The 286,909-nt window shown below is 36.0% G+C and overlaps 11 protein-coding genes, 4 long non-coding RNA genes and 1 other non-coding gene across 30 annotated transcripts in view; 7 read left to right on the top strand and 9 right to left on the bottom strand.

Annotated features, from left to right (window-relative positions):
* Positions 1 to 44,257: 44,257 nt before the first annotated feature.
* LOC138178613 (uncharacterized) lies at positions 44,258 to 175,914 on the bottom strand. Its single transcript, XR_011172757.1, has 5 exons — positions 173,827 to 175,914; positions 173,453 to 173,550; positions 172,388 to 172,694; positions 161,556 to 161,813; positions 44,258 to 44,578 (listed from the first exon to the last, which is right to left on the bottom strand). It is a non-coding gene; the product is annotated as an uncharacterized LOC138178613 (long non-coding RNA).
* On the top strand, positions 90,664 to 90,736 carry TRNAV-CAC (transfer RNA valine (anticodon CAC)). The gene has a single exon. It is a non-coding gene; the product is annotated as a tRNA-Val (tRNA).
* Positions 175,909 to 177,517, top strand: LOC138178612 (uncharacterized). 2 transcript variants are annotated; one of them, XR_011172756.1, is made up of 3 exons: positions 175,909 to 176,042; positions 176,746 to 177,045; positions 177,275 to 177,517. It is a non-coding gene; the product is annotated as an uncharacterized LOC138178612 (long non-coding RNA). The 2 variants fall into 2 exon arrangements; XR_011172755.1 differs by having other exon boundaries at positions 176,746 to 177,517.
* On the bottom strand, positions 177,502 to 180,696 carry LOC138178603 (pre-rRNA 2'-O-ribose RNA methyltransferase FTSJ3). The gene is made up of 6 exons (XM_069110625.1): positions 180,481 to 180,696; positions 179,839 to 180,302; positions 178,829 to 179,765; positions 178,298 to 178,747; positions 177,832 to 178,216; positions 177,502 to 177,754 (listed from the first exon to the last, which is right to left on the bottom strand). Exons 1-6 carry the CDS (start codon positions 180,548 to 180,550, stop codon positions 177,502 to 177,504), a joined length of 2,559 nt encoding a protein of 852 aa, XP_068966726.1. The 5' UTR covers positions 180,551 to 180,696.
* A 350-nt stretch (positions 180,697 to 181,046) lies between these two features.
* Positions 181,047 to 183,429, bottom strand: Rpt6 (26S proteasome regulatory subunit Rpt6). The gene is made up of 6 exons (XM_069110490.1): positions 183,224 to 183,429; positions 183,007 to 183,151; positions 182,511 to 182,921; positions 182,196 to 182,422; positions 181,385 to 181,660; positions 181,047 to 181,306 (listed from the first exon to the last, which is right to left on the bottom strand). Exons 1-6 carry the CDS (start codon positions 183,239 to 183,241, stop codon positions 181,166 to 181,168), a joined length of 1,218 nt encoding a protein of 405 aa, XP_068966591.1. The 5' UTR covers positions 183,242 to 183,429; the 3' UTR covers positions 181,047 to 181,165.
* A 431-nt stretch (positions 183,430 to 183,860) lies between these two features.
* Positions 183,861 to 187,467, top strand: LOC138178536 (uncharacterized). Its single transcript, XM_069110489.1, has 6 exons — positions 183,861 to 184,340; positions 184,406 to 184,523; positions 184,807 to 185,163; positions 185,246 to 185,524; positions 185,614 to 185,912; positions 185,988 to 187,467. Exons 1-6 carry the CDS (start codon positions 184,249 to 184,251, stop codon positions 186,805 to 186,807), a joined length of 1,965 nt encoding a protein of 654 aa, XP_068966590.1. The 5' UTR covers positions 183,861 to 184,248; the 3' UTR covers positions 186,808 to 187,467.
* Positions 187,468 to 187,586: 119 nt separating this feature from the next.
* Positions 187,587 to 188,474, bottom strand: LOC138178539 (uncharacterized). The gene is made up of 3 exons (XM_069110491.1): positions 188,090 to 188,474; positions 187,792 to 187,983; positions 187,587 to 187,721 (listed from the first exon to the last, which is right to left on the bottom strand). Exons 1-3 carry the CDS (start codon positions 188,167 to 188,169, stop codon positions 187,598 to 187,600), a joined length of 396 nt encoding a protein of 131 aa, XP_068966592.1. The 5' UTR covers positions 188,170 to 188,474; the 3' UTR covers positions 187,587 to 187,597.
* A 1,280-nt stretch (positions 188,475 to 189,754) lies between these two features.
* Khc (kinesin heavy chain) lies at positions 189,755 to 199,679 on the bottom strand. 3 transcript variants are annotated; one of them, XR_011172738.1, is made up of 15 exons: positions 199,027 to 199,679; positions 195,998 to 196,139; positions 195,713 to 195,886; positions 195,355 to 195,623; positions 195,019 to 195,265; positions 194,705 to 194,941; positions 194,285 to 194,631; positions 193,996 to 194,199; positions 193,771 to 193,914; positions 193,405 to 193,689; positions 193,132 to 193,317; positions 192,853 to 193,056; positions 192,451 to 192,745; positions 192,183 to 192,353; positions 189,755 to 192,082 (listed from the first exon to the last, which is right to left on the bottom strand). XR_011172738.1 is itself a non-coding variant. In XM_069110487.1 (14 exons), exons 1-14 carry the CDS (start codon positions 199,183 to 199,185, stop codon positions 191,948 to 191,950), a joined length of 2,970 nt encoding a protein of 989 aa, XP_068966588.1. In that variant the 5' UTR covers positions 199,186 to 199,679; the 3' UTR covers positions 189,755 to 191,947. The 3 variants fall into 3 exon arrangements, 2 of the variants coding, with proteins under 2 accessions (XP_068966588.1, XP_068966589.1); XM_069110487.1 differs by lacking the exon at positions 192,183 to 192,353 and having other exon boundaries at positions 189,755 to 192,024; XM_069110488.1 differs by lacking the exon at positions 192,183 to 192,353 and having other exon boundaries at positions 199,027 to 199,678.
* A 1,825-nt stretch (positions 199,680 to 201,504) lies between these two features.
* Hecw (Hecw ubiquitin protein ligase) lies at positions 201,505 to 209,003 on the bottom strand. 3 transcript variants are annotated; one of them, XM_069132941.1, is made up of 9 exons: positions 208,733 to 209,003; positions 206,987 to 208,279; positions 206,358 to 206,648; positions 205,985 to 206,183; positions 205,368 to 205,903; positions 204,956 to 205,293; positions 204,683 to 204,883; positions 203,649 to 204,608; positions 201,505 to 203,503 (listed from the first exon to the last, which is right to left on the bottom strand). In XM_069132941.1, the coding sequence occupies exons 2-9, from the start codon at positions 208,235 to 208,237 to the stop codon at positions 203,392 to 203,394; spliced, it is 3,888 nt and encodes a 1,295-aa protein (XP_068989042.1). In that variant the 5' UTR covers positions 208,238 to 208,279; positions 208,733 to 209,003; the 3' UTR covers positions 201,505 to 203,391. The 3 variants fall into 3 exon arrangements, with proteins under 3 accessions (XP_068989042.1, XP_068989044.1, XP_068989043.1); XM_069132943.1 differs by having other exon boundaries at positions 208,824 to 209,003; XM_069132942.1 differs by having other exon boundaries at positions 208,828 to 209,003.
* A 543-nt stretch (positions 209,004 to 209,546) lies between these two features.
* RpL32 (ribosomal protein L32) lies at positions 209,547 to 210,311 on the top strand. Its single transcript, XM_069132944.1, has 3 exons — positions 209,547 to 209,701; positions 209,779 to 209,931; positions 210,111 to 210,311. Exons 1-3 carry the CDS (start codon positions 209,609 to 209,611, stop codon positions 210,267 to 210,269), a joined length of 405 nt encoding a protein of 134 aa, XP_068989045.1. The 5' UTR covers positions 209,547 to 209,608; the 3' UTR covers positions 210,270 to 210,311.
* Positions 210,312 to 211,081: 770 nt separating this feature from the next.
* Esp (Epidermal stripes and patches) lies at positions 211,082 to 226,591 on the bottom strand. Of its 2 annotated transcripts, none has more exons than XM_069132624.1 (11): positions 226,551 to 226,591; positions 215,365 to 215,543; positions 214,208 to 214,461; positions 213,585 to 213,786; positions 213,231 to 213,451; positions 212,746 to 212,917; positions 212,491 to 212,658; positions 212,222 to 212,383; positions 211,924 to 212,064; positions 211,694 to 211,839; positions 211,082 to 211,518 (listed from the first exon to the last, which is right to left on the bottom strand). In XM_069132624.1, exons 1-11 carry the CDS (start codon positions 226,574 to 226,576, stop codon positions 211,162 to 211,164), a joined length of 2,028 nt encoding a protein of 675 aa, XP_068988725.1. In that variant the 5' UTR covers positions 226,577 to 226,591; the 3' UTR covers positions 211,082 to 211,161. The 2 variants fall into 2 exon arrangements, with proteins under 2 accessions (XP_068988725.1, XP_068988726.1); XM_069132625.1 differs by lacking the exon at positions 226,551 to 226,591 and adding an exon at positions 223,695 to 224,171.
* On the top strand, positions 215,798 to 217,351 carry LOC138190105 (uncharacterized). The gene is made up of 2 exons (XR_011176204.1): positions 215,798 to 216,344; positions 216,423 to 217,351. It is a non-coding gene; the product is annotated as an uncharacterized LOC138190105 (long non-coding RNA).
* On the top strand, positions 224,586 to 228,614 carry LOC138190104 (uncharacterized). Of its 2 annotated transcripts, XR_011176203.1 has the most exons (4): positions 224,586 to 224,709; positions 224,995 to 225,115; positions 225,280 to 225,501; positions 228,481 to 228,614. It is a non-coding gene; the product is annotated as an uncharacterized LOC138190104 (long non-coding RNA). The 2 variants fall into 2 exon arrangements; XR_011176202.1 differs by having other exon boundaries at positions 224,995 to 225,501.
* Positions 227,399 to 257,922, bottom strand: Axn (protein axin). Of its 5 annotated transcripts, none has more exons than XM_069132618.1 (8): positions 257,476 to 257,922; positions 233,036 to 233,191; positions 232,052 to 232,856; positions 231,534 to 231,698; positions 230,451 to 231,130; positions 230,025 to 230,335; positions 229,585 to 229,883; positions 227,399 to 229,496 (listed from the first exon to the last, which is right to left on the bottom strand). In XM_069132618.1, the coding sequence occupies exons 2-8, from the start codon at positions 233,121 to 233,123 to the stop codon at positions 229,370 to 229,372; spliced, it is 2,475 nt and encodes an 824-aa protein (XP_068988719.1). In that variant the 5' UTR covers positions 233,124 to 233,191; positions 257,476 to 257,922; the 3' UTR covers positions 227,399 to 229,369. The 5 variants fall into 5 exon arrangements, with proteins under 5 accessions (XP_068988719.1, XP_068988720.1, XP_068988722.1 ...); XM_069132619.1 differs by having other exon boundaries at positions 257,613 to 257,922; XM_069132621.1 differs by lacking the exon at positions 257,476 to 257,922 and adding an exon at positions 242,010 to 242,618.
* A 1,296-nt stretch (positions 257,923 to 259,218) lies between these two features.
* On the top strand, positions 259,219 to 262,960 carry Hs3st-B (Heparan sulfate 3-O sulfotransferase-B). 2 transcript variants are annotated; one of them, XM_069109455.1, is made up of 4 exons: positions 259,219 to 259,389; positions 260,597 to 261,211; positions 261,570 to 262,060; positions 262,376 to 262,960. In XM_069109455.1, exons 2-4 carry the CDS (start codon positions 260,715 to 260,717, stop codon positions 262,498 to 262,500), a joined length of 1,113 nt encoding a protein of 370 aa, XP_068965556.1. In that variant the 5' UTR covers positions 259,219 to 259,389; positions 260,597 to 260,714; the 3' UTR covers positions 262,501 to 262,960. The 2 variants fall into 2 exon arrangements, with proteins under 2 accessions (XP_068965556.1, XP_068965555.1); XM_069109454.1 differs by having other exon boundaries at positions 259,219 to 259,625.
* Positions 262,961 to 264,591: 1,631 nt separating this feature from the next.
* Positions 264,592 to 286,909, bottom strand: part of LOC138178260 (UNC93-like protein) — a 57,588-nt gene continuing 35,270 nt past the window's right edge. For 2 of the 3 annotated variants that reach the window (XM_069109925.1, XM_069109926.1), the window contains exons 4-6: positions 278,516 to 278,678; positions 271,553 to 271,820; positions 264,592 to 267,904 (exon numbers count right to left, since the gene is read on the bottom strand). In XM_069109925.1, coding sequence (XP_068966026.1) covers positions 267,585 to 267,904; positions 271,553 to 271,820; positions 278,516 to 278,678 — 751 coding nt within the window. In that variant the 3' untranslated portion in view covers positions 264,592 to 267,584. The remainder of the gene's footprint in view (positions 267,905 to 271,552; positions 271,821 to 278,515; positions 278,679 to 286,909) is intronic. The other variant, XM_069109927.1, reaches the window with a different exon arrangement.

Genomic DNA, 286,909 nt, shown 5'->3' with positions numbered 1-286,909 from the left:
TCGTTTATTCCGTTCAACGCGTGCTGCGATCATGCGAACAGTACGTTTTCGAAAGTTTTTGGCACACTGATCGCGAGAACACCGACTCGCCGAGTCCTGTGGCGAAAATGTTTAATTCGCGTCGACGGTACCTCTCTCGCGTTTTCGCGTCCTCGTTTCCCCGTCCCGTTATCGTTTTCAACCTGCTCCATTCATCTTCCAACGAATTCGAGCATTTTACTTGTTTCGACAAACCAGTACTATTTTCTTCCATGTTTACTTTTTGATTTAATATTAATTTTGATTTAATATTTTGATTAAATTAATAATGATTAATTTAAGATAATATTTAATATAATAATATTTTGATTCCTTTTTATTATGTGTTTTTCTAGATTTACATGTTTGAGTTTATAGATTACCCAAGCTAGATTTATTAGGCGTATTTACTCGCGTGTGACTCGCTTTAATCCAGTGGAACGTTGTGAATGCATTGATATAGCTGAATTCGAACGTCCTTGCTGAATGAAGATGAACGTCGTCTATAAATTACTGGATACTTGTAACAACAATGTACACTGACGACCAGACTATTCACCAATACAGGTAAACCTTGTGATTCCTTCATAATTTTATGATAATTCTTTCATTCGTCCGCGTGTACTCGAGAATAGAACGATTTGAATGAGACTATAAGAGAATTTCTTAATTGCAACTATAATCGTTAAGAATTTTCTTAAGTTTCATTATTCATTTACGTAATTTCTCCTTCTACTTTTATGCTAAATATTATTTACAAATATTACAAGTTTTTCTGTTTACCTCGACGAGAAGATTCTGAACAATTATAATTAGAAAATAAAATATTTGTCAATTATTCTTGTCATCCTTAAAGACGTTTCTCAAGAGGTCAACAATTTATCGTTAGAACGTGTTCCAGGAAATGTATCGTATACATTTCCTGAGTTTCTGGAAACGAATCACGTAATCGGAAGAGCGAGTCGAATAAGCGACGGTCTTCCTGTCGCGACATCTGAGATACGCGATCACAAAGCCGATTACACCTTTCGATTTTATGTTAAATATCGTCTGAAAAGATTATCGAAACGAGAATCAGACTGTGACAACTTTTAACTCGGATTACCACGTCTTTCGAAATAAATAAAATAAGATAAACCGCATGGACCAAGTAACTTTCGACCACTCGAATCTGGATAACTTTCTATAACTGGATAATTTTATATAATTTTCAGAACAAAAATACGCAAATACGATGTAATGCATTTTGCAAGAATTAAACGTTACGATCTGGTACATTGCAATTTATTGCAACTTCCAAAGCAAAATTCACTTTGCCAATCGACGCGTTAAACGATTACGTTTGCTGGATAAGACGCAATCGTCTTTTGCCACTGTTAAAAAATGTCTTTCTCCAGAGGTTAACGATCTATCGTGGCCATTTCCTGGATTTCAGAAAATGAATCACGCGATCGGAAGAGGTTGGCGAAGTGCGACAGTCTTCCCGTCCCGATATCTGGATTCAGATACGTAGCTGCACCTTGGCGGCAAGAGTCGATTACTCACGATCCCGTTAAAACCCGTTGATATCAGCTCTGAGTGGCCCCGACTAGTCTGAATCAGCGACCCACTTACCTCGAACCACCTCTTTGCGTAAGAATTTCTCACGTTTCCCGTGTACCGCTGAAGTTTCGCGTGTCATTACGGGTAAACGCCTTCTTCCTCTCCGCCTGGTTCTCTTGCCTTTCCGCCATCCACCACGATCCACGTCCGTCCCCGCTGACCACAGACAGGTCGTCGACCTTTCCGGCTCTTGGCGTTCGTTTACCGCACCGAGGAATCCTCTTTTCCATATCGTCTTTTCTTTTCCTATTTTCTTTTCTCAAACGTTTCACGGCCATTAGCGTCTGTATCTTTTCAGGAAGATTTATTTATCGAGGCACTCGTATGCGTTTCGTAAGAATTACATAAGCGGAGTAATTAACGAAAGTCGGCCATTCGGAGTGGAGCAACGTTCGTCGCGTGTGATTCGAATTTCGAGACAAAATTGAATTACACGTCATCCATTGGTGATGAAACAGAATTTTGAAAGTTCGCCTCGAATAGAGACCAACGGTATCATCGATTTTCTCGCACTTTTTCCGCTTGTTTTTTAACGCCCTATTCACGATCCAACTTTCACTCTGTTCATTTGGTTTAGTGGAATTTCCATTTGTATAAAATAAATAACAATCGTTAGAATTTATTCGAATCTCTTATACCTTAATACTTGTATCGTTTCTATGCAACATTATTCATCAGATTTAAGGCAAATTCGACGGGCAATTCCAAGGAGAAAAAAGTCCAAATCCAACTAGCGCAAGCGTCCATATCATGCTCAGGAATAGACGTTGAAATTAATAATATTATTATATTAATAATTATTAATAATTAATAATAAGTTAGTGTTGATTAAACCTATCGCAATCGTCGAATTTTTCATATCTCAAAGAACTATCATCGATGATATACACCGGTACATTTTTCTTCAAATTTAACGTCTCGCCGTTATTCCGCATTTTCTGTATAAACTCGTATTTCTGAGAATATAAATTAAGAGAATACGACACCTTGAATTTTATTTCACACGTCGCGTATTACATGCGTTCGGTGGAATTTCGCGTTTTCAAATTTCCCGCGAACGCATAGAAACCCGCGATGTAAACGCAAGAAATGTTATTCGAACGCGAAGCTAAAAGAGAAAAAGAAAAGCAGAGCCGCAGGAGTGGCATCGATCGATGCAACGAGAGTTGCCCGGCCGCGTGAGCCGCCGCTTTCCAGACAATCGGAGTCACCTTTGCCAGGTCGTCGAACCGCAGGGATTTCCTCCGCGCCTCGGTGACGAGGTGACCATACGGTATTTCCTTCTGCTCGGACGGCAGCGCGGGAGTGCGGTCGAGGCACGAGCTCATTGTCAGAAACGAGAGGAGAGGAAGAAGAAGAAGAAGAAAAGAAAGAGGAGGAGGAGCAGGAGGTTGGAGAGAATCAATCGTGTGAAGAGGAGAGAGAGAAAGACGTTGGAAAGGTGGAAAGTGGAAGGAAGACAGTGGACGAACGAAAGAGGTAGGAGAAGAACGAAGAAGGAGAAGGAGGTTGAAAAGAGGAAAGAGGCAGGTGGAGGAAGAGAGCATAACTGTACTGTCTATCCCTGGGGCCTGGCAGAGCTCTTTTCAGGGTTCACGAACCCCGTTGACCGGGCCGAATTCGAAGGTCGTTGCTCCAGTTTCGTACGAACGGCGACCTCGGCGATTCCTCAAATGACATAATTATCGCGCCGTCATCGCTGACGTTACGTCGGTATTTATCGCGGCGCGGCACCGACCACGCTTTTAGCAACGATCGATAGCATTTATTCTCCATCTTCCTATTTCGGTGATTCGAAGCAGAAACGTATCTGACAGGCGACCGTGTTTCGTTGAACTTTTCGTCGAACCTTCTCGGATCTTTTTAGGGATATTAACGGAGATACGCAGCTCGAAGGGATCGTTGTTTTCTGAATCGAAGTTCAGTAGCTGGTGTGGCGCGGCCCAAATTCTTGCTATAACGTGCTCTTATTCCACTTATTTTTCCCACAAGAGTGTCGCACTTGTATTACTACACGGTCTTTTTTTTTTTAAATTGACGTAGGTAAGTGGTACGATGCATGGTGCACATTAACACGTTCTTTGTTTCTTCTACAAGAGTATTGCGTTTATTGTTATACAGTCTTTTGAATTAAGATAGGCAATTGGTGCCAAATATATTTTCTTTCGTATGTTTTCTTGTTTATCCTACGAGAACGAGGTACTTTTTATCGCATGATTGTCTTTCGTGTAATCAGCTATTGGCTTAATTTTTTTTTTTTTTTTGTTATGTCGCTGTTTATCAACGATCAGTCGTACGCAACAACAGCTCCAGTTAACTATTAATCGGTAGTGTAATTAACTGATCGTTTGGATTGTCGATCATCGAAATATAATATCGTTCTACAGCTCTTACGATATATAGGTTGGAGAAATTCATAGTAGCGTGTTAATAGTTTCATTAGAATATAATTTCAAGCCGAACAGTTTCATTTCATGACACAAATACATTTATGTAATTCTTAGAACACTATCGTATATATTTCATCAACGAACGATACACACACGTACAATTTAACAATTTTAACAATTTCGTTAACTGTAAAATACTGCAGTTACGAATAATCACAATGTAAAGCAACGAAATATCGGAAGTGTTGGATAATATCGAGTCATTATCATCGTAGTTACGTGACAATAGAGATTATAAGTTCGCGTGGAGTTCAGCGAACCACATCTGGGTCAGATTTTATCACGGCTAACGAAACTAGGGAAAACGATACCGTGAATTTCCGACCACGATTTTTGACCGCTGGTTTGCTCGCAGCCTCGCGTGTACCAAGCGTCCGTGAGCTCACTGTTAAATCAAGGACGATGACTGCTGGCGGTCATCGAGAGAGAAAAATGTGTCGTCTTCGAGAGCGGCGCTCTCTGTGCGCCGCGCTTTGTTCGCGAATCGTTCGTGACTCGCATCACGATGACGGTAATCGACGAGTTGGAATGATATCCATAAACGTCAAAAAGATGGGAAACGAATTTTTCTAGAACGGAATGATATATATTACGCATGGTAATAAAATTCTCAGAATTCTGTGATTTTGCTGGAACATCCAAACCCTGTGATATTCCATTCATCGCAATTATCGCAATCGCGCAGAGCAACCTATCGTAACCACGACGTTAAATACGCTGTAACAATGAAATTCCACATGTAATTAGAAAATACTATTAAAGGATTGAAGGAAGAAAGGAATACGATAATACCATAATCGTAAACGTTATGAACGCAAAACTTCAAATATAATTAAAAGATAGGGTTAACAAATAGGACGAGAAAAAAATAAGAATAAAATATAGAGAAATATATAAGATAAAATAAGAAAATTCGCACAATTTAGGGAAATCGTCGCACAAATTGTTCACGAATTGTTCACAAAATTCCACACGTAATTGAAGTTAGGATTAAAAGATAGCGCGAAAAGAAAATAGGGAAACGAATTTACCATTACTTTACACGTACACGATTTACAGAGATCTTTGTACGAGTTGTTCACGAAACATTAGAACGTCGAACGAACGTTTCACCTTGGCTTCGTCACGTTGATACGCGAGAGCCGACCATCGTGGTAATTAGCAGCGGAGAGATAATGTTGGGGGCGTAATTCTATCGGGCGTTTCGCTAAAACGATAAGAGGCCAGCCACGGTTGGAGTGGCCGAGGGCACCGAGAAGGCGAGTTAAGCGACCCTGAAAGTTCAAGAACGCCGGGTGAACGTCCGCTCGCCAGCGATTTCGCCCTTCGCGGTTTACCGCTGCTCCTTCGGATATATCGCCATTCCGTGCCGTGGATCGCAACGCCAATCAGCTGTCTGATCGAATAGATATTCAATAAACACTCCTTCTTGCCGTACAATAATACGTAGTATTTATTTAGAATGAAGTTTAGGAAATTATCTGTACAATTACTATAGGAAACTTTTATACATTGCGTTATGTGTTATATAAAATATTTTGAAACTTCAGTAACGTTGAAATGCGATACGATTGTCACTGCTATATTGGTAAAATTTGAAACCAGTGGAAAAATGTGCATGAAAGGTAGGTATAAGAATACTTTTATCTACATATTGTCTGTGTTATATGAAATACATTTTGGTCGAATCACTTTGAAAGAATAATAAATCAATGTAATATATTTTAAAATTCTATAGTAAATATATTCTCTGCCACGCGATTATTTTATTTATATTCGTTGAGATCCTCGTTTTTCAATTTTATGGACGGATATGTAGCACAAGATCTGCACTAAGGAAATTAAAATAAAAGACGTACGACAAAATAGATTACATAAGGATAACAAGTATTTATTACTCGTAATACATAAAAAACGATTCTTTCTCAAATCTCCAAAAATCAACATGTAAAATCTAAAATCTAATTAATAAAATTTGAAAGCAGTCGAAAAATGTGCATGAAAGGTGTAAGAAAACTTTTATCTACATATTGTCTGTGTTATATGAAATACATTGAAATTTCATTGGCACTACGACGAGACACGACAGTCTTCATTATGTTGATAAATTCGGAAGCAATATGAAACCTATATACAGGGTTGTTGGTAACTGGTGGTACAAGCGGAAAAGGGGTGATTATACGCGAAAAAAGAAGTCGAAAATACAGAATAAAAATTTTTTTTTTAATTTTTCCATCGAGACAACGATCTACAGTGAGATCCGTTATAACGAGACGCGATAAAGTGCACGCGTACCGAGCGAAAATTCAAAGTCGATTTTCTCGAAAACAAAGCCTCGAACGAAAAATTTTTGTTCTACATTTTCGACTTATTTTTTCGCGTAGAATCACACCCCCTTTCCGCTTGTACCACCAGTTACCAACCACCCTGTATATAGAAACTACAAGATATTTGTTAAAAAATATATTTAATACGGAATCGATACATGATATGAATCACAGCAATAATAATAATAATAATAATAATAATAATAATAGCAATAATAATGATAGAAGTATGTTGTATGAAAAATGCCAAATTATTCGGATCAATACGTACAAGCGAACAGTGCGTAATAAACGTGCCATAAGAGTAAACGAAAAAGATTAATAAACGAAACAAAGTTTTATTTAGATTCTGCTTCTTTCGACTTCTCATACATACATAGAAATTCCAATTCGCATAAACGTAAATTAATCGAGACAACTTAAGCTAAGTTACTTAATTTTATATTATCTAATTACAATCCTTATTCTACATATAATACGAGATATAAAATACGAATTAAAATAGAATTTCTTGCAATTAAGTAACTTCGATTCTCGTAAAGGCAATTATACGGAATTATCCATTGTCTTTATGGGGATCAGAGAATTGGAGTTATGTATTTCGTCACAACTGGAATTCAAGGTGTGCGGTAGTTGTCTAACGAAGCCCGTTGTATTCGAACGTGAAATGCAAATGGGCCACAGCTTGGCTACTTTTCTGACACTCCGTGAGCCGGGTTCAACGATCGCCTTTATTTATGCTCGTGAATGAAGAGTGACGCGGCCAGCTCGCTGGCAAACGCGCGTGTCGAAGGTGAAGCAGGTTACTTTTCACTCTTCCCTTAAACCGTCTCCTTGTAACCGAAATACACCGGACTTTCATGTAAATTCATATTTTCGTGGATACAATTAAGAGAGAGACCTAGTCAGAGATCTGTTTTGACAATGAAACGTTGAAGATATTTTACGTTTATGCGCATATCATACGCGTTTCTGTATTTTTCAATTTCTCATAATTATAAAAAGATCCGCTGTCTATATACCACGAATAAAATAACTCTTATTTATGACCAATGTTTGCTAACGACCAGATTCTGCATATTTCTGCAAATATTATTTTATTTATATTATGAATATTTTTAGGATATTTTACATGCAGTGATAAAGACGCGAGAGTTGAACGAAAGTATGTATTTTCGCATTTGCACTTACCTTTGTACAATTCTGTACGTTTATACTTGTTGAAAATGTACAAATCACCACGATTTAGTAACGAAATATTAACTTTGTCTTTGTCCTTATCTATCAACTTTGACAGCAACGAACCATTTCTTTTTTATTGTAATTTTTCCATCACATTGATATCGATGTGTAATAAAGATAATCATTTTGTAAGATAGATTGGAGTGAAAGGAAATTAAAAATATCTCAGAATGTATTATAGCCATTGGTGGAAATGTAAATTGGGATTTTGCAGATTAAATTTTGCAGACATAATAGACACATGTTTTAAGCAAAATAACCTTCCCATATTATAAGATTCCTTTTTCTACAGAAATAGGAATAGAATTCCATGTTGCTTGTTCTTTTATTTTATATTCGTCAAGCATTTGGTCGTTTATAGCCAACCGGCCATTAAGCTTGTCGACCACATGAAATCGCAGATTTTCCGCTAGTTATATCAGTCTTTCGTTTCTGATATCATTGAAATAGACTGACAGATAGAAGGATCGTGAATGTTTTACGAAAGTTTATAATTGAGTTCAATTAAGTAGATCCGACCAAATTTAGACAGGAAGCGAATATATTTTCCGTGGAGATCGAAACAGACTTATCGAAAATTCGACGAAATTCTGAAACGAGTTTCTCTCTTATCGAGATTCGCTCGTGAAGCAATTTACGTATCACGTTTTCTTTTTTTTTTTTTTTTGTCACTGTGGTCAATAAAATGGCTCATATTGCTCGACTTTTTGGAATAATTAACATAAGATGTATCTCATGGACCAAAAACATTTTCAACAATACGAACGATTTTGATAACACTGACAAGAAAAATTGCACAAATGCGACATAATATTTTGCAAGAATTAAATCTTACGGCCTAGTACAGTTGAGTCTATTATGGCTCTCAAAATATATAAAATTCGTCTGCCAGTCAACGTGTGAAACTAAAACTAAAATAATATATTTCGCGTTACCCTAAGTCAATTTTCCAGCTTCTATCCTCTTAAACTGTTTCGCAACATTTTGGAATACCTTTAACTACAACTTGATATATTATTAAATGATCGTAATTGGCGTATTCGACATTGTTTCCTGAAGAGGTAGATTCATACTCGTTCTATCCGGAAAGGTTACGTCGGTTGAGAATGACGTAATGATGATGAATTGGTATTTTACAAGCAAGATGCGATCGAGGTGGAATTGAGTTTATTCGGAGGAGGAAACGGCATGTTGTGGGAATATTAATGAGTATTTGATTGGATCCTCCTCATTTCCACGACTGTAGTATTCTTGATGTACGTTTTGTATTACGATGATTTCTTAGGACTTATGGAGATGATAAACATAAGAGCAACGTGTCCTGTACTAAACATAAAAATATATACGGAATATCCAAAGTACAGTATTTTCTATAGTATTTAATTTAATATTAAATAAAACAATTCTCTACATAAATTCCATTTTTTTAATCGTATTGATAAAGGTACGAATTTGCATAAATATCCGCAGTCTATGCACGAGTATCTAACGGGTAAGACATATATTTTACAATGACCAACCCATAAGAAAATAAAAAGAAACGGAGTAGGATATTCAGGATATGAAATGGAGTAGGATATTAGTATACGATCGATATCTGGACACTGAAAGAGAAGCGAAACGTATGTCCGTTTTATTCCAACGGAATTTCGTAGAAATTGAACAATGGTAACCGACAATGGTGATCGTTTCACCGTGGAATATCCAAGGTCAAGCGTAACCCATGACCTCGAAGTGGAAAAGGTAAGAAAAGGGTTAACGGCCAGGCGGAGGAAGCGTAACTCGATAACCATCGACATAATGCCTAATTTTCGAGGGTCACTCGCATTGAAATCGATGATTCGGCCGACAACTGAACGTAACCGCGGTTGTCGATTAAAAATCGTGAAGGCGAAAGGCACGAAATCATGAAACGATCGCGTATAACGATCTTCCTGAACGATCGAACTTCTAAATAAATTAGTTACGTAAAAAGTAAAAAAGTAAAAAGTTAGCATAAAAAGCAGATTTCAGTGAATGTTAATATGAGAGGTCGGTGTCGGGAACCAGGGCCGGGTGAATAATAATTAAAGCGTTTCAGCGTGACGACGTTTGTTTTTTAATTGGTCCTTCTAACGAAAGTGACAAGGTTGAAAAAGTGGATCGTCCTTTAAGTTTTCTTTGCTATTATAAATTGAAAATGACGAGATTTTTATTTTCAGAAAGTTGAAAGTGCAAAATTGCACAGAATGCGCGTAATATGGAAAAATATACAAAATATCCAAAGTATAGATAGCGTTTTGTATAATGCTTGGTAGCCAATTCTCTACCAGGATACCAGTTTTTTTTTTTATTATATTCTGAAAAATATTGGTTTGTATAAAAATCCGTAGTTTACCGATGATTATTATCAGCATAAAAAATGGTCAGTACAATGTTACTAGTATTGATATAGCGTAGTTATCAGACACAAGTATGAATTTTAAACTTTTCTTCACCGACTATCGTATCTGTTCTTAACTCTCACATTTTACAGAACTGTATTTAGAATTTTGGTCGAATCATTTTGAAGGAATAATAAATCAATGTAATATATTTTAAAATTCTATAGTAAATATATTCTCTGCCATGCGATTATTTTATTTATATTCGTGGAGATTCTCATTTTTCAATTTTATGGACGGATAAGTAGCACAAGACCTGCACTACGGAAATCAAAATAAAAGACGTACGACAACATAGATTCTATAAGGATAACAAGTATTTACTACTCGTAATACATAAAAAAATGATTCTTCCTGAAATCTCCAAAAATCAACATGTAAAATCTATCGAATTTCCATGGATAATTATTAATTGGTTATCTTGTCTGTTACGCATAAAATGAAAATTAATTAGATACGCTATTAAAAGCAAGGTTCGACGAACGATATCGATTATGTGCACGATACGCAGCTACTTTAATTTAGGTCGAATAAACAAAAAAAAAAAAAATGGAAAAGAAAAGAAGGAAGTAAAAAGATGGAATCATACCGAAAAAATATGAGCAAGCATAACGCAAGAACGGGTTATCCAGAAAAGATAATCGAGGGCGTTAGTCTTTCTATTTCGCGGACGGTTTTAAATGACGTGGCACGCGACGCGATTTACGAGACGAAGGAAGAGAATTATCGAGAGTAAGGTGGCCTAATTTATGGAGTAATCTGCCGTCTAATTAATCGGCCTCGGGGTTCCCGGAAACACATCAGCAAGGCGTTACGTCGCGTAGCATAGGAAGAAGCCAGTAGGGTCGTTGACCGTGCTCCTTAACTGGTATATTTTCGTCATCCCGAAACGCGTAGTCTCGTTGGGACTTTGAGTCGTTTTCGTGCTCCGTTTCGAATTACGATCGCCAGGATGGGTCATATGCTTTAAAGTTTCTCACACAGATGCTAATATTGTATAGAAATGATTAAGTCAATTTATTGTTCTATTATTCGACTAAATAATCAGATGCATACAATGCACGTGGTATATAAAAGTATATAAGATATGCAAAACATAGTACTTTAATTATTTGTTTCGTTTATTTTAATCATTTCTTTAAACGATCTCCATACAAATACGAATTTTTGCAAATCTACAGATCTTTTAAAAAAATGTACATTATCGATCTCCGCTCGATTCACATTGCCGTGACGAAAAGGAATTTCAAGAATTCGTTCGATATTCTTTTTGCTGCTATTTCTTGTCTCAGTGAAATCCTATGGATCCTTATGGATCCTAAAGAAATTCAAGTATCTTATATCACTACGAGAAACTATTTTCTTTTTCAAATAATAGAAATCCTGTTTCTAACTCTTGCTGATATATTTTTTGTTACTTAACAAAGGAACAGCCAATGAACTAATTACAATGTCAATTCCACGATCTCGAAAGGGATAGGAGACGTCAAACCTGGGCGTAACAATCTTTCAACGATATCTCGAACGTGAAACAAATTCGAGCACGAGGAGTGCAGCTTGCTCTCTAGCGGTAACAAACAAACAGACGTATAAAAGGAAAAAAGCAGACGAGGTAAAAACGAGTGAAAAAAACGAAGTGAAGAGTCGCTCAGCATGAACTAGATTCGCGCGACGTCTTTTTTTTTCCATAAACATCGCGAGGGGCGGGTTTCACGCGCGGAACGCGTTGGATAAAATTCATAGAGAGAAAGAGGAATGGAAAAAAGAGGAGAAAGAGGAGAGAGAAAGAGAGGGAGTACTCTCACCATGAAGCGTCGATGGATACCGAAGCGTAGTTTACATCGCGTCGGTGCGGACCGGTTCAACGACCGACACGGTTTCGCTTGCGTTCGAATACGAGCTACGTAGCGTCATGCGCCTCGCGATTACGCTCGCGATACTACGCGAGAAATTCCGTGTCGTTACCGTGGTCCAATTTCCGGCCGACCGACGACGAGTGAAAAGACGTTTCCTCCGGAGTCGAATGATAATTTGGATCACTGCATCGGGTTAATGATGGATGAATTTATGAATTTATGCATCGTATGGATTTTGACCGTAAGGGTAACGAGTGCGTGGGTGTATCATGGTAAATGTGCGATTTTAGAAACTTTCTGTAGATTTTATATTATTGATACTACGGTATGAAGCTGGTTTGGTGATAAACTAAATTTATTATTATTTATGAAAATGATTTTATAACGAAGTAATTGGTAGTAAACAGTAATATCAGATATCATAGAAATTTTGTAATTAACCGACTGATCGTAATGTTGATTGTATTTAATTATGGCAAAACGTGAAATTGAGATTCGTATAGATTTGATATATTAATTGCAAATTTTGTTTACTGACAAATATGTGTATTTACTTTATTACAGTACGTGAGAATCGTTTCATGATAAATTACGTGTGATTACAACGTTGGATATTCTAATTATTTGCGGTTGAAATTGCTATGACGTTCCGACGTTAACAGAAATTAAACGATATATCGGGTGAGTGGTATATACTCGTTTTCTATACAACCTTTTTGTGTTAACGTTACTATATTTTTTACGTCTGACAAGTACTTGATTCGCATGAATCTGTCGCGATCGATACGTGTGCCTGAAAACGTAATATAGAAACTTCGTATTAATTAAGCGTAACATTGAAAAAATACGTTCAAGTAATTATATATGTTCGCGCGATTTTTCATTCGTGGTATCCCTCGGACAGGAAATAGAATATGGCTTAATATGATTTCACTTTTCCTGCAACTTTCTCGAATTAGTTTATATAAGTATCTCAGGTGTATGTAAATATTCATGTATCCGTTCCTTAGCGTTTTAAACTTTACCATTCAAATTTTATTCTATTTATCGTCACTGCATCGCAAGTTATCGCTGCACTATCCAACCAATATCAATCGATATAAGTCTCAATCGTATAAAAAAAGCTATAATAAATAACAATTCCTTTTCTCATACTCAAACAATACTTCTCACAACACAATAACAACTCTTCCCATAAAATTCGAAAATTTACTGTATCGATCATTCATCCATTCTCATATCATCGTTAGTCCTTAAATTATTCAACTTCTCAAGATCTCGAAAGATGATACAATACAATTTGATCGGAAAATCGCCGGACCTCTTCGACTATCGCATCATAGTTTTCCTATCAGTGATCGATACTGTACATATTTACAGAACGTTATTATTAATTTCAACGTTTCTACTATGAAAATATAACTGTGAAAAAAATCTGCTCACCTAACAAATTCCCAAAAACGTACCTTTTGCCCCTTTTGAATACACTGTACGTACGTATCGCGTACGGTAAGTGGACGCGCGAAACTCGCAGAGTTCCTTGCTCGGAATCTGCGGGACTGGCGCGGTCGTTGCTCCCTTGTACACGCTTCTACACACGTTCTCGCTGTCGGCTCACTCTCTTTTTCTCTCTCTTCTTTCCTCTCGTGACATTATTCCTTCTCCGTACGGCAGCCGCGATTTTATTTATCCCCCGTCTCGGTCGTGCTTTTAATCCGTCTAATTGCGCCACCCTGTAGCTCGTAAATTCACGGCAGGAACGTAAATTCGCGATGATGGCGTCCTCGTTATCGTTCGCCTTTCTCGCTGCTCTCCGGAAACCACGCGCTCGAGATATTTTGACACGTGCGAGTCGGGTTCAGGGTTTGTTAGACTATAGGCTTCTTTCTTCTTTTTTTCTTTTTTTTTGTTTTGTTTATACCTCCTTTCAATCCAGATGAGTCGGTTCATAGGATTTGATGGCTCTTTCGAAGAATTTTTTGAGAGAGCTCTCTTTCTCTGTTCGAATACTGTTTGGGTGTTTCGCTTCCTCAAAGTCACTTTCGTTTTTTTCGGAGGGAGGGGGTGGTGGTAATGGAAGTGGAACAGGCCTCTGGGCATATTTGTATTAGATAACGCTCGTAAATCACGCAACTGCGTAGATTTCATAGCAGAAAGACAGTGTTAGAGGAAAGTATTTACATATTCATTCTAGAATTTGTAATTATCTACCTCGTCCGATTACGACACTAGCGAAGTTGTAGCTTTGCGATAAATAGAATATAAAGAGAATGTGATAAATATTCTAGCAGAATAAAATACTCTGTTATTCGTAGCTAGCTAGCATGAAAGTACTTAAACGGTATAAACAACGCGGTATCAACATAGGAGAGATTGCAAATTATATCTCACATTCGTTCGTAAATCATTTTCCAGGCTCTGACGATCTACGATCTTGTAAAACCTAGATATAACCGTAAATAACACATCACCAAGTTCAAACAGCTACATATCGTAGATTACGTACGATCAAATTACAAGACACAAATATGAAGGAAAGTGACACTCGAAATGGATCGTTCCTTTCTTTCGCGGTTTCTCAGCAATTTCTTCAACCTGACTTCGATGGAGCGCGCGATTCGCAAAAAGCCGATCACTTTCGATCGCCGAATACCATTCGCCTCGCTGGTACCAAAGATCGATAGTTCGTTGAGAAAAGCGAAGATAAAGGAAATTCGCAGCGAACGAAGGATGGAGAAACGCGTGTGGCTGGCGCATGCTACACGTCCGCCCCTTCATGCTCGTTCGTTCGTCGTAAAATACGTTTGAGAGCACGCCTAAAAATGTATCGAGAGCAGTATGTTAAGTACTCCAGCGTGGCCAGGGTGGGACAAGGAAGAAGGAAGAGCAGAGAGAGAGAGAGAGAGAGAGTTCCTGTGAGAGGAAATAGAGGGCCATAGAACGTACGGTGAACGAACTGGCAACTCGTTTTCGAACGGTAGACCGTATAATTGCGAGTGTTCGTCGCGGTTCAATCGACAAATGGGTCTCGACAAAAATCACGTGATATCTGTAATCGTGTCACGAACGACTTCCACGATAGCCTCTTTGCCTATCCACGTTAATTGAAACCACAAGTGTATCGAATGCCGGAGCTGATCGCCTGAAAATCGACGTCACATCGCCAACTCCACGCACACGCGTTGTACGTTCTACTTACGACAGACTACGCTGTTCTTTCTACTGCCTCTATCAAGCTGGTCCATTTTATATAATACGTACAAACAGTATTTGTACATACCGTACTTATTTTCCAACGAAGCGTTTCTTTTTTTCTTTTTTTTTTTTTTCTAGCAGGTCATACATTTCGTTTTCACAGTATCAATTTTTCGTAGTTATACGAAGGTACTAATGGCACGGAATTTGATATACTTGTCTGATCAAATAGTGGTTATAATGAATATAAATAATTTTCGTAGCTGGTGAACATTCTTCGGTTCAGGTCATTGAAATATCGTCGATGTTTGAATATAAAGAAAATGTTGGGTTGGTCATGTAATTGTTTGTTTGTTCGTTTTGCATTTAGAAGAGCTTTAATGTATTGTACTGGTTATGGGAACTGGAATTAACGAAATAAATAATGATGTTTGATCTGAAACGATTCTTTAGACAAGCAATTATGAAGTAATTGCAAAGTTGCTTGAGAAAGAAGAAACGAAACTGCCTTTCCTACGAAACATGTGACACGTGTTAATTTGATTTGCAATGGTCGTTGCTCGTCAATTATTAAACTTGACCCTTTTCAAGTACCGGTATACCACTAATAAGTTACATATCGATACGGATCTAATTAAATCTGATTTAATTGCTTTTATCATGTTCGAACAGTTTTATCACGCAGTAGTATGTTAGAAAAAGTAGAATTGACAGAATGAAACGAAATAACGAACAACGAAAGTTTCAGGCAGACACGAAATACGTTGGAAACGATAGTCCGAATAGATAGAATACCGTCTTATTCGCATGAGTGCCGATTCGCGACTGACAGAATTCGTGCTGCCCCCTCCTAAGATGATTCCCTCACCCCAAACAGGCGTCTCTACAGATATAATGAGTAATCCTAAATACTGAATTTTCTCTTTTTTTTTTCTAATAATTAATAATTCTTCGAAGCAACACGTTTCTCGTCAGTCGAATAAAAAAACACTTTTCTATGTCGTCGTTCTGTTATATTCAGACTACGAATGTTTATTCCGCATTATGAGAATAAGAAAAAGTATGAAAATATGGAAAATTCCATGTATTGTGTTTAAACCTCATTTTTTTATTTATGTTTGTAAAGATATGAATCGCATTCACAGTTCAATTATGCGAATATAAGATATTTCATTTTAATTTCAAATCGAAATATAAGAATTTTACATTTCAATGAAACGTACTAAATGACGATTAAGCAGAAGAGCTTAAAATAGATGTATTTTTTCCCGATCACCGCGAAATACGTCAAATGTTAATTGTTCGATTTACACAGAATGCGTGAAGAGTTTCTATTAATAAGAAAGAAGAAAAAAGAAATCCAATGACAGAAGATCGAAGTTCATGATAAATGGTTCTGCGATGTCGTCGAAACGGCTGTTCGGAAGTAACGAGATACAAATAGAACCCTCTCGCAAACGTGCCACTATGGAGCAAGCAGAGGTGACTGCCCCCGTATTAGGTCACATTTGCGCCTGCTCGAACACCGCCGCCCGCTTGCCGGCAGACGATTATGCCGCGTTCACAGGACCGTCGAACCTTTGACCCGTGACCAGCGATCGGTGATCCGTATTAACTGGCCCGCCTGTCGGCCTCGATGATACATCGATCGAGTATATCGATACCGGTATGCTCTTCGTGTAAAGTACAACTGATAGAAAAACGTAGTAGCTAATTAGTGCCTAGACCGCGGACATTTATGGAAATCAAAATAATTTTTTCTGAATAATAACAAGCATTGACTAAACAAACAGAGTTTATGCATAGATTTTTATGAATATAAATAAAGAGAGCCTATGCAGAGATTTTTTTTCACCTACTAAATATTATGTATCATGTATTCGATGAGCTGATTCGCGCGATCCACATGGCTGAAGTCTCCCATGGGGGACAAAAGTGTAAAAGACTGCGTCTACGATTGTACTGATAGTTGAATTGATAGGAAAAATTACGTTATTATAAAAAGCTGTAAATCATTGGAGATAAGATCGAAAAATAATAAATAATACATTCTATTTATTTTTCAATTCTGTACCACTGCTTATATTATTGTTCGTAGTTAATTTATTTCAACAGGAATATAATTAATATTAACAAATTGCGTGTGACTCATAAACACGAGATTATATATGTATCTCTTCTACCACTTGAATTACCAATGTTCGATAATAATATATAGAAAATAATTTTTATATTTCATTACATCGTTAATGGAGAAATGCTTAATGTATCGAGCAATGTCACAAGATCTTGGCATTATTTTTTTATCCGATCTTACTTTTAGAACACACTACGGAAACATTGTTTCTCGTGGCTATAAATCTCTAGATCTAATTCATAGGATATCTAAATTTTTAAAAGATAAAAACACCCTTGAAATTATTTATCTTTCTTTTATTGTCAATTGACCAGATATCATAGAATATTGTAAATCCCGCACGAGATACATAGAGAGTGTTCGATACAAATTTCCAAGATTGCCTGGCAGATGTATACCACTTACTTTGCGCAACAACGATCATATTACTAGGAGCTTGGATCTTCAACCCTTACTCTATAGACGAATCATACGCGATATTACGTTCGTATATAAAATTCTTAGAGGTTCTATAACTTGTCCTTCAATGGCATATTTAGCTTCCATAAATGTAACTTCCAGAAGAATGTGAAATAACTTGCTTTCGTTCGAGCAACATCGAACCGCGTATGGATACCATAGCTGTGTTAACAACACGACGAATTTCATTAACTCTATCCATCGCAAAATTGATACACAATATTTAGCCAACCTATGGAATTTCTAAGATCCTCCTTAAGACAGATTCTATATCTTTTCTTTTTTAATTCTTAGTCGTATACCCTGGTTGCTTCTTCTTACTTATTATATTTTATTCTTTTATCTTGTGTTTTATTATCTTACCTGTCCTCCCTGCTTCGTATATTTTCTCGCTCGCTAAACGAATTTTTCTTTTCCTAATAATAAACTGATAATAAATAGATAGATGAACAAATAAATACCACAAACCAATTATCAATCTCATCGTCGATCTGAAGCATCAGACGAGCAGACACGCGCGTGGACTCACCTATAAATACATTTGGTTTCCGAGTCGAACGCGATAGTCGGTGACGCAATTCTCACGTTCGCGTTATTAACGGTGAGCAGCGGCCGTGGAGAAAAATCTCGCGTCCCCGTAACTCGTTCGCGGTGAAAAAGCGCGAGAGTTGCCGGAGGTCGTTGCCACGCGGTGCCCAGAGCCCGCTTCGTCCCTCTTCCACTGTCTTCAGCCCCTTTCGCCGTTTCTCGCTCGCTCCAGCTGCAACCAGCCGCCTCTTTTTCCTCCACCCGTCGCCTTTTTCACGAATTGATTAAACGTTTTCTTTATCCCGGGTTGCGTTTCAATTTCCCCACTTTCTAAACAGAAACGCGACTATTCGCCGCGCTCCAAGAAAGAAACCGAATAAACCCGGGAGAAATTAAATGCAAATCGAGCAAACGAAACTCTAACTTTGGTTTTCGCGATTGGAAAATCCCGTGTATATAGTTTCTCGAGTGTTGAGGTTATTCGATGTATAAACAGAGAAAACTCGTGGATAAATTGTAAGGCAGAAAATATGTTTAAATAGAAGTGTAATTATAAGTAAGAATACAATTTGAGCTGGTTCAGATCCGCACGCTACCAGTGTTACCCTATAACTGAAAACCCCGAAGCCAACGTCGCCTGTCTACTGTTTATGGTCTGTCTTCGTCGCAGTCTTTTGTCTACACGCTGTCGATGGCTTCGGTGCTTGAGAAAACTAAAAAGACCAGATGTAGAGTTTTCTTAGAAGTGGTAACCACTTCAACATCGAGAATTAGACGTTTGAAGGGTTGCTTTAAGGGTAATCGAATGGAAATTATAGGGTGTACGTGTATCGTATGTGATTTCTTCGAGTTTTCGTAGTATAAGAATGATATTCTTGGAATTTTAGCTACTTTTGAGGAATTTATCACATCGAAGACCGAAGATGTAAAGTCGCGAGAATAGATCATCGTCGTTTGAACCACTTTAAAGCATGCTGTGTTTCTTGGGAATTTCGTTTTCTGAATGCGAAGAATTATTCCAAATGCGAAACAACTTCTACATTAATCGATGTATTTACTCCTTTTAAGTTAATTCTTCTATAGCATAAAGCAGTTCTCCATTTAGTTTTTAGATCGATCGAATAGCAGCTGTAATTATCCTATGGTTGAGTTATCGGGCATTGTAATTTATAAAAACACCTAATCTCCGCTCGAAAGTCCTAAAATAATTTCTATATCATCTTCACAATTAGACAGAAAACAGGGCACAGAATAAAACCTTCAAGAAACGACGTTTATCGCGTACCTCGTATGATAAACAAAACGTATGCTCCTAATATATTAATTTCATTAAGACCTGCATTCAAATTTGCAACTTACGATCCACGCGAAATACCAAACTCTCTGCAATGTGTTCAAGTAACGTTCACGCGATATACTCGTACATTCTCGAGACTTTATACACAAGTACATCCTTCGTACAATTCACTAAGATCATAAATGATCAACAAATCAGAAATTTCACATACTACGATCTAATGTGACAGTTTGAAAATCAGCCAGCTAACATCGAGGCTCTAACACTTAGTATCATCGATCAACGATCACTGAATCGATTACTCGGTACTGGCATTTACGTATGGCGATGATCGAAGAAACGATGTCATCGACGTTGGTGCAAGGACCAAGACCGCGAGTTCACCGCGTCAAGTTCAAGCTGCGAACGACAAGGGGTTAGAGGAACGCTTGGCGAACGCTCGAAAGAACGCGAAACAATACGTTATCAAGTCGGGTGTGAGGCTTGGACGAGAGGGGGACGAGCTCGGAAGAAGAGGCTCGGGCGCCGTGGCAACGACCTCTGCCACTCTCTCGTCGCGACGCCCGCGCCAGCGGCTGACCAGCGGCCCGCACTTGCGCTGAATAGTGGCCAGGCCGTTGACACAAGCCGTGCTGGCTGCTGAAACGGCGACGAGAGAAAGAGAAAGAGGGAGAGAACAGCGTGCACCCGCCACTGAAAAAAAGTTCGTTCTCGGTTCGCCAAAGGAGACGACCGTGATTACTCAGGGACCGGCCATCGAGGTCAATCCTTTCTTACGCTGAACGAGGGCCGAAGATTCTGCACGAACGATTCATCGCGTACACGTGTTCGCTGATCGTGTTTGCTTCGCGAATAATCGAATGTCTCGTAATCGTGGAAACGAGAAGGAGGTTGTACGTTGGAGGTTGTCGAATGAAGATGCATCGTAGAGAGACGGATGTTGGATTTTTGCTGGACGAGTAATTTTATAACGATTAGAAAATAAGAGTGATTTTTCAAGTATAGGTGTTTTCAGGGCTGGACATTTTTTGGTGAATCGAGATTTTGTCGAACTTTGATAGAACAGAACGGGATATTATTTCACGATCGAATTATTTGATCATTTAATGACGATATTATATAGAATTTGTATTATATATGTCGAAGAAAGGTTGGAATTTTGGGGCGTTCGATGAACCTTTACTTACTTCACCATCGCGGATGTAGCTAATGTTTATCGGTACAAATGTGTACACTACAACAGGCTATGAGCAATAGCGGTGATAGGATGGTCGAGATGATGGTGACAACGAATTCAGGTTCGATAACGAATCCACGGTCCACGGGATGACGAGTACAAACGTAATACACGATTCGATAACTCAATCACAGCAATTCGTCTAACGACTAACTAACTAACTAACTGCTTAACTAACTCCCTGATCCAAATGAAACTGCCCTTATATATTCCTGTCCCCACTTCTCGGGTCAATCTTTGTTCTTAAGGAGGGCCATATAATCATTCCATACCTCTGTCAGGTACACGTCCCTCCCGTGACCGTGGCTACGTCTAGTGACCCGCTATGTCACTTCGAGCCCGAACCCATTGTCATAAAGTCAGATTGGAACATCAAAACTATTTCTTATTTTTATTACTTAAGTGTAGCTATAGTAAAAGTCTGGACTAGGGTATTGGGGGTTTTCACCACATTCCAGACGGGAAATCCCGCTGTACTTTCATCTCCGACATATAGTTATCTGTGTCTCTGTTGAATTATACAGCTGTTTCATTGTAAGTCTACTTTGCGAGCTGTAAGTCAGCTATAAGACAGAAAGAAGTTCGAAGGTGAGATTTTAGTTAGATTATCGATCTGATCCGATTTGTTGAAAGAGGTTTAAAACTCAGTCGTCAACCCGAAGGAAAATTTTCACTCGACGGTTTGTGCACGCCGATGGTTCGCAGGTGATCGAAAAACATCGACGGTGTCATACCGCAAACAACGGATGTGTAAAGACACCTGATATTCGTAATCACCTGTCGACGGCGTTATCGTCCGGCTGGTGTCGCAATTACTAAACTGAAGCTTGGTAACATCGATGCCATGCTCGTCAGTGTCTGATTTCCTGTTATTCTGACAGCCACCGTTTCACCAGACGATGTATGACACCGGCGATGATATCCAAAGCGAGCATAAGTCCATGAGTACACGATCCCATCGTTGTTGTTTAGTCGTATCGATCGAATGAATCGATTGCACGCGTTGTTATAGCGCCATGCGATGAACATCTAGTTGATCGACCAACAATACCAGAATGTGCCACGTGTTTCGTGCACGTATAGACCGTTAACTGTTCGTAGGCAACCTGAGTCATTGGTGTCGAGCAAAATCTCGCTCATAAATTTCTCTGAATCGAATTTTTATCTTTCTTGAAAAATCTTTCGAACGTTTAACTTAAAAACTGACTGTATATCGTAGCAAAGATATCGATAAATATCCCGGAATTTCATTGGATTTTTTGCAAGTTTAGAACAGTTAAAAAATTAAACGCGGATGTAAATGGTTCAGAAAATATGCTTAGCCATGAGTGATTGAATAAGGTAAACGATATTTATATGGCTTAATTCTAGACGTCATTGTCTAATGAAGGCAATTGATGTAGAAAGATGTCGTTTGAAGATTACTTCTTCAAGTTCTAAACAATTTAACTTAACGATTTCCGACATTTTTCGATCTGTACAGAAGCCGGCGAAGTTTGATGACAATGCTCGATAACTCGTTTCTAGTTGGTTGTCCTTGTATTTTTTATGCTAATTTGGAATAATTTAAAGGATTGATTGTATAATGTTCCAGTCAAGGATTTCAAAGAACGCGTGTATCGTATGCTTATGCTTGATAAGTTCAGCTAATTGTAAGTGCTTTTACATTATCATTGTAGAATGAGGAACAACCATGAATGATTCAAATATATACATATTACTGAAATCTGAGTTAAGCGAAGTGAGTGTCATTGAATAATTAAACGAGTATCAAATTGATTACTTTAGACATTGTTCTCTACTATTATCATTAGTGATCTGAGGCTACATAGGTTTCATTTTAACTTAAAAGCAGTAGCTCCCATTGTCTATTACCTAACAGTTACCTAACGACTATTACCTTATCTATAATCGATTATTTTTTATTGTCAGGTGTAATGATTACGCACGGTTATAAAACGTAACCATATCCGAATGATTGTAAATATATAATCACTGGTAATTACTAACTAACGTAATTATCCCAATCTGAACTTTATTACCATTCCATTATCCCATATCGTTATATATAAGTTTCAGAAGAGAATTACATGCTTACCTAACGACTATTATCAATTACTATTTATTACCATCGGTAATGGCTAGTTCGTACGACTACAAACGTGAAAATTACTGAAATTACTACCTAACCGTGACTATTCAAATGTAAACCCAAATATTATCTAAATCTTATTTCACATTTTCGTTGCGTACGATAAACATCAAAACATAAGTCATAGATATTTCTAAGTCAAAGTTTGAGAAATGCAAAAATCGTGATTACACTCGAACGACCAGAAGCACAATTGATAATTACCGAAACTTGCTAGGTAATCGTGATTATTTCAATCTAAATCGAAATATTACCATCTTACTCTACATTTTCGTTACATACGATAGACATTCAGACAAATCGTAAATATTCTCACGAAAACCATTTTATCACTTTGTTATACATTAAATTTTGGAAGATAAGATAAAAAAAATCGTCACTCATCGTTTCCAGAAACGTTGAGACCAGAAACAAGAATATCTCATTTTTATATTGTCATGAAAATGGCTGTTTCGATCTAAACGAACAAATACCATTAACATTACGATCGTATCACACCCCTTCGTTGTTCAGAAAATTTTACAAGACAGTTTCACCGTTTGCGTTACTAGCAGGAAGCTTCGAAACAAACCAAAAAAAAAAAAAAAAGAGAAGGAAGAAAGCAAAATATCATCCAACTTTTACATCGCCCACGAAAACGTACAGCGTTCATTAACCGCACTCGCCTGAAAATAACCTGAGGCCAAGAACTTCTCGTAATAATATCGTAAACTAGCGTAAACGAGAGTTTTAATCAGACACAGAGGAACTGTTAAACGGATGTATAACTGATGTCAATTTCATAACGGAATCTAAAAATTTCAAGGTCCACCCTATGGACCGACGAAACCAACAAAATATTCCTTTACTTCCGCGTGTCCGCACAAGCCGCACAAAGATGACGAACACGAGACTGCAGAAGAAGAACAGAAGCTTCGAGCGTTCCGAGTAACCTGGCCTGGGTTTTCCAATTTAGGATGAATTAACACTAAAATTACCCAAGGTTAAAGTGCTGTGGTTAAAGGTGTAATAAACAATTATGCAAATTGTGGCCTTTTCCTGGTCAAACAATGGAGACACGTAATTATAATTTATATCAATAAGAAGGTAGTTCCACTTGTCAGTAAATTGCGTAAATAAACAGAAAGCAAATACTTTTTCAAACTTGCTGGAAATTCACAGTCAACCAACAGTTTCTACCAATGAACTGTTGTACCTTGTTTCCTTTCCGATAAATATCACGTGAATATTAGAGCTTTTTAAAATGTTTCTCATCGCTACAGATTCCTCGATTAAACGCTGTATCAAATGAAAATTCAGCAAACGGTGATCGTGCGAGGATCGCGCGTGAACATTTTCGAGGAGAAGGAAACGAGAGCAGGACAAAGAAAAGGCGAGAATAAGCCAAAGGAAGTCACGTTGACAGGGCCCGGTTCAAGGCCAAGTCGTCCGGTCACAGTTTCACGTGGGAGCCACGCAATACGTGATTCGATTAATTATTTTTCAGGTTCGTCTGGTCGGGCATCGCGTCTCTTTCCGTCTTTTCTGACTTCCTCTTTCTTTTATCGTCTCCTATCTTTTTCTATCCGAGGCCACCACCACGTAATCGTCTTACAGCTCGAGCCTCGAACGCGGAACGCGGCAAAAATAACGTAATTTATATGCCGTGCGGATAAGACCGGCTTTGCAGTGTCCGAGCTGAAGCTGACCGGGTCGCCCATACGAAGTTCAAGGTCGCTGGATATCGGAGATACCGGGATTTTTACGAGCGGGAAACCTATCGTGATGGATGAGCATTAGTAGAGAGAAGAGCTTCGTTCGTAGATAATTTTCGTCGGATGGCCTTCGATGGCGCCTGGTCGGGCCGAGAATTTACAGTCGAACCTCCGAATTAATCTTAGAATATAAACGATATTCGATATTCTTCTAGAACAAACGTTCATAAAATTTATGATTTATGACTTCTCTCAGATTTTTATTTCTACGACACGATATTCAATATTTTATCTAGGTTAATAGAATAATACGTGCTATTCGATATTGCTCTAATTGTAGATGCTGAAATTTATGATTTTCTTCTCAGTTTTATTTTTATCCTGTAATTAACGCAATAGTTTGCAGTGGAATCTCCGTTATTCAAATTAATCCTGCAACACAAATTGATGTTCTAAGCTTACGAGTGTATTGTAACAAAGTAATCTATAAGACGGTAATAGAGCGAACTGAATTAAAGTTTACGATTTCTCTTCGGATATTTGTTTCCACGATACGATGTTGCATATTTCATATAGGCTAATATGGTAATTTTTCTACGTGTCGTATCTTGCAATTAGTATTTCTAATTGTTACAGCTATAACGCGATTACAATTTTTAAGAGGCGAGTTTCGAGTATCGTTTTCGTTTATTTCGAGCCACCTTTGAGGAAGTTTCATCTGATGTAAGGTATGAGACGAACACAGGCAATCAGATATTACTGGAATGGAAAGAACCGCGTTGTGTTTTCAAAACATCAGATATCAAAATACGCTACTACGCATATCAATGGTCGTAACGGCATAGATAATCGCGTAGCATCGCTGTTTAGCGACATAACGCCTTATCAGAAGCTAATTACAGCTGACGACACGTCGAGTTTGTCCCTGACTGATAGAAAGGTTGAAGGAATAAAACACGGAAGAACGAGAGATACAGTTACGACAATCAGATACAACGTGACTCGCAAATTCGTTTCGAGCCTGTTACTTTCAATTAATCGAAAATTACAATTAATCGCCATATCTATCCGTTTGAACGTTAGATCGATCTGATTATTTTAATTGCGCTAATTCTAGGATTACGTAATTCGTAAAATTCACGTTATACTTATTACGTCTATAATACTGCCACACCGTCTCTATATTTATATATAGAAATGCTATTCTATATTCTAAATTTTCGAAAAATCTGAGAATATTTTTGAGAACGAATTTTCACATTGTTTTTCAAGTAAAAATAAAAATTCATACGAAAGATACTCCATTCTTGAATATCTTGTGCAGGATTAATTATCCGCTTCTGATATACATACAATAATAGATTATGCATAAGATACGGTGATAAATAAAGAAAAACAGCAAGATATTATTAAATAAAAAATATCCGATAATAAAGCAACAACAAATAATAACACGGTTCCAATGAATAACAAAGAAAAATAATCGAATTAATCAAAATCCAATAAGTGACAAAGGCAAGTAATAAATATAGCAAAAAGAAGCACGTGATACGATGCAAGGACAAAGGAATTTTTGCTCGACCAAATTAAAACAGCGGCGGGAAACGAAACTCTGAGAATCGCGTGTCCGGGATGTTCGTTTTTATTGTGTTGGCAAATAGATGTTTGGACTAGAACGAGTTGTTGGCAGGAAGCTGAGCGTAATGGATTTACAGGTGATCGTTTTTTATCTCCCGAACGAGATAACCTATGGCTAGATGCTCGCGCCTTTACACCAGTGGGAACAGAACGCGATTACGAGCCAATTAAGAAATGAGATTTACGTGGGAAAAGCTTAGGCGAGCGATCGCGCCCTCATGAATATGCAGATGACCCGTAGAAATTAATCGGTCGAGTGCACATGACACCGCGTACTTCCAGTAGTAAAATTGCAACAAGTACGAGATTTTTACAATTTCCAGTGATCCCGTTATCTTGTCCTCTCAAACGTATATGTGCAAAGGTGATATATCTGTATGTGGTTCCATGAATAAATGTATCGTGTTATATAGAGTATAATACGTGACCATGATACAGTTATGGTTACGATTACGAAGATTAAAATTCTTGACAAAAGTGTTAGAAAGATATAGTGGAAGCAGTGGTAGTTTGATTTCTTTCCTTTTACTCGCATTCATTTCACTCAGGTCTCAGATAGAGATAAATGTTGATATTTTAAAAGAGGCTTCAGACGTTGATAAATCTGTGTGGTTTTTATAGTTCAGCAACATTATTAAATGGTTGTAGCAACTTGATGTGGAATATTACGTTATGTAATAATTTTGTTCAAATTGTACACAAGCAGGGTGGGAATTCTAACGAATCCAAAATGTTTTTTTACTATTTTTTTGTACTATTTGTATTTGCTATTTATAATGTTTATTGTATTTTATTATCGTTTTGTACTATTGAAAAACTTCGCTCAAAATCGTCATTCGGAATATTCTTCATAGTCAAGCGTCTTCAAACACGTTCAAACAATGAGCATTTCAAATCTCACTTATGTTTTAAATATATTCAAACAATAATTCGATCGAGAAATTGTTTCGCTTGATATTGTACACGAGAAATTTACGTGATCTGACAAATTTAATAAAACGTCATGCAATATCATTCTTCCGGTTGTAGTAAGTTTTCAGTTCGTGTATCTACTGTTACAATCTGTGAATCTTTCTAAACGCGATTCAGCGGCCATTCTCCGGAGAGACGTTATTAATAAACGTCATTACGACCGTGACGTAACGTGTTGGCCGCTGCAACAGGTTAGCACAGCCGAGTCCTTTACAGTTACTCGGCGCAGTTCGTTGCATCCTAACGGAACCGCCGCTGTTCCGGAAACGTCGCGAAGGATCCACATCCGATCGCCTCGATTGCGTCACTGTCCTCCGTTGCGCTACTCGATAAAATTTTATTCCACGTTTCTGATATTTCAATGTTACATTTCTAGCTTCATATTGGAAAACTATTTTATCTTTGATTTGCAGGTTCGTGATTGAAGAAACACGTTTCAAATTCATTTTTATATTAAAGCTCGATGATACGCGTCGTGTCACATTTCTATATAACGATATAATACTAATTTTAGTTTTTAATTTATTCAGTTTAATTTTTAATTTAATTTTTAATTTTTTTAATGAAACATACGTGCAATTAATTTACATCCAAAAACCGACCATCGACAATTACATCTTCCATAACGATGAAAACATGTAGCAAAAGAGCACGTTTTTCTTAACTGAATCGAATACATCGAAATAAAAGAAATTACAACACGTTGATGATATGTAACGTTAATTGGAGGAAATAAATGAATAATAAAATTAGTAGAAAATTCGATATAATTCCTAGAATTTGAAAAGTGGTCCGAAATTTTGGCTTCTGGTGTATAATAAATCATATTCAGTCCCAAAATGTTTGGATCACTGCGAACGTAGCATGGCTTCTATCGTGGTTTTTAAACAAAGTTTACGATTACGAGCGTAAAAATAGAGAGACTGACCGGTTGATTGCTGGCAAAGTAACGCAGAATCCTTTTTCGATGGTTGTCGGGAGAACGTTGATTCTACGAAGAAAATCGATAAAACCCGTCACCTCGGGACGAGCTGTGATCTCGAAGCAAACTGCGCCTGTTATCAGCGATACCCCTCGTGTTCTAGGAAGCGAAATCGCTATCACCGTCCTTGGACGGCAAAATGGTCGACGCACCGACACGTGCGTCGTAAAATCAACATTGCGACTGTAACCATTGTAACCGTTTTCGAATCTTAGCAAGGTGTATAACAAGGTTTACGATTTCCATGATTTAGTTTTGATGAATGTTCTTCGCCCAAAGAAGCTTTACTATTTCTACGACTATTTTATTTTACTGTGTTTATACGATCAAAATTTATCCTATATATCGTAATCTTCGTTTTCAGTTTCACAAGTCATAATTTCAGTTTATTTTTCTATTATTGTTTCCATTCGTCACGGTGATAGTTTTCCAAAAGCAGATGTAATTTCGACAACGCAAGAATGTTTCCTTTCAAAAAAATACTATCGCCTCTATTATTGTTATTTTATCGTCTTTATTAACTTAAAGATTATTTTGTAAATTACTAATCGTTGTTCTAGTAAACTTAGTAAATTCCGTTCATTCTCTTTGAAACGTAACAACCTTTACGGTTGCAATTTGCCTGCGAGCAAAAACAATCAGTTGGAATATTACAAACCACTTACAAACATATAACACGAAATCTTTATATCGCAATTTAGTTCGATTATTCATCACGCACATATGTCAATTACTAGAAAACTTTTGCCAAAGTATGGCATTATATTCTCGAGTAATACTTGTACGCAAAATTAATTTCGCGATGACTGTTTCTACATCTGTAATTAAGAATAAAAGTTCTTAAAGAATAAACAAAAAGTAAGAAATAGAAATTTGATATTAAAAGATGTCCTTCCTTTGGGGTGATTAAACGTTCGAAACTCTAAAACCATAATTCCTCGGTAAATACAAAGAAAAAGAAGAGAGGACACTCGAAGTGAAAAAGGAAAGACATGCACAGACTGTGGAGCAACACGAGCCGCGAAATAAGCGAATGGACGGGAAAATGGATTCTGGCGTTAAGTGGAAACGGCCGGGAATGCAGAGACGGAAAAAAGAATGGAACGCGCTAGCAAAGTGCAGGAACGGTGGGTATCGTCGAAGCAGCACACCACCTTCGACCTCGTAATTGCTTCCTGCTACAAAATCTTGGCTTTGAATCAAACCTTTCGAAAATGTGAGGAATGCAACGAGAAAATACAAGATATCATCCGTGCGAGTTTACGACAAGAGCAATAATCCTTTTGATTGGATCTTCAAGGATAAGTAAAATATCTGGTTGTCTATTCAATTTATTAATTAAACAGATTCAACATCGTCTCAATTTTGCAAAACTTGTACATAATATGCTTGGAAAAATGTTCTTATCTATGTACACGTTACAGGCTATCTCATTCCTCAGCCTGTAAATTACCTGATTCTCAAAACTTCCAAACAATATCAAATAATTATCACAGGCCTGATTGTCCAATTTATATCTTCATCTCCTCCATGTGATTTTCCTTTCCATCTGAAATTCTTACCAATGCAAAATATTCAAGTTTCTTCTATTTTCTTCCCTAAACGCAGAGGGGAAGTTACAAAATTAATCGTTCGATTAAATAATATTTAACAAAATTCCCATTTGAAATTTGTATCCCATTCAACTTACAGCAAATATTTCCAAGACTGCATAGTAGCTACCAAACCATATCATCGTCCATAATAATACGGTCCTTGTGTTACATCGAATGTCTGGACACTTAATCTGTCGCGATAATCCCCAATGGGAATTTGGTAGGTGGCCTTGGTAGAACGCGAGGGAGCTTCGCGTCGTGTATTCTTATCTTCTGTCGTTTCGATCCGCGACACGTTTCGATCCGTGATCGATCTAATCGCACGTGGTCGATGTTCGCGCGACACGAGGAGGTCGATCTACACGCGCCGAATTTTCAATCTTGGGCGTTCGTCATCGCCTTTTTAGCGCCGACCCGACGAAAAGGACGTTCCACGTTCGCTTCCACGGGCCTGCGTTTACGATCGTGACTACGACGATACAAGGGAAGGAGGCACAGAGAAAGAGAGAGAGAGAGAGAGAGAGAGAGCCGCGAAGGGGCAGGAGACGAGGTGACGCGACCTTGCGCGATTCCAACGATTCGACTAATAATAATACCAAATCGTTTCGCAAATGCCGCAACACGCGCCACGGAGTTCCATCGTTTTCTTCGCATTTTGCTCCTCCTTCCGCTTCTCTTCCGCGTGGCTTCTTTTATACGTCTGCCTTCTCGCGGTCTTGTCTGCTGTAATATATTTCGTGGATTTTTGCAATCGCTTGAAATTTTATTAACACGTTGACTGACAATTTCAAGTATTTCATCCTGCAAGTACTCTTATCGTTAATAGCTGATAAAATGAAATTTCTCCTATAGTTTAAAGAAGTTCGATCTGAAACGAATGAAATTAAGGACGATCGATAAATAAAATTATATTGTACTGTAGCACCGCTATACAGTCTATCCCCATTGTTCGTCGAATATATTTATACAAACTTTGTCAACAATGGACGTGGACGATGATCACGAAACCGGCACTGGATTTCCATTTACGGACGAGATACGAGAGAACCTCATGGTCGTTGGTTGAAAAATCGTAAACAAAAGTCGGTGGACTCCCATATGCCGATAAAAATCGCCAGAAACCACGGTCACATGATAATAGAGGCTTATTACGCAGCACCAGAAGCTTGTGACTAAGGCGATAAGCTAGAGAGTATTTTTAGGACAGATAGATGAGACGTTTATACGATACACATCGTTCCGACTCACCAAGTGGGCAAAGAAAGAGCAACCGCAGTCAGTGTTAGAGACAAAATGGACGGAGCTATGCCTTTGTTCACGTTTCTATTGGATCTTTTCAATGAATTATGTAGTATATATATTATTGAATCACTCTGTAAGATATCTTTGCAAAAGTAGGCTGTTGTAAAGCAAGTGCAATTCCTAGCTGTAAAACTGAATAAAACATACTACATAGTATATATACATAGTAATGAATTATTCTAATGAAAAATAAAGAACGTGACAGGAGATTATTCCGCAAGTCGGTAGCGTAGAATAAAATCTGTTCGTTCGAAGCATCTTCCTCTTCGACGAAGAAGACATAAATTGAGAGTTTACTTTACGATGTAGCTTTTTAAATAGGAGATGCATCGATAAGAGAACGAATAAAAGATCGAAAAATTCGTATGTTCGTAACATCGTATGAACGTAACAAACGATGAAAAGCTATTGAAAGCCAGAGGACGCTCGCTTGCTAGACGATAATTGGTGGCCGTTTAGGGCTCGTACTCGTGGAAGGCCTTGGCGTGCCCGAGTGGATTACGTGGCTGACTTCCGGCGTTTTTTCGTGGGTCAATCCTCGCGAGATCACTCCATAGGGTCACCTCCAGGTTTGACCGATGGAACGAATGCAGAACGATGACTCACCTGGCAGACGACGATGGGCTATTAGCAGTCGACGATTAAAAAGGCTTCGAGGATGTCCAGTCCGCGGAATTCGCCTGTTTCCAACCGAAACGATTTCTTTTTCTCTTCTTTTTTAACGTTCGCTCGATTTACGAAAAGGAGAAAAGACGCTGTTACGACATACGATATTTCTTTCTTTCTATGCTCTCCAATTTTTTACATCTTATTCGTTTCCTCTCTCGTTTCTATGGTTTCCTCTTTTTGTCAAGGCTTCCGAATGTCTCGAGTTTACGGAATATTTGGTTTAATGTTGAACGTTTAACTCGAAGGTTACGCGGTTGTCGGTGTCATCAATAATCCAGAAACCGATAAATATGCTTATGACAAGGAACTCACGGAAGGAGTGATATAAACGATAAAGTTCAGTTTGAGAAAATTCTGACTGAAGTTTAACTTCGATAAAGAAAATCTGCGTAACGATTTCACGTGAAACGTTTAAATACAGTATCATATAATAAAGCTCGTTAAATAAATATGGATAATACGAATTTTACTGTAAACTTCCTTCCTTTCTTTCTTGGAAAGAATGCACGTGTATTACTTTTTCGTTGAATTTCTCTATTAATAATTTCATTGAAAACCGCGCCGTTGTTATCGATAAATAATCGTTAGTAAGTTTTTCCACAGAATCATTCCGCGATTCGATATCTCATAAAAATAAAACAACTCTTACAGAATCTTTTTCTTTCCCTTCCCCTTGCAAAGATTGTTACTTACTGGAAGACTCTTATTAATTTTCCACACGTCGACTACGCGATATCGAGAAGCACCAAATCTCTCAAGTACTTAAGGCTTTTTATTTCTCCAATTCATAAGAAAGGAAGATCTCGAAGATAACGTTCGTGAAAGATAATGTCAATACTTTACACTCGTTTTATGTTCGTTTGGTATCCCTTTCGATCTGAGCGTCACTTGATAACGGAGATTCTCGCCATTTCGATTGCATAATCTACGTGGCATTATTTTTTGCTGGATACGCGCAATATTGTCTGCAACGTAATAGCCAATAAATACGTTGACGTCAGGAAAGTGTTGCGTATTTTGCGTCGCGTGGTGATCCTCGCCGATATACCATCGATATATCGTATAGTAATCTGTCGCGATATTTCCTGTCTACGTGTATATAGATCACAAGGTGAGGCTGAAGTTTGGACCGTCATATTAATTCCAAGATCGAAATGATGCAATGGCATGCAATTCAGCGCGTATTCTTTCAACGTGAGATAGTCGAATAGACTGTGTACGGGATGTTACATGTAAAATATCCACGAAATTTAATCGTTTCGTTAGCGTAACGATTTGATAAACAGATGCAGAGAATTGGGACTCTGTAAAGTGTTTTAGCATAAGACGAATAAGAAGGATGGCATTGCGTCAGAAATAATTAAGAGTATTACGACTGTTGCGAGTGTTCGTTCTTTTGGAAGAAAATATATGTAATACCTGTCGATCGATATCATCTTGAACATTTATGGCATAAATAATATAGTTTACGATATAGTCAGAATTAAGTCGTGAAAGTACGATACTAAGAAGAACGTTTTCATGAGAAAATAGAAATTCTACAGCAATGGGATCAATGAATAACGACGAATCGAGGATCAATTAACCTTGGTTTTAAATTGATTAAGAAGTCGATTGAAATTAATTAAACAAGCTTTTAGTTGAAAAGTTTCAGGAAAATTTTTTAATAAAAAGATCTAATAATTGTAATATGCCAAATGTTAATTTGCTGACTGTTAAGTTAGTTAATAAATAGAATTTAACATCGACTTAAATTCCATTTAAGAGTCTCTTAATCGAAGAAGCTGGTAGGATAATAGCTAGAGCCAATAGTTATAAAAAACGATCTACGATACAAACTGGTTATCCAATGTAAGTATTAATTAGTAAGGCATACAATCGCGTCAAACGAATGCAAGAAAATCAGAGGAAACCGTGTTATTACCAACGATTACTCCATCACTTAGAGCTTCTTGCCGGTTATGTCAATTCTGGGCAGTTTTTGTCGAACACGTTCGTCAAACGAGATGAATATGAAATTCGAAACAAGGACAATCACGAGAAGTAGCTGCTCTTTATATCAAAGAGTATCAATTTTACATATTTTAAACATACATGTACACACTATATATCCATATATTTTACAGGAAAATCGACGTAATTTACTTGTTTCGCGATTTTAAATTTTACCATTGTTTCGTTTATCGTTTATCGTATAAAAAAGAAAGCTGTGCGCATGAAATAAAATTTGTATTTCTATTATGTGAATAGAATAAATGTATATTACAAACCAATTACTTTCAAAACATTAATAAGAGTTAGCGTGTATCGAAATACTTGTAAAAGTAGTTCGATGCGATATTTTGTAATATAAACCTCCTACGTAATGATTTCGTCATTATACAATTTGTTAAGAAAAATGGTGTGTAACATACGCAATGGCGAGCCATGTTATTCGACAAACAACCAAACAACCGATGTGCTCCCTTTAATTTTCCTTCGAATATTGAATACTTAAACATCCGGAGCGTTGATTGCAAAATGGATGGAAAACAACCTCGAAGTCGTTCGTAGAATCAGTCCTTGATTCAATAACCTCTGTTTTTTCTCTGCTTCTCTTTGGCGTCCGAGGGAAACGAAATTCGATTAAATGCATAACGAAACACCAGCCGATGTGATTACATTGAAAACAAAAGCAGACGAAAACAACGTGGAAATAATTTGTGGTATATCGAAATAATATTAATCTCGATTCAACAGGTTTCATCATCTTCTTCATTTTTTCTTTTTTTTTTTTTTTTTTTTGCCAATTTTACATGAAAGGAAGCAAAGAGATTAGAATTATTTAAATGCGATAAGGTTTAACGTTTTGAAATTGAGCCTACAATTTTGTATAAAATAATCGAATTTGTTGTATATCGTAAGACACTATTAGTCTTTATACAATAAATGAAAATTTAGGAAAGCGGAAATAATAAGAAAAAGTAGAAGATGATTCAAATAAATAAATGACTCAGAGAGTTTCAGACTTGAATGAAAGAAAAATATCGTAGAAATGGAAAAATGAAAGACATAACTCTACTGGAACAATAAAAATAATAAAATAACGTACTCTGTACATGTACGTACTCTAAAATTATTGACAAGGTGAAAGCGAATATTAATAAATAATTCTCGTATCGCATTTTTTATGAGAAAATAATAATCTCCGAGATTAGCCTTTTTTTCGTTCTTCGATATCTCTTTTTTCTTTTTATTTTTACCGATAGTGGGATAATAGATACAATTAACCAAAAAACAACATTTGACGAACGTGTTTTCCTTCATTTATGTTTGCGTCATGGTTTCATGTTATTCCAATATTTTTCTTGTTATCAATAAAATGACAAAATTGGCTAATACATGGACAATTTCCAATTGTTTGAGCGACCAAACGCCACCTAAAAGAAAGCCAATTTCGCTATTCTTTCTTCGCATTTCTATCTTGCTTTTTGATCTTAGCCAAATATTCACGCAGCTTTAGAAATCGTGAACAATTTTCTTGAAAACTGCACGTTCAATCTAACCCTCGAATAAGTAAAAAAAATATATATATATATACAAAAATTTCTTCTCTAAATCGAATCTAATACCGCAAAGTAAAAAGAAAGAATGATAAATCCCTCGAACAATATGTCTTCTTCTATCCACAGTACACAAGGTCGTGGTTTCCGATCTACAAAATGATCTTTGTCGGAAATATAACGATTTATCGGCAGAATAACAATTTATGAAACCGAAGGGGCCGAGGAGTGGAACGCTCGTATGGCCATGTCGAAAGAAACAAACGGTCGAGCGTATCATTATTCACGAATGTAAAAGGAAGGCTGACGCACGCGAAGCGGGAGTCGCGCTAATCGCTGGTAGCCCGACGCGACCGCAGCCTCGACGTCGTCCGATAACGAGGAAAGATTATGCCCAAGGACAAGGCCACGCCGACTCCGCGCTACGAACGCGCGGACGTTCGCTACGAGGAGACATTGCAACGAATCCGCGAGGAACACCGCCAGATATGCGCTTTGCAATTGTACGTCTGCTGTAACAGACACACAGTGGCTGCGGAAAATATTTCTACACCATTGTATAGAAATACAATGTATAATAACATACCATTCGTATACTAATTAAAGGAAGTTTCAAATTGACACACTATAAATTTTAGTAATATTTTTATAAAATTTAGTAATATTTTAGTAATATTTTTCTACTAAAAAATTATTTAGTGGGTGATTTTCATATCGGTACCAAGTCATATATTCCTTGATAAACGTATCATATTTATTGATTATTCTTATTAAATACAGATCGATTTTGTAAAATTCTGCGGTCTTTTTATACTTTTCAGTTTACAAACCTTCTTTTCTTCGCCGTTGCAATTAGGTTCGGGTATATTAAATTTCGTATCATTCGAGCGATTTAAAGGACAAAGTGATTGTAAAATTCCAGTTTTTGAAATTTTCGAAAATTTGATTACCAAAGCGCTTGATCGGTGGTTATCTTGAAAAAATAAAATTTTTTGTTTTGTCGAGTTAACCGATTCGGCAAATGAGCGACTCGTATGTAAATTTTAACATTTAAACGATTATTGAGATAACGAGATAACATCAACAATACGATCACCGTGATTCTAACACGCGTACCTACTGTCCTTGCCACGCTACCAGGCCGGCTGTCAACAAGAACAAAGTGTTAGCTGCTCCGGAGAGTCCGCCTGCTTTATCGTTCATCTCGCCATACGTCGATATCTAACGATTCTACATGGAAGATCGACGAATTGATAGATTCATTCCTTTTAGCGTTATGAGTCTTTACGACCTCGATTGGTATCGAAAAACTGCTCTGTTTAATTGGCGATTAGCGTAGTTTGAGTAGGTTTGTTGTATTGTTTCATGCTATTGATCGAGAGATCACTGAGACTCGATGATTTTAACAAGTGTCGAAAGTTTTCTGTAATTGGTGGTTTGAGTAGGTTTGTTCTGTTATTTGAAGATGTTGATCAAGAGACCATCGATGTCTTAACTTAAATTATGTAGTGTAGCGTCTATAGACGCTGTATATTAAGTTTGCACACGTGCGGAACAACATCCTGTCGATTATCTAATCCTATCCGCGATTGGCCAAGTTCAAATATGCTTGACAAGTTTTCAAACTCGATTTTCTCGAAAACGAAGCGTCGTATGAGAAAGTTTTCTTCAGTATCTTCTTATCTTTTAGCGGAGTAACATAGCGTCAAAATAATAGAATAATTCATCCGCATAACGTTTTCAAATTTTCTACAAACAATGGGCGCGCTTGCGTATGCTTCGTAAAAGCCTGGCTTGTCCTCTTCCGAGCTTATTTTACGCGAAAATAAATTGTTATTCAAACGCGTACAATCCGCAGAACGGAACGGGTGGTTGGCTGTTCGTCCCTTTCGCGGCCGAAACGCGGTCGAAACGCGGCGTAACGCGGTCACCGGTTACAAAAGCGTCCGTTCTGCTTGTTTTCACGTCCTTTATATTTGGGAAATACGGAAACGTAACAGACGTCCGTTTCCTTCTGCTTCCACGTCTCGTCCCGTTACGTCACGACACGCTCTCAGTTTCCGCCAATTTGCGTCATATGTACGTGTAATATAAACCATGATGCACACATACATAAGTACAACGACTACGAAAAGTATCTGCGCGCTGTTGTATCTATCGTAGCATTTACATACTAATCAATCAGATCCAAGTATATTAAATTCCGTACGAGTCGGTAGTGCTTTCGAGTGACCAGGAAAAATTTGATACGCTCCATGGGAATGAAAGGTATAGGATCTGACAGAAAAATATTTGATTGAAAAATAACGGTACATGCGAATATTTCCTGTAGCCACTGCATAGAGTGGCTACGTACGATACAACATAGAAGAATATCGCTTCGTATCAAGTAAATTAATTTGACGATCGAATCGATCGTTTGTACCGATGGACAGTTCGTGACACGCGTTTCGTCGACGATATCGTAAGTGGAATGGGCCATCCATGGTCAGACATGGTTTCGATATCGATACGTTGATGAATAATCGCGATGAGATAGTGTTGAATGTGGAAACGATGTTGGAACATTCGAACCACTTTTTACTTTAAATATTACATAAATATCAAACAGATGACAAAATGTGATGTTAATAAGTAACATCGTATACTGTACTTCTATATATATGAAAAATTGCTACATACGAAGTTTTATTTTAGAAAATGTTATTTTATATGCGGTAACCTAATTCGGTAGCTTTGTCTCATGTGTAACATTTCATATGCAACGATCTAATTTGGTAGTTCTGAGTAATAGATATCTTTAGAACCAATCTTTTTGGACATTGATGAAATTAAAATAAAAGGGAATTACTAAACTTAGTAGAGATAAATTATTATTAAATATTACTAAATACATACAATATAGAGATAGATAAACATAGAGGTAACTAATAATAAAACTTACTAGAGTTTATATTACTCGAACTTATTATTATTATTTATCTTGTCATTAGTATTTATTATTTATTTTTATCGTTTACCATCGACGTCTTTGTTGTATTAATATGCAACCTACATAGGATATATTATTACAAGGTTTTGTTCGAACATACTTGGCAAAGTATTGCAGATGATTTAGATTTGGTACATCGGATACGATATACGTGATCTTAAAAATGATTCAAAAGGACGGAGAATTAACATCGACGACAACAAAGGCAAGTTATTTCGTCAATGTAAGCAAATCGTCGACAGAATACGATACGAATGACGACGCGAATGATTTACAACAAAGCAAACAAGGGATAGCGAGCTTTCCGAGCTTTTGAAACGCTTCCAATCCTATGTTTCTGTTTACGATAAAATATCAGATTCTTTTCGAAAATGGGACCTTGAAAAATCTTTCTCACGATATATTTCATTTTGAACCACTATCTTTTTCCTTCAATTCCTTTCAGATGTTTGCAAAAGTCCGCCGATATGAAGATCGACAATCGTTGAAAAATTGAAAGAGAAAGAAGATTGGTTCGAAGAACGCTACCTATAGAAATTCGTATCAGTTGGTACATCTCGACTATCCAGTTGAAATCTCTAAAACAATTCCGCCAAGTTCGAAAGATCCCCTGTAACTAAGAAAGAAAATACTGGAAAAAGAGCGAAAGTGAATGAGAAGCGTGGATTTGAAATTTATCGGCTATCACGCAACGCTTGCTCTCACGTGACAAGGTGATCGACGTCAAAGATGGTTCAAGGATCGTCGACGAGGGCGATGAATTTCAAAGGTGCCTGAAAGAATATAAAATATCGACGCGGAAGACGAAGATTTCAAAGAAGTTGCTTCGCGAATATTCTATCTTGTTCTCGAAAACGTCGGCCACGTAGTGCGCCACTGTTTCTTTGTAGTTCGAGGAAACGTGAGTCAAAAGAACGACGCGTGGACATCGAAGTCCACCATTCGCATCTTCCTGGAAAGACATTAGACGCGATCTATTCTATCAAACGTTGGCCTTGGCGTAACACGACCCCTTCCACGAACAGATATATCGTTTCATCGTGGAATTCGAAGGAGTTCTGGCTGTGGTCTAACCTCGTCATTGATTTATCGTCGCTTCGAGGTGTTGTCGTGCAATTTCGAAGGAATTTCGTTGTTGACATTTCGAATTAATTTCGGCCATGTTCGATGGACATCGAAGCTCAGAATTCGCGTTACTATCTTAACCCTCGACTGGTATCGTTGAAACAAGATAGATCGTTGCAATAATTTCAATCGCCACGTATAATCTTCAAGCGTACAATTTTATTTATTTCCCTGTGTCTTTATCAAATCAAATTTTAGAATATCGAGTATTAAATAAAATTAAACGCATCGAAACCGAGTATCCTAAACCAACGGTGTCAGTAGACGACCGAACTGCGAAATTGGTAGAAATTTGTCGACTTGTTGGCAAAATTGACTGTATTAATAATACTCTCGAGTAGTAAGATAATTATCCTTCCGAAAACTGGATTATTTTTCAACGCGTGAAGACATTTTGTTTCCTATTAATTATAAATAACGCATTTATATAGAATTAATGCGTTTATATAGAAACCAGAAAGTATGAAAGTTTGAGACTAGTTCCACCGAAAATAAATATATTTATGATTCAATTAATTAGTAATTTATTAAGGTACAACGTACCTTATACGTAAGAGAATTATAAAAAAATTGATTGAATTTTCTTCTCCATTGGAAATTATGTCCGCTTTATTCGATTTATTATTACGTAGTTTCAAGTTGAAATATTGATTTTATTCAACGAATCAATTTCACGCGACCAGGTATGTCTTCGGATCGAAAAACCTTCGGCTGTATAAGAAGTAGCGATAAGTACTATATATACAAAGAGCGGCGTGTTTCTACCGATCCTCTGTTTACTGCGCCATTTAAACACACCGAACGTTATATCCAGATCTCTGATAAGCACACGTTGCCGTGTTATCGCGATAAACGCCGGAGTTCAAGTACGGATCCGGCTGGTCGTACGATCATAACCTCGAACAACGCCATCGTTTACACGCGTGTGCTTCCCTCGCGAGTAGGTACATACATATCTGAATGAACTAGAGGAAACGAAAGGAACAGAGAGGAAAGAAGAAAATTGAAGGACAAAGTGGAATTGTGGAACTGCTAGCTCGAATATCTCTGTTATTTCGTGTAATGAGCGAAAATGTTACTTATAATCGTTGCATGGTCGCAAGAAAAACGTAACATGGCAGTAACAGTTTCTCTAAGTCTAAAGGTTAATTTTTTTTTTTTTTTATTCTTTTAACCGTTAACTAAGTTTAATTTATGCGTATAATTGGATTAATATCACTCGAGAAACTGTACGAATTACAAGTTAAATTTGTTTATTGATCAGCAACGATAGAAGGTTTAGTAACGAGACAAATGAAATTCTACGAGGAAGTTTTATTATTTATACGATTTAAAATATTTTATACAAATTATAATTAATTGATTTCTCCATCCAGCTGGCATCCAATCATCCACAGTCCAACGATACGAGTAGAAAATTACCGATCTTTATCCTTCCAAGTGTAATATACAAATCAAAATGAAATACGTATTACCTTCGTCCCTTAAAATACAGAATATGCGAGTTAAACTCGAGTACCCTGAAATCAAGTACCCTAACACAAATACGCGTATCACTTGCGAGCAAACGACACTGTTTAACGATCGATTTGAACGTCGAATTTATTACGATAAATTATCAGAAAAACTATGGCTCTGAGTAATCGTGTAAAATAAATAAGAAGGACAAAAGGTGTTCGAACGATCTCGATCGTTCTAAACGATTCTACATTGGCGCTACCTGTCGAAAATACTAATCTCTTCTCGATATCTGTGTCTGATTATCTACGGCCACTGATACGTCTGTTCCTAAATCCGCACGGCCAGCCGTTCCAGCAGGATTCTTTGTACTCGCGAAGGCCACCGAGGCCATGGAATTTTATTTTTTACCGTGGCCAGCCGGAATATTATGTCAGCATTATGTATAGACGCGATACCGCGGACGATGCTTCGATCTTTTCGGGCAGAAGTCAAACTGAAGGCCAGCCACGCACGAGAAACGCCTCGTAGCGAACCCGAACGAACCGTTCGACGTCCTTGCGACAGTTTTAGTCTACGTTTTAGCGAGTTTTATAGTCGCGTCGGCGTGCAAGTCTCACCTACAACATATGAAAGTTGATTTACATTAACCGTTCAGAGACAAAACGGGTACTGCACTCGTTTTGTCTGAATGAAGACACATGGTGTTCATACTATCGGTTTGTGTCTGATACGCTAAGATAGAAAAATAATGTTTATTCGTATTACGGAATGGCTCTCGTTTCACGTCTTCTCGTACATTTTTTTTAAAGATTCTGTATCGTTATGAAAAGAAGATGATAATAAAAATTCAATTTAGTCGGTGTATCATCGGTATATAATATGTAATTTATCATTTATGAAAAATTTAAATGTGCAAAAATGCACGCAATATAATAAAAGTATGTAAAATATCCAAAATATAGTACCTCTTATAATATTTATTAAATAAGACAATTGTCTATCTAGGTTCCATTTATTTTTTAACTACTATTTGGACAAATATGAATTTGTATAAATATCTGTAATTCAATTATTACAAATAATCTGTAAATCGATCTTAAAAGAATTCCGAGTGAGATGTCGCCTATTTTGAAAATTCAACATGTTTAAACGTCGCAACAGCAAATTTGCCCAAGTGGTAGATACATCTTACGTCACTATTTTCAATAAAATCGCGTACTATGAAAATGATCGTACACGTATTTGCACGAGACTAAGGCAGAAGGTTTTCATACATCAGAATCGAATGTCTAATGTCTATGCAGAATGCACGTTTGGTTTCTCTGCGAGAAATTCAAGGCTATATCATTTTTCTAACTGGGGCAAGTGGTGTTTTTAGGAAATCGTGTTTGTATATATTGTTGTTGATTTATTTGGCCGTGTAATTCGGAGATGAATCTTTATGAGAGTGGGAATTGGAACGTGAAGCTCGTTAATGGGAGAATATCGGCTGGTATTGGATAGCCAGCCTTCTGGCATCAGGTTGATAAGTTTACATCACGAGTCGTTCGAAGCATCTAACGAATAAGTTAAAAAGCAATTATAAAAAATAAAAATAAAAATTGTTTCTCTTAACTGCAAGAAATTAGTGGAAACTAATAAATTAATGGAAACATCATCATCTACTTCCTTTACATTGGTCCATTTTCTCCTTAAAAGTACACGAATACATAAAAATACGTAGTCGATAACGTTCTCGAAAGAAGTATTACCGCTTATAGATATTTTGTCAGTATTTTGATAGAAATTGTATCACAAAATATTATCGAGACATAAACAGTTAAAGGTTAAAAAGCGGAAGCTCGACCTCCTAGAGAAACCGAAGAATCCACGAGCGAGAGCTATAGAAACTTAACGATCGGTGCCAATAAGAAACGAAACGTCTGTACGATAACCATGCGAAAATCAGCAATCAAAGCGTCCACGAGTTGAAATAGCGGCGAAGCTCAAGGCCAGGAAGTCCGCAGATAAAGTTTCCGCGAAGCGGTCGAACAATCAAATCGATCGTGACGTTACTCGAGGTTAAGATCTGTCGACGCTCTGGATCCGTACTTGAACTCGTCCCCGCTGAATCATGCTGATATCGCGCTCGATAACGAAATCACACACGCGCGTACAACACACGTTGCTACCATATACATTATCGTTCAAAAATATTTGAATATCTGCTTATTTCTAACAAGACGTGTAGTAGTTCTGTCGCGATTCTCGAATTTTTATGTTTCAATCTAATTTTAGCAATCAGCAAGGATTTCTAGCGGTTTAGAGGAAGAGACGTTTAACATTGAAAGGAGAAATCATGCGTACGAATAATAAACTTTGTATATTTCGTTCGAGCTTGAGATATTTTTTAACGTGAAAAAAGAAAGATATAATTGGATCGAAAATGAGTGGGGAAAATCGGCAGGATTAATCGACGATCGACGATTTTGTTCCCTAGGATCGTCATTGGTACGTATCAGGATATTTCGACGGGATTAAACTGATTTTGAGAAGCATTGCGCATTAACGAAATTAATGTTTGTAATTGATAAAACTGATCGAATTATTTCGTCGTTTGCAGATAAACTCCCCGCGTCTCGATTCCGCAATTTCTCAATTAAATTTCAGTCGCATTAATACACGAATTACGATCGTGATTTCGTAATAAAGCAAGAAATGCTAATTCATCGTTAATTTGTAACACTTTAATGAAATTCGAATACCGTTGCTAGAAATTGTGTAAACTGTACAGAGCTTACGAACGATAGTGTACGTGTACGTAAAGACACTCGGCCAGATAACCTTCCACGCTGGCCGCCAAAGAATCCGTTTAGAGGCGTGCGGTCGCGGTAATCCGCGGCCAGAAAACGCGAGACCAATCGATCATTCCAGAGGGGACAAGGGCAGAAACGTTTTATGTAATCACCGGACACGTCAGAGATCGTACGTGAAAACGTTAAAGCGAGCGTGGCGCAGCTCGATTAGCGATGCGAGCCGGCCGTTCTGAAACCTCGGTGTTGTCGCGTTTGCTACATGTTGTTATTGGAACGGGCAACTATTTTATTTTTATCTTGTATTTATTTTACTTTCTATATTTTATTTTATTTTAAGGAGAAGTTAGGAAACTTTGGGCGTAATTTATACAGAGATATTATGCAAATTAGGATTAATTAAATAATTAAATAACCGATGATTCAAAGAGACTGAAATTCTTCAAAGTATTATTTCATCGCGGTCTAAGCATAACTTTCTCATATTTAATTGCGATTAACTCGTGGCCGGTGAAAGAGGAAAATATTTCAAAGAATACACTTCCTCAAAAATAAACAACAAGAAGAGCGTCTTGTATATAGAATGTTATTTGTGAAATCGACTGTACACCAACTGTCGCCTCGCTATGTCATAAAATCGACGAAACTCCACGTACTATCCATTTTTCACCTTCGTTCACGATTTGGCCAATAAATCGTCGAAACTGATAAGAAACACCTACTTAACGTGTCTTCTTGTCTTTCTTTTCTCAAAACCATAACTTGTGCCGTTTCGCCGTCTCGAATACATCTTTGATCCACGAGGATACGTGGAAGATGACGCAATCAGTGTCTCATAGCAAAGACTCGAGTCAGTGAAAAGTGCATTGTTATCGGCCGCTCCAGCAGCTCCTGTAAGCAAAGATTATCTCTGTATGAACGTAGGCGCTGGTAATAGCGCGGCAAGGGGCCACCACGAAACTTGTCGATCCGTACAAATTTCAAGGCCGATGCGAGACGTCGCGCGGGTACACGTGCGTCGTCTCTCAAGGCCGTGACAATAGTATGATCTTCGTCGTGTTCCTTGCCCGGGTCCTTGAGCGGTATAGGTGCGAGAAACGCGACTTTTGCGCGCTGATACGGTCTATCGACGTTGTCAGGAAGTTGCATTCAGTTTACTGGAGAAAGGAAGAAGTGTAAAAGCACTGATGCGTGGAAAATGGGGCAATCTCCATGTGGAGATCATTTTCCAACACATTTTACATTACACGTTGCCGAACAAAATTATTTCTATGAGACAACTTTTAAGAAATGAATAAGTAGATAAGTCACGATAAGTTGAAAGGGAGAGTATTCTGATTTGATTTCATTGAATTTTATATTTCAATGAATTTAATCGCTGGAAATGGTTAGGAATATTGTTTGAAAATTGGAATTATTGTATGTCTGTTGTTATTGTATGTTTTCGGAAAGACTGACGAGGAAATTATTGGAATTATTAAAAATCGGTAATTGATTCTATTAAAATGATAAAATGATAAAGAAAATTCCATTAAAATGATCCTGTTGTATCGAGCAATGTATCAGAGGCGAACATGTTTTGTGCGCGTGATAAATTGATAACGTTAACACGAAGTCAACATTCGTACGATATTACAGGGAAGATCGACTTTAAGACAATCGTTAAACAAAAGTCCAATAAAAATTTCGTTTAGAACGAGATCGTTTGACCAACCGAGATACATTCAACTTTGAAACGCGACTATTCGTAATACAATTAATAAAATCGTAAGAATCGTCGAGAACTTTAAACAGTACAAACGTTTACCTCTCGGTTAAAGGAGAAGTTACAAAAGGACAGAGCAGCATAGACTCGTAAGAAACTTCCATTGCGCCTGATAAAACAAATCTCAAATGATGAAACATTTAAATTTAAAGCATGAAATGCAAGAGGATGACTTTGTGTTTCCTATTGTTTGGCACATAATTAAATCGTATTGTACGTATCACTGTGGCACTATACGTGAAACTGTGTTGCAGTGGGATAGTATCGATTACCTGGGCGCAGGATATTTATGGATGTTCTATTATAGCACCGAACGTTAGAATTACGTATGGAACGTTCACGTGTAGTATATAGTTCACGTATAGTATATACTTTACGTGTAGTATACACCATTCTACGTTGGTGAAAAAAAAAGTGTTCTCTACTAGTGTCATATTTATTTTTATCGTCCTTTTCTGCGATAACACGTGACAGATATTTGAAGCGCGTCGGTGACCGTGTAATTCAGCTGTAAGTGAAATAGATTCGTAAAGATCAGACACGACGGCAACTGTACGTAATTCGGTAACCAAGTCGTAGTATCTTTATTATACAATGATCGTCAACACAGTCGTTGGGATTACTAATTTTGTCAAATTCACAGACAGTTGCGCTACGATCTTTCATAATATAAACAAACTCCCAAGCTAAAAAATAGAATATATAATAGTGTGTTGATCGAAAACACCAGCCATTTTCCTAAATATAATTCTCCTTCCGTCTTCTAACTGGCAATATATCTATTACTATGTAACGAAATCTCGGTTCGTTTCTCGCTAACGCTTATAAACTAATATAGGGGGGACAATTATTTAACGGGAGAAACTAAACGAGTTAATTGACACCAATTAAGACTTCGCCGAAATAAGTGGGATTCTACAACAGTTCGCTCTTCTTCTACGTGTCAAATTGTCTCAAGTAAGTAACACAAATAACTTTCAAACAGCTGCTCCAATTTCCAGTAAAAAAAAAGGAATAACAAAGCTCGACGATATTCAGTAGCTTCGTCGATAAAATTCTTCTGTAATATGAAACACAGGTAATCCTCGAAAACTTGAAAGAAATTCAGTTTCCATCGAAAATAACGAAACTCGCTGTGGTTAAAGTTTCTTGATAAGTATCACGAAACTCAGGCGATTCGTGAAAAAAGTTCTTTCGTAATATACAACGCACGACGCTCAAAGACCTCCCAATAAGAATTACGTAATTCAAAAGATTCGTCGATAAAATTCTTTGCGAATATAAAACGGATATGACCGTGGAGAAATTTCATCCACAAAAACAACAAAGTTCATCGTTCTTAGAGGCCGTAGCAACATGTTTTCCTGTTGTACATACGACACGAATAATTCTAGAAAATTGATACAATTTCGTCTAAGGACACCAAAGATCGACTACGAATCACCAAGTTCGAACGATTTGTCAACAAAACTTCTTTCTTCGCGTACAACGCGAATAATCCTGGGAAAATTGATCCAGTCTTTGAAAATAACAAGGTTTGTCCCTGTGATTTCGATTGGTTTGGATGGACACGATGGGTAGCGGTCCGCGGAGAGGTCAGCGATGGTAAACGGTGTCGATTATAGGCGAGCCTGTTGTGGTGGTGGCAGTGTAGCATGACTGGTAGCCGATATATCTGTATACGTGTCCGTCCCAGCCGCCCGTGACCACGTGGCCTTGTCCTTGTACGACGTCGACGTCGAGCGTTCCGTGCCACCGACACCCGTCGTCGGTCGCCGTGGAACCTTCCTACGAAGAGCCGCGGCGGAGAGAAGAGAGATGTCCCAGCTCAGCTCGCGTGTGCGCCCGAGCTTCTCGCTCTCCACGTATAAATGCACACGGCCAATACATGTAGAGGTAGGAATGTGTGCTCGTGAACGCGTTTACGTGGAGCAAAGGCGCCGTTTAACGCGGAATTACGAGGTAATTCGTCTCTTGCCAACCGGCAACTGCGTCACCCGTAACTGTAAATCTTCTACCTATCGATTCGATGCAACCTTGGACAGCGGCTAATTGAGAGGTTTAGAGGAAACGCGGTGCGAGTGATCGAATCTTTAACTCGAGAATGACGTGAGTAAAGGCGAGTTTTTATAGAGGAATCCGTATGTTTTTGGAGGGTAAGCTATTAGGCGTGGAAACTTGTTACCTGTAGATTAGGTGTAATTTTGAATAGTAGATATTCGAGAAGCTTAATGGAAACGTAAAACGAGCGATAAAACACCTTCATTGGAGAAGATCGCGGGTAAAGTTGCGTTTTAATAGGGAAACCCGGGAATACATTTTTGGAGAGTAAAGTAATCCGATGCTTTGCACTGTATCAGTTACAACATTACATATTTTCTGACTATTTTGGAATTTTACAAAGCACGACTTACGCGTATAACGTCATCCGTAAAGCGAAGCATGGAAACTCGCATGAAACACAGGAAATCTCGATATCTCGTCACAAATAACGCGTCACGTTTCTCTTGACTACAGCTTGCAGTTGGAATCACCTTTTGCTCGCATTAATCACACAGTGCAAAGGAACTATTAACTTTAACCTCGGCAGAAGATTAAATTGTAACTGACGTTTTCCTTAAAAGAAAGAATACCTTATATAGCTTATAGCTGCTAAAATATAAGCTTCAAAATTACCAAGGATTTTGTACTTACACGTGTGTTTTATCAGAAGATACCCAGAACATGTAAAACACGCGTCCCGCAATACATACAAATTTACAACTGTGATCCAACCGTATACATGAAGCTTGTGTGCAACTGTAATTAGTAGCCTGATAACTTCACAAGTTTCGTATACCGATTTAATCAACCACAAGAAATATATTGCTGAAAATTATTTACACGCGTAATCGTGTTTATCATTATCGATCGCGTTCTCGATTGACTCGCCCTCGCCTTTCGATTGCATTTCAAAATCTAACATTATTCTTATTCTTACACAACGAACATGTTAAAACGAGATTATGAAATTTTTCATTCAAAGCTGACACGGAATAAATGGTTCAGGGTTACTCTTCTCCGATAGATTCTCTCTTAAACAATAAACGAAGGAGAATAACGTGACTTAATACGAGTTATATTCTTTGTTTTTCACAAAGAGACAATTTTTTAATCGCGGACGCTAACGTCAATCGATTCTGTATTATGGAAATTTTTATTTCTTCTTTAATTTTTCTTCTTATTTAATCTTATTCTTCTTATCTTACTTAATTTTTCGAATTGCAGGATTCGACAGATTCAATACAAATTTCCGTGGATTTATTAATTATTTCGGAAAGATTTATATCTTCCTGTCTCTACCGTCAGACGGCTCGTATATGAATTATAATAATTATATCAAATTAAATATACGTAATACTTTATTGGCACTTTACTTCCTTAGAACACAATTAATCCGAAATATATGCATCTAGAAATAACTTGATAATTCTAAAGCAAATTTTATCTGAAATACTCGACGCGTTATGAATTTATTCTTTTACGAGCTTTGCTTCCACGTGTACGTACGTATATATGAGAGGAACATGTATATATTCTGATAGAAAAAAAATGTTGTAAAAACTATATAAAAATAAAAATAAAAAAGAGAGTCGATCCTGAGAGTTTTATATTTCACGTAAATTAAAATCATATATCTGCCGTAACATCCCTTATATCAGATTTCCCTTGGTATAGGTTAACTTTCGTTTGAAATACTCTTTTCATTGGCCATCAATCTTGAAGATATCGTGGAAAGATTGAAATAAAACCCCTTGTATACCGTTTCTATTCATGAATCTGAAATGTAAACGTCGGTATTGCGTTCGCATTTTGTGCAAAATTATCCGGAAGAACTGATACCGCGTGTCGCGAATAGGAGAAGATTGCTATAGCGTCATCGCATCTCGCATAACATTATGCAATTTGATTAAAAACTCTTCGAAAACGAGGACAGGACGATTCTCGACGAGAAGTAGAGTAGTAGAGATCTTCTGCTGATCCGTGGATTTTCGCTGACGGTTTACGATGATCCAGCAGTCGTGTGTTGCGACGCTGATCAGGCAAAATACTATGAGGCAGATTAGTTTCATAGCTATTACTACTGTTATATTACTACTGTTTATTTCTTGTTGTTTCTCATCATTATTCTATGATACTTGTTACTTTTTATATTTATTAAAATACTTACTACTTGTTTACTGTTACTTACTAAAATATATTAAAATGTAGCTTTTTATACTTTGATTTTTTTATTCTTCATGTCATTACATTGAAAGATCAACAACGGAATTGTAAAATTGTATGTAATTGTATAAGTATTTAATATTTTTAATGAAACAAAAACTAACTAAAATATGCAATTTCCTTTGATTCCAGGATTATGTAATACCAAACAGTTTTGTATTATTTAAATGCAGGTATGATTAAATAAAATTTTCTAATCTCCTAGAAAATTACTTCTTTCGCGGTTATGTCACTATTCTTCCGGGACAACAGTTTGTGAATAATATAATCACGTTACATAAAACTAAGCTAAAACGGGAATAGAATATTTTCGATTCGTTGTTTCCACTTCGTCGAAGGATCACTGAAAATACTACGCTACTCGCAAGCCAAATCTGAAGAAATCAACGCCAAATTATTCTTGACCTACGCCACGGCACACCTATACGATAAATCCAAATATAGAATAAGAGTAAGATACAGTAATCGACCCAATGAACAACAATCGATCGTGACTCGATCCATGAAACTCCTAAGAAGAGTTTAACCTTTATCCTGTGTGTCAATTTCATGGTCCGATTAATTTTCTGTACGATAGCTTCATTATTTGTAACGCGACACGAACAATTTAACACTGAACGTGCAGAAATTTCATTCCTTCTGTTTCTGATAGAATAATTCGTAACTATCGCATTAACTTTCATTAGGAAAGTAAATTATTGTTTTATCGAGTTACAGAACACGCGTAAGGATAATAGACACATCACGGAACCACATTACATAAACCGCAGGCACAAGAACAATTTCTATAATTTGGAAAAAATCATTTGTCACAGTATCGTCGAATACCGCAGTTTCTCCTTCGTTTCATCGAATTGCAAGATCCGCACGGAGGAAAATAAACTATAACAGATATCGACCAAATTTCTGAAATTCCCCTTCGCGATTACGATGGTAACCCTATGGCAAACTGTAAATTGGCTGAACGAAACGATTAAATGAAAATTTGCGTTAACGCGACGCAAATCTAACATCGGCTAATTAAGAAACGCATGTACAACTATTCCTACGATAAAAGGAGCTCCCTTAATCCTCTAAACCTAACCCAAGCACTGAGCAAAAAACCTACCGACGCAATTGTCCCGATCGGAAATAATAAATTCCCCATGTCTTGGCGTCTGTCTTGGTATCGTTGAGTCACCGCACTTGCACAAAGCTTCGAAACCGACGCTACGTTTCATCTTCTCTCGATATAAGAAACTATCTCTAAAGAAAGAACCTAAGAAGCAGACGGAAAGAACAAGAAGCCTTGAGAGGGGAGCAGAGAAAACGGAACTCGTCTCCGCCACCGTGTTGGACACGTGACACGGATTTCGAGATCGGAGGATGGCCGGTCGACGTGGCATATACGACGAAAGCACGCGATGCATCTAAACCGGGAACACGTGAGAACCAGTTCGGATCCAGTTCCCCCGGCTGCAGTTGCACCGGCTGACGGTGGCGGTCGCATCGATCGCCCGGTCGCCAAGGCTGCGTCTTATTCGGGCAAGGCCAAGGTCGTTGGCTGGCATTGCCGTCGAGCGAAGGTGAGATCGCAATTTCCCGCACGGGGGTTGCGCGCGGAAAGTGCAGCCGGGGTCACGGGCGATCCGCGAGATCGAACCAACCGTTCTTGGCATTCGTCGGGATCGATGCGAAAACAGGGAGCAAAGGGATACAGAAGTCGCGGCAAGGAGAAGAGGACAGGCATTGGTCTGACGTGCCAACAAATTTTGTGTAGGTGCGTCTCAAGCAGGTTAAAGTTAAAAGTAGTGGTACGAGACAGATGGAAGAGGTTCCGATTGCTCTTGATGTCTTTTAAAGGGGATCGAGCGAGGTTCAGAGAAATATTTTTGGTTAGTTTTGTGCACGCCTTTGCAACAGATTGGAATTGTTGAGAAGTCTTTCGTAAGAAGTACATTATATATTTTTAAAGTAGAACAGCGAGTCGACGTGCCAATAGATGCGCTTTCTACACAAGTTAAATATGAGACGAGTAGCGAAATTAATGTTGACATAAGCTTCTAAGGGCGACTAAAAGGATTGTAGCAAATTTTCTCATGAAATTTACGAGCACCGTAATTTGTAAAGTTTGACGGTGATTCTATGTGCTTGTAGATTACTTCGCTAGTATTGGTTAGTAGGTAGTTGGCAGATGGTTGATGCGAGCTTCCTAAAGGAGGACATTAAAATCTACTGAAGTTATCGTAGAGTTTAGGTCATAGATTGTCCTATATCTCGTGATTATGAGTATAACACTCGTAGATTGATTTCTTCGTTGAATGTCTCTGTGTTGAATATATTTTCTGAACAAGAAATTTTCTAGTATTTCGGTAGTATCTCGTATCCATGGTATAAATAATTTAGTTTAGAGGAAAGGTCTGGCAAGAAAGTGGACTGAATTCCCTCATTCTTACTCGGAAGCTCGCATACCTCATCGATGATCCACGTTCTTCTCGAAAACGAACCTTCGTTTATTTTAATTCCTGTCTATGTGACTATTCATTTCGCTTTTATTTCTAAGAAACTAAATGGATCATAAATCTATTCGAAATTAAAATGAGTCACACAATTAGAAATGAAATAACTAAAAAGTGAAAAGGATAACTTTTATTTATACTCTCTCTCTCTCTCTCTTTCTCTCTTGTGAGCAATATTACAGATTTGCAAAAGTGAGCAATAAAAACAAATAGAATATCGTGGTATATCGTTCAGGTATCAGCAACAGCAAAGTTGCGCAATAATGACCACCTCAGCGATGATATAATAATGGTATTGCAAACAATATTAGTCAATAGGACGTTTCCTGGTTAGATAATGGCAGCAAGGTTACGTGAAAAGAAGCAACGTGTGCGCGAAGGTGTTGTTAAAGCTGTTCGAAGCTGACTTCTACCTAATCGGTCTATAATACGAGACAAGACTGGTTGCGGTCGGTTCATCTCGTAGCTAGGCGGCTTATTTAATTGACTCGAGTTTCGTGCGTTGCTCAATTTTCCACCGAGACACGTATTTTTATCCGTCATATCGCTTTCAATCTCGATGTTGCTACCTGATAAACAAACTACAAATTAAAAGAAACAAACGAAAGTTCCAGCAAAGGTCACTTCCTACATCATTTACTTTGCCAGAGGGAAATTTCAATCCAATTCTCATAATTAGTAAAAAAAAATGATTCTATTATCATTCAATCGCCGAAACATCCTGCAACATTTATTACCACGAAATGGCATTCCATCTTAACTGTTCATAAAAATTTATATTTTCTTTATATTCAATTACTAGGCATCTCGTACTATTTATGCCAAATTCCATTACGATTCTCCAATTAGGAAAAGTTTGAAGCCCCGCGTACCACGTATTTCGACAAAAGCAAATCACCTCGTTCTCCTTCCACCCCGTAGACTATTCTTCCGTTCAATGTTTCGAAATCTGTGCCTTCCTCGACGTTCTATAAATTCTTGTGTGTGTCGTAAAAATCGAAGGTCTTGACATTGTTCCTCTATTCAGCCATCGCATCGATATCACGACTTTAAATACGCCGATGCTCGTTTAAGCGGTACATCACCCTTTAAAGGAGGTAGAGCCGGCGTCGAATAGAAGACCTGTGGCGATATTCTACGTACAGTAGTGGCTCACGGAAGTATTTCAACGTCACAGAAAACTTTTATACGTGCGTGTTACGTAAAACGTATCGAGACTTTATTAGCGGTTTAACGAAACGCTTCGCACAATTTGGATGCGACGTGGAAATGTACGTGAAAGTTACGAGATATTTACTGCAACGATGCATTTAGTAGTAAATTAGTATGTCTATAGTATAGATAGCCGTAAACATGTCATTGGTACCAAAGATAAACATACATCGTGGCTTATTATTAGCGAGTAACTGAGTGCGTTCAGACACTGTGTTGATCTTTCCAAAGTGTTTCATGATGATGATCATTATGAAACTTATGTCTTGAAATTTGTTTCAAATTTTGCCAATCTGGTAGCGATAGACGAGCCTCGTTGCAGCGCTATTGAAATTCCACATTATGGAAGTATAATAACGCGTGTTGAAATACTTTCGGCAGCGACCGTACATCGAGGCTGGTCTGGCACACAGTCAATAATGCACCTAGTCGATTGTATACGAATCGTGTACGGCTCGAGCATACTGAAATATTTTAGTCTTATGTTTCGTAGTTTCTGTTGGCACTCCGGTATCAAGGACAACCTTCATTCTTGACTCGAGGCGGAAACGCGCGATCTTTCGCCGTTTCGATCGTTCCAACGTCCTAACCAAACAACATTGGAGGAGGACGGAGAAGAGAAGCGAAGTAGGAAGGGAGTTGTTTTGGTGATTCAAACTTAATTGTTTCTTCATCTGCACGATGATTACGAAGGATTGCAGTTGGAAATGAATCGCAATTATTGTCATCGTTTGCTAATTATTGACGTAGAATCGATTCTATTTGCATTGAAATACATCGATACATTGTTAACCGGGCACGTGTATAAAATCGATTGCATATGCATTAAGTTATGTAATTATTAATATATGGAATTGTTTATGTCGTTGTCAGAGCGTCGTTTACTGTATCGAGTGATGACCGTTTTCTCTCGATTTCTAGGATTTTTCCGATAAACGTTGATATCATTAAGTTTTGTAAAACAACAGGTCGCAAATTTTGTTAATCGCCTGTATATCGACGTTACATAAGGTGGTCACTTCAAATAGTTTTAAGAAGATTTCCTATTGATATACTTAAAAATAGTATATTTTATAAATAAAAGATACGAAAAGATCGATATCTATTTTCTTTAATTCACCTGCAACACGAAGCTACTTTTATTAGAAAAAGTCCATAGAACATTGCTATTTATAACGTTATTTACTAAATATATTGATCGCATATACTGTTAACACGTATAGTCTACAATAGAACATAGCAAAATTCGAGGAGAGGCCGAGATATGTTAATTACTCGTGTCGAAAGGAATGGACAAGTTCTTTCAAGGGAAACTTGAATCCAACGCCACTCAACTGGCGATTATCTTACAATTTTTACCAACTTTATCCGCTATCTTTTCGTTAAAATTTCGTTACCACACATCCTAATATTATTCCTACTGTTTCTCCATCAAAACCAAATTAATTCTATCGTGCTGATTACGCGGATTATGTAAAAAATGTTTCTCAATATCGATGTAAGTTTAGAATCGCGTGTGGATAATCTAAAGAAAACGTCGACTAATATCGACAGATATCGATGCCAGATGATATAAGTTCGCTGATCTACATCGGAATCACATAAAAAGTTTATTAGCTCAACGTAGAAATTCTCTAGCGTTTACCTTGCTTCATATTTCTTCGTACACGCGCGTAAAGCAGCGTGTGTATCATTAAGAAGCAGATTTAATTACTTCCGGCTTGAAAATTCCGGATCGTTCGATCACGAGAAACATTAAACGGCCACCTTCCAGCAAAACGCGTTTATATTCCAAGGCCTTGAGAATCATTTCAAAAATGAAATTTTGCAGTCGAACACACAGCTCGCGTATCTCTTCGTCGTTAATAATCTTTTCACAAGGTGTATCCATTTCGAAATGAAATCCATCAGAAGATATACTACACTGTAAACAAATAGGTCATATTCATCATTCCACATGAACGAGCAATTTTCTAATCGAATAGAATGTACGAAATAATATAGAAGAAGATTGTTAATAGCGAAACATTGAATTAATTTCAATTATTTATAGTAATTTTAATATCTGCTGTTCGTTTCAATGGATTTTGAAACTTTGTCAGAGAATCAACGCTGCTCTACCAGATGTATATCGTGAACGCTAAGTTACTGCTAGACACGATATCAAACACACACATAATCGAGTTCGACATAGTTTAATGTCATATTACGTTCCACGAATATGACTCCTCAGATCGATATTAATTCCTTGACAGTCTTTTATCACTGAAATCATCAACCTAGATTATTAAAATAGATTATTATTATTGTATCAAGCTGATTCTAATCTCGTGCGAATAACCTGTGTATACAATTTAAGGAAATAAGAATTTGAAATTGAGGAATAATTTCCAGCTGTTAGTTGTCATGTTTGACGACATCGAACGATTGCAACGTTATACAGGGTGGTTGGTAACTGGTGGTACAAGCGGAAAGGGGGTGATTCTACGCGAAAAAAGAAGTCGAAAATATAGAATAACCATTTTTCGTTCGAGGCTTTGTTTTCGAGAAAATCGACTTTGAATTTTCGATCGGTACGCGTGCGGTATGTTATAACGGATCTCACTGTAGATCGTTGTCTCGATGGAAAAATTAAAAAAAAAAATTTTTATTCTATATTTTCGACTTTTTCGCGTAGAATCACCCCCTTTCCGCTTGTACCATCAACCACCCTGTATATTCGACATAGTTTCATTCTATAACACATCCCATGAATATGTCTTTTCAAATCTCAACGATTGCTTGTTACCCAAACTATCATTTTGTATCGGTGGAAGTTTTCGTTAATTTTTTAAAACAGACAAAAGAAAGAAATAAGAATTCGTAATCTAGAAAAAATATTCAGCCATTATCTGCTACGATATTAAAAACTGGAAAAATTGTGCTCGATATAACGCCGAATAAACTTCTTATACTCCAAATCTCCACAATTTTTTGTCCCTGAAACCATCAATTAATACAGCAATATGTAAATAATATCAAACTAATAAAATCTCATACAAATCTTATTAGCAATCGATGCCAAATAAAAAATCGCAAGAAATAATAAGAAAATGAAATTAGGCACCAAAAAAGAACTTTCAGCTTTCCCTATTTTCCTCCCTTTGCTGTAGATAATTTTGGACAAGCTACGTAGTCGTTAGGTTCGAATATCGAGTTTGATTAAATTTGTCATTGTTGGAATTTCGATGTGGGAGGATCGGAGGATAAACGAATTTTTTCGTCGAGCTACGTCGCCGAATATTCGCGGTCAATTGACGTCATGTAATTCGAGCAAACAACGATCGATGGTTAGTCGCGCGGCAGCCGGCAGAGCAACGATTTATCGATTCCATTTCACGTCATCGCACCACGTGTCACTAGATAATGCAATTTGCCGCAAATAGAATCCATCGCGGTAGTCCATTACACTATCGAGAATCACTTTGTCCGAGTGTATTAATTCGAGAGCTTTGCACGGTGCAAGCTCGTTCGCGGAATTTTCACCGATGTCTTAGAATTATATGTGGCGAGCTTACGTATGATCGCCGGACAAAACGAGTGATGTAGGAGGACGTCAAATAAGTTAAACGTTTGTCGTGACATTTCGAGTAAATGAAAACGTTCTTTGGTGAGCATTTGTAGCTCTAAATGGAATTACAATATTTCTGGAATATATTAATACTTACTTCTTAACAAATATAGACACGCGGAAGGGATTACGAGATAACGAATTACAAATAATTTCGATCTTTCCGATCCTTCGTCGAATTCAAAGCGGCAGCTTCGCTCTCCAGTGATTTGTGTAAACCGACAGAAATCAACCGAAAATCGATCAGAATCAGTCGATAATTTGTCAAAGTTTGTCTACTTTTTGATGATTCGTGAATGAAAGAAAATTCGATCTTTCAAATCGAATGGAATTAAACTTCGAACGTATAAAGCTTCTTCGATTTATCGTTCAGAAAATTAGTGGAAACGGGTGAAAATTCGGTTCTCGAGTCACGTACTTACGTACGTGTGTACGTGTAACACAAGCAAAGTTTTGCAAGCGCCTTCAGTTGAACTTGCGCACGTCCTCGACTGCCGTTTATCTGTCCAACTATCTACATTTAATATTTTTGACGGAACTTTTTCAAGCACCGTATTTTATCCGTGCACGAGGTTTCTTTTTTTCTCTCATTGGAGATAAATTAGTATTGAGAAATGGGTTATCACTTACGGTCACAACGTCAGCAAGGACTGCGCGGCCTGACGAGTCAAGGAGCAGAAACCTTGCAAAGTTCACGTTAAACGTTACCTTCTATCGCAAGTAGCGTGCAGGCCGCGAAATCAAGCTATCATTGCGTCGCTGACGAATCGTACGAACGGCTTCTTCGCTGACGAGAACGTTTCCAATCGAAAGAATACCACAAATATGACACTTTACGTTTCTTCTTCTGCATCTTTCATCCCTTTCAGCGTTTCGCTCTTCCTTACTGATAAAATTTATCAACAATTATCAGCCCAACTTTGACATTCGCGCTTATTCATTTGCACCTTTCAAACCTTCGACAATTTCATTCTTGTTTATTAATAAAATTTCATAACAATCGATTCGATAATAAAACGACGAAGAATTGAGGACGAAAAAATTATCGTTTTATTGCCAAGAGTTTCCAACATATCTCATACGAAACTTTCAATCTTTTCTACAATACCTAACGTTATATTTGATGCGTTATATTTGATGATTATATATGATAGCGTGTTCTAAAGATCGATACTCGCCGATCACTCGTTTCCGATTGAATTTTTACTGCCACCCTGAAGAATGTAGAATCAACATTTCAAAAGTTTCATCTGCTTTTACCCGAATCTATTCAGCTTTATCTGACCACGGACACGCATGGCAAACTTCCTTCACCTTGCAACTTCTCTTTTCACGACGTCAAATGAAACGGAACCTATTCCGATAAGATGGAACTCTATAGATAGAAAACGACACGGCGTCCTCTGTGACGGTTAATAAGCGAGGGTATTTAGGTGCAGTCATCGAAGATGAACCGGCTTTTCGTACCCTGACCGAAAGTTCGTATCCTTGACACAGAAAACGGCAGTAGTCTAAACCGAGGAAAGCGGCCGTTCCATTTGCGATTCAAATACCAGAAGCAGCGAGGACGAGAATGCCAGAGCAGCGAGGCGAACTAGGGGGTTCAAGATCGCGACGCGACATTTCCTCTTCGACAATCCACTGTCTCTTCCTTCGGTTTTTCGCAGCCAGTTTTTCATTCTTTCTTCGTTTGCTTCGTTCTCCTTTCGATATTCGTTCGTCATTGACCTAATTTCCTCGTTACGCTTCTATCTACGATTACACGCGATTTTTTTACCTACACGTTTCACACAGCGTGTGCTTGTCCTTCCGTGGAAGGATTTAGAGTTTATTTATGTTGAAGGTATGTCTAATACGTCGTCCATTTGGTTTCATTAAGCGTAGCTTTTCTCAGAATAATGAAACAGAGTTGTTATAACCTTCGATATTGTACTACATTTGCATGATAATGACCCAGTTATTTTTTATATACATGTATATACAATATGTGTACATATATATTGACATCGAATATATTATTATTATTATTATTATGTACTGTTACGTGTGGATAAACAAGACACTTTATTTATAAAAGAATGTTTCAACAGTGTGGCAACTCGGAATATTTGTAAACTCAGTCCAGTGTTAGAAGAACATGGAAACTGTCAAGAGAAAATTTTAAGGACTCAGTGTAAGAATGAAAAATTAGAAAAATGATAAATTGTTTCCTAGAATCTATTCGTTATGTGTTTACAGCAAACGTCTATTTCCTCCGTACGTTCCGAAATAGTTTTTCGTTAATCGTCAAATTAAGATAATTCTTCGAACTTGTAAAATAAGTCTGCGAAACGACGAACATTCTGAATCCTTCCATATTCCATCGCACCATCAAAGGATCACAAATATTTAAGTTATCATACATTCGCTCATAGAAACCTATTCAACCAACGATCAAAGAATTGCTGTCGGCTTATCACTTATCTTCTTTTCTCTATGGATGTTCACAACTGAACTGGGTCGAATCGGCGAGAAATTCTCGCGTGAACGTTCGTTCAGCGAACAGCTTTCTCTCTCGCCCTCTACCGCACGATCCTCGTGAACAAACACTAGGAATGATTTATCATGAAAGGCAAAAGGGGTTCGTGCGGTGGCGTAAGCGGTCGAAATTGAAATGTTAATTCGCTGCTACGGCAGAACGCGGCTCGATAAACTGAGATTTCCACAGTACCTAACCGATAACTGTAAACACGCGGCTGAAAGTCGTCGCGAGCCGCGAACACGCGCATGTATGCGGATTAACCTTGATCCTTACAGACTTACAACCTCGGCCGCACGCGCTCAGACAACGTATTTGCGTTCGGTAAAAACTGCGGATGATCGTCGATCAGCGAGAAAAAGAGACAGGAAAAAGAGAGGAACGGAAAAGTCAGCAAAAACGTGAAAGAAGAAAAAAGATGTTTTCATTCGTTTTTTCTCGATCTACGACGATTGTGTTCTTCCCGAATAATCTGAATTTAACTCTCGCGTGTGTGTGTGTGTGTGTGTGTGTGTGTGTTAAAGTACAAATTCAAACTTTTTAGATGACTTGTGAATTTTTTCAAAATCAACCGTGCTGTTTTATGTGACCCGAATTGTTATTAAAACATAGACAGCGTTTAATGATTTTGTTTTGGTACATAGTATGTGTGTTGAAAATCTGAAAAAATCTGAACAAAAGATATCTCTGATAGGGCGAAAACGCGGAGGGGAAAACGACAGGATTAACGAGGATGTTTAAATCCAAATATTTGAAATGGTTTTTGATCTTTCGGCAATCGTGAAAAATGATCGAGGATTGGAGATTCTTGTGGAACGTCGAAAGAGAAGTTCTGGGAGAGACGTTTTCTCTAGCGATTTTTCGATTAAGAATGTATAATTTAGAAAACTAAGGACCACGACATTTTTGTCGAGTTTCATAGAATCAAATCTATTTTTCTATGTAAATTGCAACTCGTATGCATCTTCTTCCTGACTCCTTCCCTGCAGATTCTTCATATTCCTTTACGTACAACAATAGCATTTCTTTCTTTCAAGTATTTCTTTACCGAAGTAGTGGATCACTAAATTTTCTTCTTCGAGCCAGGAAAATCATCTCCTTTTCATTAACATTGTCAGTTATTCTATTTTTGTTATAAAAGTCGTAACGCAGTATCACGAATGTTCTTCATCTTCGGCTACCATTCTTTCACTACCCCTTAATCCTCTTTAAATTTGTATGAGGTCATCCGAAAAGTATCTTTCGCCTTATAAGGAAATAGTAGATGCACAACGTTTTCCGTTTTATATTATTTTATCGAATTACGTATAGTCCATTTTGTTCTAACAAATTAAAGATCACAACGTTCGACAGATTAGGTTTCATGTTTGTACAAAGATGCATCGTTGTAAAAGACGTGTCTGTAAAAGAAAGACACTTTTCGGACAATCTAATACATACTTAATAAAGATGAATTATTAATTTAAAAAATAGACAAATAAAATGTCATAGGATTTCGACAGATTAAGAAGAATATTTCGTTAAAAATCACAAGAGGACCTACGTAACTCAATACATTGCAGACTCAATATAGCGTAGAAGGTTAAAGGGACGCTAGACGAATTCATTTACACGGACGAACGTATAATTTGATTAAGCAGAATTTATTCGCATGTATCGCATACTTCATAGACGAACTTTCAGCTAGGGCCAACGACATGGACCAGTCACGTTCCCGTGTCTAATCTATTGTTAAAAACAATTATACGAATTAGCCCGGAGGAGTCGAGACGCGATCCGGGGCAAGGTTGGCTATAACGGGAATTAGGCGAATCAACGAATTGCTCTCGTCAGCGTCAGCAGTGTCGTTAAATTCTCGTTGTGAATTTTTGTTTAGACTTACACTCTGGGATTTTTCGACGAGAAAGAACCGTACACGTGTCTGGACTTAATTTTATTCTCCTTGAGAATACATTCGACGATGGACATTTTGAACGTTAAACAGTTTAAGCTAGGCTATAAACTAACCTCATTATCGTGTTTAAACGTTTTCATTTTATCTAAACCTTTTGTGCTCTATCATTCCCACGACACAGAGGCCCGGCTTTTCAAATGTCATTTTATATCACGAGCTTGGCTTTTTATTAACCGCAGTCTCGCCAAGTACGTTATATTCGAATTTTGTCTTCTTTTCAACGAGCAAGAGCATAAAATTGAAATTGGATATCGCATAGGAAAAGCTGAAAAATCATAGTGACGTTTGTCGGATTACTTCTACTATTCCTGTAAAACAGAGAACGTGCTGTGTTTGTTATTGTAAAAAATTGACGATATATTTCCCAGTCGTGTAAACGTATCGTGGCGTAAGATAGAGTCGTAACTATACATTGATTATGGAATTAAACGTGATATATGGAGAAACTCATGTACAACCGAATTCAAAGTCTTAGAAGCTCAAAGTCTTCGCGTACACCACCGTGGTTTTCAATGGATCTAAAAAACAACGATTACTTCGTATTTTCTTTAAATACATCTTTATGGCCTTTATCGTGTAAGATATATTACACAAAATAAAATCAGGTACCTAAAATTATCATTAATCAAATATCTAGAATTAAGCGATTAATCTAATCTAAACGTAATTTATACTGTCGAGAATCACGTATGACCCAAAAATATCAATCGAAGGTTAACGTGCATTACGTTGCATTTTCGATAGAATCGCCATTCCTAGAAAGCATTCCTTTTTCCCCTTTCGCCACGTAATTTTCCTCGACGTTGGAATCTCAAATTTGTCGTAGCACTCGGCGTTCCTTAAGATCAGCAGAATTTTTATAAAATCTTTCTAAATATCCAGGACTACGAGAAGGACCCACAAAAAAAATAGGATGTAGAAATAGACAAGGTATTATGTCGAAAAGATCGAATGAAAATTCGGCACAGCTTCGCTTATGATTCAAACTATATTCGATCGTGAACGTTCGACAGCTTATTTCTTTCACTGTGTGTCACAATAAGACCGGGAAACGACCAGGAACTGTTGGATCAGCGGTCGAAAAGAGTGAAGGGGACGCGAATACAAGACGGCCCTGAGAATGACGAATTCCAGAATGTTTAAACCGTCCGCCCTTGCCGTATCCGCGTCAGTATCCCGAAATTCGACGTTCTTTAATATCATCGAATCGTTCGCCTCAACTTCTTTCTCCCATCTTGTCCTTCGAATAGACCAGACATAAAACCGATTTTACGGACCAGCATTGTCCGAAGATCGTTTAACTCCTGAAGGGAGCCATAATTCAGCTCTGATTTGATGTTTTTGCCGATTAGTTAATCAAGGACGCTGTTACGTTATATTTTACTATATTTTCTTACTCGAAGAGTATAGATTTTCTGTATAAAAAAAATAATCGAAAAAGTAAGGACGAGAGAGAGGATGAAAATAATTGTACAAAGAAAACCGAATTAGAATAAGAAGAATAAATTGTGTAATTTAATTACCGTGATTCGATAGAACAATTTGTAGTAAGGAAATTTGAATTTTTATTCTGACTTCAGATCTCGTCCCATTCGATTGTTATCTTCAAGTTTCTTGACTCGAGTTGAAAACGAGAAAACAACGGCGAAACGATGGATAGAATGGAAAGATTAGAATTACAGAGAGTATTAAATGATCGTCGACCTCGGTCGAGGAAATTCAACGAGGCTACCGTCAGCGTTAGGCGCTCGTTCAATCGCGTTATCTGACCAATTAAAATCAACCGTTTGACGTTTGTTGCCCTAATAATTCAGAGAACGAAGGCGGATCCAAGGTCTCGCAGACTGCTTACTCGAACGAACAATGCGACTCGCATTGATTTCAAGCCTCCAAGGTTAGCTGAAGCGAATACATCGTGCGTCCACCTTCTGCCAGAACGATTGTGCAGCTAATAGAATGGCATTCTTGTGAAAAATCAGTGAATTTATTGCCAATAAAACGAACGCGCGTAATGAATACGTTCAAATGAACGCGTTAAAAAGAACATGTTAATAAGAACGCACGATATAGATGTGAAATAATCACAAACTAAACTTTGTCGATTAATTAACAACCTGCGAGTTAGTACACGTATTTCGTAGATTATTAAATTTGTTAAGGTATACCAATGCAATTTTCCGTATCGTGACTATCATATTCAGAGACTTGGCGTAATATTATTAACTTTCGTTAGCAATATTTAATTGATAATTAATAGAAAATTTGTCACAGTTTACGATGTATCAGAAACTTAGTTTCAGGAGTAACAAGTAGCGTTGAAACAGCTAATTGTAAGTGTAAAAATGATATTTCTCATACGCGAAGGAAAATGTGTAATAATTAAATCAGTGTAAATACAGAATAGACAAAGATATCGTACCTGTACTGTCAAAACTAGGCAAAAATACGACATTCGTAGAATTATAAAAGAAAAGCGACCGAATAGTCACGGTATATCGGAAGTACGATTTAGATTTACGATGAAACAGCGGAAACGGAAGGGAAAGTAAGTGCATACACGATCCATGACGAACGACGAAAACCTGCGGCAAGTGTTTCGATCGATTAGTATAAATTCTATTCTGCTTTCATCGTCGATCGATTCGTCAGACTGGAATTCCTATAGACGAGAAAGGGAGGTAGATAGACAACTGCAAACGCTGACTCACTCGATTATCCGCGGCAAGAGTTGAATCTCAATTAAAGAGCAGTCTTGTCGTCGGTCAAAAGCCCCATTGCAGTGCACTGTACTCTTTGTTTTCCTGATGAGGGCGCCGTTTGCCGTTTTCCATCCAAAACTATAATAACACTGTACGTTTAATTCGCAGTAATTTTGAAGAAAATTTACCGTAAAATCTGTAATTAATTATAATATTCCAAATTAGATATTCTACAATAAACATTTATTTATCCCACGTTTTCATAATTTACGTAACTTGTCTTTTAACATAAAATCGACATAATGATAAAAAGACGAACGATCGAATTAAGTATGTTCTCTTATCGAAAACAGGAAAGAAGTCGATCGATCTTGCTAGAATCTGATAAAGACGAAACAACTAAAAACCTAATTTAAACTATTATGGTCAGCTGTGACTCAAACGTAGCGAGGATTAAAACCACGAAATCCCAACGATCAAAAGTGTAAGGGATTTATTGTTCCAGGAAAGAAATTCGATATACATGAATACATAGAAAATTTCACTCGATGAACGAGAAGGTATAAACTATAGTTCTCAGTTTAGTGTTCTATCGTTCTGGTTGAAGTGGGAGGATCGTTAAGACGGCAATTAAACACGTGTTTCGAGGTAAATTCGGTGATGACTAAATGAACCGACGATAGCACGTACGACGAAACAAGAGGCAGAAATAGCGTCGTTACGATCAGAGACACGTGCGCTGAAGCGAACTCGATTGTCGGTAATGAAGCTGGGTTCAACGAACTCTGTGATACTTTAACACGTGGTTATATTAGGACTTTGTTTATAGTCGTTGCACCGCGTGCACTTTACGCCGCCTGTTCAACAAGTGATTCAGTCTCGTGACGACCAACGCGATGAAAACAATTTCACCGTTGCATCTTTTTCAATGGCAATCCAGAAATATCCACAGGAAAACCGCCCTCGTGAAAAAAATGCCAATTTTATCCCCCTGACGATGGATTCATCGGGTACGCGAATGTTTGTCGCGAATTGAGCTTCTCGCAAGCCAAACCGATCGATTATCTTTCCAATTAATTTCTTCGTTTCGTTACGTAAATTTATTTAAGTAGATGACATGTATAATGTAACATGTATAATTCTAAGATAACATGTATAAAATGACATGTATAATTCTAAGGTAACATTTAAAGAACAGTATTTGTAATATCATTCTGCTACTCTGCTCAGGATATACGATCCTAAACAGATGTCTTATATCGATAGATATTAGTGAAATATAAATATTTCTGAAATATCTGTTTTCAGTATTCTATATAATTTTAGTATCTGGTATATCCCATTGCTTTTTACGAATAAAATATTCCAGGAAAAGAAAAGATACAAACACGAGGAACATGTTCGAAGAGCTAAACACTCTTCTACTCTTTCCTGCCACTCTCACTACGACGTTTATGCTGTACCTTTCTCTATAAAATAAATATTTGCATTTACGTATGAGCGTGTGTGTTAAATATAGGAATTGATAAAACCTTGTATCTCGAAATGACTTTCGCTTATTGACATAAATCCTATCGATAATGATATTGCATTTAGCCTTGTCATTTTTTCTTCTTTTTTTCCCCCCTTTAAAGGGAAGTTTTTTACTTTTGGATTTATGAAAACGTACTCGTATTCGATGGATTAAAAACTGTTCCATTTTTCTCTGGCTCGTTGCAACGCATCGTCCGCGAACCGTGCAACCGTCTGTCCATCAATAATTTCGCGATACGTCGACGAATCGTTCAGCCACATTCGTCTTCGCGCAACCGTGCGTTCGAACAGACAGGTCAAGGTTGCCTCGTTGTCTCGCCACAGGTTGGTCAAGGTTTCTTCTTTGCTTCGTAATCAGCATTTTTTCTTCAAGAGTCGCGACATCGCCCTTTACACGAACGCCTGACGAATCGAGGAAGGTTGTATTTGCCAACAGTTCGAGCTTATGAAGCAATCACGCGGACCCTTTACAGAGGAATGAAGAGGCGATCTGATATTAAAGCGACGACGCTTCAACAGCGACTAATAACTCTGTCGCCAGCGAGTTTTCAGCAAGGTCTTCTCACCCATAACCTTACCTACAGCCAAGTATGACAAGGTCATCGACACGGTTCCAAAATTACGCAAAATCTTGCCCATTGCGGAATACTGGCGTGAAGTGGTCACGTTGTTTAGACACCGTCTTGCATTGGGCAATAATATTTGATCAATCGAGTTGTTTGATTTCGAGATTAAAATCGCGCTTGTAAGGCAAATTTTACTAAAATAGAAATCGGATCTCTTCGATCGGAAATTTTCTATATTCTCGTTAGTTGGATAATTTGAGATCGGCGAATTTACATTGCGTAAATAACGCGAGATCATGATTTATAGATCACTGAAATGGTACTTTACATTGAATCTGATCTTTATGATTCATTTAGCCTCTACTAAACGTAATTCTTGTACTTGAATAGTTGAAATTTTGCCTAAACGATCGAAAGCATGGAAATATTATCTGACTTAAACGCAACGTTAATGAATTGCACGAGTGACCATGTAACTGTACAGACTCTGGTATTTTACGAACCAAGGTTTTCATAATTTCAATTTGGCACTGTTAAATCTGTTTGTATCAGAATTTGTGAAGTGAAAAAAAAAAAAATTGTAAAAAATGTTGAGAATGTTGAGAAGACATGGTTCCGTATGCACGAGATTTTCGTATTTTCTTTTTCATCATGCGTCTGCTCTTCTTCTCGTAACAATAATGTTACGATGATTTTGAGAAAAGCTTCACTACACTCGTTATGTAAAATCGAATGTTTTAACGATAGAAACTAATGTTTTCGAAGAAAGATCTCTTGTAGGCGTGGACCAAGTGATGACACGATTCAGAAGGATATTACGCAATATTCCAGGCTACTGTATCTTCCCTTGGACTTTTTATATCCGCTACAGATCGTTCAGTCAGACTGTTGCCGACTGAAACGATTCAATGACACGCGTTCTAGAAGATCGTATAGACAGACTTCAGGAGAGGATCGTATAATTTAACAGTTTAATAGTCCGTGTACCCTTGTAGCCAGTTATTTTTACGATACACGATGCCATTCACGTCAATTTCAGCTATTAGAAGGTGGCTGTAACGAGTCTGTAAAATGTTACTCGTGTCGTATGATCTGGAAATCGAAATAAAATTTTATAATATCTTAACGATTTACATGGTATCGGTTAGGAGAAAAGATTTTACAGTCTGAGCCTGATTTTTTCCAATAGATGTCCCGAATTTCTTTCGAGTCTTTGACGATCTCGTTATTATTATCTTATTATTTTTTATTGAATCTATCTACGATGGACTTGAAATATTTAATAATATTCGATAGAAAAACTACCTAATGCCAAGTGCTAATTTTCTAACTAACCAAAAACTAATCCATCCTATAATTTTTCACGCCAACGTCAAACGCATAAAATATCACCATTATCTACTACCATATTATTTTTCTTTTGTTTTTTTTTTTTTAGAAAAATTATTTCCGTATATATAAGCAGCACTATCCGGTTAAACTTCAAATCAATTACGTTCCAGTTTTCTAAACAAGTCTGCAATACCGGTATTCCAATACCGGTATTACTCTCCTCTCGTTGTATCTGGTTATGACAGATACCAAAATATCGTCACGACACCTTCCTACTAATATCGTTTACGCTCCAATTTTCCAAACAACCAATTACATTCTGCTATTTCCAACCGATGTTGTAAGCACTGTACCACGTAACTAACAGTGCAATACTATTTTTACGATAATATCGAACCTTTACATCCACGTTCCAAGTGACTTTCTTCCGAATACCACGCAGTACCATCAGGTCGTACGAAAGAAAGATGAGCAGCAAAAGGAAGAACACGAAGAAACATAGCACGAAACAAAGGCCATAAAACGCTCCGTCATCGTATCATCGAGGTACATCATCCTACATAACTGAATCTCGCGTCAGTCACACGGTGTCAAGGTCATTGATACAAATGGATCCTTGATCGTAGAACCATTCTCGCTAGCGTTTCGGTATATCCGTAGTGAGGAACGAGAGTCGTACACTCTCTCGTCGGCCTATTTTTAGACGTCATTGACATTTGCACGTAGACAGACCGAGTCGCGTGTACACTCCACGCACTCACGCACTCCGCGTGCACGCCCACACGTGCCCTTCAACGCGTACGGTCCTCCTCCTCCTCCTACGGGACGATAATAACAAAGCGGGGCGAGGAATGGAACACGGTGTGTTCATTGTTCGCTGGTCGGGTGCGCGGACGTGATTTCTTTTCTTTTCTCTTTTTTTTTTTTTTTGCGATATTTTTAGTGTCGCCACACGGAGAGAGTCACGAGATAAGTGGAAAGGGAAATGAAATGATCTGCTGAGCGAAGAAGTTAGAGCAGCGATCGGATGTTCTGGACTATGCAGACGCAAAAGGAAGGGACGTGTGCTGATTCGATGAACGAGTGCTGTTTTCCTGATTCACCATGATCATCCTGCAGCCACCTTTTTTGGTAGTTGCCGATGCTACGGCTACGATATGATCTCATGGAACAGTCATAGGTGAAGATGGTGGTAATTTGATCGCAGGATTGTATATTAGCGAGGATTAATCGTATGTCGTTCGAGGGTATTCGATAATCGAGTATCGAGTACGTCGATAGTGGTATAGTAACAGCAAGGATTACTGTACTGTAATTACTGTTATACATATACGGCGTCATGTACGTAACTACACTGATCCCTAGACTGCGGATAATTGCGCGTTTATGGGAAATTTGAAGGTACGAGAATACAGAACGCATGATAATGTAGAAGGATATATAGAATATTGTAGTATCGTAAACTGTTATGATTAGTTTATTGATAGTAAATGAATTAAACAGATGTTAATTAAACAGAAAACGATGGTTATTTAACATGAATCACAACAACGTATTATAATTAATACAACTAGATAATTAATTAGCAAAATCTCGTCACCACGGATTCAACTCTCTCTCGACAACGCTAGCAACGCTATCTCAACAACGCAATTCGCACTCTCTGGCTTCTCAATTTATACTGCTGTTAATTCGTTTATGTCCCATAGCAACCCCTTGTCTTTTGTCTCAGCGCCACCAAGTCTCCCGTCCACGATACTACAACATAAAGTATGTAAAGCACTGTCCATATTCGTATAAAATAGTAACACAGAGACTGCGTACGAAACACAGAAAAATTCACCGTATTGATCCTAATTAACATATTAATACAGTAATTACTACTTCTGTCTAACAACGAAATTCACTTAAAGCACAAAACTATGTGTATATAATTTTAATAAAATGAGGTAGTTTAATAAAAATTCATCGGTCATAGCCGACGCATGAACTCTGGAAAAGAACGCGTATGCCTATGCAACACGAAATTTCGCTGGAAATACGAAATTCCTCGCGGCTATATTGACCGGATAATAACGTGCGAATAACGTAGCTTAAAAAGCAATAAACGAGAAATATCTGCGTGCGTCATACTTGACTCGAGGTCCGAGGGTTAACGCAAAAAATCCCAGGGAACAGATGGACGAACCACGTCCCGTGGAAACAATCGAAAACAACACGCTCCTCGAATGGAACGTTGGAAACGATAAAAGAGCTCCGAGAATCGGCCAAGTCGTCATCGATGGACGTCGGTGGAGAACAAAACGACACGAACCCCGGCCCCTCAGCCCGCCACGGACGTCGCGTTGTAAACCCGCGAACTTGATTGTCCTGTTTGGCCGAACGGTGGCCGCGTAATTTCGCCGAAAGTATGGCTCTTTTGTGGGTGGTTTACGATGGCCGATCGAACGCCAGCGAAGAATACGCCTGGCAAGACGCTAACGTAAAAAAGAAAACAAGTCGGCTGAAAAAGAGCGCGTAATCGCCAACGATCGTCGTCCGCGCGGTGAAAGTTCAGAAAATATCGAGCAGCCTAATTTCGGCTTCTCGAGAGCCGCCCCCGCCTTCGATTCGATATTCGTGATCCGGTTTTATCGTCGCCGAGCTTTTCGACTAACTGTAAACACGCGGCGAGCCTCTCGACGTTTCTGATAACTTTATCGAAGTTTAAGGGGAAAAGACAATGGTCTCTCCTCGGTTCTCTGATTCTTCTATATTATATATATAAAGAGAGAGAAAGAGAGAGAGAGTAGAGAGGAGTCAGAGGGAAAGAGTATAGCTTTCTTTCTTTGGTTTTTGTTGGTTTGTCTCGTCTCTTGGTTTTTTGGGGAATTGATGACGAGGCACGACAAAGACTTGGCTGCTTGAAGAGGCGGTTGTGTGTTGGGATGATTCCGCTGTTAAAAGAGATTGGTGGAAGGCTTATTAATGGAGAAGATAAAGGAGTGGATGATTTTGCTGAAGTTGATGTTATGGTAGGATGTGGTTTAATATGAGTTGAAAATACATTTTTGGACAAGAAGCGTATACGTTTGGTTGAGAAGCTTTGTATTTGCTTAGTCACTGTAGGAAATTTCGTAGGGGATTGTTATATTGTAAGGAAGTTTTCGTGAATTTCTCTGGAACATCGTTGGAGGGAATTTTTGTTTAAAGATCGAGAACGATGGATTTGATCGAGGCGGAAAATAGAAAAAATAAATAGATAGCTTATCACTGGTTCGTAAGAATATCACAGTCAATAATTTCTTTGGAAGATTATCGGATGAATGATTGAAACAAATATCAGTTTAACAATTGCTTACTTCGCTTGGTTAAAAACAGGAAAATTATAAAATGTATTATAAATAGTTTCTTGCGTTAAATTAGCTGTGGTAGACTTCCAATAAAAAATCCTAAAACCTTCAGTATCCTCTTACGAAGACAAATACAAAAATAGCTAGTCGAGTCTAAATCTCGTCAGATATACTAACGTGACGAACTTCAATATACAATGTGCAATTTAAGCTACAATGACGAATTTTCTTGGCTCGCGTGCTGTCTCAAGAAACGTCGTTGCTCTTGATCCACTTACACGTCCACGAAAAATAGATTTATCGGTCAAGTTAAATACGCGAGTGGTGAAAAAACACCTGTGCACGTTCGATGCGATTAATCGATTAAAGAAAAAAAATCCAAAGAAGAGATAATTTAACATTTAAAATTAAAAAATTATATTTCATATTAATTGTAATATAACAATTTTTATATTAATTACAAAAGGACATATAATTATTCTTATAACCACTATCGATTAATATTAAATTCCAAATAATAGAAATCTTACGTTAAACGATATTAATTTAAATAATACATTTTAAATAATCCTTATTGGCGTTCGATGCTGTAAAAATCTCAAAGTTCGTTCGCATTTCCTCGTAAAACGGCGCCTGTTAAGATTGTACGTGGCAGAAGATCATTACTTGCCAATGCAACGTAATTATCGTTGATTTTTATAGGATTAGAAAGTCTGTTGCATGACTGATGTACCTACGGTGTATACCTTATGCATATTGTTAGTGACAACCATTATTCCGTCTGTTTTCAATCATCGCCTTTCAATTTGATCGACGACAGTAAAGGATTTCACGCGCCAATAGGCGAGAAATCGACTCGTTGTCCCTCTACACGTCTTCCCTATTTTCTACCCTCTTCGGCTTAGTGACAATAAGACAGCACATCCACTGCCTCGAACCATTCATCTCTCTTCCCTTATTCTATCCGTTTATTTCTCCGGCAATCGCTCGAGTCCTGACAACGAACTTCCGCTCCCTCTTTCAGGATTACCATCATTCGCTTTCTACCAATTTTCTATGAACGTTTTTGTCAGACTTAGATCGCCATTGCGAGACGATGATATAAAATATCGTAGAATAAACGCGATTATTACGTATACGTATGTTATAGTTAGATAAACGCGTGACACTTGAGATCAGAACTGCGTGAAATTTATTTGAAATAATAATTTCTAACTAAATATTTCCAACAACGTCGATCGCTACGTGTTGTGTTCTTCGTTCGGTCGATTTAGATTTAAAGGTAGAAAGTAGTTCTAAGATTTCAGCGCGTTGCCAATCAATCTCGCATTAGCGAAATGATACATTTGCTTTCGCAGCTAAATATACGTTTCTTGGTCCAAAATTTTGGAAATATTCCTAGTCGTAATAATTCTATAATTTAATTCTATAATAATAAGTTTCCCACGAAACTTCGTCGACTTATCACGCGTTTTCACAAAACTTGCGTCTTTCCGCCTAACAAGTTCACTTTCAATTCTGTCGTATCGAGATTCTCCTGTATAATCGTAAACCGAAATTAAAGTAATTTAAATGACAGAATTTTCAACTATATTCCCGTTGTACTAGAATTAAATCGCAACATGGGAATTTGAATTATGTTTGCGTTATAAGGCAGAATTTGTTTAGAATCAAGATAAAATGAGAACATCGACAAAAATGTAACTCTCAGATTTCTCTCCTGTGATCTTCTCTATTATTTTACTGCCTCTTTCTAAACAAGTTTCAACGTTTTCAGTCGAGCTAGTATCGTTCACGATTCTAAATCCTTAACGACGATCGAAAGCAAGATAAAAGGAGCATGTTAAAGACCTGTAAAAGCGTGGGCGCCTGTGAATGGTTTCCTATCTCGGTTTCGCTCTATAGAAATCGGGCCAGTAAACTCGGATAAAGGTATCGGTCGCCGCATTTTCCCCACGAGGTACTTTACTCGCGTACCTACGCGAACAGGTCTCCGTCAGTTAACCTTCTCTATACCCAAGAGAGATTCATCGTTCTCGTCGGACAGAAGGAAAGTTCTTCCGGCGCATTGTCGACATCGTTCAACCGATATCGTGAAGTCTCTCGGGTAAGAAGCTGGCATCGCGGAGGCGGTTTAAGTGGCGGCGGCAAAAATAATCTCTTTACTTTCACCGAGTGCAGACAGTGAGAGTGGACTGTCTCCTCTGGAACGTGCTGATCTTCCTTCGAGGATAATCACAGTTCTTTCCTTTCTCGCTGTGAACCGTGTACAGTCTGTATCGCAAGATTACGAACGCAAATTCGAATTACTATGGAGAAAATTAATCGTTCGCGTGAAATAAATTTACCTGAATTTCCTCGAATCTTAGAGTAAGGTATAAAATTTATCGAATTTCCTTCTTTGTGTATTTTGTTTAAATAATAGACGTACACGTATGTAAAATTAACGTTAAATCGTATTATTATTATCCGATATCATTTCGCTGCATGTAATTGAAAATACGCTACAGATTGAATTGCAATATAGAAATTTAAACGACAGAATTTTCAACTGTATTCCCGTTGTATTACAATTAAATCGCAACATGGAAATTTAAATTACGTTTGCATTATAAGGCAGAATTTCTTTAGAATCAAGATAAAATTAAGTTATACTTGAAATTCACCGAATTGGAATTAATTACACTTTCGAGTCAATTACACGAAATTAGAGTTACAAGAGAAATTCATTTCTCGTGGTGTCTGTGTTGCAGACTGTACATTGTACATACATATAGTGTACATACATATAGCGGCTATAGGTAGCACGGTCGAGCGACCTCGTTTGTATCCGCTGGAAAAGAGCGGCTTAAGACGATGTTAAGATTAGGATCGTTGGATCATGATCGATAAGATGTTAGGTGTCTTAGGATGTTGGCTATATTGTTGGCTATAGATTGACTGAGTTAGATCGACGCGTGACTCTTGATTTTTCCTCGTTCGAAAGTTGAACAACACGCTGTTGCTCTATTTTGCGATACTCGAACGGCGGCCTGTGAAAACGGAGCGAGAAAGTTTTCGATTTCTCGTCCTCCAGTGTCTTGGTACTTGATACATATCTTTCGACGAACAGGGAAGAATATTAGAGAAACTTCAAGTGTATGAATATTTGCTTAGACTACGGAAGATTGGGAATATTGCGTAGATTATAAAACCAAGTTTAAATGGACACTGTAGAATGGAAAGAATATTCGTAGAGCGTTTAATAAAATAGGAAGAATATTTCTGACAAATTGGATAGGTTGGTAGGTATATTTGAAAATTGCAATATTTGAGAGAGATCTAATAGAATAGAAAGAACGTTCGAAAAGGGTTTCATAGAATGGGAGTAACATCCGAAAATTTACATATCTACCTGAAATAGATTCGATCGGATAGTTTCGATATTAGAAAAGGATTTGATAAACTAGAAACAAATATTTGGAAAGCTAGTTGATTATCGAATTAGAATAGCATGGTATATTTATGTATACTTACTTGATACACGATGTATATGTACGTTGAAACATATTCAAGTGACTTAAGAATATTATTCGTACAAATTCTCAAACAACGTAATAACTTTGAGTCTACTATACCAATTAGAAATACCGAAGAATCGGAATGATTCAAACGATATTCAGCGATAATTTTCGATCTTTCGTGAACGATTGATCGCTCAGGATCCGAAATCTTATCCATTTCGATATCAAAAGTCCTATGAATCGCAATAAAATTGACAAAGGAAGAAAAGCAGACGTCGAGAGGCAACGTTTCAAAGGAAATGTGTCAGAAAATACTAGTCAGTTTGAAGCAAAGGGTCAACTGGTTCACCTCATTAATTGGAGCAAGGCCCATGAAGCTAATTAAAGTCAATTCCACGTCCAACGTGCTCGGCTGCTTCTATTTTTCATCTCGCTTCGCAGCGTCGTCCACACGTTTATTTCGAACTCGATTATGGAACGTGAAAAAAGCACGTAAGGAGCCTAAAAGCGGCTCATGTTACCGTAATTAATGCGTGTCCTTGGCGTGTCCGATTATTCGTAGCTAGCCAATGCCAGAAAAATTACAGACAGGAAGCTACGTGAACATAAACGATTCCACCGAACCGCTCCTTCTGTCCAACTGCGAAAAATGGTAGCAGAGAGTTACAGGTGTGACGATTGAATCGCTACTTACTTTACAATTTGCATTTTAGTATTTCTATCGAGATAAAGGTAACGTAGAAGCAAGTTGAATTCCATATGGCAACAGCAAGTTTATTTTTGTATTTTATTGAAATAAATAAATATATCCTAGATTAAAATTCCATTCATGAATATGTATGCGTATAATAACATTTTATTTATTCCATGATTTGTACTTTCGTATTTTGTTGGAGTAAAGACGTTTGTAAAAAATTAGGATGAAAAATAGAATGAGCAGAATTTTCGAAAAAAATTTATCAGAATGGGGAAAAGGATCGAATAGAACGATATAAATTTCTTCTTTTACTTTTTGTTTAAAAGCAATAAATGTATTATTTGCTTCGTTTTATTTTACGTTCGATTATTATCAGCGTGCAAAAAATATCAACAATGAACATTCGACAAAGGAAGTGGTTTTATACTTTTGTTTGTTGTTACCCTTTTATTTAATGGCTGATCGATGTTGTTTGTATCTCCTTTGATCGACAAACGACGAGATAATCGAAGTGATCGAAAGTTCGTCGCACCGAGAGCAAAAGTGATGTTCACTGGCGACTGAAAGCAATTTAATCGATTGCAGAATTTCTCTAACTGCGGAAAGAAACTTTCGATTTCGTTTCGTGAAGCAGAACAGTTCGGTACGGTATTTAAATAACGTTTAGCACGAGCAAATTGAGCTATGTCGATGAAAGACGGAAATGAAATCGACTTCGATGCACCGTAACAGCAGAGACAATCGTTTCGTCGTTACTCGGCGAAATTATTCTAGAAATCGTCGAGTGTTTCATCGATCATCGAAAATTTCAGTTATCTTATTTAATTCTCAGAGGACGAAATCTCCGATCATCGAATTTTTACATTTCAATCTTCTCCTCGTTTTAGCGGACAAAAGGAGATCTCCGATTTACTTGAAATATCGAACATAAGATTGAAAGAAAAAATTATACGTACGAGCGAGAAAGATACTTTTGAACGTTTTCAGAAAAATACAATTGATTGTTAAAATTTCTTTTTGTTACGATCGTCTGTTAATCACGTCTCTACCGTCGAATAAAAGCTTAGTATAAATCATAGCTAATCTCTTCTTCCACTGCTGTCTGCGTCCCAATTACGTTCCAAAGGGAACGTAAAAAGCTCTCATGATGAAATATGGAATATGAAGTCCTCGAATATCCGAGAAAAGGTTCCTCGAGCGGCGATAAATCTTCTCATTAATTTTTATCAAGGATTCCGATGTTGGATCAAACTTTCGAGCAAAATAATACTCCGTTCCTTTCGCATGGTCAATTGCAACATAGAAGAGCGAACGAAGTGAGGATTCTTAGTATGTGGGTGGTTTGGTCGTGCCAAGTTACTGTCAGAATAATTACTATGATTTGAGAGTAACTAGAATGCAATACGTTTCTCTTGTACATCTGTTGTCCACAAACGAACGATACGTTTAGTACAAATGTTGTCTTATTTGAAGTATGAATATTTATATACTTGTATCGTTCATTATATGTTAATGACTTACAGCATCTTAAATAACATCTTTAAATAACTAATAAATAATAATTAATCTCGTTGGAATATTTCAATGCAGCACTAGAGCAAGTCCGTGAGATTATTTATTAGATAAATGTTACGTTTGAAAGAAGCAAAGATCAGGAAAACAAAGATGTTGTAGATCCGTGAGAATTTTACTAGAATCTACTATAATATTTTACAACTTCGTAATAAAAACAAATTAATTAATCTACGATTACTAAAAGAAAATAGTCACAGTGAAAAAATTATATTTACATAAGTTAATAGCTTAATAGTCAAAAGAATGTTCAACATCTATTTGCTCTATCTGAAATTATAGATTTCATGTGATATCTAGAAATAACATGAAACGTATAAAATAAAATACTCCTGTTAATTGTTCACGAATAATAACTAAATCTATATTCAAATTCAAAACATTAATCTATTAATTTATTAATAAATACTATGTACCTGGACGATGAAATTATAAAATGTATAGAAAACTGAGTTGATCGGTTTGTCGTGTGTTTCAATTTGAACCAAATACATAATATACCGAAAAGGAACGAGGTCTGCGAAGAGAATATTGAAAAGTCACAAGCACAGTTACATACGAACGACTAAAACCCAATTACGTAACGAAGACGAATTCCCTCGGAGCTTCGCGGTATATAAATCGGTTTATCGGACGTCGGCCGGCGATTGAACGACCTCGAAACAGTGACAGTGGATACTCCCTGTCAGACAATTTGAGAGACGCTGGTGTGCACGACGCCTCACGTGGTCCACGTGGTCTCGGCACACGCTTTCACAACATGGCGATGAAAGCGGGCGTTGAACCTTCCACAGGTTGTGTAACATGGTCGAAACAATATGTAGGTCGCGTCTAGTTATCCCGGTTTGTCGACGCGAGACTGATTACGTCAACAGTCGTCTGACGTCGGCTAATGCCCGAAAGAAAAAAAAAAAAAAAAAAAACAGCGTTTAACGGTACACTTAGGTGAATTAAGTTATTCACCGTGTTACGCCATCGGCTAAATTCTTTGACCTTTTAAACTCTGAACTTCTTTCCCTTTTCTTTCAATGCTTCTGCTTTTCGTCGTATTTCGAGTTTTGGTATCTTTCAGTAAAATTCGCGTGTTTGTCGAATTGAATCTTTCGAAAGATTCGAAACAGTTTACAGAATCGAGTGTTTTGTCGATTTTGAAAAAGAAAGAGAAAGTTGTTGGTACATAACGTTCCGAAGGAACTTTAACTCTGTCGTTCTCCTGCTTTACCCTCACGATCGTGTCGCTTCGCATATTTTCTTTCCAAATTTTGAAATACTTTACAAACGTGCAGTGATCAATTGTAAAACGTGCCACACGCAATTTATTAAATACGATGATAATTTATAATTGTACTACTAATCTGTTGTTTCGCTAATTTGCTTGCCAAAGTTCTTCCATTTGTTATTGTAATATCTCTCTCTCTCTCTCTTGTACAGTTAGTATATGCTCGAAGCTATTTATATTACTATCGAAGGTTTGCCCGACCCTTCCTCAAGTTTTCTGCTTTTCTTCGTTTTCTAACAATCCAACTGCTTTAAGTGAAACGTTGTTTAAATACTTGAACATATGCAGTACTATACTTTAGCCAAGTTGTCAAACACCCGTCGATTACGTCTAATTGTAGTGCATAATATATTCTTTTAAAAATACAGGGTGGTTGGTAACTGGTGGTACAAGCGGAAAGGGGATGATTCTACGCGAAAAAAGAAGTCGAAAATATAGAATACAAATTTTTCCATCGAGACAACGATCTACAGTGAGATCCGTTATAACGAGACGTGATAAAGTGCACGCGTACCGAGCGAAAATTCAAAGTCGATTTTCTCGAAAACAAAGCGTCAAACGAAAAATGTTTATTCTATATTTTCGACTTCTTTTTTCGCGTAGAATCACCCCCTTTCCGCTTGTACCACCAGTTACCAACCACCCTGTATATCAAACTCTTTATGAATAAACAAACACGCGTATTAAAAATTGGAAAATGTTTTGGCAAAAGTTTTCCACGAATTCTTATCGTCTATAAAATTTCATCTTGATAAACACGAACGAATTTCCATCTTAACTTCTTAGATTATCTTTCGTCTTTACGCTTTTGCGATTATTTTCTGCCGTTATGAATTACCAGCGGCAATTTTAGTGCCGCAATAAATACCGATCTTGGTAGAACCAATATACTTAGAGTACACAAAATTCGCGTTACTTATCAGACGACAAATGTACTTTCGTTTTCCGAGCGTAAAGGCATTTCCAGGTGGAGGGGCCAGGGAATATATAGTCGTTGATAATAAATGGACGACCTTGCCGTGCGTAGAATTGATAAGAATTGTAACTCGCGTATCATGGCCTTGTGCATATTTACAGCTGCCGGGGACCTTGACGCGATTAACCGGCCAGCAATTATTCCTCGAAATTGCCTCGTGATTCATTTCGAATCGATTATTCAGCAAACGTATTCGCCGATTTGCTCGCGTTTTCTCGTGGCCCTCGAATCTATCGTAACAGCCGTTTTTCTTCCTCCGTTTTGATAAACATCTGCCACGTTAATAAAACGGAAATGATAACATTCGATCTACATAGAACGCTATGTTGATTAAAAGGTAGGATAGGCTGACATTGGGAACTTTGCAGAAAGGGAAATTGATTAGATAGGCGTATCAATTTTCATTATTCTCTTATTTCTATGTAATATCTGTTCTTCTCGTTTTACGATTTTATTCTTATGTAAAATCGTAGTAAACGAAAGGAGAAATTTTATATTACTAAATATTGCAACGTAACATACCAATCACGTTTTCTATATTTTCGAAACAAATAGAATTCAATAATCTCGTAATCGAGTAACTAAAGCCAAATTCCGATATCCAGTTCGGCTCGATAAACTAAGAAAGAAAGGCTTGAAATCAATCAACAACTGTCGATTAATTTCTCGCCAATCTGAAAAACAATCCCACTATTTCAAATTTTGGAATTTGCAAATTCTAAAAACATCGATCATTCTCGTTAAAACCGACGATCACGACGATTTATCGTTAGAGACCTGTAAACTTTCAAACTGTAAAAAAGCTATCCACCAGTTGCCCCCATTAAAATCAATAATAGCAAGCCGATAATCGTTGGATCGTCCGTAAACCGAGATCGTTTCACTTTATAAAAAAGAAATTTCACTGTCTGGAAAGACATCGCCTGGTGGAGATCCAGGAAGATGAGGATCGTCTAGAGAGCTTAGGCAGTTTCACAGGCTACTCTCTCTCGGTTAGCTCGGGTCAATAGGTCACCCACGCCTCGATTACTCGACTTCTATCGAGGCAAAGCGAACCACGTTGGAATTGCGACACCTTCCCTTTTGCCATTGTAAATGCATCGCAGATGCCACTAGATCGAGACATGGTGGTTGTCGTCGACGACGTCTTCGTCGTGACTCGTCCGCTTTCTTCCATGTATATACTCTTACTTTTCTTCGGTCGAACAACGCCAGCGAGTCGTGGATCAACGACACCAAGTGCTCGATCCAGGAAGATGAGGCGGCCACCGGTTAACTTTCTCCGCTCGAACGAGGCTTGTAACGAGTTCTACTTTATTGTAACCAGTCTCTTTTGCGCAGGGTGAAATCAAACCGTTGTTTATAGGCCTCTGTCCCGGCAAGCTAAATAATAGACGTGATTTGTATCGCGCCTCGGAGAGAGTTTATTTATCTCTTTAACGCTTTAGTTCGATCAGTCGCTTTTTTCCAGATTTTGCGGTTTCATGGGTCTGGGTGGAAAGTGTTCTTCTATATTTCTGTTTTCAAGTTTATGCATACGTCGAGTGGATATTACACGTTTCAAATAAATGATGTCTATAAATTTAGTCTAGGAATTCTTCGAGGCCTTATAGCTAGGTCTTCTTATTTCTTCTCTGTTTTTAAGAATATAAATGTTAATCGGATGTTACGTGTAATTTAAATTACAAAATTTGCAATTTAATTTCATAATTCCCTTTTCCCAGGTTTTGTAATTCGTTGGATGTTGTGCTCTTTGATCTCTGCTCTCAAATTTACATATATATGTTACACGTATATTTGAATGTTGTGTATTTTAACGTATATTTTTAGGCAAAATCGAAGAATCCGAGATACACTAAAAGCGATCATCTCCGTATTCTTAACGAGTACGTCCTTAGAGAAGCGAAGAAGAAGCTTCGATAAGATGTTCTTGTCGATGGAACGGAAGAAAGTTATCGCGACGGACGCCGGTAACGAGTTGTTGTTTTACGAGCGCGACGAAATCAGGCGAACGGCAAACGATATCACACGCGAATCGATTTCTCGGGATTCGTGTGACACGGTGTAATATTCGACGTGTGTATTAACCCGTGTAATTTAACGCGAAATTTTATGATTACGTTTGCGCGAGGAATTCATGCCCAAGGTAAGGTTCGCGGTTAAAACTCTTTGTCACGTGTTTATTTCTCCGCGAATCGAAATGGTATTTACAGCTGTCCACGTGTTATAATTGCCATTTGTATCGCTATATTTGACTAGCACCGTGTTCTTTCGATCAACTAATTCCGTCTTTGCTTGCCGTTGTCACGAGAATTTGCCTCTGGAGAATTTCTATCTTTAGGAGGAATTTTGTAAAAGAGAATATACACGAAGTTTCCACTTAACAGTTTATCTGATTCGACTTACAATCGTTTTCAGTTTAATCAATTCGCTTAATTAGTTTAGTTCAGTTTCATCCATTACTCGAATTTTAAGTTTACCCATCAATTTCCCTTAGAAACAATTTTTACAAGCTTCCGCTGTATTTATTACGATCTTTATCTCGGATAATTAATTGTATCTTTGATAATCTGTCAAAATTATCGCACTTTGTGTGGCACCTATTACTCATCGATACCGATAAACATGCTAATATCTCTGAAGAAATTAAAACATAAAGCTATTTCAGAAAAATTGTATATAAAATATAAAAACAGAAAGTTGTATATAACAGAGAAATTCTTGAAGCAATTCTTTTGCAAGAACTATCGTAATAGGATGTAGACGAAATAGAAATATCTCGAGCTATGTAGTAGCTGGAATATTTCTTTTCAAAGAACGCTCAACTTACAACCGGAAGGCCTCAATTTTGACAAACGTGCGATACCGATATCAGGCTGTGAAAGTGTTGAATCTCGGGGAAACAATATCTAATAATCGACTGTGTCGAGACGAAAGTTTCCTTCCTCGATGCTTTTGTTCTCTCGTTCTGATTCGTCGGTTCGATGAGATTCCAGGTGAAAATCGCAACAATGCCAACGAAAGTTTCGATGTCCGCGTTAGATCTGTCAGAAAGGAACGCACGAAATCGACCATGTTCGAATGGAGGTTACCGAGTGAAAGACAACACCAGCGAAACCGAAAGTTCTGCCATTCGTTCTACTTTCCAGCGTGAGCGTGCGAGCAATTGGGTCATTCCATTTTTTTACGAGTCACGCTCGCAATTTTGTGAATGTACCGATCTTCTTCTCATCTCGTCTGCTCTATGAAAATTTCAATTCTCTTGCAAACAACAAAATTATGATTTTTCTATGGTTTTTGCTATGCAGAGTGATTTCGAGAAACGCGATGATTTTTCGCGTGAAACTAAATCGAACAAATATAGGACAATATCTTTTCGTATGATTGTTCGTTTTCGAGAAAATTGAAAATCTCTAAAGTGTATACTCGACTTTGGCTAATTTCCAAATACGACAGAGAAGTAGGCTGAGACTTTGAGATCTCGTTTTGGAGAAAGTGGAATTTAAAAATCCAGATTTCGACAAATTTGCAAATTCGTTTCTTCCGAAAAACCAAGCGTCGTTAAAAAATCTTGCATTTTTGTATTTTCGACTCGTCCTTTACGTCGACTGGTTCGTGTCTTTCACGATCGTATCGCAATTCCAGAACCACTCTGCGCAATTAGTTCGATGGAAATATGAAAGTTGAAGCTATTCAATGGCCGAGAGTCTGCTTCTTATTAGAATTTCCGTGTTTTCCTACACTTCTTCTACTATTATATAGTAAATAGCTGTGGTGTATGAAATGACCAGCCGCGAATAATTCCATACTGTTACATATGCTACTTTCGATTCCGATCCCACGGATCAAGCAGACACGAGTGAAAGTTTTTCCTGTCTTTTGAGAACGAATTTTTTATGAAAATATCTCGTAGTGCTGTACACTGTGCTAGCTTATAATAAGGTATAAAATGTTCGTGACAGCAGAAAATTTATGAATATTTTACCGTTGCATATAAGAGTGTGTTGCGATGTTACTTTTTCTCTACTGGCAGAAAAATAACCAGTGTTGAGTAACAGGAAGATTCTTGCCGTTCTTGATTATAGCATTACGATAGCACAACTTCGAGATTACCTCGAGTCGTATTGTGCTCGTTGTGCTTCCTAGGTTTGATGTCATAAATTATTTTCCTCTATGTTCTGATAATTTTATGGAAAACGTAAACACCGAAATTCTATGTTCCATTCTAAATTTATATGCAGTTAGTTTTGAAAATATAATGAACACACACTCAATTAACACCTTCTTCTTGAAGCGTTTCATAAATTTTCATAAATTTTAAGAAGTTAGAAACAATAACATTTGAATTTCATAAATGTTCAGTTTTGCTTCCTCCTTTCCAGACTTTCGATCGAAAAATCTTATACACTTTCCTTTTAATTATATTCGAAGGCAAACTATACGAAAATTATTTCCGCGTGATTTTCTCCGCGATTCTTTATTACCATTGTACCATGACTTTTGAATCTCATTGTATTTTTCGTAATTAAAGAACAATCCTTTCGATCTAAATTCAATAATTTCGCAGAATATTTCTCTGTCTACGAGCAAGAAGCAACCACTCGAGATTATTTCCATTTCATTCTTCTTCAAAGCCTCTATCTCTGCTCTCGATCTCTCGTCCGTATTTCAAAGCTTCTCACATTTTTCAAACCGCCCATAAATCACTGCCAACCAAATTTCAACCCCAACAATTCCACGTGAATAATATTTGACACCTCTGAAGCTTTTCTAAAAAAAAAAAGTTAGGGTTGCGGAGTCGGTAATCAAAATTTCCCACTTCAACGCCAACTCCGATTTCTCTTTCTCTTTATCACCGCCACGCAGTCCAACTCCATTTACGACAGATTGTTAACGTACTCTTCATATGTATGTTTACGTGCTAATACTAATTTAAGTAGCATAAAAGGCAAAATTTATCATCGTAATGATGACATCGACGCACAAAGAATGAAAAGGCCATTCCCCGAATTTGATACACAATTATTATAATATTATTATATTATATATGTTCTTAATTATTATATATGTTCTTAATTGAAAAGATTGAAATTACGCGGAGATTTATTTTGTTTGGTAAATGTTAAAGACGAGTGGTATAGGAATGAGCGAATGAGTTAGAAATATGTAAATATACAGGGTGGTTGGTAACTGGTAGTACAAGCGGAAAGGGGGTGATTCTACGCGAAAAAAGAAGTCGAAAATATAGAATAACAATTTTTCGTTCGAGGCTTTATTTTCGAGAAAATCGACTTTGAATTTTCGCTCGGTACGCGTGCACTTTATCGCGTCTCGTTATAACGGATCTCACTGTAGATCGTTGTCTCGATTGACGTTATTTTTTAATTTTTTAAATTTTTAAATTTTTAAATTTTTCAATTTTTATTCTATATTTTCGACTTCTTTTTTCGCGTAGAATCACACCGTATCCACTTATACCACCAGTTACCAACCACCTTGTATATAATATTACATTAATATATTATAAAATTATTATAATAATTATTATAATTTTGTGTGCTAGACTAGACTGGCCGTGTAGTAGTGACACACGTATGTGAATAAGAGTGTGTGGAAGTATGTGTGTGCGCAGCGTCTCGAAAAACAGATGAATGTAACTGTTCCGTTGGCTGTGTGGTATGGAAGATGGTGAGACAAAGAGAGTGCTGAGACGAATGCAAATGTATATCGACGAAGATCCTGGAAATCTATTTTAAAACTATTTTAATATCAATTCTAAGTGTAACCTTAGTGTTCCTTTACTTTTATTTCGGCAATTAAGATCCGCAATTCTCAACACTCTTTATTCATTAAGAATGTATCGCTACAATTGTAACACTTGCGCGCCTGCAAAACAAACTATAACACGAACTATAACCTGACGTGCTTCAGAATTCAGCAGTTTCTCTCTGTAGTACGAAAAACGACGAAGTTCGATATTTAACGTACGGTTTCGTGCCACGCGAGATATCATGGAAATGTAACTGTCGTTTTGTACGAGAGTTACCTATATTTTGAGCTTTTGCAATTTGATAAAAATGTAGTATTTTTAATATACAAATAGTTTCGTTGCAACAAAAGCTGTAGAATTCGCTTTTATCGGACAGAAGATTTACGTTATGTTTCTTTATGTATCTTTATCATGCAATTTATAATTCCATCAGCTTGACGTCAGAGGGCAAAATTATTACTTGTGCCGATATCAAATTGGCCTTAGTTTTGCAACGATACTGGTTCAGCTTCTTGTAACGCTACAGATGGAAATTTGTACTATTTTCGCGACATTTCGTGGCACGTCTCGCCTTACGATGTCGTCGAAGCGAGTCGCCAGGATTTCTCCGTAGATTTTAGAAAGACCTCTCCCACGAAATTTATATTTTTCCAGTTGCGCAACTATCGATACCAAGCTGCGCTATTTGCTCTCAACTGCAGCCCCGACTGCAATGATCTGAAACTCCCTCCGATCTCCGACTCCTGCTACGACTTCGCTGTCTCGAGAAAAATCGTCGATTGAAAGAGCAAACACACCGAGCCATAAATCGAGCCAGTTTATGCCACGATAGAAGACATTTCACGTGTTACGACAACCTGTTACTCGAACGGCGTGTTCGAGACAAGGAAATGTTCACGGGGTTCCCCTTTCTACGTAAAAATTGGGCTGGTTACGAGACGAACGACTGTCTCGGCTCGCGGCTTTCCTACGTTTCGGCGTGATCGCTGGGCCAGACAATCGGACGATGCAATGTGCAATAGCGTGTACGGCACGGTGCAACGTGCCGCGGCTAACGACCGGCCAGATCGTTGCTCCAACCAGGAAATGAAATGAACCGGCGTGGAATTGCACGGTTTCTCGCGATCGTGGCTCGCGGAAAGTGTGTCAGCCCTTAAATGGGAAAAGCACAATGCGGCGAGCAACGAGTACGGGGCTCATTAACGTCGGGCCGACAACTGACTCGAGAACGATGAACGTCGATTAACAGGCCACTCGAACGAGAATTTTATCGGCACCGATCTACGTATGGAACGTCGATCTAGCGTCGAACGTTTCCACTTTTCATATATCGTTCTGTTCTCTGTGACAGGTGAATTTTACACCAATTAGGGAAATATTAATCGTTAACTGTGCACGAAACCGAAATTGCGGTCTACTGAATTAATTATTCCGTTTATTTCCAGCGAACATGCTATCGTCAGGATGCGGTTTTTGTATCGCATTTCTTACGATAAAACAAGATACAGAACAAATCATAGAAGATACAAACAAGGCATAGAATCGCCCGTGGCTAGAAAGTTGAAGGCGAGCACAAGTAGATGTATCTGATGAGGATTTCAAGCTAATTATACTGTTTAGCGACTTTTCCCAATTACGATTACTCGACTGCAGTGTGTCCATTTACGAAGGTACAACTTTTTCAATTTAATGTCTTTCTTTTAAACTCCATAGGTGGATGTGTTCTTACGGTGGAGTAAGAGCGTAGGAATTCTTTAAATAAAAATTTCGCACGCCGGTGAAACTTGTAAATTTATTACAAATATATTTATACTTTCTACGAAACGAAGTTGCACGCTTCGGCTTGTACCGTAGGAACGGCTGGACGTTGTCCTTTTAGAACACTGACGTTCAACGAATCGTGCCAAATATTTTCTATCTATAGTCTGAAATCCGTCATCGATCAAATCGACACCGGTTTTTTCGAAATACATATAAACAAAATTAAACACCACGATTTTACTTTACATTTATCTCGCGCGTATGTCGATATTACTCGCCCAAAAAAAAAAAAAAAAAAAACTGGTGATTGAGGAATCACGCGTCCTTTTTCAATCGCGCGTGGATTTTGTGTCGATCGAAACAGCCCCGGCATCGCGAAGATGAAAGGAACGAAAGGAAATACATTTTCGTTTTGCGATCTCGAGACAAGAGCGAATTACGCGTTCTAAGCGGAATCGCGAGAGTTGCAGCAGCGGTGCACTTTCTCCGTAGTAAAAGTAAAAGTTTCGCCGAGCGACCATGTTGAGACACGGTGCACAGGCAGCGCATTTAACCAACCAACGGAATCGTAGCTTTCTATTATTGCAAGATCGTCAACCTTACTCGCGCAGCTTTTCATTTCACGCAGATCTCTCTCGATTATGCTAAAATCGACATCGTTTTGCAAGGCTGACATTATCCGTAGCAGTCTGAAACCAGCTCGTCTTATTCTACTTGATCGTTTCTCGTTGTAGCGAGTTTAGGGTATTTTACGGAGGAATTATAACTCGGAGATCGTTCAGTGATTGATCGTGGGTAGACTGTATTTGAAACAAAATAATGGGATTATTTAAAAAACACATCTTTTGTGTTGGTTAATTTTTTCTAATAAAATAAGAGATAACTTGAGTTTGGCCAGTTTTATCGTAGAAATGAGACACGCATGTAAAATTAATCGAAATTAAGATTCTGTTATTGTATTGGTGTATTAATTGGAATATTATTCGTGGCATCCACTTGATTCTACAAATGTATTACGGTTATTTCAATTACATATTTTCAAACAGTCAATTGAAACGGACGTTTCTCCTCGTTATATATACAACGAAATATTTGCATATATTATTTTCATGAAATCTTGCCGTAGATTCGTGTATTATTGCATATATTTCTTTTCTACCGTAGCTTTGTTCATTATCGTGCACGAATGGAATTCTCATCGTCGGACGAGAACCGTTACGAATGAAAATAAATTAATGTGAAGATAGAGGTATCATTTTGAATGATCCTCGAGTGTGAAAATGACTTTTTATGCCTAATTCCTTTATCGATTCTAGGAAAGATTGTTTGCAGAGCTCGTTGCGAAACGTGCACATGATTGAAAACAAATAGTCGAAGCGAACTTCCCGAAATAATTTCTCAAATAATCTCTGATACTATTATGTCAATGGTATTAATAATAGAAATTTATATAATAAGGCAAATGTGTGGAAGACGCGTTATTTATAAATCAAAATTACCTATTGTTCCATAATAATAATAATTTAATCGTTGATCGAAAAAATCGATCTCAACGTATAATATGAAATAATTTCCGCAATTCGTACCTACGAACTTCTGTCTCTGTAGCAAAATTCTCAAAAGATCGAATCTGTTGTTTCGTTTAAGAGAACTGAACTAAAATAAAAAAGAAATCATTTAAAACACGTTGCTGCAATAAAGCTGTCGAAAGCATTTAAACACGAACCAACGTTGTTCTATTTCTATAACAAAATCAGTAAAACAATTTAGCTGTTTCAGATCGTTACTTTGCATCTTCGTTCCAAAATAAAATTTCCCTAAATCCACCCTGTATCAACAATTCAAGCTACTAGCATGATTCGTACTGGCATATTCACGGGTCGACAATCGCCTCCACATTTTCGCGTTTCGCTCGACAAAGACGACGCGACGCGTACAGTAGCTTGCAAAAGTATCGAAACGCTCGTAGAAACCTTCTGCGAATATATTACGCGCGCCATACGGAACACTTGGAGACGCGGTAAGTGGCAAAATACTTTCGCGAGCTGCTGTAGCTTTTATTCAATCAGTGAGAGAAATTCCACTCTAAAGTGGGTTCCTTGTTGAATGGAACAAAAGCGTGGAAAGGTGAGAAAGAAAGGACGCGAGAAGAGGTCGATCCATTACCTGAAATCGCGTAGTTTCAGGCGCAACGTTCGGAAAATGCAAAGAGCGTTCGAGGGGAAATCGGTTTCGCGTGGTTGAAACGTAAAAGGATCTGTGACGTATATTATAATGCCACGAGAATGCGATTTTCGCGTACATTCTAAACGTCGAGGAGGACGATCGATCAATATTCCAAAGAGAAACAGCGACCAAGAGTTCTCAGAAATGAGCTCGGTACGGACAAAGGAGCACGCGTTGGACCTGGTAGCGCAGGTCAGTTCTATTTATGTATACGAATTCTTGCGTTTTCCGTGAAACTGCGTCCGCAGGATCTACCAAGTCCCTCCTCCCTCTCGCGAAACCATCGCAGAAAGTTTTACGATCGATATGCGCAGGTATAATCACAACGTTTCGTTTTCTTCGATCAATTTGTAATTTTGTCGAATTCTTGTTCTTTAGTCTGTTTCTTGAGATTATGAAAAAGAATTTGAAGGATTCGCTCGATATTAGTTTCGCCGTTGTTTCTTCAATCGCCAGGATCCTACAATTTCTACCATCGATTTCTACAATCGTACAATATTCGAAGTTTATGATCGTGTTTTCTTTATTTCATTGTTTGCAAATCTGTATTATTGACTGTTTGACATTCGTTATTATAATCATTGACGTAACGTTACTATTATTAATACGACTGTAAAGTTATATTAGTTAAAGAATGGTTAAAACGGTACTAAAAATATTTGCGGGATCAGCGAGTGCAAGAAAATTTCGAATATTTTAGTACGTTTATGCATTTGCATAAAATTATCGGACATAAAACTGATGAAAGATTGATGAAAGTTATAAATATCGAAAATAATCAAAGGACGACTGAGAATGAGTGGAATATTTCACATCGGAAAAATTCCACGTGTTATATAAGAAATTTGGAGGTCAGTACGCAGAAACAATAAAAAAATGTTTATATACACGTTTGACCTAGCTGACCTTGTTTACACGGTACGGCTGATTTTGTGTTTTACCAGTTGTTCGTCTGTCTTCTTCACAGAATACTACCAAAAAATCTTCGATACAAACTGGCTCTCGTAAAAAGGATATTTCGATACGACACGTAGGATATAATTAACGATATAATTAAATAATTTATAACGAAAAATGAAAGTGTGCTTGTAAATATAATAATATTGTATAGAAGTTATTCAAATGATTCAAGAATAAAATCAAATTGTTTGCATCTATGTCCTCCTCTTTTATTATTATTATTATTTTTATTTATAACGAAAAATGAAAAAGTGCTTGTAAATATAATAATATTTACATAGAAGTTATTCAAACGATTCAAGAATAAAATCAAATTGTTTGCATCTATGTCCTCTTCTTTTATTATTATTATTTTTATTTATAACGAAAAATGAAAAAGTGTCTGTAAATATAATAATATTACATAGAAGTTATTCAAACGATTCAAGAATAAAATCAAATTGTTTGCATCTATGTCCTCCTCTTTTATTATTATTATTTTTATTTATAACGAAAAATGAAAAAGTGCTTGTAAATATAATAATATTGCATAGAAATTGTTCAAACGATTCAAGAATAAAATCAAATTGTTTGCATCTATGTCCTCTTCTTTTATTATTATTATTTTTATTTATAACGAAAAATGAAAAAGTGCTTGTAAATATAATAATATTGCATAGAAGTTATTCAAACGATTCAAGAATAAAATCAAATTGTTTGCATCTATGTCCCCTTTTTTGCTTTATAGCAGTACGATATAATGTACTTTACGTAAAGTATTTTAAACTATGTATTAAAAAACATTTGAGAAAGAATAATTCACTCTGTTAAATAAGCAACGTTTGTATCAAAATTCTTCTTGTCTCTTTCCTCTCTTAAGCTGCGACAAATATAATTTTTTAATTATCTTTAACATATCGAGTTAAGAATTGGGGTTGTTAATCAAACAGAAGGGGGTTGCTATCAACGTTTCCGTGGTGTAGTGGTTATCACATGTGTTTCACACGCACAAGGTCCCCGGTTCGATCCCGGGCGGAAACATAAATGTACCCTTTTTTTTTTCATTCATTGACAATCGAAAAGTTAAGACAGTCGATGATAGTGTAACTACCGAGAGGACAAAGATTTTCAAAGTAAACGTTCGACATATGTGTCCTAGATTATTTAGTTACACCATGGAAACTTACATTTATTTTACGAGAACATTAATAACTAAAAACTGAACGATCAGGCATCAAGCTTCTTTCAATTTCCGATCATTGTCTTCAATTGCAATCTAAGAATTCTCAGACGAATGCAGCTTGAAGATATATCAATTCTAAGAAACTAACGAATCCACTGTATATACGATACCTTCGAGTTTCTCCAACTTCTGACCAATATATTCGACTCGGATGTAACAACCGTTGAATGAACGAAACTTCGAAATATGTAAAAGTTAAAAAATCGACCGATACACGCCCTAACATCGCGTCGTTTGTCTGAACGAGTAACACCGAGCGAAACATTGAGAAGATAGAAAAAAAGAAGAAGGAGAATCCGGTGGACGCTGAACACCTGTTTGAAAGATTCTTGTGGACGATGTTCCCAAAACGGCGAGATTCCATTTGCAAAATTCCACGTAGGGCATGGAGGTGATTCCCAGCGAGGAGGACAGTTCTTTGTGTTACGAGCGGAGGATGCGTTCGTGGTATGGGGCCGGTGGAGTCAGGCTATGGCAAAACGGGCTGTCTCAAGGTCGGTTAGGCACAAGGGCAGCTTCAGTCTAGCCTGAACTCGACCGCGCCCTTCGAGGTCGTGCCATCTCGTTCTCACACGGCCAGTTTTCTCTTTTTTCTCCTCTGTCCTTTCTTTTTTTAATCTTTGTCCTTCTCGCTCTCTTCGTTCCTCTATTAATTGCCAGTTAAATGTCGTTGCTTTCTTATGTACGGACCGCAGCCTCAATTTCAATCGACGAATACATATCTCGAGACGTGAATCTTCAACCCTTTGTTTCGTGACTGGATTTTAGCAACAGCAAAACTGACGCAAGAAACAGTAATACGAATCATTACGATTGTTATTATACACAGCAACGATATTTACATCTGATAAGTTTATATTTAAAAGTTTGTAAACTACTTGTTGCGATCTTTCACATTTCAAACAAAATAGATTAATTTTGTTAAACTCTCTTTATGCAATGCGTTTTTATATACTACTGCAAAAATTGGCAAATATGTTGCTACCTGTCAGTCATCCTTTTGACGGAATGATAGACGTATCTGGGTTAAGGTTAGAGAAAATTCGAATTACGTGGAAATATTAAAAATTGATACAAATGAACACTGCAAATTTAAATTAACACTAGAACTACCGGCATTTGAGACGTAGCTATCTCTACCAAAGCTAGTCGAAATGGCTGGTCTTCAAAAAATATGTAATAGAATATTTTTATAATTATTGATCTATTACTATCTTACAGAAGAAACTCCATATTCTAAGATTATAAAAACTATATAATAACAATAAGTACAATAATGAAGAATATTCAGTACCAAAATCCTTGCTAACAAGAAGATTAAAAAGAGATTAAAAAATATTTCATTCGAGTTCTACAATTACTTAAGCGTACAGGATATGCGCTATTCTGAAAAATATAACATAAAATTGAACTGATCTGTTTCTTTCCGAATTTTTATTTTTATTATATAGTATGTAGTATGCAGTAGAATTGTACAGTAATTGTAATTGTAATTGTGCAGTACAGTTGATTAACCAAAAAATTTCAACGACAAAGAAGAACAGCGATCCGATGGATCGAGCTCATTGCGTGAACGTTATTCGCAAACTGAAAATAGCCAGCTCTCGAAGCAATCTCGTTTTTCTTAATCGACAGAACCTTGATCCGTTCGTCGTTCCCTATCGCGTGCCGGACGATTATGAAGCGATTCGAAGCTCTTGGGGGGTATATACCCGTGGGCTTATCTGACCTGGCCGACGCGACGGGCAATTAATTGAACGACAATGGTCGCCGAGCTTCTCGCACTAATTAAGTTCAACCTCTAGAATCGGTGGCGCACGATCTTCAACAAGGTCACTAGGTCATCCCTTTCACTCAGGATTTTCAAGATAAATGTTCTCCGTCTCGATCAACAATGGTATAGGATGAACGCAATGAATGTTCCTTTTTGATAACGTAAACGTATCTTCTATAGGATATATCTTCTAAATTGGTTTCAATGTATCGGCGAAACATCGGAGGAACGTTGTATTAGATTCGACCGTTATAATTGAATAGGCAAGAATTGTCATAAATTCGATCGCGCAGAAAATCGTACATCGATTTTCTAGAGATCATTATAAACGCAGACTTCGCTTTTGTCGAGTCTAAAAAGGAGAAAAAGCGACTTCGACGAAAGATTGAACGATCCTTTAATTCTATGGAACTTTACGGAATTTCATGGAATTCAGTGTGCGTATATAACATCGCCTGCTTGATACCAATTAATTTACAAACTTTTTAGAGTCACGTGCACATACGTACGTACTTATTGTTGCCAACCGTATAAAAGCTTTAGAAGTTTATGATAATCATACCTCAACTGCAGAAACTCCAACTACAAAAAAGGAGACAGATTTACGGAATCAGATTATTTGGCAAACGGAAAGGCAAAATTTTACGCGAACGACGTCGAGTCCTCTGCGTTTCTCTCTCGGGTTTCGGAAGACGCGCTCGCGTACAGAATTATTATTGTCGTTTCAGGCAAGAACGGAAACTTCCTACGTAGAAGACGGTAACTGACGAGAAACAGAATGTATGGTTGCGTTTCACGAGACACAGAAAGAGAAAGAGGGACAGAGGTCGATACGGGGACTACGTGGAAAGCATTCTTAATTAAACGCAGCGGCGTTTATCGAGTTTCCCTATCTCTTGTCTCGTGACCGCGTAAATCGGCTGCTCTCAAGTACCGATCCTTTCATGGCTACCACCAAGGTCACGACCTCCACTACGTGCAGAGAGCGATGCACGCACTATTAGGCACACGCCACGCGCGTGCATGTTGCGTACGTGCAGCCTAATCTGTGGGATGCATCGACTCGCCAGGGCTGGCTCGTGGTCACCACGTGCCACCTCTGACTCTAACGGAATTACAAAGGTACGTTGACAAGGAAATTTTGATCGAATAAAAATAGTTTGATACGCTAGAAATACATTAGAGTTATTTTTGAATTAGGAAATCGGTGTAATTAGCGAGCGGTTTAATTGAGTATACACACAGTGGCTGATGAAAGGAACATTTACCATAAAAAACTTGTAGAATATCCATGTGAAAGATATGAAAGATCTTGGAATTTCATTAGCACTGTATCGAGACACGGTCGATTAGATCGACAAAATTTTTAACGAATCTAGAGACTTGTATAGAAATTACGAGACGTTTAACGTGAACTTTAACGGAGTTAGAATTTAGAGTAGGAACTTTAATCGAATTATAAAGATTACCTCTAACTGGTGATATTTATCGATCGAAAAAATTTATGGAACAGGTGAGCTCTACTGTCCACCAAGTAATATACGCTCTATCAGACGGAATATACTCAAAAGTCTATTTACCGCAAATAATAGTAAATTTCACGGTAAGACCTTTTCCTACTTTCCAACTTACCAAATTAATCAATACGGATTGCGAGCGATTCGCGTATCCTACACAAAAGAGAACAATAGGGGACCTATCCGAACAACTCCATACAGCCTCCTATCAATACAAAATCATCTCTGAAAACCCGCTATACGCTCCGAGCGCAAGAACCAGCAGAAGATTTCGGAAACTTGTTCCAAAACGAATCTCACGGAACTCTTTCAACTGGAGGAGCAAGCATCGGTCTATTGTCTGTGCTGTCGCAGACAGCGGCGCAAAAATTCCGCCCCTGGAGCGTCGCTTGGAGAGGGCTTCGAGGGTGAGGCGGCCGATTCTCGGCGAGTTTCAGCCTCGAGTAAGCCTGGAACGAAGACTGTAGAAAAAAAGGGCCTGGTACAGAAGTAGGGAGAGGGGCGGAAGGGCCGGGGAAGCGAAGGGGGAGACAAAGAGGCCGAGAAAGAGGGAGTCGCGTTTCTGAACGCGCGCGAGTACGTTCGCTCCGCTGCTGACGGGGTGAACGTACGACGGTAGACGCAAAAATCCCTCCAAGGTCGGTGCATCCCTATCGGTACCCCGTACGTCCGTCTGTTCGTGCCACGGTTCACCGTCTCCCGTCCCCGCCCTGTTTCTACCACCACTCCTGGCCAAACAACCGACAGTTATCCCCACCAACTGCCCCAAATCACCCACGCGACCGGGCTGACTCGATTCAGGGACGCGCGAGCTATACCTGCGCCTCCTGCAGGATCAACCGAGTGGGAAAACAATCGGACCGCAAAAGCGCGGCGCTCTTTGCCAATTCCTATGTCGTTGTGAGAGTTAAGCTGCGTCCTCGCTCAAGCAACAGCCAGCAACTTTCTGTCGGTGTTCCGTGTTTCTGGTTGATGTACGAATATCCTTCCGCGTATGTCGCCTTCGCGTTTTTGTCGCCGGTAACAGAAATTGCTACTTGTTGCATGTTTTAGCTCGGAGCGGTGAAAATGAGGAAAAGTAAGAGGTGCGTAAGAACAAACATCGCGACGGAAGAAATGTTTGTTCGGCGCGTACTCGTCGCTAGGAACAGACGTCGTTTTAAAATGGAGACAAAGCAAAAAAATATTCCTCCGATTACGTTGCTTCGGCGTGAACGAAACGTTCGTACAAGTCGGTGTTCGTTGGAAATGTCTTGAAGCACGCAGCAACAACAGGCGATAAAAGCTTCCTCGTTGTTACTTCGATAGATGCAGAGTTTTAGGTACCCGTTGAAGCACGTAGCAACAGCAGACAACAAAAGGATAGTTCTTAACGTAGATTCGTATTTAACTCAAAAAACAAATGAAAGGAGTTTTGGTGTCAGTTTGGCAGAGTAACTAAAATTGAAAAACTGCTGTCCTAAAAAGTATAGCCGTCTTGAAATAGAAAAGTACAACGTGAACTATGTAAATCCGATACCGAGGCCTTCTCGAGTAACCTCGAAAAACAAGAAAACTTGCCCTTTTTGTATCGAAGGGGTACCATATATTTGCTGACCTTTTTCCGCTCAGATGGTTCGTGAAACGGCAGGTTTAACTCGCATGTCCCTACTTTCGTCGATCAGGGTCGCGTGGGTGATTTTACCTGATCTGGTGGGGCTGCGTCCTTTATTCGGATGCATCGACCGTTCATTTCGATATTATGCTAATAACGTTTTAAACAACGAGCCGGCAGAACTCTTGGTGATTCGGATAAGATTCTTGGACGCATCGGGTTCAAGAAAGCCATTTGTGTGAAAATAGAATGTAAATATATCGTTCAATTACTGGTTTGCACGCAAGTGGTTGGCAAATGTACAGGGTGCGTTTGTAGGACGAATATAATTTCGACCGTTTCAATAACGAACTGATATTTTTATTATGTCGTAGTCCAATCTTCTCATTCTTTTTCCGAGGCGACGTTTCTTACTTGTCTTTTGTAGCAAATGCTGCGAACTATAATATAGTTTCGAATTATTTTTATTATTCTCCTTTTTCCATTTTTATTCTTTAACGTTCTTCCACTTTTTGGAATCTTTTTGAATTCGTTTAACAAATCGTAAAAAGCAGTGTGAGAAAAGTTATGGAGGTAAAAGGAAAACAAGATAAATAATGAAAGTTTATGACAAACGGCTCACAATGTATCAAAATGATAGTCGGAATAGATAGAGTGCTGATTTGCGGCAGCTGGAATCCGCTGTGCCCCCATATTAACCCCCACCTTCAACATGACTATGCTACAAACGATCGTAATAACAGTATTCGAATCTTAAAATAGCTAAATAAAAGGTGTCCGCCAAGAATCTTTATAACCCTCTTTTGTAACACTCTGTATAATCTATAGACCATCGCCAAAGCCAAAATACCCAAATTTCATTTCATTTTGTTGACCGCTCGCAACCATTCACAAATCTACCAATACCGTTATTAGCTACCATTAAACGCTATTAAACCATTATTACGCCAATGACGACTACAAATTATACTGTGCGATCATGAAGACCTGCTGCCATTACACATTCAAGCAATGGAATTACGAAGAATAAAGAAATATAACGCGTGACAAAATAGTAATTGGTTATATACCAAACGCAGCGGTTGCAAAGCTAGATGATTTTATCCCTTTTAAAAGTCAAAAGACTTCACACTTGTATTTTACGTTTATCTATGGAAAACGAGAAGTCCTCCAGTAGAAGAATTTTCGATTTATTTAAAAAGTTCCACAGAAAGAAAAAAAGAGTTAAAAAGTTAAAAAAGTTAAGACGTGCTTTAGTATACCTCGTGTACCTGAGGTTAGAGAGTTAAGCGTCAACCTGTGTTCGTAAATCTCGCGCGAAGGCGTGATGTGACAGCGGGACACGAAATTACTTGGCTCGAGAATTCGAAATCACCGGGAGAAATTGTCAGCCGCCTTGTGCGCGTATCTCGGCCTCCGGGGGCCGTTGGGAAACCGGCCGTTGGAAGAAGAAAACGCGTGTCGGATTTATTCCGGCGCAGTAATTTGCGGTTTCACGAACAGCACGTGGACGCGAGCTGTCGGCGGTAAATTAAAATTTCACGTGCCTCTTCGAATCTGACGGCACCCCGAGACGGAATTTTTCGAATGGAAAACGACCTATAACTCTTCCAGCGATTGCAATTAACTCGTAATTCTCACTTGCTACGTCTGTGTTGTGTAAGGGGTGTGACAATTCAATGGCACAAGTGCTTAAATATTTACTTAACGTCCACGATGATGGATGTTTTCTTTGGTTTTATCGCGTGAAAGATATATGATCGAAATAACGAGAAAAGAAATAAAGAGAAAAACGACGTGCGTTTAAAATTAACTTTGGAGTATACGTTTAAAATACACTATCACGATCTTATTATTATTATTATTATCATTATTAATCTTTTATAAGCAAATTTGATTATAAGACGGTGAATAAATTAGCAGGGTGTGTTTAAAGCAGTGGAACATGCTTTATAAAAATTAAACCATTAATAATTGTTCATCGTCGATTGATCATCTTTGTCACTTTTCAACCCCATCGATTCTTACGCTTCTACGCGGCTAAATACGAGAACCAACTTTTACCATTGAATCGTCAAATTTTCTAATTTCGAAGAAGATTAGGATACAGTTATAAACATATTTAATCTATAAAAGCTGCTTTTGCTCAAGAAGTGTAAGAATGAAACTCAACTTCGACTATTGAACTTCGTCCACACGTACGTTCGTACGTGTACCAACGAAATATGTCAAAGTATCCAGTAGCAGATATCGCAGATCCAAACTCGTTAAATTACAAGATAGCTCGTTCAATTTCTCAATCGAGAAGAACTCGAAGAAAGATTCAACTAGAAGAAGAAAATAGCGGAATGAAAGGAGCGCGGAGCCCATTAAACGCACGCCAGAATTCATGAACTACTGCTGCAGTGGTTCGTAAACTCCTGCAACGCACACTACAACGTACATAGTCGAAGAGAATGGATTTTGTCGTTCATAGGGTCGAAAGGGTTAATAAGAGCTTAAGGCGGTGCAGCGAAGATGCTTTTCGGTAAGTGACCGTCCGTCAATTCGCGAAGAATGCGTCGCTGGCTAACGAGCAACGCTCCCAACGGTTATCCAACAATAAAAATAATTTGGCGATGAATGAGGGTAGACGGTGTTTAGGAGAGTGAGGCCGACGTAAGATATTTTTATTGGACGTCTGCAGTCTGGATGCACGGCCGGCCGTTAACCCGATGCACTCATTGCTCCGTGCCAATCCATATGGAATCCTTGCTCTCGATTCCTCTTCAAGCGTCTTCCATCTTCTTCGACTACTCTGCACGCCCTCGCGCTTTTCAACGTTTACGTCCGATCTGTGTGCCTCGTTCAACTTAGATCGAGCACTGTTTGCTAATCGTCTTATGGGTTCCTTTTAAGGTATTTATTTTATATACGCGTTTATGGTAAATTTAAAAGCCCAGATATATCATATAGTATATAAAAGTATATCAAATATCCAGAAAGGAATATTTCTCATCATTTTTTAACAGGCGAAACAAATTATCACGTAGGTTTAAGTCCTTTAATTCTCTTCACAAAGATATTGGAATTGTATAAGGATACACTGTCTATCGATAATTTTACAGAAAGTGAGCTTTTTAAAATTGCAAAAGTGGAATAACTCGTAACGTACAAAGATGTACAGTGTATCGAAAATACAGTATTCGTTATAGTATTCAGTGGAATAAGTTTCTACTCACATTCCATTTGTTTAATTAGGTTTATAAAAAATACGAATTTCTATAAAAATCCGCAGTTCAGTTGTCAATAACGTTCTTCGATACTATTATATATCATTGTTGCATACTACATGTATATTATATACATACGTACATGCCAATAAAACTGTCGTTACGAAAATCGTCCGTATTCACGAGGACTGTCATCGAGAGCGTTAATCTTCAAGCTCGACGATCTTGAAACGCACTCATCGAAATTCCGTGACGAAGATGGAGGCACGCCAGCTGTTGAGAATTGGTCGTAGAGCAAAGTTCCTTGCACTCATCGGCTTTCAATGCCAAAGCAACGAATGCGGTTCGGGAAAGGGTAGCACACGCGAAGAAGAGGAAGAAGATGACGAAGAAGAGATATGCGGTTTTACGCGAGCGTTCAATGGTACTTTGCTATATGGCTGCATAACGTTTATGGTACTCGTTCGCCACTATTTCTGGAGGATCAACATCTAGATGAATCACATACGTGGCGCTTTCCTGTATTTCCATCTTCAGTACGTGTTATTTCAAAATGCTTCGACGATGGTTCGCTTTAAACGCTTCGAGAATGGAAATTTATACTTTTTTCGCCCTTCTTGCTACCCTTCTTTCAAGAAATACAAACAGACTTGCCATTTTTGGGGGGCTTTTATTTTTCGTAGCCCATCTAAAACGCGCGAATAAAAAATAATCGCGATTTACATATTGTTTTATTACAAAAAAAAACGTATTAAAATAACAGACTATTTGTAAAATTCGAGGCACAAAATTTCATATCAGGTTGTCCGAAAAGTGTCTTTCTTTCTTCTCTCTTCGTACAAACCAAGTCTGTGAAATGTCGCGGTGTTTATCTTAACGGAACAAAATGGACCGTACGTAATTCGACAAAATAATATAAAACAAGAAACATTGTGCGTCTATTATTTCCTCAAAAAACGAAAGAAACTTTTCGGACAACCTAATACAGCAACACATATAACGCCACAAGTAGGTTTTACATTAATTCTATCCACGAAATTATAGGACTTAAATGGAAGAAGAAATGGTATGAATTACGACAAAGTATAAAGAGATCTCAAATTCAATACCCTTTGCGAAGTCGTATTAAAGTTAAATTATTACTTTCGACCCCGGTCTACCCTACAGTTGTTATATAGTGTAGGTTGCTATACGCTTCTTTAATTAAAGAAGCTTCTACAGGGAAGTCTCTTAGTCAGTGTTCCCGGAACAGCTCGATTTCTTCGATCCTGTGGGCGTTATCGTTTGTCAAGTTGATTTCACAAAGAGCACAGTTTGATTCTTCTTTATAGAAAAATTATCTTGATTCTTTCGTGGAGATGGTTTACAACTTTTGCCTAACTCTGTTTTATGATGAAAAAATATTAATGAATTTAGGTGATGATATACAGAGTTAATCGATATATTTGAAGGATATTGTCGATGTAATAATTATTTAAATATCATTGAAATAGAAATTTATCTTTCCATTATACCTCTTACGTTCTATAGAAAAGTTACCATTTTAAAATCTTCATTATTTACTCATTTATTTATTTGTTTATTTATATACTGTTTCAATTCGTGGAAGCTAGTAAATAACAAATAAATAATTTTCCACTTGGAAACGCCCAAATTCTTTCGTTTTATGTTTTATGAAGAGGATCGAAGAGCTCGATCAAAAAATGAGTCGATCAGCATGGCGGCCTCTAAAAATATCAGAAGGCTCGAGGAACACGTGTGAATCATCTCGATCGAATGCGAGCAGTTTGTTGTATCGAGCAAGGCCAAGGTCGTGAGAGGTTATCAATAGCTAAATTAATGTTCCCCTACGCCACGACGCCTACGTACATTGTTATAAAAAACACACTCATATCTGGAACTGTGCGTAGGACATCTAAAATAACAGCGTCGTTATACTTTTTTCCCGATCGACATCAATCGCATGCTAAATCTCATCGTTACGAAAAAAAAAATTTCATTTAGCCGTTACGAAAAAGCTCTTTGCCACTTAGAAAGTTTTTGATTTATCAAACTTCTCGATCGAATATCTCACGATGTTCCTTTTTTCAATTTAACAGCGCGATTTCGTCAGCGTTTTTATTTTTATTCTCGAGCCAATGGAACGTAAGCTTGCGCAATATTTCTGATCGTTTGTCGTACAATTTTATACGAAACAACGCGCTTCGTCCCTTTGTTATCGAACATTTGCATCAAACATCTTTGACAGCACGCGACGAAGGAGTATAGAGTCGAGAAAAGGGGTGAATTTTTTGCTCGTCGACGGGAATGTTCTATTATCTGTTCGGAACGTTTCGTCTTCACGGTTTCACGAGTTTCTTTCTAGCATCCTTGAAAAGGAGTCTCTCCCCTGACCTTAAACAACGATAGGTTAACCTTGGCACGTGTTCACGCGATTGCCATGCAGCATGTTGCATCCCCTCGAAACCACTTCTGCATCCCCGTAACGCAGCCTTCCATCCATTAAAATGATAAATACGGAAGCGTAAGTGAATCTTCGATAAAGGCGTCACCGGACCAGAGAAATTGCTGGATCATCGAATCTCGCGAGTTTCCATTTTCAAGGCGATCTCGTATTCTCGTATGACGAAACATTTACGGTCAATACCATTAACCACTAAGAACTATTCGATGATAGGGATAAATATATATTCAGTGACAATAATAATAATAGCAAACAATTCTTGTGAATAAAAACGATGTGAATTTGTAAGGAAACATCTACTACTACTACGTTACGATTAACGATCAGCGAAAGTAGTAAGAATATCAATGTATTAACAAAATCATACGCTTTGATATTTCAAAATTCTTACAGAGAAAGGGTTCTATATTCTGATTCTATAAGAATTTTGAAATGTCAAAGCGTATGATTTTGTTAATACATTAATACATTAATATTGTTAATATTGTTATGTAAAAACGCTGTGAATTTGTGAGGACATATTGTAACGATCAACGAAAGTAATAACAATATTAATGTATTAACAAAATCATACGTTTTGATATTTTTAAATTCTTACAGAGAAAGGATTCTATATTCTAATTCTATACGAGTTTTGAAATATCAAAGCGTATGACTTTGTTAATACATTAATACTGTTAATACATATATACAATATTGTTAATATTTTTAATACATATATACAATATTGTTAATATATTTAATACATATATACAATATTGTTAATATTGTTAATACATATATACAATATTGTTAATGTTGTTAATACATATATACAATATTGTTAATATTGTAATGTAAAAACGCTGTGAATTTGTGAGGGCATATTGTAACGATCAACGAAAGTAATAACAATATTAACATATGAACAAAATCATACGCTTTGATATTTCAAAATTCTTACAGAGAAAGGATTCTATATTCTAATTCTATAAGAATTTTGAAATATCAAAGCGTATGATTTTGTTAATACATTAATACATTAATATTTTTAATACATTAATACATTAGTATTGTTAATACATATATACAATATTGTTAATATTGTCAATACATATATACAATATTGTTAATATTGTTATGTAAAAACGCTGTGAATTTGTGAGGACATATTGTAACGATCAACGAAAGTAATAACAATATTAACGTATGAACAAAATCATACGCTTTGATATTTCAAAATTCTTACAGAGAAAGGATTCTATATTCTAATTCTATAAGAATTTTGAAATATCAAAGCGTATGATTTTGTTAATACGTTAATATTCTTATTACTTTCGTTGATTGTTACAATATTTCCTTACAAATTCACATCGTGTTTATTCACAAGAATTGTTTGCTATAATTATTGTTCTCACTGAATGTATATTAAGAGAATGTATATACAGAGAAAGAATTCTATATTCTAATTCTATATCTTTCCTTCCTAGTTATTTTCCCCAATATCTACGTTAAATTCAGAATAATAACGGACACTATAATAGGCTCATGGCCCGATTATAATTACCAGCGTTACTCATTAGTAGCTCCCATTTCGAAGATTCCATAGTAAAATCTAGGCTATTTAATAATAGCACAAGCGTGTTTCCGTGCGGCGAGTAATACGCATCACTAATGTTAGCGACCTTATAAATACAACATGGGAATACCCTGACTATAAAATATCTAGCCTTGTATATCCATCCGCATATTTATATTCTTCGAGTATGAATGACCAAACGATGGATTTAATTATTTAACGTGTCGTAAAAGAAACATTTCGATAGACCTCGAATTAAATCGTAAATAAAGAAGATTCTACTTTTACTCGACGATGACAAATATGTATTAGGAAAAGCTATGGAAAAATCCATTAACGTAATTAGATGCACATAAAATTAACGTTGCTTTACGCATTAATAAAATCAACATATGGCGTGGCAAAGAGAGCCTTGAACTCGATGCTGATTCCTTCAAAAGGGGAGAGAGAGAGAGAGAGAGAGAGAATCATTGGAACCAAAATAAAACAGTCGGTCAGACACGAAATAATTAGCAATATTCTAAGGTTGAAGGGGTTTGAAAAACCGGTTAATGAATTTTTTATGCGGAATCGTATATTTGCCAAGGGTAGCATCAGCAGGTATTATAAGCTCGGTATTAACGAGTTAGGGGCGCAAATTAGACGTGCCTCGTTTCGTTCGAGCTATTTACCCTCGACATTAACGGTGTGGACCTTCTAAATACAATCGGCCGTTTTATATTCTCGTTACTGGCGTCAACGAATCGATCGGTGTTCCTATAATAGAATCAAGAAGGTAAATCATTCTAGAAGTTACTAACAATACGCAAGGAATTTTCACGCTTCTTTGCTCTCGACAGTCACAGAGGAAATAATTCTTTCAGATGAATTTCTCGTATCGATTTTCGAAAATCTAATCGTAAATATTAACAGACGTAAGGCGCATCAGTCTCCTTCAAGATACACCTACATTTATATTAACCCAAATTACATGTTAACGTATGTACCTACCTATAGAAAATCAAGTAGAATTTGTAAAAATTCTCTCGCAATAAAATTCCTTTTTCCAGGAACCGATATCGCTAATAAAATTTATTCTCTATTAAAGTATACTCTTTCCCTTAAAAACGCTAAAAATCTGTCTTTCATAGACCCACGGACCAATACCCACGAATCACTTGCAAGTTACACACCAACTCGTCACGCTCTGAATCAACAAACTCTCCGCTCTTGACTTCGCGAGAATCTGCTTCAAATTCCATCCGGTTCTCGACCATTGCCGATCCATCGATTCCATATAAACGTCGATCTAGCCTTATCAATCGCGTTGATTTGACGCTCTCTCGCGGAACCGTCATGGAATCGATAGCGTTCCGCTTAATAGAACCGACGAGGTAAATCACTTCGATGACCTCCGATGGAACAACGCCGGTGAAACGGTCGCGGTGACCCTCGCCAGCCTCGGCTCTCACCTCGTTCGAGGACAGATCGATGCTCGAGCAGTGTCAATGTCAGTCGTAGGGCGGAGATGCGCGACGAGGCGAGAGGGGTTGCACCGGCATTGCGTCATCCTGACGTCAGGGCAACCCCTTTCGCTTTACGCCACCCTCCAGCCTGTATGTTTGCCCTTGTACGAGGCGGCTTACAACCCTCCCTCGTTTTCGCGCCGCCTCTGCACACGGCTGACACGAGGTATAGGCCACGTTGGCCTTTTCCAACTACGCGATCTAGCCGCCGCCGTCGCCACCGCCAACGTCTGTCTCTCTGCGTCTCACAAGCGGCCCAACCTGTTGATCGACCACGAGAATAAACTGCAACCCTCATTATGGAAAATACCGGGGATCCCTTGCCACCAGTATAGCAGATAGTGCATCAGGATCGATCAATATCGAGTGATTTGGAACATTCATGTGACGGCTTTAAACTAAAGCAGCGATAGGACGATCGCTAGATTGCGGATTTTTATGCAAATTCGTATTTTTATGTTCTTAATTTGAAAGATTGAAATTACGCGGAGATTTATTTTGTTTGGTAAATGTTAAAGACGAGTGGTATAGGAATGAGCAAATGAGTTAGAAATATGTAAATATACAGGGTGGTTGGTAACTGGTGGTACGAGCGGAAAGGGGGTGATTCTACGTGAAAAAAGAAGTCGAATATATAGAATAAAAATTTTTCGTTTGAGGCTTTGTTTTTGGGAAAATGGACTTTGAATTTTCACTCGGTACGCGTGCGGTACGTTATAACGGATCTCACTGTAGATCGTTGTCTCGATAGAAAAATTAAAAAAAAAATTTTTATTCTATATTTCCGACTTCTTTTTTCGCGTAGAATCACCTCCTTTCCGCTTGTACTACCAGTTACCAACCACCCTGTATATATATACAAATATGCATATGTGATGTTGCGACGAGTATTAGACTTCAGATATTTTGTATATTTCGTTGGCGTACTATATACATTCTACGGATTTCTGTATCTTTATGTCTGACGTAAGTCCATAAAAATTATTCTCACATTGATAACGTTTATATCCAGGATCAGTTACCAGGTTTTTCTGAATTAATTAATTCTTCATTTATTAATAAATTATCACCACGCCTGTTGAAGAGTTACTATCAAATATACTCGATAAAAGCACGCGAGTAACGAAAAATCAGTTGTAGCGCTATAATGCGAGTGTTTGGCTTGTGGAGAGCAAAAGTCAAAAAGTGTAACTGAAATGTTTTTCCATTATTACGTAAACATTAAATACATAGATATACTTCTTGGTTAACGGTAATACACGTGTCGCTGTTTTATGTTAGCTCAGAAACGTTAGAAACAAATTAATAATTGCGTAAATCCTTATTTCTCAACGGCGTCAGTGACGTACAAAAGATTCAAAGTTATAAAACATGCTAGAACTCTTGGGTTAATAGTTGAGTTTAAAAAATGAATTATGTTTAAAAAGAAATTTAGGAATTGCTTTTATTCAAATGGTTATACAAAACAAATTCGGATATATAATTAAAAAAATAAAATTAGACAGGCAAATTGATGTTTACGATTAAATTGTTCTTCGTTTCGAAGCGATACGATTCATTCTGTTTGTTTTACAGTAAATAGGATAATTATCCGATTCGCTTGTTTTCCTGCGGAACTTTTTATCGTTAGAGTAGAGAAACAAAGAAAAAAAATACATTTGCACTTGGTGCATTCATTTTAATGTTTGTTATATAATAACAAGAGATCACGAAGTTTTGCCAGTCTGTACGACACGTGGCAGAATACGTATGTAGGTTAAATCTCGCTCGTGATTATTTAGATGATCAACAGGATATCGTCGGTATTTAACTATCAGCAACAAATACGTGAAACGTTTTCGTTAAATGGTATTCAAAATAGAGAAACCAATTATCAATTGAAATTTTCATCCATCGATTAATCGTTGTATCAGTACGTCCATACGCTAGTTATAATATCAATTAATATTAAATATTAAGAGAAAAATTAGCATTTTTATAAAACCCTTGGTACTTCGAGTTTTTTGTTTTGAGGAAACATAGTCCTGCCAAAAATTAATATTTTCTTTTAAAATAAAGATAAGTATGTTTCGTTATTGGAATATATGTAAACATAGATACAAGACGCATACGACAAATAAATAAATAAATAATCCGCAAGCAGAGACGGAGATAGTTAAGGCAATTGAGGCGACGAGATCACTGATCGAAGTTCAAAACGACGGCATTATTTTTCTCGGAACACGAGGGAAGCAACGCCATTGAAAACGTTCTAATCGTATCTGGCCAAGGGACGTCCCGATCGACTATGTATTCATGCAGCCAAGGTCAGAGCCGAAGGAGCACCGTGGAAACTCTTCCGATAATTGGCTTCGTGCACCGAATACAGAACAGAGAATCATCAGTCGGCGTCGCCTTTGAATCGTCCTCGAATCGTCGAGCAACTCGTTTATGGAAATTCAACGACACGAAAAAGAAAGTGGACGCGTCGAATAATTGGCCGTGGAACACGCGCAACCACGGTAATTTTACTCGACCGCTTTGACACTTGCAGTTGCTCTTCCGAGAGAATCTTCGAAGCCTTCGAAAGGTCGAGCGAACATAAACAACGAAACCAGGCTAAATAACAAAAGGCGAAACTTTCATCGAGGATAAAAGAAAAATATAACGAGAAAACGATAAAAGAAATTTGTTGGATATCGTGGAATGAAATATAAAAGATATTAGCTCGGAGAAATCATAGGTGTTGAAGTAACTACTTCAAGAAAAACTCTACATCTTTATTTATGTATATCCGTGACCCAGAGACTGCAATTACGCAGAAAATAGAATTTAGTGAAACAAAAATATTCTAAATAAGGAGAGGTCCATATTATTGTACCCTTGAATATACATTATGTCTTGGATTACAAGGTCTAGGAACAAAGGAAGTAATAAACAGATTTCTATTTATGATCCTTGTAGCCTTTAGCTAAAGCTATAAAGTTAACTTTTTTGATAATGTTCTTTTGCTATAAATACAGGGTGGTTGGTAACTGGTGATACAAGCGGAAAGGAGGTGATTCTACGCGAAAAAAGAAGTCGAAAATATAGAATAAAAATTCTTTATTTTTTAATTTTTCCATCGAGACAACGATCTACAGTGAGATCCGTTATAACGTACCGCACGCGTACCGAGCGAAAATTCAAAGCCAATTTTCTCAAAAACAAAGCCTCAAACGAAAAATTGTTATTCTATATTTTTTACTTCTTTTTTCGCGTAGAATCACCTCCTTTCCGCTTGTACCACCAGTTACTAACCACCCTGTATATGAACGTGCTCCCTATCGATTCCATTGTATTGTAACACTAAGGGAGTAAGGATCTGGATCAGCATAAGCTTATACATTATACTTATACCTTTATTTATTTCAATATATTTTTCTATTACAAATTCATCCACTCGTTCTTCTATCAGTCAACCTCGACAATAGTTCCGGAAGATACAGCTCGAAGATACAACTAATTTTTATACGAAATAATTTTAGCTTCGTATGTGATCCTTTCCATCATTGGCAGATTGACAAACACAGATATAATATTCTGCTCCTTTTTTGGCTAAAGTGTGATCACGAATCCTTTGAATATCAATAACACGCCAATTAATAATATTAATGAAATATTCCATATACCTTGAATATTCTAAAGAAATCTGTCTGATCGAAGGTTCATCTGAGAAACAAAGAGAAACGGAAGACCCCTGACGTTGAGTACCAGCATGAACACCTCAGGATCTCGAGTTACCCTTGCCTACCCGGATGGATGCACCTCTTTCGGGTGGTCCCATGGCGAAAAAAAACAAGAATTCCCAATGGTGGAGTGCCATAAGGGTGCAACGAACGGCTAATCGAACAAGGTCACGATCGATGATCGAGTCTTCTTATGAGATCTATTCCATATTTTTGGACGATAAAGTATCGTTGATTAACGATGCAGGTTAAACGTACTGACATTTCTCCATTAACCCATCAATGGGCAAGCTGGTTCCTTTATATCGGCGTGAAATTTCATTTTTTAATGTGCTCGAAGGAAAAGGAAGGGAGAAGAAATGCCGACTCTGTTCCCTAAAGAAAAGTTAGCACTGCTGAACCCTTGGAACTGATTTTTGTTATTCTGCTAATTTCAGAGAAACTTTTTGAGATTCGCCTTGCTCTACCGCTGTAATGCAAATGAAATGCTATAGCAGAGCGTGAGTGCATATTAGTATAACGTAAGGCAACCAACACTGACGCATATGCTGCCACGGACGCGCGATTATATTCAGAACTCACGGAATTAGTAGCGACAGTTTTTCGCAAATATCTGGGAAACCAAAATTAATCGTTGGTAACTTGTAGAGGGAAAAATAATCGAAATCGGCGAGGTTGCTCTCGTTTCGTTTCTCCTTCGATTCTCGTCCTTTTTACATTTTCTTCCGAATTCTTATTTTTCCTAATTAATCCTTTAAACATTCGACTGGAAAATGTATCATACACTAAAATAGAGACTTTGATGAGTATCTCGGAATTTTGTCAGATCTTTCGAAAGCCAAGAACGATAAAAAAAATTAGTCGCCAACGTAAACAACTCCGGTTGCGAAAAGTGGAAAATATGTGGCTGCCCACGGAAGGTTATATCAATTTATCGTCAAGTTAAGGATGATTGACATAGTTATCCTTTGAACAAATTATTAATCAAAGAATAATTGACATTTTTACTCTAATCTAAACGAAGGATATATTCCTTGCATTTCAAGAAAGCAATTAAAATCTAAAGAAGATCCTTTATCAGGACTGAAAAAATAGAAAAAAGCGAAGTTTACAGAAGCGAGACAATTGCTATTTCGAAAAGTATAATATAAATTTCTTCTCCTTAATGAAAATCTTTATTATTGCCAGTTGTATCGTTTGCCATTGTAACTTCTCAATTTGCTGCAACTTTCATCGACTCTGTTACGTGTTCCTATAAGAACCTGGTGGATGGCGATCGGGATTTTCGATTTCGACCCAGAATCTCGATTCGATGTTTTCGCAATCACGATGGCGACTGTTGGAGAGTCGAAAGCGAGAGTCTCGACCAGGTCGAACCCAATACCACCGCCCAAGGTAGTGATTGGACATCTTCGTTTTTCGGAACACCACAGGTCGGCCACCTGCCTGATCATCCTGTTCGTTCGAGGTCGTTGCTCGATTTCCAAGATACTTGTGGAATTTCAGAAGAAATTCATCAAGTACTTTTATACGTAGACAGCGGAATTTTATGCACTCGAGGGAAACTCAGAGGCGGAGAAAAAATCATAGAATGCAAAACCGTATAAAATATGCAGAGTAGATTACTCATTATAATATTCAATAGATGAAACGTGTCTCTGTTTATGATTCACTTCTTTAATTATGTTGAGAAAAACATGAATCTGCGTGATCTATCGATAACAATTTTCAAAGCGACAATTTTCCGGTAAGAAACTCTCAGCGTGACGAAAGTGGAGGTACAGAATGTCGAAGGGTTGAAGTTCTTCGTCAAAAAACAAATAAATAATTTCCAAAATAAAACGAGATGTACAACTATTAGACGTAATTGGCTGGATTGAGACAAAGTTCACGTCTATCTTCGTAAACACCAAACACATGTTAAATTCTAATATCAAGTGACTCATATAGAGTACAAAGAGAAGGTTGTAAATTTCAATCTGTCTGTGACATTAATATCTCAACGTTAATTGACCATCCATAAACCTAAACTTTGGAAACATTAAAGTTCATTCGATAACATTATCGAGAAATTCAATGGGAAAAGTGGTGCGAGTACAATCTTTCCCCATTACTCGTATCAATATTCCTGCGAATATTCTCACGAATTGCCACTTGGATATCTGAGACTCGCAATAATATAATTCGGGAAAACGAATAAGGTTATAACGTGACTAAATCGAAATTCTCAGTATCCTGACTTACGCCAGTATGATTTTTAGCCTGCCATTTATCTAGCTTGAATCGCTCGTGTCAAAGCAATTTCCTCGCTGAAAAAAAAGAAAGGTCCTCGTATTATACGGAAATAATTCCATCCAATCGTACTTGCCGTCTTTAATGATAAAAATAAACGTCCCCTAAAAAGAGAAGGAAAGTCAACGAAGGAAAAGTGGAGCCCCACGTCGGAAACGAATAATTGGATCGGCAGCTAAGGGAAAGACAATTTCCGAAACGGATATGCCAGGCCGTTATTATCAACCAGGCAGATTAAATGTTTCATTTTTAATAATTCGTATATTTGGTCAAGGCCTAGTCGACTGTCGAGGGTCGTCGTAAAACGCACGCAGCGTCAGGAAGGCGGCCAGGTGTTTCATGAGCGACGCAACAACGAGTCGATTTTCTGGGTCGTCACGCCAGACGGACACCCCGAATCCTGCGTTTGGCACATGACTGTCGGGAACACATTTTACTGCCGTCTATGTAGGTCACACGCGCCATGCGTGAACCTATGATATATTGTTTGATTGATGCCTCATGCTGATTTCTCGGCTGCTCTACCCAAAACCCACGAATTGTTATTCTTCAATCGTGACATTAAAGACGAGCTGCGAGGTATTTAGAGACGTAGTATTAGGTTGTCCGAAATGTTTCTTTCGTTTTATAAGGAAATAATAGATGCACAATGTTTTTCGTTTTATATTTATTGAATTATGCACGAACGTAATAATAGAGATAGAACGAAATGGATCATAGCTAATTCGATAAAATAATATAAGACAGAAATTGTTGTTCATCTATTATCACCTTATGAAACGAAAGAAATTTTTCGGACAACCTAATAGATTCTATGGATTATTGGTAAAAGTATAATAAATAGGGGGTGGATATTGAGACATTTTCGAGAAATTCGAGATTGGAAAAATCTTCTATAATATAGGAAAATGTATATGATATTTAAAGCAGAACACTTACTACGATGTTTAGCAGACAAGTCTTTGTTTAGATTGCGTTTCTTTAATTTTGTTCGTAGAAATAGAAGAGCGCGCGAACGTCCGCAGTTTAGTAGTAAAAATAGTTAGCGAAGCTTTGTTAAATGTTCTTTGATTTCTAATCTTTCGAATTTTGGAAATTTTCAAGGTTTCGGATCATCCAACATTCGAATTGTAGAACTTTTGAGTTTCTAGATATAGAGATAGCATTCAATTATTTAAGTTTCCAAATCTTTGAATCTGTTAATATCAAAATTTATTAATTCTCAAGTTCAACATGTTGAAATTTTGAACTTCGCGAATCCTTTCGAACGAAAGATAAAGTAAATAATTATTCGTAAGTAACTTGCAATTTTTAATAAATCTCACTCGTTTGATCCAAACCAAGAACTATCCTATAAATCGTTTGCACAATTAAAAAATCATTGATGAATAATGGATGAATTATTCGAGTTCTATATCGTCTGATATTCAAGTTTCTGAATTTCCAACTGTTTGAAAATTAAATGAATCATTATCGACAAGTAACTTTGCAATTTTAATGAAGGTCGTTTCAAATAAACCGTAGATTATTTTCCAAACCGTTTGGACAAAACATTCTGTCATTGCAAATAAATCGTGAACAATAGATAAATTGAAAATGTGACGATAAAGAGAGCGGACAACCTGTGTGACTTCCAGGACGATGCAACAGCATCACGCTCGAGTTATCGAGTCAAGCATTTAACTTGAAATTCTGTGTTTGGCGCATGACTGGCACGTAATTAAATTTCTTGTTAATTGCTCGACCAAAATCGACACTTTTCGGATTGGAATATTGCACGAAACAAGGCACTGACGATTGAAACGATCGACTATGGCAAACTAAAGAAGAAAAGTGAAATATCAAAAAATAAGACGCAATAATTCGAACGGTACGCGAGTACATTTCACCTCCGCAAATATTAAAAATTTTTCAAAACGAAAAGTTTATTCTCTTCCGATCTCGCGAGCTTATTGCAATTTTCATATATTTCCAACAGAATTTCTGCCGAATAGAAATATGAAATCTCTGAAAAAAGCATATATAAACTTAAATTCCTTTCTTCTCTGCTTCGTCATAGAATCAAGGTCTGTTTCACCGTTTAATTCCGTTTCTCCGAATGTTCCGTACACGTTATTTCATGCGCTCCATTAGATCAATTGAAGTATCTAATCTAATCTGATACATCTTCTATATTTGCAATAAATTTTTTGTATCTTCTATATACATTTTCTTCTCAAATCACATCGATATAATCACGATAGTTGTGAGTCATCGCAGTGTTAATGAAAGTTCGAAACGTTTTACATAACACGCATAACATATACAGGGTGGTTGGTAACTGGTGGTACAAGCGGAAAGGAGGTGATTCTACGCGAAAAAAGAAGTCGAAAATATAGAATAATTTTTTTTTTTAATTTTTCTATCGAGACAACGATCTACAGTGAGATCCGTTATAACAAGACGTGATTGTGGATCTTAATTGCCGAAATAAAAGTAAAGGAACGCTAAGGTTACACTTAGAATTGATATTAAAATAGTTTTAAAATAGATTTCCAGGATCTTCGTCGATATATATTTGCACTCGTCTCAGCACTCTCTTTGTCTCACCATCTTCCATACCACACAGCCAACGGAACAGTTACATTCATCTGTTTTTCGAGACGCTGCGCACACACATACTTCCACACACTCTTATTCACATACGTGTGTCACTACTACGCGGCCAGTCTAGTCTAGCACACAAAATTATAATAATTATTATAATAATTCTATAATATATTAATGTAATATTATATACAAGGTGGTTGGTAACTGGTGGTATAACTGGAAAGGGTGTGATTCTACGCGAAAATAGAAGTCGAAAATATAGAATAAAAATTTAAAAATTTTAAAAATTAAAAAAATAACGTCAATCGAGACAACGATCTACAGTGAGATCCGTTGTAACGAGACGCGATAAAGTGCAGGCGTACCGAGCGAAAATTCAAAGTCGATTTTCTCGAAAACAAAGCCTCGAACGAAAAATTGTTATTCTATATTTTCGACTTCTTTTTTCGCGTAGAATCACCCCCCTTCCGCTTGTTCCACCAGTTACCAACCACCCTGTATAAATATAAATTTGCCGTGATAAGCGTTCGAGTGTTTAATACGCTTCGTGAGCCACTGTATAAACTAGAAACTTGGAAAAGTCTATTTCCTCAAGTGTATTTGCAATTATATATTTGACATAATATTAATTATATATTTGAAAGAAATAAAATAAAAAATAATGTAGGTGGCTGTTGGATATGGTTGAGAATAAAATATCTTATTCGGAATGGATTAACAGGCACGACGCATTGACAACGATGGTATCTTTCTTGAAAAATATATTTCACTTAATTGGCCTACTTTGACTTACGTTTTCGTCGCAAAACAGGGATAAGGTGGATCGATCCTGACCGAGATCCCGCAAAAGGCAAGATGTCAGGCACGAGTTTGATATCTCGTAAAAAGCATTTCGCTGTGGCAGGTGTTACGAGACTGGGCAACCGCTGTTGTCCGTGTCCGAACCACCTGCTCGTTTTTTATTCGATGTATACCACGCGTTGTATTCACACTTCGCCGTCCCGTTCGCCCTGTTCGACGCCAAACGAGGCGGCCAGCCCTCCACGCACCCAAAAAACAGCCACGAGCCACCTTATTTCATCTGATGTTGAAACGCGTAGTCCTCTGGACCAAAAGGATCAAACAAAAATAACTTTTCGACGAAGAGAAATCTAACGTAATACCATGAGATTGCAAAGTAACCTGTAACCTCCGGACTTTCTTTTAATCCTATTGGAATCGCAACTAACATGAAAATTGTAGACTACAGGAGAAAAATGAGAAAAGTTACTGTTCAGATATGTGTAATTTTTGTGTGCTACACTACATTAGTAGTAGTGACACACATATATGAGTATGAGTGTGCCGGAGTATGTGCGTGCACAATGTCTCGTAAAACAGATAAATTCAACTGTTCCGTTGGTAGTGTGGTATAGAAGATGACGAGACAAAGAGAATGCTGAGACGCGTGCAAACGTATATCGATGAAGATCTTGTAAATCACATTTATATACATAACACGTAAATACATTTACACACAATTTTCAACAGTTACATTTTCTTACTTTTATTTCTTTACATGCAAACAGTTTCAGGATTCAACGTGTTGTTGTCGATCAATCGCATATTATTAAAACTGTCTTTTTCTTTATTTCATTTTATCTATGGTTATCGACCATTGATGGTTCATATCGTGGAAAATATAGAATACTAAGCAAACTTGAATATCCTGAAATTAAATGATCCGACTCAAAATCTAACACGAACTTCCAAGCATCATCTACGACCGTACAATTGAGATTTAAATAGAAACCATGTGTACATTAATTTAACTAGCTACTAAAGAAAGCATAGCGCAAGTGAGAATGCTGCGATCTCACGGATTCGTCAAATTCTCGCGAGTTATGCCACATCGAAGAAATTCTATTTTACGAATTCACGAGACTCGAGAAGCATGAACCATCGTTTTAAAATTTACTGTCTCTTGAACGCATAGGATCGTGTTTCCCATACCCGTTCCCATATTTCGTGTCTTAACGCAGACACCATTACCCTTCGTTTATGAGAATTATTTCTGGCTGAACAGCGATTGAAAAAATATGACAGTAAAGAAGACGATCTGAAACTTATGGTACACCTTGAGCGTTTAAAAAGCATGTCTCTAACAAATCATTCTTAACACGAAGCGAACCTGCTTCTCGAAGCAGGTGGAACATGGTCAACCAGAATACCCGAAATCCTAATATTAATAAATCTTTGCGAGTTCTTTTTCTCTATCACTATGTAAGTATTCATTTTTGGATAAGAATCAGCTTCTTTTTAAACTTATCGAGTTACACGACTTTCCAGATCTGTCTATTTGAAGTGGAAAGCATCGAAATACCCCGAGGAACGGTGGGATGCAGGTGCGACCCCCTTTTCAAGGTCCTGATACTTCCCGCGCCCAGACTCTGTTACAAGGTGACGAAAAGAAGAGAAATCGTCCTTCGTCGATTTGAAGCGAACCACATTGTATCTGTCGCATACCAGATGATCGTCATCCAACGAAACAAACAGGTGATCTCCCGTTTGATGGAAGACAGATCGGTTATCTTGCAGCTTGCGGGAAACATGGAACAACTTTGTTCGTTACACGTTAGCCCTTTCACTCGTTAACATTCCTCTGACCCATTAAGCTGCGTTCCATTGAAGAATATTATAACATATTTTTCTCACACGTCGATGTACGATAAAACAGAGAAAATTCTTACGATGGCATTCGGGGCTATTATACGAAGCTGAGTAAAATTTTTGTGAAATTTTCAATTAATTTTTTCATTAATCTCTGGTACGAATAATAATTTTTGTGGTCATAAAAATATATATCGCCCTTAGACTATTCTTGTAAAATAAATTCTAACGTAATTAACATGAAGCAAATTGAACAAATCAATTTAACTTAATCAATTTAGATTTTTTTTTTTATAAGGAAGAAGGACTCTGCCATAAGCTAAAGGGTCGTGAGATTTTTTCAATGTTATCTTACAGTTTGGAAAAAAATTGTTGTCACGTAGAAACTATATGTTGATGGAAAAAATATTACGATGAAAACACAGTCTTTAAAAAAAAGTTGGAAGATTTAACAGATTTTATTAGGATTGATCATTGGATCAAATTTTTCCTCCCGGTTGTTTCTTCGTGCCAGGCGTCATTTAGTCGAGCAAGACGGAAGTGCCGTGGTTAATTGACTTAGAGGGGGCGAAAGCAGCGCAAAATTAATTAAACCATTAACCCTTCCAGCTAGCCAGCCAGCCAGCGAATATTCCTAAAAGCTGTACCGCATTGAACGGTAATTCCCAGTCAAGGGTGCACTTTATGGGGGATAGAATACCCTCTAAAACCATTTGCAATGAATTACGACACGGATGGCAATCGATAATCGTCTCTCTGTTTACGATCCATCCTTGTCAAGGCTTGACCAGTGATCGAAACTTCTGTACATGGCATGCGCCAACGTCGATTATATCAGTTCCGACAATAACGAAATTATGAAAAATAAAAAAATCTGTCTGTTGGCTAACATTAATCCTGAGATATTAATCGAAATATCTTCAAATATTTTTATTGTATAAATTTCAAAACGTCACTGAAGATGCAGCAATAGTCAATAACCAAACGTTAGCGTCATTCACTTCTAAAAACAACTAAAAATCATTGTATAAAATGTATTAGGTTGTCCGAAAAGTGTCTTTCTTTTACAGACACGTCTGTTACAACGACGTATGTTTATACCAACATGACACCTAACTCGTCGAACGTTGTGATCTTTATTTTGATAGAACAAAATCGATCAGACGTAATTCGATAAAATAATATAAAACGGAAAATGTTGTGCATTCATTAATTCCTCATAAAACGAAAGAAACTTCTCGGACGACCTAATACATTGTATTGTATATACAGGGTGGTTGGTAACTGGTGATACAAACGGAAAGAGGGTGATTCTACGCGAAAAAAGAAGTCGGAAATATAGAATAAACATTTTTTTTTTTTTTAATTTTTCCATCGAGACAACGATCTACAGTGAGATCCGTTATAACGAGACGTGATAAAGTGCACGCGTACCGAGCGAAAATTCAAAGTCGATTTTCTCGAAAACAAAGCCTCGAACGAAAAATTTTTATTCTATATTTTCGACTTCTTTTTTCGCGTAGAATCACCCCCTTTCCGCTCGTACCACCAGTTACCAACCACCCTGTATAAAATGTATATTGTATTGCTCGTTAAATTTGTATCGTATAACAGTAGGAAATTTGAATAAGAAAAATTCAATTCTATTTACTGCGAATTACTAGCCAACTGATCGTTCCGTTCGATATGAATTTACAAAATTCTAAACATTTGAACGCGGCACTAGGAAAAGAGTTACGACTTGAAACAGTTCGCTGTGTATATTTGTCAGAGCGAAAACGTCCTCTGAAAAGATTAACAGCGCTCTCTTGGCACGGAAAGTCCATCGAACCAATGCTGAATACCGAAAGCAAAGGTAACAAGAGCAAAGAGACGGAGTAACGACCAGGACAAAAGAATCGAATAGACAATACAATCGACAATAGTAAATACATATTTCCATTTGGACGACGGCAATTGACGCGAGCTCGTTGCATTTTGATGCTTGTAGTTGGAAATGGAACGCACGTAACAAGAGAGCCGTCTTTTTGTTTCGATCCGGCCCATTTAATTAGCCGCCGTGGCATGTTCGTGTTAACGCGAAATTAAGGACGACCGGGAATTATTAAATAATTGTTAAGGTCTTACGCGACATTCTTGCCGACCGCTGCTTCACCTAGCCACCCTGACCAAGCGAAGAACGGTGCCAAGGTCTGCTTGCTGGACTAAACTTCGATATTATATACACAAAGCATACACTGGCACACGGACGATCTAGAACGAAGCGTGGGCTAATGGACGAGACAAAGGTGACGAAGGATGACCATCGGCACGGAAAGATCAACTTTTCATGACGAATTTGATGACATACTCGTACGTTTATTTTTCTTTCTTCTCTTCTTTTAGTATGGCGAAAGAGAGAACGAGAAGCTTCAAAATCCTGAAACTGGCAATTCGATAGTTCTCTTTGGAATATCAAGAGGGTCGACGATATTCGTTTTAACGGATGATAATAATAGCACAAAGGTTTGTTATTAATAGCACAGATAAATTAGACTATACCACAATGAAATTATGCTGCAAACGTAGGTGTTTTATTCGACATTCTATAAATAGTATGAAGCATATGATAAGTTATTAAAATCGCTAATTAGAAAGCCTGGAAAGTTACTTGGAAAGGTAACAAGCTAGCAAAGTGACGATAAGAATAAGCGAGCAATAAGCCAACGTCAAAGTCACAGTAATTTCACTAAGATGAAAGGGAATATTCTAAGTTTTGTGTATCCAAGTACTTAACTAGAAGAGGTTTGGTCGCCTGTAGCTAGTTCATGCTCAATTATGAGAAGTAGAAGAATCGTGTCAAGGTTCAACCGCGCTAGTATTAAACTAGCATTAAGTTCGCGTAGGATGCAGTCTTGTGAAGACACAGGTGCCACACGCTCAACGCTGCTTCATCATAAATAAGAGAGGCAGCGCGATCATCGGCGGAATTAGTTGGATCGTCCCAGTTTTGTGAACAAATGACACCTATTATACGGTATAACGTGAAACGTCCAATTTGGACTTTCCAATATTCGATCTATATTTTGTATGGATGACCTGAGGTATTTTTATGAGACATTCTTCGTATATTAGAATGAACCACACTGAAAGCAGATTAATTCACTCCATTGTGATTAATTGTTTGGTTTTCAAACAATTGAATATATCGATCTACGATAAAATTAAAAAATGTCGAGAAAGTTAATTAAAAAAGTAACTTTGATAATACGAAATTATTATTATTTATTCTCATATTATCTAGAAGCAGTTTACAGTTTAGATGATTAAGAAACAAATAATTTATTAGAATAATAAGATATTGTGAAATTTGATAATATTTGCATTTCTTTCATTTTGCACGGTTGGCTGATATTTTGATCGACACGATATGTTAGTCTCACCGGAAGTTGAATATTAACCTCGATTAACACCGATATTCCTATACCGTGGCTCCTTGGTATGAATAATGTGCGGGTGACTAAGATTTCTTCCTCTTCTTTCTACTACTAATTCCCGGGTGATTTCATCGTGACGACCTCGCAAGACCTCGAACTCATTCCTCGCATCATGTCGTCCTATTTACTCGACTAATCCAGCTACGCTAATTTCAACTTTGAATCGAAATCGTTACAGCCTCTTTTTCTTCAAATTCGAAGGCTAATTTTTAAACAGAAACAATTGCTATCTTCTATTAGAATTTGGAACATTATAATGTCGTTTAAAAATCGATACTAGAACTATTAGAATAGCCAAAGTGACTGATAATTTGATTTACAAAATATTTTTAAGGATTTCTGTAATTTTTGGCAAACTACATAAACAAAAGTTTGTGACAGTTTAATATTCTCCTTTGAATTACGCTTCTGTTCATATATTTCTCATTTTGATTTCTTTCGTATACCTTTCGTATTCTTTTTCTTTCTTTCTAAATCGACGCATAGTTTTAACGTTAAATAGATAACTATTTGAATTTATCGTAACCTTGAGTATTTGATATAAAATTCCTCTTTGATGTATCTCAGCACGTGGTAGCAACTCGGAATACCCTCTCGTTATCAAAGGAATTCCTAGACAAGTTACATAAAGGCTTTGAATGAACATCGATACCACAGGATCCTTCGAGATACCAAATTCTTTAGAAAGGACCTTTCTGCGCTATACTGTACTATATTAAACGGTCAAACATTCCAAGTTAGGAGATACAATTTTCTCGGAACAAAATTCTTCTATATAGTAAAACGTACCCTTAAAAGTACAGTACAAACAGATCTTGCTTTTATCAGGTTTTACGTTTCATTTCCATAGTATGTATTAATTTTACACATATATAGTTGTACGAAAGTACTATTAAACGTAATATACTCGAAGCCAATTTAAGTATAGTACGTAAACGTTGGTAAATAAAATAGCACTTTAATTGATTCTATATAATTTATTTTAGACATGTCGCCTCTCATCTTTCGTTTACATGAACAATTTCAATATATTTACATATTTCGATCGAAGTTCAATTTTCAAAACAAGTTTTTGTCTAGACTTTTTGCACATCATCCGATCATTTTCCATATCCTTCACATTTAATATAATATAACCTTTCACATATTCAAGAGTTTATTATACAAGTGTCACGTACTCGATAACAGGAGGTCAAATTTGATCAAAATAAGCTTTAGCTCGCCAGAATGACGAAAGCAGCTGTTCTCTCGCTGTCAATGTTCCTTTATTGCACATTCGTTATCGATCGTTTAGATCGAAAGTATTTATAATCGCGTCTAGTTGAGGCTGTTAGTTTCTCCCGAGGGGGCCACATTCTCTTCGTGAGAAGTTTGTCTTTTATATTTTCTTCTCGCAAAGGACAACTAACCCGTGAAACAATTACAAATTTTATTCGCTTCTAAAAATATCCAATGCTTTTATGCTTGGTTTTCTGAGTTCCAAGAATGAAATTTGTATTTATACTCATTAGCGTTATATAGTACGCGTATGGTAATCGTTTTACGGCACAATAGTTCGCTACTAAGAACGTGAACGCAAATCGATAGTCGTCGAACAGTCGGAACGATAACTGTTATCGTGAGCTTGCGAGCACAAAAATCGAAGTTCGCAGGAATCAATCGGGAAAAATGTATGTTAAATATAGTAGTATGAAAAACGATAAATCCAATTTACTAAAAACATGATCACAAATAGATATTAAACATAAATTAGTAGATATTAAAGAAGGCTTCAGAAAATATACACAAATTATCAAAATATTTCATTTAATAGGGAAGACAAAAAATTTGTTAATCAAAGAAAGAAAATTTTTGCGGTGAAAGGTCAAGAAAAATACGAGGTCGTCGTTTACTCAACAAATTGTTACCCTAACGACTTTTATTGCGGTAGATATCCGGCTGTGGTACCGGTATCGGCGATAATCGGGCTCCGACGAAGCGAGAAAATGTCGAGGTTCAAAAACACCATATCCTAGCGATCCTTCCGCGAACTACAAGGACGTATGGGGTCAGTATGCGTGGGTTGTTGCACCGGCTAGAGCGACGGATCGATGCAGCTTGCAGAGCAGGGTGCACAACCCGGCTAGCAACGACCTACCATGTTTCCATTTTCTCGAACACAGCAACAGGCAGCTGTTTACGCGGCTCTCGTTAACGAATTATTATCAACATTGTTTTTTCCAAACCGAATTATGTCGTATTTTGAGGGGATCGAGCAATAAGTTTGATCCTTCTAGAGATCAGAGAACAAGAGATAAAAATCAAACTGCATACAAAATTCTGTGAACTCGTAATATCATTTACGATAGATATGAATGACAACAGATACAATGAAAGACAATATAGCCAAGAAAATGTTTGATTGAGAGAAGAAAGAAGAAACTATCTAATTACTGAATTAATGTTTTCATGGTGCTACTTAATTGTCTGTATCATCTACTGAAGATTTATTATAGTTATAGAATGTAAAATTTGAACTGTGATAGCGACAACAATTTTTATTATACCATAATGTGTTTTTTTTTCTATAGCGTACAATTTCAAAGAAAATAATAATTTTCTAATAATTTTTCAAATGTATTCGTTTCGTTATTCTAATTACTTATGAACGAGAATGCGTTATTAATTTACATTCTCCATCAAAATATCTAAATACAGCAGCTTTGAGACGTTGATTCTCTAGTTGCACATAGCACGAACGGTTTCAAGGGTGTCGCAGCGAAAGTAATTAATGTGTCGCATAAACTTGCGTCGTTGTTAATAATTTCAAATTGCATTGCTCAAAACGAGGACGATGTATATAGCGTATCACTCTATACGAGGACACGTGTTTCCCTTTGTTTCAGAATATTGAGAATTAATGCTCGATGCGTAATGTAAAACAGCCGAGTTATGAAAGCAAGCTAATTTGCCAGGTTCTTTTCCAACTCGTAACGCTTTCATCCTCGAGAAGTTAATTACGTTTTTACTTCAATCTTAAATTCGCCTTCTTCCATTCCTTTTCGTTGAGTAATTGAGTTTAAGTGTAATCGAGGAAAAATGCGTGCTTAATATAATCCCTAAATCGATGAGTCTCTCCCAGAGGTTGAGTTCAGACATCGGTGAAGGGTAATTAAAAGAATGAAATGAGAAAGAAAATGATGTTTGAACGTTCGATGCCAGTCGAGGCTTTCCCCTTTAACGAGAGGCGCTTTTCTTTTTAATTTCTCGTTTCCCCGGCAAGTGGCATCAGTCGCCAGCCAGACACTCCACTTGTCTTTTCGTTAAATGAATCGCACCTGAGCACAGACCTCGCCAGGTTTAATCCTCTGAACGTAACATTTGTTAACGTAAATTGAAGAACGCTTACACGAATTTTGAAGCTAAGTGTGGCATTTTGAGAAGGTATACTTAAATTTTCGAAAATCCGTATACACGTTGTCTCGTATTTTAAGAGTTTTATTTATTTGTTATTTTGCAAACACACATATTATTTGCGAGAGTTTGATCAATCGAGTAATCATGATACAATTATTTGATATTTTAATTTCACCATTCGCGTGTCTTTAGTCTTTTGAGAGAGAATCCTTTGAATTTTCGGATTTTTAATTTACGAATGTCCAATTTTTGCACGCACAAATATTCTGAGTGCCGTGTTCTCTGAGCTTAGAGTATTTAAATATTCGAATTTCCAATCTTTGAAACTTCTAACTTGTTAAATTTCCAAATTACCAAAGGCAAAGAATGTTCAGGAAATTGCTGGTGTCCTGGAGGAAGGGCAATTGGAAATAAATGTCGCTGTTTAAATTCCTGGGCATCTTCTGATACACAATCTTTGACGTTCGTGTTGACCTTTGCAGGTTTTCACGTGTGGAACGTTAGCGTAGCCAAAATGAATGCAAGTTTCCAACAAGAATAGATTAGTGAAGAATAAATCAAAGGTTAAAAGTGGAAAGTCACGGGAGATGTTTCTATTCGGTGCTACTTCTTCGTTACGAATACTCTTCGATCTCAACAAAAGACTAGAAATGTGTTGCGCGATCTTTGCATTAAAAACGTTAATATTCACCTAAACATAACGGTAGGTATTTCTTTCTAAAAATTATTCGTATTTTATTTCTATAAAAAGCTCTATTCACTCGCAACATGTATAAATTCAAAATTTATTTATTTATAATAAAGTCAACAACAGAAAGTTTTTTACCGTTCATAACGTTGTTTATAAAATTGCATAATATTCTACATAATTAATCGATTTTAATGTAATACAACAACAAAGACAGACGAAAGTTATATTCATTCGACAGAATGACAGGGTCGTCATTTAGAAGTTGATGACCGTGAAAATGGTGGTCTACGATGACATCGAAAACACCCCTTCATTGAACAGAAACTACGCGACGACCTAACAGGGGCGCTTCCATTGAAATAGAAGACTGGTGTCTTAAAAATTTTCAAGGTCTGAGTGGACAAAAATATCTCAACAGGTTCGTACGTCACTCGTAGATCTGACCTTTCGATTGTACCCTTCACGAGAAAGACTTATCTCTTACGCTATAGATATGCGTACAAGTAATTGTTATTTTTAAATGATACACTAAAAGCTTAATTATCCTCAATACGATTTTACTGGCAACTAAGATCAAACGATAACGAATAAATAACCAACTGGAAGAATCTTATTTAAATATTCACAGTTCATTTTATTTCTTTTAGCTTGATCGTATACGATTATTAATTAATCCATGCAATTTATAGTAACTACTCTAGAAACGAATTTATTATGCCAAACAGGACGATAATTACGTATCTTTCTCCACTGACAATTTTTTAAAAATGTGTCTACGTATATCGAAGCAAACAAAAATATTCTAAGATGTGTGAAACAATCGAAGACGTAGAGTAAGTATATTATACTAAAAAAATTGGTCAATTTAATAACAAAAAAAAAAAGACATTGTAGCTGGAAAATCACAAGCCACGCGAACGGACTGCAAAATCAGCCCTACGAAGAGAAAGTGGAGAAGTCAAGGTCGTCCCTTGGTTTAAAGAGGAAACTTTCCTTTTACAAACGAGGAGACGATGCCCCCGAGAAATTTCTAAAAATACAGTCGCGATGTATCTTCATCAGCCTTCATCCCGAAACATCCTCGGTTGAACCACCCTCGCAATACATTATTAAACGAGCCTGTTCCCTCACTCTTTTCTTCTGCTCCTCCTCCACTCTCCATCGCTTAACGTGACGAGAAAATCAACCGTCCCAGCAATTTACTTTCGCGATAAAAATTAAAGGGCTCTTTCTCTCGAGCTAACTTTCCTACGTGAACAGAATGATTCGCTGCAATTGTGCAAAATAAAAGAAAGAAAGAGAGAGAGAGAGAGAAAAAGAGAAGAAACGTGATCCTAAGCAAAGTCTATTTTAACTCTTTCAATATTAAGTATACGTAATATCTGTATGTATGTATATATAATGAGTTATGTAATTAGCTAATACGAACATTTATGCAAATTCACGTTATTGCGAATATAATTAAAGATATGGAATCTACCAGAGATTTGCTTAAGTTACTAAATATAATGAATACTATACTTTTAATATTCAGTATATTGGAAGAGTCATAGCGATTAATAAATACTATTTTTTGTAAAATAGAACTCCCTAATTGTTACAAAAGCAAGAAATCGTTAAGTTAATCGAAACGACAAACTTGAAGAATTATGAAAATTAAAGGTACGATACTTCTAAGAATCGAGGTACGTGAGGAAATCCCAATTCTCAAAATCTTCGTTCACACCGCCTACGATCTTTGACCTGTCGTTTATCGACGAAAGGAATATTTTTCCATAGAACTCGCAGCTCTGGAAAGATAGGAATGCCAAATGGCTTGACACTGATAAAATTCGTTTTCCAAACATCTACTACGCTTAATCAGCTCTCAGCCTCGATTTAAATCGTTCAGGCGAAACCAAGGGGTTGCTTTGCATGCGAAAATTCTCTCTGGGGGAAAATGGACGACAAATGGGGAGGAAGCCAAGGCCCCGAAAATTCACGGACCAAAGTTTTCCAAGCTGTGGAACAGAGAGGTGGCAGCTGAGGCGAATATATAGGAAAGGGATGAAGATACGAGGGAAAGAAAGACCCGGAGTAGGGTAGCGGTATCGTTCTCGCTACACGGCCGACCTCCAAATTCCCCAAGAACACGCACGTGGCCCTTGTACGCTCGTGCTTCTTCCATTCCAAGGACGAAACATTTTCACCAGGCTGAAATGGTAGCGTGGCCGTTCGAGGAGGGTTCGAGAGATAGAAATCTGAAGTCTCTGCCGTGTGGTAGGGTAAGAAGGTTCATTAATCACGGTCGGCTTGAAAACAAAATCCACCAATTCGATCGACCGACAATCGTCGAAACGATGTTCAAGGAAAGTTTAATTATCTTTCTTAGGGAAATTAATCGCGCGATTTACAAGATACGCCGTTTCAGCTTTTATCGCTTCATATGACGCAATCAAATTATTGGTATTATTGATCTGTTATATGGTCTATTATATACAGGGTGAGTCAGTGTAATTAAGTTAATTATTAATTACTAATTTTAAGTTAATAAATAGATAAACTGGCGGCTCTTTGGTATTTAAATAAATTGATACCTTTTGCGGTGATTGCTGAACTGCATCGACTAATGTTATAAACAATGTACGGTGTCACTTAGAAAGCTCTAAGATGCCTCGATATCTCACAAAATATAAAATGTTAAAGGTTAAACTATATTTGCCTGATCAGACCTCCCTAATACGATCAATTTAATTTCGAACATTTTTTTGATAAAGTCGATAGGTAACGAGTTGTTTCAGCTGGTCGTTCTTATAATACTTGCTCAGCCTGCACGAAATAATTTGGAATTCTACGATTTTATATTCTATGATCCTGTAATTCGTTTCAAAATAAACGAAAATCCAATAAAAAATCTGCAAATGAACTTGCTGCATCTGCTGGATTCACGACCAAATATTACGTTTTAATTGAAATTCTATCGGAACGAGCCTGCAAGAAGATAAAATCTCGTCAGCTAATTATTTCGTTTTTCTTCTACCCCGTTAACAGAACTTCTTGTCGCAAGGCAGACACGGACATTCCTTTTGAATTTAATTACCAAATATTCAAAGGAGAGGAAGAAGTAGAATGCTTCAACTTTCAACGAAGGTCGGTGTTTTCCAACTTTTTCATCGTAGAGAAGTTTTTGTCCATTCGGAAAATCATATTTGCCGTTGAACAGAGGAAGAAAGAAACGAGAAAAGACAGCCGCGAATTAGAAGCAAAGAAAACGTGCCTCTGATAAGCTAAGGGCCAAGGCCAAACGTACTCGACGACGAAGTGGAATTTACCCGTTCAAAATCTTTCTTCCGCTGTTTTTCCTCGATTTCTTAATACGTTTGTCGTCACTTGGAAATCCTGCATAATCCGCTTTTAACTCGTCTTTTAAATACACAACATACATTCTTCGCGCATTTGCATTATGAAAATAAGCCACTTGCAAAGATTTGAAAAACGAACCCTCACGTGGTATAGTTATCTTAAGACGCTTGATTTTAAGATCTTCTCGTAACGTTACTCCGCCAAAACTTCTCCACGCAATACGAAAACTCGCGTACAGTAACTCGCAATGTGATTCAAATATTTATATCGTAGAACATTTTTATAAACATATTATACATACATACAGTACGCAGTCGCTATAGTGATTAGCACGGTCAAATTTTAAACCAATCTGAAAATATACTTATTTTTTACTTTTACTTTTACTAAATACTTTTTTTTTACTAAAAGTTGGAAAAACAATACGAGTAGTTTTGCTTTAAACATACAACTAAAATGTTCTCGTAAATGTTGAAATACTTTGGTAAGCCATCGTATGTTTTATAATTTCTCGGAATACGTTTATACAGGTTGAATTTTGATATCGTTGGAAGAAGTTTATCGCAGTGAAAATTCTTGCCTGATAATAATGCGATTTAAGAGCGAGAAACTTAGCCACTCTGCTTATTCTTTCCCGAGGGTAGCCTCTTTTTTTGTTACATCGTTGTAGACACCATCAAGGGGCTAGAAATTGCCTCGAGACCCACCGAGGGAATTTTTGTAGAAATTGGATAAAATCGTTTCTCGCGACGTCTTGGACCCTTTCGTTTCCATTGTAATCTGACTTGATTTTTACAAACCTTTTTTTATCTGCATACAACCGCGTAAAAAGCAATCTTCAGGCTTTTATTATATCGTATTTCGTGAAATTCTATTTTCAATTAACCCTCTTCTCGCAACCTATCGCTTTACGTTTGTCAAGATAAAAAAGCTGAAACGTCATGTACGAATATTCCTGCTACTTCCAAACATTTTTATTGACTGTAATTGGTGTCGCCGGATCGTCGATTATTCACAATGGTTCCATTTAAATTACCCAATGTTTGCGTAATTTGCTTTAACACGTAGCCTGTATTCTACAAAATACTCGAACACTTATTAGACTTTGAACGGTACGATTTTTCTAGAGACTGAATTTGGAGTAATGGATAATTAATGAAAGAAGGATAAAATATTTAATAAAAACGATGACAAACTGTTATAAAAACTATGTTAAAACACTAACAGATAATTATTTATTTTCATTTAGCATATGTTCAGAAAAAATTATGTTCGGATAATCATCGGTAATGTTTACCGCGTATGATATAAAACGTAAATTAATCGTAAACGTAAACGCTGATCTAAATGATCGTCTAATGATACCGGTTAAAAATTAAATTTATTAAATAGAAATACCATTAGGAAAAATTACGTTTACATAATTACTCGTTGTATTAGAAATTATTCATAAAATAACACAGAGGGGAATGAACAATCTGTTTATGCGTTTTATGGAAAGAAAAGCTGAATAATTTTTTCGCCACTCCCGCATCAAACAGTGCGCAATTTTTCCACCTCTAAACACGTCGATAGCTCGTCCGAAACGAAACCCACTAAGTATGTAAATATTGTATCCATATCGTGGCCACTAATAACCATAAGATGGATGGGAGCTTACATAAATCAATAAAACAAGTAAATAAGAAAGGACAAAAGCCAAAGCGAAGAACAGAAACGGGAACAGTTGGTAAAAGCTTCGTACTGAGCTTTTCTATTCTCCCTTTTCTTGATGTGTCTCTCCACGTGGCTCGATAAAGTCAAGCCGTGCACGCGTGCGATTTGTTTCCAATTCTTCGACGACAATGCGCGTTTCTCTTTTATTGATTTTCATTTCCCCTTGCCGACCTTTCGTCAAACTGCGAAACAATCGGTCTGTTTTCCACGAGAACGCGTAACCTGCTTCGTTATCGCGGATGACGAACGTCCTTGCCACTGTCAGATATCTGCTCTATACGCACCTTCGTTTAATTCATGTAATCAACAGAACTGTCTCGTTCCTCGTCGACCGACTCGCTTAATTGTTGCAAATTATCACGAATTCGCCAAGCGTAAGGAACTCACACCCCTCGATCGCGAATCGTACGATCTAATTAATTTCTATCGCCCCACTGCACACCCTCCTATTTGAAATCGTGTCTCAAACAAGTCAGCGTTGTATTACGCTCGTAAATCATTTCGATGATATTCGTTTCGACCTATTATTTAGGCGTGCAGATGATGTATTTTGATGAGAACTAGAGAAGCTATTAATTTTCACCATTTGACATTTTTTTCTTTTTTTTTCTTTTTTGACAGTGCGAATTCATTGGTGCAATCGTTTGTAACGTAATTATTCATACAGATACAGATACTGGTAAAACAGAATTTGGAGAAAGATAATAAGGCAATGAGGTCATAATAACGTTTTGATTTTAAAGGACTTCTCAGAATCGATGCAAGCAGTTAATTCATTAAACGCGTTAAACGGTCACGAGATATAAATCCAACCGCGCCACCCTCTTGTATCTTAAATTATCCCAAGACCAGTGGTACAATTTTCATTCTGTAATGCAATAAAACCTTGAGAAAGATTGCAAAGATTCCAAAGAATCGTTTTAAAGGAAAAGATTTTTAATTTATAAATTCCTAGTGATTTCTATCGCTAAGAAGAATTTATTGCTCTTTCTAGAGTTATCCGATTCTGTAAAATGTTGAAGAAAAAAGAAACCATCTCAACTTTCTCCCGCCTTGCTTCCTCATATAAAAGTATCTCGAAGGGAAAAATTAACTTATACAAGAAAAGATAAAAGGTTCATTGTTCACGAGTGTTAATTATTACAATAACGTTTATTAATAATAATTTACAAGAGTTAAAAAATCGATCATTTTTCTGCAGAAATTCCCTGATCCTCAGTTTCAATGCCAAGTCGTATTTTACACTCGTTCGTCCATGTATACGCCGGAAAAATCCGCTTCCGCTTAATAGATAGATATACAAATTAGTTAGAATTCCGATGATTCTTCACGCGCTCGTGGCCTCACTTACGTTCCCGCGACCGTCTTCCACGTGCAACATTTACGCTGTGCAAACGTTTAACGTAGAATAGAAAAAGTAATGGTATAGATTCACGGGTGAAGGCCAAAGGAAAACGGCACGTGAATGACAATCGTGCGTTATCAGCCGCATGGCGCAAATAGTCGTATTAGCGTTAGGAAACGGTGCGTCAGCACCACCAAGTTCAAGGACAACTCTCCACGTGATCACGTATCTTGCCTCTTGAATTATTCAGGGAAACGAAAATTTTACGGGAAACAAATTCGTAAACACAAGTTCCACGCACCTGATTACATAGACGTTTAGGAACGATCTTTCGCCAATTTTCTTGTACGTTTCAAAGACAGACGTAAAATTTATAACGTATCATCGTCGTTGTATCATTTGTGTACAAATTATTTAGAATGATCATGGAAATCCAACTAATTTGTTCGTGAGAATGCAATCTTTCGTTTGGTTCGTGTGATCCTTTGGCAGTTGCGTTAAGATTGACAACGATATGCAGAGTTAAAATGTCAGGACAAATTGTTAGAAGCTTAATAGTTCATAATTTCAAAACGAGGTACTTAGTCGATGCAACGTAGTTTGTAGATTATGATAACGAAACGCGAACTGCGCGGCGCCTTACGTTTGAAATCGAGCTGCGAAGCAAAGTAATCTTATTTATTGTTTACTTCAAGGGCACTGTCAGTGGAAAATCGACGCAAGTGGAATTCTTCCGGGAAATTAAAAATCGTATCACCTGTACCATTAGAAAGGGACGCGTTAATTCATTAATTTCATCAATTATACGACATCGTACAACGATTTTTAATCGGTCACGAGATAAAAATTTCAACAAAAATATGATGGATCGCGTTAAATTATGTTTATACGTTCCTCGCGCGTTATTTATATAACTTATCGATTCTAATTCTATCGGCTTCTAATCATTCGCGGCAGCAAAGATTACAAGAAAAATCGCAATAGACAAAGAATCGAACATTGATACATCGATACATTGAGTCATATTACGTTTACGAAAAAATAATAGCCCCTATATATATCTATATATATATGGAGCAAGCATTACTCAGCGATTGATATCATCCTTTCCGTGAAATCGTACACGCGGCCGTATATCTAAGACGATTGAAAGAAAATCGAGATGAAAAACCGGCGCGGCGCCTAGATATGTATCGCGTTTAATCTGACAGAAAAGCCGGCGATAACGATAAGGAGATTCCATAGTGTTCGAGTTAAGATCGATACTACGATCGGTTTCTCCGTGTCGAGAAAAAAGGAAAATATTAGAAAGGAAGTAGAATGAAGAACGATATGAAGAAACGTGACTTTTTGAACCTACTACTTGTGTAGTTTCATCGTTGGACAATATTTCAACGGCGTCAAGAAAAATAATTGAACGAATCGATTTTAATGAATTAATCTTGTTTGCGTCGTTTTTAATTACTGCGGATCCCATTATTCTAATATGATGTGTATATACATACATGCTTCGAACGAAACACGACATAACTGCAAAATACAAATGCAACGATGCATGAACTAATAAAAAATTTTGGGAGAATTACTAGAACTCTTCTAGTTCCCGAGCTATCGAAAATTATTTTTCAAGATAATGTTTAATACTTGATGAAAATAAATATAACATTTTATTTAGAATTTCGCGAAGGAAAAGGTATAAATATAATTATATGTATAACGTGAAAATAAATTTTCTGCGATATAAAAATGATTCGTTAAAATCAGTCGTATGACTACGTCTGTAGAATTACGAAGAGAATATTACACTCGACAAAAAGCTAATCGTAAAATTCCCGATATGTCTTATTCCATCAGTAAACAATGCTTGCGCGTTTCTAAATTTCAAAATCGCTTATACGTGATACGCTAAACAGAAAAATGCCGAACCATTGATAAAAGTTTAACGAGTTCTATTGATAAAGAGCTAACGAAAGTATCGAATAATAGAAAACACGAGAAGGGTTCAAACGTAGTAACGTGGCTGGTAAATTGTGAACTTGTTTAAAACGTGTAGACTAGTCGAGAGAATCGCCAACGTTTCGTCCTCTGTCCTGTCGTCGTGCAACAGATCAGCGCGAAATTTTTCAAGTTCCATCGGCAAGGCCGTGAATATTTTCTAGCCAATCGGAAACTCTGTCGTATTTCCATCGCGATGTTTCGCTTACGACACACAGACGAAGCTACTCCGGTCACATGTTAGTCGTGCACGTGAATCTTATTGAACACTCAACTTGTCGGCGATGTGTATACACGGACGTATTATTCACGTAACGCGAGTACCAAAGTTCTTGGTAACGTAAGGTCAATCGTTTCTGGTGGCAAACACACAAGCCGTGTAACGCAAGCCTATTCAAATGCAACGAAACAGACTACCTTGGCAGTGAGAAAATGCATTATGCAAGCTGGCGCGTAGCAAAGAAGCGTCGTTCGATTGGCCTATAATGACATGCAATTAAAGTACGTTGTTAACGTCGTCCACGGTAAGGGTATGGCTTTGCATCCTAACATTCCACGTTCGATTGTCCTACGTTCATGGAAATGATGTTATTTTAAGGTTCAACCTGAAGCCTCCTTCGGATTAGTTGAATTCTCCACACGATGAAAATCGTCAATTAAGATGATGAAAGGAAACAGTCGACGACGATTCACGACTCTACGATCATATATTTCACAAGGATCAACGGAAACATTAAAAATATCAGAAACTTTCGTCTAGTAGAACTTGGTTCGGATTAGTTGAATTATATTGCTGAAAATGATTGAAGGATTAATAATATGAATGCTTCTTGCCTATTAGATCAGTTGAAAAAACGAAAGTGAAGAATGACGCCAGATGGAGCGTTAATCTTTTAATTAAAAAAACAGAAAAAATGAGCAAGTCCTATGGGCCTAACAGATTGACATGTTACACGATAAAAATCTCAGGCTTGAGTGGAATAGGACGTTACATTACAGCGTCTCATTTAATTACTTCCGTTTAAAGTCATGTGGCCAAACTTTTCGTCTTATTACGAAACGTGATTGGCAATGGTTCACTGAAGATCTTGTAACAGTTTCTCCGTTAAATTCGATTTCATTCGAAGTCAAATAACAAAGTGTTAAATAAAATCCGTTTGAAACGTGTACGTTTTTACCAAGTTTTCTAAATTTATCGCTTGTTAATACAGAACAAATAGTATATAGATATAGCTAAAAGACTTTCAGATTTATGATACCGATAGAATATTCATAACACAATCTGGATGGTGAGGAAAAATGTTTGCATGATATAGCTCGATTATGGAAATAATCACTATGAGAAACTGCCGGTAAATTTCCATCTGATAATTAACAGCTTTAAAAATCTTTATGTTATGAACTACAAAAAAATGTATAACGCCAAGGAAATACCAACAACGCAGTCTTTATCACATAATTCTTGAATAAATCGTTAACAATTTAAGAAACTGAACTCTTTGTTAATACCCTGTTTAACATTTCCCCGTAATTTGTACGTATATTATAACGACTTCTATCAACTACAACAACGTCGAAAACAAACACGAAAGATTGTGAAATGATCGTATTATAAAATAAAACGAAGGTTAATGACAAAGCATACATAGAACGACAATCAAACTAACGATAGGACGATGGAAAAATAAATATTTTTATAGAGGAATATTCATGGAATTGGTTATCAGGAGGAGACGGCAATATGGTGGCATCGACCGTGCGATATGATAAGAGACGGGCATTGTCTTCTCTTTAACCCTGAACTCGAGTACAGCAATGGAGAAGTAAGAATGCGAGTAACGAACGACGGCAAATTACATTCTCACGCGTTTGCAACGCACATAACGATCCCAGGATATCCTGTCATCGAGCCTGACCCTCTTCGATTTCCAGTAGACACAGACGCGAAAGTAGGTCGAGGGGATTGCCATGGGCACACCCTATAGGACGAAGCTCATGAATGGTGTACTCACTGTCGCTTTTCAACGGATAACGACCCATATAAATAGAGGAAAGTTTCGTTGTCACAAAGGAACAAGTCTCCCCTTATTGACCCACAAGATCGCGTTTTTTTGATACTTCGCTCGATATAATTGGATTACTCCGTGGCATGAAAGTGAATCATGCTTGGACAAACTTGGGAAATATCGGTGGAACTTTTCTACCTATGGCTCTTCATCATTTCGATACATTTTGGCTTAAACTTTTGTATCTATCTTTCCCTCTTCATAATTTTTGCAACATTTAGATACCTAGACAATTTATCAATATTTAAATCCACGTATATTTTATGAAAGTGTCGTTGTAATCGAAAGACTTTTCTCAATGTTGATATACATTTAACTGTTTCCAATTCAGCTAAATAATCCATAGATAAGAATAAACGAATCTTAAAAAATTCGCAATTGCAATTCCATTCGTTCTAGCATACTCCATCGTGTCTAAAATCTTTCGCATCTGCGTATGAAATATCTCGAAACGCAATCTTAGTCGTAGATTCTTGTTTCCAAATGTTTCTTGCAACAGGCTGTTCCAAATTCCCGATCAATCAACGCGCCAATAATGATCGATTGTTTCTTTAATCAAGCTTCCACTCGTACGTATCGATTGACATACCAAAAGGTTTACGAAACGATCAGAAACATGCGTTTACGATCTCGTCCTTGCCACGACGTCGGGAAAGGCGTTTTCCATCGAGAGGATGAAAGTTAACCGTAGGAAACGTAATCAGCAGATGACGATACGTGGTAGTCTACGACAAACATCAAACTAGAAGTTAGTCGAAGGTCGAAAAATTCGACCTTCGCCAATACTAGCCATTGCTACTTAAAAATGATCGTTCTAGAGACTCGCGGCATACACTCTAATATATGTACCACAAATATGTCCTTCGACCGTGTTCTTCCAACGTTCTATACACACACGTATTTACAATAGTTAGTTCAGGAAAGGATTCGAATACTTGCAGAAACCTACTGTAAATATTTTACCAAGGTATGTGTGTTGTACGAAATATTTTCAAATTTAATCAGCACTGTAACGAGTTTCATGATTATATCGTCATGGTTATACTAGTAAAATTTGAAGCGAACGCAAGAACGTTTATATATCTGTAGAAGTTACAAGCTATTCACTGCAAACTTACGATATATTTAAAATAATGGTTAAGCATTTTATATTTTATATAAAATATAGTATAAAGTATAGTAGTAAAATATAGTAACAGTAGCGGTATAATTCACTTTCAGTTTCCGGTTACGCACTTAATCATCTACACACATATCCACCCTTATTTTACCCTTATTTTACCATTACATAAGTATTGTCTATCATCTACATACCTAATTGCATATTAAATATTACATATGTCAAATGTACAAAATATTATTAAATAATATTTATTAAATAAATAATCATAATATTATTGAATAATATTTGAAACTTTATCAATATAATCGTAATAGTTGACTCTCATTACAATGTTAATGAAATTTTAAAATGTTTTATATAACACGTTATGTACATAATAGCTGTTTGTGATAATTGTTCAATACTTTCGCAAGCCATTGTACATCGCGTTCGTGCTGGTTCAATCACACGCATGGACACGAGTCCGTGTCCGCATGCAAGATGTTCTTCGTTCATATAATATGTATGTGCACGTGACCGTGATTGCATATTTGATTCTCGCGACTACAAACACGCGATCGACGTTTAATCGCGAGCTTTGTTCGATTAGCTGGGTCACTAAGCACTGATTCTTCCATACAATTGTTCTCTCGTTATAATTTACAGAGAATAAAGATTATGATCCTTCTCTCTTATTGGTTTTTCTGTTAAATCGGATTATATCGATCGATGGATTATATTTAAATGCCCGATTCAATGTTGAAACATATTAATTTTTATCTCAGAATTTTTTTCTTATTAGTATCACCAGTATCAGCACAGGTTATATTTAAATGTCAGGTTTATTTGTCTGTCGTGTGTGCAAATAGGAAGCATCTCTGATAACCTTCGTTATCGAGTTTTATGCAGAATGCTCGCTCGTCAGATCAGTTTGCTTAATCGCTAAGATAGTTGAGAAATTGCGGATGTTTATGGAGTAGGAGTGCCTGACTAATCGAAAATAGATATTTTCCAGCGGTAATTGATACTGCGACGCTCAAGTTTTGACAGAAAATGTGTAAGTAGCATGATTTTTTCAAATCATAAGGAAAAGTCAAGTGTTTTGCTGCTAGTGACAAGCGATAACGATGAATTCGTTTCACGCTGCGTCTAACTAAAGTGTATAAATTAAAGTATCTAAATAAAGTTAACTAAACTTAAAATAACTGTTTCTTGATTGGCGTAAACGCCGCATTTAAATACATTTCTTCAGCTTTATTCATAGAAATTTGCAGAAAATTGTATAATCTATCGATAACGGCATTTCAATTTCGAATTTAAATAGACTTTAAATTGAAGCATCGCTGGGTATTTTACAACAATAAAAGTAAAAATAAAAAGCACATCAATTTGCAACCTATCTATAATGTTGACTATCTCGTTGCAAATAAACGATCAGAGTCCATGACTGACCTTTCTCAGGGGGCGATATCATCCTGATAGGTGCAAAATAAAAGCTAATAGCCTGACAGGGGTGACCTCTCGGTGTCTTATCAAAGCGAGTCAAGAAACCAATAATAGCTGACACGATAATTGCTAAAGTCGTTGTTAACAACGGGAACTAATTAAACATTGTTCTTGATGACTTGAGCAAGGCCAAATTTCGATATCGCCATTATCATTGTCTATCGTGTTTGCACAGCGTAAATGTATTTCGTCTAGCGAATAAACACAGTCTACTTTCAATACAACCGAAAGATAAAAGAACTATAGGATTTTGATTTTGAGAACTGAACGTTGAATTTATAAAATTTTTAAATAATTACGCAATTATAAACATTTCATTAATCTTTAAGAAAAAAGAATTAATCTCTTTAAGAAAAAAGAAAAAATAAGAGGAAGAGTCTGTCTTATACTTCGACTCTAAAATCTTTAATCTTCTTCCCTACTTCTCTTCTTATTCGGCAAAACATAAAATATCGCTCCAATAAAATGCGTTTCATTTTCACCACTAAGACCTCTAGAGCCTCTTTCTTTCCATTAGATCGTAAATCTCTAATCGAACCTTCGAATATCGATATTTAAATTTTAATGAGGTATCGAAATTTTGAAGGACTCGAGATTAAACGTTCAAGAAATTTATCAAGATTTTCGCGAGTTCCTTCGAATCACGTTCGAATGGATTCCAATCCTCATAGTCTTGGAAAGCTTTGAATTGCTTCGAAGTTAAGATTCGTCGAAAGCCCATCACGGCGAACAAAATATTCCTCCACTGTCGTCTTCGTAGCCGCCGACAGGGGTCATTCCACGCTATTATCAGTAGTTTTTTTTAATTTCGCTTGAACGTCGTCAGGACGTTGGCCCCTGAGGAAGGTCAGGCTGCGGCAACGCTGTTTGCCCTTCCAGCGGACAAAACAAGCTAAGAGACAGCGATTTATCGGAAATTCCGAGTGCATGCTTCGAATCGTTCTGCTGGGATTCCTCGTTGCACGATCATCTTCGTGTTTGCTTCTAATTGCTCGCTCGAACTTTGCAGATGATATCTTTCGTATGATATTGAGAATTAGAATGACGTGTGCTGCAACTTCGTTTGTCTCCAGAAATTAACAAACGAGATGTAGCAACGGATACTTTGGGAATATGCAGCGGCGGTGTCTTCGGTGCTGATAGGAAAGTACGATCGTGTGATTAAGAGGAATGTTTGGTACAGGAATAGCGGAAGATAAGGCTATTTGAGTCAGAAGGATATCGCAGCCAAGGTAAATGATCTACATTTGAAAACAGATTATTTGGTTCGTATTGCCTCGTGCTATATTAGTGGAGCGATAAACAGTGACATATAGTATATCATGTACCTACAATGACAGCTCGACAGTCATAGTTTTTTACCGACATATAATTTTCAGTGGAAAAATAGTTTATTGAACTAACGTCAATAATTTCAATTTGTAATTATCGTAATTAAGCTTCTTCGCGCTTAACGTAAAGCACATGATATATTCTCGTTCTTTCGTTGTTACATCACGGACTAATGACGTTCTACGATCTACAACAAACTGGATTATTCTATGCAAAGTTGAAGACCGAGTTTTAAGATGTCGAAACTTAGACGATTCGAAATAACACGAGCTTACTGTACGTTGAGCATCTTTGACTCATCCCGGTGAATAGTCTGTAGCGTATAGATTGGAAGCGATTTGAAATGTTTCAGATCCCATGGTTACAGAGTTGATCGTCAGAATTTGTCGCCGTCTTACGCAAACGGTTATCAATTTCGTTGGCGCGCGAGATGAACAGTCAAGGACGTGGACCTTGTTTGAATATGAATTGCGCCAATTAGGCTCACCTTTATTCCCGGCGCGTCTGTTTGTTAGCTGATTGGCCAGGATTGCACAGCAGTGTTCGCGCCCGCTTTAAGTCCCGACGTTCAATTCCAATCCGAGGTCAGGTCAGATCTTGAAGGGTGACCGAGATCGCTCGAATCACTTCACTCGCTGATAATTCAACACCGAGATAAAGCTCCTCTGATTCTCTGCTTCTTTTCATCTTCCTGCCGCCTGTTTGCTCCGCTGTACTCGGTCTCGGGTTTCTTGAACCCTCCTTCGCGATCAATAAGAGCAAATTCAATTGAGACCAACTCGAGACCATAGCACGTAACCAATGAGCAAAAATATCTTGCAATTTTGAGTTACGACTTTGAAGAATAGAGCTAAATGGTTACGAGATATACCATGAAGCTTGTAACGCAACGTTCGTATCAGAAATTGGGAAGGTACGGTTTCGATTGTGCTTTCTTTTCGCTCCCAATGTTTCCATCTACCGTTTCGAAATTGAAGAAAATTATAAATCCGATCAGTTTCTTTCTTTCTTTTCGATTTCAAATATTTAATAATCGCTTCGTAACAGCTTGTATGATATAGCTTTACTCGAAAGATAAAAAAAAAGAAAACGGTGGAAACGTCAACCAATTCAGCGTATTCCGAAAAATGGAAAAATACTAGATAAAACGATTTCAACTAAGGGGAGTCGGTTAAAACTTTGAACCTCCCTTAGACTTGTCGACGACCTTTATACTATTTCCCGACATTCCACGAGTTGCAACAAATTATTTACTTGTAGTTCCAAGTATAAACTAACAAAATAATCCGCTGTCTTATTTTCCTCGTTGCTCATCGCGATAACGGCGACGGGAAGGTAATCACGTGACTTCCGGAGCGGTTGTATTTACTCAGGGAACAAATGTTGTCGACGAATATTTCATGGTGGCCGCAATGTCCTGTGTCACATTTCAACAACGACCGTGCCGCATTAAGATGTATCCGCGATGGGAACGACAATCGCGTTTTCGAAAAACCGCAACTTCCTTCGAGAGTAGTCAAATCAAGGATACGATATCTTTCTTGTTGCGACTTGTGAAAGAAGAATTTCTTGCGGAATTATAGTGGATGCAAAGAGTATTCGCAAGTATCTCTTATTTTGCGACGATACATTTTTTTAGCTGATTCTTTATATCTCATTTTCAAAGTAACTATTGTAATATCGTATCAAAGGCGAAGAAGAAGCATCGGTGAGAAAAAGAGAACGGATATCTCGAAACGAGCAAACATTCAACCATTCCATGAAGCCGGTTACGTAACGAAATTGAAGCTTCGACACTTTTCGCGTGTAAATATTAAACATGTTTCCAGCAAACGTATCTCCATTATCTCACACGATCGAAGCAGATCTTTCGTGTTTGTGTTACCGCGTGAGGATCAAGCTTCATTCAAGGATTTTAAATAGAGTCTTCGTAGTTACTTCTGTACTGCTGTTCTCGTCGCATTTTTTTTCCTTTTCTATGTAAATAAAAAACAAGCTCGTAATTTGCATAGACTCGTCAAAGTATCGAGGTCTTTCCTCGAAGGTCTTCGAATAGCAAGCAGATTGTAAACATTTATATAAGATTTAGATTTCGATAAATGCAAATTAAAGAACAATTGAGAAATAAATAAGAAATAAACGGAATATGAATGAAAATTTTACATCGAATACGCTGTGTACGTATGTTTTACGTACAGCAACGAACACTCTTACTCCAGAATTAACTTAATTTACCTTGTAATTATTAATGAAAATAAACAGCTTCGGAGATGCATTTTTCAATTGTATATTTTAGAACAAGATAGAGATCAAACTTTCGATAATCGATTGAATTTGCAAGTAGTCGTTTGCTTATTGCATTTTCTTCAAGTTTACGTTTTATGATAATAAACAATAATGATCGTTTGATATGTACAGGGTGGTTGGTAATTGGTGGTACAAGCGGAAAGGGGGTGATTCTACGCGAAAAAAGAAGTCGAAAATATAGAATAAAAATTTGTCGTTTGAGGCTTTGTTTTCGAGAAAATCGACTTTGAATTTTCGCTCGGTACGCGTGCGGTACGTTATAACGGATCTCACTGTAGATCGTTGTCTCGATGGAAAAATTAAAAAAAAAAAAATTAGAAAAAAAAATTTTTATTCTATATTTTTTATTTCTATATTTATTTATATCACCAGTTACCAACCACCCTGTATATATAAACTGTAAAAAATGTTGTCTTTTAGCAGCTATGTTGAAATCGGGTTAATTCCATATTACGTATGGTTACCTTACACGCGTATTGCATATTTGCGTTTCAATAAATTCACTAATGGCATCTCGACCTCCAAACGATTAATATAGCTGAACCAACTTGAATGACAATTCTATTTGCAAACACTAAATGTATCATTGTATTCATACTATAGTTAACCCCATTTATCTGCAGATATATGGTAATTAATAAATCGTGTAGCTAAAAATAGCGTTTAACGATCCTGATCGCTGGTACCAAGTATAATGGCTTTCTTTCACGTTCACATCGACCCTGAAAGTTTGTAATGCGACACAGGACGTTGCGGCTGATAGATACCTTCCTTTTACCAGCATTTCCGTCTAGACGAGTCACTTAAGACTTCCTTAAAGCTCGTGATTCTAACGTCATAAACAATCAATCATTAATATATCCTTGACACTTTGGTGTCATAAAACTACAATATGCTATGCTTGTATCGATCGTCCTTGTTTTTATCAAACTGTTGCGTTCCTCTATCTTTTCTCTCTCTTGTCTTTTTGTTCTAGCTTCTGTGTAGGACAAAACGCGACAAGTCGCATCTTTTGCCGTTTATAATTTTTTTAACAGTTTTTATTTTCTTAACAATTTTAAGCTTCACAGGCTATCAAATTCGTTTATCCGATACTTTCTTTTTTTCTCCTTTTTCTTTTTTAGGAGAACGTATAACGTATATCTCGCGTTACGTTTTACGAGTCCCAGGAATATTGGATAAAATATCGAACAACGAAGAACACCATCATTTTTCCAATCCTGTGACTTCGAATGGTAAATGTCACACGGGAAATCCATCATGAAGCAAACTATCGAGCAAATATTTTTCGATTGAGATAAAAAGAATGTGACGTGACAAAGGTCAGCTTGATTGTCAGCTGGAGGTCCGTTATAGCAAACTGCATACAATGCGAAGTACAATTCCAAGATATCGATCGTGTCATTCTCTATGCTGTGTCCTTCGAGATGTAGATGGAGATAAACATTACTGAAATATCCTCGACACAGCTATTTTATCGTACTCCTACCTTTTCTTCGACGGTCCTAGGTAGCACATACGCGTGCTTATTCTTTCCTTCTTTTCGTTATATTGTATAAATTCCGCTTTTAAGACGAAGGGCCACTATTAATAAATATAACTTATTCCTTCTTCGCCGTGATTAACATTTTTGGCAATTTCAGTTACGTCAATATCGATTCTTAGCTCGGAGACCAAGTTTATGTTTATGATGAGAAATAATCAAAGGAGAATTGCATTTCTCTATATTGCGTTTCAAGGAAACCAGGATGTTGATATTTTAAGAAAATTTGCCATTTCTAAGCTAAGAAAATGCTGTCTAGAAGATCTATGAAAAATCGAAATCCACTTTCCACAAATGAAATTTGAAATAACGCAAAGATAATTCCAACATATTAGAATACGAGAATTATTTTGTGAATGAAAGGAATCATTTCAGAGAGAAAGGCTTTTATTCGAACGGATAAGAGAATTATGATAAAAGTTTCTCGAATGACAAGGCGCCAAACTATGACAATGAGATGAGGCGAAATGGAATACGAAACGAAAGCAATGTGGAACAATCGCGGATGAATAATTAACTTGTACTGTCATTGAGGAAAACGGACAGAACTCCAAGGACGATGAAGGACACCTCTCACGCAGGTGAGAGGATAGCGGTACTCCTGATACGTCATAACGACCTCCTGATTCCTCAATCTATATTTTTTTTTCTCTCGCAAAGAACTAGAACTAACACACCTTTTGAATGCCACTTTTGTTCCTGCTTACGAAGATTGAACGAAAGGATCATAGTCGATAGAAGGCTCGTAGTTTACGACGATAGCGATTTGAAACGGTGCTTTTTGTAAAAGTATGCGAACAGTTCTCGTATACTTTTTTACAGTGCTTACAATACCTGGCTCTGTGTAGGGTCCTTGAAAGAAATTGAAAAATGATCGCTCGTGTCTGTTAATTGATTCGCGTAATCGAGCTGAACGTTTACTCATACGATAATAATTAATCAAATTAAATGATTCGCGGAATTATGTTCGATTACAAAACGTGTGGTAAAATTAATAACAGTCAGTTACATCTGCTTTCGAAAAAACATCTAATAATTCTTGTCCAACGAAATACAGAATATGTTAGGGTAAGTAAAGGTTCGATGGCGCTTACTAAGACGTTTAAATTCATACTGCACGTCAATCTCTATCTACACCTTTATTTATCTAACGACAATTTTGATATATATTTTCAAATTGTTTTCAAATTTGTCCGATATAATCGCGATAGTCGTGTTTCATTACGGTGCTAATGAAATTTCAAAATGTTTCATACAGAGTTTTCTATGATAAACGTTCGATTACTTTCATGAGTCCACTGTATGTATGTTCCAGACGAAAAACAAGAGGAATTGATTGGGTGAAATGTAACGAAATGAGCGTTTCATCTGAAAAGCGAGCAATCGCTTCGGAAGAATGCAGCCGTGAACGCACCGGCTTCGAATCGCTGGAAGGTCGTTGCACAAAGGCTGCATTGGCTCATTCACGCGTACAACAGCATAACGGATCCCGCGAGAATATTTATGCGATCCGACAATCGGGATTACGTAACGAATGAGTAGAGAACTGGAATAGCGGGAACTGGTCCCCGTGCGATAATTGCGCGCCGCTTTAATCGGTCGACGCACGCGTCCTTCGGGCAAAAGCCGACTCACACAGAAACCGGGAACGATCCTTGCCGATGGCGTGCTTCTGCACACATACCCAAGGTATAACGATAAAGACGTTTGACGGCCGTCCGCCTTTTCGAGTATTAGATCGATAATGATTTCTTCGAGGAGTCAGATAGTGTTAATAGATACCAATTACAGGTATGCACACTATCACACAGTATGAAAGTACCTGAACGTATCGTGTATTTCATAAGTGTTACAACTCGAAATACTACTAGTCCTGTGTCGGAAGAATATCAAAACCGTGGAACGGTGATTTCAGGGAATTTGTTTAATGCTACTATCGAATCCAATCTTGCGAAAGTGCTTACTTTTCTCTCTGTGATCGTAGCTTATATATAGAGTATACATGTGTTACCAACAAACTTCCAGTGTGGTCGTACATATTTGGGTAAATAAGAGAAATTATCAAGTGAAAATATTCCCTTTATCCATCTAATAGTACCTACATAATTTCAAAATGCAAAAAACTCTACGACGTATCTAGGTGATAAAAATGAATTTCGATTGTCGCTCATTATCGGAGGAAGATTGAGAAGGCCATTGAATAAGAACTTAATCGTTTCTATTATTAATTTACAAAAATCACTAACGCACCAGTATCTGATTTTTTCAGGCCAATTGATGCACCTGCAGATACTGTTATCTATCGGTGGATGATGCACGAAAATCGATAAGAAACACCTGGTTGAGGAACACCGAAGTACGTATCTTTCTACAAACAAGCTCGTAAATAATCCTTCTAATTAAGATATCCATCGAAAGGATTGGCTTTCCCTTCGTGTAAATGAATATTTATCGTGTATAATCAATAAAGCAAATGGAAACAATTCGCGATCGGTTTCCACGTTGAGATTTGGCTCGTTCTTACACGTACTTACCACACCTGTCTATTTACCTGTAACAATCGCCTTAATAACATCGCCATGGACAGATCGTCGTGCGTAAAGTCGGGGATTCATCGGAAAGCTGAACTAAGCTATGCTATGCTAAGCTTAAAAGTGTTCGCTTCAATGCACACAATACGAAACTGTTTCCGTAGGAAACGGCACTGAGCGTGGCTAATATCGTGCGTATCCATCCTCATCATCGTCTAAACCGTGCAAAACGTGCAGCATTGTACGTGACAAAAGGCCTCATAGGACCTTCGGCCTATACAAACGAGCAGATGTCCTCCGACAACGCAAATTGTCTTCGTCCTAGTTCGCCGTGCGACACGCTGAGAACTTAGCTAACTCGCTCATTAGACCGCGTCAATTCCAATTCGAATTGTCGAGATAGATTTAATTGCGGTGATCAGGAGATTTGCTAAGGATTTTACAAGATTTTCGCAAGTCAGAGTGGACCAATTCGTTTCAAATATTTCAACAACTTTTTTGCAACTTTAAATTGCCAAATTTAAGTCGATTGTCATCGACGAAAGACGACGACGGTGTACCAGACAATAAAACAGATCTATTATTTCTATGGGATAAAACAAGGGCAGAAACGTTGGAAATACCGAAACGGTGAAATTGTCAGACAGTGAAAGTTTCCTGGAGTCTGATGTTCTGCGAACAACCATCATTTACCGGGCGGTACAGCCCCAGAGAGTACGCCATGGAGGGACGATGACGTGTGGTCACTCGACCCTGACTTTATTTATGTTTCCCCATAGCGTTAAAGGCAGTTACACACGTGCTACGAAGGCCTCGCTCGCGACTCCTTTGTCTACGCATTTCGTTCAACGGTTCGAGTCGTAGCCTTGTCGCCATTATACATACATCCGTATAGCATTGCTACTCTGTTTCGTTCCAATACGAGATGCGAATGTGCTTTGTTCCTTCAGATCGACTACTCAAACGCTGCTTCTCCTCATGAATGTTTTCTTTCTCGATCAAATATGTACTCGGATAAATACAACGAAACATTTACCGATCTAATCCTCTCGCGTTCGAAATTGCACTTTATCTTTCCATGTACATTGTACTTCAGTCAGTTATTGATTCAATAAACGATGAACGTATTTGTTCTCGGTAAAATTGCTTTGAAATTTGTGTTATATTTTCTTTGGAATATCATCTCACAAAATGAGTTTCTGCTATCAGAAATTAAAAAAAAAAAACAATTTTCCTCGCACACTAAAGGACAGTTTATGACATTTTGAATCGTTTGGAGGAAAATTCCTCGAATTAAGGACTTGTTTTTTGGAAATTTGCATTTCCTGCTTAGTTTAAAGCAAATTCGACAATTTATGTATGTGACCTATATTATGTGACACGAATAACGATCTATAAATATCGATTGTTACCGATATATAGTAACGATCCTATAATTAGTTCGAACAACGTATATACATTTTGGTTTCAATAGAAATAAAACGACATGCAAAGAAGGATATGATATAACCAAGTGAAAAAATTATTACCTCCAGGCGATTGGCAATCCGAGTGATAAAGTTAGCTCGTCTGGCTTGGTTAACAGGTTAAAGAGTGGTTCGCGAACCGCGATATGCCAAGTACATGGATCTGTCCTCATTGACGAGCGAATTGAAGCGCATGAGGACAGCCAGCTATCGGTTGACATCCAGTCGAACGCACATGCATAATGTGTTCCATTGAACGTAATCAACTAGGAAACGCTTCGGTAAGCCTTGAAAACCGACCTTGACTCGCGTAGGAAAGACGTTTAATGTATGGATGATCTCACGCGTATACGCCTCGTGCAAACGATCCATGAGCGTTTCCAGAAGCTCGTGTCACTGTGGGAACCGTATGCATATGGATAGTCTCGAGTCACCAGACGAAAGTGCATTCGTTTAAAGAAGAAGTGTTTATTAGTTTGTTTTTTACATCGAGAATATTCTAATAAGAGTGGTACTATTGGGAAGGGGATGATTTCTTATGCAATCATAGGTTAAAATTGCAGAACGAAGCTTTCGCGTTTCAAGACTTCGTTCTTGAGAAAGAAGGTTCTGGGAATTCATTAAATACTTACGCGTGTACATACTAATTGTACGTTTCGAGCGAATAAGATAATGTTAATGACAAGAAGCGACTCGTGTCGTTACATTTACAAGTACGAAATTATGCGATCAACAAAGATGTTTGCACAGACATCGTACGTGATGACATATCTTCTAGCATTTTGTGCAAATTTATCATTTTTTAAACACGGTTTGTTACTTAATTTTTGTTTGCGCGATATTATTCCTTCGATAGGAAGATTTTATAAGAAAATCTCATTTCTATCGACGCTTCTATTCATCATACGGATGGATCCGTTAAATTGAAACTTATTAATAAACGCGTGCTTATAGATTTTCAATGTTCACTGTGTATAAAGTAAAGTTGATAAATTCTTTATTTATTTTTACACGAAGAATCATCTTCTTGTGGATTGTACCACCGTCCTGGGACATGCTGTATATTTCAGTCACGATAACCAATGGATATTAAAGCGGCGTTCAATTATAGCTATGACTCGATGTATTGGATACGCATTGTTTAAACAAGTTCCCTAATAAACTACTTCCTCTATGACTTTCGTGCTTTCCTCTTACGACACGAACGAACCACGGTCGACCTCCGCGACAATGGAATGTCGCTTGTGATCCCTGACGTCACGGTATCTTTGCGTTTGTCATCCCGCTGAAAATACCAGCTTACGCGACACACTCTTATTCTCCGATGGGATCGGTATGTGTATTTCTGCTGTGTCCGTGCTTCGAATTCGAATCTCCTTTAAATACATCTCCTCGTTAATTGTGAACACCAGTAGGATACCGGGAAAAATAAATCGCTACTTCGACATGTTTCTTCTTTTACACAAAGAAATTACGGGGAATCGAGGAATGCATGGGAAAAGCAAAGTGGTAAGTTTATCTTTGTTGACCCTTCGATCTTTATATTATTCGGTAATTAAAGCCTAGTACTCTCGTTGTATACTCGTTGATTATGAAGTAATGTCATTCTTCTGTATCTTTCTGTGTTGTTTGAACGTTTCGATATTTTTTTACAAGAATTGTTATTTCTGGGAAATTCGATCAACGTAAGATTCAGTGAGGAAAAAATGTAGTCGACATGTTCGACTTAGTGCTCGAATAAAGGAAAAGTAACATTTTATGAAGTATCGCAAAAAATTTGTTTGCAACTGCTGTTCCGCGTTCAAAATAGTAGACCCTTTAGCGATTTATCGTAAATCCACGAAGTTTCTTGAAGAATCAAGACTATATTCGATTTGATAAAGATATTTATATAGAGGGTGGATGGTAACTGGTTCCGACATACGTGAACTTGAATAATATGATAAATTACACTTTAACAAATTTCTTAAAACAAACCGTTTCCTCTACTCTGCTGCTTCATTATCTCAAATATTTCAATATTCGTTAGAGACGATAAAATATATCTAGTGAAATGGCTTTTGTAAAACCTTAGCTGAATAAATGCAACAAAATAATATACAGTGTGGTTGGTAACTGGTGGTACAAGCAGAAAGGGGGTGATTCTACGCGAAAAAAGAAGTCGAAAATATAGAATAACAATTTTTCGTTCGAGGCTTTGTATTCGAGAAAATCGACTTTGAATTTTCGCTCGGTACGCGTGCACTTTATCGCGTTTCGTTATAACGGATCTCACTGTAGATCGTTGTCTCGATGGAAAAATTAAAAAAAAAAATGTTTATTCTATATTTTCGACTTCTTTTTTCGCGTAGAATCACCCCCTTTCCGCTTGTATCACCAGTTAGCAACCACCCTGTATATAAATAGAAAGATAGTTTCGATAATGAAAAATTATAAAGTTGACGACGTATGGAGTTTCGAAAAACGGGATACATGACCTGTTATGTTGTTCCGCTGTGATCTACAATTACGAAATTATTAACTGAAATAGTTTCCTCAATTTGATCAAAACGTCATACTAATTTCATCATTAACGATAACTCTTTTGACCTGCGCTAAAAACGAAGCTGCATCTTCTTATTAAACGCGAAATAATATGCAAACGGTATATCAAAACAGAAAGCGGCGCGACAGAAGCTGATTTCGAATAACGAGGACAAAGCTTTCTCTGTTCTCTATCGTTCTACTAGGAAGTCGTTGGAACAGATTTATCTCCGTCGTTTCTCGAAAGTAATAATAAGTCGCTGGGACACTGATTACCGCGTTACAACCACTGGACAAAAGCTTTCTTCCCGCCTCGCCTACGCACGGGGGATTTCACCGGTTAAAAGAAGAGAAGGTGAGGAAGAAAGATGATGAGGCGAAGAAGAGGGAGGAGAGCAGGTCTACGCGTTCACTTTCTCGTTTGATGGGGCGAACTGTGTCGCCTGAAAACCGGGTCGTCGGAAATATCGCAGAGAAAGTGAGAGTACGATCGACGAACCTCCCGTGATCGTGATGCAGCTGTTACTTAAACGATCCTGCGGATCGCGATCTACCGCGACTTTTCACTCGGGGAATACCGGCCAGAGGGCAGCACTTGTTGAACCAATTTTATTGGAACAAGAATCGAACTGCGATCTTCTCTTTTCTCAAAGAACAATTTAAATCTTCGTGAAGAGATTATCGGACGTTGTACATAAGAAAGATAAATTATTTTCTTAACTGTTGGATTAGAATTTTTTTACGAATTAATACTATAGGTTTGGTAAATAAAATAGTAAATGATAATGGAAGATAGAGATTCAAATTCAGTAATTTAGCTGAATAAGGCACCGTCTGATCAATAAAATATATAAATAGTAATAATAATAAAAAGATGACACAGCTGTCTGGTTTCGCGCATACCAGATCTACTTGAACAAACGAATACGTAGACTAAAGTATAAGATCAGAGTGGCTGCGTAGCATGTTTCAATTGTCGCTATAATTGTCGTCCGCTACGAATCTCGTTTCCCGATTTGTAGAAATGTTTGAAACAGTCAACTCGAGTCTGGTTAAACTTTCTTTCTCTCTGTTATTAATAGTGATACTCATCTGTAAAGAGAAATATTAGTTAATATCATGCTTTGAGACATTTATTACTTAATAGTAGTAATAATACTTGGCAATAATGCTAGTTTCAGGAATCGGAAAAAATGTAAGCAAAGAACTGGGAGGAAAGTGTGAAGAAGTAAATGCTGCGCAACGCTACGTAAATTGCAGTTGCGGAACCTAGTTTCAAAGTTTAAACTGCGTGGAATGAATTTATAGGAAGTAGTTAAGGATAATGGGTCGACCAGCACGTTCGAAAGAGAAATAATCAAATAAAATTAGAGTAGCAACTTCTAAACGAAATCTACAGGCTGGAAGCAACAGCAACGAAATCTTACGACAGGAAACTTCTCCATATGATTATCCAATTCTGTTCAAACACCGATATCAACAATTTCCAATCCTCACGCACATCATTTTTCGACAATTATCCAATTATTACTACACTCGTCTATACATTTATGAGAAATTTAAATGTACAAAAATGTAAAGAATCTTTGCCATAAACATAGCATAAATAATACACGGATCTCACGTCGAACTTAAAAAAATATTCCCATCATCGCGTTTCTCTGTTTTCCAATTTATAAACTTGATCAATACTACTCTTCTCAGTGACTCGTATATTAATCCGAAATCTAGTTCACAGGAGCATAATTTCAAAAACAAACGCAGTTCGCTGTTTCGAAACATCGACGAATCAGAAAGTTCTACATTCGCCAGAGTACACATACACACGTATGTATATCATCGGCGAAAGCGAACAACCGAGCAATCAGCGAGGAATTTCAATAACGTATCATTCCATGAGCTTTCACACGAACGAATACGAAGCAGTCGGGTACATGTCGCCTTCGACTTTCGATTTAACTGGTCGCGTCCCCGCGTGGTCCATTTTGCCCGTAGAAAGACGACCAACTGCCTCCGCTTGTACCGCGTAACTCATGACCTATTCACCCACTTTGAGTTTAGCTTATTCCCCATTGTCCACGGGCAGACAATGAATCCGTAGGAATTCTTCTCGTACGTCTCCCTCGACATTCTACTTTCGTCGAATAGAAACAAGGTCGGCTGTTTTCCCGCCTTTGGCGAGCATCAAATCCCATTCGCGTGCAACGAACGCTCGCGTGTTTAACTAGCTGCGATGCTGCTCCACATTAGAAAGTGAATTGAACTTGCTCTGGCAGAATGACAAATGTGCTCATCCACATTTTACCACGGCTTCTGTTCGACGATTTATAAATATTTAACAGTTAACAAGTAACGTTAATGTTAACAGAGTAGTACTTGTACAGAGCAAAAAGGTCGAAGAAAGAAATCTCACGGTATTTTTTAATCCGTTAACCCTTGAATGTATTAATATCTTTATTTACGAATTCCCAATCTTTTAGCGTTTTTTTTTTTTTTTATTTAGTTGTTTACATTCACAATTTGTCCGATGTGGACATTTGGTAAAATTCCATTATAAATAGATCGTATTTGCGTTTATAATGATTAGAATTGACCTGAATGAAATTGATTTATCTTTGTTGACTATTAATTCTGTGATTGTAGAAGTTACTGATTAAGAGATCCCCTTTTCGCTTCTATCAAATAAATATTTTTTCTATTTATAAAACATACTGACAGAATTTATCTAGGGCGCCTCGTTATCTACTCCGACGCAAAGATAAAGAAACGTTGATTTTCAAATCTTAACAGATTATTAGTTCTATTCATAGGAACCGTGTATGTATATAATTCTGTTCTGTATAAGTAAACCTTGAAAATGAAGATATTGGAGAGAGGCAATAATCCCGATACTAAATTTTGATTGAAAGACGGTACTCGGAAAGGCGAAAGTTTGTTCGATAAACGGTAGATAGAATCGCATAGGACGAGTAACAAGTCTTCTGCTATAAATACGTTTCGTGTGAGACGTAGAAGCCGGCTGACCTTTAACCTCGAAAGGCAGACGGCCTGAAAGTTGAGTTCTATAGAACCCGTGCGAGCAGACAGTTCGCTAGCATATATTTTGGAGTCATGACCCACTTAATCGTCCAAAGTGTGTTGCCACGTCCCTATTCGATCCCTTTTCGAAGGCCATGAACCGCCAGAATAATGCACACATACGATACCGATCCGAATAACACATGATACGCGTGCCACATTCGTCGCTTCCTGCCACCATCGGCTTAGCATAATATCGCTCTGCCTTTGTTTCCATTTGGAATCTAATCGCACAACGCGATAGCGATTCGGTGAATAACAGACAAAGCTGAGTAAACCTACTTTGAGAGGATTTGGATATTAGAAAGTTAAGAAGGAAGTAGTTGCTTGATGGAAGAAATTCGAATTCGAAGAGAAATTTTGAAACTTCTCTTTAATCGTAATGTGAATTTTCTAGAAATTGATTTGAATTTTTAAATATCTATTTGATCTTTTTATATATAAATTATTCCAGACTTTGTATTTCAATTATATAATTATCATTTGATCATTTCTAATTCTATTATTCTTTAGATTATTATTCCTTAGGATTTTTATAATTCTATATTTCTTCTGTAACGAAATTTCCTCTGTATCTGCCTATTGTTGCAATTTCGCCCGTAACAGAAATATTTAAAATTAGTAAAATTCATAAAAAGATAGTTTCTAATAATTTCTCACTGTACTAAGATCTCTTGCTTTCTTTCTCGCTCGACGATATTCATCGATAATCTCTCACGTACATTATATTAAGATCCCTTAGATTATTTTCTACATTATCATTTATTTACGAACCTAGTAATATTTAGTATTCAATTTAGTCAATTTTTTCCAGTCCTTTAACAAATAAAATTCGTAAAAATAAAAGAAAGTAAAAGGAGAAATACGTAGGTTCTTCTCACGGACGATTACTTGCTTTCTCATATGCTGAATTCTAGAGCCACGCGCAACAATTTCTCGGTCTGTGACCGTAACGATGGTAGAGAACGTTAAAACTATATCTAAAAGCAGGAACATCTGTCGCGATGACGCCAGGACACCAGTACGCCAGGTCGCCAGAACGGAATTTTACGATCGAGCCTTTACCATCGGCAAAACCGTCAGTTTTGAGAAAGAAAAGAAGTGAGATCGTGTCGACACACGACAGAGAGATACGTGTTCTTGTAAAACGATCAAGAGGAACGCAGAGGCGTCTTCCGGTTTTACAAGGTCGCCTGCGAGCGTGGCCCTCGCGTGCCTCCTCGTGCCTCCTCGAGCTCGTCGTTTACAGGTTTATGTATTTACAAGTATCGACGCAGACCTGTATTGCCTGTCATAATTGCGACTGTCTGTCAAGTATATTTGACTTTACGATTGTCCCTAGAGTTAACAAGCTCGAACGGTTCCGAAAAATATGTCAACAGACGTTCAGACGATTCTACCATTTTATTCCTAGAGTCATTGAGAATCTTTATGGCTAGTTAAGTAAGTTACTCGAAGGCTGATGTTGAATAATAGAACCAGGATTATTTTAATCTCCGAATGCCAATGTTAGTTACTTGACAAACGATCGTAGTTTGCATTAAAATTCTTAATTCGAAGTTGCGTAACAACCGAAATTTCGCTCCGTTCGTTTAAAGCTTTATTTTTGTTGGAGAATATTACAAAAGTGTTACTTGATGAAATGTTAAGTGTTGGTTAAAAAATATTCCAAAATTTATTCACACCTTTTTAACATTAACTTTACCTTCGATGTTATAACTTCTTCTCTCTAAAATTTTTCGGACAAAGAACAACAAGTACATCCTATACGTACATTACAAACTCTTTATCTCGACGATGCAATAAGATTACCCTTTGGTCAGAAGCTCCTAGCAAACCGCTGTATCCATTAAAAAGAAATCACAAGAGAATAGGTTAAACTGTGACATGAAAGAAACTTGTAGAATCCAATAACATAAATCACAAGCACCGTTAATATTCGTCCAATAAAATACGTTTGAAAAAACTCGTAAAGGCAACTTAAAAGCGTCCTTGAATGGAAGATGACGATGTCAAAGCTCAAACAACGAGAGGACAAAGGAAATTTCTTCATCGTGGTTCTTCGTGTCCCTTACTATTTAGCAGTTCACGCAACCTCTTCAAACATCCCGTGTACGTACAAAACGAACATTCTTCACGACATCGTACACTAATCGTTTTCAATGTCATTCATCGGAGTGGAAGGGAAATTTCGATCGTCGAAAGGCTGGCATCCTCTCGTCCAACGAATTCACGAGGTCGTCGAGCGAGGACGAAGGGACAACGGGGCTTCGCTTTGTTTCCTGACCGACCCAGAAACCCGATTCATCCTTCCTCTCAGTTCCCTTTTTTCTCTCTCTCTCGCTCTTTCTCTCTCTCTCTCTCTCTCTCCTCTCTACCGATCTACTATCGTAGGTGCGCGCACGAGTCGTTTCGCGGAGGCCTCGTTAGTGAAAGTTACCCGCGTTAGTGGGGGAGAAAGTGAAAGCCGTTTCCGGGATAAGTAGTCGCGGTCGCCGTTGAAATTATATCAACGAGGCGGACTGATATTAATGGCTACCCGATTACACGCGATTCGCCGTCATCTGTATCGCGTATTTACGACGAACTGATAATAACGCGGCCATTAATGTACCATACCATCGCATCGTATCGCTATTTAACGATGTTGTTACGACCAAATAAAGTAAAACGATATTACATAGCGCGGTGTATATTTACATAGAGTAATTGACGGAAGTGGTGGAATATTTATAGAAAGCTTTTACGAATATGTTATGGGTGTTGTACGAAACATTTTAAGCACGAAGGGAATTTTCTTTCTTTTTCTTTTTTTCTATTGGTTAAAAAAAAGATCAACCTGCAGAAAATGTTCGTAGAAATTACAATACATTTATCGCAGACATATATTTAATAAAAGAATAAAATATGTATAGAACGAATAAATGTTAAATATGGCCCCACCGAATACTGACATTTATTATGTATTTAAGTAATCGATTATCGAAATACTTTTGTCATCGATGCGAAATATATACTTGCAGTGAATAGCTTGTAATTCCTATATGTATATTTCCAGACCTGTTTCAAACTCTTCCAACATAGTCATAACAGTCGAGTATCATTATAATGCTAATGAAACTTCAAGATGTTTTATATAACACATTGAACATATGCATCATACATATATAGAAGTTTTTTATCGTACGTGTTTAAATCTTTCATGAGCCAGAATAGTGATATTTAGAACTATGTTTTGAAGTGCTGACTATTGCTATAATAATATCTCTCTGAATATGGATAGAAATATTACTATTAATATTGCTATTTATATGATCGACACGTGGAATCGCAATTGCTGATTAACAATTTAATGAACGACATACCTAATTAACCGAAGATAAATTATCGCCTAAAGTGATACGTCCGCGCGAAAACTACGGTTACAATCATTAATACCTGTCTGCCCTTTCGACGTCTAATGCCTTTTTCTCTCGTGTGATTACGTAAATTCATTTCAACGATGCAACAGTCATTAAACAAGTTTACAGCCTGCACTGTCACACTTTCTATCGTAATTGCTTCATCGAGTATCAGAAAGATTTATTGTCCCGCGATGCGGATATATTGTTTTCGAAATAGAACAAATCATGATAATCGAATCTCATTACAATGCTAATAAAATCTCAAAATGTTTCGTATAACATTGATAACATATTTATAAAAGATATTTAAAAGTGGACGAATACTTGCGTGAGCCTGTGCATATATTACATTATTATTATTATGTTAGTATTATATTAATCAATTAAGATCGTAGTGTAAGAATGAAATTAGGCGCGTTAATCAAAATTTTCCAAATATCAGAACCGTTGAACTTCATCGTAACTCTTTCATGGTGCGCTATATCTTTTAAATTATTTCGGATAGTACAGAGAAACACGCGCAGAGGAAACACGAGCTGACATTAATCAACGTTTTTTAAATATCGACGCCACCGAATGTTCTTACAAATATCCCACGATAAATTTTCGAGATTACCTCGACCCGTACATGAAAAGAAAGAGTACGACGAAAGTAGGAATAAGCATTAACTTCATCCTGTTAATAACGTTAGAATTATGTAATTAATAGATAAATAAGTTACAGAGTTAGAATGTTATTCTGTTTTCTTTGATAATCAATTCATACTCACTAAATTTCCTAAATAATTTGGAAAAATTAAATAATCAAATAATCTAAATGACTGAAAGAATTCGAGCCGATGTTACAGAACAGAAATTGCCTCGATGTTTTTAATAAATCATTTCATGACCGAATATTATTAGATTACAATGCACGAAATGAAATTACAGGATTCTCTTATCTACCTAATATCTAGCGAAACATTAAGATATAATTCCTATTAAATGTAACACACCAAAAAAAAAGAATTAAAAAAAACTCAAATAGTAGCAACTGCGTAAATCAGGGTCGTGAAAGCTTAAAATCGTCGAATGCAAACAGACCAAAAAGGGAAGTAACGCGATGGAAGAGTGACTGGTTGCGAAATCTGGCAAACGAAACACGGCGTGTAAAAGTAAGAAGGAAAAAGGCGTTCCGTTTTTTCCTTTCTGTATCGATTCCCCCCTTTCACGAAACGCGAACACACGAAGAGAGCGCGGCGTGGTCCTCGATCTCGAAAAGGGAAAAGGAACTCGGAAAGTGGAACACGGCCAATGGCCCGATGACCTCCTGACACACATTTCACCGCTCAACGAAAGTGAAAAGAATCGACCGTTTTACGACCCGTTGGTCGGATTTATGGCTGCGGGTACCTGACGAATTGTATTTCTTTCAATTACGTCGATGCCTTCCTCCGGCCAGCATAAAACGACCAATTTTTCTGCCCGCGGCAAACACACCTTCGAAATACGACTATTACATGAGCAAATCATAGACCCTTCGAATTTCGTTTCACTTCTTCGCTGGTGATGATCAATATATTTTCACGTTGGCGTTTATAACCCCCTCGTGGGTGATATACGTTATTGGATATGTATAGTGATTCATAAATCTGTTTAAACGAGGCTAATGTGTTCATTCAGACAGACGCGGTACAGCTGTCGCGAAAATTTGTATATATGGCAATTATATGACTGGAGTAAGTGACATGTGTGTTACATTATGTGTACGAATATGTTCGGGTAGATGAAAATGAATTATATTTATATTCGTAGATGTTTAAATCGTATTTAAGCTGTGTTGCAGGTTGTTCACTCCTCGACACCGTTGAATTATAAACGATTTCCGACGATGTATATTAGCTCGAGGCTAGATCACTTAATTTTTGAACATTTAATTGTATTCTTCATCGATGCTTGATAAAGTTCGTGTTTTCCTAAGTAACACTTATAATCCTGGTAAATGACATATCGAGACTTTTGATCATTTAAAGATATTTTGATCCTATCGTAGAAAGTTGATAATGATAAAACTAAATGTAAAGACAATTATCTTAAAAAGGTATATAGATGCTATATAGATCCTATGTTACGCTCTATACGCTCTATAAATGTAATAAGATGCTTGTGGTAGTATAGAAATATCACAAAATCCCTCTTCGAATTTACACGCAATGACTTCCACGAATGATTCGAGCTACATAATCTAAAGAATTCAGTGATAAGTGTTTATACAATAGATCTTATAAGAATACTTTTTTTTTTGTTTACAATCAATTCTCATTGAGAATTATAAGTAAATTATTCTAACGTGGTACTATAACGTGAATAATAAGTGTTTATCGTATGTTTGATTCTAGCTGAATCTAATGTATCTTATAAGAATACGAAAGAACTTCGACTTGTACAATACTTTGAATTACCGTAGTACTAAGAAAGGAACATCCTTAAGGGCTAACAATGTAGGAAAGAATTGTGGCATTCGTAAATACACGCCGATACAGTTATGTCAGTAGAATAAAATAAATGATAGAACGAAAGCAAGAGAACGGTTCTGAAGATTTTGGACCGTTTGTACCGAACAAAAGTTCCCTAAGAACATGAGTCGGAATGTAAATCGTTCACAGCGTGCATCGATCCGAGATTTAGGCATGAAACCGCAAAGCTTTATCGAGCGTTCCATGCGGTGAAAACTCGGTTTCGAGAAGTTGCCCTTGGTACCTTATAACTTTCGTAAACATCTGTAGAAAGTCCCGCTTTCTCTAAGATAAAGATGATCCTTGATGAATCAACGAGATTGCCTTGGTTAACCTTCGCCTCGACCAAGGATGCACAAATAGTAAAGCAGTCGTTATAAAGCTGGTTGAAGGTAAACGAAGAGAGCGAAATAAGAAAATCTTCTTATGCCGACCTTTAGAGGCACTTACTTGGTTTTTCAGAGTTCCTTGCAAAAACGAAGAAGCAATTCGTACTTCTAATCCGCCTCTTTTCTAAATGGCACGTTTCATCTTAGCTAAATTACGATTTAATCCTGATACAGACAATTGGAAATCTGGATACTCATTTCTACATTTCTTTTACCCATTTCTACATTTCTATTTCCTATTGAAAATATCATAAAACTGCTTTACATTCTTATCGTTTGAGTATTTCAAAATTTATGTAAAATATTTAGACGCTAGTACTGTGACCACGTGTATGTATATCTATTACTTCTATACTTTTAGTTATCAAAAATCAAAGTTATTGAATTTTCCTCTAAACGTACCCCAAACCATCATAGTCGCCATCGTCGTATTACAACTTCAAACTGACTTATGTACTTGTTGAATAAGGGTTGAATGCTTTATATGACGATCGAGCGGAATCGTAGAACAAACTGGAAGAACAATTTTAGAATTGATGACAGTCCTTGGTCAACAAAGAACAGCCACGGTATTGGGCTTGGATTACCCTAGCCCTGCTTATCGTCCCGATATCCTTGGCTCCGTTTTTAGCCTGAAATCGCGGGCATAGGTGCACTTTGGCCTCTGTTTTACACACACGTGCTCACATGTTAAAGCCAGTATATCAACCACTTGAGTAAACGAGCACGTAACTTCGTTGCTCTAACAATAACCGCAGTGGCGCGCACACGGAAATCGAACCTGCTTTGGTAGCTGGAATGGCACAACACGCTTCTTCGCCCACTCTACGCATCACGATCCTATTTTAAACAGCGCGAGAATGATGAATTTGCCATAAGCAAAATTATACCAACAACAAGTCGCATTATTTTCATTACATTTTTAATGGATATTCTTTGTAAATTATATTCCTTTAATTTTGATACTTTGACGAATTCCCTGTTTTCCTTTCCATAAAATCTTCGAGTATACCGAATGGTACAAGAAGTGGTCAGATTTCAAAGCAACGATCGAATTTCTTGGAATCACTCTTAATAATAGACATCTTGAATAGCCTTATACACTTTTGATGTATTTAGACCGAATGGCGACTGTTCATTCAGAATGCCGACTATTTCCGAGGCAGAAGCTTGTATATGTCCTGACACTACACGGACACGAAATTTGCTCGTGACGTGGTGGTAGTCACGGTTATTAATAACAACTAAATAACAGGTTGACCTTCGTCGATACGTCTCGATGTATTTTAACATCAGAACGGGAAACGCGTTCGTGAAACAGGCGCCATCGTGAACTCCAGGATTCGCGTACCATTGAACGTGGTCCAAAATCCTTCGTTACCAGCGAACGATCGCGTGTGTCTCATCAGTCACTTTGTCATTATCATCGTTGCGAAGTGACGGCAGTAAAGCGATCGTGCGACACGAGCCTGAGGCCATCGAGTATTTTACGAGGCATTGTTCGACAGAAAGATCGCGCCAGTCGTATAACAGTGCACATTAGAGCTCCCAGACGGTTTAAGAGCACTTTAGGGCCATGGTTTTTATTCACAGGTAAATTCGAAGGCCTCCAATGCTTTTTACGACGATCCTGTGTCCGTAAATCTCGTATACGATTTCAAAGGGCAGAATAAAAGAATCGCCGTTCTGAAGGATGTTGGAGAATATATCTGAAATGATATTAGACGGTAGAAATGACGACGATATGATTTCAAAGAGATATAGGGCTATTTTTGTATTTGCTTGTATAAGTTCGAATGTTTTCAAAATGTCGTAATCTAAGCTCTAATTATACAATGTCGTAATTATACAAGTTACAGATTGTAATTTGTCTCTTGTCGATCAATAATAAAATTGATGATTTTATTAACATTAGTTGTAGTAATACAACTAATATTACGTGCTGAGTGGTATCTCTGGTATCTGTTACGAGTGATATCGCTGATCACTAATATCGAAATTAGTAACTAGTTAAAAGTTTATAATTATAGTTACGCGTGCGAGTGACTTGAAATCTGTAAAATTTACTTGTGCAACTTTATTACGTTGATCCTATCTGGTCAACAAAATCTATTAGTATTTATGACTTGTAATACTTCACTAAATACTAATTCGATTGTGTACAAGAGCATCTGATCACCTTTTTTTTTTAAATGATTTAGAGAGTCTAAGGAATGAATCGAACGATCCCGAAACTTTGTAATACATTCAATGTAACAAAGAGACGGTTCAAGGCTTCCCTTTGGCGTGTCTAAAGAAAAAATGTATATTTTTGCGACGATGTGTTTCTTTGCGAGAACAGACGAAAAGAATACGGAGCAACAGAGGTCGCAAATCATGCCAACTTACTCTTCGACCCCTGCAAATCCATTACGATATTTCAGGGCCGAATATTTAAGGGATTCAAAGCGTAAGGCGTAACGGTCCACAAGGAGCCGTAAATTTCGAACAGTCAAAAGAACAGGACGCGATGTTTCCCCAGTTTCAGGTGTAGTCGATTATGAGAGAAAAGTAGAGGTTGTAAATATTTGACAGAAGGTTCCCCGGTGCTTTACGATGTTTTGAAAAGCTGTATACTTCAACAAGGCGTTAATAACCAAACGAAATTACAAATTGTCTGCTAGTAATGGCCTGTTTAACGATCCTAACTAAATCATAGTAGATTTTACAAACGTATCATGTTACTTAAATCTCAACGAAGTCACGTCTATTAAAGAGACGTAAGCACATACGTTCAACGAAGACGCGGTCACCATATTATAATTACAAATGAAGAAACGAATTCTATTTTTATAAGACTTCAATTACTAATGTACTCCTCGACGATCTATTTTTTGTATTCTGTTTCGCAATTTGCCTCTTTATAGGCATCATGCGATGTATAAAGTGACAAAGCGCCGGTTCTGTCGCGTGCTTCTCAATTTAAACAATCCTGAAAGTCGATCGACAAGTAGTATCTTCGAAATTCAAAAACAAATGATTTCCTTGCCATCACGAGCTAATACAAATGAACGATATACAATGGTTCATGATCGTTTTTAGATACTTATCATAGAAAATTTTAATAGTGTTATGTACGTTGCATGTAACTTTCTCATATTCAAACTACCTGACATACTCAGAAAACATTTCTATAGGTGTTCAAATACTTTTGTGACGCACTGTATAGCTTCTCTACGTGTTGCCCGGTTGTCTGCTTTATCTTTTACCATGTAGGTAGTTCCCAACGAAGGTCGAGTGCCGTCCACCATTCAACAACCGATCTTTCCGTCTTCTTCTACTTTCCGGATTCCGTCTCTCTATCCTGTTTCTCCCTCCTCTCTATTTGCAGTTCGCGGAGCATGCTTGGAACAACAATCGAATGCGGAAAAATTCTTGACAAGGACGCAGATGTCAAGGACACTTAACACACACATCGCTATATCACCTGACTTACACTTTACAATGGGCCATTACCGCAGGCTGATCATTAAAGATAGGCTTTTCAGTTGACGCCGGTCTACCTCTTACCAACGAGATCATTCTTAGTATACAATTGAACTTTTCATATTCTTAGGATCGTCGTCTAAAACGGGTGACCGCTATTATTCGTTATTTTTCCTTTGTTATCCGACCACACAAGCTAAGCTTGTACACTCAAAGTACATTTTATGTTAATGTCGAAAACGGAATTTCCAGCGGTAATCAGAATAAAATCCTCGAAAAGAGGAAAAACCAATGGGTTTAATGCGATTGCTGCCTTACTGGAATATTACTCCATTATCCTCGATACCCTGATTCTTTCTAATCACATGAAATCTCCAGTTGCGCAGTCCGTTTAAGAGGCAGCATTTGGTTTCTAAATGAACCCAACGATTTATAAAGTTAATTGTACATATGATCTTTTGATTAATTCATACATCGCAAAATACAATACATAATAAATATACACGCATACTACTACATAGTACGTATATTAATGAAATGTTAGGTCAAACAGGAATGTTAATGATGATCGCGAAGAGCAATTATTACCTGAATTTTGCAGGAAGCTCCATTTTTTCCGTCGTCGTGATCGTGATTTTCCATCGTGAATCCTCGCCTCTACGGTTCTGGCCTTGACGTGTCTCGATACGACGTACATGAGCTTACACTGACGTACACTATGTGCACACAGCTGCATACAGGTCACGAGGACGTGACGTCTAGTTGGAGCACGTACGCGCGTCAACAAAAATTAATCATAACGCAATGTAGAAACTGCTCCAAATTTCGGCTACCTCGATGAATCACCTGTAATTAAACATAGTTAAATATATCAGAGAAAATTATACACTTTAAACATTTCATGACAAAAACACATAAATATTGATAAAAATATATAAATTAACGAGAAACTGACGGCTAAAAGAAATATTTATCGTAATCTTATATTATCGTACACTAATAAATTTTAATTATTTGTTTGGGAACGATATATTAAAATCGAATACGTGATTCATATTCATAGATATCGTGGTTTGAACTAATAATGATAGTCTTGTTACGAGATTAGAAAAATCTTTATTATCTCGTATGTATCTTGGAAACAAAATAGTCTAGAGATAAAGAACTTTTCCAGAAGATTTTGCTGTAAATTTTGTTGAAAGATTGTGCCATAATATGAATAAGTACATGTATACAAGAAGAAGGTAATAAAGAGTGAAACTATAGCCGATGTAATTTGAGAGATTGTATCGCGGCGTTCAATCGTTCAGATTGCTCGAGAATTTTGTAGGCAAAGAAGGAAGTTTTAGCTTGCAATCTCGGAAATTACTTCAACTTTTGAAACATTGTTTTACCACTCTCCATTGATGCATATTCTCGAGGCCATCGCTAATTCTTATTAGTATATTAGTATTACAACATATGTATTGATTGGTATTATATCATTCTAATTGATGTATGTAATTGATAATGTAATAGGATTTAATCTCCTCTTTCTTGTAAAACAAAAGTGGAAAAACTTTTATTACAGAATTCAACTTCTTTGGATTTCTGAAATCTATGTTGATAGAAGTTACATTTTGTAATACAGAGAACCAAGTTTTCTTGTAGTATCTAATTTCATAAGACTTTTGAAACAATGTCAAAGCGTAATTCTTCAGTATCATGACAATTACAATCAACGACATAGTCGTAAATAGTTATCATCCATCGTTCTACGTATTCCAATTGAACGACAGAATAATTTATTCTTACGAAATGAAATTGTAAATTCCATGTAAACCCTGTTAATGACAAACCGGTTCGATATCGTCCCATGGCATCGCGAATGTACTCCCCAACAACATAACGAAAATGTGCGTGTGATTCACGCGAATCATGAGTTCGTATGCGACGAGATGCATTAAATGGTAGAGCGTATCAAAAGAAACGTACACGTGCGAATACTCCACGTGTATGCAAGTATAAACACACAGACCCAGTCTTGGGATTTCGGGTCGATAGCCGTGACGTCAGTGAATCAAACGAAAGAGAGTAGGAGAGAGGAAAACGGCGCACGTTGATAGAGAGATAAGAGAGTGGAGAAAAATAGAAAAGTTGTTTATAGAAAACCAGAGAGAAGGAGAGAGAGAGAGAAAGAGAGATATAGCGAAAAAGAACAGGACAGGGTAGTTAAAGAGGAAAGAGAGAGAGAGAGAGAGAGAGAAACGAAGAGGCGAATGAAGTTCAAGGTTGACGCGCTTGAATGCACGTCCCACGCGGAAAATAGGAAAAGAGAGCGAATGTATTTCCCAACTCCGAGGAGAAACGTGAATCGGATGGTAGGCAAGCGGTACGATTGTCGGTAGGAAAATCTGCGAACAAACTTTGCCTCTTGTGAAACCAACCATGATTGATCAACCACTGTGGCTATTTTAATGGAAAACCACTCGCGGAGCTTCCATTCACTTGTGGAATCGTAATCCGTTGAAAATGAAACATGTCGGTTTTGTCAGATGGAAAACTCCTTGAAATCACTTTGGTAAAAATCAAGAAAAAACGAGACGATAGGCAAATTCGTGAAAGAAATGAAATTTCATTGACTCCCATTAGCAATAAGGGAGCCATTATTAATGACATAAGATTGTATTATCATAATAGGATTATGAAGTTATGAATGTTACAACATTTCCTATGTAGCTACGGGAAATAACGAAAATTTTGTAATTTTAATTCGACGTTCAGATGATTCCATAGAATCGTTAATTGTTATTACGTGTCGATGGTGACATCAGCAACAATGTTGCACTATATGAACATCTATAACGAAGCACGTGTTAGATGATAAAATTCGAGGAAGTTATAAACAAGAATATTTTCTCATTTGGTTCGCTTCTTTCCAGAAAATCGCGTGTTTGGTGGGTGTTTCATAATGAGACGTCCTAGTGACATTATTACGAGGCGATAATCCTCGTGACTAAGCGCAATAACAACGTGGATAACTTGCGGCGCATTGCATCCTTTTGTATACATCACAGATGGATAGGTGCAAAATATAAAAATTTTATATTACGGCATATAGTCATAAAAAAGATAGAAATTGATAAAACGGTCCAAATGCCAACTACAAAAATCAGAAGATCGAATGTCACAAGAAATTGGGATTTACACAATAAAAGATTCTATTTGTTTATAAGTAAAATTTAACTCGAATCTAAACAGTTAATGAATATACGTTCAATGATTCTCATCGATCGTGATAATTAATAATAACAACGTATCACAATAGATGATTTTATTAATTTAACAAGCTAAAAGACTGAAATTGTATCCATAATATACAGGGACTCTATTTGTTCAAGGTAATCGACATGAAACAGTCTACAGCTACTACGTATTATTGTTCTTTCACAGGTATGATGCAACTGCATGAATCGCAATCAACCGCGAGAGCGCGTTTAAAAAGCTGTGCCAGAATTTTAATCGGCTCGTAATTTCGCTGTTAATTTCGTAATCGGGAAGATATCTGAAATGCGCGCGATAAATTGACACAGGCGCCCAAGAACGTCGGATTACTTGCGAAAAACAACGCGAGCGAAAAACAAACAGGCTTTTAAAAAAAATGGACGAAATGAAGAAAAAAGAAGAGAGGAGCTATCTTTTAATAAGATATCTGAAAATAAGAAGAAGCAACGTCGAAGTTAAGAAGGTCGGGTCACAACGTACAAACGTTTCATCGGATTACGAAAACAGTCCAGTTTTCCCCACGCGATTAAAGGTTTTCGCAGAACTAATAGCATCAACGGCGACACGATATCTTTCAAACATTCCGGAAGAACGAGGAAGCCACAGACCCGCTCAGGAGTGTAATCCTGAAAGGGGAATTGGACTAGATCCTTGTTCCATTGGCCTAGCAAACTCCAACTGGATCTCGAGTTTGTTGTCACGACTCTCCACTGTACTCAGACCGTAATCGTATTTGGGTTAGCATGCCCGGACGTGACCTGGACGTGGTAACCTTGAACTTGCCGCCCCCGGATGAGCCAACATCAACTCCCAAACCCTGTTCCATCACGAGAAAAGGATGGGTACCGGTAATACATTCCAAGAAGAGAAGAAAATAACCAGAAATCTAAAGACATGAAAGAGAATTTACTTTTAGTTCCCTCCACTAGGCCTTCTCTCGTCTTGCTTCTTATAGCTCGTAAAGCTGAATCTTCAAAAGAGAACTTCCTGGTACGACTAAATATTCGTTTGCTTTAATATTTTGTATCCTGCAATATATATGTCGGGTTTACATTGCAATTAGGATTAGGGGCGTGAAACGAATCGTCGTTTGGTTTACGCATTGTCGATAAGCAATAGAGAAGACATTGACTAGTGCAGATACGATTATTATAGGATTGGACAAGGAACCGTGGTAATTAGATACTCGAGAAACTAATGACAATGATCCTAGGCTCAATAACGAATCCGCGGTCGACGGGATGGTGGATGAACATGCTCACAAAATCTAAGTCGGACTCTTTGTTAAAACGTGGAATATCCACCGAGCGTGCAGACGTTACGTAACTCGCTAATACGACTTCACCAGAGAGAATGAGTTTCCTTCGCGATTATGCTGCAGAGGAAAACTATGATGGGGTGTGTCTAAGGACACGAGATTCTTGGATTCGTCGAGGATAGCCTTCGTTTAGAAGGTGAGGGAAATTGGCGTTGCTGCTAATTGGTCAATCTCCATATCGGTGGTTAGAAAAAGATGCTAGCCGCCCTCGAGGGAAAGTTGCTAGTGGGAGACGCCGTTCGTTGAAAGAAATAGATCTCCCCTATCTTCCCGTAGTTGGGACAAAGACTGTTTATCTGTTCGAAGGACTTTAGGTAACTAGATATTAGTGTTTATAACGGCCCTCGGGCTAGCTGATCACGTACTGTGGAGAGACATCGACATCTGGCAATCATCTTTCTCGAAGAATAGGAACTGCGTGTGGCCACGGGACAGAGACCGTTGGAATGTTTACTGTCATGTGTCGCCAGAGATATTTCTTTTAAGGAGAGCTATAGAATTACTTCATACCTTTGTTAGGCAAAACGTTCATCCCTTGACCGCGGCTACGTTCGGCGACTGGCTATCGCCTCGAGCCCAAGCTCATTATCACAAATCTTGAACAAATACAATCGGATCGAAAGACGACAATTGTTTAATTACGCCTATGATAGAATCTAGACTACGGTGTTAAGGGATTTTCCCGGGGTTCCAAAGGGAGGACTCCGATGTCCTTTCATCTCCGACACGGCCATCCTGACTATCACACGTCCTCGTGTGTAACTAAAATATTGCAAAAATTTTTTTTTTTTTTTTTTTTTCTTTTTTTTTTTTTTTTTTTTACATTAGACTCGACGTAACTGATATTATTTACCATTCAATTAAATGTTCCAAATAAGTCGAGGGTACATTTCGATAACAAGATTCTGTTCAGAGGTTTGACAAGCAGGGAAATGAAAAAGAACTAAAATTAGTGGCGTTATAATTTGTATCCAAAGTGCTAGTTGCATTCCGTGAGTTATCAGTCAGACCATAACGACACGACAGATCATTTTCGATTTCGTACACGGGTGAATCTCAGATTGTTGGATCGTGTTACTACGTTGGGCGTATTACGAAGGCGCAGAGTGTCCCACTGGACGTATTACGAAGGCGCAGAGTGTCCCACTGGACGTATTACGAAGGCGCAGAATGTCCCACTGGACGTATTACGAAGGCGCAGAATGTCCCACTGGACGTATTACAAAGGCGCAGAATGTCCCACTGGACGTATTACAAAGGCGCAGAATGTCCCACTGGACATATTACAAAGGCGCAGAATGTCCCACTGGACATATTACGAAGGCGCAGAGCACCACACTGGATGCACAGCCGCAACGTGGTATTAATGATCCTCTGAGGTCCGTGAACTTGCATCGTTATTATCACCGTCGTTGTCATCATCGTAGACGTCTAACTCAGCAGGAACGCTGCTGTCTGGCGTTTTTCTCAGTCTGTCATGTCTGTCCTTATATGATCTTTTACCGTCTAAAGTTTCTAAGGTGTACCTATCTCCTTCCAAAATCTCTGCTATCCTGAATGGACCCCTGAATTTCGGATCTAGCTTCGTTTGGTTTCTTTCCTCGTTTTTGCGTAATACAAAATCACCAAGGTTAAACCTAACTACTTGAGCTTTGTTTTTGTCGAACCTATCCTTATCGTATTTGGCACTTGCTTCTATATTCTTTATCGCCTGTTGTCTTACATGGGAGATGTCTAATTCTCTTTCTTCGATGTTGTCGGGTACGGACAAGCCGTAGGGTCTCGCTGTTTTACCGATTAGTAGTTCCAATGGGCTCGACTTAGTCACGCGGTTGGGGGTAGAATTTAAAGCTAGTTGTGTTTCCCCGATCGCGTCTTGCCAGGACCGCCCGGTCGTTTCTATTGTTGTGAACGTATTTTTTTTTAGCGTACCCATAATACGCTTTACCTGTCCGTTGGCCCTGCTAGCACCGGTTGCCATTAAGTGGAGTTTAATATGTTTATCTCTACAAAGTCTTGAAATTCTTTGCCTGTAAAACATCTTCCTCGGTCTGCTATTATCCAGCGAGGACTCCCGAATAAAAATATAGCATACTTAAGTGTTTTAACGATACTAAGGGAATCTATTTTACGAGTATGATGCAGATATACGAATTTAGTAAAAACGTCGACCAAAACAATGACATATTCTTTCGAATCATTTTCACCGCTTAGTTTGCCCGCTATGTCCACGTGAACTGTATGCCAGGGTATGCTGGTCTTAGGTATAGGACGTAATTCAGCTTGTATTTTACCTGAACTTGCCTTCGAAACTTGACAAGCATGACGGTTCTCCACGAATTTACGAACATATTTTCGTCATTCCTTCGAACCAGTAATACTCGCACAGTTTCTCAAGCGTTTTATCCCAACCTAAGTGCATAATGGACTGGTGCACATGGTTAATAACGGACCACCTAAAACCTCTTGGGACAATGGGCAAGCGGAGAGGTCTGCCTTTTCTCTGTATCTTACGATGAAGGAATTACCGGACCGTAATTCATACATATTCGCTATATTTTCCGTGAGCTCCTCGTTTTGCAATTTATTGACGATCTCAGAAATTTGGGAGTCGCAACGTTGTCCCGCTAATAGCCAATCTTCGGAGATTTCGGTCGGATTGATTTCCTTCTCTACGACTTTGTTGATCGTACGGTGATCTAAGTCTACGGGGTTCCGCGAGAAGAAATCTACGTGAGCCTCTCGTTTACCTTCTTGATACATAATGTCAAAAGTAAAAGTTTGTAAGCAAGCCCACCACCTGTAAACACTGTCATTTAATTTCACACCATTTCTAGAGATGACTTTAAGGAATTACAATCAGTAACGACAAGAAATTCTCGATCATGTAAATAGTGGCGAAAATGTTTAACAGCGTATAACGACTGCTAACGTCTCTAGTCCATATGAATGATACCTAGATTCCGCAAGGTTAGTTCCTTTTCTGTAATATTTCACTACCCTGTTTTTAGCTTCAACCTTATGCGTTAAAGTAACCCCATATACATCCAAACTAGCGTCAGTATGTAATCCTATCGGATAATCAGGGTCAAATATCGTTAACGCCAAAGCATCAGTCCGGATGGAAGTTGCCTTTTGCCTCCTCTTTTCGTGTTTATCTGTCCAAGTTATGTTTTTGTTACCGAAAGTAAGTGTGCATAGAGGTTTCATTACCTGTGAAGATTTAGAGACGAATTTTCGGAAGTAAGAAACTAAACCTATGAACTGTCTATGCTGTGTGACGGTCGTTGGTTCAGGTAAAGAACTCAAGGTTTGCATTCCACCCGGGTTGGGGCGGACTTCTCCGTTATGAATTACATGTTCCAAATAGAGTACCGATATGTTTAGGAAAGAGCATTTAGAAGAATTAGATGAAAATCTGGCATTTACGAGGGTATTTAATACGGTGTATGGTCTTTTTAGAACTCGATCTATGGAGTAGGCAACAATTAGAACATCATCCAAATAAACAACAATGTACGAATGGCACGTTGGGTGCCATACGTGTTTCCAAAGGAATCTCAAGCACGATCTCATTTCGTTCGCTCGCAACATGAAAACCAACAGCTGTTGTCGAATACAATGAAGAAAAGTGTGGTATAAATTATTTCGACCAAATGGTTTCTTATGCCTTCTTAGAAAAGGGATCAAATGGTACCGAAGACTTGGTACGACTACTTCTGGGTACTTCTGTGGTAAACGCTTTGATGGTTTTAAAATTGCAGCAAGGAAGAAATTAGAATATTTAGAAAAGTATTAGTTGCAAAATTATTAGGGTTGTCTAAAAATGCAAAAATCCTTGTTTCAACGGAGTCAGCGCAATATCGCCGTTCGGAAAAACGATTATGAAAATAAAAGGACGTCGTGTGGACAGAACAAAGGCACAAAAGAATTTGAAGAAAACAACAACTTATTGTCCAAATCGTCCATTGCTGTATATTTTCTAGAATTAGGATGAATAGGGATTTGGCGAAATCCGCTGGCCATGTCAGACTAGTAAAATATCTCGCATTTGCAATCTCGCGACTTGATCTGCAATAAGGGGTAAAGGATACCGATCCGCGACCGTATTTTTATTTAGTTCTTGAAAATCTACTAATCATCTATCTGAACCATCGTTCGTCTTCACGTGTAACATAGGCCTCGCGAACGGTGAATTACTAGGCCTTATGATATTTGGCTCCAATTAATTCGCTTATTCTCTCACGTACTATTCTGCGCTCTTCCTCGCGGAATCTATAAGGACTTTTTTTGTACGGTGATGTTAGGATCAATTAATTGTATTTCTAACTGGCCTGTATTTACGCGAGTACGTAGGAAACCCGTAACGAATGAATCTTTGATTTTTCGAAAAGAAAGATTAATCGAATTTTATCGCTACCATGTACCTCATTGTCAACTTCATTAACATCGATCTCGTTTTCAGCGGTTTTATTACAGGCATTAATTATTTTTGTTTTACACATAGCGAGACTAGTTTGTGTAATATTGCGTCAAAACCTTGGCTTGAAATTTAACGAGCAATCGCGATATCATATTTTTAAATAACTATAAGCGAGGACATGAAGAATTTATCTCTAACCACTAACACCTGCAACGGACAAGATTTGAGATGTGCGTTTAGTACAAATATTTCTTATTCCTCGCATTACTACTGTATCAATCGTTCTTTTGCCAGAAAATCTCAAGACTACGGATTCTTTAATTAGTGAGCACTCGGCTCCAAAATCGGGGTAAAAATGGAAACGACTCACCCGGATGACTTGATCCACCAGTTGGTGCTTCCACTACGTAGAAGTCGATTCGACGTTCGTTATTGAAATTATATTCAGGGCACTGCATTGTAAGGATTTTCCTCCATAATCAAATTAACAGCTGCGCATCATGCAGCGGAGTCGAAGCCCGCGGTTTCAGGGTTAAAACGCGGCGGCGAAAAATTGTTAGGTTCCACACTCGATTTTTGCACTAGCAACAGAATTAACTCGCGCACGATGGTCGTAAGCTCTTGCACTGTTATAACCGGCACTGATCCCACTTCTGATGTCGGGTTTACATTGCAATTAGGATTAGGGGCGTGAAACGAATCGTCGTTTGGTTTACGCATTGTCGATAAGCAATAGAGAAGACATTGACTAGTGCAGATACGATTATTATAGGATTGGACAAGGAACCGTGGTAATTAGATACTCGAGAAACTAATGACAATGATCCTAGGCTCAATAACGAATCCGCGGTCGACGGGATGGTGGATGAACATGCTCACAAAATCTAAGTCGGACTCTTTGTTAAAACGTGGAATATCCACCGAGCGTGCAGACGTTACGTAACTCGCTAATACGACTTCACCAGAGAGAATGAGTTTCCTTCGCGATTATGCTGCAGAGGAAAACTATGATGGGGTGTGTCTAAGGACACGAGATTCTTGGATTCGTCGAGGATAGCCTTCGTTTAGAAGGTGAGGGAAATTGGCGTTGCTGCTAATTGGTCAATCTCCATATCGGTGGTTAGAAAAAGATGCTAGCCGCCCTCGAGGGAAAGTTGCTAGTGGGAGACGCCGTTCGTTGAAAGAAATAGATCTCCCCTATCTTCCCGTAGTTGGGACAAAGACTGTTTATCTGTTCGAAGGACTTTAGGTAACTAGATATTAGTGTTTATAACGGCCCTCGGGCTAGCTGATCACGTACTGTGGAGAGACATCGACATCTGGCAATCATCTTTCTCGAAGAATAGGAACTGCGTGTGGCCACGGGACAGAGACCGTTGGAATGTTTACTGTCATGTGTCGCCAGAGATATTTCTTTTAAGGAGAGCTATAGAATTACTTCATACCTTTGTTAGGCAAAACGTTCATCCCTTGACCGCGGCTACGTTCGGCGACTGGCTATCGCCTCGAGCCCAAGCTCATTATCACAAATCTTGAACAAATACAATCGGATCGAAAGACGACAATTGTTTAATTACGCCTATGATAGAATCTAGACTACGGTGTTAAGGGATTTTCCCGGGGTTCCAAAGGGAGGACTCCGATGTCCTTTCATCTCCGACATATATATATATATATATATATATATATATATATATATATATATATATATATATATGAACTTCATCTTTAACTCTAAACACAAAGAAAATATTGATAGATTTCTGATTTTACTAACATATGTGGAAGAATATTTATCATTTAATAAGAACACGTTTGAAGTTACTCAAAGTTAAATTAAAAATTGATCATGATCTAATTGGCTGGTAATAGAGTAGAAATATCACTTACTGAAATTGTGTCAACAATGTAAACTTCTTTTAGTACTGAAGAAGTTTATGTAGCATTTCTTTTTCTGAAGTTAGGTGCAGAATTTATTTCACTAATTAGAGTTGTTTATACGCAACTTGTACTCTTGAACATAGAAGTTCGCTTATTCTTGTTAATGTATAAGACAAATTAATTGTCTATTGAAGATAATGGGTCAAATAAAGCCACCTTTTATTAAGGAATCTTTCATCCTTAAACAATAATCCGTCCTCGACTCAACTTTCAACAAGCACAACGTGTAAGATCCCATTAATAACGCTAATCAACACTAATCGAGTTGAAACCTATTTTGATACCTGATTTGGTACAAAAAACTACTTAAGCGACTAAAATGATTCGATATAAGAGCGCTACATTCTAAATTATTCGTTCTGGCTAAACATTTACAAAACTATTTTTCATATTCAACCAAATTTAGATGATTTACATAACCTATAAGGAAATTAAATATTGTATTCGTTCAATCATAATTGAACTCTTGTTTACCTTTAACGTACAAAGTTCTTCTTTTGAATGTTTTAATTCAAGGTAAAATCATTTGTATGCATGAAAATAACGTTCATCTCTACATTGTATATTTTCATAACGTATTAGGTGGATCTTCCTGAGATCAACTTTTCCCAAGCCTTGGGGCGAATAAGACAGTCATGGACGACCTCGGGCAAGTGTTGGCTCCCAGCTACGTATAACGGGTTGCCCGTGACCGGGGAGAACCTTGGCCATGGATGTACGCCGGGTGTAGTGACGCAGGCGTCGCGACGCGCGCGTTTATTTCTTTCATGATTGCTTTTTCCTACAATTTAAAAAAAATAGGAAACATAGACAATTTAAACTACTAAATTTTGCAAAGCAACGCATTTCCTTATAAATTTTTTGATCTTCTGATTTTTATAATTTCAATTTGGGAATTTTATTCTATTGAAATATTCTGCAAATAATGCATTTAGAAAAATATATATTAAATATGCTTCTTTCGAAAAATATATTCCAATATATTTTCTATAAGATAAAAGAACTAGAGCAATACTCTGTTTCTTATCGATAAGAGATTTACGCAAGTTCACATTCGAGCACCATATACATTGCAGAATGTATTCTATAACGTAAATATAAGTAGGTTACATCAGAAAACAGATGGTAGCATGCTCAAGACTAATATTACCCAGAGGTGGAAGTAGTTCCCACTTCACGAGAAAACTCGTAAAAGCTTGATATGTACTTTGTCACCCTACATTATAGGTAGAGACCTACCACAAACATTTAGATCCTTTTCCTTATGTTCTTTTCTGTGACAAAAAGTTGATACAATATTTAGCTTTTCATATTCTAGGATCACCACAAGGAGTATTATTTAATTAAATATAAAAAAAGATGAATACAATAAAACATTAATTTATTCATTATTCATTTGTGTCTGTGTCCTAATGAGCTGCGACATTTTTTGCGTTAATCAGTAATCAATAACTCTTAGCGATTCTAATTAGAGCTTTCATCTCATGTCACAATGTAAAAAATGTTCTAGGCGTAATAGGCGTTAATAGTACAGCTTACCCTGGAAAAATCATCGGCTGCTATGCATCAGTCTCAACCGGCTACATACAACTAGCGATGGGATCGAAATTCTCGTGATCTTGTACCAAATTAAAGTTCTGTAAAGTTAATTAGAGCAAATACAATACAAATTTCAAAATAACTTTACTCAGCGTGCGCAAACTTAATATTAATCTTTTATATATTTGTTTTATTACGAATTCGATTTGTCGTTAGAAATATATACATCTTATTACGCTATCATACTATACATAAATGCATTAGTAATAATCAATCGATATCTGAATATTTTAATTAACAAATTCATTCATAACCTATATAACAAATTAATAGCGTCATTCGTAAAAAATCCCAAAATCATAAAATATACATACATGTACAATACAGATTCATAATTTGTCCAATCATCGAATTCAAACCAATATTCTAAAAGTATTTAATGATATATATATTAATTATATAGTCTAAAAATTGCATTTCGGTTCGTGTCCATCGCTACTTATAACGGTTTGCCCGTGACCAGCAAAGACCTTGGCAATGACTTGCGCGACACGCTGCGACGCACGACAAGCCGGCTGGCGGCGCGCATGCGCTGATTGCGCGCGCATCTCGCTCGATGCATATCCCGGAGGTCGCATATCCCGTGCACACCGACGACAGCAACCTTGACCTTATACCTCGGCCCGCTGGCCAACGAGGTCCATCCACTCTTGATCGGTTGAAGGTCACCAACACCGTGGTTAGGAAGTCGGGACGAGAAGAGGCAGGCAAGCTGATGGTAACGGCGGCGGAGAGTAAGAGAGGACCTAGCAAAATCCAGCCGCTCGATCTCCCTCGAGGACGCGTTAACGATTCTCAATTATGTACCGCGCGTCAGCTCTTGTCTCACTGCATCTACCCTTACCTAACTTTTCTCTCTTTTCCCTTATATCTCGGTCTCACTATGCACGTCTGTCCAATTCGTTCCAGTTCATGTACATATGCTCGCAATTTTTACTTTTACTATCAATCACCCCATTTCCATTTTCGTTCAGCGTTTTACTCATTCGATTTTTGGTTTTGTGGTCCAAAGTTACATGTGGAAATAACAAGAAAAGTTGCAACAGGAATTCCAATATATCATTTATCTTTTCAAAAGGACGAATATGTGGACGATATTACTGCAATATAGGAAGTTTTAAATTCCTGCCACTTGAAACCACAATCAAGTGATCTGATTGTATTTTATAATAACAGATTTATACTATAAATAGCTAAAGCAGCAACAGCGTAGGTTGATTTTTAATATTTCTTTATACTTAGCTAGATAATCTTTGCATTGAAATATTAGGCAATTTTAGGTTTTAAGGCTTGAGACGATGGTAGTAAAAAGTAAAAACTTTTATATTAACCAAAATAATCATAACGATCTATCAGCTTTAATGTGAGCATAATCTGCAGAATATTTACTTTATTTTCAAAATTAGAATAGGTAAACAAATAAAACTTAATCATTAATCAAGCGTATCTAATTAAATGCCAAAATAAATAAGAATAGAGCAATAAACTGAATGAGATTCTTATCTGATACATTTAGTGAATTCACTTCTTGTGTGAATTGACAATATAGTCGATGAAAGAGAAAATGAAGTGTTCGATGTGTTCATAAAGAGATTACAAAGTCTTAAGGCTTATATCTAATGTTACACACAGTGAAAATGAAATGCTTGTCTCGCAAACGATCCTCATACAGATTAGAGACGGTGGAAAGTCGAGGTCGCCCTTGACGTAAGCGCCAACCGCGTAAAGATACACAGACACACCAACAATCTTTCATAAAAGAGCCTAAGCCAGGAAACTTGACCTGACCGAGTAACATACGTCAATTGGTCATTGTTTATACTACTGAAAAATGAATAAATACCAGTACCAAAAACAATATTTTATCGACACTTGATATTTCTAATCGAACACGTTCCTTGTCATAATTATCATGATACATTATTCGCCGATAGTGTTGTTGAAAAACACGTTTCACCAAATATGTTTCTCATTCGTTACACTATAGCCTATTTTTCAATTGTAGGTATTTCTGGTACAATTTCTAGTCATAATTTTAACTCGAATTAAAAGCCATCGATTTAGTTCAAGGTTCCGAAATTTACTAAGTTCAACTTATACATTCAATGTTATCAGATGATTCAATTAAAAAAGTTGATAACCTAACCGTAATTAGAATATTGTTTCATAATATATGTACGTGAACAATTCTTCTTATACATAAATGAATTTTTACTTAACCTCTATTAACATGGAGATGCAACGAAGAGTTACAACAATTTAGCAATTGGAATAAGACTTTTGATAATATACATTTGATAATATACGAAGTAAAACGTATATATATATTTCATGATAGACATACTTACTGATAACTTAAAAATCGAAAGTTAGAAACAGCTCTTCTAAAAGTCATCAACGTTGGCGCCAGTACATCTTTAAGATTTACGAACATCGTTACAATGCCTACAAGTGTTTGGCGCCGAATGCAAACTTGGCTCGCGCTAGGCAAATTAGAACAAGTGGATATTACCACGCCCGAGATATATCGGTGCGTCCTTTAAAATTAAACTGATTACGATTTTCTAAAATTGTCTTCGAGGAAGTAACGAATATAAGCAGAAGTCAACAAATGCAAAAGCAGCTATCACAATTGTAATTCATATTAAACGTACCTCTGCTCTAATATCGTAGATCATAAACGTGTTTTAATAAAATCCCAACAACACAATTTCTTCGAGAAAGAAAATACATTCCCATGATAAACGTTTTAATATAAATGATTAACCTTTATAAGTACGTAATATTTAATGGTTTTTCTATCTCTTAAAATATTCGTAGAAATGAAAATCAGATTTTGTTATCGATAATATTTTGAAATGCTTTAAAGATTATATCTTTCAACAGGTGTAATAAGATCATATATGGAAAACCTTTTACAGAAACCTACAAACATGTAATTACAATCTATTTACTTCCAATGTATTCGCTATGTACCAAAAATACTGCATTTCATCGTATTATGAAATTTATGTGTTACTAAGCTCGGCCTTGACATCGACCGCTGCAACGGGTCGCCTCTGCGTGGTTACATCATCGTTAATATTTCCTCAATTTTCTGGCAATTAACACAAATTCTTAAATAATAAAAACACTTTCTAACAATATCAACAACACAGAAAGTAGAGAAAAAATAGAGAACAATCGTAGTAGTAAATCATACTGCATGTGTGCACATGTATGCATATTTCTAGAAACTAACACCAATGATGAAGCCGGAAGGCGATGATGCGATTTTTGGCAGCGGGCCAAAAAAAAGTCTCATCGACGCCACTTTCATTGCAACAACGTCGACGTAAAACGATCTTTCTAAATGCCATCGGCCTTGTCCTTGACATCGACCGCAGCGTCCCGACGCTACGCAGCCACGATTGCATCAGAATGTTCGATGCACGGAATACACCCAGGAAGGGTGCCGTTAGCAGTGGAAGTATAGAGAAGGGGAAATGTAATACCATGATGATCATAGTGGGAGGCTTTACGCAGCTGGACAGGTGAGTAGTGGAATTTATCTATATCATTTAGCCTCGTGCTGCATCACTTTATGAATCATATCAAGCATCATTTTTCTTTCATCTCAGAATAAACGTCTGCATTTATATTATCTTCTTTTTCTTTTATTCTTTTGGAAAGAATTCTTAATGTATTTTCTAAATATTGATAAATTTATTTATAAAATTTTTTCGCAATTTACGAACCTTAATTATTTACTTAACTTTGCAGGTGTGTCAATAAATGTAAATATACAATATATGTACAAAAATGGTTGTGTACACTATATACACAATATGTATTTATGTACAAAATGCACTATTTACACTGTTACAAAAATATTGCAAAGTAATATCTGTTTTCCGGTGTTTTGTCATACTGTTGTTAAAAGTTTAGGATTACAAAAAAAGTAGAGATTACAAATTTATACAATCATTTTGTATTCTACATAAAATAAATTATTTTGTCTTTTTTCTCTTCTGAGCTTTAAACTTCCCTCGTAATGGTTTACCACCACTATTCTTCTTTCCACGTCCCTTAGTTTTTTCTTTTGCTTTCGCCGCACGTAAATCTTTCTTCATTCTCGGATCAACCAATTTGTAACGTCCTTTAACACCTGGTGGTCTTGCCGCTTTCTTCTGTGCCATATGTTTTTTCATCACTACGTAAGTAACATTCTTCTTCGGCTCTTTATGGGCTTTCTTGTATAATCTACAAAAAGAATCATAACCATATATAATACAGAAATACAAACTGAATTAGTATTATCATCAAAAACTTGCACTTACGCTTGAACTTGTTTCGCTTTCTCTCTATCGCTAATGTCAGTGTTATCCATTATTGTTTCCACTTTTTTCTTTGCTTTTTCTAATTTACGTAACGCTCTTCGCTTCTTTCTTGACTTTGCTTCTATTACTTTTTTGATTGGTCTAACATTTAAGTCCTCAACACGTTTTTTATATTCATCAACAAGTTCCTTAGGTACCGGCATCACATTCTTCATGTGTTTTTCTTCATCTTGTACAAACCAATCTGGTAATTTTTCATCATTAAATGCATATCTATTCCAGGCTGAATCTACTAAATCCCTTCGAGTTTTTTTACTTTGAACTAATAGTGATCCTAATGCTAAATCTTCTTCTGATAAACGTTTCCTTTTCTTTGATGTTACACCTATATATTATACATATAATTACATTATGTTCTATATTTACTACATAAAGCTATTCTTCTATATTCATGTAATATACTTACTAGTCGCCTGAGGATTATCTTTGCCGCTAATTTTATCTTCTTTAGATTTTGTAGTTGAAACCATTTTGTCAACATCATAATCAGAGTCTGTATCATCACTATTATAGTCGTTATTGTCCTCGGCATCTCCTTGTTTCTTTTTTTGTATATTCTTAGATTTTTTTACTTTACTTTCTTTATCACTATCTATGGAACCGTCTTGTCCTATTATACAACCCCCTTTCTTTTTATATTCCTCGACCATTTTATCCAATTCAAAATCTTCATCCTTTTCAACTTCTAAGTTTTTAAATATATCCTTCTCAAACCATAATTCTGCTTTGTGAATTCTTTTAGTTTTCTTGTCCCTATGATCTAAATCAGTTAATAAAGGATTCTCTGGATCTTCATCAATATTTTTTCTCTTTTTAGAAACTTTCTTTGTATCGTCGTCGTCAGATTCATTTAATCCTAAAATTCATTTGTGTAAAAATATTACGAGCTTTTATAAATATAAAAAGAAATTATAACAATAAATACAACAGTAAATACCTAAGCCTGACTTATCACTGTCTGAATCATCATCTGAAGCATCACTTGAATCCTCTGGTTCACTATCTTCTGTTTTATAGTATAAATCTGAGCTATCTAAATGTCCTTCATCCTTATTATATCTAACCTTTTTTGGTTTTCTTTGTTCTGCATCTGAATCTACATCACTTTCTGCTACTAGATCAGGATCTTGATCCATTATATTTGCTAACTGTTGATGTGTCTTAATGTCTTTTAAACTAAACATATCATCTCCTTCTAATACAGGACCTTCATTTCCTTTATGAATCATTTTTAGTTTCAATCGTTCATTTAATTTTTGCCTTTCTTTGTTAGCTTTCTTCTTTTTCCGTTTAAGCTCTCTAGCTTCTTCTTCTCTAAGCTCTTCTATTTGTTTTCTAATTTGTTCATCTTCCAAATCTTCCAGTTCTTCTTGACTCATAGGTGGTGCTTTTGTTGCCTCATCAGGCAAATTTTGTACATTTTCATCTGATTCTTTTTCTTTTAAAGATTCCTTTACTGCCTTCCACCAATTAATTAAACTTCGTAAATCCTTTTTTCCTAATACTTTAATATCCTTACAACATTCTTTAATTTCTTTGGTCGTCTTCTCGTGATTTGCTATTGTTTCATCATCAAAAACAATTTCAGAAGCATTCTGCAATGCTTCCACAGCATTTTCATGTGCTATAAAATCTTTAACAGATAGCTTATGATATAAAGTATAATCATTTTCTGGGTAACCCTCCACTTTATCTTTCTTTTTCGCAGGATTATATACATTTAATTTATTTGTGGGCTCAATTTCTAATTCTGAGAAAACATATTTTGGATCTAAAAATTTAGGATCTAATTTATCTGGTGCAATATAATACTGACAAACAACAAAAATTTCAGCAGATTCTGCACGTGATGCTTGTGGTTTAGTTGCATGCACCTTAAATAAAACATAGAAATTCAATATTAATATATTGAAAATTATATTTCTATGATAAAAATGTTATATATACCTTCCTGAATAATTGCTTTAACACCCAAACTAGTGCATTATAATCTTTTGAACGAAAAACTTTAGTTATAAACCAACCACCAGGTCGTAAGAAATATGTTGCCATTTTAAGAGCAGCTAGAGTTAAGACGATTTGTTGATATGCATCATGGAGCCAGTTTTTACCAACATTTGGTGCTCCATCATGAAGTACAACGTCAGCTTTCCAAGTTTTCAATTCACGTGATATTGATACACGGCATTTGTCTGTTGTTATATCTTCAACTAAACTAATACATCCTGGAATGGGCTTTATGGGAAACAAGTCTACACCTATTATTACAGAAGATACTGGCATATTTTGTCGAGCGATTTGCATCCACCCTCCAGGAGCTGCACACAAATCTATGCATACTTGGGATTTTTGTAAAAACTCAAATTTTCGATTCATCTGAATTAATTTAAAAGCAGCACGTGACCTATAACCTATAAAACATAACCTATTAAAAGAGCTACTTGTAAATAATATATAATGAAATAAAACTTTAAAAGTAAATCACATTCAACATTAAATATTTCACATTAAATCATTTATTGAATAAGGAAACAGTTTAATTTTTTAAACCTTTATTTCATTTATAAAAGAATATTTTTAAATTCTTACCAGTTTCTTTTGCTAATTGGTAAAATTTATCCTTCCTCTGCTTTCCAATTTTTCTTTTTTTACCACCCATTTTGAATTGCAATAAACTATACTTTTTATAGGAAAATTATTTTAATTCAAAGCTCGTAACTTATTTACATACGAACGGATTGAAATGGACATGTAATGCAACACGCCGTTCTACAGCGCTACATGCCACCACGAACGAAAAATTTAGGAGTAGGGATACACAAAAAGAAATAAATCTCTATAGTCTGTTCAACAAGATGAGGACGGAAATGACGTGGATTTGGGTATAGTCGTTGTCACACAATAAACGTAAACGAAGATTGTAATACGTTTATGTTTATTAACCCACCTCGTTGAATAGACTATAGAAAATAGTATATTTTCAAGAAAAACACCAAGTTGTTTAAAATTGAGAAAGAGAATCATCTGTATTAGTATAAACACCACTAATCTATATAATATTCATATAATATACTTAGTAATTTCATTTAATTACAATGATGCACTATGATATACTGAATTTTCTTCCATATTAATAACTTTTTTTAATGAATTTTTTCTTACAACTATAATCTTTGTTTTGTATACATTTTAATCAAAGTTATATAGAATTTACAGATGGTTTTACAAAAAGTGCGAAATGGTATAGAAAGAAAGAATTGCAGGATAAAACTAATTACTTCCATAATTTCTTGATGGACATATTTTTTTCTGAATCTTTCTGCATAACTTTTGCTACAGCCATTTCAAAATCTTCTTGAGTAACATGAACACGACGTTCTCTGAGAGCATACATACCGGCTTCTGTGCATACACCCTGAAAACAAATAAATAAATAGATAATTTTAACAATAAAAATATATCTTAGCATACTGCAAAACGTTATATTAATTACCTTCACTTCTGCACCTGACGCACCAGGCATGAGTTCGGCAATTTTCCTTAAATTTATACCACGTGTTAAATTCATTTTTCTCGAATGAATTTTTAAAATATCAAGTCGCGCTTCTTCATTTGGAGGTGGAAATTCAATTTTACGATCTATACGTCCCGGTCTTAATAACGCTGGATCCAATATATCAATTCTGTTTGTAGCCATAATGACTTTTATATTTTTTGTTGCTTCAAAACCATCTAATTGATTGAGTAATTCAAGCATGGTTCGTTGAACCTAAGTATCAAAAGTTGATAAAAAAATTCATTATTAAGCTAAAATTTTCAGATCTAATGCTATTACGTCGCGTGAGATAATCCGTACGCCATCCCTCGTTGTCTGGCCGCCAAAGGCCCACGTACTGTTATTCAGACCCTCAATAAATCAAAGGACCCACCATAAACTTAAGCTTTTTAACTTATTCGTTTCAATCGTAATCTTATTAACTTGAAGGAATTTCTAATTATGTAAGCGTTTTTGGTTTATGGATGGTCCTTAGAACAATCATTAGGTTTATTGTGCGCTCTTACAAATTACGGAGAAAGCGGGTATTTACCTAACGATAAAAGCGGGCATTTGCCATGAACAATGTCAACCACGAGCCACGTTGGTAGGAGGCTTCCTCCATCTATTCTCATTCATTAACATTGGTTATACCCAATGGACATCACGAATCCGCTTTCTTCGTACAAAAAACACACCCACACCGAGTTTTCCTTAGTGACAACATCGTCACCGCGACTGGTCGATAAAACAAATGCATAAAACTTACTTCACTATCTCCTCCAGAACCAGATTCAATACGAGAACTCCCAATTGAATCTATTTCATCCATGAATATTATAGATGGTGCATGTTCTCTTGCCATTACGAACAATTCACGAACCATTCGTGAACCTTCGCCAATAAACTTTTGTACCAATTCAGAACCAGATACACGAATAAAAGTACATTCAGTATGATGGGCAACTGCTCTTGCTAATAATGTTTTGCCTGTACCTAAAAGTAAATTGCAAATTTATCAACAATATAACTAAGTTTAATTAAAAGGAAAAAGATTTTAAAAATTAGCTTCTTTATTATTTACCTGGTGGTCCATACAAGAGTACACCTTTAGGTTGAGCAATCCCAAGAGCATCAAATAATTCAGGATGTTTAACAGGCAATTCAATAACTTCTTTGATTTCTTTAATTTGTTTATCTAAACCTCCTACCATCTCATATGTAGAATCTGGTACTTTTTCCACCATCATAAGAGAAACAAGTGGGTCAACTTTGTTTGGTAAAATTTTATGCAATGTATAACTTTCATTGCGTAACGCAACTCTTGAATTTGGAGTTACATCATTAATATCAATGTTCTTATCTATATCTACTACAAACTTCCCTTCAGGATGTACTTTAACCAAAACTTTCTTCTTGTCCATTGGTTTAACAACTTCTCCAACATATGATCCTTGTTCTTGGAGAAGCTGCAATTCTTCGCGTAACATACGTACTACAAAAAAACACCAATTTTTATCGCAAAATGTATTAAACACAAATAAAAGTTAGTTAAAAAGGTGAAAACATAATTGATATACCTTTGGCATTGAGCTCGTTACGTTGTGCTTGTAACCTCCTTAAATTTTGACTTTTTTCAGCTACGATTAATTGAAGTTCTTCAATTTTAGTAATGTAATACGGTTTAAAACCTTCTCCCTTAATAAGTTTCTCATCTATTTCCATCTAAAATATAAGGATAAAAACTAGCTATAATAGTTGTAAAATTATGCATGTTGCTTACATTCGATCAATTACCTTATTTGTGAGCGTCATTGTTGTACTCACTATTTATAATCAATTACTAATTATAATTGTTCTTATATGGCCATTTACTTATAAAAATAAGCAAGAAAGAAAGTTTAGAACTTGACACTTCTTTGTAATATTACAAGAATTGCTTGTCATCGATACCCACTGTATAGATCACGTAGTACCACGTACGGATACTCAATATCAACTTACGAATCGATTACTTGCTGTAGCTGTAACATTATCGAGAATCAGTTTCATATCGAATGATACATTTCCTGTACATTATTTATAAACCATCTTTAGTAAAAAAAATTAGATTGTTTAAACAGATTTTTAAATTAAATTAATAAATTAAATTCCTTATATATCATTTATTAAAACAAATTATTAAACGTTTAATAAAATAAATCGATTACATTCGCTCATTGTAAATTATCCTTTACGACTATGATTTCATAAAATTATAATTATTTTGATTTTCATATATACATTTTCCTTCTTTTTAGTTTTAGCTAATGTAAAATAATTATTTTTTATATTTTATTGTAATGTCAATTTAGTTTCTTATTTATTTATCAAACTTACAAATAATTTTCTAGAGTAATATTACTGAAGTAATCGAGAAATAATTGGATATTGCTTTAAATTTATTATTTAATGCCTTGTAATTTATTTCTTCAAAATTATACTTATTTTATGTTTTTCCACATAAGGTTGGTAAGATTGAATGGTAATGGTGTATAGTTGATACTTTGATACACGCTTAAAAATTTATGGAGTAAAATAGGCGGCGACGCGGAAAATGTATATACTACTATGCTACAATTTACTTAATTTATAATTTTATAAAAAATTTAGCGCGCATGACGGAAAGTGTTTTTTATGACAAGAACAAAATATACAACGTATAAGGTAGAACGTGAAAATTTAGTACGCCACGTGACTGCATAGGTTAAGGTGAAGATACTCTAACCGGTCGGCGGGAGATGAACTTTGCTCTCAGTTTTTATATATTCTTCACATAAAACATGGAATTTGACTTATTATTCAATTTTATGTCAATATTTACCATCACTTTATTAATAGTTGTCACAGTCATCACCGTCTTCCAAAAACTTAAGTAAGTATTTATTCAGTTTCCCTCTAATTACAGTCATGATTATATCATATTTTTTTATATGTTAGATTAAGATGGCCCATAAAAGTAAACTGCTGGTTTTGCAACAAAGATATAAAGATTTGGCGGCAACAACTAAATTGGTGGATGTGTCCATATTGTGAACAATATAATGGCTTTTCTAAGGTAAGTCAATTTATTCAATTAATATTCAGTGGACCACATTATTCAAAATATATAAATTTATGATGTTGAAGATCATACATATGACATCCAAGAATTTTAAATCAATGAAATTTTATATATAATGTATTTTGATTATTTCGCTAGGTTGAATTAATTGATTTATTAAATATTTTTAAAGCTATTGGAATATCTTAACATAAGAAACAGGCTATGTGATATCTTTTACAATTCCATATATGTTTTGGAATATTATTCCTATATTTTCTTCCATGTCAAATTCTAGAATGGTGATTATGCATATACTATACCAGAACAATACAAGACATCTTCACATGAAATGAAAAGATACTGTACAATCAACCAGGATACAACAACCAATCAAGGTGCAAATAATGGTCTCTGCAAACAATGTAACATGAATGAAAGTTTAAAAATATCAAAATTATCTGATTATGTACCAAAAAATGAAAGAAATTACGAATATGAAATAAAAAAGTTTAAAGATAGCTTAGAACAACAATATCCATTGTGTGCAAAATGTAAAAGTACAGTAAATAAGGTATTATATAAGCAATCATTATGGCTTGCACAATATAAAATGTTGTTATTTAAACAAAAACCATTTTGTATAATTGCTAATGTAAGTATTGTAATAAAGTATATTACAACAAATAATAAGGTTTGCATGGCATTTCTCACTGTAATTGTTTCATTCTTTGCAGAATTCAAAATATTTCGAACTAATATGCAGAATAATTTCAACTATATTAGGATCTATGGTAGTGTATAACATGGAATTCATATTCTTCCCAATTGGAGGATTATTTTTTCAATTTTGTGCCTGTTGGATACCTTCTACAAAAAAACAAAGTTCTGATATATTACTTATGTTTTTATGGATTTGTATGATTATACTCTTACCCTTTAAAGACATTAAATTAATTACAACAGATTTTCAGAATTCGTGGTTTGTCCTGCAATATATAACTCAGTATCATATGGTAAGCTAATAAATTAAAATAAAATATACTGCATTAATAATTAAATTTTAGTACATTAAATTAATCAACATTTATTATTTTTGTTTTAGATGTTATTATTTATTTCAATCATAGGCTTTATAAATGTCATGCCTAAGTCATATAAAAGTACAGTAAATAAAAATATGTCATTTAAAAAAATTGAATCTTCTCCAAAAAATACAGTATTATTTGATTCATGTACAGCAACTTCAAATAATAAGCACAATCTTAATGTCAATGTTAAAACTGCTAATAATATAAACAAAACTGCCAGCAATTGGTTAACACCAAATACAATGAAAGATTATATGTCTCCTTATGCGGAAAATTCAATAAATTATAAATCTACAATTTCCCAAAGTTTATTGTAAGCAATTTTAATGTTTTAATTTTTTACTAATTTTATATATAACAAAAAATAAAATAATTTTTTATGTTATAGCACAAATGCGGCATCACAGTGTTCACCAATGTCTATTAACAATAATAATGCAGTATTCAATTCTCCACCTGTATATAAAAAGAGTATGATAGAGAGCAATTACTCATTGAATGACAGTTTGAGGACATTAAGCATATTATCATTGGGCGAAGATAAACCAAAATATTCGACTAAAATGCCTAAGATTTTTGAAACGAAGGTGTATAGCACAAAAAGTTCCGAGCTTTTTAAGAAGGCTGGTAAAAAAAATATTTTATCACCACCAAAACTAAAATCAGTTATGCAAACATCCTGGATAGCTGGTGGTTATTGGCAGGAAGGTATAGATGCACCATCATTGTCCAGATCATCCAGTCAAAGTTCTGGTTTTGGTTCTGTGGGTTCTAATTTTGGCCCATCTAGAGAACCATCCATACATGAGTTTGATCAATGTTCAGTTATGTCAGATGCGACACAATCCTGTTATACATTAAGGCAAACTAATAGTCCTGTTGGGTCTTTTTCTCAATATAGTCTTCAATTTCCATTGTCGGAATCAAGAAATCAATCAATTAATAACCAAACAATGAAACTTGCATCGACCAATCTTTGTACACCACAAACATCATTATCCCAAAATAACAAAAGAAATAATTCAACTTTTATAGATCAATGTTCACAAAGACAAAATATGGATATGAATGATATTAAAAGTCCCTCTGAAATGCAGCCGTTTCCTAGTCACGCCACTATTGTAACAAATCCCATTTGGTTACCAGTTCTTTTATGTGGTTCACTTGTATTAAATATAATAGTATTATGTACTACTTTGTTACGTTAGATAGGGTATATCATACATTTTTTACGATCTTCCTAAATTTATATTTGCCACATACATTTATACGTATTTTAGTTATTAGTTACAAAATAAGTTAATCACTATTTTTCAAGCAATTGATTACTATTTTAAAAAATAGTATTTTAAAACTTTCTATTTTAATGGATAGTAATCAATAATATTTCAACCTATTTATAAATAAGCGATGTACTGCCAGTATAAAGTTTTCTATTGTTATCACTCACTTTTTTATTTCACATAAATAATTGTAAATAAATATTATTTTTTTTATATGCAGTTTATAAAGTATCAAATTTGAACAATAATGTTAAGTTGAACGCATAATAGTGGAAAATAGAATACTGGTTTGACGGAAAATTAATTATTGCCGTTCTAAACTGTCAATCTTGTGATAAAAAAATGTTCTCCGTGTGTGTTCACTAGTAAGATATATATGTAACTCAACAAATTTAAGAATTAATGAAATAATGTGAAATTGCGTTCACTTTGTATTGATAATATTTGATTTTTTTTTAACTTTACTATTATATTTGTGAATACGAAAAAAAGCTGTTTTGAACACACAAAAAGTTATGTATATATATATAAGTAATGAAATTTAAAGTGTTCTGTGTATTTGTAAGAATATATATGATGTTTATTGTGTTAAGATGTGATGTTAAAATAACTTAATAAAATAAATATTGTAATATCTTCAACCGAGATATTACATTTTTGTTAAAATTTGTAAAAAATTAATTAATGGACAAATATATTTTATATTATCATATTCTCAATTTGCATGTGACACTGAATTTTTAACTTTCAATGGGTGTAAACACTGTTCAGAATCTGATAATTTACGCTCGAAATGTCTAAGATCTGGCACATTAAAATTCACTTTTCGTCTGTGAAATCTTCAATGAAAATAAATATAAATCAAGATATATATTTGATAGGTTTAATTTAAATTAAATAATAACTTACTGAGTATCTTGTTCAATATTTATTAGCTTTAACTCCCCAATTTCTTCCCTATAAGTAGACCACCATTGACATTTGGCTATTCCTTCTTGTGAATTCTTGTACAATTCGTCTTTTAATGCTTCTCTTAAGCCAAATTGAGTTAATGTACCGAAACTTTTCATCAGATCCTGTTCAGGGACCCATTTCCTCTGTCTCCAAGTACAAAATATAAATTTTATAAAACATGAATATAACATTAAAGCACTGAGATAATTATAATTAACTGAGATACTTATAACTAACACAAAATGATATATACCTTGCATTGTAAGATCTAATTTTTAGTCCTTTAAAACTTTTTGGTAAAATATTATAACACAAATCATAAGTTGTTGTCATATTACTACAATATTCCTTTTTATGATCAAAAAATTGTTCTTGAGGTAAACCCTTACAATGAAATTATATTTCAAAATATTATTATAAAAATTAAGTCACTTAAAAATTACATCATGTATCATTTGTTTTTTATAATTTACTTTAGATTATATTTTATATATATATATTCATATACCTCCTGAATAAGTTTATTTTCCCACTTTGCAATTTGGTTTATTTCCCAAGTTTTATTAACATGAGGCTTATAATCTATCTCATATAATGTTCTCCAATCATCAGGTTGGCTTATGTCACTTGCTCTGCGCTCAAACCAATTACCTACCAATGTTTTTGGAGTATATTTATTTTCACTTAATACTGGTGCACGATCAAGTTTACTCTTTGTAGGAAATAATTTTTTTCGTACATCTGTCAATGACAATGTGTTGTCTAAACATTGTTGTTCCACATTCCAGTCCATAATATTCAGACCATTCATGATATTTATCTTTGAAGAAATACCATAAGAAAATAAATAAAATAATGAAGTCTAGTTGAATGAAGCAGTTCATTATCGTTTGGACTAAAGAGTAAATTAATATATATTCATATGAGTTTTATAAAATCAATAAGGAAATTTGGATATTTATAATTTTGATATTGAATAAATGCAAATATACATGTAATATAAATTATTTTATTAAATAACTATGCTATTCAAGAATCAATATTTAAGTAGTATCTTATTAAAAAGTTAATGCAGCTATCGTTAATTATTAATCAAGTAATAATAATAAACTTCTTATTAATTTCAATTGAATATGGGTGTGAGTTAAATGTAATATAATTTATGGTACCTTGAAGCTATGGCCTCCCTCTAACTCTGCATACAAATCTATCATCTAATTCTAGGAGGATTTTTCAAATTTCTATTTCATTCTATTTTCAGCTTCGAATGAGGTAGACCTGAATTTGATTGAGGGCTTTTGAAGAATGTTTATAACATGTACACAAGACATGCAATGAAAAAAGAATTTATTATTCTTTTTTATTATTCTATTTTATATAGTAAACCTACTTCGATACTTATAGATTTCGCTATGCACCATCGAGTATCAATTATAGATCTTTTTTTTATTTTAAAACGCCGGTAATTTTGTTATGATGTAGAGCTTAATTAAATAAGCGCACGTATGGAACATATAATAATTTTTCGAGTAAAGCATAGTGTAGCAAAGCAGGTGATACAACTACATGAGTTTGTCGCACTTTTTCTGTACATTTTTCGGTATGTTTCTAAAACAATGAAACGAATATCTACATCTGTCAACTTATTTATTTCCTTCACATTCGCATACTTCGTACAGTTTACAAAAAAACGGTAGCGGTTATAGACCTCCTCATTAACAGTGATCCTTGTTTTCCAGCGTGAATGTATTATTATAAGTTTAACTACTTCTCTTCTTTTCTTTACTATAATTTTAAACATGTTTGATGTATTATGAAAATAATAATAACTCTGATTTTTTCTATTTTCTCCCATACATACATCGGAGATTTCCGATTAAAAAGATTTTTTCCGACAAGCATATGGATTTTGGAGGAGTTTTCTTTTTGTACAATAAAATTCATTAAATTTTTTCAAGCTCCATTGCCTGTTTTAATTATACGAACGAATCATACGAATTACAATGTAAAAAAAGAACATAAATACGTATGTCAATTTGAAAATTACGTGGATAATTTACATTATGCTATTATGTAACAGTACTCGATTAGTCATCATTGTGTTTTATCACGTTTTAATCATAACGAAAATTTATTCGCTAAGTACCGTCCAATTTCTTCCTTTATGTTGAAAAATCAATAATGCCTTTACAATACTCTATAAAAATAAATGTTATTTAATAAGGAAAAAGTGGTCGATGCCCGAAACTCACAATCAAAAAGTTGGCTAAGCTGATATTTTATTTCACGATTCACTAGCTTAAGAAAGAAATTGAATCATGATCAAAAATTCAGCGAACACATTAATACCTTAGTTGAACAGTAGAATGAAAAATACATTATCGTATGACAATATTTCGATAATCGTTAAGGCTTTGAAACAGTAATATTAAGTGTATTTTGCATTAAATATATATACTTGTAGCCTTTTATGCGTAGGGCAATTTGCAAAAATTGTTTTGTTAATTTGCCAAATAAATGTAATAGTGTACGATTATATTTACATACATTTGACAAAAATATTTCAATAATAATTGCACTCATTATGCACCACGCACTTGTCTTCGCATATTAGCAAACACAATTTCTCCTTCGATATCACAAAAGTTAAAAAACGGAAGATGACAAAAATGATCTCACATGGAAACATGATTTCTTTCGTTGTCGTCTACAACAACGAGAGACAATGATTCATAAAGAAAATGTTAATCTTTTTTGCCTACATACCATAAGGAATCTATGCGTAATAAGATTCCAACGTATCACAAACAAATATTTAATCGCGCACAGTTTACAGAAACCTATCTTAAATTAATATTGTTTAGAATTCTCCTGCTCCGGACAATACATCAAGTACGTGTGGCTCGTACATTTTTATCAGAACCATAAATAAAACAATTACAAAAAAAAATACATAAAAAGTACACATTGAAAAGCATTAATTATCGACAAATATGATTAAAGAATAGAGTTTTCTAAAAAATGCATGTGTATAACGTTACGTTCAATTGTTACACTGAAAAATAAAGAGATACATGTGTGAGCGAATTTTCGGCGGCCTGCAACAGGTTTTAGGAACTTAAGCAGACCTGTGCAAAAGCTCACTATTAGACGTACAGTGTACATACATCTAGGTAACTTCCGAGCATAAGCTCAACATGAAGAAACGTAAACTAACACGTATATCTAAGACAAAAGATTTACCCTATAGGCCAAATTTCATTGGTCTACAGAACTTTAAATGTAGTATAAAAGCCTCTGATATAAACAAGAATAAGCGATAATAAATTAATTTAAATTAGATGAGTATATAAAGATTCATGCAATGAAAACTGTACTATAATAAAATAAATGTGAACGAGGATAGCGATGAAATTCTTCTGTCGAAAATGTTCATAAAGCCATTGGTTCTTGGACCTCAATAATATTTAGAATAGCCAACAAACTTAACACTCTCGGTTAAGCGAGCTCTCTGGTCCGAAAAATCTGTTGTCACAAGTGTATTAATAGCAATGGAGAGAATTCTTACAATTATAAATACTTATAAGCCACGATCATTCCTACAGTTTTTTTCAAAGCCGCATGTCCAATCGCATTTCATGTCAGCGATACCTACCAAATCTTAAATAGTACTGCCTCATTTGTCGGGAAACTTCAATGTCGATAGCAGATTAATTAAAACTACTGTAGACAAGTCGATCAAATTGCATTAGTGTCACTTTCAGGAATTTATTTTCTATTCTATGATAATGGAATTCATTTGTCCTTTTAAAGATATAGGATATAGTATACAAAATTTTGATAGAAATAAATATTGAAACATTCTTCATAAGAGGCCTTTGCATGATTATTTGATAGACATTCACCTTTATTTATCGTGCATGATATTAAGTTAAATAATTTATAAAAATTAACTATTTACAAATCGATAGGACATGCAGCACTAATTTTATAACTTAATGCACTTATTTGCATTAATAAGCACATGCTTGTTTCGAGACAAATAAAAAGAACTGGCGGTGCTCCTTGCGGATATATTACGTCTATTACCCTTACTATATAGTTGTAACATTTATGGGTATCCACTACAAATTAGAGTCTCTGGAACTCTATTGCTTTCATTGATGAAAGCATTCTTGCATTCGTTTTCTGTAAAAGTGAAGGGTTTGGCATTATGCTCACGATCACTGTACGCTGTTACCCATATCTGAATAAAAACATGAAAAAATAAACAAACATCAAAACTAATATCACCAAAAATATTAACGCAAAATTAACGTTTTATAAATAAAATCACCCATACTCACTTATTAAAAAAGAATTGAAAATTAAAATCAAAATTCTCGTAAGGTTTGTTCTTTTAAATAATCTTTCATTCTTTATATGAAATTATATAATTTATATTTAACTATATTAGATAATATATTCCAAAATGTATAATATTTTTATCGATTCCTTTTATGCAAAATTGAACAAACCTACGATTTGTGTGCAAAAATAAGAATATAGATACTTAGTTATATGCATTGGAAAAAATGATATATAACAAAGATAACTATACAAATTATTACTCACCACGATTTCCTGTTCTAATAGCATTAACATTGGTTAAATGGTGTTGACCAGCTCTAATTGGCTTAGCAATTTGCGCGCTAGGTCCACGACGAGCCAGATTCTTCTGTCTAACCGCTTCCTTGATTCTATCTACTTCATATTGATAACGTTTACGATCTCGCATTGCACCTTCTTTGGCATCTCGCAATGCTGTTTCCAGAGCTTTTACACGCTCCATCGTAGCTCGCAATCTTTTTTCAAGTTTGGGTAATTCACATCGAAGATCAGCGTTATCCCTCACAAGTTGTTTATGAACCTATTAAAATTATATAGATAATGTTTTGATAGAGAGTATAATTACGCATTAAAAATACTCAACGATCAAATTTGGAATTTTAATTATTGAATTTTTCAATCATGTACCTTCGTAAGCTGATCTAAATTATTCTCAAGGAAGGAAATCTTCTGTTTCTGTGTAAGTGATCCACCATCGTCTTCGTTATCTTCTGCGATCATAGTTTTCTTTATTCTAGTCTGAAGGTCTTGAACAAATAATTTGCGTAGATTGTGTAGTGTTTGAAGTTCTTTGGCTACTGTTTCTTCTAAACCTTTAAGATCTTTTCGAGCCTATAAAAATTAATTAGTAATTACAGAAATTTGGACTTTTAATTGCTCCATATCTTTTGTCAAATTTATACGTACTTGTTCACGGCGTTCATTAAGTAAAATTAATTCTTGCAATTTAACAGATTTGTTTGCTTCTTCTTGTTTCAATCGCTCATAATCGGCTTGCATTTGCTGATGAGCTAATGTGAATTTCTGGTTCAAATCTTTAAGTTCACTGATCAATTCTTGCTTCTCAGACAGTTCATCCCTAAGCGCTGCGACCTGCATTCAATTAATAATAATAATATTTAGTATTGAATTATTCATAACAATAACAATAATATATAGTAATGTAAAATGTATATTTACTTGTTTCTGATGAGCATCTCGCAATTGATCCATTTGTTCTTCTAGTGCTACTCTCATTTTTGTTGCTGCTTCCTTTTCTTCTGCTTTTTCTTTATTTGTAACTGCTTGTACTTGTTCTGCAGCCTTCAACTTGGCACATTCTTCGCGTAAAGCATCAACATCTTCCTCCAAAGCACGTTTACGTGCTTCCGCCACTTTCATTGATTCCGTTAATGTTTGCATACGAGCTTCATGTTGAGAAATTAATAAACGACATTCAGCCAGATCTTTTTCATATTCGGCAACCTAAAATAAAATTGACCAATGAGCGTTATATTGTAAAAATCAAATATAATGAATTCAAAGAGTACGAAATCGAACGCTTACTTTCTTGTTACAGTCTACTTGGGAACTTTCTAATCCTTGGCATCGTTGTACTAAATTCTTCACCTCTGATTTCATTTTGCTAATGAATAGCCTTGCCACTGTGAATTCCTCTTCAAGTTTACCATTGCTTTCTGTAGGTACAACCTATAAAATATGAGATTTGTAATACTTTATGTAATTCCATTATAAGAAATTCTTTAAACGATGTAGTAAATCAGTTTTTACCTTTAGATTTTCATCGCCACCAATAGCAACTCCAATTTCACCTAAATCTTTCAAGAAGTTTGCTAACATTTCTGCAATACGTTTCCTTTGATGTGCAGACATATCTCTCAACTGTTGTAATTCTGAAGCAGTACTGTTCAGCGTTGTTTGTTTTGCTAAAAGTTCTTCTGTCAAAGTTTCTGTTTCTTTCTTTTTAATATCACACTGTAAGAATGTATATATAATATAATAATATCCTTATATATTTCAATACAGATAATATAAGAAATTAGCTATTGACATAAAGTACCTCTTGACATTTTTGATCATAATTAACTGCTAACTCTTCCAATGCTTGTAAAACTTCCTTTACTTCTTCCTTAGCCCGTTCATGTTCCTGCTGTGTTCGGTTCACCTCCTGCTGTAGTTTCTCGTATTCACGCCTTGCAGTCGCAATTAATTCCGCTTGTTCATGAATTTGTTCTTTCAAGTTTTCAACATATTGCGACTGTTGATTAATCTCTTCATCCTTATCATCCAATTGCTGGTAAAGTCTTTCACGTTCTTCTTCTAGTTTCTGCCGTTCTTCGTTAGATAAAGATCCAGCCATCAAATTGCCACCAGGAGTGGCCGGCATTGGACCATCATCAAGTTTACCTGTGGAAAGCATTATAAATTATATAATATATGTCACAACATTCTCATTCTTATAAAGTAAATTGTATAGTACCCTCAATGGACATATTAATTGGAGTTGTAACATCTGATGCTTCAACCAAATTAAATTGTTCTTCGAGTTTAACTGTTTCACCCTGTCGCCAACGAGATAATTCAGCCTCCAATTTTTCAACTTTTCCTTTCAATCTAGCTGCCTTCTCTTTCTCCCTCTCATAACGACGCTTCCATTCTTCAGCCGTTAATTCCTCATTAACGCATACAACATTCTTTATAGTCTTAGCTCGTTTACCTAAGAAAATAATTAAATATATAATCGAAAAACTTCATATATTTAGTCAAGACAAAAATAAAGATCTCGTTTATTACCAAAATCTAAAGTCGACTTTGTTTCTGATTCATTGAAACTAGCTGGTGAACAACAAATAATAATCGTAGTTCTAGCATTGCCACCAAGAGATTCTTGCAATATTCTAGTCAACTTTGAGTCACGGTAAGGAATGTGAGTTTTATTTCCATCAGCTAAAGCTGAAATTACGTTTCCAAGAGCTGATAGGGATTTATTAATATTTTTTGCTTCATCCAGTACAGTGCCTTCTGCTCCAGTTTTCGAAACCTAAAATATAATATAAACATAAAACAGGTTTATTCTGAGGAGAAGGGACTAGATGTAATGATAGATTTAATAGAGTAGATGTAAGTCACCTTTTCCGAACCAGCCAAATCAACAAGATATAATTTTCCTGATAGCTTCTTCTGATTTTCTAAGTTTTCTTGTTTCACATTTATTAAGAATACGGAATGAGAACGTGAGCTGTGCTCATTCATGTTAGTTACAGCAATATGCCTATTTGATTTTCCTTCTTCTATCACTTCAAACACTTCTTCAGGACTAGATACAAAGCGTTCTGTTGCACCTTTTACAAATGGTACTCGATTTTTATCTTCGTGCACACTTAGATTTACCTTAGACACTGAGAATGAAAAACAATAAAATTATAAGTAACAATTTTAAGATTTTTCATGTTAGATATATAAGTAAAATGAATAATAAAGTTCTTACCATCAAGAAGATCTCTGATCTTATCCATATAGATTTCAAAGTATGATACTTTGATATGAAATTCCAAATTCTCTTCCATGCCATAAATATGATTGAAAATGTCATTAACGATTCTGGGAATAATACCCTGTTTATTTGGGTCTCCAATAACACCTTCCATAGTGTGCGTTTTACCTAATTCACATATAAATATTTCATTAGCAGAATCATATTAGAACTTAACTTTGATACAATAACTAATAACACATATTTATGTATTTTACTTAATACAAAATTTCAATTTACCGGACGATGTTTGCCCATATGCAAAAATGGTGCCATTGTAGCCTGCCAACACATCTGTGACAATTGATCGAGCTGCTTCATTGTAAACTTTGTCTTGAGTAGCATTTGGCTTAAATACTTTATCAAAAAGATATACTTTTCCCTAAAATAATATTGCAATATTAAATTAAAGAATATACGCTACTACGCAAAAGTTTTAGAACATGAAGCCATATTTTGATAAACTTTCATATGATATTTGTACAATTTAAGTCGTTCAAATTACATAGTTTTATTAATACAATTTACGGATGTATTAGTGCGTATTAGTTGATTATATGACAATAAAATATTTCATTGTCCGAATAATGAAAATTTACAAAATTGAAAAATATATGTGAATTATTAGAGATACGCTCCGTTATGATAGCCGTGAGCAGAACATTCTTTTCCGTTCCTTTAATTCACGATGGCTATGTTCGCATATTTTTTTGATTTATACAAATATTTAGAACATATTATAGAATTACAGAAACATAAATTAGAGTTTCTAGCTAATTCAAAGCTTCAGTTGAAATCACTTCGTTTTGAATACTTTTCGTGTGCACGTCGCATATTAATAATAAGAGAAAAGACTCGAGTATAGCGAAGTGTTCTGAGAGAGTCTTTTTATCAAGAGAAGAGGCTATTCTGCAAGAGAAATTTTGAAGAAAGTGAGAACTTCTTCCGTTGCCTATAGCCTGTGATACATAATTTCGCAACTACAGGTAATTTGAAGTGAAAAAGGTAATAGTTGAGATTCGATTTTTGTAAACGTAATTAAAGAAAAACTACTCCAAAAGCAAAAATTGATAAATAACAAATGAAACTAATTTCGCGATTTGTGGAAAATAGATTTTAAAGGTACGCAACTCTAAAAAAGATTTTAGTACGCTAAAAATCATTAACATTAATCACTAGAAGACTATATGACGAATAAGGTTAAATTTGAAATTTTTAAATCCGAGCGACGGACTTTTGTTTGATTTAAGAGATATATAAAAATAGAAAATGCTTCCTATATAAAAGCGAATTGGAAATTGGACCGAAAACAACACAACGAACAATTTGTTAAAAATAAAAAATTTTAGAAAAAAAATATTTGTGTATATTGCACAAATGTAATCTCCGTTACATTAATCGAAACTATTTCATTCATGATAATGATCTTATGTATCTAGCGAAGATATGAAAAAAATGTATAGAAGAAATACTAAATACAACAGAAATAAATGTAATGGTGAAGTAGCTATTGCCTGATGTTAACCTTATCGGAATACTATAGGGTGTGTTAGGACGAAAAATACGAAAAAATGTCCACAATTACGGACAGAAATGAAATATTACATAAAGGGAATGAAAGATAAGAAAGAAAAATAACAATAGAGAAATTATCAAAAAAATAATAATTGCTAAAATACCAAAATTAGTAAATATGATACTTAAGATACACAGGGTATATATAGACGAAAAAATGATTAATTGTCATTGATTTTGGTAAAGTATAGAGTTATTATGTTTTTAAACGTGTTTGTTATTATACATATAAGCAATTCTGTAAAATATAGCATTACTTTAAATATTTTATTGATTTTAATAATACTTTTAGGTTTTTATCAAATTTGATTAGGTATCCAGAAACTTTTAAACAAAATATACTTAAATAATATTTATTTAAAATATTAATGACATAAGACAAATGTTTGCCAATTTTAAATAAGTAACAATACCTTAATTTTATTAAAATTCTATTTTTATCTTACATATTTTACGAATTAGTGTGAAACACAAATAAATATTGTAGGGAAAATTATATATTACATATGTATTTGTAAGTCCCTTTGAAATATGGAAGAATATAGGAAAAAAGGGGAACAATTGCACTCAATGAAGCTTTGTATCAGGAACCTTTTAAAACAATGGCGATATCTTTACTGAGCTCCAAGATCAAAAGACTTCTATATGAAATGGTACATTCATGAACATGTATCTACTTAAAAATACATGTCGGATCATTTCAAATTGCATACTACAAAAGTAAAAATATCATTAGGAATTGTTTTAATTTCTATATACAATAATAAATTTTCATAAACATATTTTCAAAAACAAATATTCATAATATATAATTATATATTTGTCTAATATTCTTAATACAAAATCATACACAATTACAAAAATTAAATTATTTGTTTATATAGAAACAATAAGATCATAATGCAAGAAAGAGATAGATAGAAAGACAGATATTTAAAAATACTGACGCTATCAATTAAAAAAGTCCTAATCACTTAAATGATTTGATAATCTATATATTTATCTATCTTATTATAAAATGGGGATTTATTTATTAGTACAGCTGATAAAATCATAATATATAAAAAAATCATGAAGTGTACATATATTTCCTGCAAGGGTATAATGAGGATAAGGAGAAATTAAGGCTATAGGTAGTGGAAATATTTTACAAAAATTTAATAATTATAAGAAATACAGGATCGTTCATTAAATTAAGTTGTAGCGAATGCGATCTCAAACATTTCACAAAGTTGAACTTGTATTTGACGAATCTGAGGCCAACAATTTTTAATGCCACAAAATATATATATGTAGTTAAATTGACAATTGACTACCGTCGATGAACAAAAAAGAAATTCGATCGTTGGCAATTCGGTACTGTATCTACTTTGAAATTACGGTTTAATCATTCGCTGAAATAGATGCGTCAACGTGAGGAAATCGTTCAGCTCGACGAAGCACCGATGGAGGCGGAATGAAATCTCCATTTCGCCGAAAATAACAAAAATGAATCATCCTGTGCGTCGATCGAAGGATTCTTTTAATCGGCGTTAAATGCATAGCATGACGGTTTACAGATAGAATATACTGAATATAGAGAAGGACCGAGAGAGCAGCTGTCAGCTGTGCACGATGACATCACACGTAAGCTGAACACGGTTAACTAAATGTGATAACTAAAAACGAGAATGACGCGTGTAAAATCTACGTACCCCTATAGAGATGCAGTTATCTTCGCCGCCGGATGGGAATTTTACGATGAATTTCGAGCCAGCCTTCTCCTCGGAGTCGTTCAAAGGTCGAAATCTGCAGACTACCTTGATACTGTCCTCCGCGGCAATCTCACGCTCCCTCGGCGTCTCCATTGCCATATTTCGGTAGCTCGAATTCGTGACACGAGTTCCTTAGTTATTCTGATTAGTCACACTTAAAAATGATTTCCGATCTCTCGTAGGGTGCATAGGCGACGAGATGGTCGCGTGAACCGCATCAAGAACCACTACCGTCTTCTCTGTCACAAACCACAGCCCGTTTTGGAGCCAGCAAAGATGGCTGCCGTTGTTCGACGATTTTGCGGGTGGGTTGATTTGCGTGTGCAAAGGTGAGAATCAACGATCGTACTTATGTTAGACTGGTGAAGAAACATGGACGATATAAGGTGTGACACGCGGCCAGCCCTCTTCTACTAATACATTACTACTACTCTATATTGAAGCACGGAAGTGATTTTTTTGAATATACTTCGGGTACTCTAAAAACCAATCGATGAGAAGTCTAGACAAAGTTTAACGCAAACGCGTCGAACTAAACGTGCGCGCGCGCCGTACGACTTGCCTGTTTGCGCACACGAAACATCATTGTCGGCGGATATCATACATACCAGGGCTGTAACCTGCGTGGGCGTCGGATCCTTATTCCATTTTCTAGCCAAATACTTGTTTGGTCATTTTGTAGGATGCTAATATTCCTCCTTGAAAATCAATTATAGTTTATTTATAACGTTTATAAATTATTTGGTATATCTGAAATTTGGGCATAATGTCTGTAATTATTTTATATAACCTCTTTTTTTGCATAATACATTTTTCATTTAATTTAGTTTACAAATATTGTTTTTTTGTTGACTAATGCTTTAAGTCGTTCAATTTGAATCTAAATTTGTAATTATACTTTTGTAGATTATATGACAATATTTTTTAAACAGATTTCTTAGTTTACCTGATAAAATAGTGCGAATAATTATAATCATATGATATAGTTTCCATCAAATTATTTTTAATGAAGGAAGGACAATTGGATTTAATGTTTTCATACTAATGTTTTTCTACTAGGTAATCGATCTTCGATTGCATTTAATAGTCCTCTATATATGAAATTTAAATTTTGCTATTTCTACAATTTACGAATGCATATTAAATTGGTCAATTTCAAATTTTATGCTTCCTAATATCAGGATTCACAAATACAACTTGTAAAAAGATAATGGAATATTTTGATAATGATATTGAATCATTTATTTAGATATCAATATTTATTAAAACACAATCATAATATAATATTATATTACAGTATTATATTAAAATGATATATATTTATAATAAACATTATATCTCTCGCGCACAGAAATTTTTATCTATCATTAACATATTTGTAATAACTGAAAATATATGTATATCACCTACTATATTTACGCAATGAATTATGAATTTGTCGTAACAAAAAAATACACAAAAATTTAGTATTATAAAAAATTGTAAAAAGTAAATTAAAAAATGTATATTTTTTTTAAACACTTTATTAGCATACCACCACTAAATTTCAAAATTTCTTTCTCTTTTGATTTTAAAAAAAGAAAATAAATATCATTTTGGTACTGGTATACAAGTATATAATCTGAAATATAAAATTTATTGTATGAAAATGTATTAAAAATATATTTAAAAACCTTGGTTCTAATCCGTAATTGATTTTTTTTTTGCACTTTACTACGGTGCTGCCTTTCTTTACCCTCATTATTTTTGTTCTTATATCCTGTCGTGACCTTCATAACCTGACATTTATTGATTCAAACATTTCAAACAGATTTTGCACTATGTTTTTGCATAGACTGCAACACTGTCTTCATAGAATTTTTCTACGAAGACATTTGTCAAATATCTTATATTTTCACGAAACAAAGAATATTGGTATTTTATAAAATACAACATCAAATTGATTATAAGTCGACCATGGAAAAATGCATTGGTATTGCCTTGTGTATAACCATTACATAATAATGAACATACGTGTGAAACTATTAAAAACTTTATCGACAAACTTTCTTTGTTAGAACTATGAATCACCAACTTGATTTTGCGTTATTTAAGAAATAAAATTGTCAAGTATCGCAAATTTTTTTTAATTAAAAATATTTCACATTTAATTTAATGGATAATCTTTAACTTCAAATCTCGGAACGTAAAAATGTAATTGTACACTCTTTCGGGATATATTTTTAGACAATTGTATGATATGTCACGACTAAATTAGATTTTTTAGAAGATACCATTCATTAAGTTTAAAATTTTCACTTCCTCTGAATACTTAATTTTTCGTAATACTGTAATTATTCTATAAATTAGAAAAGTTTGCTTATTATAATTTTTTTTACATGAAAGTAGATCGGATATTATAAGAAAGAAAAAACAATGTTTAATGTAACATAACAAAAGAGGCACATTTTATTTTCTTTAACAATAAAGTAAAGAATGCTCTCACACAGTCATGGTTCATTGTAAATGTTATGTGTTATCTAATATTACAATGCCTGTAACTTGTACAGTATGTACTAAATAGTCTATAATTTGCCATGCTATATGACTAGTTTACAGATAATATAAGGTGCAACTTATCTTCAACAATCACATAATATTAGTATTTCTATTTAATAAATATTGTTTCTATTATTACTACATTAATGTTATTATTGTTATTTATCGACGTTACTTATCGTACTACTAACATCACACAAAACCAAACAATCGCTTAAACGAAATTTTAAGAGTAAATAACATATAAAAATGTTTTTCATATTTTATATCATCATTTTTAATTGTCATTTTTTTGCCGATTTTTATAGATATTTAATACTTCATTTTGAATTCTACTAGATAATAAATAATTTCATTAAATTTATTTTGTAATATAATTTTGGGTCAGAAGAAATATAAATAAAGTTGTGTTGTATTATCTCTTGCACATTACAGAAACCCGTATATGTTTTGTATATTATACATGATTTCTTTTCTTTTGAGATGAGAAACGATTAAATGATTAACAGATGAACATTTTTTACATTAATGCCGCAAAAGTGAGATTAAAGTTCAAGAGGTAGACTAAATCTTGAAGTATAGGACCATCTACATGCTCACCAATTCTTCAAGTAATATTATAACGTTTGTTTAGTATAGTTTTTTCTAAAATTAGTTTTAAAGAATTAAATAAATGAATTACAAACGATGTCCTACATATTAAATAAAATTCTATAAAACGTCTATGTTAATACTAAATGTGAAATTAGTAACTGAATGATGATTGATTATTCTTATTACTTTCATTGACTGTATATTCTTCATATACTATCCATATTTTCATTGCTTATTCATTAACTGCTTTTCTGGACATTTTAAACATTCTTGATTAATACCAAATACTTGAAATTTTTATTTAGTTTGAAGATAAATTATATAAAACACGTTGGAAGAATGTTTATAAAACGCCTTGATTACTTGTGAGAAGATATCACTAAATATGCAATAAAAAGTTTTTGTTTTATAAACATTTTTTTTGCTTCATTGTAGAACTTCGTAAATTAATTATGAAAATATTAAATAAATTGACATGGAATGTCTGAAAATATTAGAAAAATAGCTGCAAAATTGAATATTTAAAAATACAGACTAGAAATCAGTATTATACCTACAAACTAAGTAGACAACAGAATAAATTAACTACATAGCTGCATTATATATTTTTGTGAAATGCGATATTAAATGCTCTTCAATTTTTATAAAAAATTTGTAAGAGTATTTTTACAAAATATAAAGAAAAGAAGCTTTTATAGAAATTATGCTAAATAAGTCGCTTATTTTTGTATCAATTTCAAAATCATTTTTTCTATACCACATATATCTACAGTGTTTTCCGAACAATTTCTAGAACTATAGAAGTTTGAACAGAAATAATTGTATATATTCATACCTAAGAATTTTTTCTCAATGTATTAAATCTATAATTTTTATACAAGAAATGTACTACGCGAATCGTTATTTAGTTTTAATATAAATAGATTACAGCAATATGTATACAATATTTAAAATTTTCAAAATATGCGCAACTGTTTTTGTTAGATATTTACATTTTGATACAGTTTTGATTGTAGTAATCTAAAAATCCGATCATGAATTTTTGGATAGTAGAATACATTACCAATCTTACCAATCTATCTTTAAATCTGCAATGATGCTTTATTCAAATAACACGAACCTTGATGTTTTTCTTATATCGTTATGCATTTGCTGTAATCATAGCAAATTCTCTTACTCTATTCCAAAAGTATTTGTTTCTTCTACAGCCAATAAAAGCTTTTCGTATAAAATTTCAGGCGTAGGATACGGTGGAAGATCCAAGCGATTAAAGCATGTATGAGCCCTAAAAAGTTATCTATTTTGAAGAATAGCATTATTGAATAAACAAAATGATACTATTAACAAATTTGAGAAACATTCATACCATAAATATTATAAGAATTCTAATTGTTTTGTTTATTATATTAGTTTTAAGACAACTTTTATACCTGGGTAAACTATTTGGCCTTCCCCATTTTTCAATGCAAAATTTCCGTGGTCCTGTAGATCCACGTAAAGCTGCAAATCCTTCATATGGAATGCTTGATGTACCAGTAACGAATTGTAGCAGTCTCAATCGTTGTTCATTAGTAAATCGGCTTATACTGCTCCAAAACCATTCTACTACTGGATGTGCATCGTGATAACCACTTCTGTATTCTGTATGCGTTCTCCAATCGTTAAGATCAATTTCTGCCGCTCCAGCTATTACTAATTCTAACTCTCGTGCATCAAAAACTGATACTAATCGTGGATCTACGACTTCATAAAATCCACGAACTAGAGATTCCGTTTGTTCGGCAATGCCGCGCTCAAGTCTCCAACGTACAACTCTTTCAAGGTATTCCTTTTTATTTTTCTCCGTAACTGCAATGTTTCTTCCTCCTGGTTTTAGTTCACGTTCAGCTACTCGGCCCAGAAGTTCTTCCGTGACCGAAAAAGTTAATTCCAATGGTTCAATACTTATATCTCTTTCTTTAATCCACATTAAACTTTGATGGAATTCTTGATCTAAACTCTCTAAATCACTTAGACTCGCTGGTATTCTCAGAAGAGCTTTATAAAATGGTCTTGTAAAAAAGGCATCAAGCAGATATTGGTGAACTAAAGCTAAACCCAATACTCTGCCTGAAAACCTGAACCAATCATGATAATTATCTACAAAAGCTGACATTGGCGACACTTGTACGGTATAAGTGTCGTTAGCAGAATATTCAAATAAACCGTAATAAGGATTAAAAAGTTCGCGCGATAGATGAAAGAAAAATTCACGGGATGGGCCACCATAATCTACACCTTCTTCCTCATCAAACATAATAACTAACTTGCTTTTTTGCAAGTCTTTTTTTGAAGCAGCCATAATACGAGTGAAAGCATCTTCCAGGAAATGTTCTCTTCTAATATGTAATCTAAATAAAATATATAAAAAGTGTATAATATAATAAATATATTTATACATTTTTTTATATTGGAATATACTTACTTTAATTTTCCTGGACCTTGTCCATATCCTTTACTTTCTAGCTTCCTATAAAATGTTCTAAGTTTAGCTTCAAAATCTCTTCTATATGGAGCTGGAGCTCTAGCAGAAGCTCTTGTTAAGCCAGGCGAAGCATGCGGACTACCTAATGGAGATCTGCCTACATTTCCAGGTACATATGACATAATTTCTTGTTCAAATAAACTGCAACAATAAATTCAATATTTTAATATCATTTCATCCTTTACCGCCTTCAGAAATTAGATTATTTTGTACCTTAATAATAATGCTAGAGGTACGTCATGTCCCAATCGTTGTAAAGCAGTCGTCCCTTCAATTCGTATCGTATTTACTTTTTCTCGAAGCGCAATATTTTGTCCTAATGCTGAATGTCTTTCTTTTAGGATATCCATTATATTTGGTTGGCGCAAAAAAGCAACAACTTTGTCGTTATAAGCTACAGGTATATCGGGTGTAGTTGTAATAGCTGACTGTTGTGGTCTAGGTGGAGGTACAGGTGCTTCATCCAATAATGTTCGTGTGTGAGTCGGTTCAGTAGGTAATCTTGGATCAATGAAAGATGTTGCTTTTCTTGCATGACAAATGAAAAATTTCTAAAAATATTAACAATTGACTATCAGAAAGATTTCTCAAATAACGGAAATAATTTAAATCATGGCATATTTACTTTGCCTGTTCTATCAAGTTTTGATTCATAGCCTCTTGGAAGTTCTTTAGCTGGATCGGAAAAGAAATTTATTAATGCAACCAAATCTCTATTATGTTCGTATCTCGGAAAAACTGCTGTATCTCTTCTGACTTTGCTAATCATGTGTTTCAAACTGGGATTACGATTATACAATTCCACTGCTTCTGCATGACTATGTAATACTGTGAAAAAATCGGGTCTAGTTAAAAATAATACTGGAGGACTCGTATTAATATCGAATGGTTCGTTTTCAATTCTTTCGACTCGTTCATTCGGTCGTTCCATATTCTCGAAATTATTTCCATTTGCATGTTGCGAACTAGACGGCTCGCGATCAATATTGTCGGGTCGAGAAATAGTTCGACGAACGCTTTGATAACGTCTGTCTAATTGCTGCCTCCGAAGATCACAGCCAGTATTCCGCGTTGTTAAATTGGGCCTTTGCCAAGTTGTCGTTCGATTAATATGATCTATGTAGAACACCCGACCATGACTATCGATTCTTGCTTCCCATGCTGCGATAATAATATATTCAATAAAATTTTCTTGTTTAATTACACTATAACATTATTAAAGTTATGCTAAATTTATCTTACATGGTGGCAAAGGTTCCTCAGATGGTAATGGTACATTAGATGTTTGACACATCGGTAACGGACGCAATGGCTTTGGGCGATGTGTAGGTGTTGGTGGACACTCTAATGGATTTGTTAAACCAGATATTGGTCTTTCTAATGGTCTAGGCGGCCTTGGTGAACTTAACAGCGCAATACTTTTTGTGACAGCTCTCCGCGACTAAAACATTAAGGGGATTGATTATAACAATGTAAATACGGGAATCATATAAATATAAAAAATTGTAAAAACTTTATATAAGACATCAATATTCACAAAAAAATATTAAATACAAGCTAAAATTACATTATATGCTTACCAATTAACTGCAGTGCATATATTTCATTAAATTACCTTTGAATTAGAAGCTTCATCAACATCTACAATTTCAAATCCAAAACAATCTTCAGGGTGCAAGGGTGCAGAATATTTTTGAGGATGTCTTTTGGGTAATTCTGGTGGGCCAGTTGGTAAAGCATTACTTCTATGTAAAAGTTTGTGCGTTACCCGTGGTGGTAGTGGTGGAGGATTTGGATACAATGTTTCATATAAACCTTCAGGAAATGAAAAGCCTTCTGTACTTCGCCACAATTGATAATATTCCACGCCTTCTTTTGTTACAATACCATTTGTATCACATGGTCTCTGAAGTAAAATATATTTTATAAATTGTGATTTTAAAACAATTCTACTTTCAACATGTTTTATACTAAAATTTAATTTATAAATTTGAAGGAGTGTAATATTAATCTATTAACAATTTTGAAATGAAAATCAAATTGCATGTGCATATATAAAAGTGTAAAGGAAATATACATATTTGCATATATCAAATATTGAAACTTGTTTGATTTGAGGAAAAATATGAAACATTTAGTACATAAGTAAGATTAAACATTAAAAGTAACAATAGAATGCTGAATTATTTGAGTGTCATAATAATAAATATTTATCAAATTTTAATACAGTTAAAGTAACTGCACCTTTTTGGTCCCATTATGACCTAGAACTGCTTGTTGTGATTCTGTATCAGAATTACTTGCATCACTACTGTTTGAAGAACGAGGTTCTATTTCAATGCCTTGGGCTTCTTTAGTTGATGATGGTTCCAATAGTGCCACAGCATTTTCTTCCAGCTCATGCTGCTGAGCGCTGGCAGTTTCAGATAAATTTTCTAAAATTGGCAGTTTAAATGGTTTTTTTGTAATATCATTACAATGTACTAAATCTGTTAACGTGTTTTGTGATTTTGGCACACTTTTAGATGTGTGTGAACTACCAGCTTCATTTAATCTGCTTAAATTTTCACTTATACTCTTATTATTATTTTCTGTTATACTTAATGATTTATGTGTATTAACAATATCATTGTTATGTGTTTCACTTATTGAAGTGCTCAGAAATTGTAACGGTTCATCAGAACTGCATGAAGCTATACCCTGTAATGGTAAGCTACAAGCATCTTTCATAGAATCTCTGTTGTGAGTACTAAATTGAGAACTAAATTGTTGCAAAACATTGTCATCATTATTGTTATGTTTGTCCCCTGTACTCTGTTCATATTGTGATTCTGTGCTACTAGATTGCAAATCTTTGCTAAAAAATTGTTTCTTTCTGATCATGTTTCTAGAAGATAAAGGCAGCTGTTCTACAAAACTGTTTACCTTTCCAGGACTACTATCTATACTTGCCAAGAAACACTTCTTTCTTGTTAAGTTTTTATGAGACAATGATAAATGTTTTTGTCTCGAGTTTTGTGCAATTTCATCATCCAACCTATTTGAAACACTAGCAATATCATCAATTTCACAACCCGATGCTAATGCAGCTGCACCAGCATTCTTGGAAATTACACTTCCTTTATTACATTTTGATTCAGAACATGCATTTAGATCTTCAAGGGTATTCGATACCTGAATATTACTTGTTTTATCAATTACTTCTTCATTAGAAGATGCTTTCTGTTGCTGTAAATCATTTTCATTTGACATACAGTTTACATCTGATGACAAAGAAGGATTCTTATCCTGTTCTATAAAATCACTTCTAACATCAGACTTAATCACTTTTTTACTGCTATTTCTTATGGTATTGGTTTCCACATGATTTACTGTAGCTGAAGATTCTTCACTTGTCACACCGACTGTTAATAACGTAACAGATTGTTCTTCAGGTTCATTTTCTCCATTATCTTCTTCAGAACCTATATTTTTAACATTAATCTCAGATGGCATTTTTTAAAACATAGTACCAATCAATTATATTTCTTTATATTGCTGTAAATAAAAATGAAATAAAAATGTTAATAAAATAAATAATAATTAAATTATATGAATAATTTTATCATATAATAAAGCCATTAGTGCAATATTGAAGGTAGTATATTGAATAAAATTGGGACTATATATTTGACACAATTCTTTGTGAACAGTACACTAATTTTTATTATAATAATTTTATTCTAATACTTTTATCAGGAATTCACAGATCATAGCGATATTAAAAAAAAATTTGTTCAGTCCGATACAGATAACAAATATTGAAATATGTACATATCAATGTACATTACAATTGTCGCAAAGCATGTAATGTATCCAGTATTAAAAATTCGGCACTTATATTATTCAAAATCATTATGAAAAACTAACTAAAAAAATTTATTACAATTTCCGTTAATCACATATAACGGAACAGTAAATAAGTTATAGTTCGTTTTTGTGATACGGTACCTTTAAAGGAGATAATTATTAATACTTCAAATTTTGCACACACTAGTAACGTCAAATCGTATTGAAATATTAACACATTGGTACATTTTACCTGCATATGTTACATCATTTCAAATATCTCAAATGAAAAGCTCCGGTAAAGACATTTTACGTCACATTTACATATTCATTTACTCTCCTTGCTCATTATACGAATTCATCAAAGAACGCTTTGACAGAAAGATATAGCAGACTGTATCTGGTAACTTTTCGTAGCGTTACATACATAGGCTATGCTGTCACATACGCCTGATTTTGATGCCCATTTGGGGAATTGGGGAAGATTTGGGGAAGTTGGATTGTTTCTATGAAGCGTTAAGGCGCTTCACTCGCATTCTGTAAATTGAAAATTAAATAAAATTAAAAACAATTGAATTGTACGAAAATTAAAACAAAAGTTGTAATTATTTTGTTAGATAGTTATCTCTACGATGTAAATTGAAGAGAATATCTGACTAACTTCACTTGAATAGCAAGTATTTATAGTTTCTTTTTGTGTGTCACTAAATAAGGTATCACTAGACACAATATTTTATTAGACGACCGTGATCCAAGTTCAACATAACCTCTTTTGTTTGGCGTGTAGTAAGAGACGGTACGTAATTCCACAGGAATCCGAAAATTTATTGAAAATCATTTGTGTAACATAAAATATACACATATTAGTTTAATATGAATGAATAAAGATTGATTAAATACATCATATTTTTAAAAAATAATTTACTGTCACAATTATACGTTTAAAAAATATGTGACAAAATGTGTTGTTATTAATTTATTCCTATAACTATTGAATAAATTAATTTACATTGTATTTATGTTCTTAGTGCACAAAAAATGGCTATTCGACCGGTATACAGGCCTAAAATTGTGAAGAAGAGGACGAAGAAGTTCATTCGTCATCAGAGTGATCGCTATAGTAAATTGAAGGTTAGTTTTTATATTGTTTATTATTATTTATCAATGTCAATAACTGATTTAAAAATCTTAACAAAATAATGCTTCAGAGAAACTGGCGTAAACCCAAAGGTATTGACAACAGAGTTCGTAGGCGCTTTAAGGGACAATATTTGATGCCCAACATTGGTTATGGTAGCAACAAGAAAACTCGTCACATGCTACCAACTGGTTTCAGGAAAGTTCTGGTACACAATGTTAAGGTAAAAAGAATTATTTTTCACTCATAAGTCAACAATTATTATAGACAAAAAATTGTACATTCTTATACATCAAAAAATATGTAACTTGTATTTATATTTTGACTTATTTAATAAATTTTTATACTGAACTGATTCTATATAATAATTGTAATAATATTTATTTTTTGGATGGTTTATAGGAATTAGAAGTTTTAATGATGCAAAACAGAAAATTCTGTGCTGAGATCGCTCATGGAGTAAGTAGTAAGAAACGTAAATCCATTGTCGAACGTGCTCAGCAACTTTCAATAAGGGTAACTAATGGCAGTGCAAGATTACGTTCTCAAGAAAATGAATAAAAACACATTCTTACTTGATTTAATAATAAAATATTTAAAGTATGTTTGTTCTTCTTTAAATTTCTCTCCTAATATCTACCCATCCATAGTGCTATTACAGATAAATGTAATCAAGACACAATATTTCGAGGCACAGAGATTGAAGGAAATTTCAAAAGAATTGATGTTTCTTTGTATAACTTAAAATGGTACAATATAAGTATATCTATACACTTTTATAAAATAGTTTTAATATGACACATAATGTATGTTAATTAATGGATCTAATTAATGCTTTTTCTGTTATTATACTTATTATAATTTATTTTCCTTATACCGTAATCTACTTGTGTTCTTGTGTATTACCAAGTTCAGACTTAAAGGATGCGTTCCCGAAAAGAATCTCACTATGACATAAATTATTTCCCATTAAATATAGAAATTTGTTTAAAGTTTTAATTTTGTTATAGTAACGTATAATGCACAAAAGTGTCGGTATAAAGTGCATTTATGTCATTTATTTTTTATAAATAACGACAGTGACTAGCGAGCAATTAAAATATAATTTCCTTTTCATATAGTACATCATAAAAATGATTTATTAAAAACATGTTTGTGCTATAATACATATAATATAAATAATTACATTAATCACAATGCATTTTTAAATATAAAATGCGATGATATGCGTTTGACGTGTTTCGTTGAACGTTAATGGAAAATATTTGTCTTATACTTTACTTTTGCGTAAAATCTATAATTGTAGATTTTAATTATGATGAGAAGATGATTAAGATTATTATGTTTAACAACTTTTCATAAGATGAAAGAGACTACCATTTATACGATCAATGTAAAATAACATGGTAATCCAGATTGCATTATGTTATCCTATATACGTAAATAATGTGCATTATTTAATTTGTTTGATGTATCCTCTGTCTTTAAGGAGATCATCTAACGCCTCCTGAGTATAATATACAACAAAATCAGTTGATGCGACAGCTTCAAACACGGCATAAACTGAAGGTTTTAGATTGTAGAAGAAGAGTGGTTGGCCTCTCGTTGCGAAATCCTTTATTAAAGTTTCAATTACCATAGCTGCAGTAAAATCTGCTCCATAAATATGAGAACAATCGATTACAACTGGGGTTGCAATGTTTCCAGTTCTTTGACTATATTTTGTTACTAAATTTCGAACGTAATCAACAGATGGAAAAATTAAACACCGATCTGGAGTTAGCATGAGATATCGAATGCCATGTCGAGTCTGTAACATAAGATACAGTAAAAATATATTCATCAACCTATGAATAAATAAGTAATACTAAAGAAATAATACATACAATAATAATAAAAATAACAAAAATATATACAATCAATTGTTTAAAGCCACATATATAAAATATTACAATTAAATAAGTTAAAAAGTGAAAGATACGTACAGTAAGTTTTTCCACGGATATTTTTGGTCGTGCCGCGTGGTACAAAATAAATAAAATATTTAATCCAATACCGCATAGAATACCTATCTCTAATTTTAACAATAGACATGCGATAAATGTACCCAGTCCGGGAATTAAATCTGATTCTGTAAAAATAAAATATTAAAAAACGTTAATTTTTTGAAAGTAGTTAACAGTCTTTTTCAATTCATATTTTAAATTGTTATTACTTTTAGTTCTCCACATTGGCTTTACAACTTTAACTTCAACCATGAATATTACTGCAGCTATGATAATTGCTGCTAATGTACTTCTTGGAATGTAGCTGAAGTAAGGAGTGAGAAAAAAAAGGGCTAATATTACTAAGGTACCTGAAACAAATGATAATTGTGTGAGACCTATATATATGAAAAAAATTGGTAATTATATAAACAATTCTAATAACAAATAATTAATAATTATATTATAATAATTCTAAATTAACAATTAATAATAAATAATTAATAATTCTAGCAATTACTATTCTACCTGTGTAAATGCCTCCCATTGGTGTTCTTACTCCAGAAGCATTGTTTACCGCGCTTCTACTAAGAGATCCTGTACCAGGAAACGCCTGAACAAAAGAATTACCAATGTTTGATATTCCAATCGCTATTAATTCTTGTGTTGCATCAACTGATTTTCCAGTTGCTGAAATAAATATGAAAACCTTTCCTTTTTGTCGCATATAATAAAACGGTACTATTATTCACGTAAAGAATACATTTATAATGTATAAAAATGATGTATCAACTTACAGAAGGCCTTACAAATGGCAATATCTTCCATTAACGAGATAAGAGGTAAAACGAGGATACCGCTTCCCAAATTTGAAGCCATATCGATAAATGTCACCGTTGTATTGTCATCTTTCATGTAACTAAATGGTGGTAATCGTACGTTTGGCATACCATCTGGTATATATCCTGTTAAAAAAATTAGTATATTTAATAATAATACAGTCAGTAATATATTTACATAATCAATAATCGATGTCAATTTATTGTTCTTACCAACCAATTTGAAGGGCGAGTCTTCTTTAAAGCTGTATCCTAAAAGACCGGACAATATTACTAGAAGAGCATTTCGCGATGTACCGAATAACCATATGAGTTTATTTAACACGCGATATTTTGTACTTTGCAATTCTTCTTCTCGGGGGCCGACATTGTACGATGCTAAAAGCTATAAAAAAGAAATCGGAAAAATATCTGTTAAGAGAGTTAGATATTTTACATGCTATGTACAGCATTTAATGCATATAATAAATAATACAGCATTTAAAATGTCATCATATATAAGTAGCGCAATTATTAGTTCTTTCCTATAAAAATTTGGAAATATGTGTGTGCATGTATTTTTGATATATCTGATACTAGGAATGCAGGAAATTTTGAGAATAAAGAAATATATTATTTTTTAAATTATTCGTTCTTACATTATCAAAGTGTTAATAATTCTTTGATACGATCGCATATGTATAATAATGTATACGTACTCTGAGAAATAAAAGGAGCACAATGCAAGTTACTCCAAGAACAGCGTCCCAAGCTGAAGTTTCGTGTATATGTTCAGCAAGGTTTCTCCACATTTCAATGAATTGCGAACCTCTCGCAGGAATGCCGAGTACATCTTTTATTTGTGAAGTAATGATTATCAAAGCTACCGCTGATGTGAAACCAGAGCTAACAGGCCCAGACACAAAGTCAATTAGAAATCCTGGAACACATATTATTGAACCAACTTATACGTATATTTATGAAAGGGAATAGTTACATATTCAGAATTTTCTTTTATTTCGAATATCATTATCGTAAATCGTAAGCGGACAATATATGTTGTAGATATTTACCAAGACCAAATATACCCATTATCAGTTCTATCAGCCCGGCCAAAAAGCAGAGGAGTATCGCGTGTTGCAATGGTGCATCGAGATGTGAAACTGTTTGGTACGTGAGCAGAGATATGATGGCACTAGGACCCATCGGTGTGTCCTTACAAGATCCGAATATAACATAAATAAAGCAGCCTAGGAAGCTACCATACAGTCCATACTGTAAAACACAATTTCTTTCATTAACCATCTTATTTTTATCTCGTTTGATAATTTACACACGCGAACAGGACATCTCATGAACTAAGATAGAAATCAACGAAGAGCAAGTAGAAGTAGTGCAAACGACAAAATTTTCTAATTTGAGAAAATTGATAATTGATAATAAAAAGTTGAAAAGATAGGCAACTGTAAAGCCTACCACAGGATTTGTATGCTTTTAAAATATATTACTATAGGTACACAGGTACATACTCATGAAAGTTTGGAAATACGTAATGAATTAATTAATATAATAAATAAAGAAAAATTATCTCGTAAATACGATTTTATATTATTTTCTGTACTTATCCGATGCTTTGGAAAATTATGCGTTTGTACCACTTTTTCACTGAGCTTTGTAATTATCGAGCAGTACTAACTTGAGCTGGTAAACCTGCTACGTTAGCATATGCTAACGACTGTGGAATAACAGTAAGGCCCACGGTAACGCCGGCAACAAGATCACCAAGTCCATCGTGACAACTATACCTTGGTAACCAATTTAAAATTGGAACTCTCTTATAAATGGTTTTCTTCGTACAAGCCGATCTACAACGTCGCTTCAACTGATATAACGTGGAATGTACAAAACTATCCTTCTGCTCCAATCTGTAGTCGTCAGACTCTTCTACCACTATACGAAACAAAGATGGAATAATATCATTGACTATTCTTTGGTTGTTCAACTAAGAAATAGTAAGAATAATTCAGGCGCCGATTGTAAACAAGTAAATCAATTGTTGATCTACGATCATTTAAAGACAGAACGAACGATCAATCGTTCTAATTTTAGATTATAGAGATCGTTTAACATCGTATTGTTAAAGTAATAATTTGAGCGTGCTGTACATACGTATATGAAAATGCGATCGTACAATTTGTTTTCGTATACTTATTAGGCGATAGTTTGATTTAGTCTAGTTTCACCTTTGTACTTTATTTTATAAGTTGTTGTTATACATCTGTTGTTAAATTACTATCAATCCGCTAACTATGTATTTTTAGTTACATGTAATTAGATCGCGTATATCTAATCGTAAGTGGAAAAATTCGTGTCTGATCTTATTTTATATACAGTGAATATTTTACATTGAATATTTTGTATATTTCTGCGTATTAGGTGCATTCCTAAGCCTTTAAATTCCCTAGAAATGCATAAATATCCGTAGTCTAGATATAACAAAGCAAGAAAAAAATATGAAGTTAAGGTTTATCTTAATTTACGATATAATCAATATAATACGTAACTATTTTGCACGATTCTCTGTCATCTTTTCGATTCTATTTTCGTAAAGTAATTTCTATGAATTACCCATTTTTCATCATTTTTAAGAACGCGTCTAACTATGCGAATTGATATAATGTATCTGCTGTAACAAATTATTCGTATACTTTGCGAATTGCATTATCAACGATTCATTGGAAATGACAAGAGGAAATGAAGGATTTCAGTTACTCGGTGGTTTTATATACAAGTGATCACATTAATAATGTCAGATGTAAATTAATTAGTCATTTTAGTGTTACATGTGCTTACAGATAAAATCCGAAGAACCTTGTGTTTCTTGGTGACTTTCGTACGAATTATGTAGAATTTCAGAACTGTTCGAATGATCGAGATTCAAACTATTCCCAGAGCCGGTCAAACCATGATTCACGTATACTCCTGTTTTACTGTCTTCATTCGCATCTGCCGCATCGTTTGGTTTATTCATCCTGAAAATCCAATATTTCACGCGGATTAGTATAATTATATCAAACGTTTTTCTTCTTTCTTCCACGAACATCATCCTCTCATCGATCAGTTTCTACACGAAGTTTACGTGAAAATCGATAAAACTTGATAGCTTGGAATTTTACCATTTCGCTACGATAATGATTTGCTACTGAAATCAAAAGAAGCGTAGTGATATGCAAGTAAAATAAAGAAAAAAGAAAGCTTTTTAAAATTGAACGCTTTACACTTACACTTGAAAATGTAACTGTTTCGGATAATTATGGATACGTAGCATGCATGTTTTAAAAAGATAATTAGCCGACATTTAAGACTGATTCGTCCTCAATAAGCTGTTCATAATATTGACATGTTTCTATAGAACTAAATTAGGTACATACGTATATCTAATCTAAACCGTGGATGTTATTGATGCATAAACACAATTAAAGAAACGTAAACTAAAGAAACCTAAATAGAAATAATTTTCGAAATTTGTTTCACCCGCTAAATACTGTAAGCGCTGTAACAAGTATTAGGTTGGCCGGAAGGTGTCTTTCTTTCGCAAACGTGTCTTTTACAACAGTGCACCTTCATACAAACGTGAAACTGTCTTCATACAAGTCTGTGAAATGTCGCGGTGTTTATCTCAACAGAATAAAATGGATCGTACATAATTCGACAAAATAATATAAAACAAAAAAAGGTTGTGCGTCCATTATTTGCTCATAAAACGAAAGAAACTTTTCGGATAACCTAATTGTTTCTCACGTTACGCTCATTATGTACATTTTTACACTTACGTATGTATAAATCTCCTATAAATACATAAAAATCTTAATTATAGAATAGAATGGAATGTCATGCTCGTCTCGTTATAGGGCCATAAAGGTTTTATGTCTTTGGTTAACTTTTGCCCGGCTGGACTAAGTATATTTAGTGCTATATCATGTACGCTAGCATGATGTTAAATTGGGACAGTATATTTAACAGTCATTGGTGATATTCGTTCAATTAGACTGAGACTAAGTGATTCGAACTAAAGTTAGTATACGTGCTTTTCTGCGCGATTCTCACTTGTCACGAGTTTTTATTGGCCTTTATTTAGTTCAACGTAACGAATCGGACCACATAACTCGAAAGAACGATAGAATGTAAACAAGTAAGATGAAGCAACGTATTAACAGATATTATTGACGGCGAAAACAAATTACATTGTACCACAACGAACAAGAAAACGTCAGATCGATTTAAGATGACTTCAACGATGTAAGACTCGTGTCTGACGAAAAGAAACATGCGACTTGCGTCTGAAAACCTTCTCCGGGCGTATTTCTTTAATTAGACACATTACGAAAGTCGAGTCGTATGAATGCGTTGTTTAGTTAACGATAAATTACGTTCGTCAGGTGGATAATGATTTATGACAGCATGCCATAGTGTTTGTTTACTTTCAGCTTCTTGTTTGATCGTGACGAATATTTGGCTACGATAAATATTTGCTTAACAATGATATAATGTGCATAATATTATGGTATTCCACGAGTATCAGAATAAATATAAATAAACGAATATAATACAACTGCGATCGCCATTGTAACCTTATATCTCGCGTTTTATCGAATGTTTTAGCCAGTAATATTTCGTGACATTCTACATCTTTTTGCAAGCAATTTCTATTTGAAATTGAGAATAAATAATAATCTCTTAAATATCGTATAAAGGTGAGGATACAAAATTATAGATGCGAATCTCGTTGTATTTTCTCGCTTACGTAACAAAATATTTGTCAAATGTTCCAGTGTAAAAATACGAAAAGAACTCTATCGCTTCGAACTATTTCGAACTATTTGGACTGTGGATATTCATACATTTGTAAATATGTAATATAAAGATACAAGAATACATACATACATTCTATATGTATAATGTATAAAGACATACGTGAAAAAGAATTTGAATATGTAGATGAAATCTTTATTCCATGTTTTTAGTTGAATGTATCCATGAAAATATGAATTTACATAAGCGTATCCGTAGGCTGTTAATTAAATACAAAAATGTTAATCAATATACATCTCGAACTTGCTAATATGTATATTTACAACCTATAAATACTCATAAGACATGTTTTATTTATTTTTTTATTTATTTCAGAAATGGCAATGTCAATATAAATCTTCGCACTATTAACTGGCGTAAATTACCAACAAATATTGATTATCGAATTTAAAATAATTCAGAAGATACTTACGCGAATAATACCATTTCATTCATAACTGCTTTGACAAAGGATATTTAAATATTTGTCTCGATACCGCGCGATTACCACGCAATGTGGTAAATTCGATCAAGCAAAGATCTCCCGAGGAAAATATTTTACCTCTTTCCGCTCCGTATTATCAAATCTAACGGTTAAACTGCGTAAATGCCCATTGATCTCTTATCCTTGCATCTAATATTACTGGTATCTAATATCGAGCGTTTACCACAACCACAGAACGTACCACCTGGCTTCCCTTTCCAGAATATGTTGTTCAATGAGCATCACATGACGATGACTGAATTGCAGATTTTTATGCACTTATGCAAATTAAAGATGCAGGAATGCACAGGATGTATATAGCGTAGATAAATACAAAAAAATATTCAAAGTACGTAACTCGTAAACAAATCCATGGTCTATTACCTTAAACGTGATCGTAAAAATCACACGAAATATTCACGTTAAAACTACCAGAATGATCGAAATAAGCAATTGGAAAGTTTTCATAAAAACGTAATAGATTCACAGCGTGATGGATTTTTCGGAATTTAAATGATTTCTTACAAAATATAGACAAACCATCTGTAAAAGTCTTCGCTCAGCCTATAAATTGTCCTAATCATTATGATTTAAATAATTTCTTATAAAATATATACAATCATCATTCACGAAAACCTTCGTACACCCTGTTGATTTTAACTTGTTTTTTAAACAAATGTTACACCTTAGCTTCGAGAAGATCGAAATATTGGAATATCCTCTATCCTACGTATCTGCGTTTAAATCAAATTAAAATATCAAAGTATCTCGTATGCATCTAATTTCCATTCTGTGGTCAAGGATTCAACCAACCAAGAGTCAAACGAGTCGATTCCACGAATGGCTCTTTTTAAAAACAGTCGATTAAAATGTGCCGGAGGAGCGGAAGAAGAAAAATCGACGTAAGTTTAGCCGACGATAAAAGTCGTAAAATTGCCAACGAGTTTTGCAATTTGCAACGCTGGCCCGTTAATTCGCCCCGGTTGCATCTTGGAATCTTTGCTTGGCCGAGATATCGCGCTTTTATTTCCAATCAGCCAGGTAAAGTGCGGCCTGGCGGGGAATAAAGAAGGATATGAGGTGGTAGGAAAAAAAAGCATTACTACGAGAGAACGCGTGTCACATGATTCGCTCATGCAACCGGTCATTCTCTGCTATCATGTGCTTCTGAATCAACTCTGTCACGCGGTTTCTCCCCCCGATTCGCTGGCTCCCAACGCGGCTTGATATGTGGTATGAACCGCGTGCCTGCAAATTAATTCAACTCGAACATTGTTTTTCATGCAAATCACGAATACCACCGGATCGAGTCTCACCGTCTCGTTTCAATCTCCGCCCGCAAATTATACGACGTATGTTAACCGGCCAACCTCAGCTGCGAACTGTTACCGTTGCCTTGAAAGTGCAAAATATCCGTGCGCACACACTTCGACGTTGATTTATGAAAAAACTATGCGATACGAATCTATCAAAGTGGCATTCGATCTTGAGGTACGCAGACGCGGCTTGTTTCTCGATAAATTTGCTTTCTCGCCAATTAACTCGTTACGATCAACGAGACCGAACGTGTTACTCATTATTATTGGAAAACGCGAATAAGGTAACTTCGTTTCAAATTATACAATTCGAATTCTCTCGTCCTTGTCTTACATAGGTATAACTTTGTCAAGGTGTGCATGCGAAATGTAAATACTTATAGAAATTCGTTAAATAAATCGGTAAGTCAAAGGAGCAGGTTCATCGCTCGTTATTATTCTCGAGTACGAGAGCGCGTAAGATGAAAACAGCGATGAAATTCGCATAGAGAAAATTCTTATTCTTCGACTTACGCTTCATATAAATATTTTTAAATAATACAATCGAATGATCGAAACGTTAAGTGTCGAGTTTCCTTTTACGATATCGTTACTCCATCGTATTATTTTCTACTCTAGATTCTACGTGTTTTCCTCCTTTATTTGCTCGTAGGCGAACACACGGTAATAAAATCATCTTAGTCCCAATCCACGTAGATCCGCTTGATTCTCTAAGGAAATAGCGTAAAGTCTACAACAAAGATCTAGATCTAAAGCTAAAACAAACATCTATAATGTCGTGAAATCTACCTGCAATAACTAGTCTAGAAAAATTTCCTTCGTATCTCCATTTCCCGCTGTTTGCCGCGCTTTGCCATGGCAAAACTCACGGACTAATTTCCGCATGTAAATTTTCCTCGCGATGGAACAAAGCGTCGCTACTCGAACCCACCATTTGCCATCGTGAAAAGAAACCGAACGTCTTAATTGTAAACGACCCTGTCAAGGAAAATATCATTATCGATGATCGACGCGCGTGCAACAATAATAAGAACGTGTAACCGGCGGCTCTTCTTTCTTCTGCAGATGAGCCGCTATTTCAACGCGTCCTTTGATACAGACATCCAACAGCCAGTACAATAGGAGTTAATGTGCGCTACTCAGCGGCACGTGCACCTCGACATCTTACTTAAACGTTTAGTTGCAGTCGATTAAAAGCAGCTCTAAATACCGCGGCTAAGAAATTTGAGAAATGTTTGCTTCCTGTGTTTATGCGATTTCCGCTCCTCGACTCGCAAAGGAACCCTCTTTTTCTTTTTCTCTCTTTCATTCTTTTTCCTTTTTTTTTTCTTTCGTTTCTAATACCTTCGCACGTGCATGCCGCTCGCGTCGTTAATTCATTAGCCGATGAAAATTTCAACGACGTTAAATTTTGATGTTCCTGCAAATTTATGGAAATTCGTATGTTTATGAAGAGAACTGTCAGATAGAATTTAAACGAAAAGTCGTTTCGCCAGGTATTATGACGATTGTCATACCTGGAATATTTTATGTACTCTTGCGTGTCACGCGTTCTCTGTATTTTAGCATCTTTCAGTTTTTCATAGACGGATAACAATGATAAATTGTATGATAGACGCGAAACGATCGTATGAAATAATGACAACGATAAAAATGATATTAAGATTGCTATCTTTTCTTTTTTTTTTCTTCGAATCTTTGTAATATTTTTTATTTCTGCTATGATTTATTTTAGCGAACAAGATTTTATTAACTTTATTAACATTCTATTAACTTGTCGTTCTTGGTAGAAGGCTGATAGTTACCGATTAATATGTAAATATTTCTCGAGAAAAGAATGTGATATACAGGGTGGTTGGTAACTGGTGGTACAAGCGGAAAGGGGGTGATTCTACGCGAAAAAAGAAGTCGAAAATATAGAATACAAATTTTTCGTTTGAGGCTTTGTTTTCGAGAAAATCGACTTTGAATTTTCGCTCGGTACGCGTGCGGTACGTTATAACGGATCTCACTGTAGATCGTTGTCTCGATGGAAAAATTTAAACAAAAATTAAAAAAGAAATTTTTATTTTATATTTTATATTTTATATTTTATATTTTATATTTTTATATTAATTAAATTATTATTATTATTATACAGGGTGGTTGGTAACTGGTGGTGCAAGCGGAAAGGGGGTGATTCTACGCGAAAAAAGAAGTCGAAAATATAGAATAACAATTTTTCGTTTGAGGCTTTGTTTTCGAGAAAATCGACTTTGAATTTTCGCTCGGTACGCGTGCGGTACGTTATAACGAATCTCACTGTAGATCGTTGTCTGGATGGAAAAATTAAAAAAAAAAAAAATTCCCTCCCGTTCCGCTCCCTTTCCGCTTGTACCACCAGTTACCAGCCACCCTGTATATCTGTTGAAATAAAGAAGAAGAACGATAATTCGAATGTTAAGAAACGAAAAGAAAATATTGTATTTAGATTCAATTATGCGTTAGCTGTAACGGTAGGATAAGATCTACGGTTCGATCGATATCCATCGATATAGCATTAAATGGTATTAATTGCGTTCACGTGACAGTTATTGTTAATACAAGCTGATAATTTACGATTTAAGAGCAATAAGAAACTGCATCGCGATAGCGAGACTATTGCGGAGACGCGATAGATCGTGAGGTCAGATACACTCGTGACTTTCGACAACGAATCTCAATCAATGGCCGTGCCGTTGAATTTTGAATTTGATTTATGTACAATTTTTAATGGCAACGTTTATACTGAAAATTTTCAACATTTATTTACAACTGTATAGTTCGATAAAGCTCACGCCAAAAAAAAAAGAAAAAAAGAAAAACTAAAAAAGAAAGAAAGGCAAAGACGTCAAAAATATAAGATTCGTACGTAACTATAGATTGGTTGTTAAAAATAATTTCAATATTCCAAATATGTACTTTCCTATCCGCTTCATATTTAAATTTCATTTAATCGCTCGCTCGCGTCTATGTATTGGGTTGGCAACATTTTTATTACCACCTAATGACAAAATCCGCAATCACTTAGTTACCAACCCAATACATAGATGCGAGCGAGCGACTAAATGAAATTTAAATATGAAGCGGATAGGAAAGTATATATTTGGGATATTGAAATTATTTTTAACAACCAATTTATAGTTACGCGCGAATTTGTCATTAGATGGTAATGACGAAATCCGCAATCACTTAGTTGCCAACCCAATAGATCTATAATGAGACTGAACTTTTGAGTATGTAATTGTCTTTAATTTTTTTGCTTGGAAACCAATTTGATTTGTAGAATTAAATTAGATATAGAAGTATAGAAGTAAGATCAGCTAATATTTTGTCTATTTAAATAATAATATTTCTCGAGTTTTGGCGATTTTAATTAGATTCTGGCGAATGTACAAATGTCCGATGTAAATCTAATTTATCGTTAAATGTTTCACGAAGTAATTTCGATGAAATTTTTCAAGAATTTCTCGTGTTTAGCGGGTAAACATATATGTTGGTGAGGTTTCGACATTATTTACATGATACGAAGAGGACCGACACGAATTAAACTCGTTGCTACGAGAGCAAGATCTAATAAAGATAATTAATTGAACCGATCGCGATACGGTAACGTTCAATATTTACCTTTTTACACGTAACCAACATACTTCGGCATTACAACATTACAGAACACTGGAATTGAAGAATTTCGTTCTATCTAATCTAACTGTGTCTAATCTTTTTCTCCTCTGTTTACTGTTGTCCCTTAATTGTATTTGATTTAATATCGATGTTGCTACATCTGCCTACTTTAACTTACCTCTACTCTTGTTTATTTTCAATTATAGAAATTGTTTATTATTTCTTGGCGAAACGTTCGAACAAAGTCACGCTTCGTTTTACTACAAACAAATCGAATACAATAATGTTTGTTTCATTTTTTTGACGTGACTTTAGCTTGTGCGCTAGTTTACCAACGATATCTCGTCAGCAATTTAACAAATACTTTCGATTCATCAACTTTCAAAAAAAGAATACCTGTAGCATAACACCAGATCGTATTTCGTAACGAAAAGTGTTCTTACATCTCCGAATTATTTAACACCGAAGCTGCGCGGAAAGCAATTGAAATTTCCTGTCATTGAAACACGTGCCCGGTACGCTATAGTAACCGCAATAGATAAGAACCAGTTTTTTTTATTATTCCAAGTAGATTTATATGTCTATACATAAGAAAGCGTGATATTTCAATATTTAATAAGCCAACGTGATTTATTCGTTCCATGCAAAGAAAAAAAAGAAAAAGAAAAAAAAGGAAGAACACCCAACGACAAGTGTATCTAAACAAATGAAACGCGTCACAATAGATGCCGATACAAACGATCAACATTTCGCAAAATCTGTCATTTACGACAAGAGGTTACTTCTTAGCGACGATACGATTCTGTTTTGTCGTTTCCCACTGAAACCGAATCGAATCATCCACCGATTTGAAAGATACAAAAAACAACGTGAAGCTCGATATAACTCACTTAAAGAGCTACGGGTTGTAGGCGGTTGTTCGGTTGTCACTACGTCTCGGAACGTGGTTCGGGGGAATCGAAGGTGGATTTCTTGGCCTCGTGGCCGACCAGTTAGACGATCTAAGGATCGAGAGTTACTTGTTCTTACATCCACGACACATTCTACTCGCGAACAAGCGGAAAACGCGAGAACCAGAGGCAACAACGGTCGTGCAAACGGATAATCATATGTATGCGAGTCGTTTGGCGGAACGCGCGCTCACTTTCAGCTCGATTCCCGTTTTCCTCGCTGAAAATCTTCTCGGCGCGGTACTGTGACACTTGTTGGGGACAGTCGGACGAAGGTCGGATACCGTGAGCGCGGTGCACGAGCGAAAAAATATACGCGAAACGGAATCCGATTTCGAGAGGCCGGCGACAAAACTGAATCCACGGCAATACGCGACCGGCCATTTAAATGCGTCGTGCTTCTTCGACAGTTTCTGCCGTAACTTCTTCTCCCCTTCTCCGTAGCCCGTCTTTAAAGCAATAACGTCACTGGAGAACAATCCAATGGGAGGCACAAAATCTCACGGGGCCTCTGTTTCACACTGAATTTCCCCGAATTTTTGAGGAAATTTTGAGAACACTTTGCCGCTAGACTATCGATTCATACGCGTTTCTACGAACATTCAAAGATGCAAAGAACACGCATAATACGTAGGAAACAGATGAAATATCGCCGGTATATCGTTATCGATACGCGTATTTAACGAATACGAATGTGTTCGTAAAAGGATGGATTTGGAAAAATATCCGCAACTATGATAGCCGATAGCGTTCGGTTCTTGTTTACGAATCCGGGGTTAGGTTCGACGTGAAGTTTCCACGAGAGAAATATCGCTTGTATAGAAACGATTCCGTTTGCGTCTACGCCGATTCAACGACAGGTGACTTTTAGTTGGGGTACGCGGCAGAGAGAATAAACATAGACTGACTAGATTACAAATTATGGACGTATATAATAACAAACGTGAAATTATCGGTACGTAGATCGATGAAAAATGTAGGAATGATCCCTTGTAAGTATAATCGGCAAACAAGAACAAAAATCGAAGAGGAAAGTATTGGTTTTTCATTCAAAAGTTCTAACTTCTACTTAGCATTAATATTTATAAATTATACCGAACAGTGGATTTTTATGTATTTACGATAAATTCGAAGGTACAAAAATTTACAGAATATGTGTAACATGGAGAAATATATAAAATATTCAACGTGTAGTATTCTCTGTAATATTCGATAAATAATAAAATAATTTTCTATCTAGGTTCCGTCTTCTCAATCATATTCGTAAAAATTTGAATTTACGTAAATATCAGAATTAGCTCGGATAATCCAGATTTTCCTCTGTTTGAATAACATTCATAATTCGTCTTAAAAATCTTTCAGTAAATTATTTCTTCTTTTACCTTTCTTCCATTATCTAAAGTAACAAAATCTTTTAATCGATATTAATTTCGAAATGTGTCATATTGCTTTATCTTTCTTGGAGAATAATCCTCCAGAAAGCGCCAGACAATACGTGGTTTATCTTTTATTATTCCGGCCGTAGGTTCGAGGGTAGACCGTGTATCGTGAGTAATCACGTGCGAAGACTTTTATGAAAGAGGATTATTTTTGTGTTCTATTCTTTATGGCGTTATTAGCAGTTTCTAAACAATCGGTTACTCAACGCGAAGAATGTTATCTAGAAAAAATATTTTGAAAATTTGAGGTCGATAACGCAACACGTCTTCTTCGTCAATTTTCAACTATCTTCTTCAATGATCTCCAAGTATGTAGAATTTCTTTGCATAAAAATTACGATAGATGAATGTGGTATAGACAAAGGTATGTTTCGTGTTGATTCAAGGCTTACGCAGTTTCAAAAAATCATTGTACATGACGCGCCTCGTTTCTCGTCATTCTTCAGATTTACGATGTAGCTACCCACCGATAATTACGTTTGTCCATGGAATATTATAAAAATATAATTTATCTCTCGCGTGAAAAATCATTAAGAAACGAATTACTTTTCAATGAATAATTATTTTTAAAAAAGGATTTATTTAAAGGTTATTTCATTTCTCAAGTCGAAGATCAAAATTTTTAATAAGCGTAGAAAATGTACGACGGATGTTGCAGAATAATTTATTAAGTGTCTCAGAAAATGTATATTTTTTTCTATTATTTGCTAGATGTTCGTAAAATGATTTGCTTAATTAAGAAAACACGAATATACACACGTGATAAAAGCGTTACATAATAACTGTCACTTTCGAAGACGCAAATATGCGTTATTATCATTATTTTATAACACTGATAAATCCACTTAAGTAAGCGCCTGACATAGAGGTCTGAAACCGGCAAGGTTACGTGTCCTACAAATCCACAATCCTATTTACATATTTACATAAAATTTGAAGAAAGATGGAAAGAGCTTGAAGCTGCTACAAGTTATGTTACTATTTCCATAGAATACCAGAATAGGGATTAAAAGGCAGTTAATACTGTATGCAAAGTTTCTCAGCCAATAGATAAAGAGATAATACTTGCATTCGCTCGAGTAAAAAGTATGAATAAGTAAAGAAAGAAAAAACACTTTTCTTCGGACATTTTTATGTGAAAAAAATATAAAAAATTGTAAATAATAGATTCTCATTATTAAATTTCAATTATATATTATTTAAACGCAAAAAATATACATAAGAAAGATGATGGAAAAATTGTTGACATTTTTGATTGTAACAGTTCAAAAAATGTGAAAGAAGTGTTGAAAATTGAATACATAAAATAAATAAAATAAGAAAGTTCAAATAATATTATAAAGATATAAGTACATACTTCCATATAACGCTGTTTGTATTCATGATACAATTTCCATCGTGATACAACCGACGTGTAACACGTTATAATAGCTGAGCGGCGAATACTAAAACTCGGAAGTAGACTGTTGCTCAACATACACCACGATTTATCCGTCAGTGGTCAAAAAATAGTTTCATTGAATTTAAAAATAGACATCTCAACTTAAATTTAAAAATAAAGATTTTGATTCCGTTGTCGGTCAAAGACACTTTCTGCCTTTTTATGTAAAGCATACTCTCAGTTGACTGACGCTCGATATTATTAAAATCAGTAAAGCATTTAATCCTGCTTAAAAAATAGGTGGTTTTATTTTGGATTAAAGGTTTTTTAACATCGTGTACCGTGATCTTTGTCTTAAAAATAAATAATACTTATTGATTAAAAAATTGAATTCTCAATATAAATAAGGTTAAAGTTCATAAATATATACTAAAGAAATGCTAAACTAATCCATTAATTTAATCCATCTTTCTTATTTTCTTTGTGAAAATAAAGAAATATTTACACGTTTGAATAATTGTATTAAAAATATATAAAAAATGTAGAGAAATGGATTAAAAATATCAGCCAACCTGTGACCACAAATGGATTACATATTGCTAAAAATAATATAACAAAAAAGGCAAAATAAGGAGATAAGATCTGGTCAGTTATTACTTTTCATATAATCTATGCTTTTGTCCTTTTCTTTTCTTTAAACAGATACATGAAACCCCTGTTAATAACTTACTTGCTACCTGTAATTAAATTTCACAACTTGATACAAAATTCCCTGATACAGATAAAGGAAATCTCTAAAATAATAGAATGCGATAGATCTCATATAATCCAGTGAAAATGGCATTATTATTCTCAATACTTTTGATATACAATAATAATCATTATTAATTAATTAGGTACAGGAACACTTTATCATTCGTAGTATTAATTAAAGATAATCAATTACATACAATAAATTGTTATCAGCCACGGTGCATCGCCTCCAGTCTCGGCGTCATCGATTTTTATTTTCAAAGTAGATACTACATTTTTGTTCTTTCTTTCTTTGCGTCTTCGTTTTGTCAAAAATTTTAAAATCAGTTGTTTTAGGAAGCGAGCGCCTACGACTATTAAGAAATCGAACCAGTATGCGAAGGCCATTCGAGAAGATTTAATCACACGTTCGATTTTTTATTTTTTCTCTCTCTGGTTTTTCCTCTTTTTTTTTGTATTTGTTCTAATTCATTTTCTAACAGAATCGTTTAAAGGCAGATAGAGAGAAACAAAAACAAAAAAGTAAGAGTGATTAATACGTAAAGTGAATACGTATTTATCGACGAAATATGTACGTTCGATGTTGAAAAGCAAACGTTCAGAAAGTAACGATGCTGATAATATTCTTTAGCGTTATAACGATTACTAATGATTAAGCTTGCAAAGACTACGATGAAGTTTGAAAAAAAATATATACAAAACGCTCGATGTATCAAATTTATCCTCTCGATATTAGACCCGCTGGTCTCCAATTTAATAAGTATCTCTTAACCTTTTTTTTCCTTAGGCTTACTTCGTCCTTACTGCACTAAAAAGGCACAATTTTTCGCACCTGATAAAACATCGTTACGGTCTAGATACTAATTAATCCTTTTCCACCAAAGTATTTTGTTTCCCCGATGCCAATTGCGTGTTGCGCGTCTATTTCCCAGTATGCGTGTTACGTTTATGCAGGAGCTTATTTTACAATGTCAAATGGGTGATAATGGTGGTACGACAAAACATGATCTGTATCTTTAATATTTTTTTTTCGCGGTATCTTCGAATGCGCGATATATTACGTATATTAAACAGAGCGTGTGTATTTATAATGCACGTAATATATCTCCTTAAAAACTAATTTGTAATAATGTTCTTTCCTATGTAAATCTAGGGTCTATACAGACCTTACTAAGGCGAAACTACGCGGGCCTTTGTACAGTCGTTCGGAAAACTATGGGAAGTCTTTAAGAGGAAGAAATTATTCAATCAATATACAGGGTGTTTCTGGTGTTACTGCAGCTTGTCCAAAACGATTGGAGATAACCAAATTGCAATCACGATAGAGTAATCCGTTTCTCTGAAACCTCTGTTACTTGAAATGAGAATGTTGCCTTCGTGAAAATTTCATGTAATCGTATTTTTTTTTATTGCAATTCGTCCAATTTCATTAGACGTGGTCAAACTGCAATCACTTACTTTTTCTTTTAGTTGATTTCTTTTTGATTATTTTCAGCAAAACCTTTTCTATAAAAGGAAACGCCTTTTTATCAAAATTTTACATCGGACGAACCGAAATTATTTACAATCGGACGACATCATGTGTATAGCTTCCGTTGTCAAGTACACAACGGGAAGAAAGAAACAAGTATATATAAAATATTGCTGAACGTTAGAGAAATGATTTTTGTTAAAATTAAAAATAAAGTACCGAAAAAAATGCAAATCCTGTAAGAAATACTATAATTAAGGATAAATGTTCAATAAAATTTATGTATATTTATCTAAAGACGTTTTGTTTTTCTTTTTTTTTTTTCTTTTACTTAATAAACATATAACGGTTTTGCTGGTTTAACAGGTTTTTTGTTTTATCGATTAAAAGCACTTGCTCGGTTAACTTAAGCGGAAGAAACCGCTTTAGCAACTCCAATAAACTAACACCGAATATCGCCTTATTGTGGTTTTCTTCTTATAGAATGCTGGTCCTCTTAAATAAAATTAGTTGCGGCACTTGTTCGAAGTTAGCACGTTCTTTTATTCAGAATAATCCTTGTTTCAGTCTATCACTCGAGCGCCTTGACTTGCGCCATAACTTTACCCTCCCATAACGGTAGGACTTCAGAATCGTCAGTTATTTCTTCTTGAATAACCTTCGTATCCAAGTCCTCACACTCGGTTTTAAAGAAATATCTATAAGAAAAAAGAAAGAAGATATATACATTATGCTCAAAGATGTAAAATATTTCAGAAATTTTATAAATAGTGTTACTTTACTTACCGATAGCTGCCTTTCTTAGGAAGGTATTCTTTAAATTGTTTTAAAGTGACATTATGACCAGGAATTTTAGTCCTATAAGGAAACTGTTCGTCACAGAAACTGAACACAACGGTGGTAAAATCTCCAATATCTTGCTTCGTCTTCTTTAACGTTGATTGGTTTGATTGGACATAAGATTGACTTTGCATTGTAGGCTCGTACGACGATTGTTTAGAAATATTAGAATGACGTTGTTTACAACTCGAGCGTGCTCTATCTTCCTCTATTAATCTTCTTCTTGCTTCTTCTAACTGGGTTGCCTGTATAAAACAGAATACATATCTAGAGTTTCGATAAACACTATTAATTTAAAATATTTAAGATATTGTTGTATTATATATTGATTTATATGTAAGTAATCATCAAAAGCAAGTAACATAGAATTAGATGAGAGTATTTACTGTATGAGGTTGTGGTAAAGGTGGCATTCCTGGATCTGCAACAAAAGGCTGAGCAGGAACGCCCCATGTTTCCCTGTTTGTCCTTTCCAAAGAGCCACTGCGAGAACCATACTTCTTCCCATGGCGGCTATGTTTGATATCCGCTTTCTTGTCAGTTTCTTTAAGCCACGATAAAAGACGAATATCTTTGCTAATTGTAGATGGTGGCACGTCACTTACAACACTAACACCACTGTCAGTTAATTCCGTCATAGACTTCTTTGTGGCTGATCTTCTAGTCATGTCTGACCTTCGGAATCTTTGATCATGACCTATAAAAATATGTAGTAGTAATATAATATTGTATAACAAATATATATACATAAATTTGTATATTTTGAATTAGTATATTATTAACGGTATTTTTATATCCATTCTAAAATATACCTTGAAGATATAGGTCTTGTTTATGGAGGGAATCGGCGTAATCTGATGGCACGGATTTAGATTTAGGCAAGTGAGATCCTAGTGAACTCATGGAGCCAGCTCCGACAAGATCGCTGCCTTCTTGAAAATCGTGAATATTACCACTATCTGCTGAAAACGTAGAGAACACGTCCTTTTCTTTTCTCTGTTTGTACGGCCGTGGATAATTGTGCGTAGAACGTCTTCTTTCAGGCGAATGCAGTCTTGGGGATGAGAGTCCAGGAGATCGAGAAGGCGTTAGATCCGACCAAACTCGTGAGACGTGTTGGTCCAAAATTGCTTGATCATTATCCTCTTCTATCATTAACTTTTCTCTCAATGCATCAGCTAGTGCTTTCGGTGCTCCACTTGACATCTCCAATGATGCATCCTTATTAATAGTATCGCTCTCCTGCAAATGCCTATCAAATTTTTCCTGAGATTCTCGTTCGCGTTTAACGTTCTCCAACTTTTCAATAAGCACTTGAGCAAATTTTTCCGGTTTCAGAGGACGCATTAAATCACGTGGTACTCGCTGTGTACGAGGGATGATAGTATGATGAGCCAGCGGATCACGATTTAAACTAGCTGAATCTTTAATAGCTCTAGATTGTCTTATATACTGCTTTTTACTTCGTTGTTTACTCATTGACGCTCCATCACTGCAAAGGAAAAATGTTAAAGTAATAACAAACTTCGATAATTATTAAAAAGTGATGAGGTATAAGTATGTTTTCATATTCATTTTCATTCTAAGGAGAAAAGGTAACAATTCAAGCAATGTTATTTTTATTCCTGTATTGTATAGAAATATTGTAAAACTCAATATCAACGCATTGAATTATCATCTTAAAATAAAATAACAAGAATTCATATAAATCAATGTAATATAGAATAAAACAAGATATAAATTGAACACAAAAAGATCATTAAGTAGGATCGAGCATTATTTGTTGAAATCTTGAAATATTTACGGAATTTATTTACACGAAAAATTATAATTTTTATAATAAGTAGAGATTTAGATTTTATATACATATATTAGATAAAACAAAAAAAACGTACACTGATGAATCGGTGAGAGACATATTGTCTGATTCAGTTCGTGCATCACTGCTCAAGCTTTGAAGTTCTGAATCCTGTCTGGATACTGGGTTGTATGAGGAATATTGAGCGTGCAGTCTGAGTGCGAGCATATGATATGGACTAGTCCCATGTTGTAAATAAATGCTATGAGCGCCACGCAAACATCAAACCAAAATAAAAAAAAACAAACAACAGATTGAAAATTGTTTTGTCAAAAATATCACAAATTTTAATATATATAATAAGAAAAGAATTATAATGTTTATATAGTACACTATGCTTTTTTATAATATGTGATATTTTTAGTTACTTTTTATACTTCAGAAATGCTGTGTATATAAAATATTATACACTACAAAACATCACAAAAATCCACACAAACAAGCTCAAGAAAAAAAACAGCTAAATAAAGCGTTTAATGCAAATATAACTTTAAGCATACTATTAATTAATAAATGTTCTAAATAAACAAATTTTAGTCATATTATATAAATTACCCAGCATACGCTTCTGGCTTCGGCCGAAGATCCATCGCCCTAGTTTGTTGAGTAGCCATAAGCATATCTTTGGTCAATCTCAGCTCACCCCTCAATTCCCCAGGCGTTTCACTAGCTGAATGTGAGCTATGTATGGAACTAACAAATTCACTGTCTTCGTGGACAGTGGGCAATAAACTTGGCCCACAAGAAACAGACATCTCTCGACTGGATCCTGAACTAGGACATCCACCAGAATCCGGGTTTTGGCAGGATTGAACGTATTGAAGATACATATCGGATCGAAGAAAGTTTGGATATGTAGTCTCATTAATGAGACGCTCAACTTCCAACTGTACAGCATCAAATACTTTTTCGTCCACCCGCCCTTCTTTAACCCGACGATTAGCCTCCTTCCGTACATCTTCAGGTATAGCTAACTGCGACTTGAGGAAGAACTTTCTGTAGATAAGTTTAACCAATTGATTTATCCTTTCAGGATCATCTTGTTCCTTGAGGCCCTCACAGGCGAACCAGAAATTAAGAGGATTTGCATGAGGTCTGCCTTCTTGATCCAGATATTTTCTGAACAATTCCAAGCCCACTGGATCCTGCAGCAAAGAATGCAGGTTCCTGGCCCACCGCAAGCAAGCAGGTGGCGAATCACTTTCCATAGTTGTCGTACTACAGCAACCTTCCGGTTCAAATCCCAAAGGTGCCGAAGCATCGCAACCTGCAGCTGTTGGTGTTGTAAGAGAAGAACGCCTAGGGGTCAGAGTTGGACTCTGTGGACGGACCCTGCTGATGTAGTTTCCTGTTTCCTCTCCTAAAATGTACATAAGAAATTAATAACTTATAAAATATCACATAATATTTTTGAAATGTCAGGTACAACAAAACAATATAAAATATTTGTATTAACTTTTGGTAATTTCTGCTTATTTTATTGGTACAATATGAAACTTCAGATTTAACAATTGACAAATAATATGTATAACATCTTACCAGGCACTGGTGGCCGTGGAGAGTTTTCATTGAAGCAACGTGCTTCGTTTTGTCGAGATCCACTCATCCTATCTATTATGGCCTTCATGTATTATTTTACGCTCTATATTTAATTTAGGCCCACGACGCCTCTTAGTAGACATGGTTAAACCAAACCTATAACAAAAATAATAATCTTTTATATTTTTCTCAACAAATAATTTTAGATATATGTTTGTTAACATGTAAACATCTTTATAAAAATGTTTTATAAAACTAACATTTTCAAATATATTTGTATCTCATGAGAAAGAAGTTATTTAGAAATTATTGATTCAACAAGTGTTTCAATATAACTATTTTATATTAGTATAATTAGTATAAATTTCTGTATTTTGTCTGCTATATCAGATTTTGGTTTACATAAAATATTGTACATTTGGATGTATAGTAATATACATTGAGGAAAGTATATTCTGGATTCAGAATACTTGAACAAAAGCCCCAAGCTGGGGATGCTGGATGGATCGATCGAGCCCTGTGGTGAGTCATATACCAATTAAGCACCTAAGGATGGTTTTCCTATCCCGAAGAACTCTAAGGGCGGAGCCTGACAGAAAAACCGTAGGGTAGCTCTTGGCAGTCTGCGCATTGAGAGATACCTCTCTATATATCCCTATTGGTCCGCGCAGAACATTTGTGTGGTATTGATCGACAAAAATTATAACGCAATCCATTGAACACTATAGTCAACCCCAAATCCAACTCACTTTTCAAAATAAAACTCACATCAAAGCAGAATTTTATTTTGACAGGGTGGATAGATATTAATAGCTCTATAGAATAAGGTATCCTATACAAAGAAAAGACTATTATATTCCTAAGGTTCTGGCTTTTGTTATGATGAGCTATAGAAATATGATTTCATAAGTCTCCCATTACAACCACATCTATATTATGCTCGTATTTATATGAAGAGCAAGAAAGATATTACTAACTAATAATTCAAATTATTAAAACTGATAATTTTTAAAAATTTAAGCTAATAACTACAATGGTATAATAAATAGTACATAAAATTATCTCTTTTAAACACTTATATATAAAACTTTATGATATTTATAAAAATAGCAATTCCAACTTAATAACTCTGAACTTTTATATTTATATCTAAATCATGCACAACTTCTCTCTTTTTAGTTCCCAAAGTTGTGAAATATAAATAAATGTTTATCATAATTTTCTATATCAATTGACTAAAACTTAAATGAAAATACATTATACATTTAGCTAATTAAAAGTATGAAATATATAATATAGGAATACACATAGTGCACGTAAATAAATCTATGATACAGAAAAACTCTACACGCAACGATAGGATCTTGATTTCTACCTGGGTAAATGGGGAAATATGAAATGAAAAGCTGTCATAATGAATCATCTCACTCCAGTGCACATTTACCTGTGTTAAGGGATGAAAAGAAATGTACATACCATTTTGCTCACACTTTTTTGGAAGTGACCTTGGAATCCCTATAGCCTTATAAAATCTATTATGATCTGTAGAATTATATTGACCTAGACACAAGTGCCTTCTAACTTCTTTTGTTATAGAACAGAATGAACATGCGATACCACTGTTGACGCGTCTCTAGGCAAACTGAGCTAAGGCTGCGTCCTGACCAGGACTGACGCCACAGTCAGGAAGGGTGGAGTAGGGATACAATGTCTGATCTTGTCAGATTGGAAACCGCACGGTTCTGATATTTCTATTCTGAACAAAAATATAAGTAATCCTACTAGATAGGTAATACTAATATTAGAAAATGATATTAGTTCTAGCTGGAAAACTTATATTCTTTTAAGCAGATATAAATGTGTACATTTTTGAACTATTATTTCCTTCAACAAGTAACTATGATTAATTATTATATGCAGAAATAATATATCAAACTTTTATGCTTTCTAAATAGTATGTTATTTCTTATATTATATTATATATTATATTGCCTCTTATATTAGATCATAAAAGTTTGTAGAAAATATTTGCTTATTTATAAACTCACACTGCACATTTAAATATCATACGTTGGCTTTACAAAAATTAAAAAAAGAAAGAAAAGAAAGAAATAGAAATTAAAATAACTAGAGATAGTATGTTGTAATGCATATTTATCTCATTATTGTTCTATAGAACATTTCCAATTATGTAATTAATAATTAATAATTTTTTAAATATAAAAGAAATAAAAAATCATAATATAAATTACAGGTACTGTTGATTTTTATATGTTACTTATTGAAAACTAATTTAGTGTTTATATTAGTTTATACTAGAAAAATCCAGCACCTTGTCAAATTAATTTATAATAACAGCCCAAAAATGTTACAAAAGAATTGCATTATTAAATAAATAAAAGCAATGTCTAAAACACAATAAGTTAATTCAACACTGCACAAAAAAGAAAGATAGGATATTTCTTTCAACCACCTGTAACAGCAACCACAGGGTCGACTAAAAAACCGTTACTTTATTAACGACCTTTTGTTTTTTTATTTTATAGTAGTAGATGTGACTAGTAGATAGATAGTACTAAGTTGATGTGATATAAATCATTTCAATTTTTAATAAAACTATGAAGTAAATTGCTTTTAATTCTATTTAGATATTTAAAATATACTTCATACAAAATAAAACAATTTTTTACTTTCAAAATATTACGAATATTAAAAAGATAATCAATCACTAAAAATACTGATTGATTGATTTTTTAATTAAAATTCCTATTAGATCTCTTTAAAATCACGTGTGACCGTATTTTCAAAAGAATATCGATTTAGGGCTAATACTTATGTACACATACAATTATCGACAAATCAGATTTCTACGAAACTAGTAATTTTTAACTTCAATAATTAACGATGTCTTTTACATATCTTCTACTTTGCGACATATTTATAAAATTGTAATAAAACAATTATAATGAAGTAAAAGTGAATTAAATTGTTAAAAAGAGGAAAGAATAATTTTGTTTTATAATCAAAGTAAAAACATAGAAAAGCCCTTGAAAACTTAATTTTCTCATTAAAGATATAATCGTACAACTTTAAAAATGATAAATTTAAAGTGAGACTTCATCATTGTCAATGTGACGAATTCTGGTAAGGTGAACTTGGAACTTTTCCGATCTTTTAAAGAAAAGTACTTCTTCGTTAATCACTACAGGAACATTTGAAATATAAATTCAAGGGTGATTCACCATTCAATGTAGGATACTTCATTAAAATCTTCAATTTTAATAATGACCAAAGTGTGAGAATAATCATTCCAGCCTATGCCTTATATATACTTCCCTAATATCTTCTTCATTTTCTACTTGCTTAATGATGTCCGTCGTTATAATTATTCGAAGCGCAGCACCGTGAGATATAATTATATGTCGAAAGAAATGCGTCGCGTGCATGAAGAACTATTAGGGCTGTTGCCTATAACGTCGAAGATTTTTAGGCGCGGTGAAAAGGTTCGCTGAACTTTAATTTCAAATAGAGGCTAAATCTTTCTCCCTTCGGCTTTTCAATATCTTTCGAGTATCGAGACTATTGTTTCAATGTTTGAATAGATATGAGGATTTTAGCACTTGAAGTATTCACTTTTCTCCTCTTTCATTATCTTTTATTCATCAAAATCATACTAATGTTTAATTATATATCATTGTTTCAATTGTACAACTGAAATATCCAAAGTACTTACATATAATTATAAAATATGTATATTTTTTTATACTTTTTTTTGAAAATACAACTTTTTAATAAAAATTTACTTTAAGATAATTCTTATTTTTTGAAAATAGCAATAATTGTTTGGAACAAATTTATTACATAAATATGTTTAATTAAAATTTGCATGTTTATATATGTTTGTATATGTATAGTTGAATCGAATTCCCTATAGGTGAAAGTCGTCGACCCGGAGAATGTACAAAAGCCATCTGGACACGATAGGAACAAGATTCATCTCCGAATGACACGCTATATACTCTTTTCGCTTGGTCGGTAAATGCTAGGATCGGTGTTATCCCGCATACCAAACAGTTTGATATCGACGAACAAAACGCTATGGATCTATAGAAGGAAGTATTCCGAAGATATTGAAATTTTCTCGAGCGTACAAAGATGTATCAACCGTATGGAATTTAAATCCTGTTTCCCACTCGCATTGCATCTTATTCGTCCGAAAATATTTCTCGGTTTTCTTGAGAATGCTGAAATATTGAAACCCACAATACCGTGATTTTTGCAACGGTATTTCAATGATCTCATTCCACACGCTTCATACTTCTTCTTTTACGCAACTTTCATATAAATCGTGAGTATCATTTCTCTGAATAAAATAAAATTTATTTATTATGTTAGTTACATGTAATACAATATATATGTTATTTTACAGTGACTATCCTGTTATTAATACTGATATTACATTATATTATCAAGACATATCGTATAAATTGCAATTGCAAATAACAGCTGATTCTGTTTACAAAAAATTGTAGTTGAATCTACAAAATACGATGATAAATAAAGTCCAGCGAGTTTTCATATTACTATTAATTATCAATTTTTCAAGCTATCGGTGATCAAAATTAAACACGCGCATATCGAATTCGAATACATTGCATTGCACAGTCTTTTTACGCAGTTTACCGTGGCGTGTATACGCTTCAAACTTTTATCCAACTTTTATATACCGGGTGGTCAAAATTATCCTTCTTCTACTGCAGGTAAACTAACCAATCATTATACCTCATCATCTTTACACTTAAATTTTATGCTTCAAAATTATGTCAAATGACAATTTGCTACTCAACGCAATTTAAAAAGCATTGCAAAATTCTCATTGGATATATACATTGAACATATTATTAAATATGAATCGTAAAAGCGAATCAAAAATAAAAAAGAAATAAATAGCATCCCATAACATTCTTTGGAATGCGTTAATATTTTCTAAAGACGGTAATATTTATCTGTCGCGGCGAAAAAGAGATCGAAGAAATGACAAGTATTTCGAAGTCACCGGTTAGATGACGAGGCGAGGGAAGGGCCCTAGCTCTCAAAGAGCGTGGCTCGCCGAGCGAGGCGTTCCGAAAACCTGTAATTACGGACCCGACGTACATCAAGCGGTGCCGCCAGCCGCCAGCCACCAGCCGGCGAGGTCTGTGTCTTCCGTCTCCCTTTTTGCCTTTTTCTCTCCTTCATCGCTTTCCTCGTCTTCCCTCTGCCTTTACCTGCGGCCGTCCCGTTCGTGCCTCTTTCTTTCTTCCTAACCTCTTCATCCTTGTCCGGTACACGTTTGCTCGTTCACTCTTCCGTTTTCTTTTCTCTTTTGTCTTCTCTTTCGTTCTTTCTGTCCACTTTGAGCGGCCTCCCGCTTCGACTCCGACAGCGGTCCACCTTATTTGACCCTTCCCCCCTATACGCGTCCAAAGGACTCTCCGATTCCTCTTTTATTTTACCCTCTTACTTTACTTACTTACTCACTCTCGGTTTCTTTCTGCCTCTCCACCGTTTCTTCATCGTCTCTTTCTTTTTATCCGCCTCTCTTCTCTGCCCTTCTCTTACTTCTCTTCTTTTTCACATCTTAGATTGCTATGTCGGCAATCGCGCGGCTCGCTACTTGGAATTATCCGAAAAACAGAGTACAGCAGGAAGGCAAGAACGAAGGGAGAGGGAGAAAAGGAGAAGAGACGATGAGCGACATTTCTCGTCTCTTCTTTCCTCGTTTCTCTTCTTTCTTTGTTTCATTTTCCTCCTCAGCCACGCTTCTTTTTCTTGCCTCCCGTCCCGTCACCTTTGATTTCGTTGCAAGGTTCGTGCACCGAAATTCCACGAATTTTCTCTGGTCCTCCTTGGTACCTTGCGATGCCTTCCGCGACTTTTCGTCGCTCCGTCGGTAACGTTGGTACCAACGCAATACTAAAGATGTAGTAATTCATGCATTCGATCATTTCTTGAGAAAAAAGATCTGCCGCGTTTAAAAGGGACAGGCTTTTGAAAGATATTAGCAGAGTTTAATAAGATACCGTCAAATTGAAATGATTGGTTGGAAAAGCAGAAGCGCAAAGAAATCTGAGTACGGCACTGGGCAATCCGAAGCTCCTCAAACGAGAAAAGCACACACGGCGCCCATTCAGCTAACCCTTTCAGGCTCTCTCTCGTTCCTTCTCGGTACCTGTAAGTTTTCTACCAACCCACCCAGTCATCCTCCTCATGCGTCACCTTCTTCCTCCTTCTTCCACCTTCGGGTTTCTCTAGCTATGTGCTTCGACCTCGGGTAAAAATCTCTTTTACGCGCTCAACCGAGGAACTCTGTCTCAGACGACTCTATGCTTTTCTTACGACCACCATTTAAATTTCCACATGGCTTTACAGAGTATAATTCGAATTTTTTATCTTTCTCGACATTTTCGTTCGTCCTTCCTCCGGTCGACCTTCATTCTTTCCATGCAGCAGTTACAAAACTTTCGTTAACATGGCCGCGAACAGATTTCTCCCACCATTCCGATGAAATTTTATGAAAACATTTCGGAAAAGACAGAATTCGAAAAATAGAATGAATTAAGATCGTATCGGGAAAGGTTTATATATTTTACTCGACTGTGAGAAAATGTACGATATTTGATGCTCTACGAATTATGTTCTACTTTTTCTTTATTTCCATCATACATAGACTTAGTTTATATTAGACGTTAGATGTGAGTACAAAATATGTACAATTAAAATTAAAATGTAATATAATTAATGCTTATATTAGCAAAATTACTAAAAGATTAATTTATTAAATTAAGTTGACCAAAGGATTGTGTAATTCAAAAATTTTAACTTTTAATTTCTAATATCTATAACACTAATTACAATTGATAATAAAAATCCAGTTAGTTCTATGGATAGCACTTAATATCGAAGAATTGTGATCAAAAGTGAAAAAAGACAAAGGAACGTGAAATGTAGCTTGTAATTTTTACTTTCAAAAATCATTAGCAAAATTTTTGTTATAGATAACAAGTGAGGTAGAGTACGTTGAGCGGAGTGCCTACGTTGCCACTCTAGACCCTCACGTTGATTCGTTAACTTTTTGCCTCCACGAGCTAAGAGAAACCAGAAATTAATTTGGGAGCTCGTCATTACGACTAAATAAAACGTCCGTTAGAAGTACTAGCGCGTTTCAGAAATCATGTAACGTGTCTCGAACAAGATTAAGAATCAATCATGTTCAGGAAACACGCAAAGAGATTCGCGAGTTTTTTGGCGGGTGACATTTTGCTTTCGTTTCTTTAAACTAAACCACTTTCGCTATTTAAATGACTCAAATTACCGCGAGACTTTCATAAAACGAGTAGAAATAAAAATTCATGTAAAATAAAGATTCATATAAAATAAATTCAATATGAGTATATAATTTCATTTCCAAGTAAGCTTTTCTATCTATCAATCTATGAAATTCATGCCCCAGACACGTGGAAATCGAATGTCAATAGGATCGGTACGTCAGAGTTGCTCAGTAATCAACATCCAGTAAAGAAGCGGGATCTCTTTATCAACAGAATCTAGGGGTATGTCTCGACAATAACTCGGAAAGGTGCATTAATTTCAATTCCTATCTCATACCGACGCACATTGACTCCCTTTAAGACTAAGATTTAAAAAAAAATCATTCATGCAACCTAACCTTAAATTATGCAAAGTTTCAAGAGCAGACCATAGGCACGACACATTATAATGTCCAACGTGTATATGACTTCTCAGAAGTGTTAGGCACTGTATGTCTTATTACTGAGTATCTAGTTCAATTATGGATTGACAATTAAATAATGAAAGCACTGTTATCAATATTGGGACGGAAATGATCCCAATCAGTCAACGTTTCAAGAGCAGATCGTAGGACATATGATACTGTCCAATGTATATATGACTTTCCAGAAGTGTTAGGCATTGTATATCTTAGTATCGAGTATGTATACGATTATGGATTATCAATTAAATAATGAAAGCAATGTTATCAATGTTGAAACGGAAATGATCCCGATCAGGCCATAAACACGGCTTCTAAAGTCTTTTGAAGTACCGACAAGGATTTGTTGGTGAAAGACCGAGCGGAAACGGTCAAAGGCGTGTCACCGTTATCGCCAGATGACTTTATGTAGTGGTATTATGCCTCGCGAGCTGCGAATCTTTCAAAGAAACTTCTAAGGGACCGCTCGGCCGGCAGCTACACCGACCGTCGGTCGTCGACCGTCACGACCGCTGCGACCGTCGACCGCCGACCCTCGACCATCGACTTAGGAGAATGTTCACTGACGTGTCAAGATTCCTCGTCGCCCCGCCTTTCTCTTCTCAATTCCGATTGACCTTCATTCACCTCCCCTCTCCCTCTCCTCACAATTAAGTATGTGCTTTAGATTATTCCGACCAGACAGATTATTTCGAGCCGGCAAATTTTTTAGTTTTAATTGAAGACAAAACGAAACATCCTTTTTCTAACCTTAAAATGTCCCGTTGTGAATGAGGAATTCTTTGTATCAAACGGATTGTATATGAAATTGTACATTATTTAAAATTTGGAAGTGATTTCCTGTTTTGGAGTAGAACAATGAAAATGGTTATATCAATGTCTTTTTAATGGTTGAGATTACAGAAATACTCACGAAACTAATATTTGGTAGGAATACATTGTGAGAAAGAGAAAACTTGCGGTTGCATATTTAGAAAATAAGCCAGTATTAACTTTTAGAGTAAATTTAATATGAAAAATTAAAAAATGTAGCTTTTTTTATTCAGGTGTAAATTTTTTATCTTTGTCTCTGAATAGTATAATAAAATCAGTTGAATAACTGGACTTTAGTAAACAAAGTACAAATGGAGTGCGCGCGTTTATAGCGGGTCGCTTGGCGCCATTTTATTGCTAACATTATAAAGCTATTTTAAATAATAATACCTCGTTTTCGGAACGATACATCGATATATTTTCTTCAACGGATCCTCTTCGTATTCACTTTCTATGAAATGTATCTTATACATTTTAATTAGTATGCATCCGAAACAACCACTTGTTTGTGTCACTCGAACAGTTCACGTGTTACGCGTAAACATCACCCGTGCCAAAATGAAACTGTCCATAATTGTACGTTGCATCCAATATCTTAATAAAGTGCCCATGGAAAAATCATACTGAAATTTGTCACGCACAATTTCGGATTCGAAAGTTCGTTTTTATCGCGAACGACATCTGACAGGATGACGGAGAAAAGTCAGTTTCACACACCCGCTTGGAGCAATCGGACAGGAACTAGTTTTCAAATGATTACACTGTGCACAGGAAGTCTTAAAAACGGAATTGTCCAGACAAAAATATTCGAATTTCGAAGCACTCGTGTTTTTGATAGTTCGCTTTAATGTGTTTCCGCACTTATCTTCGCTTTGTTTATGCTTGCATATTTTACCGCGTAAGTAAAACGATACATGAAAACAATATGCCACTGCCGTGTAACTAAGAGCTAAGCCAAATCTGCTTTATTTCTATGAAAGTTGATTAAGTTTTATCACACGTAACGTAAATCACAGCACTGAACACTATTCGCAAACATCGATAAGAAATTGAAGACTGAGCCGCGTATGGTCGGTGAAAAATCACAAAGCTTCCGTTGGATGAATCGTTCGTAAGAATCGTGCCTGTGTTTCCAAAACATTTTCATCTGAATGAAACCCATAAAACGTGCCACGCATGGCTCTCGCAAAATATCGAGTTTATGTTTTGGAGCAGACTCGTAAATCGTGTCTGTGTTAACATCGTTGACATTACTAACTGTTTCGATTTTTCTTCAATGTATACGAGCCATTAAACGAATAAACCTTTATTTGAAGCGAACAACGCTTTTTACACAGACGTACATATTACTCCCATAATCCTCCTCGGATACGATATTTTTATAATCCATACGATAAACTGTTTTCAAATTGTGTTTTTCGCATAACACAGAATTAAGAACTCTATTAGGATTATATGAAGTTTTATAGCTTCGAGAAATGGCAGCAAAACAAACGGTTAAGTACGGCAAGTTAGATTATAGATCGATGAAAAGTTCGAGCGATTGTATAGACGTGTACTCTTCGATCGCCGACTCAAAATTTTATTCCGTGAAATCTTTTCGTTCGTACCGAATCAGCGAAACGAGCACAAAAACAGGGGCTGAAGGAACGGCTCGGTTGAATGTGAATACGACAAAGGATGCCGAGGAAGACCTGTGCCCCATACAACGTACACGGTAAGACTGAAACTACACAGTGACCGTAGAGCCAAGGGAGAGCGAGCATTACATATCTCTCTCCCTTGGCTTTCTTCCTCGCTCTTACATCGTTCTTCTTCGTCTTCTTTTCTTCTTGCTCTGCCACACCTCCCTTACGGCCACAACTGCCTGCCGCCCTCTTTCTCTTTCTCTTACAAAGTCTCTCCCTTCTCCTTGTCCCCCTAGCCGGCCAGGCCATGGTGGACGTAGGACAAAAAAGTGGTAGGGTCCAGGTATAAGGGCAAATTCTGAGTTATATATACCTATCCATACTTTAAAACTCGCACGGAAACGCGAGAATTTTCATAAATTTAAACAAGTGGTTAGCTGTAATGATGAGGCCAAAGCATATCTAAATTGTTAGGTTTCTATCGGTGAAAAAGGCCCAAGCAAAATAAGGTTGTGCTTCGGAGTCGCAGAAGTTGGTGTTATTGTTGAAATACTATTACTAGTACGATATTAGCAAATACGTTAAAATTTGATGGTGAATTCGTAAGTTTGTTATAAAATAAAATGTTTCGAGTATTTGGTCATGTACGAATATGACATTTGTCTCTTAATACTTGTGGTTCTTGTTGTCAATAGAAGTAATTTTGAAAGTTTATACATATAAGAAGATGGTATTATTCATATGTCCGGCTATGTTGTATTGTTATAATAAATATAATGCAACAAGTTGCACCTTTAAACGATCTTAAATAAAGACAGAATTACTCTTTAATATCGTAAGTCTGTTATATCTTTACTGTAATAATTGTTTCATTAACAAAATTAGCGCCATATTAAAAATATAAATCGGTAATTAGACGCCATCTATCGTTATCGAGTTTTACTACTATTGATTCGATGCTATGATCATATAATTAATCGAATGTTAAGATAATAAAAATCTTTTATGTATCGAATCAGACTAATTGAATTAAAAATATAAATAAGATATATCAATACATGAATATAAGAAATATTTTATGATTCGTAAATATTTGTTGGAGAATTGAATAAATTAAATGTTCAGTTAAACACGTAAAGACCATGTTAGAGAAGCATAAGTAAAATCGTTTATCGTCAACCGTTGTCTAACCCAGACGATCTCTTTAACTTCGTGTTCAATGAAATTCGATTGAAGTCGTTGCCAAACGACTACTTCCCTCCAGGTAAATTACAAGCCGACGCACTGATTTATCTTATCCAGCCGCTTTAACCACAGATTCGTCGTGACGTTCCACGTTCAATACATAACGACAACTATTTTTCTATTTCCTCTTCGCGTAATGGAATCTTCTCTAACATCATTGATAAAACTTTAACATTCTTAACCCCCTTATTTTTTATCTTTTCATTCTCATTTAATAATTCGAATAAAACAGAACGCCGAAGTTATAATCATAATTAAGCTGCGTCCCATCGATAAAAACGTCTTTCACGACTTTCTTATCTTCCCGCGAAATTCGACTTTGTACGGTACTCTAATTTATTTAAATTAGAAACAATCGCAAATTTCAGTTTGCCGACGATCCGAACGGTTTAATGGAAATAAAATCATCGACGATAACCGAAAAAAGGACGAAGAATCGGCAAGGCGAGGGAAGAAGAGGAAAGAAAAAAGCAAAAAGGAGGGAAGAAAAAATAGAAACAGAAGGAAAGCGGCGAGAAACGGTCTACCGAGCCGGCGAAAGAGAGAGACGGGTTACGAAAAGACCATTTGCGAGCAAAAGTGAGGAACTATATAGTAACGCATCGGTACCACTTGCACAAGGCGAAGCGAGTGAGACGCAGCGATACGGCGTGGCGGAACAAGCGAGAGAGAAGAAACGAACGTACGTTACAGAGAAAGAGAGAGAGAGAGAGAGAAAGATACAGAGAGAAAGAGAGAGAGAGAGACAAAATGATAGAGAGGACGGCGCGCAGCGGTGGGGGAAGAAGAGGGAGAATTACGATGAGAGGGTATAAGAGAAGGAGAATCTCCGTTTGATCTTGCCGCCGCACGCGATCCCACACACATGTATGCATGTTTCTGGCCTCTCAATATGGATTCGCATGAATGCACCAACACATCGCGCCAGTTAAAATCTCTCTTCTCTCTCACCTTGCCACACAGTCCTGGGTGCTTTCGATCGACAGCGCACAGCCAGGGCACTCTGTTGCTCTTGGATGTGTATAATAAACACCGTGCGAGCCAACTCAGCCGAGTCGCCTATAATTTCTCGCGGAAAATTATATGTTAATGCGCCCTTAATGGCGTCGTTCGTTAACGGGATCGTTGTACAAGCCCGAGGGATAGAACCGTGCCGAGAGCGCAATTCGATTCGCTCGAGCATGCCGCGAGCAGCGCGCGAGTCGTCATTCAACAGCCTCGCGGTCATAGTTTCTTGTATTGCCTTTTCTTGTCGAATGTACACGGGTATATACATCTATACACATCATACGTGTATGTGTATATGTACAATTCTTAGAAAAATCTGGGCGAATATCTTTAAAATTGATATTACAATTTAGCGCGCGCACGCGCATGCGCCTTCGTTCGGGATGTGTTTATACGCGCCCTGCCATTACTCAATGACTGTATTTCCGACTTTGGATAGAAAGGCGACTTTTCCTTTCCTGTTTAATTATTAAACGGTATTTTTTCACGACCGTTACGGATCTTAGGTGTAAGGTTCTTTGAACAACGATCGTCGTCGTTTCACGAGAATTATTTCTTTTAGAAGCTTTGCTACGCTTTTGCCTGTGGATTGGGTGTTTCGTAGTTTAAAACGCTTCGTATCGGATTAACCTAAAAGATCAGTGACGGGTTCCGTTGCGACTAACTGCTAAATAGCACATTAAAAAAACGTGAAATTCTTATATATCCCAAAGTAGTAAGGAGAAAAATAGGGAATGTTCACTTTTAGTGATTTCATATATGTATAGGGTTATTTTATTAGTCAGAACATTTTATCAGAAATAATAAAATTTCTAACGTAACAAGCGGGTAAAGAAGAAAATATTTAAATATCAGTATAACGACTGTTTCTTTTATTTCAATAATAATAGAAGCGAATATTTTGTTCCAGTATCTTATACTTTTTAATTTGAAACAAATTACAACAGCATAAAACAGTTATTCTTCCTTACTCGTCTTTACTCGTCTTTTTGATACCTAACAGAAGCCTAAACCTAATTTCACTGAATCCAGCTTTCTCTAGCAGATGTAATCTACTATGCTATTCAGAGTTTTCAAATAGAGAATCAAAGCATTCAAAGCTCTTCGATAAATCTATTATCCTTCTTCTAACGATCCAATTGAACTCCAAATTTATTACCAGGCATTCAATAGCTGAACGCGACGTATTTCGAACATCGAACACATTGCTTCGTACGATACCACGCGTCGCGTCCCTTCTGACCATCATGATGTGGCATCTGTACCAGTAATTATGTACGATACACAAAAAGTCAGAAGGTTAATCGAATCCATGTGCGCAAAAAATCATTTTATTTCGCGAAACAGGGTGGTCGAAGGGAAGAGCTCGAACTATTCATTCGACCAATATGAACAGTTATGTGCAAAGTGTTTGCTCATCGGTATATCGCGGTAAGAGGATAAAACAACGATACGAGCCAGTCAGGGAAGCTTCTTTCTCGAAGTTAGTAACGCTCATGACTGTTTGATCGGCCTCTTCGGACGGGGAAAAGAATTTCCCGTGGGTCCACAGCAGTGGAACAAAGTCCTCAAAGAATGAAGATCGCCCAGCTAAAAACGTGGCAAGAGAAGTGGCGCCTTTGACCCTCATTGTCTGCGCTCTTTGCCCGTCGCATGCACGGACTTAAAGGACTCTGTTTATCTTTTTCGCTTTCTTCTCTTCCCCTCTGTCTCATTCGCGACAATACATACATACTCTCCTTCCCTCTTCGCGCCCTCAGCCAGCCCGTATACGCGTAACTACACTCCACGGAGCCCCGTCCCTTTCCTTCCCCGCGCTATCAATCATTTTACGTGTAATTCAATTTCCTGAAATAAAATCGATACTTGAATATTTGAGCCGTTCGATCGTGCCAGAGAAGAAATGGACGTTACCGCTTCAAAGTAATTTATTGCCGACTTATTTTTCACTTATATTTTATGTAATTTGATACTTGACTATAAAGAGGCAGTTTCTAAGAGGAACCGGAACTTTTCGCTTTATTATTATTACGATGTCATAGAGAATTTTATAAGCTGCAACATTTGAGTACATTCAATCGTAATAAAATTGGAATAAATGAATATACAACATTGAATATAATAGTTAGGTGTATTTTTATGCCACGCATGTTACTTAAGATACTTATAGATATCTCATATTTATACATCGTACAACGAATTACGTAAAAACTATTTCACATTTGACGATGCAGACGATACAGGCTGACACACTTGACTTGCGCATAAAACACCAACTAACATGTTCCATTGATGAAGTGTTGCGAGTAGTCGAACGAAGAAAGTAACGTTTCTTTACGATGATCATTACGATTTCTTTGCAACGATTCGGAATCCTATTTAAAGAAACGTATTCGTCAAACAGTCTGAACCTAACAGCGCAATAAGAATCTCGGATTTCCCGCTTGCCTTGCATCAAAGAAATGCGCTCTAATTGTATGTGACAGAAAAATAAAGAACGGGAGCGATCACGCGTTTTCATTGTTTCCCTTTTTCTTTTTCTCGCTGTCAGCCAGTCTGCACGTTATCCAATACTCGTGCTACCGATAGACTAACGAAAATCTCGAATAACTGAATCAGACGTTCGCTTCTTACATTAAAAAGCCCTGTCTCATTCACTCGCCGCGATATATCTCGCCTATGCTTGTGCACGAGATGTACAATTGCATGTAGATATATTCTGTTTTAGAGTACTTGAGCCGTGATGGCACACCGTATGCACCGATGTATCACCGATGATACATTCAGGCCAGGTATACAGTAACCTCTTGGTCGCACGAGAGATTGACACACAAATTGAAATAAACGAACCGACGACACCGAGAAACTGAATGATAAAACGGCGATGGTGAAAGAATGAGAGCAGAAGTAGCAGAGATGGAAGGGGCCACAAACAGTGAGAACAGTGCTACAGACAATAGAGACAATTATTGCACACACAGACGGAGGAGATGATGGATCAAACGCGGTACCATTTCGGCGCCCCTTTATCTTCTTTCACTTATCTTTCCTTCTCTCCTCTTTCTCTACCATCCCCTCGCTACCACCCCTGCTGAACCGCTTTCCTTTTTTCCCCCCGCCTCCCTCCCCCCTTATCGTAACACGTTTCGCGTTTATTTCGCCTTTTAGACTGTTTAACTTTGATACCAGGCACATGAGGAACGCGATTTCAACACGCTTATCGTACTACCCGTTCTACTCGAAATTAACGAACAGAAAACACGCCATTTATATATAATACTTAATACGTTTAACACGTTGATTGGTACGGTGGTCATCGGTGAGCCATGTTATTAAATCTTTTAGAACGTTTACAGCGAGATAAGTTTCTACGAGAATGTTCAACAACGTGAAAGATAATAGATTATACTGTTAGAAAAAGGCGCGTAAATACAATATAATATTTCGTAAAAATTAAACGTTACTGTGTAGTATATTTTTATCGTGGCTGCAGCAGCAAAATATATGAAATTCATGTGGCAGTCAATGTGTTAATGAAATACCGCGGATACCGGGAAGACGGTTCTCGGTACGTTTTAATATGTAAAAAGTAAAGTAAATAACGAAGCTGCAAGTTTTCAAAAGACGGCGCGCGTTTAATATAAATGCGTGTACGTTGACTCTTGGGTATCATTAGATAAACTTGCATGAATTTTATGAGTGTTAGTAATTGGCAATTAAGTTATATTAGTTATACGATATTAACTTTATTTCTTGGTTCCGGTTCATTTTCATTTGTCAACAATGTTTAATAATATGTGTTTCCTTCGCAAGTATTAATTAGCAGTAAACTGAATTCTTAAGAAGTTCGGAACGTAGTGTGTAATTACGAATTAAAATTACTCCGTAATATTTAAACGCTCGCTTATACGAGCGTCATTAGTTAATTATACTTTTAGAAATTATTCAGAAATATCGTATAGAAAAACAATGTTATAAGAAAATTAAACCTACTCCAAAATGAAGAACTTCGATGAACTCTCTTACGTTACTCACAAATCATCCAGAAACGTATATTCCAAGAAATAGGAAAACGATGTTATGGAAGAACATCTCGAAAGAATTAAAATTACCGCGTAAGTATCCAAAGTGGATAATATGATCGTTCATTCGAACATTCAAAGTCAGTTAGTAACGTTAATTAGTATTAACGATTGTATTATTAATTTGCTATTACAGAATATCTAGAAATGTTTCGGAAGAAAAGTAATGTTATGCGAGAATCTCTTGAAAGAGTTAAAATTGCTGAGAAACGACGATGATTAAAATTTTCCTCTGCATAAATTTTCTTCCATTACTTCATCGCAATTCATTCGGAAACGTTCCATAGAAAGTAATATTATTAGACAGCGAATACGCATGCAAATTCCTCGAGCACAAGAGAAAGATAGTCAAAGATTTGTTTCATCTATTAAATATTATAACAGGTACCACGTACTTTGAACATTTGATATACATTCGCAGATCACATTGCTAAATTTCACATAAACGTGTAAAGATCTTTTGATATCATAAAAGAAAATTGCTGTAAAAATGATCAACGTTGAACAATCGCTTTGTTGAACAAATTTTCCTACTGGATTGCTTTAATACGAGTCATCGAGGGAGAGAACCCACGTGGTAGAAAAGCGATACGATGAAAGAATAGGATTACTCGGATGAATGGTTCCTCGAGATGAAGCAGTGGCAGACACCTCTGCGAGGATTACGATTCGCAAGATTTAAAGAGTTATTTCAGGTCATAGGGTTAAGTGAACTACACTGTATAAAAGGGAGCAACGCATGAGCCACCCTCTGTTGTCGTGGCGCATACACAGTTGTGGGAATCCCCTAGCGTGAACCGAAGATTGGAAAAGAGTGGGCGGAGACCAGTTCGTGATCGTGCCGTTTGATACCACGTGCTCGCCGGTGGTTAAAGCACAGGGGAAACTTTACGTTCTCTCATTTTGATATCAAAGCCGTCCCCCCTTTCCAAGGACCTTTAAATCGATGTTCTTTGACATTACAAAGCTTTTGCCTCCGGTAACATCCTCCTCGTCGCCCTGGCTCCTCCATCTTCTGTTATTCTTAACTCTTATTTTTGTATACTACTCTCCTTTGCGTGCGCTGAAAGTGACTGGTAAAAGCTTTCACTTTATTGCCGATAATTGCAGAAGAGGGAAGGGTCGTTGTTCAAAGAAGCTTGTTAGATGCAATAAACGAAAGGTCAGGGAGACACGATCTTTTTTTCGTTCAGACCCTACCAAGTCTCATGGCCTGTGTAGTACACGATCATTAACATTTATTCCTTCTGTTTCCCGGGAGATTGTAATCGTATTAAACGACAGCCGATACGATTGTTCTTCCTGTTCGGTGACAGCTCTTCCTGCTGGAGTGACTCATATATCAACCTATCTAACGTGTACGCTGTGACTCACTGATATAATGTACGAGGTAGAAAAGTTTATAACCCACTTGTTATATTGCAGGTATTAGTTGGCGACTTAACTTCCTACTCGTAAGCGGATTGAGAGACCTTCGTGCAAAATAATTTTGTCGAAACCTTGAACGCTGGTTGATTCTATTTACAAAGATACTCTACCGTAGGATAAGGTACTCGATAGTTTTCAAGGTACTCGTGGTTAGGACTGGTGTTAACTCTTTAAATGTCGAGAGTACAGTGAAATTATACACGATACGCAAGAGTTGAAAAATAAAAATAAAAATGTATCATGTGAAAATATATTGCAAGTGAAATGTTATGTTAATGCAATGTTTGTTACTAGTCGGAATAAAAAGGAAGGAGTCAGGAGAATTTTCAGGAGACCAAGACAAAATATTAACGAAGGCGATTGATAGATGTAAAGAATGGAAAAGGAAAGACGAGTATAGCGATGGTGTTAGTGAACGTAAAGTAGCACTGTGTAAAAGACTATACCTGGCACGATTATAAGCGCATACAAAGGTATCGGAGTCGTAGCAGACGTCACATTAGAATTTAAAGATCCATATGCACCATGAATTACAAGTAGTTGAATGCAATTCGCTATTCTAATAGAAAGATACCGTTGGAAATGAGATACGACGTAACAGTGAAACGTTATTCTTGTACTACTGATACTTTAACATGTACTACTGGTACTTTAACAGAGCAAACATACAATTGCAAACGAATGAAATAAAAATTTACCAAGTCCTAGACTGAACTACTTTCACACAACTCTTTGTATTTCTAAGGCGTTAATAAACGCAAGGAAACACTGCCACATAGAACAGTTTTATTCTTAAAAACTAAAGGAGAAAATTGTTTCACCAACAGACTTAAAAGAGTGGACTGAGTTTCGTTTGCGAACAGTGAAAAACTGTTTTAAAATATATTATTCTTAGAAGTCATCGAAACAATCGCGTAAATTTCGCACTGTTAACAAAATTCATTAAATTCCAAGAGTTCTCGTTACTTTCAAAATATCAATGAGAACAAAGGAGCAACCGCGACAAAGAACAGTTCCATTCTCAAAAACTAAAAGCATAAGTTGTTGTCAGGTACCTACGTCTTCCCAACGAAAACGTCTCTTTGAGAAAGTGAAACGATGTAGACAGGAACTGTAGTTTCTTGGTAAACGTTCAAACATTTATTTCTACAAACTATTACCTTAAAAGTACCTTAGCTCTAATTACCTTACTACCATTATCTCAAACTTGCTAAGAAAACGAGATAAATTAACACGTTGAATGCCATGGGGGTCACCGGTGACCGGCACACCAAGATTAATAGAAATACGTAATTTAAACAATTGTCAATAGTTATAAATTTTTTATTATTACCATCGTTACTACAATGGTGTGACGAAATTAATGCAGTATAAAACAAACAAAAATAGTTTTATTTATACATGAAATATATATCTGAAATATATATATCCGCCAGTGGTTGTCAAACATGGAAGAACCCGCTTTTACCTTAGCGAACAATTATCCTGAGGAACCTTTCGACTTGGAAGATATTTGATGGCAATTAAGGTCCTTGACAGGAAAGTAACAAATGCTAAATCTTGTAACGATCCTTTAGGATTATTGCAGGTCCGAATAAGTATGATAGAGGAATGGATGAGTTATGGTTTATGATAAATCCTGGGACGTGACAACATAGAACAATTATTTAGCGAAATTGCACTACAGCGGCATGGGGGTCACCGGTGACCTCAGTGAGATAAATTCATTAATGATGATTATACACGATAACGTAGGGTAATATTTCAACATTATATGTATCGCATAATAAGAAATTTACCGTGACACCATGGCCAAACCTTGTAAAACTGGCGTGGCGTTCAACGTGTTAACCGAGGTCTAAATTAAACGATTTAAACTTGCCAAAAATTGTCTAAACTGCAAGTTTAAAAAACTCCCAAGATATCGATTAAAAACAAGAGAACATCTCATCATAATGTGAAACTATTCCATTCCTGAATACCAAAAGAGAGTAAATTGCCAGGTGTCTATGTCTATCCAATGAAGCTTCAAAAAGGGGAATGGAAAAAAAGAAAAGAAAGTATCAAAATCGTAGAAGTAAACCGTAGTTCCTAGGTGTCTATGTCTATCCAATGAAGCTTCAAAAAGGGAAATGGAAAAAAAGAAAAAAAGAAAAGAAAATATCAGAATCGTAGAAGTAAACCGTGGTTCCCTTGCGAGTAACAATGGGAACACAGGAGAAAGACCGAGTGAAAGAGGCAAGGGAAAGATGACAATATTAAGAAAGCTTACAGAAACGTTCGTCGTAAAGGTTTATTGGCGTGAAGGAGTTGTGGAGCGTGTCTACATCAAAGGCGACCGCTTCTGAACTCTCTATTCCCTTTCTACTTGAAACCTCGCCGTCATCTCGTCACCACCTCCACTTCTATCAACTACCACTGACGTCCATTCGCTCTGCCAAGGTTGTGCACGCAACCAGACACCCACCCCCAAATGTGTACCCTAGGCACATTCACCACGTGCGAGTTCCTGCACCGGTGGTTATTAACATCCATTACCATCTCAAACGAGACGCATTGCGACGCACGATCGAACTTCCACATCGATTTCAAACTGGTATCTAAGAAACGGATGTATTATTCTTCCATTTCTTCGAGCTACGTTTTAATTGTTCGTTTCCTCGTTCTTGTGTGTGAGTCCTTGGGCTTGCAGAAGTCTTTGAGAAGGCCAGAGGCTATTTTGAAATAACAGATGAATATGTAAGTAATCGGTGGAGGATGAAGACTAATTCTTCCGTAATATAATTAGAATTATACGTTTGGCATGTCGGCATACGCGTCGAAATTATAAACGTTTATTTCCTCTAAGATAAAGATAAGGTAAGAAAAGATTCTGCTATGGAGATATCATGGAAAGTCTATGGCGATCCACTATGATGATATTCAAAAAATTTATTTATCCTAATTATAGTTTAGGTTATTATTATGTTTTATCGTATTACACCATTGGTAATATTCATTGAATACGGTAATATTCATTGAATTGGTAATATTCAAGGTCTAAACAGTACTCATTCAGATCAACATTATCATGACCAATATATAGCAATTGTCAAATACAATAAAGAAATGTAAAAATGTTCGTGTTCTTAAACTTCCACGAGCAGTGTATACAATATAATTACAAGGCTCGTATAAATTGAAGGATTTTATACTTAACGCGTTGAATGCCATGGGGGTCACCGGTGACCGGCGCACTCAGATTAGTAGAAATAGATAGATCTATTATGTGTTGTCGAATATGGAAAAATCAGCTTTTACTTTAGTGAACAATAACCCTAAGGAACGTTTCGACTTGGAAGCTGTTTGATGCCAATTAAGGGCTTTGATAGTAAAGTAACAAATGCTAAATCTTGTAACGATCCTTTAGGATTATTGCAGGTCCGAATAAGTATGACCGAGGGATGAATTATGGTAGATCCCGGGACGTAATAACATAGAACAATTAAATAATTAAATTGCTAAATATTAAAATGCTAAATATCAACGCGAAGAAATAATATGAGATAATTGATAATCGCAAAAAATAAGTGAATCGAGCGAAATTGCACTACAGTGCCATGGGGGTCACCGGTGACCTCAGTGAGATAAATTCATTAACGATGATTATACACGGTAACATATCTCTTGTAGGTAATATTTCAACATTGTATGTATCGCATAATAAAAAATTCATGGTGGCGCCACAGCCAAACCTTGTAAAATTGGAGTGGCATTCAACGTGTTAAAGTTTCGCCTTGTTTGAGAGTGAAATTATACCAATGTTTATAAATATCTATTATAATGTCGAGTCTGGCAAATTAACGATAGTAGATCTGATAATTACAAGACTTGCGAATTATTTCTATCATTGTACTTGCGAAGGAATATTCGTTTTGGAGTATTTCTCATGGCTGAGCTTATTGGAGTACCTTGTACTCCAATATATTATAATTGAATTATTCGTATTTGTTTGGTAAGTCTAACGGATAATTGTGCTTAATCTGTACGAACTACTCGGATTACCCTTTAATTATCGGTTAGCCTAATGTTTTGTAAACTTATTCAATTTGGAACGAAGTAATTAAATCAGATGATCAAGAGTTAAGCACCTACGCTCGATCGTTACGTAGCCATTAACCTCAAAGCTGAACGAATTTTCTGTGGAATAATATTTTAATCCGGTTGCATTTCCGTATCGTATAACAAATAAACACGATTAAGATAATTACTGCACGCTTGGCAAAAAATGTATAGATTGGTTGAAAAGTATTATATATTCTCGCTTCGGCCATTATACGATATAATACATTAATTAAAAGCGAGCTAAATCACGTATTTCTCATCAAACCTCCGCCACATATTCCATTAACACTAACCAATGAAACTTGCCACCGTTTTCAGCAACAGTGATTCTCAACATGTTTCCCATAATCATAATTTGTTCCTACATGCTGATAATCATTTATTTTATTACCAAATTTGTTAATGTTCTTAACGATAGAGTTTTAGATAAAAAATAACATCAAATTGATGACCGATATTGTCGAGATATTGTATATCATTTTTATCATAGTACTTGTAGAGAAATATCTGTTTTGGAGTATTCCTCTTGATTAGAGTTATTGCGGTATTATATGCTCCAATAATTAAAATTAATGACAGTAACTTACGTTAAACTTAACCATTACTATATTATTGTATCATATAGTATATTATTTAACTTAAATCCCTATTATTAATCTTAATTATTGGAGCATATAGTACTTCCATAACTCTAATTACCAGGAACATTCCAAACCGAATATTTCTAAATTACTAAAATATCCCTAGATAATTCGCCAAATCTCCAAGTATCTAAATAAATAACGAGGCAGCCTAAATAACTTCGAAATCGATTACAACTAATAATTGCAATCTCGAAAAAAAGCCGAAAGAAACAAAAATTAAAATCAACCTTCCCTTCTCCATTGGATCGAGTATCTTCCCAAACAATTTCCCAACGATACAGTAACAGAACCAGGAAGTAATGGTGTCTTAATTATTCGCCGCATTTATCGTGAACTGTCGTCAATTACGGAAAGAAGTCCAGGATAATGGGCGGGGGGAGGAATCGAAGGAGTGGGAGGTAGATCTGTAGAGGGGGAGGGGGAAGGACTCACGTCGACTTCAGCGGATTTTATCGGTTTTTACTGAATTATTTATAAAATCTCTGATTGATATTCACGATTATCAGGAGGAGCCCGTGCTCTCGCACACCCGTAAGCATATGTATTGTTTTGATAAAGAAAGCAGAGGTGGAAGGGATGGGGGGGGGGAGGGGAGATCGCGCGTGTAGCAGAATCATGTACCGCGAGAGAGAGCCCGCGGGAGACGAGAGGACTCGCGCGCGGCGAGGTTTCACAGGATGAAAAAGGAGCAGAGTAAATGAGAGAAAGAAATATAAAACGAGAGGAAGAGAGAGGGAGAACGAAACGGACGTGGAACCGGAACGATCGCGGAGGCTCGAGGGAAAAAAGGTAGGGCACGGAGCGAGGAACGAAACTGCGACTGGCAGAAAAGCTGGTGGAACGACTCGAGAAGAAAACGCACGGCTGCGTTCGGTGGTGGGTACCGTCAAGAAAGAGAGCTCGATTCGTGAATACACGCGCCCCGAGACGCGCAAAGCTCTCGTGGCTAGAAGCAGAGTGAAAGAGAGCGGGAAAGGGAGGGAATAGGAAAGAGGAAAGGAGAAGGTTATAGAGGGAAAAGAGAGGGATACAGTTGATCCCTGTGAAAGAAAAAGGCGGAGGAGGGAAAAAGAGACAGAAACAGGGGGGCACAGCAGAGACGAGAGGACGGTAAGGAGAGGTAAACGAAAGAAGGAGAACAGGAAGGAAATAAAAATCCAGGAGCGGAAAAGGGATCGACAAAGCGATCGGAGGGAATAAAACCAAGGGATCCGGGGACGTAAACACCGCGGTGTATTTTGGAGCGGGTGATTCTCGGGTGTTACGCACGAGGAAATCTCCGTTCGTGTTATTTCTTACTTCGCTCTTCTTTTTTTTCTCTTTCTCTCTCGTTTCCCGACGTTCTGTGACTGTCGACGTTTGCGACGGCGACAGCCAAACATCGCGAGTTTTGATCTTCTCGGGATATATACAAAACACGGCCGAGTTGATACACGCGCCTATCGGTCCTGCCACAGGAACGGGTCACACTCATAGTATGCAGGAAAAAAGGCTGGAGAAGAAAGAGTAGAAGTTTAACGTGGTAAAGATTGGAAGGAAGAAAAGGAGCAGGAAAGAAGGCGAAATAATAAGGGGAAAGAGAGGAAGAAAGGCTGGGAAGAGAAGAGCAGAGAAAGCGAGCGGTGTAACGAATGAGAGAGACAAAGACAGGGAGAGGGATTTTAAGAAAGGAATCGCGGTGCTCTCGGAAAAGAAAAGACGGGGCCAGTGGACTTACTCGGTATATCCGACGGTGCTTGTATTTGCTAGTGCCGTGATGACGATGCGTCTCTCCGGCGAGACCTCTGTTTCATCCTCGAAAATGTCAACTATCGACGAAAAAATGGTACGGGCTGAAACGCAGACACATCGTACCTCTCTTTCTTCGTCCTTACTTTCTCGCTCTCTCCTAGCGACGACGATGATTCGGCGTGAACTCTCGACACTTCGACACGACGCACACACGCACCACACTCACGGCGAAATATATACACACCGCGCCGAACGACCGTAACAATAATGGCGTGTTGACACGGTGGAGGCATGCAAAGTGTTTCCCGATCGTATCGAGTAAACGGGGATCACAATGAATTCACGATGAATCAAACACTACACAGCTAGGCATTTCGCGGCTCGTCTCTCAGGCACATCTCGGTCGCCATCGAGATCTAACACGAGTGCGCGGGACGCGCACTCTTGCGGCCTCTGACTAAACTTGCCCCTTCAAAGACCGGCCAATCAACGGGCCGCATGGCCTATGCCCTTGCCGCGAGCAGTCCTGTATCTAGTTGACGCGCCGTCATTCATTCATCTCCAAGAATTTTCTCTTCACCTAATTCTGCGAGAACATGTTGCTTTCGATAGAGTTTTAGATCGGTATAAATCATTCGTTTTGTTATCGACGTGTTTTAAGGGTTGAATAAATCGATCGTCAATTTATTTCACTGTTTCACGGTATTGCTAATTAATGTTACTACCGAGAAACACGCACACAAATGCGCGTCTGCACGTAGTCAATGTATCACCGACAGTCACGTACCTAATTGATTTAGCGCCTCCTTGCTCCAAAAATTTCGTAGCAATTTTGGAGTATATATTTTTAATGGCCGATTAATTAAAAAAGATACAATTTAATATTGCCTTGAACGTACTTGTTCTGTTATAAAGTATTTAAACATTGTAATCAACTAATAACTTTGGATAATTTCTTTTACTAATTATGCGTGTAAATAAAGTCATTTCCTGATAATTAGATATCATTATTATTTAATACACGTACATATTATGCTAATATTCTTGTTGAGTATTACATGTCTGTATAATATTCTTTTTTATATGCTGAACATTTTTGTGGATATGTTGAGTAATACAAATTTAATTCTTTAAGTAATATATATATATATATATATATATATATAAAAGTAAATTTTTAACATTCATATTAGATTATACTTGTTTAACGAAATGTTATGCATATTTAATATAATAAAAACAATTATTTACAAAAAATATACATTTTCTGTCATGTTTGATATCTGATATATTTATTTTTCGTATATTAATTATTTTATATTAAACATTTGCTACTCCAATAATTAAACCTAAATTACATTAAATTGCACTAATGAATATTATAAATTGTAACATTAAATTTTTGCTATTATACAATACTTATTTTTAACAGATATATATATATATATATACTTCATGGTTGATTTCAACTGTATCAGCAAACAAAATATAATACATACTTAAATTTTTTTTTAATTTAAATCGCCTAAAGTATTATAACATCAGTAATGCCTGTTATACAATTACATTTCACGAGTTATCGATAAAGGAATATTTTTTATTCTAGTACCTTAATCTTTTATTGATAAAACGATATTACATATTTCGATTTTTCAGCTGGGCTCGGTTGCTCGATATCATAAGATCTATATTGCTTCCTAACGAGCTTCCCAGTTGTTCCACGTTAAGAAGAGTGGAGCTAGTGTCGTACAGTTCACAACTATGTTGGCGAGCAACACGAGAGGGAAAGGTTTTTAGCGCGCCATGCGATTAACAAACGTTGCAGCATTTTTACATCCGAAGAAAACGAGAAGAGCTCGACGAGGATGAAGTTTAATTCAACTTCTCGTTATCCGATTCGGTAGCTATGAAATCTCATCGATACGCTTTGTGTTATACTACCGTTTCTCCCTTCTACTTGTTCCGCGTTATCGATTGTTACGAACGCGCCGACTGATAATGCGTTAAATGTGTGCACTTCCTTTAAAACGAAATCACATATCCTCGCATCTATTTACCGGAAAGAATCGAATATCACGATAGAATTATGGATACCGTATAAAATTAACGTGCGCTTGGACACTCTACGGCATGGAGGTATGTTGTAACAGATATGCAATCACTTTTTAATAATTTATGTTGTTTAGGTAGGTTGCCTGCTTGATATTCAACGTAGGTGATTTTCTAGTTTCCATTTTTATCTTACGAATGAATGAAATTCATGTTAATATGAGGGTTTTCTCTTGTATGCAATTTTTTTTTAATTGCAGCAAATATATTTGACTGTATGATATAAAAAATATATTGTAAAAATTTTCATTACGTGTAATGATAATAATACATGTAATTGCAATTATTGGCAGACAGAATTTGTTGTATATCACTACCGTAATGAATATGAACGAAAACGAAATAATTTTTTAAATGTATTATATTTTGATGTATATAATTCAGTTTTGGATCAAGAAAATACATCTATATGTATATACATACACCTATTATAAATAAAATATTATTTGTAACATTGAGTATCTTTTTATTTATACGTTTTATAAAATATTTTAATACTTTACAGTGGTGTTTTAAAATACTTTACGGTGTGTTATAAAATATTTTAATATTTTACAGTAGGCTGATTGAGCACCTTGCACATATGCAACCCTCTCATGCGAGATGCAAACGGTACATCAAGCATGATTGGGTAAACTGAGACACGTTAACGTTCTAAAGACCATACATTAAGGGATTCCTATTTTTAATATCTATTTAAATTGTTATACTATAGTCTCTATATATTATTTTTGTAAATATCTTATATAAGTTTTAATAACAAGAAAGCAATTGATATCAGTGTGTATGAATGTATGAATTATAATTATATATTAAAGAATTATATTAGCTTTACGTGTACTTTTGACAAATAAATATCTTATGGATGTAATAGATACAGAAAATTTAAATGTTTATTTGAATTTATCTATTAAGAAAGAATTAATATTAGAATTAAATTAAATGCATGTTATTTTTAAATACGTCTATGATAAATTTCACATTAATATCTTTTATAGGTATGATAGACAGAAAAATATCTATCCTAACATATCAGCATGGAGGTAGAAGACTGAAAGCTTGATAATAGAATGGAATCCAGGATGCCAGTGAAATACGACGATTCTTAAGTTCAGGATGGAACTTAGAAAAGGGCCTTGGTCGAAAAAAATCCTGGTTCCAGCTTGTTTTCTGGTAATTCTCATCTGGATCTTTTTAATCGACAATTCCTTACTACTCGACAACCTGCCTGGTAAAGCAACCTTCCAAAAACCGAGAAATTTCGTTCCACTCGCACACGACCCGAATCTGGATCGTCTAACGATCAAGAAATCCTCTCTGATAAGCGATGTCGAATTGAAACACACGAAAGTATCGAAGCTTCAAATGGTGTCGCTTTGGACAGGCAACAACAGCGTTAAAGGGAACACAGGATCCTTGCGAAAGTATCAGATCTTGAGACAGCAAGGTTTAATGCCGAGTAAACAATTACCCACAGCTTTGATAATTGGAGTTAAAAAAGGCGGGACTAGAGCTTTGTTAGAATTTTTGAGATTGCATCCTGCTATTCGCGCAGCTGGATCAGAAGTTCACTTTTTTGATCATCATTACATCAAGGGGTTTCATTGGTATAGGTAGGTTTATTACACTGTTTCGTGGTTTGTATTCATCTTAGTATACACAGTGGCGTTCTAAAATTTTCGACCAAATAAATTTTTAACTTGATATTCGAAAGATGATGTCTAAAATAATTTCAAATAATATTGAGTGTAGCAGTATGATAAGTAAAAGGAAATAATGGTAATATTACTTAAAATTCTTTATAAAGCGAAAAAGAAAAATCTGTCTGGCTGGAAACTTTTGCACGTCACTGTACTTAACTATTTTTATTTCGCCAATATTTCTATGCACATTCCTAAGAAGTTATTTTTATTTTGCAAAAATTACTAATAATGTGACTTAATAAAATATTTTTATTACGGTATATTGTAGGCATAGGATGCCTCCGACATTGTCCACTCAAATCACGATGGAGAAAACCCCGTCGTATTTTGTGACGAGCGAAGTACCGAGAAGAGTTCAACGCATGAATCTTGCGATGAAATTGATTCTCGTAGTAAGGGATCCAGTTACTCGAGCGATATCCGATTATACCCAAGTGAAGAGTAAACGAGCCAACATGCCAAAGTTCGAGGATCTAGCGTTTCTTAATGGATCGAAAATCGTGGACACAACGTGGGTCCCATTGAAGATCGGAGTGTACGCGCGACACTTAGAGAGATGGCTTCAGTACTTTCCATTGTCACAATTTTTATTCGTCTCTGGAGAAAGATTGATCGTGGATCCAGTCGCTGAGATTACCAGGGTTCAGGACTTTTTAGGCCTAAAAAGAGTTATCTGCGAGAAACATTTTTATTTCAATGCCACGAAGGGGTTCCCCTGTCTGCTCAAATCTGAGGAACGTCCTACACCCCATTGCCTTGGTGAGTTGATTAAAAATAATTCCTGTTAATCCCTCAAAATACTATTGCCTCCTAAAAAATACTACAGACTTATGTATAACGTATAATTCGTCAAATATGTTGGCAAAATTATCGCAAGTCTTCTAGAACATGTACACATAAATTATGAAATACAATTATAAATGTTGGTTTCTTACAGTTGTATGTATAAACAAATTTTTTTGTGATACTGAACTTTTCGTGCTCTAAGATCAGTATAATTTGAGATTCTATAATATGAAACATATTTCCTGCATTAAGGAGGAATCTAATTATATGCATTTCATAAATTTCAAGGTAAGAACAAGGGTCGTAGTCATCCTTACATAGATCCTGTAGCCATACAACGATTGAGAGATTTTTATCGTCCATTCAATCAACGTTTCTACCAATTGACCGGAATGGATTTCGGCTGGTTGTGAGAATAAATGCGATAAGCGAATACATATCGAAGCTAGTCAAGTAAAAGAACATAGTCAATTTTTACTGAGATACGACACGCGCGCATGCGGACACCATTAGTTTGCACTAGTTAGTAAATAATTAGTAAAAGAACCAGATAATACTCTTCGGTTAGTTTATATTCGTTTTTACTCTAAACCAGAATATTTTTTTATGTACTGCATAAACGTGGAAAAAGAAAAAGGGCATATCCATCGTTTCAATGTGTTGACAATACACAGAAAGAGAATTCCTGTTCTTGTTCGTGATATTAACTTTTAGACACGCGTATAGATTTATAGTGGCAGCAAAATGTTATCAATCGTATGTATCATTTTTCGCATACATATATTCCACTATATTTTTTACAGGACATTACAAAAGAAAAAAAAGAATAGTATATCCGAATTTTAAACGATAAATGGCCATACGCGTTATTCTTTTATTTACCAGGTCTATTATTTATTACAATAGAATCTTTAAAAATGTTTATTACATATTAAAATGTTGATTTGTTAATTCCATCTTCCATTAAAGTAGTTGTGCAGAATATAAAATGTTCGAATCTGTATTAAAATACGTAGTTACTGTTATTGATTGTATAGAGTTCTGTTTAGAATTAAGAATTGTTTGCACATTTTGTTGAATTTTTGATCTTCCAATGTATCAAGCACAGAATCTACGCAATCTACGTAATTCTAATGATATTTACCTAGTATATGTATCATTATGTTTAAGCAAGAAAGCGATGAATATTTTCTGAATAATTTAGTTGAACTGCGTCAAAATGTCTTTAAATTATAAGAAACGCTATAACAGTGTAGAAGTTCTCGTAGATGCGGAAACGGAAACTGAGTACAATTTAAAGTAATAAAAAATTACGTCTCGCGTTTAATATACGAGTACAGTTTTAACGAACGTATTTCGGTTAGAGGAAAAAGAAGCATAGAAATATTAATAACGTCAATTAGACATTTGTAATGACGAGGGTTATTAAAAAAAGTTTGTGTAATCATATCAAAATATATAATTAATTTCGATAGGTGCAAGTGGCAAGAGCTTGCACAAACTGCAATAAAAAATAATGTATTTATATTTTGCAAATGTGCACACACATACGAGCACAAATCACACACACACACACACGTACACACACACATATCATATATTATAAAACAGTTTTTACAAATTCAATTATAAAGTTATGTGAACTTTAATTAAATAGTTAGAGAGGGAAGAGTAGTCGCATAAATTATCAGAGTTCGTTTAGAAATTGTCTTCTATATTGATAAAAATATTCCTGAATAGTTATTAATTACAAAAATTTGTTAGTATAAATTTACAGTATATCATTAAATGAAAACTTGAACTCGTAGCTCAGAGTTACGAAAATAATTCGCAACGATTGTATTGTTAAGTAGTTCATTATATATTAAGTTTACTTGCTCAAGTGGCCTAATTAATCTAAAAAGAAAAAAACAAAGTTGTAAATAAACAGTGACTTACCAACTAAAGAAACAATGTGTAATCTGTATGTATACTTACATTTTAAAAATTCCTCCTCGATAATCCTGTATAAGTAAAAATTGGACAAATCCCATCAGTGAATGGATTATCAACTATTCAGCTACAGGAAAAGATGTTACAGGTACCGAAATAACAACAAGTCCGATAGTCTGTTACAAATTTTGTAATGAAATATTGCTTTCGATTTATCGAAAGGGAGGAAAACAACACGATGCACGTGCACGTTTCCTTTATACAACTGTATAGAGTATTGTTTTAATACTTTCCGCAAAAGATTCATCCTCCTTTTGTACAAATGTTACGACATTAAGAAATACGTCTCTCTAGTCTGTTTTCCTACTATCTACTGAACTATCGAGAAAAGTGAAAGTTAACGATAGAAATTTCAGCCGTGCGATCTCAGTCAAACGATTCGTCAAATTTTCCTCGACCAACGTTTATCCATAATATGCTTCTTCCCTTAGCCAGAAGTACAAATTAAACGGAAACTATTTACTTTCTTGGAAATTATTAAGTACATTTTTGGTCCCATCGAAATGGCAAAATATATATGCATATTACGTAAGTATATATAAAAAGATGTAAGTGCGACATAGGTTTTATTGGTACTCTAATCTTATGTTAAAGATTCTTGAGCAATCTTATCGATTGGTGGACGGAATACATACTGTCGTGAGGGATGCTAATACAATACACAGTAGGTCAGTATGTTCATCATACGTGATCATCGAACGATCGTAATAACTAACGCATAATACAATTCGATTCGATTAACAAAATACTGATTCAACATTACATCCGGGATAGAACCAACTATCCTTTTGTATTTCTTTTTTTTCCTTCCTCCATTTTGAGACTATTCTATATGGATAACAATATAATCATCTTGCCTTGGTCCTTCGTTACGAAAACAATTGATCATGAATTTTCGCGAAAAGAAGAATACATACGTATAATAATATTCGCCTTTGCCTACTTTCATGTTTTTCCTTTCTTTCTCTTTCTTTGGAATATCGAAAGAGAAGAAAAGGAAAAGAAACAAAGATGATCTATAAAATAAATTTTTCTGAATACTTAACGTTAAATTAACGACTACAATGTTCCTTACGTCTACTACTAATACGTCATAATTTTTCGTTATTGTCTCTAACATACGTAATTAAGATCATGCTCAATCACGATATCGTTTTCACGATTATTATCATGATTATTACTGACAATTGGAAGCATTTCGTGGTGCACGTACGAGAGAAATGCATCGGATGGAATTTTACAATCTACGCTCTTCCTCCTCGTCATACTCTTGGCGATGGTGAACGTGAAATGTTCCTTGGAAATGTTTCTTCGTGAGTTGATTCTCTTCGACGGTTTCGGTTCCATCGATCGAATGCAGATGCACAATCCCGGCCTGTTTTCCACGACAGACTTAGCCTGCATCAATCGAACGAACAAAACGAAAATATCATCCGATTGAAATTCCTTTATCGTTTGCAAATTGCATAAAATGTGTCTCAGAATAGAGAACCTCGTGCCCATGATTTAAATTAATAAAATAAATTATCCCTTGTCGTCATAGTTTAGCAAATATTTTAGTCACAGAATAGTTAAAATATAAATTACAGGCTCGATCCAGTGGATGTTTGATCTGAACGATAAGTGCATCTGTAGTCATGAATAAAAAAAGACAACAAAGACACGAAGTCGGCCAGTTTACAGTTTGAAAAATCGTGGCTTCACTGAGCCAGAACAACGCATTCAAATGGAATATCCATTTCACCGCATATACAATTGCTATCCATAATCTATATACAAGATAAGCGGATTCACGATCGAATCGCTCGGCATGAGAAGATCCGATCTTTTTATCACAAAACTGGGACACAAATTCCGATAAAACTTAATGGCAAGTTGCTACGAAGCGCTTCCACATAGTGGCAATGAGGAGGTGTCTTACATCTTACGAATATGTACGATCTACGAATAGTCAACTCGTCACGAATTCGTTTAACGAATGGTCTCTTTTGCTTGTTCATCTATAACGAGTACAATGAGCGACGAAATTATTTTTACAACTGAAAATATAACAAAAATTTGTAGAATGATAAGACAGTATAAAGAATTTTTTAATAATACCTCATATATGTACTTTTAAATAAAAAGTATATTAAGAGGTTCTTTATTGTCTAATAATAATAAGATAGTGATTGTAACACAGTGTACTTAGAAATACTTTTGTGATTTTCCTGTCTCAGAATCTAATAAATAATATATTTCTAATATTTTAAATTACTTTCAGTTGTATATATTTCTTATTGTATAATTTTCATTGTATAAGTAATTTTGTTACTTATCGTATACGTTCTTTGAACGTATTTTATTATTTTTCTTGATCTTTTCCCCTTTGTACTATTTGAAAAAATCAAATTCGCTGATTTATATAATAGTTTATTTATGGCTGATACTTCAATGATACTTTTAATTTAGTTCCTATTATCATTTTCTTCTCTTTCTTTTTCTCTTTTCTGTTTTTTGAATAATAAAACTTACGCTTAAGTGAAGATCTCGAATAGACTATGTAAACGCATAAGGACGAATATGGCATCGGAACGCGCTTCTAGCACCGTCAAGGCAAGCAATTCGTTTTAACGGTCGACAATGGAATCGCTGTGTGTTGAACCGTTGCAAGCGATACGTGTAACAACACGTGCACGAAGCGGGACTGATCGTCGTCTAGGTATACACCCTTCGTGCATTTTCCTTATCCCTCATTAATTTTGTATGAGTCGGTTTCTTTCTTTTATTCTTTCACGCTGTGTCTCGTGGCTGCTCGTTTCCCAGCAGAAACGCGTTTCAAGTACAGAGTCGCGAGCTTTGTCGCGTGCGCGATTTGCGTTTCCCTTTCTCCTTTTCTTTCGTTCCTCGATGCAAGAAAAGAAAAGAAACGCCGGCGTGCGTTACGCCAACACGCGCTACGTTACGTAGCGAAGAACGAACGAAGCTCGTCTAAAGTGAAATTTATAAAATCAACAATCAACGCGCGAACAATTTACAAAAAAAAAAAGAAGAGAAATTTTCGAACGCTCTAATAAGAGTAAAACCTTCTCTCCATCTTATCGTAATCTAGCGATATTTCTTACTGATAATTCATCTCCGAGATGGACTTACAATTTCATCGCAAATTCGTATAATATCAGTAACACGAGTAATCGATGAACATTCTTCCTCTTTATATATTCGTATCGTTCATCGTATCGATTCCCGTCCTACGTTCTTTTAAACAAAACAAATAAAACAAAAACCACGCCTACTATCCCTTACGCTTCCTATAAACAAGCAACAATCGTGATATCACTTTTTCAGTCAGTTTTCGATAGCTCGCTTATCTATGACGGATGTATCATCGTGCATCTTCGTCGACTGATAAAAGGTAGCTGCGTTCGTTATTACAGGAAAAAGCAATAAGGAAGAGTAAAAGAGAAGAGCTTGAGACACTGATGAGATTCCTCGTCGGTGCGCGAGTTCGCATCGTGATATTGCTTCAGAGGTGAGTGATAATGATATCGTCGTCTATATCGTCCTTTTCGTCGTCCGTTTCTTCCACTTGGTTCGCCTCTGCTTGGGCCGCTTTTGGATCCTCCGCGATCGCCTTCAGCCTTTTCTGTTTACGCCTATGCAATAGTTCCACTATGATGTAGCCAATTGTCCCGATAAGAAGCACTGTTAGCATCACGTACAGCTTCATACGGGCGCATAAATGGGTGCTGTATGCGTATGCTATCACGAAACCGGCACTCTCCCATAGTCTATAGTTGGAGAACGCGGCTTCCTTGTTACGCCTGAATAGTGTTCCGTAGAGACCTGCAAATTGAGAAGAAACAATTAGGTCAATTCTTGAACGTTCGTTAATGATGGAATTTAAGGATCGAATTAAGGGGGTATTCTGGTCTAGAAATTTGAAAAAGTCAAAAAATTTTTTTTTTCATATTTCCAAAGTTTAGACATTCAAGAATATGCCCTTAAAAGGATTTTTCAGGCATCTGCTCCGGTCTGACCGAAACAAATGAATAGTAGACGGTAGACGTTGTCCGAGTAAACTTGTCTCAAAACTTTAAACGCGTTTTTCTCGAACCTACTTTTTTCGAGTTGGCGTGCACGATATCTCAAGTTCTAACGAACCGATTTATTTTAAATTTGGTCTGAATATTTCTTGTATACTGCTCTATCGTCCGGACCACGCTCAGCTCAAAATCTTTAATGTTACTATTTTTTAAACGTTCGGAATTGTCAAAAAAACGTGCGAAATAAGAAATTTTTTTTCAAACGGCCGTCATTTTGTGAAAAAATGTTGTATTGACTTTTCCAAGGTTCAGACGATAACGGCATCCATACTAATTAAGAATCCGCTCGCATTTTTTATTTCAGATGACCAGAAGAGTTGATATCATGCACGCCACGACACCCCATTTTTTTGACAGCATCCACTTTGCCAGCTCGTAACTTTTTAAATATTGAGTTTTGTTTTTCAGTGAATTTTTTACGTAATCTCGAAATATCAATAAACAAATGCTAAAAAGAAGGATAGCAAAAATATTTTTTGTTTCGCTTGTACTGAGCTTCAAAAATCGCCCGAAATTCATGCCTCTAGACCAGAATACCCCCTTAAACTTTTTCGCAATTACCGAGATAGTTAAATTGACTTTCTTGAACTCAAGAAATAACTTTTCCATTAGCAATTTATGCTTTTTCGAATTGTCGTTGTCTCGAGACATTGCTATATAATAATAATGATAATAATTTATTTCAAACTCGCGGCCAAGAAATACAACTCGCTTACGATTTTTCTAATCACACGCTTCCTCCTTCGATCTCCTCATTTATCCTTCCATACTTTATGCTTATACTATCCTTAACCCAGTTGCTCAAACCCACATGCTAAGAGTCTTTCTATTCTGAAACTGTTATCTCGTTTTAGCCAGCCCGATTGCTTCTGCGTACCTGCTAACTTTTCTTTCCTCAGTCTTTCTATCTTCCTTAACCATTCCTCCAGCTGTTCCAATTTTTTATCCATTTTTTTTTTTTTGGATTTATTTCTTTTTCCTTTCAGCGGAATACCGCGTTATTCTTTCGTACACAGTTCTCATTGTTTCCTATCTCCTTCTAGTCATTTTCGAGCTAATCGTGTTTTCCTTTTTGTTAGAAAGTTTCCTAAATTCGAGAAGAATATCAAAAAATCGTATTCGTCAATAAACGTATCGGTGACTTTTCGTTTGAACTTGTACGCCGAACTTTTTCTACGAAACATTACGATTAAAATATCAACGATGTCGAAAAAATTATACAACCGTATAAAATCGAGTATCTTCTAGGAAAGATTGACCTAATTGTACTGAATTTTTCTTCCTATAGCTACTTTGCGAATAATTGACATACAAAAAAAAAAAAAAAAAAAGGAAAAGAAGTCTTTTAAGTAATCTCAACATCATTAAGTTTCTCCTTGGAATAATTCCAATCTTTTCTTTTTTCTTCTTTCTTATCAACAGCATCTATCTGTTTCTCTAGATATAATTTAATTCCTCTTTAGTAGACGTTTGACAAATATTTCATCCTGTCAATAGAAAATGCCTCGATTACAAAATAAAGGAATCTAATAAACCATCGATTTGAATTGAATATTCAACTCGAAGTCTCATATAAGTATGCCATAATCAGCCATTCGACAAACATACAATAAAGTTTTCCTTTTTCCAAGACGAGGCTAACCAGTTAGGACAGTTGATAATGGCATTCTTTAGACACGAATTAACGAAGAATTCTCGAAGAGGAAGAAAAGACTATACCACGAGAAGTTCCGGCTATTCGTCATGTCGAATGAACATTGCTACTACTTGTCCATTTTCGTATGAAAAATCGGTCTCTGTACATACTTGTCATTGCGCTTGCAACTAGCTGTTTTCCATTCTTTTCAACGCTTATTTTACATATGACTCATACGTGGTATATTTTAAGATCATTGCATACAAAAATATTTAAACGCATTGTATCTGTTTGTGAATTGCGTCCTTAGCTAACCGTACGTCAAATAGTTTCTGATTCATACTAATAACAGATAAAATAAGGAACTGTAGTAGTTTAATAATCCTTTATAAATCCATGTCAAGGTACTTTTCATACCTTACGTTAGATATCTTTCCTCTTTTACATTTACTATTATCTATTACCTGTTATCTATTTGCTATTATCTATTATATATTCTGATTGAATTTCGCGATAAGAGAATCTAATTTCACTTGTAACGTACCATGAAACCGACACAAATAATCAGACTGGCTCGTTAAAAACAATCCATCGTTATCATCGTTCCCATCTCTTCTCATAGTTATTCAAATAGTCATAAATGAAATTGTTTTAATAAAAATCAGCGTATGTGAGAGATTCATGATAATCGAACAGCTGATAATCGATTTTTTAGATAATAATGTATATTCTAGTAGTTAAAAGCAAGATTCCCACCACTACCACGTGAATTTCCTGCATTTTACCCTGGCAGCCACCGATACACACTGAGATATGCTATACCGTAACGTTTAATCATTGCGAAACATTTTGTTATATTTGCGCATTTTTAACCCACAAACCGCTGTAATATTCTGTTGGCAACTAAGTGATTGCGGATTTTGTCAATACCGCCTTGTTGAGAATTGTGGATCTTTGAAGCCGAAATAATGTTACAGGAATACTATATTTACGCTTGGAATTAATATTAGGATAGTTATACAGGGTGATTGGTAACTGGTGGTACAAGCGGAAAGGGGGTGATTCTACGCGAAAAAAGAAGTCGAAAATATAGAATAACAATTTTTCGTTTGAGGCTTTGTTTTCGAGAAAATCGACTTTGAATTTTCGCTCGGTACGCGTGCGGTACGTTATAGCGGATCTCACTGTAGATCGTTGTCTCGATGGAAAAATTAAAAAAAAAAAAAATTTTATTCTATATTTTCGGCTTCTTTTTTCGCGTAGAATCATCCCCTTTCCGCTTGTACAACCAGTTACCAACCACCCTGTATATTTATTTTATGGACGATTTCGAATATATTCATCGATACACGCTTGTACGCGTCTCAACACTTTCTTCTATACCCGACTGTTAACCGACTGAATAGTTTACATTCATCTGTTTTCACACGCACACACATACCTTCACACACTGATACCCACATACAAGTATCTCTACTACGCATTTAATCCAGTCCAGCACAGGAAATTATACATATCTCGACACACCTAATGACAAAATCCGCAATCACTTAGTCGCCAATCCAATAATATCAACCACATTGTAACAAGCTAACGAATCATTCGCATCGTTGAAGATCTATTAATCCGTGAAATTTATCTTATCGTAGACGATAGTGCAGAAAAATGTGGCGACGAACGAGGGCCATCGATGACCATCGTGACAAGAACCAGTTGCTCTGCTGTATTCTCCAAAAGCAAAGTTATACGTACCATTGACTTGCGTCTGCCAAACAGCGTCACCAACACCCCACAGCCCGGAAACCGTGTAAAAAACGTAAGGGTTATCGGGGTTAGGTTTCCAGTGGAGTAGCACGACGATAAGACTAACGTGAACGATAGCACCCAGCACCATAAGTGGCTGTCTTCCGACGAATTTCATCAAAGAGCCGAAGACCAAGGAGCAAATAGCGTTCACCACTCCGAAGCAGATCATAACGTAGCCAACCCGGTGTACACCCAACGCGCAGGAAATGTAGGCCTGAAAAAGAGAAGGATCGAGTATTGTTAAGATCCAGCGATGTTCGTGAAAACGTGACAGACGATGTCACATTGATTCACGGAATGTCTGGTTACAGGTAGCGATAGGATACATTGCATCGTTCGTAACGGATCGATGAAATCCAGTTGATAGGAAAGGATCGTAATAAAAAGATTACAGGTTCGATGGTATTCAACAGCTGAGTTTTATGCGGCTGTCGTAAGGCGAGTGGTCGATTCTACTTTTTCCTCGTTTCTGAATTTCGTTACGTAAGTTACACGATTTGATGTTTCATTCTCGAGGAACGACTGATCTTCTGTGAGTTCGACGACGTAAAGATGGCATAAATAATCGTAGCTTCTGCGATAAAATTGAAAAGAATGCTGATATTTTTATTAAATTATTTTTCGGAAATTTTCATTACTTCTAAAAATTACGATGGAAACCCATCTACGCGAACATCGTTTCTTCGAACGACGTTTCGTGGTTAACGCTCGATTAATTGAAGTTTCGCTGCTTCAACTTGTCAACCTGAACTCGAGATCCTATTATACGAACGAAAAGTGGCAGGTAGCGGGGATAATTGGCAAACTGCCATTATACGAACTCCAATTATATAAACTTTTTGTCCCGCGACTAATACGGATAAGTAGAGTCCTACGGTATGGAGTTGATCAATGTGATCAATCGATCGTGAGCGATCTTATCCTGCATACTGGGTGTTCGTTAATCAGAGCATCTCATTGTTGTAGTTTTCTTACGAATGTATGTTATGTGTTATAATTTTCTATGATCGAGAAATTATTATACAGGGTGATTGGTAACTGGTGGTACAAGCGGAAAGGGGGCGATTCTACGCCGAAAAAGAAGTCGAAAATATAGAATAACAATTTTTCGTTTGAGGCTTTGTTTTCGAGAAAATCGACTTTGAATTTTCGCTCGGTACGCGTGCACTTTATCACGTCTCGTTATAACGGATCTCACTGTAGATTTAAAAAAAAAATTTTTTTTTAAATAAAAAAAAAAAATCTTTATTCTATATTTTCGACTTCTTTTTTCGCGTAGAATCACCCCCTTTCCGCTTGCACCACCAGTTACCAACCACCCTGTATATTCAACAAAGAAAAGAAGAGATAAATGAAAATTTACTATTCTCGAGTTTTTCTGTTATTTTAAGATACCTGTACTAAATATTTCTTTTCCGTCCAATACCTAGTCCTTGTTTTTGCACATATGAAATGTAAATTCATATGTGATATCACATAAAAGAATTATATTTATAATATATGATAGCGAAATATGGAAGAACAAGTTAGAAGATCGAACGAGGATGTGCGTGATTAGAGAAGCTGTAAGTCCAAGTCGCGTTTCTTGGCCGCGAAATGGAAATTAAATTATTATTATTATTATACAGGGTGGTTGATAACTGGTGGTACAAACGGAAAGGGGGTGATTCTACGCGAAAAAAGAAGTCGAAAATATAAAATAAAAATTTCTTTTTTAATTTTTTTTTTAATTTTTCCATCGAGACAACGATCTACAGTGAGATCCGTTTTAACGTACCGCACGCGTACCGAGCGAAAATTCAAAGTCGATTTTCTCGAAAACAAAGCCTTAAACGAAAAATTTGTATTCTATATTTTCGACTTCTTTTTTCGCGTAGAATCACCCCCTTTTCGCTTGTACCACCAGTTATCAACCACCTGTATATTATAGAATCATAATATAATAGGAACTAACACACTTAGGAAGAATATTTAATATACCTCGAAACAACTGAAATATTAGAAAACAATAAATTCAGACGATAGAAGTAACGCGGAGACTAAAAATTTCTTTCCTATATTTACTTCTATCATAAATTCCTTCTTCGAGAAACATCGTATCTCAAAAATCGTCTGTCGCGTAAGAATAATACAATTTGACGAAATTCTCACGATAGGAAGAACGCAACGTGCGAAACAATGCTGATAACGTGAATCCAAAGTAAGGAAACTCGATTACAGAATCAAAGAAATTTCGCTGACACTGTGGATGCTGCGAAGATGCGTTCGTCGTTCCTACGTGCTTTCATTTAGCCACTTCGTGTGCGTGATAGCTGCGCAGGGTCCAGCCACACCATCGCATCGATGCACCAGTAGAACGAGAAAAAAAGAAGAAATACTGGTTCACGAGATTCCAGGTATGGAAGTGGTATCGGGGAATTGCTGCAAGAATAAGATTCTGGGCTATTTATAACATGTCGAACCAGCTGATTCAATGGAAGTCAGCATCCCAACATCCCCGATGCTTTCCAGTAGCGTTTATTCTTCCAATTACTTTATTCCTCGCCCAATTTGCCCACATATTTCATCATCGAACTGGTTTCCAACAGGTTTACCTTCCAAACTGTATCATCTCCTTTTGCTCCTTTTCTTCCCCTTCTCTTTTTTCCTCATATTTTGCATACGCATACGTCTATACTTATATCATTGCTCGTAAGTACGTCGACACTATGATCGATTGGTCAGTAATCCTGTCGCGCTGTTTTGCTCGTTTTCAAAAACCGATATCCGTATCTCTGCAACGTTACATGATATTTCAAGTGCATTGAAAATAATTTTCAATTCATTTAAGGAGAGATAGGGAAATTCAGATACGAAGAAATTTGAATACGAGATTTCTGTTCGAACGCGTGTCTGTTTCCATTTCGTTGTTTGTTAATGTCGAAGTGGTTATCGCTTTTAAAAAAAATAAAAAAAAGAAGGGAAAAACTCTACATGATTTGTTTAGTCTTCTAGTATTTTTTGAAATAAATTAATTTGAATGAAAAAGAGAAAGGCGGCTGGCAAATGTACTTGTGAAGGCATTGACAAATTAATTTTCAGATATTTACGACAAGAATTAGAAAAATATTAAGAGATAATTTGTAAATTTGAGAAATTTGTAGGGATGTAGAGTTTTAGGGAGGGTGTTGAAGTGGTCACCACTTATAAGAAAACTCTACATCTGGTCTTTTTAGTTTTCTCAAGCACTGAAGCCACCGACAGCGCGTAGACAAAAGACTGCGACGAAGTCAGACCATAAACAGTAGTAACACAGCTAGCGTGCGGATCTGGACCAGCTCAAATTGTATTCTTACTTATAATTACACTTTTATTTAAATATATTTTCTGCCTCACAATTTATCCACGAGTTTTCTCTGTTTACACATTGAATAACCTCAACAGTTAAATCAAACGTTTGGTTCGCTCATACGAGAGCAAATTAAGGCAAGAAAGGACGAACGCTGGTGAAATACGTACGAGGACGGATAGGAAAGTTTGAGGTATCGCCGCTGGGAATTGCATTAATTGTTATTGCTATTGTCATTCCGGGAACTTTCCAACCTGCCCTCGTATCTATACGAACGAATGGAAAATTACTTGCCACTGCTTCGCGTACTCTTACTACGAAATTATCACGAGTTTTTCTATTTGAATTTCGTAACTAAATTACATCCTGCCAAATTTAAAGGAATACCCATTAGTAACGTGAATTACCAAGAAAATGTAGCTGGCAGACTCGCGCTTATCTTCGATAGGAATTAGTCATTTAATTGCAAGGATCTACGACGATTTTATTCTTTACGATCATTGCACTTATACACATGACGCTATGTAAATCATTTTTTACAAGATAATCGCAAAGAACTAAATTGACGTTCTAAGAACCTTGTAATTGTTAAATCTTGTGGAAACGTCGTTCGAGAGGCTCTTTGTACTCGAACGTGGCAAACTAGGAATTTACAGCAGACTTCTAAGACTCGGGTTCCTAAATTCTAATCGCAAAATTAAAAACAAAAAAAAAAAGAATTTATTTCAAACTAATACTAACTAATACTAATGATTCACATACTTATACGATTCTCGCGTACCATTAGCAAAATATTATCTTTTTAATGGATAACTTTCAAACGCACGCTTTACCCAATTTCTCAAGGAAATAGACGATAATGTTCTTTTTTCTTTCGCGTATGAAAATTCAGCGTTACCAAAGATCAAACAAGTATAGTTACGAGCAATGCCGTATTTATACGCCATTCAGTTTCATGCTGGCGATTTTTTAGTTGTACGCAGAGCCAATAGTATATTATACAACTTATAATTTAAAGTCATTCAGCGCTTTAAAAGCCAAAGGATGCGTGCTTCAGCCGATATTTCAGCATATCTGTGATCAGTAGCATGTATTTCCGGAGAACAATTGTACGACCTCGCATGGCCGTTACGCATCACGAACCTGCCGTTCTGTATCCGGTTAGTATCCGGGTGATCCTAGCCAGGTTTTTGTGTTGCATCTGATGAGGATAATGATTAACGATTTTAGTTTACTGTTCGCTTTTGTTACTGCGTTTCTTCTTTTTTCTCTCTCTCTCTCTCTCTCATCCAATGGATTTTCATCGTCCAACATGATACCATTACGTTCATACGACGATACCACGTAAGATATTTTACGATCAAACCCCTGTTCGACTTTTGTTTTTGCAAAAAGACGTAGAGATATCGGCGATGAGACCAAGTTCACGTAGTTCTACTTGTAATAAAAATCGCGTAAATTACGTGTTCTTAGTGCGTTTATGGGAAATCGAGGGACGTAGAAGGTGGCAGAATGCGCGTAACGTGTAAAAATATGCGAACTATTTAACGCTAGAACTACCACACCAGCCGAATTGACTGCTTTTACAAATTTATTTTCAAATTTCTACTTCGTGTTATATTTTTTTTCCGCAACGATAACTAAAGGAATAATACAATGAATTTTATTTCGTTCTTTATGTATTCAAACTAAAAATAATTTTGTATCAAGGCTACTTATACCAATACCAGTCGAAATGACTGGTATTTGTCAAAGGGTAAAAGGGTCCTGCAATCTGTTTATCGAACCCCAATTAACCAATTTCTTCGTTTTGTACAACTTGCCACGCGTTTTTCAAATTTCTACTGCGTATCATTCGATATGATGATACCAGTCATCAGGAAAATTCCGGATCGATCGCTAGATAACTAGATGCTAACGGTGGAAATACCACACCAGTCAAAACAACTGGTTCTACAATTTCATAAATGTGTCGACCCTCGTTTAGGGGTCATGATCCCAGATGGATTAGTAATACGAAAAATGTACTACATAGCATGAAATTGCTTCTGTAAGAAAGTAATAAATCGATAAATATGAAAATATTCTATTATTACGTATTTTTTAAAGGCCATTCATTTTGACTGGTTTTGATAGAAATAGCTTCGCGCTAACTATCTGTAGTTCTAGTGTTAACAGTATCCAGTTATAATATTTGACGAGTGAAACGAATCTCTGGCTAGATCCTGATCTTTTAATTCGTTGCAAATTCAGTCCATGTATAAAAATATCAATTTCCGTAAATATCCGTCATCCGTCTAACTCGTCGTACATTTCTTTGCTATTTATTGCCGTTCGTTCACGCGATACGAGTTCACGTTCGGATATGTGTAAGTGGATTTAATCGGCGAAAGTTCGGTTAATCGGCCATTAACTGTTGAACCTCGTTGCGGTAAATGAAATTGTAATAAAACGCAAGCAACGAGAAGCGAATAAATGGAATACAGACGAACCAAGTTCAGAATTAACGATAAAAATTCTATTAAAGAAATGTTATTGTTACAAAATTATTTATTTTGCTACGATATGCTAGAGTGGCAGCATTGAAATTGTGTTGCAAATTTCTGAAACGAGCAACGAAGAATTCTTGGATAATCGGCTGGATAATTCTGCGTAAACCATTATTCTAACCAATATTATTATACTTTTAAATGGTCGGTCACGTTTCACGAGATCGTCTCGATTCTTCGCTTCGGTTCCTTCGACGTGAAGAGATTCATCCTCGAATGCATAATAGTTGGTTCGTAATCGATGTCTTATCGAACCAAGCTTCCACCGACAACGGGCTCGTTCATTTTGTAACGAGCAGCGTGGGCGAAGTTATACGAATCTCATTGTTGTTCGATTGTTCTGCCTCGTGAGTCGTAAATAATTGCCCGAGTCGTTAAGCAACCGTCGGACAATATATCGTCGAACTCTTGGAAACTCGTTAACTTAATCCTTAAATGCGTGGTTTTTGTCCAAACGCAATAAAACGCGTTGAAATTGTTAGTTTATTCGTCGCAAGATCGTAGAGAAAGTTTTACACGGAGAGAGAATTCGTTGTCGAACGATCGCGTAATACGCTTAGAACGTATAAATAAATCGCAGACTCTATGTTATAATAACAATAACAGTTCGTACGAAGATTATAAAAATAATAGAATAACAAATATGGGATAAATACAAGGATATATAAAACACGATAAAATAATAAAAAATAAGAAATAGTTTACGCTTACGTCAACTAACTTAATATCTTATCGATCTTGTAATATCTCGATTAAAATGAATATTCGTAAGTGCTATTATGTAAATCATTATGTATACATGAAATGAGTATTTGTGTAATCACGTACGACGATATCGTGCTTTCAAAAATTAATTAAACTCTCCATCGAGGAAATCTCGTTCGTAGATTGTTAAAGAAAAATCAAGTTCTTACATCGAAGACGAAAAGCTAATGTGTTTTTTTTCTTTATTTTTGCTCGTAACACATCGTTTGATTACATCGATGTGAAATTAGAGTTTCGTAGAAGTTGTCAACAGTGCTAATTACTCACTTGTGTAAAGTCTGCACCGATGAACGCTTGCTCCATGCCGATCCATATTGTGATTGGTATAAGGAGCTGCTGATAAGGCTTCTTCAGTTGATAAGCAGTTGCCGAGAGCAATTGTATACCACTGAGCTCTTGACTGTCCACTTTTCTTTGTTTCTCGCCATACCTGTAACAGGGAAGAGGAGAATTCTCGTTATTCCGTCCGAATTAAGTCTAAGCTCTCGTCGCGCGACTAATTTGAGAAGTTGCCTCGAGGTTGCAGACACGATCGACAAGTGGAAATGACACAGAAATGGTAAACGACGCAAGTGTCGGAAGTGAAAATTGTCCGTGTCGCAGGAGAAACGGATGTCTGTTAATTTCGACGATCTTCGTAAATTCCTGATCGAACGTCGTGCACTTTCAGGCTTCACCGTCTTTAAATTTGGAAGAAAAATAAATAAACACCAGAGGAGGAAAAGATTATGATAAATCCATTCTTATTGGTTCTTCCACGTTTACTGTTCGATAATTGAAAATACTATGCCCGATGTTTGACGAGTATTTCAATGGTCCACGTGAAAGATGCCAATCCTTAGAAAAGTAAGCGACGAATGTACGAAGTTTGGCAAGAAATCAAATCTATAATTTGCAACGATAAGTATCTTGAAATGTTGTGACAATCGGTATTTTTAAATCTTCAAACGTAATACAATGTTATATTATCAAAATTGTAGTTTTATCTAGATTTAGGATTAAGTGTCTGGTTTTATCAGCTAAAAGAACGTGGCATATCATCGTGCTCTTTTAACCGTAGCTTAAATCCTGTAGTTTTCAAATAGCGTAACAACGCAATCAAACCGTAAGTGTATTGTTGTAGAGACTTATCTGACTTGGTATATTTATTCTAATACATTTGTGGTGCCGGTTTCCTATGCTAAATAAGTAATCTCGAACGCCTGTGACAGTAGAGGCTGTCAATGGAGCCTTGATACTCCCATGATTTGAAATGTACGTATTGCGAAATGTTGACAGGAATCAGTGAGGTAGAACGCCCGTAGATTGATTAACAACTAGTTGGAATATACTAATCGTGATATGCAAAAAGAATTGGTCAAAGACAAACACAAGTATTTCCTGTTTTGAAATATGATTTCTGACACTTGAAGCATTAACTTGTAACTCTTTTTACAGTTACATACGCACAACATTTCTCTCAAAACACCTGCGACAGATTATAATTGTTTAAACAGTTGCGGATAACGAGACGAGGGTAATTGGAATTCCCATTTTTCTTTATTTAGAAATCTTTCTATGCGTAGTTTAATTTTTATCAAAGGTCAGTTAATTAGCACGCGATAAAATGTAACCGTTCTAAATAGCTACTGGATCGTTCAAGAAGCTGTCGATGGCAGTTTTAATTGTCGATTTAATTCGCTGTATACCGTATATTATACGTTTGTTCGATGAATATGAAACGCAGGAATTAAAAATAAAAATCTGACGAAACCTATAGAAGGAGCGTTGTTTTCCAACAGAAAGCAAAGATCTTCTATTCTCAGACAAAATAAATCATCTTATTGGTATTTTGATTTTTGCGAAACGTTGTTTTCATTACAAGAAGCTGGATATTCCAGAAGATTATAAAAATCGTTTCCAGGAATCTATTGCTAAGAAAAAAACAAGTTTTGCGGAAAAGTAATGACGAAACTATCTAACAAACAATAAACAGTTGTTAAAGAAACGATGCTTATACTGTTTAGTAATATATTATACAGGGTGGTTGGTAACTGGTGGTACAAGCGGAAAGGGGGTGATTCTACGCGAAAAAAGATGTCGAAAATGTAGAATAAAATATTTTTTTTTTTTAACAATTTTCCATCGAGACAACGATCTACAGTGAGATCCGTTATAACGTACCGCACGCGTACCGAGCGAAAATTCAAAGTCGATTTTCTCGAAAACAAAGCCTCGAACGAAAAATTTGTATTCTATATTTTCGACTTCTTTTTTCGCGTAGAATCACCCCCTTTCCGCTTGTACCACCAGTTACCAACCACCCTGTATAAAGATATATTGTATAATTAAATTTCTGATTACACGACAGGATCAGTCATTTTTCATAGGTTCAGAGCAGAGGAAGAGATTCGTTGTTAATCGTTCCATCTTCGTCAGAATCTCCAATCTACGCTGTAATAAAGCAAACCAACACTTAATGAGCAATAAACTTTACATTTACAAGACGCGGGCTCATTAAAACGAACGTTCGTCTCTCGAAGACACGACCGGTTGATCGAAGGAGTAATTTTACAAGTGGTACGATATAAAATTCTAGTCTCGGTATACTTTAACGTTCAAGTTCATCCAAATCAGACGTGGAAAGCTTAAGCGTAGCATTGTAATCTTGCGATACGTTCGTCTTACAAAAACATAGTGCACAAAATAACTTCTCCTTGAAAATTCCCTCGAATGAACTCTGTACATTTATACGCACAGAAACAGACTTAACGTGCATGTACAGGATGCTTCACGCAACTGAGTCAAACAAACAGGTGTCGTTTGTCTGCTATCTGGAAACCGACGAAAATCGAAGCTTTTTGCCATCTTGGTATCTTCTCGTTCAATGTCAAATATTTAGTCGCTACTTCGTAGCAGTCAGTGTGTAACTTTGCTTGGAAGATAAATATCGTTAAATTTAATTTCGCAAAATGTACGAAGTGGAAAACTAGGAAAGACGCAAGTCTTCGTATTATGTTATGCATATGCACTGTCGTTTTAGTAAGCGCAAAGTCGTGTTTGCACGAGGTGTTGGAGAAAAGCTTTGGCATAACATCGAAGCAAAAATTCAAATAAATCAACGATGTTTCTTTTCACGCTATTTTCAACGAAAGAGGACACGATCGAAACAAACAACGAAAGAAAACGATGCAAAGTGCGTAGCGGAATTAGAGATGCGTCGATTGCTATACGAAAAACTGTGTAGCTCCATTTAGAAAAATACGGATAACGAATAAAGAATCTTGAAAATACTCCCATTTCGAAAATGTCTATATACGTCAAATCGCCTATCATCCGAGACCACTGAATCTCGCCTAATGAAACTTTCTTCTCTATCTTCTATCTTTGCGTAGCTATATCTTGACCCGTTCACGTGGAACACCTTGTACGTACACCGTACACCGTACAAAGTGGTAGTACGTACTTGCTTCGTTTCGCGATGAAGGCTGGCTACGTTCGTTATATCTCGGCGAAAAACCGGTTCAAATTTTTGTCACGGTTTTTTCACCGAAAGAAAATTCCGAATTCAAGTCGAACGTGAAACGCGTGTACAGGTTCGAACGCGTAACACAACCGGAAAACGACAGCAGAGGGTGGATTTTTACACGAGTTGCTGGATCCACTATCGGCTACGAAGGTCGATAATTTCGAGAGAGAAAGATCGCGGAAATCCTCATGGCGAGCGTGTCAGGCAGAGAGGCAGGCGAACACTCGTAAAAGAGCCGTTCAACAGAATCCGGTAAATTATCCTGCCGCTAAATTTAGCCACGGATCACTTGAATACGATCTACCCTGAGGGGGCTGAGGGATCAGCGATTCAGCAGCCAGAAGAAAGTCGGTGGAACGAAGCAACCCGGCCGACGTACGAGAGAAGCCGAGGTTTTTAGAGTCGCTGCAGCCTCGGGCGACGTTCGCCAATTCGCCAAATAAATTTTAAACGGCCTGGTGCTAAACGACCGTGGCCATCTTCTTGTGGTCAGCATTCAAAGGTACGTTTTACGACCCGAGAAATCTGTGTTGTTTGGATTTCTGGCGATTATTAACCCTTAAACCATTAAATGGTCAAGGATGGGTAAGATCTCGCAGCGGTATATCTTTTTGAAATTGTCGAATTAACGAAATTAAACAAGCGGCGTTTTATTATCATTGAGCAATGAACAAAGGATAGAAAAATTATCGTTCGTAATGGTTATAAATAATTACGATAATTATTGCGAGAAGATAGTATTAAAACAAAATTCGAATGGTGTGCGTTCATGATAGATTTCAAGTGTTAAAATAAGAAAATCTGTATATTCTTCTGAAAGTTTAGAAATCTATTATCGAATCTACTAAATATACCTGTCATATATTTATATGATTTATAGTCTACTTGGTATATTTATTATCATATATCTGTAATATTCCTATATTTATCTTATTTTTATTATTATCGTATTTTAAAGAGAAGACACGTGTACTATCTTCCAATGAGCTTGTAAATTAATTTTATTCTAACGTAAAAGGATTCGAACGAAACCTTGAATCTTAACACTTTTTTCATCGCTGAAGTATACTTTTCTATTTACATTTTCTTGCCAATTCTCAGAGTCATCGATGTCTGTTTGAAGATTTTGCAATGGCCAATCATCGCTTGAAACGAGTCTCGCTAGTTGTATCAGGGACAAACATATTCTGGTCACTTGACAAATATACGTATGCTTTACACTGTACACTGGACGCTGTTTTGAGAAAGTTTTAAGACTTGTTGTTGCCTTAAAACACGACGAATTTCGTGGTGTAAGTGACTTACATGGAAGATCAGAAGAAACACGAAATCGTAATGAAATATGTTTAACAGCGAATAGCGTACAATTGGTTACGTTCTTAGCGCTAAATTTCTTGGACGAGAGGCTTGACATAATCTCCTGAATTGAACTCGAGAACAGCAGTAAATTAATTACACGCTAGATACTGGATGTCTGGGTAATCGAAAGTTCGCCAGCAAGGATTTACGTAAACCTAGTTACGCGAAAATCGTTCTGTATTGTTTCTTTCCTCCTGAACTCGCGAGCATAATTTCCATTCTCAACGTCGAGCGACAAACAGAGTTTTACGTGAAACTCGTCACTCATTTTTCTACGACACTTTAATCATTCTTAAGAAACAGCTCTATTAAGAATGAAACAAATACGAAGCTGTTCTCGTAGAAAATATTACATTACTATGTATTTATCGAATCGTTAGTGTGGATGTATCCTTCTTCATATAACAATTGTTTTTATTACCTTAATATACAAGATAAAGATATATTTCAGTATATAGTAAATTTATTAAATTTTAGTTAGGTACTATTAACGTAATACTAATTCGACAACATAAACGAGGAAACGTAAAATAAAACTATATATACGATTTAACGGTACGACGTAACAAGAATATTTTCGTAGCTACTTTCATTTCGAAAGGAACCGAGTAACATCAAGTTACGTAGAACAATTTTTAACAGCGTTATTAAAATAAAGATCTTCCAAGAATCAAACAGTTAGATATCGTCATTAAATACGATGCCAATCATGTTCATTAACATAGTTCCCAAGACGGTTGAGAGGAAGTGCCAGATAAAATCCTCCTGCCCCTGCGCAAAGTTTTCATCGACCGCCACGAGTCAACGTTCACGTTCGCGAACCTAATGTTACGTACTATATTTCCGTTAAAGTAGCTCTAACTCGCACTGTTCTACGAATCGATCTGCCAACAAACACGAAACTACTGTTCCAAATTATTTCATCGCTTAGATACATATCTTTGATTACAATTTTTATGTAATTCAATTAGGAAATTCCGAACAAACGAATTTATAACGATTATATCATTCGTGGTTGTTATTCGCGATGACGTTGATATTTAAACATTAACATGTATGTACATATAATTGTCTCACGAGTAAACACAAATAATTCTATTCTTTCTGCGATTCCAACTGTGAACTGGTGTCGGAGTTAAACGCATGCCGAACATAACGTCGGCCTCGATCTGACCTCCTTACCTTACCTTCGACCTTAGCCTTAACACGCTAATGATACCTGAAAATGTTTCTTGTAACTGCACCGCGAATATTTACGTAAGTTTGTTTGACTACGAAGACAAATAAAGAAACAGAGAACCTATAGAGAAATTTGTTTTATCTACTTAAGTACTGTGCTGGGTGCTACACTTTGCACGCTATATATATCTTTGCACATAATACGTATTTCGTGCATTTTTGCACTTATAATATTTATAAGCTTGCGCGTATTTCGACGAGTCACCGTACGCGTTATACGTCGCAATTATCTATATCGCACTTGTCAAATACAATTTAATTTCGTAAACTTATAACGATATATTGTGTCATTTACGTTTCACTGTCTTTTATCTACCACTGACCATCGTATACTTAATACAAATCATAGACCTTATTGACTCGAGATTGTCGAACGTTAAATATTATTCGATCCTGGTCTGCGATTGTGCAGTGCGCGGTACGAATGTCAACGTACGTGCAAGTCATGCACGTGAACATTCTAACTAGAATGTGTCAGCTTGTAAACATTAAACAAGCCATCGGCTAATCCAAATACATAATTCAAGAATGTCTGACTCATAGTCCGCCACCGATTGCACTTCTAGCTGCGTTAACTATACGTATCTACATATATCTAATGAACGGAGGAGAAAGAAAGAAAAGAAAAGAAGAAGAAGCGAAGGAAAGGAGGAAAAACGAGTGATCATAAATATGTTTGCGGAATGGAATGAAGCATTAGCCGTGGACCGTTAATCGATCGTAAACGTGTGTGTGACAAACGCGAGGTGGAAAACATCGGTCGCGCGAAACCGTTCACCACGATAAAACAACGTCGAAGCGTTTAAGTAGCTTCTGTCGAATGCAAGGTCGCTCGGGTTTCCGGCCACCTTAGTATAGATAGACAGATATATACATACGGATTTAATATCGATACGTGTTCGAATTTTATGGAACGTCACGTACGAGAAACGTGAATCATCCTTTTTTTCTGGGAAAACCGAATCCTTATTGTTTTAGAAATATGAGAAAATATTCGTTGCGAAGGGGAATGATTGCGATAATCGTAGACTGGCCGATTTTTACGCATTTGTGGAAAATTTAACGGTGGATGGAAGCGAGAGAATGAAGGAAACGAAGGAAGAAAAGAGACAGAAGAAAGTAAGAAGAGACAGAAGGAGCTGAGAAGAGAAGGAATACAAGGAGCAGACGAAAAAGGAAAGAGTAGAATGAAGACAAGCAAGAGAAGAGGCGAGGAAAAGGAACAAAAGGAGAGAAGCAAGAAGAGACAAGAAAGAAGAATGAAAAGCAAAGGAGACTAGTCATTAAGAGTAGTAACTATCTTTGTTCCTGTTTGTTCTCAAGTTCAAGCAGAAATAGCTCGATCGCTTATCGAAGATAAGATTTCTCTGCTTCACCTTTCCTCTACCTGTCTGTACAAATTTGTTTTATATACCATATTTCAATCAAGTCAATAATTTATAAACCTATACTTTATCTGACATCTTAGAAATTGCTAGACGCGGATGTTTAAGCAAATTCGTATCTTTACGACCGCAACTAAAAAGATAGAAGCTAAGCAGAGAATTGGGTTTTCATCGATCGAGTATCGATAGATATTATTAATAAAACAGAAATATTACGTTTCGTGTTTTCACCTTTCATGTACTCTCTGTATTTTTTTTTTTTTTGCATTTTTAAATTTGCACTTTAAATTTTCGCGACACAGATTACCAACCGCCATACAGACAAACGTCAATACGCTGTAAAAATGTTTATCTGATTTGCAAGCGTTACGAGAAGATTTGAAAACTAGAAGAATCGAAAGATCGTAAAGAATTTTGTAAATAATAAGGAACAAAATTACACGACGATATTACAGTAAAAACAGGAAAAATTAACTATTTTATTTTTCACATACACGAGCGATGGAAACTATTGTTACCTAATGGAAATTACATTTTTATTTGTACGTCGCTATGATTTATGTCACGGTCTCACAATACTCCATTCAATCGATGAAAGAGACGATATCATAATTGCATTCTATAAGGATAGGTAAAATGCGGCACAAGTATCGTTGATGTATGCAACAAGATACCTTCTTCACGGCAAGTATTTCATTGTTCGAATCGTTTAATGATACAGGAAGCGTGGAATTAGAGAAATGCACGAAGAATGAACTAAAAATAAGCATGGACAAACGATATTCCAGCTACAAGAATTTTCGATGATTGTCAGGTAATTTTCAATTGGTGTAATAATTAAAAGTCTGAACGAAAGATAAGCTAAAGTTATTAATTATACAATTATAAAATTATAAATTACAAGCGAAAGAATTCGAATTTTTCTTTTGATATTTATCGCGATACCGTGAACGAGGAAAGTAAATATGTCGTTCCATTCACAAGTACTATATTACAGAATGAATCTCACGAAAAGAATGTCGTTATTTTGACTTCTCCCGTTTTTTTTTTTTTTTTTACAAAGATTTCCTCGGTATATTTCCGACAGTTTTTCCTCGAACAGTGAATTTTCACGCAATTAATCCATTGATAATAAGAGTCAGTATTGCGTTAAGGCAACATTGTATTTGC

The sequence above is a fragment of the Bombus flavifrons genome, chromosome 3 (assembly GCF_040668555.2).
Source record: "Bombus flavifrons isolate JBK064 chromosome 3, iyBomFlav1_principal, whole genome shotgun sequence".
Taxonomy (NCBI): domain Eukaryota; kingdom Metazoa; phylum Arthropoda; class Insecta; order Hymenoptera; family Apidae; genus Bombus; species Bombus flavifrons.
The sequence above is the reverse complement of the archived record's forward strand: the minus strand, read 5'-3'. Positions and strand labels throughout refer to the sequence as shown.

Coding starts and splice junctions, on each gene's coding strand:
- LOC138178539 (XM_069110491.1), bottom strand. CDS start 188,169: ATGACAACAACTTATGATTTGTGTTATAATATTTTACCAAAAAGTTTT. Junction 187,984..188,089: donor ATTAGATCTTACAATGCAAG/GTATATATCATT, acceptor TTGTACTTGGAG/ACAGAGGAAATGGGTCCCTG. Junction 187,722..187,791: donor AATATTGAACAAGATACTCA/GTAAGTTATTAT, acceptor TTTTCATTGAAG/ATTTCACAGACGAAAAGTGA.
- LOC138178536 (XM_069110489.1), top strand. CDS start 184,249: ATGGAATTTGACTTATTATTCAATTTTATGTCAATATTTACCATCACT. Junction 185,164..185,245: donor CATTTTGTATAATTGCTAAT/GTAAGTATTGTA, acceptor CATTCTTTGCAG/AATTCAAAATATTTCGAACT. Junction 185,525..185,613: donor ATATAACTCAGTATCATATG/GTAAGCTAATAA, acceptor TTTTTGTTTTAG/ATGTTATTATTTATTTCAAT.
- Hs3st-B (XM_069109455.1), top strand. CDS start 260,715: ATGGAACTTAGAAAAGGGCCTTGGTCGAAAAAAATCCTGGTTCCAGCT. Junction 261,212..261,569: donor AAGGGGTTTCATTGGTATAG/GTAGGTTTATTA, acceptor GGTATATTGTAG/GCATAGGATGCCTCCGACAT. Junction 262,061..262,375: donor TCCTACACCCCATTGCCTTG/GTGAGTTGATTA, acceptor ATAAATTTCAAG/GTAAGAACAAGGGTCGTAGT.
- Hecw (XM_069132941.1), bottom strand. CDS start 208,237: ATGCCATCTGAGATTAATGTTAAAAATATAGGTTCTGAAGAAGATAAT. Junction 204,609..204,682: donor CAAGGTCCAGGAAAATTAAA/GTAAGTATATTC, acceptor TATTTTATTTAG/ATTACATATTAGAAGAGAAC. Junction 203,504..203,648: donor AGGCCAAATAGTTTACCCAG/GTATAAAAGTTG, acceptor ATAACTTTTTAG/GGCTCATACATGCTTTAATC.
- RpL32 (XM_069132944.1), top strand. CDS start 209,609: ATGGCTATTCGACCGGTATACAGGCCTAAAATTGTGAAGAAGAGGACG. Junction 209,702..209,778: donor ATCGCTATAGTAAATTGAAG/GTTAGTTTTTAT, acceptor ATAATGCTTCAG/AGAAACTGGCGTAAACCCAA. Junction 209,932..210,110: donor TTCTGGTACACAATGTTAAG/GTAAAAAGAATT, acceptor GATGGTTTATAG/GAATTAGAAGTTTTAATGAT.
- Rpt6 (XM_069110490.1), bottom strand. Junction 182,423..182,510: donor ACTCTTGTATGGACCACCAG/GTAAATAATAAA, acceptor ATTTACTTTTAG/GTACAGGCAAAACATTATTA. Junction 181,307..181,384: donor CGTCAGGTGCAGAAGTGAAG/GTAATTAATATA, acceptor ATTTGTTTTCAG/GGTGTATGCACAGAAGCCGG.
- LOC138178603 (XM_069110625.1), bottom strand. CDS start 180,550: ATGGGTGGTAAAAAAAGAAAAATTGGAAAGCAGAGGAAGGATAAATTT. Junction 180,303..180,480: donor CCAATTAGCAAAAGAAACTG/GTAAGAATTTAA, acceptor TATGTTTTATAG/GTTATAGGTCACGTGCTGCT. Junction 179,766..179,838: donor TAAAGCAATTATTCAGGAAG/GTATATATAACA, acceptor GTTTTATTTAAG/GTGCATGCAACTAAACCACA.
- Khc (XM_069110487.1), bottom strand. CDS start 199,185: ATGGCAATGGAGACGCCGAGGGAGCGTGAGATTGCCGCGGAGGACAGT. Junction 193,690..193,770: donor AAGTAGACTGTAACAAGAAA/GTAAGCGTTCGA, acceptor ATTTTATTTTAG/GTTGCCGAATATGAAAAAGA. Junction 193,318..193,404: donor GAGATGCTCATCAGAAACAA/GTAAATATACAT, acceptor AATTGAATGCAG/GTCGCAGCGCTTAGGGATGA.
- Axn (XM_069132618.1), bottom strand. CDS start 233,123: ATGAAGGCCATAATAGATAGGATGAGTGGATCTCGACAAAACGAAGCA. Junction 231,131..231,533: donor TCTCTCACCGATTCATCAGT/GTACGTTTTTTT, acceptor TTTCCTTTGCAG/TGATGGAGCGTCAATGAGTA. Junction 230,336..230,450: donor ACAAGACCTATATCTTCAAG/GTATATTTTAGA, acceptor ATATTTTTATAG/GTCATGATCAAAGATTCCGA.
- Esp (XM_069132624.1), bottom strand. CDS start 226,576: ATGAATACAAACAGCGTTATATGGAA. Junction 214,462..215,364: donor AGGTTCTTCGGATTTTATCT/GTAAGCACATGT, acceptor TGTTTCGTATAG/TGGTAGAAGAGTCTGACGAC. Junction 212,659..212,745: donor CTCGCCCTTCAAATTGGTTG/GTAAGAACAATA, acceptor TTTTTTTAACAG/GATATATACCAGATGGTATG.